General features: G+C 38.7%; 3 protein-coding genes and 1 long non-coding RNA gene across 5 annotated transcripts; 1 reads left to right on the forward strand and 3 right to left on the reverse strand.

The window, feature by feature from the left end:
- Window positions 1-26,871: 26,871 nt before the first annotated feature.
- Window positions 26,872-92,136, reverse strand: slc9a8 (solute carrier family 9 member 8). Its single transcript, XM_036591263.1, has 16 exons — window positions 91,673-92,136; window positions 86,916-87,094; window positions 81,776-81,856; window positions 74,063-74,121; window positions 55,130-55,213; window positions 54,433-54,534; window positions 49,752-49,786; window positions 48,764-48,907; window positions 38,879-39,017; window positions 37,751-37,856; window positions 35,362-35,478; window positions 34,084-34,166; window positions 33,214-33,325; window positions 32,613-32,833; window positions 30,719-30,865; window positions 26,872-27,795 (listed from the first exon to the last, which is right to left on the reverse strand). The coding sequence occupies exons 1-16, from the start codon at window positions 91,864-91,866 to the stop codon at window positions 27,682-27,684; spliced, it is 1,917 nt and encodes a 638-aa protein (XP_036447156.1). The 5' UTR covers window positions 91,867-92,136; the 3' UTR covers window positions 26,872-27,681.
- A 4,851-nt stretch (window positions 92,137-96,987) lies between these two features.
- On the forward strand, window positions 96,988-156,419 carry b4galt5 (UDP-Gal:betaGlcNAc beta 1,4- galactosyltransferase, polypeptide 5). 2 transcript variants are annotated; one of them, XM_036590892.1, is made up of 9 exons: window positions 96,988-97,508; window positions 142,170-142,289; window positions 142,580-142,693; window positions 145,115-145,242; window positions 147,851-147,967; window positions 149,203-149,390; window positions 150,660-150,782; window positions 151,236-151,337; window positions 152,265-156,419. In XM_036590892.1, exons 1-9 carry the CDS (start codon window positions 97,400-97,402, stop codon window positions 152,410-152,412), a joined length of 1,149 nt encoding a protein of 382 aa, XP_036446785.1. In that variant the 5' UTR covers window positions 96,988-97,399; the 3' UTR covers window positions 152,413-156,419. The 2 variants fall into 2 exon arrangements, with proteins under 2 accessions (XP_036446785.1, XP_036446786.1); XM_036590893.1 differs by lacking the exon at window positions 96,988-97,508 and adding an exon at window positions 125,062-125,168.
- Window positions 156,420-172,533: 16,114 nt separating this feature from the next.
- LOC118822848 (EMILIN-3) lies at window positions 172,534-205,708 on the reverse strand. The gene is made up of 6 exons (XM_036592157.1): window positions 205,663-205,708; window positions 204,589-205,021; window positions 180,264-180,386; window positions 177,694-178,019; window positions 176,238-176,773; window positions 172,534-175,279 (listed from the first exon to the last, which is right to left on the reverse strand). The coding sequence occupies exons 2-6, from the start codon at window positions 204,753-204,755 to the stop codon at window positions 173,975-173,977; spliced, it is 2,457 nt and encodes an 818-aa protein (XP_036448050.1). The 5' UTR covers window positions 204,756-205,021; window positions 205,663-205,708; the 3' UTR covers window positions 172,534-173,974.
- Window positions 205,709-245,447: 39,739 nt separating this feature from the next.
- On the reverse strand, window positions 245,448-249,253 carry LOC118822755. The gene is made up of 2 exons (XR_005008469.1): window positions 249,147-249,253; window positions 245,448-245,768 (listed from the first exon to the last, which is right to left on the reverse strand). It is a non-coding gene; the product is annotated as an uncharacterized LOC118822755 (long non-coding RNA).
- Between the last annotated feature and the right edge of the window lie 39,105 nt (window positions 249,254-288,358).

Consider the following 288,358-nt stretch of genomic DNA (forward strand, 5'->3'; position numbering starts at 1 on the left):
AGGAGGCTCCTCTTGATGCTACTTGAGAGAATGCCAAGAGTGCAAAGCTATTCCAAGGCTGCCCTCTACCCTATTCATCCTTGGTCAGTTTCTAACCTCAGGACTGCTGTTGTACAGTTATGATTTCACAGAAACTGACCAGCAATGAAAGGCTGGAGGATGACTGACAAAACTGTGCATCAACAGACTTGCTTTCAGCTCTCAATGCAAAAATGAAGTCAGTCTGATGGTAAATGTCTCATTTTGCAAGCTACATTGCTGCAATTTAATAATTTGTTAGAAATCGTGATTAGAATCAGTGAAAATTCCCAGAATACTCCTATGCTGATTTTCCTTAATATGTCAAAACCCTACCTTAGTGATAATACTAGTTTCTTCTAGCATGATGTTTCTAATAGGATGCTACTACTAAGCTAATGCTGGTGCACAACAAAATTTTTGGCTCTTCTAGATTAAACACAGACCTGTAACAGACATTGACATATATAGTGCCGTGAAAAAGTATCTCCCACTTCCCAGTTTCTTCTATTTTTGTATATCTTTTACACTTTAATGTTTTCAATCATCAAAATACTTTTAATATTCAACAAAGAAAACCCAAGTGAACAGAAAAATGCAGTTTTTAAATGGTGATTTCATTTATTGAAGGAAAAATGCTGTTTAGCCCTAACTGGCCCATATGAAAAAAATAATTGGGTTCAATTTCACTGGCCACACCCAGACATGATTACTGCCAGACCTGTTGAATCTAAACATCACTTAAATAGAACCTGTCTGGCAGTGTGAAGCAGGCTAGAGGTCTCAAGAAGCAACACATGATGCTACGTTCTAAAGAGATTCAGAGGCAAAACAAAGTCATTAAAATCTACCAGTCTGGAAAGGGTTGCAAAGCCATTGCTAAGGCTCTGGAACTCCAGCAAACCACAGTGAGAGCCTTTACCCACAAATGGAGAAAAATTGGAACAGTGGTGAACCTTACCAGGAGTGGCCAGCCTACTACAATTTCACCAAGAGCACTTTGACAGCTCATCCAGGAGGTCACAAAACAACCTAGATGAACTTCTAAAGAACTGCAGGCCTCACTTGCCTCAGTTAAGGTCATTATACATGATTCCACAATAAGAAAGACACTGGGCAAAAATGGCATCCATGGGAGAGGTGCGAGGCACAAACCACTGCTGACCAAAAAGAACACAAAGGCTCGCCTCCCATTTACTAAAATAGGTGAACCCTAAGACTTTTGAGATAATATTCTGTGGACTGATGAGTCAAAGATGGAACTTTTTGCAAGACATATGTCCTGTTACATCTGGCCTAAAGCTAACACTGCATTCCACCATAAGCACATCATTCCAATAGTCAAACATGGTGGTGGTCGTCTGATGGTCTAGGGCTGATTTGCTTCTGCAGGACCTGGACAACTTGTCATAATTGATGGAACCATGAATTCTGCTCTCTGTCAAAAAATCCTAAAGGAGAATGTCCGCCTGTCAGTTCATGACCTAAAGCTGTAGCACATTTGGGTTATGCAGCAGGACACAAGCAAGTCCACCTCTGAATGGTTTAAAAGATACAACATGAAGGTATTGGAGTGGACAATTCAAAGTCCTGACTTTAATCTCATTGAGATGCTGTGGAAAGACCTTAATGGGGCAGTTTATACTTCAAAACCCTCCAATGTAACCAGATTAAAACAATTCTGCAAAGAAGAGTGGGCCAGAATTCCTCCATAGTGATGTAAAAGACTCGCAAACTTTTAATGGCAGTTGTTACTGTCCAGTTATTAGGTTTAGAGGAACAATTACTTTTCACATGGGTGAGCTCCTGAATCCCTATCCAATAAGAGACCTCACATGGTTGTATCTATCTATATACCAGTGAGGAAAAAATGATTGGACAAGATTCCTATCATACTTGCAGAGGTTGAATACAATAAGCTTGATGATAGTAGTTTAGTTAATATAAAAAAATAAAAATTACAGACAGTTCCCAGAAGGCTGTGAGGGTTCCCTGCTGCTATTAAAGGATTGTGAAAGTAGTCAGTAATCAGTAAAGTTGACTAATCTACAACTTAGAGCTTAATTTGTACATATACTGTACAATGTTTTTAATTATAAGAAAGTTTTTAATTATATGAAAATTCAAACTTATGCGCACATATAGTGCTACAATAAGACTGCAGATACATCCTTAAAATGAATAGCTCCACAGGAGTTATTACTTTTGCACAGAATGCTACAGCATGTACAGGAAAATGAATTCTCTTTTTCACATAAAGAAGGTATTTCAGCATAATTGGTTTAAACTATATGAATGTAATTGGCTCCTGATATTTGTGGTAGAAAAATATAGCAATATAAGGCTATGCTGAGGCATGATTTGATCAGTGTTTACTGGCTTAATGGATGAGTTCAGTACAGAAGAGGAGTGTGAAGGCCAAAACATGCAATGCATTGTTTAGTATTTTAGAGGAACAGAATGAGACTGGAATAATAAGAAAAAGGTCAAAATGCTCAATGATTTTCTGACCTGTTTAAATCAAAACATACTCACACACGCATCCAAGGACAGAAGCGTACAATTAAACAGATAAACAGGAAAAGACATTTGCTGTTTCTGTATGTCTGGTGACCTGACAGGTCAACAGTGGAGTGTCCAGGACCAATAAGGTCAACTGACCTACAACTAAACTTTAACCGAATACACGCGTACGAATTCAGTGCTCATGAATGCATGAAACAGCAACACACACACAAATGTAAACACACGTCTTTCTTTTTCATCTGCCTACAACCTGTCATATTTGTTTAAAACACCCAATTTATATTTCTGTCAAAATACCCATGAAAACATTTCCCACAGGGTCATCAGGTTCTTAAAAACAGAGACACATCAAGATACAGTAGGTGTCAGTTACCATCAAGAGTGCTTTTATGTATCACTACTGCAAAAGTATTTTTGAAGTGGCATCAAAGACTTAAAAAGTCTTAAAAAATATTCAATTTTGTACAACTTTAAGAATGTGATATAATTAACTGGACGGAAGAGTCAGTTTGTAGCAGCTTAAAAAGAATAGTATGTTGGTATGCAAGAGAAATTTTTTATGTTTTAATTTCAATTTTTACAATACAGTTTGCTAAATGAGTTTCACTTGTACATGGTCAGTAAATCCTTGGATTTATATCAGTGGTAATTGCATATGAGAGAGAGAGAGACAGAGAGAGAGAGAGAGAGAGAGAGAGAGAGAGAGAGAGAGAGAGAGAGAGAGTAATTACTGTGGTGGAACAGACTGTACAGTACCATACAGCCTTTCTAAACCAAAACAGGGGAGAGTTAATGAGCTGGAAGATGAGTTGATTTCAGGAAGACACTGAATTCAGCCTCAACTGTGTGTAACGATCATCCGTATTACTGTAATGCAGCTTATAAAACATATGTGTATAAATAAATGTATACATATATATGATATATTTCTATTAATATTGCATTTTATATTACTGTTTTGACAATTTTGGAAATTAAAGAAATGAATGGTGGTGTCCGAATTTTACACAGTACTGTTTAATACATGTGGGACATGTGTAATCCCATCTCCAAACATGTTTTGTGTGAGTCATCATGCTGTACTTTCTCTGCTTGTGTAACTGAAGCTGCCTCTCGTGTCAGTGTTGTGCGTCAACATCCTGTCAGCATTCTTCAGAAAAACATCAGAGAAAACACACGCGCACACACACACACACACACGCAATCTTGTTTCTGTGAATTGTGGGGGCTTTACATAGACCTCCATTCATTTCCTGGAGACAAGCAGGTTGATAACAGTTTATGTTGTTCACTTTTAAAAGTCACTGTTATTGCCAGAGAAAATATAAACATGGTTAAATTTTATATCAACATGCAGATGAAAATTAGCCATCTAGATAAAAATTTACATTATGAAAGAATGATGGTGATGAATGTGTATTGTTTCTGTTAAATAAACAAATAGTATGATAACAACAACAACAACAACAACATTTATTTGTATAGCGCTTTTTACAACTAATGTTGTCTCAAAGCAGCTTTACAGAAAAGCAGTTTATGGAAGGATCAAAAGAATAAAAAAGAAAATAGAGAAAATAAAAGAAAATAAAAAGTCCATCTATAGACGTAAGGAACTGAATCTGGGTCCAAGCCCCCACGAGGAAGCCAGAGGCAACAGTGGCAAAGAAAAACTCCTTTTGTTTTTAGTTTAAAAATGCACCGAATGTTATCAGACAGATCTGGACTGCAGGCAGGCCAGTTTAGCACTTAGTCTCTTTTTACTCAACACCCAGGCTCTTTTCCTTACTTGCTGTTGTATTACCTGCAGAATGTGGTTTGGCATTGTCTTGCTGAAAAAGACGTCACCTGGATGCCAGCATGTGCTGCTCCAAAATCTGTATATATCGTTCAGCATTAATAGCACCTTCACAGTGCAAAACACCCATACCATGTGCTCTAATGCATCCCCATACCATCACGGATGCTGGCTTTTGAACTGTGCACTGATAACAAGCCAGGTGGTTTTTAGCCTGGAGGATGCAGCATCCATGATTTCCAAAAAGAATCTCAATTTTTGATTCGTCGGATGCCAGGACTGTTTTCCACTTCGCATCGGTCGATCTTAGATGAGCTTGGGGCCAGAAAAGTAATAAAATATATTATATAATCTATATAATCTAATATAAAACTCCACCGACAGGCTAAAACTCTTCATGTTTCAGCAGTGGCATGAAAACTTGGGAAAGCAATTTTTGAATAGAGAATTTAAAACATAACAATAATAATAATACATAAATTAATAAAAGAATAAATAATACATTTAAACACTTCCAATGTTAAAATAAATAATTAAAGATCTTTTTAAAACATTTTAACAATGTAAAAATCATTTTCACAAGTGTAAAATTTGGGGTAAATTTGGGACAGACACTAATAGAAAGTACCCTATAAATTATGATTTTGTAAATATGTACCTTATTACTATCTCTATCAATGCCTTGGGTTTAAATAGTGTCTGAATAAACAGCCCTGCTGAAGGTGACTTGCAGGCCACTATCAGTTGACAGATAAAGAGAGGAAAGAGAAGATAAATAGAGGAGTGTATAAGGCATGTCTTGGGTGTTTTGCTGGAACTGCAGCGTCTCCTGTGAGCTCATTTAGAGAGGAGACGGAGCGACTTCAAAGAGGACTCAGATTTAAACTGATTAACAAATACACACACATCACACACGCCAAGCACACATACATTTCCCCCTCTCTCTCTCTCTCTCTCTCTTTCTATTTCTCTGTCCCTCTCGCTCACATTCTCTCTCTCTCCTTCTCTTTTTATTTCTATCTCCCTCTCTCTCCCTCTCTCTCTCCCTCTCTCTCTCTCTCTCTCTACAGAAACAGTCTACATGGCCAGTTGAGAATGTAGCCCTGCACTACTTTAAATGTTACCTTAATGGTTAGACTTTATTTGGAGTAGTCCTTTGTAGATGATTAGTAAACTCTCAACAGAGAATTAGTAACATATCAACAGCATATCAGTGAAGTAGCAGTAGTGAAGTATCTGAATACATTAAAGTAAATATTTTGTAATGGTCTGTTGATACATTAATTACATTAAGTAGATGAATTGTTAATGTTACTTCCATTACGCAAAACCTAACCTTACCCAACCTTACCAAAACTTAACCTTACCCAACCTTACCAAAACTTAACCTTACCCAACCTTACCAAAACCTAACCTTACCCAACCTTACCAAAACTTAACCTTACCCAACCTTACCAAAACCTAACTTTACCCAACCTTACTCAAAACCTAACTTTACCCAACCTTACTCAAAACCTAACCTTACCCAACCTTACCAAAACCTAACCTTACTTAACCTTATGAAAACCAAACCTTACCCAACCTTACCAAAACCTAACCTTATCCAACCTTACCTAAAACCTAACCTTACCTAAAACCAAACCTTACCCAACCTTACCAAAACCTAACCTTATCCAACCTTACCTAAAACCTAACCTTACCTAAAACCTAACCTTACTCAACCTTACACTAAACCTAACCTTACTCAACCTTACTCTAAACCTAACCTTACTCAACCTTACTCTAAACCTAACCTTACTCAACCTTACTATAAACCTAACCTTACCCAACCTTACCCAATTGAAAAGCGACAGTGAATATCAAACATTACCATTCCATAAACAAGACTCCAAATTTTTGATGAGAACAAGCTCTGAATATTTGTCTAATATTTGAATTTTTTGCATTTTGAAAGAAGATAATATTTTTCTTTTTGGACAAACCCAAACACACAGCAGTTATATTAGCCAGAAGTCTGTATTGATCTGATGTCTTAGTTCATGTCGACTGTGTAACCACTGATACTTTATTCTCCTTTGTGTGTGCGTCTGTCACTGTCTGAGGGCTGAAAGAACAGCCCTTTAAATGACTGCTTTTTCTCTCTTTACTTATTTGCTACAGTCTCTCACTGTGAGCCCTGAAAGTGTTCTGATCGTCCAGCTGTGGACGGCTGTGAAGTGTCTCATTATATTTAACTGTGTTATTTTCCAGACAGTCTGCACTGCCGTTTTAAAAACAACAAAATTGTTTTTTTTTTCTCACTCTTTTAATTACTGCTGACTAATGAACGAATCTTAGCCGAGCAGCAGAAGTTCTCAGACATCAGAAGAGCTCACATAATCACCCGGTGTACTCAGAATGGGTCCCGAATCACTGATCCCCACATTGGAAAATTGGTAGCACTGCATTGAACACTCTGCAACAGTAGTCACTTTCCACTGCATACAACATTTTGCATTATGGCTATTCTGTGTCAGTAAGGGTGAATAGTTTGTACACTCCATAATTGGATGCATTTTGGGAGTGTAAGAGTGCACTGGGTATTCTCCACCATGACAAGAGGAGTACTGCCCCAGTGACAGTTTAGTACCTTTGTTTTGTTTTTTTTTTGAGGATATAAGCCTATGTTTCCAGAATGTTGACCAGAACTAAAAATAGCAGACTCCAAAAATAGTGCACTATGTAATGAATAGGGCACAGATGAATTCTGTCTGATAAAAGATTTTTTTAATATATTAACACTTTCTGACTATTTTTTGGTCTGTGTTCCTTAGTGATATTAGTTTTGCTGTAGTCATTTCCATCTCCTTTCTAACCGGACTCAGCTCAGACGATCAGACATCTATTTCTCCACTCATGTCAACCGCTGATTTATACTCTATTCTCTCTCCTGTGTGTGTCTGTCACTGTCTGAGGGCTGAGAGGACAGCCCTTTAAATTACTGCTGTTTATTTACTTCTGTCTCTCACTGTGAGTCCTGAAAGTGTTCTGAGCATCCAGGTGGGGACAGCTGTTAGTGTCTTCTTGTTATAGTTCCATTCCTTACTCTTTATCAGTCTGTAACAGGAGCAGAGACATTTCTCTCTCTCTCTCTCTCTATCTCACTTGTGATTAATTGGTCTGTTAGACTGCTCTTTCAGCTTGTCTGCACTGAGAATCAGACTAGTGACAAAGGTGCTGTGGGAGACAGAGAGAGAGAGAGTTAGAGAGAAAATAGAGTAAGAGAAAAGAAAAACCTGTGAGAGAGAGGGAGAAAAAAGAAAGAGGGGAGAGAGAAAGAGTGAGAGAGAAAAGAAGAAGAGAGAAAATAGAAAGAATGAGTGAGAATAAAAGAGAAAAGAGAAATAAAAGAGCAAGAGAGAGACAAAGAGAAAGAGGGAGAGAGAAAAGCAAGAGAGAAAGAGGGAGAGAGAAAGGGGAGAAAGAAAGGAGCAAGAGAAAGAACAAGAGAAGAGAACAAACAGGAGAGAGAACGAGTAAGAGAGAGAAATGAAGAAGAGACAGAATGAGAGGGAGTAGGAGAAAAAGAGAAAGATAGAGCAAGAGAGACAAAAAGAGAAAGAGAAACGGAGAGAGAAGAGCTAGAAAGAAAGAGGGAGAGAAAGAAAATAGCAACAGAGAGACAAAGAGAGAAAGAGGGGAGAGAGAGAAAAGAAAGAGAATAAGAGAGGAGAACAAGTGGAGAGAAAAAGAGTATGAGAGATAAAGGAAGAAGAAAGAAAAGAGAAAGAATGAGAGAGTAAGAGGAAAAGGAGAAAAAAGAGCAAGAGAGAGAAACAGAAAAGAAAGACAGAGAAAAGAGCAAGAGAAAGAGAATAAGAGAAGAGAACAAAGGGGAGAGAGAAAGAAAAGAAGGAGAGAGAAAAGTGAAAGAATGAAAGAGAGTAAGAGAAAAGAGAAAGAAGAGAAAAAGAGAAAGAAAAGAGCAAGAGGAAGACAGAGAGAAAGAGGGAGAGACAAAAGAGGAGCAAAAAAGAGAAAGAGAAAAGAACAAGAGGAAAATTGTGGGAGGAGAGAGAGAGAGAGAGAGAGAGAGAGAGAGAGAGAGAGAGAGAAACAGAGAGAAAGAGAGAGAGAGAGAGAGAGAGAGAAACAGAGAGAAAGAGAGAGAGAAACAGAGAAAGAGAGAGAGAGAGAAACAGAGAGAGACACAGAGACAGAGAGAGAGAGAAACAGAAAGAAAGAGAGAGAAACAGAGAGAGGGAGACAGAGAAAGAAACAAAAACAAAAGAAAGAAAGAAAGAAAGAAAGAAAGAAAGAAAGAAAGAAAGAAAGAAAGAAAGAACAAATTGAATGGCACTTTACTGAAGAGCAGAATTTGTATGGCTACAAAACACTCACAGAAGCCACAGCAACTAACGTAAACAGACATTAACAGAAGAGATAAGCTATTTAATTAAGCTCAGTGGACACTTGGCAGACTCCTGATAACACAACAAATGGACCAAATTGACCAGAGAAAAGAGACTGACAGTGAAGGAGCGAGAGAGAGAAAGAGAGAAAGAGAGAGGGAGAAATCTGGATCTTAATGCATTCCTCAGTTTGCAGTTTAACACACCTTAATAACAAACAGCAAACTTAATACCAAGCATTAGTTTGTGTTGCACTGGTGTGAGTGGATCAGACACACCTGTGGTGCTGGAGTTTTAAACACCTCAGCGTCACTGCTGGACTGAGAGCCAAAAACATCCAGCCAACATTGTCCTGTGGGCAGCGTTCTGTGACCACTGATGAAGGACTAGAGGATGGGCAACACAAACTGCAGCAGCAGATAAGCTATCATCTCTGACCAACATGGTAGGAGTGTCTAATAGAGGGACAGTAAGTGGACACAGTGTTTAAAACTCCAGCAGCACTGCTGTGTCTGATCCACTCACACCAGCACAACACACACTAGCACATCACCACCATGTCAGTGTCACTGCAGTGCTGAGAATGATCCACCACCCAAATAATACCTTCTCTCAGGGTCCTTTGGGGGTCCTGATCATTGAAGAACAGGGTAACAAAGTATGCAGAGAAACAGATGGACTACAGTCTTTTACTGTAGAGCTACAAAGTGCACCTATATGGTGAGTGGAGCTTAGAAAATGGACAATAAGTGTAGAACCAAGGAGGTGGACTTAATGAAGTGACCAGTTGGGGTACATAGCAAGTGCAGACACCTGTATGAGCAAACTGGACTTTGTTTGCTTTACTAACCCAGCTGAATTAGTTTGGTTGTAAATGAGAATATTATAAATTGAATGATAAAGAATTCTACTTTGTTGTGTTGGGCTGTGTTGGGTGTCTGTGTTTGGTTGTTTTTTTGTGGTGTGTTATTGAGTTTTGCTAAACTATTAAGAGATTAGATGGTGTTCATTGTTTTGAGAGTCATTTGAGAAAAACAGTCAGACGAAGACATGATTTAACCATAATGTAAAACCTGAACTTTTTTTTTTTTTAAAGCATCGAGTCACTTCACTTGAAAATATGAACATGCATCATTTAGAAGATGAAGAATGTTTAAATCTTTCATTGTGTCAAACATGTATTTGGTTTCAGCGTTGCTCCAAAAGTGTTTTGCTGCCTTGTTTGGCACATGCACAGACTGAGAAATCTGACAGAAATCAGAGTAAGAGTTTACATGCACTGAGAAATGCACTGAGAAATCTGATTACTGAGCTAAAATCAGCTCTCTATATCAGATTTCTGAATCAGATTTCTAGACCTTACTCTGATCTAAGAAACCATACATGGCCATTGAAATAATCAGATGACTGCAGAAATCCGATTATGATCAGATTATTGAGTGCATGTAAACACACTCACTGTCCCAGTATGCCAGTCCACAGGTCAGCTCTGGCTTAATGGAGCAGGATGGAAAAGGATGGAAAAAGTGGTAAAAATGAGCACATGGCCTTTACTGCTCTGCCCCCTACCTGAGCACTCTGTGGCATCCAGTGGAGAGGCAGTGATTTATATTGGCTGATAAAGTGTCTCACTCTCTCCTACCTCATCCCTCCGTCCTTACTTCTTCTTTCTTTACCAAAGGTCAAGAAATGTCTAGTGCCTGAAGTTTACTTCTTTAGTTCCGCACTGGAGATACTAGGCTAATTTTAAAAAGCTCATAACTTGAAAGTTTCAAACTGCAACTCCACTCTCTCCTGCGATGGGAGTTCTTCAGTAAAGATGGAAGGATTCTTTAGATTAATGGTTTATGTAATTCTATATAGCACCAAAAAGGGTTCTTCTGTTGTTACAAGCTTGACATCATAACAATAGCAGAACCCTTTTTAGTGCTATATAGAGCCACTTTCAAAAAGCTTCTACACAGAACTACATCTACAGCACGTTTAGTAGTAGAAGATAAGAAGTAGTTCATTTTTTGCACAATTTAAAATGCCCACAAATAAACAAAGATAATATAAAGTACAGAGAGAGACAAAAACCTACTAGGCTTATATAAATCCTCCAACTAAATCATATTAATTCAGAATACTATACAAAGCAATAATGACATACATATCAAATAACCTAAAACACCTTCTCCCAAATTATTATAACCCCTTAAAATCTCAGACTTATTACATACTAACATTAGAGTATTGTGGTAAACTGGGAGTGTTGGCGCTGTCGTCCTGCTGCTCTCACGTGTTCACTTAACTTTGCTGATGGTGGAGCGGAGGGGCGCTGACATCTCAGGGAGCCTTCATGTCTCTGTTACCTTTCTGTAGTATCTCTTTCTGCCGGAGTCTGTGCTGCACTCTGTTAACACTGTAAACTGTAATCAGTCACTCTAAACAGAATTAACTGTCTGTGTGTTTCTTTGCTGAGTTGAACAGATGCCCATCCTGTGTGATCTGATGCTGTTGCTTCTTCAGCCTTGATCGGGTGCCCATTGCTCGCCAACCTTCTGGACCGGTTTGACCACCATAGAGCTTCTCGCTGTACAACGCTGGGCAAACCGCACCTGCATGAACTGACCTTTCTGATGCTACTACTGCACAGACTCAAACTATCTAATTATAATCATTGCTTCACCCGTTTTTCCATTTTTCTGTATTTTAATATTTTGTACTAATGTTGTTTGCTATCCAGTGTCAACCAAAGGAGGGTGGGTTCCCCTTCTGAGTCTTGGTTCCTCTCAAGGTTTCTCCATCTTGTTCTTAGGGAGTTTTTCCTTGCCATTGTTGCCATTGGTGAAGCTCATGAGGGCTCAGATTGGATTTTTCTGTAAAGCTGCTTTGTGACAACACCTGTTGTAAAAAGCACTATACTTTGACTGACTTGACTTGATACTAAGGCTTATTATTCATTAACTGCAGGAACTTCAATGCAAACTGTTAAAACTATTGCTAGATTATAGAATCATGCATAAAACTGCTGGTGGGCCTTGGCCATGTAGGGGGTTAAACATTCATGTGTTTGCATGAGTTTTTTCAGCATTTACTCACAAGCTGCCATCATGGACATCTTGTCATACTGACACCTACGACCACACCCACTTGAACTACGCACATACATTAGATCATATCATGTTTAAGCAGTTTTTTATCCATTTTTGTTTAAGATAAATACACACTTTCTAAACCATGCCTTACATTACATTTAGAAATACACTGGAAATATTGAGGCTGAGGGGGCATGTTAGTCATTCAAAAAAAAACAAAACATTAATGTAGCCATCTAGAGGCATGAATTCTGTCCATACTTTTGTCCATTTTCAAGCTTTTCCTTCAGTGGCCTGAGCACTTTATAGGTGCTGGTCCATCTTGAGTTTTCTTTTTGTGACTGAGTGTTCAGACGTCTCAGTGTGAAACAGGACAAAGCGGCAATCAGAGCTCTCAGCCTCCTCTCATTCTTAACCTCTCTGCGTGGAGTCAGCCCTGTTACGCCACTTCTAAACTAGCCCCGCGACCACATCCCCATCACTCCTTTCTTCTCTCCGGTACACGGCCACAACCTTGCCCACACCAACAAGGCCGCCTGACTTTAAAGAGCTCTGAATTTCATCCCTCGCTTCTTCTCCTCCTTGAAAGACTTTCTGTTCACAACACAAAGATCCAGCCTTGTCTGCAAGGTGAGTTTCACCAATAAGGGAGAAAGCAATTACAGAGAGGAGAGAACCTTGAAGTGTTCTCCACCTTCATCACTTCATCATCATCATCATCATCATCATCTCTTCTTCTCTCTTGTTCTATTTTTCCTTTCTTTCTTTCTTTCTTTCTTTCTTTCTTTCTTTCTTTCTGTCTTCTCTCCTTCAGCCCTGCTTGCAGTTTTTGTTCTTTCTGTCTCTTTTCCTTTCTTTCTTTCTTTCTTTCTTTCTGAACATTTAAGTGTAAAAAAAGAAAATAAAAGGTTTCAGTTTTGTGTAACAGAGTGTTGCATAGAGAAAGTGTGTAAATTATATTAATATTTCTAATAATTCTCCTTTAGTCCTAAAGAACTGTGGACGGTATCTAAGGAGCTGATTTTGTAATTGTGCAGAAAGTAATTTAGGAGAGAGAAATGTAAACATTCTTGTCTCCACTGCAGATGAATTACAGGCTTCAGATTCTTCTGTTAATGCATTTCAGGATGATGATGATGATGATGATGATGATGATAAGAATGAGGAGGTAAAACTGAAGGTCTGTTAACTGATGAACAGTTCTGCCTATCACTGTCTATGTGTGTGTGTGTGTGTGTGTGTGTGTGTGTGTGTGTGTGTGTGTGTGTGCGTGGGTGTGTGTGTGCGTGTGTGGGTGTGTTTCTGAAGATAAACAGTTTTAATGTTAGCTCATCAGGAGCAGCAATTACAGACTCATACAGAGATAAACAACTTTATCATCATCATCATCACACAAAACACAGATTTTCTAATGATACATCTTACACTGTCTTTCTCTCCAATCTTTGTCTCTTTCTCCCTCTCTTTCTCTCCCTCTCTCTCTCCCTCTCTTTCTCTCCCTCTCTCTCTCTCCCTCTCTTTCTCTCCCTCTCTCTCTTTCTTTCTCTCTTTCTCCCTCTCTCATTCTCTCTCTCCCTCTCTCTCTTTCTCTCCCTCTCTTCTCTGTCTTCTCTTTTTCTTTTATTGTCTCTCATTCTTTCTCTGTCACAATCTCTCTCTCACATTCTCTCTCACTCTCACTATTGTCTTACTCTCTTCCTTGCTCTCTTTATTCTCTCACTCTCTCACTCACTTTCTCTTTATTCTCTCTCTGCCTCTCTTTCTCTCTCCCTTATTCTTTCTCTCACACTCTCATTCTCACTTGTTCTCTCTCTCGTTCCTTCCATCCCTCTCTTGTCTTTCTTTCTTTCCTAACTCTACATACAGCTATTGTTAACCCTGCCTCTTTCTTACTCTGTCCCTTTATTAGTTTACTTCTCTTTTCTCTCTCCCATCTCTTTTTCTTTCTTTCTTTCTTTCTTTCTTTCTTTCTTTCTTTCTTTCTCTCAGCCCTACTTGTCTTTTTCTTTCCTCTAACTATGTCTTTCTCTCCTCCTGCATCTGCATTCCTCTTGCCTGTGCTCTCGTTCCAGCAGTGATCTGTCCATCTGCCCAGTTTGTGGTCATCCCTGACCATAAGGCCCCACTCAACACAGGTCATTAAATTAATGAAACTGACTTGCAAAAAATGAAATTGCAGACAACCTGCAGTGAAAAAGCTTTTAGCGTCTCCTCAGCACACCCAACCAGCCAGCCAGACACAGCTGCTTCTGCAGTCAAGAAGACCAAATCATGGAAAAATGAGTTTGATGTAAACATTGTTACAGTTTCAGATGTATAGACTGGGAGTGAGCCCATAAACCAACACATTCTGAACATCTGAACTTGTTTTTGTCACTGTAGAGGTCAGCCCTGCCCATTCATGCTGAAGCCAGTTGTATGCAAAAGTTTACTCTTTGCTGAATTTAACATATTGGGGAAAAAAGACAATCAAATGTAAAATGTAGCCTGCGCAGAACATATAGCACATTTCATATTTTATGTTTCTAATATGTTGAAAAAATGTCATACAGGTGTGCTCTCTTTAGAGTATTTGTAACTTATTTTCACTTAGAAAATCAACAAAACATGTCATTTGGCCAGGAGTGTTCAAGCTTTTGCATACAAGCAAGTAAATGTGTTTTCATGTTTTTTAGGTTTTGATGACATCATAAAAATAATGAATATTTTAAAAATATATCTTAAAAATATTTTTCAGTGGAACGGGCCCTTTAATTTTCTTTTTTTTAAAAAAATACAATGTGTGCTGTGGGGAGGTTGCAAATGGCCAAAAACAGCACTGTCTATGGTAATCCACCATTACGCTGCTCTCGAAACAAAATGTTAATTTTACAGGAGAAGGGAAAACATTCCCTTTCATTCAAAACTTGTAATGGAAGTCAATGTAAAATATGTTTTTTCCATGCAATCTTGGACCATTTATGTTGGACAGTTCAACATGAAATTTTAACACAATGCAAAGTTTTCAAATTATGCAACAAGGTAAAGACCAGCAGTGAGTGCATTTACATGCATTGAAATTATCTGATTATTCAAATGGTCATGTAAACAGCTCACTCTGATTTCTTAGATTGGAGTAAAGTCTAGAAATCTGATTAAGAAATCTGATAAACAGAGCAGGATTTTAGCTCAGTAATCACATTTCTCAGTGCATGTAAACTCTTACTCTGATTTCTTTCAGATTTCTCAGTCTGTGTTTGTACGAAAACAGACCATGGTACCAGAAATAAGCAAGCAGCATTGCCTCAAGATGGCAGCAAAACACTTTTGGAGCAACACTGCTATGAACTGCATGCTTGATGAAATGAAGGTTTTAAATCTTCTAGATGATGTATGTTTCAGGTAAAGTGGCTCAATGTTTAAATAAAATTTGCAGCATTAAGTTTGAATTTTAAATTAGATTTACAGCATTTGGCAGACGCTCTTATCCAGAGCGACGCACGATTCAATCATTTTACACAGGCAGGAGAAGGTGTGTTAGGAGTCTTGCCCAAGGACTCTTACTGGTATAGTGTAGGGTGCTTACCCAGACAGGGATTGAACCCCAGCCTACAGCATAGAAGGCAAAGGTGTTACCCACTACACTACACCAACATTATACGTTATATTTATGTCACGTCTTCTTCTGTGAGTTTATTGGCTGGTTGCAAAGCAAAAATCCAATTGCTGCCTGACTCATGTAGACACAGTTTCACATTATTTGATTATTCAAGTACATGTAACCGCGTTGATCAGATTACTGATAAAATCTGATTTTCTGCAGTTGTCTGATTATCAAGTGTATGTAAACACATGCATTGACAGTGACCATATGTTAGATACAACTGAGATTAGAATGAAAAAAAACACTAAAAAAACGTTACAATGAAAGGTTCATTAGGGCATCAAAGGTGGTTCTTTATGCCGTCTCTACAGAAGAACCTTTTGCTACCTTTACTTTCCAGAGTGTAAGTGAGTCAAGTGCTTAATGCTTACTCCTCCCTCTAAACCCAACCACTGTGCTACTCCCTCATTTCCAGCAGATGGATGTTTTTGACCGGGGGTTTGTTAGCACTTGACCGGGCTCATTGATTGGGCCATAGGTATGGAAGGGGCAGAGAAACAATTGACTAATAGCCATCCGCCCCTCTTCGATTTGCAGGCAGGTAGAGAGGGGAGTTTATCGGATTCTGCATTAGGCCAAGAGGCTACACTGTTCCTCTACACTTACATCCTGGATCTCTGAAAATGACCAAGAGAGTGAACGAGAAAAAAAGGATAAATGTGCAGAGAATGACAATCATGATGGAGAGCAAGCCTGAGCAAAGCAGCAGATTAAATTCCATGCTCATGAATGGACGCACATGCATATTGCTTCCCCACCTGCTCCAAGTCCCACCTCATGCCCTACTTTCTCTCTCTCATCGCTTTTTATAATAGCATGATGTCCAGGGTGAATACATTGGCATTCTTTCCTTAAGTGTCCACAGGGAGGGGGGCTACAAGGACCAAACATACTGATCACTCTGCCAGGCTAAATTCCACTGCTAGCTAAATGTATCAAAAGCAATGCTGGACTTGTAAAGAGTGTTTTAGTAGGGAAATCAGGCCCAGCATGATTCCCCCTGGAATGCTAGAATATGGTGCCCCCTTTGCTTTGTGTTCCTATTTTTTCCTGCAAATGTAGCACTTGGTTACTGTTACTAGATATCTGGTCAAATAAAAGTTGGTTTTACCGGTGAAGTGTGAATGACTCCACCCTCTTTCAGTGTTCTCTGGAAAAATTTCCATGGTGTTGTGACCAGAGTTGGACAAAATACCAAAATAGTGGTGATGGCTGAACACTAAATAATAATAATAATAATAATAATAATAATAATAATAACAACAGTAATAATATTTTTAATGTGTATAGCACTTTTCATAAGAAAATGGCACAGATCAAATTAAAAGATAAATACCACGAGACATAGTTTTAATTAAATGCTAAGTTAAAGAGATTCATTTTTAGATGCTTCTTAAAAGTGAGCACTGAGCTTGACCATCTAATCAAAGGTGAAAGTGAGTTTAGAAGCATAATAACTGAAAGAGTCTCTCCATGTTTTCTGTATTTTACAGAAGGTGTTTGCAGAAGGCCAGTATCTGCAGATCTAAGATCACATGCTGGAACATAAACAGACAGACACTCTGTGAAGTAAGCAGGTGCTTTAAGGTCATTTAGAGACTTAAAAACTAGTATAACTTATATATTTATATCCAAAGTCTATGAGAATTGTACAGTTGTATATTCAGTACATCTACAGGCAAACAGTAAAAAGAAAAGAAAAACTGATCAATTTTCAGTGGCCATTAACAATAATTATGAAATATGAATTTTGAATTTGATAAGTTGTCCCAGGTCTAATCGCATTTCCACAACTGATGAAGTGTCACTGTAATAGTAAAACAGAATCCCACCTAAATGTTTGTAACAAGTAAAGTGTAACTAGTTTTTCCTAGAACCATACATCCAAGCCAAGAACCATGTAGGAACATTTACTTTTAAGAATGTGGGTGAAGTATATAGAGTGCAGTATACAGTATACTTGCATTCTATGACTGGAAATACCAAACTTTTTGTACGTGTTGGTATGCTGCTGCTGTTTGGTTAATATTTTAACTTATTAGTCAGATAGTAGGCTGTGATATGGTTACCATAAGAAAGATAGCCTCCATATAAGCTCTAATGATCAGTCCAAAAAAACAGATAAGCCTATATTGCATTCATTGTGTGAAGGTAGTTGTGTCCTCTTGCTAATTCCTTTCATTGCACTGCTGAATTAATCCTGCCGCTGGGTCTAAGGAGATTCAAACAACAAGTGAAAGGTGCACTATGTATGCAGAACACAAACCCAAAACCCCAAAGTGGAACTTTTGTCTTTGGCAGTCAAGGACGGTTAAGAGACAGCACCGCCCCACTCAGCAGCAGCTCCAAACAACATCATGCCAAAAACAGCAAGGATGCGTTTAGAAAAATTAGAAAAAAATAATCCAGACTGAACGTACTTATTTCAGCCCAGCAGCAGCCAAAACACTAAACCCCCTTTTCATGTTGTACATTATTGATTTTAGTAATCAATAAAACAGTCAGTGTAGAATACCTGAGTCATATCATATCATACATAACACACACAGAGAAGAGGAGAGGAAAGACAAAAGAAGAGAAGAAAAACAAATAGCTTCTCTATTTGTTTTTCTTCTCTTCTTTTGACAAAGACAAGAATCACAAAAAGAGAAGAGAAGAGAAGAGAAGAGAAAAATTAAAAAGAGAAGAGAAAAGAAGAGGGGAGAAACAAATACACAAGGAAATAATAATTGAGAAAAGAAAAGAAAAGAAAAGAAAAGAAAAGAAAAGAAAAGAGGCAAAAAATCATAAAGAGAATAATCAAAATCTGAAGACATGAGAACAGAAAAGAAGAGAAGAGAAACAAGGAGAGAAGAAAAAATAATTAAGAAGAAAAGAGAAGAAAGGAGAAGAATCACAAAGAGAAGAGGAATGAAGAAGAGAAAAAAAAATAAGAGAAGAGAAGAAGAAGAAAAGAATCACAAAGAAGAGAAGAGAAGTAAAGGGAAGAGTAGAGTAAGAACAAAAGAACAGAAAAGAAACAAATAGAGAAGAAAAGAATAATTAAAGAAAAGAGAAAAAGACAGACAAAGAATCACAAACAGAAGAAGAATCAAGAAGAGAAAAGACATTAAGAGAGGAGAAGAAGAAAGGAGAAGAGTCTAAAGCAAAGAATAAATGAGAACAATCACAAAATGAGAAGAGAAGAGAAGAGAAGAGAAGAGAAGAGAAGAGAAGAGAAGAGAAGAGAAGAGAAGAAATAAACTTGAATTGTAGTTCAGAGTGCTTTACAAAAGATAGTCAGATTTTACCTGACCTTCTACATAACACTGGCATTACCAGGCCATAAACATGTCATGGCAGATGTCATATGCTATCATGAGTCATCAATATTATGTCCAACATTGTCAGGTCACAACAGTGTCATGTTTATGTCAATTACCATGACATTTGTCATGTCTGATGTCACATAAACAAAAATTAGATTTGTTACCACTATTTCCTTGTTTCTCACACCAAGAAGGGCGGCAATAATTAGGTAACAAAGTTGTCATTGCTTTATAATGTTAATTTAATACACACAGCCACTCTGACAGAGTGTAATACATAACAGGAGCTGTAGGGGGCGACATAGCCTTGACAGAATTTTGAAATTTCGTGGGAGTACAGGACCTGAAGAAGGAGTAACAGTTAGCTGACTAATCAGATGAAAGTTAATAGGTTAATCAACAGCAGAAATAATCACTGGTTGCAACCCTAACAAGCAAACGCAGTTGAAGTGAAGCGCCCTGTTAGAAGCAGGTGCCGTGATGCCGAGGTGCATGTCTGTGTAAGCTTTTCTCGACTGGGGCAGTTGGAGGGGAGAGGGAGCTTTTACTCGGATTGCTGGTTAATTAAAATGTGCATGTTCTGTCCTCAGGGTCTTTCAGACTGCTACGGTGAAGTCTTCCGCTGTGTCTTTGATAAGAAATCCCAGCGCTCTCTTCTTTCCACAGCTCCATTTCCTCCTCACCACCACTGCCAGCTTTCTCTCCCTGTATGATGAGAGAGAGAAGCATGAACGGCTTACACAGCCACAGAACATTGGATTCAATCAGTATTACTGGATTAAACCTACATTTTGGAAGAAGATACAATGTCAGTCAATCAAGATATGTTTGGTGTCTGAACTTCTTTTGCACTGGAGCTATGAGGCTAATGTCGCTAACAAGTAGTGGAAGCTTACGGCCCACGCAATAGCATCATGCTAACTGTACACCTAAATCATTACATAATGGCTTCAAAACGTGCTAAATTGTTTAGTAATCTCAAATAAAATTGCTTTGGTTGTGTCTGACCTTGTATGACATACTCTTAACTCTTACAAATGATGTCACATATCTAAAAATAGCAGGTGATTTTTGATCATTTTTGTTAGCTAACAGCATACAGCAATAGAAAGTGCCAGAAACCATGCAGTTTGCACAATGCCGAACTTACGGGATCTAAGTTTATGTTACTTGTAAGCTACATTAGGCATGTAGCTCTACACTCTCAGAAAAAAAGGTACGAAGCTGGCTGTTACTTGGGCAGTACCCCTCTTGTCAGTGGGGTGGTACCCTCAAGGGTACATCTCAGTACCTTTAGTCCGGGAACATAATTGTACCATAATCCACTGAAATTATGTTTTCTAAGTTGTATTGACTCCACACACCTGGTCTCGTCTCCAGGCTTTTATTTTAGTGTTCTGTTTTAAAACATTCGGTTATGAAAAGGTACAAATATGTATTTTTCAAAAACATATTTTATGTGCACAACTGGGCCTTAAAACCACTGTTCTACATCTGATGGGAACATTTACATTGTTTGTACCTTGAGGAACGAAAAATGTACCTGCACAGAACTTTTATTTCTAACAGTGTAGTGCAAAACTAATTGCATACATCCACTTTTAGTTTTCCTTGTCACATTTCACTGCACCAGATCTCTCTGCTTGCCAGTAGGGGGCGTTTCTATGTCATTATGGAAATAAAGGAACCATACAAAATATATCTGAGGTGGTAAATGTTGTTTGCTATTTATAGACTCATGCTTTATATGCTTTTATAATTTTTAGAATGCATCTGTTGTCCATGCTAGCTAGAAAGTTAGCTCACTCAATCTCATTAACAAGTAGCTACCTTCACAAGTAACCTTTGAGCTCTGGATGGTTTAAATTTTGCCTTCCCACTCGAACCAAGCAAACAACTTCCCTCCAACTCTTCACTGTTAACAATTATATAAAACCAGACATTTTCATTACTGTGCTAAACTGTCATGGTTTCAAAGAAGAGAAAGAGACCCAGTGCCCCTCTCTCTACCCCAGGGGTCAGTAACATGCTGCGCTAGAGCTGCATGTGGCTCTTTTACTGCCCTGTTGCAGCTCCACAGCAGAATTAGATTTTTCAGGTAAAATAAAATAATCCTCCTCTGCAGTAAAATAAAGCTCTGCTGATCATTACAACACAGTTTTAACAATAAATGGTTTTAAATACTGGAGTTAATGTATAACTGCTAATTCACCCTTTAACCCTGAAGGTTGGCACGCAGACTGCTGGTCACCATAGCAACATAGACAACAGTCTCGCCTAGCTGGTAGCTAAAGAAAGAAAAACATTTAGGACAAACATCGATAATTTGGACTTGGACTTATTTGCATTTATAATCACTCAGCTGGTTTCCTGATACATTTAATCTGCAGCAAGAAACTGTCAAACACTAAAAAGTCTTAAAACTGAAGTTGGCTTCTCGTCTGATGCACCATTTAAGGTGGAACGTGAAAATTCGAGCAGGAAGCTGGGGAATGAGAAGCTGACTTCAGCCTCGTAAAAAGTTGAACGTTGAGAGACATTTTACAAGAAACTATCCCATTTTTTTGGAAAAGTTTCCTGCTGGAGATGCAAGAAAAGCAGCTATAGCTAAGCTAAAGCTTAAAGCAGAGCAAAGTAAGTCTGTGTTTTCCTTTACATTAAATGTGTTAGCTTGTACTGGGACATTAGACACATTTACAGCAAATACAAAATTACAAAACATTTTTGATTTTTTTTGAAAGAAGGCTCTTCTTAACATCTGGGCTGCCGACCCCTGCTCTACCCTCAGAGGCAGTTTTATGTTTTCTTTGGTGACAAAGACCGGTCTACTCTTACCTGATTGGCTAAATGCAATGCGGCAGCCTCGTTCATTTGCATAAGATTCAGATCTGCTGAATTTTCTTTGCCACACAGTGAAGCAGATTTCACCAAACCATCATGCAATGTGCAAAAAGCTCCCTAATGAAACAAATGTGGTGAGATAAAGTTGTAAGTGGACATGTACCATAAAGAGGACCTTTCTCCCTTATCACAAATGTAATCAGCCACAACATGTTTGTGTCTGATTACATTTGTGATAAGGGAGAAAGGCCAGGCTATTGCTTAATGTCAAATAGTGCTGGGTGATAAATTGACATATCATGAAATTGCCTTTCAGTCTTATTGACATTTTTGCTCATACACTGTAAAACATTGGTCGTCAGTTCAACCTGATTGATTTCATGTAATATGAAAAAAAAGACGAAGAAATCATTGCAAAAGCCCCCATTATGTGCTGAAGAAAAAAAATTTCTTTCAGACATAGATTAGCTTTAATCCTGGACTAACGCAATAGAAGAATAAAGATTAAGAACTGGGATTTTTTAATCCCAAACTGAAGGAGTATGGAGATTATCTATTGTGATATCCACACTGTATTCAGCGATAATCCTCCTACTTTCAGTCCAGAATTCAGTCAGTTCCTTTAAAGATTAAAGGAATATTCTGTAGCTCACCACAGCCACAAAGGAGGCTAAGAAAGCTGCCATCGAACCAACATAGAACCAATTAAGATGCAATTTCATGTCAGGTGGGTGTAAAATACACTGCCTGTCAGGAGTTTCCCTGTGACTGGTTAACATTAATTTGGAAAAGGAAAGTGTCAAATAATTATTTAGGCTATAATGATACACTGAAGATTCATACTGAGTTAAAATAATAACTCAGTTATTACTGTCAGACTGTAAAAATTACACACACTGCAGATTCATAATGGATTAAAATCACTCCACAATCATTACTGTCAGAGTATAAAATTACACACACTGCAGATTCATACTGGATCAAAATTACTCCACAATTATTACTGTCGGACTGTAAAAACTACACACACTGCAGATTCATACTGGATTAAAATGGCTCCACAATTATTACTGTGAGACTGCAAAACTACACACACTGCAGATTCATACTGGATTAAAATCACTCCACAATTGTTATATTATATATTGTTATATTTTTCAGTTATATATTATAACTGAAACCAAGGTCTCATTTATACTGGGGCCCTGTAAGACATACACTAAAATACAGTTATGTAGTGAACAACAACAAAAGAACATTGTTTAAAAATATAACATTAACAACAGGTTTAAACATAAAAAAACAATTTAAAATATCTAGATTAAATTAATAAAAAATTACAAAAAATGAATAAAACAATAAAGAAATATCTCTATGGGCAAAATTATTCTGGTTCCTGTAACACTAAAGACACAGTCATGCTACACAATACACTACCACGTCCTGATCATGTATCACGTACACACAAACTACTGAGCAATAAAGTATTTGCCATTTTAAAACAGCCAAACCATCACCCCCCCACACCACTCACCCCCCCACACTCCTCCTTTCAACACTTCCCGCCTGCCCCTGGTGATAAAGTGTACACTAGCTGAGCAGACTGGATCGATGGTACGCTGACAGTGTGTCTGCCCTGCATGACCACACATACACTGTAGATACGCTGCCCTCCTCCTGAGTCCATCACAGACTCACAGCAGCACAAACACACACAACTATATTCTCTCACACATACCGACACATACAGAGAAACAGCACACACCTAAAACAGGTCAACACAAACATGTTTGTTGCTTTTTGTGGTCTTTTTTTTATTCTTTGTTACCAGATATAGATACACACACACACATACATACATACATACATACATACATACACACATACATCTTAAGGACACTTGCATCTCTCTTTAGCTGCTATTGTACAATATTACAGTTTTTTTTTTTCATTTGCACTCATACGGCAAACTGTGTGTTTGTTATGCCTGTTAGAATTTGTAACAGCTACGAATGCAGACAGTATAGTATAATATATAAACTTAATAGCTGTATAATGTTTGTATAATAACTTGATTGCATAGTAACTTTTTTGTATATTAATTAGTCCAGAAGTATGAATTGCACTGTGCAGTGTAACTGTCTGTTTCTCTGTGCACATGACAATAAACTGTTGAATCTTGAATCCGGAAATGCAGTATTTGTTTAAATACAAGATGCTATTTTCTATGTTGATACACCAAAATTACCAAAAAAAACATTTTTTTGGCCATTTTTGGATGAAAATTTTACATTTTTGGATGAAATCTTTGGTGCTTCCACAAAAGTGACAAACATAAGAAAAACAACAAAGAAATTTGACTGAAAAAAACCAAAAACATCAAACAGGCCTACAGTGAAGTGTGAATCTAAGACCTTAAAGTTAATTATAATGGAATTATAATGAAATAATGAAAATGAGGACCAGTGATCAAAAATAATAGTGATTACTGTGTCCGTCGCTTTCCTGCGCCGGTCAGCACAGACACGGTCAAACAGTTTGAGTGGCAGCAGGTCAACAGTGAAAAAAAGTCACCTGTGTGAAACTATTTCATGGTTTTTATGAGGGATATTAATAATAGATATAGAATAAATATGGGAGATATAATAATTATATATATTGCTGTTGTCGGAACAAAACCTTGTGTCTCCAAAATGGTAACTTTACAGGAGAAGGAAAAAAGATATTTTACTTATATGTGAAATTCACACATAATGTAAAGAGCAACAGGCATTTTCAAATTATGACAAAAACTGAAAAATGGCAAAAATGGTTTTCTTCCAACAGCAGCGTGATAGCCATCCTATGGTCCTTCATCAGTGATCACAGGACGCTGTTGGCTGGATATTTTTGGTTCTCAGTTCAGCAGTGACACTGCTGTCTCTGATCCACTCAGACCAGCACAACAAACACTAACACACCGCCACCACATCAGAGTCACTGCAGTGCTGAGAATGATCCACCACCCAAATAATACCTGCTCTGTGGGGGTCCTGTGGGGGTCCTGACCACTGAAGGACAGTATGACAAAGTATCCAGAGAAACAGATGGTCCACAGTCTGTAACTGCAGAGCAGAGATCTGACTCTGAACAGCAGTGCGCTTGTGTGTGTCTGTACACATGAAAGAGCTATACACTGCTGCCCCCTGCAGGACACTCTATCACACGCATATCACACCATTCTCTTCATGTGTCACACTCCTTTATGTCTCCCTTTATCTGTTTTATCTGTCCAGCTCTCCCTCTGTCCTGCAGGTGTCATTTGGGGGGCGTATCAGTGGACTTTCAGTCCGAGCATCAAAGCTATCCACTCCCTTTACAACTAAAGCCTTAACACACACAGGTCACCTTCAAACACATTTCAAATCCCTGAAAGGGGAATTCCACCACTTTTTCTAAATTTGTGCATAATGAAGACGCAAGTGGTGTCATCTAGAATGATACTAGAGAAACTAGACATAAGGGGAGAATGGTGACTTTAGTTTGAGGGCATCAAAATCTTTCATAGAACTGAAATACGTTGGTCTTTGGCCTTAAACGCTTTATTACCTATAAATGGTGCTTCACAGCCATGTTAGAAATGGAACAAATGTGTGTATATTCAGCTCAGTCACACTTTCTCCACATATGGACTTCATAACACGTGAATAAGCATTAAATAACACTTGAAAAAACAATATTTGAGTGTTTATGAACAGCTTATGCCAGTGTTCACCAAATTATATTTTATGAAGTAAATAACACTGTACTGATGTAAGGATCCTTAAAGTCACTGACATTTGTTCCATTTATAACACTGTTATGAATAACATATTGGGCAGAGGCCTTATTAAGGAAACCATGTGCTATATCAGTTTTAATCCCTCAAACTGTAATACAGGAAACTATCATGTAAGTTTAATGGCATCAAAATCTATCATGGAGCTGATATATTTTATTACACCTAGAACTCTAATTGGCAATGATACTTTATAACAGCATTATAAATGTAACAAATGTCCATCACTTTAGTTAAGGGCCCTTATGTCAATGCAATCTCATTTACAAAATATAACATTTTATGTTGAAATTTCTGACATAATAGGCTTTTTATGAGTACTCAAGTACCCATTATTCAGTGCTTATGTGCGTGTTATGAAGTCCTTATGTAGGTAGCCTTTAAATGAAGTGTGTAAGTTTACTTTAAATAAAGTGTTTGACTAAAGCTTTAGTTTAAGGGCTTTGTGTCAATATGGATTCTGACACAAGATGTTCACACACACTCAAGCATTATTTATTAAATGAAATTATATATATGTATCAGTTCAGTCTTAGAAGTCGGTTTTGCATTTTCTACTTCCCACAGTCCAAGTATTTACAAACACAGTGATGTTGAGGTCTGGACTCTGGGGTGGTCAGTCCATTGTTCAGCTTCTTTGTTTGATGTGTTTCTCCTTTTCTCAGTGAGGCTTCTTGACAGCTACACATCCTTTCAGACCCATAGCGCTGGGTTGTCTTCTCACAGTGGAAGGATGGACAGAAACACCTGTGGATGTTTTCAGATCTGAAGCAGCTTGATTTTCTCCTCTCTCTCAAAGATGAAAGCTTTAAGTGCTGTTTATCTGATAGGGACAGTTTTGGTGTCTACCAGGTCTTCCAGGTGGTTGTTAGGAGCCTTATTTACTCTGTAGCTCCAGTTTTTGGAAACGTTTTCACTTGTTTTCTTTCTTTATGCAGGCAGATTATCTTACATCTAATCTACTCAGAAACATCTGAAAACTGAACTTGTACTTAATGGCTGTTTTGACTTGGAATGAATAATATAACTTATATAATCTTATAGAATTCACAGATATTCCCTTTGCCTTTTAACTCTTTGTGAAGCACTTTCAGCTGCATCGCATGTATGAAAGGTGCTGTACAAATAAAGCTTATTATTATTATTATTCTTCAAACGACGTGTCAACAAAAACACAATGCTATAAATACAGGGCAGGAGGCTGTCGCTAATAAAGAGAGCAGCTGGTGTGAGTATATTTGAGTGCATGTCAGCAAAAATAAAGCTTTATCACTAAGCTTTTAATAATTGAATGTGAGGTCCCCCCCCGGTGGTCATATTTTGACTACCCACTACTACACAGACCCACAGTGGAATATGTAAGACAGCTGCAAATGCTGTAATAGTTAAATCATACGAGGTGAACCAACATTTAACAGACATTCAAGAATTCAAGAATTTAAAACAGTCTTATAATTTTTTTTATATATATATTGGAATTTATTGAAAAACCCAAAAGAACAGGCTGTGTTACACTATGGCTCTGAACAGAAAGATAAAATATACAAATTATAACCAACTTTAATCCCTTTATTCTGATTTCACAGTCAAAGTACTGGGGGTGTTTTATAAAGCAGACTTTAAGGAGAACTTAAGCCAGAAAGTGATGTGTGTCTAATAAAAGTAGTCCAGATTTGACTGCATTGACTTCATTTACATAGTCAGCTTAGAACATCCTGCTTTGAAAAACACCACTTCTCCTTCTTCAACTCTATAATTCACTTACATACAACTTTCAGACAAAAATCTTGACATACATTCTTAGCAGCTACATCAGTTTAAATTAATCTGTCTGGCACGATAACAGTGGCAATACATATTAACACATTTTAACATATAAAAGCTCTAATCTTCCCACACAGTCATATAGAAAACTAATAAATACAGAAAAACAAATCACCCAAAACATTCATCGTTGCCATGTCTCTGTTAGTGATTCAGTAGAAAGACAAAAGTGTAGGACCACATTATAAACCGCCAACAACGCAGAAAAAAGACTTTTACTATTGCTTTTTCTTTCACAATGTTCTCTTTAAAGGCCTCCCTTCTTTTAGCCGTTTCCTTTTTTCTCCATAATTGAGTTCCAACTCTGTGCAAAACATTCCCCCTGCTGAGGTCTGGCCCGTGTGTTTTTGGTACGCCCCAGTGTGGGGGTGCTGTTTACGCATGTGCAGTGGTACAGCCTGAGTACCAGGTTCACTACTAGAAATAGAACAGCAGGTTTCAGAGCAGTTCAGCTTCATCCTCCTCATCTTCAGAACCGGACGGACCCTGACGGACCTCTTCGTACCATTTATTGGTCAGAGTCTTCATCTGGATGCGCCCATGCAATAGATCCTGGGGAAGAGAGAGAGAGAGAGAGAGAGAGAGAGAGAGAGAGAGAGGGAGAGAGAGAGAGAGAGAGAGAGAGAGAGAGAGAGAGAGAGAGAGATTATCAATAATAAATCAGTTAATCTAACCATAATGTAATCATTGCTTCTCTTCTTGCTCCTTAAAAATGCACCTTGTCATAGTCAAGACCATCAGAGGCAAGTCCGAGTCAAGACCAAGACCAGAAGTGGAAAGGCAGAGAAAAGATCAAGACCAAATTAAGATTTTTTTTTCAAAATATTAAAATAAAAAGAAGAATATTTGTTTGTTGATGTTCAACAATGATAGAAAATGAGTTCAGTTTCCAGTTATCTCAGACGGAGGCATCGCACTAGGCTGGTCTCCACCTTACCCCAAAACCGAGACAAGACTGAGACCGTTAATTTACGCTCTCGAGACTGGACTCGAGTCCTATTTCCTGACTGCACACAAGGAAAATAAGCTTCTCTCATTAATTTACATCAATGTTACAGCGAAAAATCACATTTACACAGTTTTCCTCTTTACACCAAATGCAATCAGCCAAGACAGGTTTGGCGTTTAAAGTTTGTTGCTTTAGTTTTGCACTTGAGGCTAATGCAACTAACACCCCCCACCAGTTAGTACCAGGCAGTCTACATGCCTAACATCATACTTGCCTCAAACAGTGCTGAGTTGTAAAGTAATCAAACAGACTTGCTAATGTGGTTTCTGACCAGAGAATGTGAGCCAAGTGAAGCGGCAGCTCCTCGCTCAAAGCGTTTCTGTAATCACTCCGCTCCAGCTCCGCTCTGGGCTCACACATCAGAGAACCCTGTGTATGCTGTGTCTGCTCCATATGATAAGTCATGAACGAATAACTAAGGGTGGCGTAGTGGGTAGCGCTGTCGCCACGCAGCCAGAGTGGATGGGGTTCGCTTCCCCGGCCGGGCAACCAGGGTCCTTTCTGTGAGGAGTTTGCTTGTTCTCCCCGTGTCTGTGTGGGTTTCCTCCCACAGTCCAAAGACATGTAGTCAGGCCAACTGGAGATACTATAATTGCCCCTAGGTCTGAGCATGAATGTGTGTGTCTGGCCTGGCGACCTGTCCAGGGTGTTTTCTGCCTTCCGTCTCATGTGCACTAGGATAGGCTCCCGCAACCCAGGAGGATAAAGTGACTACACACTTCATTCCATTAATTATATAATGTATGACTGTAATTAAACAAAAAAAAACAGTTAAACATTCTGTGCTATACAGGCTTTTATCAGAAAGGTTTAGGCCTGGAGCGACGGGTAAACAAAGACACATGCTTTTAACACCATCTTATTCATCATTCCCTCAGCAAAATGGACGATACGAGATTAACTCGTAATGTCTGTAGAACCTTGCTGAGATCAGTGAGAACTTCTAGCATGTAGGTCTGCTAAATAGCTCTGCAGCGCAGACACTGTATATGAATGGCAGTCATGTGTGAGCTGTAGGAGTCACGCTGCCGCATCACTTATGTCACGCAGAGGAAAAAGAACTGACTGGTTCACAGGATGGAGCAACACTGGAGCAGCTTCAGAGCGAGAGAACTCTCTTTCTAAAAACTCTTCTGAACTCTCTGACTTTCTGAAAAGCCGTTATGTGCTCCGAGCAAAATCCCACGCTCTGTTTCTGACAGTGTATGACATACTGTTAACTATAAGACCAGAAACATGCAGAAACATGTTCAAACACACTCTTCAAACGAACTCTTCTAACTATGCAAACAAGGCTGTTGCATTCTAAAACGTGCCATGACACATTTCATAATGCAACACAAGTGTAAGCTGCATTCTGAGTGTTGTGGCAAGGGGCACTACAGCGACAGCCAAGCCTGGATTTCTACCTTTCAACACTTATGGCACACCAGCAGTTCAGAGCCTCTCAGTGATCTAATTCACCCATGATAAGATATATATATATCATCGCCCATTTCCTCCGATAGAGCAAGAAAAATAGCACACACTAATGTTTCCTGTGCCACTGTCTGCTACACAGTTCCAAAGCATATTAGATCCACCCCATCCTTAACAGTTAGCACATAGTTCTTTTCATCAAATGCTGCTCCTTTTTTCTCCCAACACATGTTTAGTTAATGTGGCCAAAAAATTCAATTTTTACTTCCTTCTGATGATGCTTCCATACAGATCATGCAATACTTTCGAACAGAAACAAATTTTTAATCTAGATATACTTCCCATAATGTGCTGTTCTCACACTGATTTAAAACAACAGGGTAGCCTTTACTTATTTAATGCTAAGGATCTCTTTTTCCTTCCATGGCGATTTGCTGTTTGTTTTCTGCTCATCCATTTAAGAAAAGGACTAGACCAGGGTATCAAACTCAACCACTAAATGGGCAATATTAAAAGATCTCAGCAAATCTGTGGGCCACCTGTGTTTATATTTCATTTTTACTCAACATTTTGCCATGACAGACCACTGTTTATTCAAAATATGCCAAACTGCAACAGCAAAACAGATATTAAATACTTATTCAAAAATATTTTGAAATAAAAATAAATTGTTTTACACATTTTTTATTTGCTTGAACTAGACACCAGGCATCTTTTCTTTTTGTCTGACCTATAGATTGTGGTTGGGGGAAGGGGGTCAGAACGCACACTATGTTGCAGGGCATGCTGAAGACTGTAGTGCATCTTCGGGTGAACCAGGCTAATAAGAGTAGAAAATTCAAATTATTTCACAGGCTAAACAGGACTGTATCACGGGTCTGACTTGGCCCACAGGCCTTGTGTTTAAAACATGGGGACTGGACAAAGACTGTAGGTTTGTTCACTTATTCCACTTATTTTTAGGATTGTTCCATTACCCCTACACAGATGAGTACAGAAGGATGAAAGATATGAGTGGGGCTGAAACGTATGGAATGATCCCCTCACCTCCTGGGTCAGTCTGCGTGTGAAGAAGGGGTTCAGGTACTTGGCATCGAGCCAAAGAAAGCCCTTCAGGTCCTGCCTCTGGAAAATCTGAGCCTCGTACTCCTCCTCCGTCAGTTCGGATAAGTGCTCTGACTCTATGGTGTTACCCTGAGGGAGACAGAGAGATAGAGAGCTAGACAGAAAGATCCCCTTTTGACTTTTGACTCATTTTTTTCGTTTGGGCAAACTTACAGGGCAGCAAATGCTAAAACATGCAGAATTGAAGTTTAGTGTGCCGGAAGGAAAAATAAACCAACAAGCCATAATTATGGTGCATTAAAAATATAAATTTCTCTCAATGACAGGAAAAATGTCTCTTCACATGACTGAGTATATCCAGCAAGACTAAACAGGGCCTAAGTAAACTGATGAGTGTGTTACATCATGCCTTTAGCGTTTGAGTAAATGAGTCAGCGCACTTCACTCAACCCGCTTCGGGCCTCGGGGACTCAGAGGGGTGGGACAGACGGATTGAAAAGAGGGTGACACATATAGTCTTTAAGGAGAAAGAAAGAGGGATGTGGGCGAGAGAGAGACCCCATGCCCCTCCGCTGCTACACATGGGACCTGATGCAAGCCGCAGAAACCACTCTGAAAAGTCTTGATCAGAGAAATGACAAAAAGAAGAGACTGACAGGCAACAGGGGCGAAGGAGAAAATGAGGCAAGCAAAGTTATTCTCAAAGTTATTATAAAGCTTAAGTTGAAGTGCAGGAAGAACAAAAATGGTAGCTATGTACAGGCAAGCCACAGAGGCTCTGCCCACATTGGTAGAGGGACTGTGTCATTCGTGTCATCCTGCGTTTAAAGCTACACTGTGTAAGTTTTGGGGATTTGGAGGCCTCTCTGGTGGAAATGCGCAATTGCGCACAATGTGTGGAAGAATATTTTGTAACATGGGTTGTGCTTCGGCTCCTTTCCTTAAGCAGATGAATTTGATGATTGTGAGCGCGTTGAAAGAGAATTCAAAGAGAACTTAGTCAAAACTCTGTGAAGGACGTACCTTCTAAGGACTTAAGTGAATTATCCACTATTGTCATCATATCTTCCTCGGTATAACGTTGATTTTGCATTTAACACGAAACCATTGAGCCAGACCTTCTTTTCAGCCTGTGTGTGTATGTGACATTAATATGTAACGTGGTCCCAAAAACTCAACTGCAGCGCACTAGATTTCAGCGTTTTAGCTATTTCTTTCCATTGTAAGAAAAAATCTTACATACTGTAGCTTTAAAAGTTAATCAAAAGTTTTGTTTGAAACAGGTATGGAAGCCCAATCTTACAAGCTAGAGAAGCGTCTCTATTTCCTGTGTTTCTCAAAATATTAACTTTGTATCTCAAAATAATGACTTCTTTTCCCACAATTTTGACTTCATATCTCAAAATAATGACACATTTGAAAATGAATAATTTTTTGACATAGTATGTCAATATTTTGTCATATTGCTGCCAGAATAGTGAGCTATTTTTCCTTTGCTACCCGGCTCTCCGTCTCTAATTCCACACACAGTAACTCTTGTCTGTTATTAAAATGAATGTATAAGGTTTAAGAGAAGCCAATGTCAATGTTTTATCTAATCTTCTGGTAATTTCACTGTCAATTACTGTCCTTAAAATAGTACAGTGTAAAGTCCAGCTATAAATTTGTTATATCCAAAAATACTAAAATTAATAACGAGAGAAAGCTAATGAGGGCCAGCTAGTGAACCCCCTAAGCTTTCTCTCACTGTTAGCCATGCAAATATTTCTGGGTGAACTGTAAATGCCACTTCAGTATCCCAGTAAAGGTTCTAAAACCAAGGAGCCTGAAAATAAAATCACTCAAACTTTCCAGATCTGAAAAAACTCTTATTTACCATCTTCTCAGTCTTGCTCAAGTTGATGTCCTTCTTGTTCTTGCGTCGTGATTGGCTGTCCTCAATGTCCATGATGCGGATGAGGGGCATGGTCCCACCACCCAGCAGGAGGATGGTGAAGAGGACGATGACGATAGTGGTGGTGCCTATCAGCTGCCGCTTCTCAATGGGCTCCAGGCCCAAGTGAAGGCTCAGGGCGTAGGGGATAGCACCCCGCAGTCCTGGAAAACAGAAAGAAGCAGAAAAGAGGAAAAAAGAAACCTTTTTGTTTATTTACTGCACTTCTGACATATCAAAGCACAGGCAGTGAGAGCAATGTCCCTGATTCATGTCTGAGGTGGCCTTCAGCCAAGTATCCAGGACACTGTACTCAATAGGGTTAAATGCCAATGAGTGTGTCATTATGACTAAATTAGAATTAACGAATGCCACTGCGCGCAATTAGGCCATCAATAAAACAGATCCACTGGGAAAACACTGGAGGTCAAAATCAATTTCTGAATGAACACAGTCTAGACTAAATCGAATCAAATAAATCGAAGATGTAATGCCATCCACTTTGAGAAACATGACAATATGTTCGAGAAGAGGATTTTCTTACCACTGAACCACATGATGAACATCATTTTTGGGGTGATCTTGTGGTCTCGGAAAAAGTTGAGTAAAAAAGACAGGGGGAAGATGTTGACAGCACGACCAAGAAGCACCAGAACCTGCAGAGAAAACCAAGAGACAAAAACAAAAGAATTAAGAAATTAATGGTTGTGAAGTGGCACTAAAGGGCTACCTCAAGTTTCTATCCTAGGACCCATGTTATTTCCTCTATGTATAAATGAGAAAGTGATAAAGTGAAATGCCACCCCTTAATGAGCATCACTAAGGACATTGTCAGAATATACTCCCTAAGAATGGATTCTAGAATGTCAAGCCTGTGGCTAGATCCATTTAAAAGGCTCAGTGTTCATAAAAAGTAACTACCTTCAGACAGCTTTAGGAATGTGAGCAGTGCTTTAGGCTGTAAATGTCTGGGATTCCACTGAGACTTAACCAGCGTGACCTACTAACAAGTTCCAACTGCACTTCAGAAGCTATTGCTGTATTACTGTGTACCTACTAAAAACCCAAAGAAACACAGTTCTAAGTGTTAATGGACATTGCTTTGTTTAAACAGATCTGAGTCCAGTCTAGTCATTCCCTTCATAATGGTAAAAACAATGGTTATCGATGAAAATGGGCAAAGATACAGACAAAATTCAGACTTAATGACTGTGCTTACAACTCTTTTTAGCTAGATACTTTCTACCATTTTTGTAAAATAACTGAATACTTTTGAAGTAAGAAAGTTTATTATATATTTATTTTTATTTTTTATTATTGCTGTATCATTTTTTAAGGTCAGAAATGGGGGAAAAGTTATGGTCCAGGCTCAGTGGAAAAAGGGCAAAGAGTTGATCAGGAAGTTGTCACTTACAATGCACCAGATCACAAAAGAGAACTCAAACTTGTGAGGAAAACTGAAGATGGAGAGACCCAGGAAGGCAAACACACACGTTTCTGTGGAAAAGATAACAGACAAAAAGGATAAAGAAAAAATTCTTTGTAACTTTGCACAAAACGTGAAATATTTTGAAAAGCATTTCCTTAAGCTCTCCAATGTTCATATGGCAATAAATTAGACAAAGGCTTCAATATCAAATATCTGTCAAAAGAAATAATGGACATCTGATCCTTTCTGGGTGCTGTTTGTTTTCCTATGAGCTGGTCTTCTCATTTCATCCATTGTATGCTGCAATCTAAAAAAAAACCCTCCTTTTGAAGGAAAACTACATACCATCCAGAAAAACAGAGATAAGAAACACATAACTGATCAGTAATGGCACCCCATTATTAATATTTGGTGAAGCTTCTGCTGGTGAGAATTAAAGCACTGAGCCACTTTCTGTAATGCTAAATAAGGTTAGAGAACACTTGTTGAGTAATCTTGGACCACTCTTCCATGTAGTTCCTTGATATTCTTGGGTGCTCGCATGTGGACTGCCCTCTTCAATTGTGCAGAACTCAGATTTTGTGTCCCTGCAACCATTTCTAGATTTTGGTGTGTGTTTGGGGTCATTATCTTGCTGAAAGGTCCTTTCATGGCCATGTTTCAAGCTTCTGGGAGAGGCAGACAGGTTTTGAGTTTGGTTTTACCAATGTTGATGGACCCAGGAACTCTGTAGTTGACTGTGAGAACAGTGGGGTCCACTAACGAAAATGCTTCTATTTTGCAGTCTTTTCAAATTTTAAAACCAAATTGTTCACTACAAATTATATTATCAGCATAACAGTTTCAGTAAAAAAAAGTAGAATCTTTAAAATTTCATCATTCATTTCAGAATTTTATAGTTCTGGAAAAGTATGTCCTCATTTAACTTTAATAACAGAGTGCACTCCAGCTGGATTCCATAAGTTTGTGCAAAAGCCTCTGAAAAGTAGATAAAATCCAAATGAGTCATTTGAACATGAGCTTCTCAAAACCAATATGACCTTTTTGTACAACAGTCATGACACAGCCTTAACATTTGCTTAAATTTGAATAGTCAACAAAAAAAGGAAGAATTTTAAGGAAGGAAAAGATCATGTAAAAATGAGTTATGATTGTTTTGGCACAAAACCTACACAAAGATATGCAGACCCTGAAGGCAATAATAGCATACAGAAAATACATAGAATATAGGCCCTTAAAGGCTATCTAAAGAGAGGCACTCACCACACATGAAGGCTACTGTCCGAAGGGTCTGCTGCATGAGGATCTGGGTGACTGGAGACAGGTTATGATGAGTGTAGTGGGACATCACTATACCAGAGAACAGGATGGCCATGATGCCTAGAGAGAAAGAGGAGAAGGGTTTGTAGAATGGTGTTTGTATGTAAGAGGAATCCGGTATAGTAATATACTGCAGGTCAAATTCACTTTCAGTTGAATCTCTTTCACTTTTAATTAAGCGCTAAAAATAAATGAAAAATATAAAACGTAAACATTTTAATCCTTAATTCAGCAAACAATGCTTCCCAGGGAAGATTAAACAACGTTAAGACAAATACTTAAAAAAAAACATTTTAGTCGTTCTGGTACTGTCCGACGTTTAGGACAAAGGATGATGAATCAGCCATTATTTAAAATTAGATCCAGGTGGAAACTTTCATGTCCATGTAATATATTAGAAGTGCAAGTGACTTTCTTGAACCCCTTGTCCAGTGTCCAAACATATGATCAAGAGACTCACAACATTTTTGTATTTTTATGTATCAAAAATGGTCAGAATTCATTTTACATGACCATTTTCCAACCTGCCTTTATCTCCTAGAGTTAAACAGGCTGTTTTTGTGCTGTAAAGCGTGATATAAATGAGCTCTATACTGATTGGCTACCTAGTCTGGGCTGAAACACTCTTTACAACTTCATTGTGAATGAGCGGGGCTAAACGGCTGTGGACAGAGAAATATAAATTAGTTCTTGTGACATCGCCAAAGCAATGAATGCAAAACGGGCTGTTTTTGCAGCTTCATGTTCATACATGGACTGTATAGACTGAGGAGTGAATGGTATGTTTTAAAACTTGTTAACATGCTACTTTCAAAGGGAAATTGATTTTTCTATGATATGGGCCATTTAAGTTGCTAGCAAGCTAGTTTATATCCGTCTATGAAAACAGTATCCTAATGGTCAAATGTAGTCTAAAGATCAATGTGTAATATTGTCGCTGTCCAAAGAAAAACAAGCATCTCCAAAATGGTAAGTTTACAGGGGAGGGCAAAAATGGGCTTTACTTTCAATGTAAGTTAATGTTAATATATTACATTCCAAGCAGTTCTGGAGAATTTCTGGTGGTCCATTCATCATAAAATTTTCACACACTGTAAAGGACTATGCTCAAATGATGTAGAAAAGTCAAAATTCAGAAAAAAGAAATACATGTTTTTCTTTGGACAGCAACAATATACTGCATGACCCTTTGGCTAAACAGTGGAATACATTTTTAGCACTTTGTAACATATTAGTCACAATTTTCCAAAGTTCTCGATGTTTCTGATGTTTTCTTCACATTTGTTAAACTTTTCTATTATTTTTTCATTAAACAATCAATTTGGATGTATTTATTCTTTCACAATGACAAGCACAGACGTGACTCCCCTGTTAGTACCCTATAATGAAGAAACTTTGTTTTTCACTTATTTTAGTTTTGAAAAATGAGCTAAATTGCTTGCGGTGATGTATTTATTCATGACAATATACATCAAGAACTTTTCATTTTACATTTTGGTCCAAAGATCCTTGAAATCTGCTTTGTGTAGGTCTGTCTTCTAGCTCAGATGGCCTGCATGGCCTGTAGGGGGCAGTACGATGCACACATAACCACAGAACTGCACTAAGGGACTATCTCTAAAGGAACAAACTGTTCTTAAAACTCCTCTTCAAAGTGGTGCATGTTTACTGTTTAAATAAATCATTCATCACTCAGGCCAGTAACTTACTGTAAGTATAAGTACTAACAAATTATAAATTATTATTGTTTATCATTTAATATCTTGTCATTATTCCCAACTTCAAATAAATCTACACTTTCTGATATTTAAATCCACACTGTAAATCTAAATTTACAAGTTATGACTGTTTAGGAAATAAGCAGTCCAAATGTGATTTCAAATGGCTTACCACTTTACTAACCTAAAAAATTTAAACTAACCTGAATTCTGCTAAGTATCCGGTCATATGATCATTTTCCAACTTTCACATACGACACAACCCTTGAATGCCAAACGTAAGTCACGGATCATCACATTTGTGTACTTCACTTTACCACTCTACTGGCCAAAGAGGCCACCTGTAAGTATTTCGTTTGTGCTTGGGTGGAAGTGAAGAGACCGACGCAGAAAAAAAAGAGAAGCAACACTTCAGCTCAAACAGATTTGCTTACATTCCCATCAGCCTGGCCACAGATTAGGAAGATCACTTTACAAGTAGAACGTGTTGACTCAGATGGTGTGGTTCCAGTGTAACCACACCCATGTTTCTCTTCTCCACTGCACCGCCTGTGAAACACAGGTGTATTGTGTGGCAAAGAATGCGGCTGTGAGGCTGGGAACCAAAGACTTACCGGAGAGTTTGATCCCTTCAGAGAGGCCATATGGCAGATAGGCGAAGATGATCATCATGCCGAATTCCAAAGACGGGGTCTTTCTTAGGTCGAAATGCTTCAGGCACTGCACAGAGACTGTTAAGGACTAATGACAGAGCAGATACGCACAGAGCTTGGTATATTTGTCCAAACCTGACCGTTCATGTCAGGTTCAGCTGGGTTCGGGCGTCCTTTCTCAAATGTGTTGGGTTCAAATTTCATGTTACACTCATTGTTCATTTTATCAGCTCCACTTAATGTGTAGGTGCACTTTGCAGTTCTACAGACACCTCAGTGTTACTGCTGGACTAAGAATAGTCCAACAATCAAAAATACCAGCCAACAGCGTCCTGTGACCACTGATGAAGGACTAGAGGATGACCGACACAAACTGTGCAGCAGCAGATGAGCTATCATCTCTGACTTTACATGTACAAGATGGACCAACAAGGTACGGGTGTCTAATAGCGTGGCCAGTGAGTGGACACAGTGTTTAAAAACTTCAGCAGCACTGCTGTGTCTGATTCACTAACACACCACCACCATGTCACTGCAGTGCTGAGAATGACCCACCACCCAAATAATACCTGCTCTGTGGAGGTCCTGACCATTGAGGAACAGGGTGAATGGGGGATAATAAAATATGCAGAGAAACAGATGGACTACAGTCTGTAACTGTAAAACTACAAAGTGCACCTTTTTGCAACATCTGAGCTTTAACAGTATAGATGAACGTGGGTTCACTATTTGGCAAACACTACTGCCCTTTTCTTTTCTGTGCTTAATAATGACTTTTAAGGTGTTTATGAACTACTTAATAAACATGAATAAAATACTGTTTATAAACCTTTAACAAAACTTCAAAATTAGCTATTTTAAATCGAAGCTCTTCACGATATGCCATCTCTAAAAGTAATTAATATTAGTTTGGGGAGTACATATTGCATATGATTCCAACATATTTAAAATAAGATGTTTATTTTAAATGATTCTTTAACTATCTTAGATTGAAAAATGGCATGTGTACACAAAAAACATTCAGCTCAAATATATAACTACCCACATATATGCACATGTGAATTTCTCAAAGCTTTTGCAGAAGGATACGATGGCGGATATGAGGCCGGTCAGTGTGCCCAGAGCAGCTGAACCAAAGAACATCTTCAGGAAATAGCCCAATGCCTGCAGGAAGGTTTCCCAACCGGTTACCGTGGAGACGTCTGAGCCAGCAAAGCCCTCTGCCGTACTGAGGGTGGAAAGATAAGCGTTTGGTAAAAATGAATAAAAGCATTTGAAAGAAAATGACTATAACACAGGTTCTGACCTATTTACACTAACACATCTTCTAATAGAGATAATAACTTCAACAATATAGACACTTAGAGGAATAAAGAGACCACAGTGCATCCAACCAGAGCATTCCAACAAAGCCATAGGAACTTTGGGGGGCACTAGTGTCGTGTTTCAGAGTCTAGCAGAGAGGAAGAACGCACCCTACCAGTTTTACCCCTGTTCCAGCCAAAGCATATGTCGGCTTGGCAAAGTCCGCCACTCTCACCATGTGTGAGCAGAAATATGTCTCAATTATTTAGCTTTATTTTCCCTCAAGTGCATGTAGGGCTCCTGAAACTGATTGAACCCATAAGCAAGCCAGGATCACCACAACTGAAATAAACACATTAAAAAGCATACAGATCTCTGCAAACGTCTTTGCAGACTGCGCAAATTGTTTAAAGTCATTTATCTTTGTTTAAAATCATTTTTAACTAAGTTTTTTTTCTGTAAAAACACTATATGCCATTAGAATTAATGCAAATAGACATAGAACAGTAAAAAGTAACAAGCCTTTATTGTTTTTAGAAAAGTAGCCGCCTCCAGTCATTGCATAGATCGAATAAATATAATCGTACACGAAGGATTGAACACTCCCAGCCAAATTCCATGTTGTGATAATTATTAAAGCGACAATAAGGTAACACGTCCTCCATAGGGAGCAAACCTAAATATGGTAGTCGGTATATACACAATTTATTTATTTGCCGAGTTTAACACAGTGGAAAAAAATAAAACATAAAATATTTAGCGTGCCATAACTTTTGCACATGCTACATTATATGGTTTTTTTTTCTATATGTTAAATTCAACAAATAAACAGTAACTGTGCATTAAAGTGTGCAGCAGTGTGATCTCTGTAGAGGATGTGTTCATTTATTTTCACTCAACAGAACCTATCATTTGATCGGGGCGCTCAAACTTTTGCACACTATCAGCAAAGTCACTCATCACGCTCAACTTGTTTATCTAGCTGTGACATCATCCACCTGCTACTCGACACACACTGTAACTCTACACAGGGATTGTTTTCAGCTTCATATTCAGATTCACCTGCATCTGTCTGGACGTATGACAGGCTTTCTGCACATTACAGCTGAAACTAGATATAGTACATATAATTCAGATGGTGTTAGGATATTACATTTGATCATTACACTATTACTGCTGTTTCTCTGGGATTTAGTCCCACCTGAATTTGCCATGTCCAGGGGTCGGCAACATGCGACTCTTTTACCGCCCTGTTGCGGCTCCACAGAAGAATTAGATTTGTGGTAGGGCTGGGCGATAAAACGATAACGATAACTATCGCGATATAACTTTTCCTCGATAGAGCGATACGACATGTTCGATATAATACACCATTCTCACACTTCCACGTTCAGCGAAAGCCTTGGTGGCGTTTTCTACTGCAAGGAAAGCGACACTACTGTGCTGTCGCCAGGAGAGGGCGCACTTCCGAGTTTTTCTACATGATTAGTGAGGGAGGGGGCCACGAGGAAGATGAGTCTTTAGCAACGGCTGAAACGCGGAGTTACACATTCCCTGTTTGAGCGGAGCGACAGGCGATGTGTTCTCCTGTGACCGAGTGTGAATGACGAGGTCAGTGGTGTAACTGTACTGTCCTACAGCGAACTCACCTCTTTCTGGTACTAACCAGCTTTAGCAGCGTTAAATCACAATCCTCACAACTACAGCGCTGTTACAGCGCTCGGACAGTCATATTTAAGTATGAGTGCATTCCCAAGCAACGAAAGTGAAAGAAAGAAGTGGGTTCATGCAGTTACGGCCCTGATGTAAACAAAAGTAACTGAGGAAGCTGTGAGGCATTGGAAAGCGGGAGAGCGCTATCTGTCCAGGCTAGCTGTTTTTAGCAGCTGGCTAGCTTAAAGCAGCGCTGCGTCACTGCACGACACGGCGAATTAATGATACTGTAGATCAAACATGACACAAAAGCACCGCTTTCAGTTTAAACATACCTAAAAGGAGGACTCTGTTTGTCTGGCGTTGATATTTTGCGGTTCACCGCTTAAACTACTACAACTGAATATCCAGTCGTCGCTAGCTGGTGTCTGAATACTGTGATGTCATTTGTAGCGGGGTAGCCGAGCGCTCGACACCAGCTAAAAATAATCTGTTTTCTTTCTTAAATTATGACTGTTACAAAATAGCCATGCTTTTCCAGCTGGTAAAAACAGCTCAGCAGACACTCTCTCCCACTCTCCCATGACAGATCTGTGAAATGTTCCACTGTTTGGCGAGTGTTTGTCGTGTTCCCACCATGAAGGATAGTTTAAAACCACAGTTAACCACCCAGGAGCAAAAATCAGCCTTCAGACTTGAAAGTAATAATGATTTGACATTTATCGCGATATGTATCGATATCGAACAATATAAATTTTGTTTATCGTGATAACATTTTGGCCATATCGCTCAGCTCTAATTTGTGGGTAAAAATAAAATAATCCTCCTCTGCAGTAAAATAAAGCTCTGCTGATCATTATAACACAGTTTTAACACTAAATGGTCTTAAACGCTGGAGTCAATGTGTAACTGCTAATTCACCCCAGCAACGCAGACAACAATCTCGTCTAGCTAGTAGCTAACAAAACAGCAAAGAGACAGATTTAAGACAAACATCAACAATTTGGAGATGAAAGGACTTATTTACATTAATAATCACTCCAGTTGGTTTCCTGATACATTTAATCTGCAACAAGAAACTGTCAAACACTAAAAAGTCACAAAGCTGAAGTCAGCTCCTAACCAGATTCTTGTTCAAATTTTTCCGTTCCAGCTTAAATGGTGCAGCAGTTACATTCTGGCAACTCGGGGACCATTTAAGGTGGAACGAGAAAAAGAACAAGAAGCTGGCGAAAGAGACGCTGACTTTAGCCTCGTAAAAAATCAAATATGAAGACATTTTACAAGAATTCTACTAAAAGTTTCCTGCTGGAGATGCGAGAAAAGCAGCTATAGCTGAGCTAAAGCTTAAACAGTAAGTCTGTTTTCGTTTTTACTATTTTTTTGCCTATACTAGAACATTAGCACACACACGAGACATATTTCTAGCCAAGAGGGTAAAACGTTACTTCAATAAAACGGACAAAAAATATTGTGGCTCCCAAGGTGGTTTTTGTTGAAAGGACAAAATGGGTCTTCTCAACAAAATGGATATCCAAAGTTTTGTTCGGACAGTGTTACAAATCAAGCTAATATGTTCATTAACTGAAGTGAATGACTCCAAACATTAAAACATGTAAAATGACAAAAAATGTTTAATTTTATGCAGCAATGTTGACTGTTGGCTATAAATTCTTAAGCTAATGATGCACTGAATCCACATAAGACAGCTAGGAAGATGGTTACAGTAAAGAAATACACAATTAAAATAGGGATCATTAAAGTATAAGAAGTCTAACAGTAAACATGGATTTTCCATTTGCAAATGAGCTTGTGTCTAACATCATACATTATAAAAGAGATGTCTGAACTTTACACTCCACCAGAGGGCAGTGTAGAGTCTACGACTTATGCTTTGGAGATCCTTATCTGTTTACTCAAGGAAGAAAGTTTAGAAGGACTACTGCATCTGTCTAAAGGATACTGCATGCCAGCTGAAAAGCTCTGTGTGCGAAAGCAGAGGGTCTCTGGTGCTGGACAGTAGACAGTTCCAAGCACAGCTATAGTATTTAGTAAGCATTGCAAAAAAGGCAAGATAAACATTAAACTCAAGCTCATTTTATACTCTACTCACATAGATTGAATGGAATGAAAAACATCATAATTTAGCTAAAAAGTTGGCGGTAATAAATGTGGATAGGCTACTAACGTCAGACACTTCAGCAGCAAATGTCAGCAACCTACTTTGGACTTGCGGTCCAGGTCTGCCTTTAATATTGTACAAGAACAGTAAGATGCTGAGTGTCACCATCACCGGCTGAAATTACACATACTACGTATTATTCAGATTGGATGAGTCATTATCAATGGCAGTGGTTCTCAACTCTGGTCCTGGAGGACCCCCTGCCCTGCACATTTTAGTGTTTGCACTGCTCCCAACACACCTTATCCAACTAATCCACTAGTTAACAAGCCATTCTTGAGTTGAGGTGGGTGTGTTTTGGCAGGAAAACCCCGAAAATTGTGCAGGGATAGGAATCCAGGGCTGGGAACCACTGATCTATGTTCACTATCTCCTGACGCAGTGTGTAGTAGCCTGCAGTCTTAAAGAGGAACACCTAATTTTCTCAATGATTTAAAGGTTGAGATGTAAATGAAGTAATTCAGCGTGATCTGCTATTAAATAGTTCATTGTAGAGAAACAGTGGTGGTGATAGGAACCAGGGGTCACAATGACTATAGTGCAAATATAGCCACTGTATTTACTTTACTACATCACCTGTAAACCTATACGTGCCTTCTGAGTTTTTATGTTCAGTGTTGATGATGGTAAAATAGTGGTAAATCTGGGGGGGGTGTCATGTGGTCTGGCGGGAAAGAGGGCGACTCATTACACCTTTAAGCAGTCAACAGAGGCTTGATCCCCCATTCGTACCAGCAGGAAATTCTGCCCAGTTTACCAAACTTGATTGTTCACCAAACTTGACAGTGATTATTTTTCCCCCTTTAAGATTTGTGATTGTTTCGAGCTTGTTCAGGCAGCTGCCCAGTCTTTCTGCACAGGCTGTTGCTGCTGCTCCAGGAGATGGGGGTGGGGCGAAGCAGTCGACAGAAGACTTAAGCCGTCAGGAACTGTACCCCTTTTGGCTGCACAGACTTGAACAGAATTCACCAGCTTGGTTTACCTTGGGTTACCTTGGTTATACATATAGTCTTTGTTTCCACCAAGATTTCTCATGCTGTCTGAATTGGTCATTAACATTACAGATGACCTATAGTTATATAACCTCACCTCCCCACATCAGAATAGTACTTTGCACTACTTTTAGTACAAATAACACTATATTTATCACTGGAACACAGCAACTACGCAAACACAGGTTTACATATGGATAAGTTGTATATTGTGCATATATTTTATTCTTATTCCCCTTTTTTTGTTCTCAGCATAAGCATAAAACCCACAGCGTAATTCTTTTCTATTCTGGATTAGTTCAATTATATCACACATTTACTTTATTTACTACTTTACTACTTTGCAAAGAAAAATACAGCCTTTGAATTTAAGTTTAAAACAAGCACTTTTTCCAACCAAACCATTATCGGAATTTCTGCTACTTTACATAAATCAGCTACCGAGTACATTGAAATTAGGAAGCAAAGCAGGCAAGACTCATTGTAACTCACAAATAGCTCTGGTTCCTCTGTTTAAATACACACTAAAGCCTCTGACTGCCAGCTGAAGGAAAAAGAGATCAGATTATATACATATATATAGTTCTCATCTGGCCAGAGTAGCTAAGCAAGCTTGGGATTGGTCAGGCCACCTTGCTCCAAATCCATATCCCTAATACCACCTCCCCCAGCCCTGCTGACCTGCCTGCGTCTGGAACGGAGAGGACAGTGAGCTTGGGAAATGTATTCGGAAGCTAAAATGTTTACACAGAACTAAATTAAACTGCGTTATCTGCAGGTGACAGGATGCAAACTACATAAGCAGCATGTGTAGTCTAGTGGCTCCAGAATACGAGTGTCTTTTGCAGTCTTTTGCAGTGGCCAGCAAAAACTTAACCTCCTCCTGTCTGGTGGTCAGAGAGTTTTTTTTTATTAATTTATATTGTCTTGGATAGCTTACAACCAGGATTATCAAATAGGCTCACAAGCCAAGTCTTTTCTGGCACCAGCCTGTCCTCCACAGTTTTTTTTTTCAACTAAAATTTTTTAGAAAAATGACACTAGATTAAACGCTATTCTATCACTACTGAAATGTATATACAGCAGGTGTGGGGCAGAGCGCATTAAAGAGGCTACACAGACCATGTTTAATTGTTTTAGAAGAGGAACTGTTTCACCGAAGTTCAGACAGTTTGGACAAATGCTAGGTTAGTGCCCAGCTAAGTGTGATTTATGTTCACTGTTCCACTAGGCTTAAGACCACTGTGGTAACTCCAGGGCAGACACAGGCACATCTCCACTTTTCTTATGTAGTGCACTGTGAATCATCACTAAATACTTGGCAGTAAATGCCATTTTCCTCCCTTTCAATGATGCATACAAAAACCACTCATACTTAAACACTCCCCCTTGTGGAGAATATTCAGACTGCTAAACATGAGTGGGTTAGAATGAATGACTGGAGGTTCACTGGGGTCTGCCCAACGTTCTATTAGAATTAGCCCCAGGTCAAATCTATTTGGTGACCTATGGCCTGTAATCTAATATTGCATTTTGAATGTTTGTAGTCAGTAGAATCTATGTTGGATGTCACATCTTTTTAACGAACATACGTTGCTAAGGCTTGCATGGTTAATTATTAACTGTTTAAGCCTATTACAACTACATGTTAACTTAGCAAATGCTTTCTAGCTAATGCTAAAGTGTCAGCATCGTGGCTCTCAAGGACACTGCATGCTAGGATTTATATAGTTTAACTTTAATGAAACAATAATTACTACAACTGCCATGAGTTTCACCTTATAATACCTCTAAAATAGGTTTTTAAAATGCATTTTATTGTGATGATATCTTTACGTACTGCATTTCAGGCTACATTTTAACACTGTCATTTTAATATGCTATTTTAATGTAATTTCTGGGGATATAATTAAAAATATATATTATATCAAAAGGTTTCAGTTTATTGTATTGTTGTATCAAGACTAGCATCTTAGCTTGTGGCTAACATATTAACCACTGGCTAGGGCACTAGAGGGGAACACTATAAAGCTTTTGTTTGACATACTTTTATAATGCTGTATGCCCTGATTAACTGAAAATGAAAACTTTAACATGCTAACATAAGACACACTTTCAGCCACTGTTGTTTTTTTGTTGTCTTAAAAAATGTACTGAATCGAGACACCACTGTATAGTATTAAATTCTGAATTTTGTTGCTTCACCCTTAGTAATTATGTGATTTTACAATATAATTGCAGTCAATAGGAGGTCTGATGCAGTGATTTAAACTAATTAAAGTCAGGGGGAGGTCACAGAATGAATGATATAGTGATTTAGACCAATCACACTCGGGAGAGGTCTCAGAATAAATGACGCAGAGATTTAGACCAATCACAGTCAGGGGGAGGTCTCAGAATAAATGACGCAGAGATTTAGACCAATCACAGTCAGGGGGAGGTCTCAGAATAAATGATGCAGTGATTTAGCCAAATCACACTCGGGGGAGGTCTCAGAATAATGATATAGTGATTTAGACCAATCACAGTCAGGGGGAGGTCTCAGAATAAATGATGCAGCGATTAAGACCAATCACAGTGAGGGGGAGGTCTCAGAATAAATGTAATAGTGATTTCGACCTAATACTTTCTGATCTAACATGGTGATTACAAGTTCTGTTCAACAAGCAGCGCACACGTATTGTAGGAACTCAAGCTCTGCTTCACTGTGGACATAGAAGTGTTGCCTTAGGGGTCATCTCTGACACCAAGACTTCCTGTCTGTCAAAGGTCAAATAAAGTCTGACTGCACCATTCCATGGCAAAGGTAAAAGTCTGATAGCAAAAGGGGAAGTCACACAATCTCCCTTTCCCTATTTTCCATCTTTAATAGTCTGTATGGCTGCACCACATTTACAGCAGATTTATCACTTGCTGTATCTGTCCACTCTTTCAGCTCCTTCCTCTTTAAAAGCTCCTACATCCACAACTAGGCCATACGCTCATACATCCAAGAACCAGACACAGAGGGGGAGAGAGAGAGAGAGAGAAAAAGAGAGAGAGAGAGAATAATTGAGAGAGAGCCCAGCAAAAACTTGGCCACAGGCCACACCAGAACATGAGTAAATCTGGCACTCGCACAAAGACACAGCACTGGAACACAATGCAGCAGGTTCTGTATTCACTATACAGAGGACAGAGGAAAAGAACTAGTTTACCAGGACATAAACGATATGAAAATACATATTATAGAGAACTAACAATGCTAATAACAGGTAATATCAGTCTGCATTTCATATAGTTAAACATTAAACTCTAACAGTTTTATTTGACACTGCTTTATTTTTTATTCATTTATTTTATTATCGTTATCGATTCTAAGGGGTGGGCAATATGTTAAAAATATCACATCACAGAAATTGAAGACATTTTCACAATATGCAATACATTTCACAATCTTTTGACACACAGATACAAGGCAAATTGCTATCAAGAACAAGACCAATTCTGCTCTTTTCATAATGACAATTTGTCAAATTGCCCTTTACTTTAAACTGTCAAAAATGATTATCAGTTGTCAACTGTAAAATCTCTTAAACTCAAATAAACTGCAGAAACTGCAGAAGAAACACAGCTTCTCATCGTTCCAGCAATTTGGTTTGGTTTCTGTTAATTAGTTTTGTTTATCATCAGGACCCTTCACATAAAGTTTTGCATGCCCTTCTATCCTCATGCTAAAGGTTAGGTCTTTCCACGTTTCTGTTATTTTAACCATCATTGTGTTCTGTGTTCACCAGTTTACCAGCTCAGACTGTATGGCTGTAATAAAAGGGATAGAGTGGGTACTTAGCGCTCTCCATAAGGACTTGCATTAAAGCACTGAAATCATCAGAAATTAGCAATTTGCATTACATTAGAGGCAGAGATGGAAACTTATTTTGTTTTCTATTTTATTTTGAATAACTTTTATACTTTAAAAAGGCCAAAGTACGCCTTATTTATGTTTTTGTGACCCCATTCAATTTAAATATAGGGCTTTAAACAATGCTATAACATGCTTGTATGATTTTCACAAAAAAATGTGATGTACTGTTTTTCCTTGCCAGCTATTTCTAGTTTGGTAATGCGCTCTTCCACATATAAACTAAGATCTTACACATCTCCTCTTGAGTCTTCAGTTTGAGAAGTAAATGACAGTTTCTTGGGAAGTATGCTGAAAAGTGCTACACCATAGTGTACGTGTTTTTCAGAGGTATCCCAGGCATAGTTACAGTTGCTAGGCTATGAAGGACCAATTGGGTGAACCATTTTGTTACCGCGCCATCCTGAGGCAGACCAGCATTGCATCTATAGTTAGTTAAGAATACCAAAGATAGAAGCTCGACGATTATGGGTGAAGCAGCTAAACGATGACCTTTTCCCGAGTTTGTGTGGAGTGTTTGTTTTTCCCTAAAGAGACAGCATAGTGTCATAGTTAGTTTACTTTCAGGCATTTCAGGAATTTTGATTTTGCGACATTTAGAAGGTCCAAGAGGTTAATTAGGAGGTCCTGGACCCCCTAGGATCCCCTGGATGTCTCACCTTGCTGTAGGTTTAGGTGGTTTATGTTCCTGTTTCTAACCCAGTTGTTTTATAAGAGCACTGTTTTGCTACTTTGCAATATTTTGTTTTATAATAAAATTGGAATTTTTCAAGAGAAACCAATCTGTGAAGTGTAGAACTCTGCAGAATCAAGACATTGTTAATACATAAAATATCAACAATCAAATCAACCCTGAAAATATGTGTATCAGTACACATCTGCCAAACGATACACCTGTCCTGTCCTAGCGCCTACATGTGACAGGGAAGAGGAAAACGTACTTGGTCAGCACGATGGACACGGCATCGTTGAGAATGCTCTCGCCAAAAACCAACATGTTCAGCACAGGGTCCACATTCAGAGCGTTAAAGATAGCGATGGTGGCCACAGGATCCACAGCTGAGATTAGCGAGCCAAATGCAAAACTGCAGAGAGAAAAACAAAGTGAGAGAGAAAGAGAGAGAGATGAACAGACAAGAATCACATAACAGGAACATAATTATACAGAAGGTTTAACATACCATGCTATTAGTACTGAAGCACCTACATTATGCAGTGACCTTTAGTTGAAAAAATAAATTGCAATACAGGCTGATTGTTTCAAATTCAGATTACATACTTTGTTGATTTCCTAAGTGAAAATAAGTTAACACATCTTCTACAGAGACACACTAACAAATGACATTTTTCTGCACATTTTAGTGCATAAGTTTAACATTTTAAATCCAGCAAATAAACAGTAATTGTGCATTAAAATGTGCAGAAGTGTGTTCTCTGCAGAGGATGTGTTCACTTTTTTTTCCACTTAAAAAACCAGCAAAACGTTACTTAACCGGGATGCCCAAACTTAAGTGTATGACAATATACACCGATCAGGCATAACATTATGACCACCTCCTTGTTTCTACGCTTAACTCCAGCAGCATTGCTGTGTCTGATACACTTGTACCAGCACAACACACACTAACACACCACCACCACATCAGTGTTACTGCAGTGCTGAGAATGATCCACCACCCAAATAGTACCTGCTCTGTGAGGGGTCCATGGGGGTCCTGACCACTGAAGAACAGGGTAAAAGGGGGCTAACGAAGTATGCAGAGAAACAGATGGACTACAGTCTGTAACTGTAGAACTACAAAGTGCACCTATATAGTAAGTGGAGCTGATAAAATGGACAATGAGTGTAGAAACAAAGTAGGTGGTCATAATGTTATGCCTGATCCGTGTAAATACGTAAGAGTAAAAAAAAATAAATTAGGCATTCACCTGTCGGTCATGCTCATCTTGTAAATAACGTCCGCCTGCGGGGAAAAACATGGACAATTAAAAATATGTACGTTATGAAGCTGAAATTATTTTCAAACTACTATTTACAGAACACCCTCAAATCTCCATACCTCTAAAGATAGAAAAAGAGAGAGAGAGAGAGAGAGAGAAGGAGAGAGAAAAGGAGAGAGACTCTTCCTTTCATTTTTTTGTCTTTCTTGTCCTCTCCTACAGTTTCCCCTCTTTTAATACTGGGTCATAGTTAGAAAAAATAAAACATTGTAATTTCATATGAATATTTCTGCCCATTAAAACAAGTGGAGAAACAGTGTTGAACTTGTGTTTGTAAGCAGAAGAGGAGATATTTTATTATGATTTGAATTTGATGAAAAGATATTGGTGTGTGTTGTGTTTCTTGACATTTCTGCCATTTCTTTGGGTCGTGATGATTAATATTAATCAACAGAAAAAAGCTACAAACTCTGGTGAAGGTTATTATAATCGATTGTAACATTCCAAAATCAATGCCATTGATCCACCACCTTTAGACTTTAGATATTCTAAATGTACACAGAATGTTTTCTGAATATGTTTAACTATTGTAACAGAATACATTACTAAAGTTTGGAAAGTTTAAAGAAGGTAAAACTGTCCGATTAACATAATTGGCTCCATGTTATGTTTTATTTTTCTCGAACATGTTAAAGTCAGCCAATAAACAGTAGCCGCATTGAAACGTACAGAAGTGTGTTCTCTGTTGGGGATGTGTTACAAAACATGTAATTTGACTTGAGCCTCCCAAACTTTTGCACACCACAGTATGTTAAGTTCTTAAATTATAAATTCTATACTATTATTATCTGTTTATTGTGTGTTTATAACCATTGTTGTCAAGTTATCTGCCTCGAGATTCTGTCATCACATTTGAAATACACATATGATGAATTCTCAATGTTAATTTTCTTATTTAACTTAATTTTTCATGCTCTACAGGTTTTTTGGTCATTTTTTTCATATACACACACATATAAATTATAAATACAAACATATACACACACACCCCGCATTATTTGTAACATGTGAAGTTGTGCAGGTCTAACATATTAGCATTATTTTATGTATGTACAGGAATATGAATAGAGCAATCCACAAAAAAGGTCACACAGTGTTTTCCTAACATCATTTGAGAGGAAATGAGTGAGGGTTATTAACTCTGGGAATGGATGTGTGGGAGTATGGAGTAAACGGGGAAAAACCTTCATGTTTAAACTCAACAATGAGGCAAACGAGTCCATCTGTTCTAGTTTAAGGGATGTTAGTTTCACATTTTCTTTTGGTTACACACCACCCTCACCCTTTCTTCCTCTGCATTTCTATTACGGGACGTATTCAGTTGCTTAATCACAAAGTTGCTAAATCACACGTCCACTAATTCACAGCTAACTGGTTTCTAAAGTGCCTGGGGAGTTCTGGATTAATTTCCTAAAATTAGCTTCACAGGAAGAAACATCACACTAAATTATGGATAATTAACATCGAATGTTCCTTTAGAGCACTTTAGACAGCCGCAGAACCATTAAGCATTTATTTATTTGATTTATTTATCAGGGGGAGTCCCACTGAGACAGAAAGTCTGGAATGGGAAACCCTGTTTAACACATAGTACATTAGGTATGAATGTGCTCGGGTCCAATTGCCCCTTATAATTTAAATTATTTCCAGCTTTAAATGATCAGATGTCTCTGACCATAAACAGAGGAGACATTCAGCAATAACCTGTAAGGAGGAAACAGCTAACAGATCTTTCAGTCTACTTCTCACACCTTACAAAGTCCATTACAATTTACTGCCGCGCGTTATCATGTTATCAGTGCACCATCTTAACCTCTTCTAACCTATGAAGGAAATAATGGCCATCCCATGTAACCCTAGGACATCAACCTCTGGCCTTACAGGAGATACAATAGCAGAATACTGTAGTGACATAACACTGACTGTATATCATGACTGAAACGATCATTTTTTTCCATGAGACATATGCAGGCACACCTACATTTACTTTCTCAAATTAAATGTCATGGGTCAAAGTCTCCAATGCACAATGCAGAGGACACAGTTACAACCACTGAGCACTGGGTCAGCCCACTCCCAGGACAGTGCATTGTTGTGAAGTACAATTAGCTGTGGAAAATATGATGATTTGTTATCGTTTTTGTGATAGATTATGTCACAATATGCCTTACTGACTATGATGAGTATGGTCAGTACTTCTGAACAATGAACAACCACATGGATCATGAAATAAAGCAATAACCCACTAAAGACTGTGTGCTAGTGTGATTTTATCATGAGTAAGGAGCGTTCTTAAAATGATATGAATTGGAGTAAAACCCCAAAGACCAGCTTTGCTGGTAGCTAGTTTCAAATAATCTAAGAAGGTCATTGACGGTCCAGGTGGTGGACAAGCTAGACCAGGGGCCGCAACCCAAATGTTAAGAAGAGCCATTTTGTCCTTTCAATAAAAATCAAACCACCTTGCCACAACATTTTATGTCACTTTTACCATCTTGGCTGTAAAAATGTGTCATGAGACACAGTATGTGCTAATGTCCTAGTATAGGCTAAAAAATATAACAGAAATGAAAAGCAGACTTTTCTTTGCTCTGCTTTAAGCTTTAGCTCTGCTATAGCCACTTTTCTCGCATCTCCGGCAGGAAACTTTTCCAAAAAAGTAAAATATTTTCTTGTGAAATGTCTCTTCATATTTGATTTTTTTTACGAGGCTGAAGTCAGCCTCTCATTCACCATCTTGTTTGAATTTTCCTGTTCCACCTTAAATGATGCCTGAGGCGCCAGAATGTAACTGTTGACAATGATGATGACACATTCCAAGCCCCAGCGAACCTAAATTCATGTTTTCTTTCTAAGAAGGTTAATCTTGTGTTGTGAGCACACAATACACATGTACACAGCATGTCATGTGAATAACTTTCCAATGTCCACTGGATGACCAAAGTTTGCCAAAATTCTTCTTGTTCAAACTAAACTGGCGGTCCAAATCTTGGGTAGCACTTACATAAGCATTACCCTCACCAATCACACTGCTGATCATTCTAACACAGCTTAACAAACATTGGAATTAATGTATAACTGCTAATTCACCAACATTTAACACTGAAGATTGGCGCGCAGACTGCTGGTCATACAGCAACGCAGATAACAGACTCAATGAGCTAGTAGCTAATGAAATGGCAAAGAGAAAGATTTCAGACGGACATTGATCATTTGGAGACGAATTGACTTATTTGCATTTATAAGCACTCAGCTGGTTTCCTGATACGTTTAATCTGCAACAAGATACTGTCAAACACTAAAAAGTACCAAAGCTGCAGTCAGCTTCTTGTTCGCCAGCTTTTTCAAATTTTCCCGTTCCGCCTTAAAAGGTGGAACAGGAAACTGAAACTGGCAAATGAGAAGATGACTTTAGCCTTGTAAAAAGTCAAATGCTGAGAGACATTTTAGAAGAAACTGTTCTACATTTGACGAAAAGTTTCCTGCCGGAGATGCGAGAAAAGCAGCTATAACGTTAGTTGTGCTAAAGCTTAAAGCAGAGCACAGTCTACATTTTTGTTTTTATATTTATTGTATTTTTTCGCCTATACTAGCATGTTAGCACATACTGAGACATGTTTACAGCCAAGATGGTAAAATGTTACTTCAATAAAATAGACATAAAATGTTGTGGCTGGGCTCCCGAGTGGCGCAACCGTTTAAGCATTGGCCCTATCATCAGCAGATCGCGAGTTCAAACCCTGGTGATGCTGGAGCCGTCCGTAGCTGGGAGTCCGAGAGAGCGCAATTCGCCTCGCTCTCTCTGGGTGGGTAGGATGGCCCCTCCTTCTCCCCCCATCACTCATGCTAGTCAGCGCAGGTGTCTGTTAGCTGACGTAACAGATCTAGCATTTGGCGCTTTCCTCCGAGCACGTTCAGCTGTCCATTGACGTTGCGTGAGCGCCAGTTCGAAAAGAAGCGGTGGCTGGCTTCACAGGTCTTGGAGGAAGCCTGTGTTTGCTTTCACCCTCCTAGCATTAATAGTATCGTGTGATTGGGGGAGTCCTAACTAGTGGGTGGAATTGGAGACAACTAAATTGGGGAAAAAATCCAAAAAAAAACCAACAAAAAAAAATGTGGCTCCCAAAGTGGTTTGATTTTTGTCAAAAGGACAAAATGGCTCTACTTAACATTTGGGTTACCAACCCCTGAGCTACGTAGATGTTTAGGAAAAACAATGATTAAATTAAGATTCAAATTCTACTGAGCAGCTGAACATATTGCACATGGAACATGTCTGGTGCAAGTAGCTGCTCCCATTTCCATGATTTATATTGAGGTTTTTTATGTCGTCCGAATTGGCAATAAGCATTACAGACGTGGTGAAACTACATTACCCCACATCCCTATATAAAACTTTTCCAAATAGTACTTCAGGCCTTCCTATGTCAAAGTGCATCCTTTCTTTAAAAATTAATCAAAAATTAAAAATAAAAGATACATAGTCAGAATCAGCACACTGAAGTGGGACTGAAATGTGATTACTGAGGTTTTAAAATGCTTAACAGAGACTTACGGAAAACTGCTGCTCATAAACGCCAGAATAAAGCTTCAAATAAAAAAGGATTACCTGACCAAGGAAGTAGATTCCACCCCCGACAATAAAGGCAGAAATAGCAGTTCCAATGACAGCAAATAAGGTAATGGAGCCGATGTTTTGGAAGAAATTGCCCTGGGGAGAAAGAATGACGCACCAGAGTCAGTCCCTGACTCCTGAGCTTTCATTCTAATCAGCTGATATTAGAAATGACGTGAATCTGTCCATGAGTCCACATCCATTTAAAGCAACTTGCTTTCTCTAAGAGACTCCAGTTTTTCCGCCATAAATCCCACAGTGATCAAATGTTTTTGAGGTTTCTGACATGCTGTTATCTATAAAAACGGACAAATGTGCTTTGCAGAGCTAAAAACAGGAGCGACAGCCATGCAGAAACCTGAATTTTGGCTGTACCTTTGTCCATATTTATAGATAACAGTGTCAGACACCATAGAGGCAAATCTATTTGAGATTACTTAACACATCTTTGAGGCAGTTGTTCAGTAATTCAGACATGCACTATGTTAACTTGCACAATGCTAACTGGTGTGGAATTCGTTTCCATTACTTGTTAGCTACATCGGTCTCAAAGCTCCAAACTAAAGCAGGAAACTTTAGCCACCAAACATGCCTTGGCTGAAAGACTACATTTGGGGTAAGAAGGAAAACAGTAAATTTTAATTTTTGGCCAAAATTCCTTTAATAAAAACAGCACAGGCTAAAGGCTCACCTTGTGCAGAGAGTATCCTGACTCAAAGATGATTGGTGGCAGCAGGAGAAGGAAGAACATGTTGGGTCTGAACATTTCTTCTTCCTGAGAGAGAAAGAGAGACACAGAGAATATCACAATCACTTCAGTGTGAGGATGCATAGCCAAGATTAGAATCAGCAGATTTTTGCTCCAGACATGCAATAGTCAACTTATTGTAATGATCTGTTGCAGTTTTATGACGTAAATAACATGACCACCAAATATTGTAGCATCACTGTACGCAACTCATTGGGCTAAACAGCCAGTCGCCTCTCACTTTTGATGCAGTGCTTTATTTGATTGTATGTTACTTAAGCAGGAAGCTCTTAAAATTTTAAAAGCCAGTTTGGCCCATTAAAAAAACATGATCGGTATATTATTAACAAAAAGCTAGTAAATATTAGCCATCAGCTAATTTGGTTTCACCTTTGTTTTCGCCTTAGCTTACATTACGAGCCTAGTCACATCACATTTCACCTCTTTGCAAGAGTAAGTTAGCTGATACCAAACATGACAAAAGTAATACTGTATTAAATCTATATGAGCGTGACCCTGAGCTTACTGTTCATTAGCGCTTTTCTGCTATGCTACATACACCGATCAGGCATAACATTACAACCACCTCCTTGTTTCTACGCTCATTGTCCATTTGATCAGTTCCACTTACTATATAGGTACACTTTGTAGTTCTACAGTTACAGACTGTAGTCCATCTGTTTCTCTGCATACTTTGTTAGCCCCCTTTTACCCTGTTCTTCAGTGGTCAGGACCCCCATGGACCCTCACAGAGCAGGTACTATTTGGGTGGTGGATCATTCTCAGCACTGCAGTAACACTGATGTGGCGGTGGTGTGTTAGTGTTTGTTGTGCTGCTGAAGTTTTTAAACACTGTCCACTCACTCCTGACACTCCCACCTTGTCGGTCCACCTTGTAGATGTAAAGTCAGAGACGATAGCTCATCTGCTGCTGCACAGTTTGTGTTGGGTCATCCTCTAGTCCTTCATCAGTGGTCACAGGACGCAGCCCAAAGGACGCTGCTGGCTGGATATCTTTGGTTGGTGGACTATTCTCAGTTACTGCAGTGCTGAGAATGATCCACCACCCACATAGTACCTGCTCTGTGAGGGTCCATGGGGGTCCTGACCACTGAAGAACTGGGTAAAAGGGGGCTAACAAAGTATGCAGAGAAACAGATGGACTACAGTTTGTAATTGTAGAACTACAAAGTGCACCTATATAGTAAGTGGAGCTGATAAAATGGACAATGAGCGTAGAAACAAAGAAGTGGTCATAATGTTATGCCTGATGGGTGTATGCTCTATGGCTGCATTTTGTACTACCCAGAACACAGCGAGAGAATATACCCAGTACCAGAGATGCTCTGGCAGCGCAGCTAGCAGAAAAACCTGACATAGCAGCTCAGCCAACACAAAGAGCTAAACATATTAAAAGCACATATTCTCTGCAAGCACCACAGAACACGTTTGACTTCAGCTTTCACTCCCATATCAATCACTCAACTTTGCGCTATTCTCTAAATGAGTGTACTATCCTTTAAAAGAGTGTCATATCAGTGCCAGTTAGCTATAAACAAGCCTGAGCTGTTTTGCGGTACATTTAGCCTGCTGACTAATTTTCAGAACCAAGCCTGTACTGTGATGGGTGGCTGTGGGTCTGTAGCCTGTTTGCTAAGCTAATGTTAAGGTAGCCTATCAGCTAACAACACAGAACAGGTTTAACTGCGCCTTTCTGTCCCTTCAGCGGTTATGCGACTTGACTCTCAGATTTGAATCATTATTTTTAATTATCTAAAAACTTCTCAGTTCTTTAGTTACACTGTGAAAAAAGGTCCTAATTTTACAGGAAACAACCCTTAATTTTTTATAGTAATTTTCTGTTTTTTTTTTAATTGTATACAAAACTCTTACAGACAACATCTGTAAATTAACAGCCCAACTGTTATTTTAAGGATTCTGCCAATAATGACAAATTACATTTTTTATTTATTTTTTTTACAGGAAAATTACTGTATTATTTATAATTACGTGCAAATTTCTGGCAAAAGACAACAATTATCTGTAATTAAATAAGTAACACTTTATATAAAGGTTTAGATCCTTACAAATACCTTACTTTTAAGGTATGTCATATTAGTTTTCAATTTTTGTATAATTTTACATTTTTTGCCAATTAATCTGATTAAAGTAAAACGAGTAAAGTCAGAAGAACAAGGCACTGCAATAGTCCAGGCAGGAAGTAGTAGAAGCAGAAATGATAAGCTCTAAGTCCTTTAGAGCAGCAACATGCTAGAAAGTTTCAACCTCGAGACAGCTGTGAACTTTTTGCCATATGTGACTTATTATCAGTTCCTGCTTGTTGATGGTAAAACTCGATTACCAGTGAGCACATTGCTGAAAGAGTGTGTTAAAATGTATAAAAGAGTGGGTTAATTGTTATAAATTCTAATATATCTTAAAAATAATGTCTATTCATTGTATTACATTAAACTGGATTAGGCCTCTTTCTGCTGTTCGAAAAAATTGAAACTGACAATGCTATGATTTCAACATTCCAAAAATTGTGAGTAAAAAATATTATTAATACTTTATTTTTACACACACACACACACACACACACACACGAATTTGAGTTGTGGGATGTCAACAGAGACCCAAAAACTGGAATATGGACAGAGAAGAAGGTCAAACAGGGATCTGTGGCAGTATCAGGTAAGAAACCATGCTCCTTGTTATTCTCCGTAGCAGCCGAATGTAGCGTTAGCTGTGTTTTGTGTTCATGTCCGTGATTTATGCAGCCCAGTCTAAAAGTGAAGTTAACCGCTAACATTACGTGAATCACGAACGAGTGATGTTCATCGCCCTCAGTGAGCTTAGCTTGCAGGCTGTTCGCGATTTCTGATATAAACAGTGTCTCTTTGGTTTCTTTGTAGTTCTCATCTGTTCAGCGTGTTTTTGTTGAGCGCAGTGTGAAAGCGATATACTGTTAATATTTGTCCTGAACCAAAAAGCGCCAGGTCACTTAGCTCGCAGCTAATTGAAGTAGCTAGGTGTCTAGTGCTGGAATCCTCAGAAGCAGATTCTCAACAAGCCGAACCAGCACAGCACGGCAGATCGTTAAACTAGTGAACATCCATCCCAAAACCACCGCAGCTCAGTGGGAGCACAGCAGTCTGAAACACGCTAACGTTACTCGTTTGAACCACAGCGGTTTTACTGCTGTTTTTAATGTCATTTATGGTGAATAAACCTAAAACACAGATAAACAGTAAAGTAACTTTTGCAGATAAAGTGGAACTTACTGAATCAGGAACGACCGCTTTTATGAAATCAATGAAAAGTAAAATTGACTAAAACACATGCCAGTCTAGGCCACATCAGTTTTCTTCCAAGTTTCTTCCAGTTTTCTTCTAGAGCCATAAATATGTAGCTTAATGACGTTCTGCGGGTTTTAAGAGGGACTCAGACAAGGTTAACATGCCAGGACTTGATGAAAGTGTGCTTTAAAATTTTAAATTGTCTCATGGAGTGGCTGCATGTTCACCTTATCTAGGTTCCATTGGAATTTGAGATGCTACTTCAACATCAGCAGTTTGCATTCTACCTGCAGTTGATTCAGAATCTAAATCTATCTAAAGATGGATGATTTTAGGATCATTTTTGACAATTACATCAGTGAATTAGCACTCTAATATTCCTAATATTATTGGTACAAAATCAGCAGCAGCTAACATTTGATTTTGATTGAATTTGGGCTGATGATGGTGAATAGCTAATACAGTTATGTTTTTCACAAGCCTTGAAAATGCAGACTTCTGCTTGTCCACTTCTCTGACCGGTCAGTGATTATGTGTTTGTATTTATGTTCGGGTCTGTCACTGGTGATGCGGAGAAGGACATGTGAGTGAACAATGGGAATTTACACAATCTGAAGAGACGGTAATGAGGACGATACTGAGCTATTGGACATTACTATTGTAATAGAGGTTAACAATCTTGGAAATGCATTCATCATGGTATTTGGGCTCCTTTATGCCCTTGTTTTCAGCTTTCTGACAACTTGAGTTTGTCCAGAAGATCTTGATGAATTTGGATGGACACAAGCTAAACAGAAAAATGTTCATAAGTGGTGAAAAGTAAGTTTCTTTGGATGTTCCGGCGTTACAGCTCAGGTTAAATGTTTACCAAATAAACTGCATTGAGTCTTTATGCTCATGTTGGTTTTTGAAATGTTAGTTATCTTCATGCTGACATTTGAAATGGCATTTTAAAGGAGTTGGTTTTGCTCTGTAAAATCTTTACTACACTTAGGGTGGGATGTCAGTGTTATGACGTTAAACTCCTCAACATGACTGAGGTAGGAAAGCACCACCATGTATATATTGCCTAATTTTCCTGTGTCATGTAGGGCTGAGAGCACTTTGTTTTGGATTTGAGCTAACGGTGGTAAATAACTAAGCTCCTACGGGGAAAACAGTACTAGGCCATATTTCCTGTTCCCCAGCTGTATAACACCAAAATAGCAAGGAAAAAAAAAAAAAACGTTTTATACAGATAAAACAAATGGGTTGAAACCTATGCTGATCTCATTTCCATGACCACACTCACTCATTCATTTGAACTATGCTCTACTTCACACAAAGACAGACTCAGCAATCTTACTCATCACCACAGAACATTCCAAACTCATTTACTCTTCCTGCATGCTGCGAGCTCATGTCCTGCTCTCTTAGCCCTCCAGACCTGCTGACTGACATCCTGTTTCTGCTCAGAGCTTCTGCCCAGACCTTTAACCTCCACCTTCAACCACAGGCAATCTGCCATGCGCACACATTACAGACTGTCCACTCCGACTCCAGTAATGAGCGACAACAACACTGGGCTCCCTAACATTCTGTCACTCGATCGACTAACTGCATTTCTCTTTTTACGTATTTACTTTTACAAGTGAATAAATAACAATAATAATAATCTACAGAAATGCATCGCCTTCAAAATGGAGCAGCTGCACATGAGCCTGAGGTCACCATGCCCAATGAAAAACGTGGGCTAGAGGGGTATAAAGCCCTCCAGCACTGGGCTGTGGAGCAGTGGAACTGTGTTCTCTGGAGTGATGGAGAGAGTAAAGACAGGCAGAGTGAGACAGGAAAAGAAGACAAAATCAGACAGAGAGCGAGAGAGATAGCAAGAAAGAGATAAAGAGACAGACAGTAGAGACAGCAAGAGACAGAAAGAAAGAGATACCAAGAAAGAGACAGAGAGATAGCAAAAGAGGGAGCACAAGAGACAATAAGAGAAAGACAATGAGGGCAAGAAAAAGAGATAGCAAGAAAAAGAGAGAGACAGCAGGAAAGAGACAGAAAAAGAAAGAGAGCAAAGAAACAGTGAGAAAGAGAAAGAGAGCAAGAAAAAGATAGCAAGAAAGAAAGAGACTGAAAAAGAGCAAGAAAAACAGAATTAAAGAGACAGATAGCAAGAAAGAGAGAGAGAGATAGAAAGAGACAGAAAGAGCAAGAAAAAGAGAGAAAGAGAGATAGCAAAAAAAGACAGAAAGAGACAGATAGCGAGAAAGGGAGATCACAAGAAAGAGAGAGAGATAGCAAAAGAGAGTGAGAGACAGCAAGAAAGAAACAGAAAGAGAGCAAGAAAGAGACAGCAAGAGTGAAAGAGAGACAGCAGGAAAGAGAGAAAGAGACATAAAAAGAAAGAGCAAGAAAAGAGAAAGAAAGAATAAGAACAAGAAAAAGAGAAATCAAAGAAAGAGAAAGAGACAGTGAAACAGATAGAACAGATAGCAAGAAAAACAGAGACATAGCAAGAAAGACAGAAAGAGACCGGTAGCAAGAAAGAGAGAGAAGAGAGTATCAGACAGAGAAAGGGATAGCAAGAAAGAGAAAGACAGAGAGAAAGAGATAGAGAGAGACAGTGAAAGAGAGAGAGAGAAAGAGAGAGAGCTGTGTATTAAGATGTTTGATGCTGAGATATTGGAGCTGTGTGTTTGAGGGGGCTCTGTAAGAGCAGCGTGTATCATACATTCTCACTGCTGAGACATACGCTGTACAGTGTGGCACTGCTCTCTGCCCGTCAGCTCTGCTTTTTCATGCTAGAGCCGTTCCACCTCTGTGGCCCTCATGCGGAAGCTTCACCAGATTCCCTACATTTCATGAGTGATTTCTTGCTTTGAGAGTACAGATCACCTCTTCTGCTCTCTGCCCGCAAAAACAAACACTGAAGCTTCTGCATTGTCATTTTTTATTCAAAAATATGCAAATTCATACAGCAAAACAGTAAAAATGCCCATCTCTACATCACTACATATACAGGGATGGATTACAGTTCAAGTGAGTGGCGTCAGGGGTCCTTAAACCACAAGGCCCAAAGCGGCTCACACACTTGGGGCACACACTTTTAGCCTGCACTAGTACATTAGAACAGCTCTCAAAGTGCTTTGATTTTTATTGAAAGAACAAAATGGCTCTTCTTAACATTTGGGTTGCAGACCCCTGTGCAGCTTAGCCACTGATCTACGGGCTAATAAACAGAGCCAGGATTAGTGTGACTCTTATTTAGGCTGTATTATATTAACATGAAATGTGATGTCTTGAGCAACCCATTCTCTTCATTCTAATGATGATTTGAAGACTACAGATATATATAACTGCAATATGGTATTCGCCTTCCTAGCTGTAGTAAATGAAATCAGAACAGCCTGCATCAAAAAATACACCCCAAAGCACTTCAAGAACCTGCCACCTTCAGAATTCACCATCAGAAGTGGTTCATTTCTATTTTTAAATCTTTAAACCGTAAAATCTCACTCTACAAACTGCAGCATCGCTTTAGGAGGCAAGTATAAACCTGGACTTCTTTATATCTGTTTTATATGACTGCTGATGAACTGTGCTACTTTGCTCTGCTATAAGCAAACAGCTCGGAGAGGGAACAGTGATTAGGAACCATGTCCAACACTGCAGTGGCCGGTCCTGAGGTAGGAGGAGAAGAATGTGGGGGAAGGGGGTTCTGACGTCATAACCTCATGCCCTTCATGCCTATGCACAGGGAAAGGAAGGTGCACGTTTAGGTGCACACACACATACACACATACACACACAAACACACACACTTGCATATACAGCTCCTGACATACATCCTCTCCATTAGATACGCACGCATGCATTTGTTCGCCCTGTGTAAACGCACAAGGCAGGCTGTTATTAGAGAAGTGTACCTCAAAACCATTGACCCATATGACCACACGCTCTTCTAATATTATTTCCGCCTTGTTTTCCGCTCATCTGTGTGGCATTCTAGCCACTTCACTTTCTGCTGGCCCCTTTGTGGCCATTCCGCTGTCAGAATGGATTATGTTTAATAAACAGAAACAAAATATTTTTCACCAGATGAAGTAGGACACTAGAGTATAACTGTGTTAAATGTTGAGCTGCTAGTGAGCAATGAGGGGTGAAAGAAGAGGAGTGAGAATAAAAATGAGATAAAACTGGCAGCACAAGTGCAGCTTTCTTCATATCACCTACACCTGCCACAATAAGAAACAGCATTTAAACAGATAAAAACATTTTTAAACATCTAACATGGTGAAACATCATCACACAATTCCATCAAAATATGTTCCATCAACATTACTAAAAAATTTTGCACAGCTCAACTGAGCAACCAACTGCAACAAACAAGTGGAAGCTGCACTTTACAGCTACTGTGAAAAGAGGATAAATACAATTATGTCATTATAAGGGCTGTCTAACAATAATCGTGATGAATCAAATTATTTTGCACAATTAAAATGCAGTTTACAACTAAAACACAGTGCATTTTATTAGAGCTACATAAGTAGACAAAATAAGCTTAATTTAACACTTAAATGCAGTATTGGGGTTGATGTGGGGATACTGATGTTTATGACCGATACCACAATTTCTGACGCGTGTATCCGTGCCAGTAGACAGAACTTAACAACACATCAGCGGTGTGGGACGACAAGCAGCAGTGAAAATGTCCATGGCAGAATCTGTAACGGCAGCATTAACAGAGCCGCTGGCCTGACCGGCTGAGCTGCTTCTTTCAGTAATCACTCGTCTGCCGCTGTGTGGTTACTTACAGTCTGAGTGAATTTTACTGAGAGAGCCGAATAAACTGCTGAGCTCTTGGCATGATGATAGCATTTAGCCTCGATTTAGCCTATAGCATTGCAGCCCACTAGCTGGGCCTGTGCGTTAACCAGCACTGTCTGCAGTGCACCTCCATCGGTCAGCTGTATCACTCAGCAGCGGGGTCACAAAGAAGACAATAATGAACAAACAATGGCCCACATTCAAAAAAGCTTCTCGGAGTAGGAGTGCTGATCTAGGATCTGTTCCTGTCACTAAAGTCATAGTAAATAAGAGAGAAATCTGATCCTAGATCAGCACTCCTACTCTGAGAAGCTTTGTGAATACCGGCCAATATTTTTTTTCCTCCTACCTGTCAGAAACAAGCTTCCACAAAGAAAGACATAAGAAAACAGGGGTTTATACGGGGCTGGTCATATGTTATTCATGCAGTTGTACCTGTGTTCATTAGCAAGACAGTTCTTAACAGGCAACCCGTTAAACTGGTCGCCCCCACCAGCGCAAATGTTCTATAGACCTTCAGTAAACAGAACCTCCTTTAACAAATCTGGCTGTAGGTGTCCATAAAGAAAACATCGGTGTGCTCAATCATGGCCACCGCACGCTCGTCGTGTCTCATCTCGCATTGTATGCCAGGTCACAGTAAGTGAAGTGAGTGAGCATAGTGAAAGTTGGAGGCTCGCCCACTGTGGGGGAAATTTCATCAGAAGAAGAAGACAAGAGCTGTTGAGAAATGAGGAAACAGAGAAATAGAACAAGCGCTAGACAGGCTTCAATAAAATCTCCACACATCTCCGGTCTTTAAACCGGTAAATTTACTTTTAGTTATGATTTTGACTTCTAACGATTATAAAAACAAAATAATCGAGGTTTTATGATTATTTTGCTTCGCAATGATGCTCTCGTTTTGTCTCGTATTACACATCCAGCACACCTCATTCTTTAACAAGTGGTGCACTTTCACTCCTCCCTACAAGCCCACACTCATCTAATTTATTTTTATTTATTATTTTTATATATGTTTAGTAGGTTTTAGCAGGAACTGCACTACTACACAGCTGATCTTATTTGTTTTGGTCGTATTTATTTCTTCTTATTTTTTTAAAATTATTTATTTAATAAAATAGAAGTTTGTGCATGAAGCGGTTGGTATGCGGATCAGCACTTCCAAGTCTGAGTCCATGATCCTAGCCCGGAAAAGGATGGCATGCCCCTTCCAGGTAAGCGGAAATGATCTGCCCCAGGTGGAGGAGTTCAAGGCCAATCCCATTTCACCCCTTGCCCCTACCACTTAGCCCTTAGCCCTCTGTTTTGCGCAATCACGTCTAGGGTTAGGGTGTCCTTTTTTTTGTTGGGATGGAGGGGTAGGATGAAGTGTTAGGGCTACATGGTCCTCCAAACGGAGGTTTTTCAGAGGCACACTCCAAACGGAGTGTTATGAGAAAAAAAGAAAAACCGGCAAGATGGCTGCGCGAGCGACCAAAGAAACCCACAAATGTGAGTATTTTCTCTGTTAAAAATTACAATAACTATCGTATTACCTTAGTTTAGTGTCGTTTCAATGTATTATGGTTGTTTTCTTCATAACAAGCATAAAAAATCACTGATAGCATGCTACTGTCTCAGTAGCTAGCTAGCTAACTTTCCCGTTCCACCTTAAATAGTCCAGCAGTTCTGACGCCTGAAGCGCCAGAATGTAACTGCTGCACCATTTAAGGTGGAACGGGAAAATTCGAACAAGAAGCTGGCGAATAGCTGACTTCAGCTTCGTATCACCAAAGAATTAGCGGTGGGCGATAATACATAATTGTCTTATACCCCCTCTTTGAAGGCATATGATGCCCTACATGTAACTAAAGCCCAGCAGTAAGGTTGCTGCACTTTTCCCTTCTCTGCTATCACTGAAGACGGGCCGGGTCGCCTACAGAGCACTGCTAATAGCCAGTTTTTTGTTTTTTTTTTATTTGAGGGTTGTCCCATTTCATAGGGCAAGATTTCAACTACTACCCCTTGTAACTCAGTTCCAAGGGGTTAGGGTGACACTTGAAAACAAGGGGTAGGGGCAAAAAGAAGAAATGGGATTGGGCCTAAGTGTCTTGGGGTCTTGTTCACGAGTGACAAGAAGAGGGATCATATGTTTGGCTGCAGGCTGGGACAGGTGGCAGCAGTAATGTGGTCACTGTACCGGACTGTAGTGGTGAAGAGGGAGCTGAGCCATATGGCTGGTCTACATCCCAACCCTCACCTGTGGTCATGAGCTCTGGGTAATGACCGAAACAATGAGATTGTGAATACAGGCAGTGGAAATGAGTTTTCATAACAGGATGGCTATCTACACTCTACTTGATGGGGAGCTCGGTCAGAATTCTGTGTACTTCTGTAAGATGGATATTTCCCTCATGGAAATGAGCAAGTATTAGCGACTAAGGTTCAGGACCAGCTCCACACTGGAGCTGTACACACGTAAGGAACTCTACTTGTACAAACCTGACTTCAAGATGACAGAAACCTAAGACCTTCTAAATGAGCGCTGCCTGTAAAGGGTGTGCACTGAGCAGAAAGGGAGTGAATAAAGTCTCAGTCTAATGGATCCAAGTACAGTATATTGACTGGAGGAAAAATTACACAACTGGGATGACTTGAAATTTATGTACATAGTCAGAACTGGGCATGACCAAAATCTAACATTCAACAATCCTGTGTTATCCCTCAGCTATCCCACGCTTTCATTCAATCAGTTAATGACAGTTATGGGATGTCCCCAGTAAAAAAGAACCTGCCCTCAATGAGTCAGCCATTCAAGGAAAACGAGTGAGAAAAGAAAAAGAGAGAGGGAGAAAGAGCAAGAGAGAGAGATGTACACATACAAAAAAACGTTGCATATTATGACATATTATAATATACGCTGACTAGTCACTTCATTAAGCACATTTCCCTGTTTCCACACTCATTTAAGCAATAAGCCATGAGAAGCTTTGTGTTTCTGTAACTTTATCACATTACCACCTTCTTATGGCTTATTACTCATGTCATGCCTAAAACCCTCTTTCCTGTGATAAATTTACAGTAATGCTCAGCCTTGAGTGGCAGACCACATAAAATATGATGGTCTGCATGGTAAATAAATCAAGTTATTATTAATATTATTATTAATAACAATCGACATAAGTATTCGGCAAAGAAATGTAGTTAAACACAACACTGTTTAATGCAAAAACTTTCGCTTTATAAGTGCCTTTTGGTCACCAAATTACCACTGTAAGTCTTGTATAGCACTAAGCTAACGCTGCCCCTCTTCCCACACTGGGGCTGAATCTCAAATAACTCCCTGCTCCCTACATAGTGCACTACGCAGGAATTGTAATACTGGTTCCTGCACCCCAAACAAATAGCCATTTGGTATTAAGCCACATCCACACTTGATAAATAGTGCACTATTTCATAACATACACAGGACACTACTAAGGGAGCACGGAGCCATTCGAGAGTCAGTCTGGGTTTGATGCTACTTAAGGCAGATCTGACTGAAACACGAATATTTGAAGTATATAAGCCATTAAAGTGACACTGTTTAGACTTTTATACTGCTGTTTTACAGTTAATCATACTGTAAGTACTTTAATTCAAGCCTGTGATGTTAATGATGGAGCTCTTTAGCATGTTTGCTATAATTTAGCCTGTTAGCTACCTGACCAGCCTGGTCCTACACTCTTAAAAAAGATGGTTTTTCAAGTGTTCTTTAGTAAACAAAATGGTTCTATACCGAACCATGAAAGAACTTGTTGCATAAATAAACAGTTCTTTGCATTGTGAAAGGGTTCTTCAGACTGATGGAGAACATGCTGCATGCTGATTCTATATCAAAACTTTCTGAAAAGGGTTCTACATGGCACCAAAAAGTGTTCTGTTTTTGTTACACTCTATAAAAAAAAAAAGGTTTCTTTAGTAAACAAAATGGTTCTAAACAGAACCATGCACACTCAAAGAACCCATGATTAAAGTCTTCTTTGCATCACAAAAGCGTTCTTCAGAACGTATTATAGATGGTTCTATGGAGACTCTTTTTGAAAATGGATCTATATAGCACCCAAAATGGTTCTTTTATCGTTATGATGTCAAGCTTGTAACAATAGAAGAATCATTTTGGGTGCTATATAGAACCCTTTGCAAAAAGATTCTATATAGAACCATATACAGCACATTCTCCGTCAGTCTGAAGAACCCTTTCATGATGCAAAGAACCCTTTAATCATGCAGGGTGTTCTTTGACTGTTCATGGTTCTTTTTACAATCTTTTTCTTTACTAAAGAACCCTTGAAGAACCATCTGTTTTAACAGTGTACAATGCGAGCTTGTAATAACCGAAGAAATCTTTTTGGTGCTGTACAGAACCCTTTCCAGAAAGGTTCTACATAGAACCAAACACATTCCCCATCAGTCTGATGAACCATTTCACCAAGCCAGGAACACCTTAAGCATGCAAATGGTTCTTTGAGTGTTCATGGTTGTATACTGAACCACTGTCCGTACAAAAGAACCCTTGAAGAACCATCTTTTTTAGAAGTGTATTCATTTAATTAGTTGACAGTTGACAGTTACAGTTATGGGATGTCCCCATTAAAAATAACCAGCCATTCAAGGAAAAAGTGGAAAAACAAGAAACAAGAAAGACAGAGCGAGTGAGAGAGCGCACGTGAGCGAGAAAAGATGAATGAGAGTGAAAAAGAAATAAAGAGAGTGAGCAAGATGGTGAAAGAGATACAGATAAAAATAAAGAGAGTAGGAAATTGAGAAGGTGCAGAAAAAGAGAAAAAGCAAGAGAAAGAGTGAGTGAGGATAAGAAAAAGAAAAACAAAGAAAGAGTGTAAAGAAAGAGGAAGTAAGCAAAAGAGAGCGATAGAAAAAACATGACAGATAGCAGGAGACAGAAAAAGGAGAGAAAGAAATAACAGAGAGAAAGAAAGTTAAGACAGAGAGAACAAGAAAGGGAGAGAGAAAGAGAGAGAGAGGGAGAGAGAGAGAGAGAGACAAAGACAGATACGGAGAGAGATGGAGAGGGAGAGAGGGAGAGAGAGAGAGAGAGAGAGAGAGAGAGCGCGAGAGAAGGGAGCTCATAAGTAGATAATTATATGGAGGTCTTGTTACTGAGTCCAAGTCGATGTTGAGTGGTCTCTGAAAACAAAAGGACGCTCTGTACTGGACAATCACTTACACACAGGACAGACCTCTGAGACAAAAATGTTAATTAAAAGTGCAAGCAAAGAGAGAGAGAGAGAGACAGAGAGAGAGAGAGACAGAGACAGAGAGAGAGAGAGAGAGAGAGAGAGAGAGAGAGAGAGAAACTAAGGGATAGAAACAAACACATGCATTGTGAAGTAAGAGGAAAAGGCATTTAATGAAAAAAGGGCTGAGATTTCGGGGGGGGGTCTGTAGAAAAGGTGAATGCTGATTGTGATGAGAGAGGGAGGAAGTCATTTAGAGAGAGAGAGAGAGATAATGTGGAGAAACAATAACTAAACATGGCCTAGATTGACCCAAAACCACCCATTAAGATGAAACACAAACAGCCCTAGTCAACCACTGCCTTAGGCTCATGTGTGGCTGCTCCATTCTATTGGTCAGTGCTCTTCTATGGAGATTATATAAGCTGTGTAACTGCACAACTGAATGCCTGAGTGCCTCTGAAAGTAGCTGAACTCACTCATTAGAATGGCTATGTGGATACTTTGAACAAATTAGCTACAATCTGTAACTGTATTAAACTATTAAGATCTATTAAGAGTTATTATAATCTAGTAAGAGTACCTATATGGCAGGTAAAATGACCATTGAGTGCAGATAGAAGGTGAGTGTAAATATGGGCAGATAAGTATACGCGAAAATGGCAAAAATAGAGACACAAGGCTTTTGTGAGACAGCAACAACAGAGACAGAGAGAGATATTTCATGCCCTTGTATGTACAGAACAGGTGTGTCCAGACAGGATGTTGGATTAGAAGGCAGGTAATGCACACAAGACAAGCTAAATGATCGTTCTAACCCAGCATTTTCCAACCCAACCCTTACTGACCCTTGCAGTCCACATTCCTGCACCATCCCAACGCCCACCATGGCTAAACCAAAAGATCGATACCTGGCTCAGGTGTACTGGGAGCTGGAATAGAGCCAAACTGTGAAACTCTCTGAGGACTAGATAAGAAATACTGACCCAAGCAATCCTGCTAATCTAACCTCTATAGTCCACATTAGATAAGGAGTTTAATTCCACACTTGTTTCAGCCTTTTAATCTATTCTTCTCCTTTAATAATAGGCTTTTTAAATTCTGTATGCATCTATTTTTTAAAGAACATGATCTAAAAAAGCCAAAAGGTCATAGTCTTTTACTGTGTTTGTGTCAAACATGAATAGAAATATACTTCACACTTCAGTGGTCTTTACTGTTACTCTACCTTTTTCATTGTTTTGTCATTCTACCCTTTTTTGTACAGTTGTCACAGATCGCATGAACGGTTTTCATACAGCGTTTATTTAAACTGTTTTTTTCCATAGAAATGAATGGAATAATGTTGAGAAAAGTCAATCTATGTTAATCTAATGGCCACAAATGATGTCACAAAGGACATCTCTCACACTGTCCCTCACAGACAGTACATATAGACTCATATACAAACCCAGCAATCACATGGGATGCCACACGCAATGGCCTAGAAATGCCTTAGCAACCACCTGGGATAACATTAGGGCCTAGCAACATCTTAACAACCCCCTGGTTACCACAGAACCAGGCAAGCTACACCTTAACAACCACATGGTATACCACAGCAATAGCCTCGCAACACCTTAGCAACTACCCGGGATAACATAATGGCCTAGCAACATCTTAACAACACCCTGGATATCACCGAACCAGCCTAGCAGCATCTAAGCAACCATCTGGGATAACATAATGGCCTAGCAACATCTTAACAACCCCCTGGTTACCACAGAACCAGCCTGGCAGCAACACCTTAGCAACCACGTGGGATAACATGACGGCCTAGAAACATCTTAACAACCCCCTGGATACCACAGAACCAGCCTGGCAGCATCTAAGCAACCACCTGGGATAACATAACGGCCTAGCAACATCTTAACAATCCCCTGGATACCACAGAACCAGCCAAGCAACACCTTAGCAACCACGTGGGATAACATGACAGCCTAGAAACATCTTAACAACCCCCTGGATACCACAGAACCAGCCTGGCAACACCTTAGCAGCCACCAGGGATAACATAATGGTCTAGCAACATCTTTACAACCCCCTGGATACCACAGAACCAGCCTAGCAACACCTTAGCAACCAACTGGGATACTATAGTCATGACCTTGGCCCGTGATTGCAGTACTTTTGAACAGTTATGGTTCAGTGTTTTTTGTAGTATGCAGAGCAGCAGGCAGTAAACACGTCCTCTTCTTTAAAGGAATAGTTCAGCAGAAAATCAAATTTACATCAGTGACTAGTCAATCAGTCAAGACACTTTGCTGTCCAAATATTGCTTCTTTGGTTTAAAACCTGGAGCCACAAGACTAACACTGTTAACAAACAACAGAAGTCAATAGTCACCCAAGTTTTTTCTGTAAAAAAAACATTTACAAAACTTCTCTCAACCCACTCAAACCGCATCCAGCTCTTCATTAGGGTCATGCAGACTTGTGGTGCTGAACGCTGCAGTCTGTGTTTTGCTCAAGGGATGCATTTACAGGAAAGCCTTGGGTGACTACTGACTTCTAGTGTTTTGTTTGCTATGTCAGCCTTGTAGTTCCAGCGCTAAATTAAGGAAACACAAAATTAGGACACCAAAAATATTTCTTGGCTGATCGACTACATCTGAGGAAAACTGCAAATTAATTTTTTTTTTCACCTAACTATTGCTGTCTTTCACAAGAGCGTCATTTTCAGTGGCTCATCGGCGACCATTACCAATAGCTAACATTCCTCTGCCTGCTGTCTAGTAACACAAGACTCGCATTGTATGCAGTTGATGAGGTGACCTACAGTTTACACTAGAAATTTTAAGTTGGAGGTGGAGCAGGCGATTTATTTTAGAAATATTTTGTTATATTTCTTGAAATACTCTTGGCAACCCGATAGCAATCAATAAATCAAATGAACTGAAAAACCTGGAAAGCTATGCCAGGGCTGCTAAATTTCTGTTGGACTAATAATTATCTGGTTTGCTTTGTTAGCTAGCGCGGTCTATCTTATACGTAATCTCTGAGCGTATGCAAATGCAGATAGGGATCTATTTTAGTCACAGCCACAGTGTGTTTTATATGCTATTCTTGATTGACCATCTAACGATGCCTCATAGAGAGGTTAATCATTATATCACATCTGATGAAGTCAAACAAGTGTTATCTGTGTGATGCAGCAGGCAGGGACCCATGATGTCCTTGAATAGATACAAAGGTTCAACACCAGGCTATAAATATGTCTGTCTGTTATTATCAATTCATTCATTATTAACAAGCCTGTGAATTATTAATGCATTAATTATTAATGTGTGTGAACTTTTCATATTATTTTTAATTACTAATAGAAATGAATGGTTCCTGCGTAAACAGTCCAGCAAATTCAGCCAAGCTCTCAAACATGACGTATAAATTGTACATTATTGTACAACATAGAGCAGAAAGGCTAAGATGGCACATGGTATTTCAGTGCATATTTCACAATGTAAGATGTTGTGACAAGAGCAGAATAACCCAACTCTGGCAACATTTATAAACAAGATTGCAACCAGCAACGTTTGGAGAAAGAATTACTCTTTGAACTGAATTTCCACATCCTATACAATGAATTTCCAAATAGCTTATGTGTATATTTGGTGTAAAAGCCTTGAAACAACTCTTCTTATACTTTGTTTAATTGCTTCTCACCCGTTGCTCACTGGAACAAGCAGAGGCGTTGTGTGGAAAGTACAGATTCTAAACTTTCAATCCACACCACATTTATGTTTTGATGTAGAAGAGGAGATACGTTATGTGTCCAAAAGTTTGTAGACACCTGCTCATCCAGTGTTTCTTCTGAAATGAAGGGTATTAATAGGGGTTTGTCCCCTCTTTGCTGCAGTAATAGCCTCTACTCTTCTGGGAAGGCATTACACTAGAAGTTGGAACACTGCTGTGAGGATTTGATTGCATTCAGACACAAGAGCATTAGTGAGGTCAGGTACTGGTGTTGGATGATCAATTCTGGATCACTCCAACTCATCCCAAAGGCACTGGATGGAGCTCCATCACTCCAGAGAAGTCAGTTCCACTGCTCCACAGCCCAATGCTCAGGGGCTTTAGCCCGTTCTAGTCAACGGTTGGAACCGAGTATGGTGACCTTAGGCTCAGGTGTGGCTACTTCAAAGCGTTCCATTCTATTGATCCGTGCTTTTCTATGGTGTTGTGACAAATAAGCACCACTAGCCACAAACCTAGACTCAAGGATGTGACCCATCAAAACAAGAAATGGATAGTTCCAGTTCTGACATCTGAGTCACAAAATGTTAAAGATTTAACATACATGCGCACTTCCGAGCGCACAGCCGAATTCCATATAAATGCCCCGAGATATAAGTGATCCTGGTATGGACAGTGGAATGCAGTGATGAAATGATCGGAATATATAATGATGGGCTACTAAAATTCCTATACCTCAGTAGCTGCTTTCAGTTGTGTACATCATTGTATCATTCCCTCAAAAAGTGCTCCTGAACTCTTTAGTTGGCCTATCTAGCAGAACTGCCTATCGCACCCTCATGCATACACTTCAAAAACGATCCTTAAAAGGGAATTTCATGCGATTTCATACATAAATACATGACTAACATATTAACAAAGTCAGTCAGAGTGATTTAATGTGAGTCAAAATTTTTCACAGTGGTGGTGATAGGAACCACATGTCCAAATGCCTCTTAAAGCTACCATACAGGAAGTTATTAAATAAAATGGTTATGAGTAAGTTGCCTGAGGCCTGAGTCATTGTTCTGTGATGTTTTGAGCTTTTGTATAGTTTTCAATTCATTCATGGTGGAGAGGTACATGACAGGTATTATAATGAAAAATTATGCTCAAAGAAGGTTACATTTTCTGATTTACCGCTACTTTACTATCAACAACACTGCATATAAAATCAGAAGAAACATGTATGTTCACTAGCGGTTTTAAAATAGTTTTTAAAATTACTGGTAAATAAAATAGCTACATTTGTGCTGTAAAGCACCACTACTGTAAAGACATCTGAGTCTGTAAGTCCCTACAATGAACCATTTCATACCAAACCACTCTGAATGACATTATTTACATCTCAACCCCTGAATTATGCAAAAACTGTGGAACATTTCTGGAACGTGTTCAGCATTGAACAACTGTTTATTTGTCAGTTAACAGTTAATGAGCTAATCTTTAACTGCTATGGAGATAATACAACTGCGCCTAAGCAGTTAGATACCCGTATCAGCAGTCGGTACATTTTAAAGTAGCTGAATTGATTCATTAAATTGGGTGACTGGATACTTTCTGACACACAGTGTATTTTATTCCAGTGAAAACGTTGTACATATAGTCTTCTTATTTTATTTCTGCAGAAAGTCTTTTGTCAGCTAGATTTCTAAGGGTTAACAGCAGATAACATGTACCTAATGCTCTCTCTATCAGATGTGCTGAGGTCATCATCTGTTCTTATGTAATAACAATGCACAAGAGCATCAAAAGACAGGGTGACGCACACTGTACCTTCCAGTTGGCCAACTCCTGAGTCTCAATGATCTTTATGAAAGCTCCCATCAGGATCCCTGCAAAAGAGCAATGGGTACCTTTGTTAGCGATCAGAGAAATGATAAACTTCTTGTTATAGCATTGTGACAGTAAGAGGAGAAATGGCTCATGATATTTCAAGAAAACTTCACAATATCTCAAGATATTTACATTTTCTTAGATCTGATAAGTTGGAAAAGACAAAAAAAAGGAAGCGGAAGGGCCAATACTATCAAAGTTATTTTATTAGGTGTTTCACACTGTGCTCTAAATCCAATTAAAAAGGACCAATTATGCTCTCTTTGTAAGGAATCATAGACAAATCGCTCCACCAACTAAGAACGGCCATGCACCACCACCCACAGAATCGAGAAAGAGCTATCAATCTGTCAATCCTTTCTGTGTCCGGGCCGGGTGAAGTTTCCCGTGCTGATTCAAATTGAGCCACAGGCTCCACTGGACTGGCGACCTGTCCAGGGTGTATCCTGCCTTCCGCCCATTGACAGCTGGGATAGGCTCCAGCACCCCACCGCAACCCAGAAGGATAAGCGGTTTAGATGATGGATGGATGGATGGATGGATGGATGTAAGGAATCATGTAGTTATTCAGTGTTCTTTAAGTATGATATGCTCAGAAAAATATATTGTGATATAATTTATCTCAATAATGATACCAGCTCTAGTTTTTTTTTTGATGTAACCCATCTAGCTTCCCCATGGTGTATACATCTTCAAACGTCTCTTCTTACAAGTCCTTTCCTCCATTTTACTTTTTATTACTGTTGTATTTTTATGCAGCAAAAATTAGGGCTGAATGATTTGAGGAAAACATCTAATTGAGATTTTTCCAACTTATATTGTGACTGCAATCTATATTGCAATTAGTATTTTTATAAATTGAGATTCAGCCCTGATTTTTTTGGCCAAGAAGACCACAATATCCACCTTTTTTGGCTTGAGGCTTGACTCCTGAACGACCAAACTGCCAGTAAGTCGTGGTTGTGATGTCACAACACATGGCTGTTTGGTTGCCTCTGATTGGTCTAACTCATCTACGGGCACTTCATAAGCTCTGCGTTACTAGGTTCAGTTTCATCTCTTAAAACTTAAGACATTTTTGACAATGTACACACTTAAAAAAAATAGTTCTTCAAGGGTTCTTTAGTAAAGACAGCGACTGTATATAGAACCAAGAACACTCTAAGACCCATTTGCATGCTTAAAGGGTCCTTTGTGTGGTGAAATCGTTCTTCAGATTGATGGAAAATGTGTAGCAGAACCCATTTTGGTGCTATATAGAACCATACACAATACATTCTCCATCAATCTAAAGAACTATTTCACCATGCAAAGAACGCTTTAAGCATGCAAATGGGTCTTAGAGTGTTCTTGGTTCTATATAGAATGCTTGTCTTTACTAAAGAACCAACCTTTTAAGGAACCATCTTGAGGAACCATCTTTTTTAAAGAGTGTAAATTTTGCAGCTCTTGTGATTTGAAAATTGTACTTTCTTAAATTGCGATTTCGATATACACCGATCAGGCATAACATTATGACCTTGTTTCTACGCTCATTGTCCATTTTATCAGCTCCACTTACTCTATAGGAGCACTTTGTAGTTCTACAGTTACAGACTGTAGTCCATCTGTTTCTCTGCATACTTCGTTAGCCCCCTTTTACCCTGTTCTTCAGTGGTCAGGACCCCCATGGACCCTCACAGAGCAGGTACTATTTGGGTGGTGGATCATTCTCAGCACTGCAGTAACACTGAAGTGGTGGTGGTGTGTCAGTGTGTGTTGTCCTGGTACGAGTGTATCAGACACAGCAGTGCTGCTGGTCCATGGGGGTCCTGACCACTGAAGAACTGAAGAACAGGGTAAAAGGGGGCTAACAAAGTATGCAGAGAAACAGATGGACTACAGTCTGTAATTGTAGAACTACAAAGTGCACCTATATAGTAAGCGGAGCTGATAAAATGGACAATGAGTGTAGAAACAAGGATTCAAGACATTTTCTAGACGTTTGCCAAAATGTTCCAGTTGAACAGCCGATTCTCATCTTGATGTTGCCATGCCAACAGCAGAGGCGACCGTGGCAGGCTGGTGAGTTCATGGCAAAAGTGTGCAAGTAATAAACTAATAAGGGCGAATAAAATAACATTGCATTGTCGCGGTCTGAAAAATCACATTTGGTGTGCAAGATATCATCAGTTATACACGAGCTCGAATTATTTTACTGCATGAATAAATCGCGCTCTGTGTAAAGGCCTGAGGGGTAAGTTCTCTACTATTCCATTCCAATTACTATAGTATGACATATAAGATAAAAACAGTATGCAGGAGGCAGTGCAGTGTCCTACGACACAAAGCTGGAAAAAGCCACTAAAAAGGCCACATCAGCCTGAGGGGACTCAGCCTTACAGAGGGCTATTGTTTCACTGCTTTAAAACGAGGAATGAAGGGTTGCAGAGAGACAGAAAGAGAGAGAGTTTCTGTTACAAACACCAGAGTTAATTACAGAGAGCAGACAGACAGGAGGGAGAGCGAGCGAGCGAGTGTGAGCGAGAGAGAGAGAGAGAGGGAGAAAGAGAAACAGCGAGGCACAGACAGTGCTGCACTTTTTCTCTAAATGTGTGCAAACAATTTACATGACACAGTGCTTCTAAAACACTTTTCGTTCCTTTTTTCTTTTTTATAACAAACTTCTTGTAATTGAAACCATGTGCAAGTTTCAAAAAACTGAAACTAGCTAACAAACAGTGACTCAATGTAATTGCTCTTTTTGAGACGTTTGTGTTGATATATCAGTTTCGAGTGGCTGAAAATGGAGAAATGATGTATAAGGTTGCATACGCGGCTTTTTACAGTTCAGTTGTTTAATAAAGTCCCTATTTCGCACAAGGACGAGCTAATTTACAATCTTCTGCTTTATAAAAGTTGTATTTTTTCTTAGCTAAAAGCAGCCCTAATCAATCTAGATCATGTAAGAAGAGCCTGTTTTGATTTCACTCTTTTTGTGATGTGCACCTACATATTCGGGCTAAAGCAGTTTAGCCCCCATCCACAGGTAGTGTCTCAGCCTGAACTGCCTTTTGAATCAAACACAACATGGGGCAGCCAATCAGCCAACAAACAGAGCTCATTTACATATCAGCCATAAAATCAGAGCTTTTATAAACTGCTAATGTTCATTTTGATTTTAATTTTAAGTAATAAACAGATCATTCAAAAATTAAGTATGACTTTAGCTGTTTAACATTTTAACTAACATTTAAACAGTCATAATGCATCCAAGAAGAACGTAGGATATGTGCAGCGTTAAGCCTCATTTATGCTCAGCCTTAAATATGGACATGGACATGGACGGAGCCTCCTTTCATCTCTTTGGCAATATAAGTGAAAAGAATTTTCTGTCCACATCACAAAGTATTTAATGACCTCAAAGACACCACAGTCTACACTGCTGCCTCTTTCATACAAAAGTCCGGAGAGGCCATTAGCTATTGCTAGAATTTTCTAGATTATTATCTTGAGATAACGAGTTAATTATCTTGTGCTTTCAAGATAATTAACACATTATCTCAAGATAAAAAATTTGTTATCTTGAGATCACAATATAATTTACTTGATACTTCAAGATAACAACTTATTATCTTGAGATAACAGGACAAGTAACTAGTTAATTTAAAATAATTTTGTTATCTTGAGGTAACAAGATAATTAACTCATTATCTCAAGATAACAACTTTGTTATCTCAAGAGCACAAGCTAATTAACCCTCAAGATAACAACACAAGCTAATTAACTAACTGTGTTAACGTTTATCTTAACATCATATTATTAACTTATTATCTCAAGATAACTTTTTTGATATCACAAGATAATTTACTTGTTATTTCAAGATAACTACTTGTTATCACGAGATAAGATAAGTAACATGTTATTTCAAGATAACAACACAAGCTAATTAACTAATTGTTTTAAGATCACTTTATTTTGAGACCATAAGAATATTAACTCATTGTCTCAAGATAACTTTTTCGAGATCACAAGATAATTTAATTGTTATTTCAAGATATCAACTGTTATCTCGAGATAACAAGATATTTAACTCGTTATCTCAAGATAACTTCGTTATCCTGATATCGCAAGATAATGAATTCATTATCTCAAGAGAACAACTTATGTTATCTCGAGATAAGTAACTCGTTATTTCAAGATAACAATTTTGTTATCTTGAGATAACAAGATATTTAACTTATTATCTCACAAGAACAATCCAGCAAATTTTAACTATACCTCATGGCTTCTCTGGACCTCCGTACTTCTGTCAATGTCACTGTCGGTACGTTATTGCAACATCCTTCATCATCGCCATGTTTGTTGCTGTCAGAAGTTTCTTACTCTGGAGCGCCCTCTAGTGGATATACTGCTTAACACCCATGCAAACATAAAGGTCACATGGAAGTAAGTGGGCAGTGACGATGACATCGTTCAAAACTGACACTTTTTTTTGTACGCAAAGGGAGCATAAATGAGCCTTTACACCACTTTCAGTGATGCTTTTGCAACACTAACCAAATATAGTCATGTCAACAAAACTGACTGAACGAACCAACTGAATGGGAGCTGGCGAGACTAATATAAAGGCAGTGGTCAGCTGCTCAGTGGAGGATGTAAAGGGACAGCAGCAGTAGTGATTAGAATAGGAAGAGGAAGTTTGAGTCAGCAGGCTTTAGAATAACAAAGGCATGTGTGTAGGTACAGACACGTGTATCCTGTGTCTGAGGAAGCACCAGACTTGACACAGCAGAAAAAAGGACAGCACAGAGGGCACCAGTGTGTGTGTGTTTGTGTGTGTGTGTGTGTGCACTCTGTCCTTCAAAGGTTTATTTATATATATATATATATATATATATATGTATATATATATACACACATATATATATGTATGTGTATATAAATAAAAATATGCTGCAATTAATGCTCACATTATCAACAACATTGAGTGCGTATACATGATCCAATCCAATAACTGCAGAAAATCAGATTTTTTCAGTAATCCGATCAACGCATTTACATGTCCTCGAGCATTCAGATAATGGGGAAACTCCAGGTCTACATGATTCTGGCAATAATCAGATTTCTACTTTGCAACCAGCCAATAAACTCACAGAAGAAAATGTGACATAAATGTAATGTTAAACTCAAACTTTATGCCATGGCTTTTTAAACATCGCGCCACTTTACCTGAAAATATGAACATACATCATCTAGAAGATGAAGAATATTTAAATCCGCTATTTTGTGTTTGGTTTCAGCGCCTCTCCAAAAGTGTTTTGCTGCATCCACCGTCTGTTCTTGCACATGTGCAGACAGAGAACTCCGAAAGAAATCAGAGTAAGAGAGCACGGAGAAATCTGATTACTGAGCTAAAATCCAGCTCTCTTTATCAGATTTCTTCATCAGATTTCTAGATCGGAGTATGGCAGTCAGGGGATAGAAATGGCAAAAGCTATTAAACAGCTTTTGGAAATATAAAATAAAACAATCCAACCTCAAACAACAATCCCAACCTAAATATGCCACAGTTTAAATAAGCAAGAGTTACGACACACTGAGTATGAATTTTCATGGCCAAATCCGACCAGCAGGCAGCTGATTTTTCATTTAATAATTTAAAATGTTTGGGTCATTAGAGAGTAAATACAGTCATATGCAAAAGTTTTAGCACGCCTGGTCAAATGACACACATCCTACACAAAGAACACACTTCTGCACATTCTAATGCATAGTTACTGTTTATTTGAGAAAGAACATGAAATGTAGCCTGTCGGAAAGAGTGATATTCTGCAGAAAACTGTCATAATGTAAGTGTGTTCTCTGTAGAAGATGTGTTAACTTACTTTCACTAAGGCTGGGTGTTCACTACATGACTTTTAAAATCTTAACAGGTTTCTAAAACGGAGAGCATCACAAACTTAACGTCAGTTTGTCACAGTTTCTTGTCTTTTTGTTGTGAGGGTGCTCACACTAGACGACAGGGCAAAGAGAGAGTATAACACACATAATGAGTTTGGGCTACGAATAAGAACTCAAACTCCCAGATCTCCTCAGATCACAAGACACAAACAGAGCTGAACTTACTGGACCTGTTTGTGCATTTATGTGCAGTGAAAATGCAAACTGAGGATTAATATGTGGTGAGTGCTGATCCTGTGAGAGCTATTGAAATGTTTCACTACAAACTGGCAGCTGAGCTGAAATTGTAAAGACCGTAACCTGACGTCTGGATCCAACATCATAAACATGATATCGGCTCTTATTTGCCTGTGTTTTACATGCGGCTCCTTTGTCTCAGCTCAGCTGTTCAGGCGTTGTTCATGCGCATCTCTTCGCCTGTTTCTCTGCTCTTCTAGCTCTCTGATTGACTGTTTGAATCACTCGTTGAGTAAATCTCTGACCTTCTCACACTACAGGACGCAGGAACGTTTTGAGTCGGAAATATCAAACATGTTTGACAATATTGGAGGACCTCTGATCACTTCAGAGTTTGATCAGAGGGCTAAAGATTCACTCGTTGCTCCTTTCACGCTACCAGATCATCCGCGCCGCCAGTCGCATCTGATTGAGCTCCCGACCTGGAAAATTGCTTCGGATTGTGATAATCAGGGTTAAAATCAGGCAAAAAAATCATGTACTGTAGGCCAAGCCTAAGAAAATCAACAGAACATACGATTTTACCAGGGGTTTTTAAACTGTTGCACAGGACTGTAATCAGAGCTCTGTGAACACAGAATATTGAAATAATTAATTGAATTTTGAGAATTGAAATCCTGAAAGTGTGTGCATCATTATGCCTACACTATGCGTGCAGGTAACATGTAAGCACAATGCAAATATTAACATTAACTTATGAACACAAGCACAAATTGAGGAACTTTATTTTGCTGTATCAGAAAATGTATCGCAACAGAACACCACCATGTACAATTGTTTTATCTTGTGCAACTCCAGCAATGCATGTGTGTGAGGACAAACAGGACTAACTAGTCTTAGCAGGTAACTGCGCAAGTGTGCGTGTCTGCGTTCACAAATTAAGCCACTCATTACAGCACAGACGCAACTTTCACAACGACTGCCATGTATCACCCAACACTGAAGAACAGAAGCTATTTCAGAGTTTAAACCACAAGAAACTACACTTTCCTCACTTTAAGTTGGAACATGGTCAAAGTTTCAAAATGTACTGTTCATACAGTCTGTACATAGAAAGCACTTCATTCAGAATGAAGTTTTAAGGAGTGTTTCAGTTTGCATAGCTTTTTGAATAAGGCACAACATAGGACAGCCAATCAGAAAGCAGTTCATTTACTTATGCCAGTCTTAAAGGCAGTAACAAAAACAGCCTGTTTAATTTGACGAGATAAATAGAGATTTAATAAGGGTCATGTGAAAATGAACCATGTTTATGTATCAAAACCGTTTGTTTTTGTTACATAAACGTACACAAATGTATTAATGGATGTCAGGAGAAAGAAATCAAACACAAGTAAAATCTGACTACCTGTCAGGAAACTTATACAGACCGCACAAAGTGATAAAGCTAGAAAAATTATTATTTATAAGCAAGGTTTTCTTACTTTGTGGTTTTCCATTCAAAATTTAGTATAAACTTTACTAAAAACTCACCCAGAGACACCACGGCCACACTCTCAGGCAGGAAGTGCAGCTTGAACTTGATCAGCAGATGCACCAATATGATGCAGATACCTGTGAATGAAAAAAAAGATATAAAGTTATACATTAAAAACACTTTTATGGCTATTGTAGCTGGCCTAGACAAGCTGTACAGACTGCTGGCGGAAATCCCATTTAACATAATGACGAACTTCAGCACACAACTCAGTTTTTGCCTAAACAAGTAAATTTAAAGTAACTATCAATTATTTTTATGTGTGAAAAGTGTAGACTTTGTGGAATCAAGGGTTTCAACGATTAACATCTGATAGGCTGAGCAGTCACAGTTGTTACCAACACTACAGCAGAACAGAAAGCATGGTAATATGTTGCCTAGAGCTACAAAAATAAAGTGTTAACTTTACTGTATGCTAAACAGGGCTGCCAAAATAACACAATAATAATGCATTAGTGCACAAAATTATTTTTATTTTACACATTTTCCTACTTTGACTCTTCAGACCACGTCTTGCAGACTGAAGCCCAGCTGCAGCACACTGAATGTTCCCTTGATAGAATCTATGATTGTAGGCCTCACATATAGCTTTTACATGGCTTTTAAAGCAAAACCTTAGCAGACTACGCTGGACAGTGCTTGTGGGACAACTATGGATAAATCAACAAACAGCAAGCTAACGAATGCAACCGTAAAGTAGCCACTGTAACAGGAATCCAAGAGCTGCAAGAATGACAGCAACAGGCTACAACTACAGAGGGGTTGAACCACTGACTGTGTGTTTAGTTTATTTCAGTATTTCAAAAGCCAGTATTCATGATGGTATAGGGGTGCATTAGTGCACATGGCATGGGTGACTTGCACATCTGTGAAACTCTTCCCCCGTTAGATAGTCTACTGCATACAATCCATAGTCTGTTTCCCTATATTACCTTATTAGGAGGGGTCTCTAGTCAGCCAATGTTTAGTTTATTAATTACTAATCAGGAATATTTTATTCAATCTTTCCCATCACTACAAAGGAGACCCTGAACTGTTGAGCAGCTGAAGTCCTATATCAAGCATGAACAGGAAAACATTTCACTCTTAAAACTACAGCAGTGTCTCCTCAGTTCCCAAACACTTACAGAGTTTGTTAAAAGAAGAGCTGATTAAACACAGTGGTAAACATGCCCCCGTCCCAACTTTTTGGAATGTGTTGTTGGCATCAAATTCAAAATATTCAAAAATATATTTTTCAAAAAACAATAAAATTTCTCAGTTTCAACATTTGATATGTTGTCTTCGTAGAATTTTCCTTTAAAAATACGTTTTACATTACATTTGCATATCATTGCATTCTATTTTTATTTACATTCTACACAGTGTCATTCTACACGTGTGTGTGTGTGTGTGTGTATATATATATATATATATATATATATATATATATATATATATATATACACACACACACACACACACACACACACACATATATACATTATTACACTAAATTATTATACATTTTGTCCAATCATAGCTGTAACAAAAGGCTATGCTTTTAAAATTTAAACAAATCGTTCTTCAGGGCCACGCTGAATAGTCAGAGGAGCTAAATCTCATCTGAATGACGTTTTCCGGTGGATCAACCGCACAATTCTGGACCCAGATTTGAAAAAAAAAAAGGAAACTGACTGGGAAAGGCTTCAGTGCTGCAGAACAGGAATGTCAAGCTCAGGTCTTTCCACAGCACTGCAGACTCAAACACACCCAGTTAAGCTCACAGAAGGGCCCAGTGAGCAGCTGCTGAGCTGAATCAACTGCGTTAAAGCAGAAAATGCACTGAACTCTGCAGTGGCCCTCTGGGACAGCAGTCTGATACAAATGAAGACGTTCTGAAGGAGCAAAAAGCGCACGATAGGGCGTGACTGTTGAGTGTGAATACCGAGACCATCACCCATGATGCAACAGTGTGAATATCTGCAAGATAATCAGCTATCTGACATCTGTGACTCTATGTAGCCTTACTCAAACAAAAGGCACGCCGAAAGCTATGACTATGAGCCACAGTTCAGCGTTGCTTTTTCACACATTTTTTTAACTAACTGGTGAAATAAGATTAAAGGACTATCATCATGGAAAACTGAATTTTATAACTTCTTTATATAATAAATATGGATTAGAAATAAATAAATTATATGGATAAATAAAGGAATTAGAAGTATTACATATGCACTGTTCAAGTTTCAAAACGTTTCAACACAAAAGTTTCATATAAAGTTCATATATAGGAACTAACAGCCTGTTTTGACTCTATGTTTGTGATGTCATGACTCATTTGCATATACCCACCTATTTCAGCCTACATCAGTTTAGCCCCGCCTATTCATAATAAAGTGCTCAAGAGTGTTTCAGCTCTGAGTGCTGTTTGAATGAGGAAATAAAGTCATGCAGAGTGGCCTGAAGTGTAAAACATGTAGATCTCCATACTGCAGCTCTTACTTTGTCAGGGGTGAAATAGTAAGAATAATCTTCTAGATTATGTCTGAGAGCTTGTAAAGAGGAGAATTACCACTCTGTAATGTCTTCCAGGTTTCTCAAACACTATAGGGCGCTCCAGGGCAAATCCAAAATGAATGGGTTAATTAGGAGCATCTGAGTAAAGTCATAGTTTTTAAATGCTTAAACATTTTTAATGAAAAGAATACACTCATTTCCTAAACACTGAATAGCATAAAACATTTTAACACCACTGTTATATTTTTAAGCGCCAAAATATAGTGCAAAACAGCCAATGAGCTGCTCCACTTGCCAACCAATCAGCACACACTAGCAGTGAAGTGGCCAAGCTTACTATAAACAAGCTCTGATCATGTTTACCAGGAGGAAAACAGCTCAGAGATTGATCGAGTAATGGGTATTACAATATATATGTAGTGACTGGCAAATTCACTGTTATACTCCAGCTTAATGAAATGTTGTGAATCCAACAGACCTCAGCAGGAGATATACGCTATAAAATATCAGATTTGGAATGCATTAGTCCTCGACAAATCTACAGAGTCACAATTGTTTACAGTGGTGGTGAAAGGAACGAGATGTTTAAAGAATAAAAGCTCCTCATTGAAAAATACTACACATGCTACAGATATGCTGTCTGATGTTTGAGACATTGTTTTAGAACAGTTTTAGGAAGGTCTTGGCCTAAATCTGCTCATGGTGGAGGGGTACATGCAGGGTGCTGTAAGGCAAAATAGTTCTCAAAAACACTGGTGGTTTTTAGTAAATCAAATGACTATATCTGTGCTGTAGACATTGTGACCCCTGGTTCCCATCATCACCACTGTAAAGAATCCAGTTCCTCTACAATGAACCATTTCACCTCATACCATTATAAATGACTTTGTTTATGTCTCAATGATTTAAATATATATGCAAAATAATATATGCAAAATTCCAGTGGACTTTCCCTTTAAAGGTGAATGTGGGAAAAAGTCCCCCTCGCTGTGGAGACACGCACAGGTGTGCTAGCCAGATCAACCAAATGGTTTATATATATATATTTTTTGTCAGATTTTGCCACAGATTTAAGTATGTTTCTGAAACATTAGCTTGGCTATCAGCTTTGGGTTTTTAGGTGGCTCCCTGTTCAAGCACATAGGACCTTGTCTTGTATGATCGGAAATAACTTAATAATTCCTGGGGACGTTGCCGAGATTGCCACCAAGCGGACAGATGTATCCATAAGGACTTTGGCAAAAGTTAAAGGATTTTTAAATAATTATTTTATCCAGGGCTCACATGCCAAAGCATCTCCACACTAAGACAAGGTCAGACTCCACACGGAAAGTGTCCTTCAGATGCATCAACCTCCAAATCTATGGAAACAAGCTGCCCATGTCATCTCAAATATGTTGTCTGATATCAGCATAGCTAGTCCTATAATACAGCCACCAGAAGCTTCTAGGTTGTCAGAGAAGGCCTAATGGTTTCTGGGAACTAAAAAATACATGCCTATAATAGGCCTGGGCGATTGTGCAATGTAATCAGATAACATCGATGGTGGAAAAGTAACCCGATGGTGACGTGTAAAAGGTGATAATCACCATTTTGGTGAGAGAGAAATAGAGAGACAGACATATACAGATATATATATATCTAGAGAGAGAGAGAGACAGAGAGATAGAGAGACAAAGAGATATAGAGTGACAAAGAGAGAGATAGAGAAAGAGAGAGAGAGAGGGAGAGAGAAAAAGAGAGAGAGATATAGAGAAAGAGAGATTTTTAAGAAACTGCCTTTGTTATTTCTCTCCACACACTATAATGCTAGCTTTACCACATCGATTGCCTTTCCTTTACTGCACGTGAACATAACTGAAAAAAATGGTGCTTGGGAAAAAAAAACGGTGCTTGGAAACTTCAGCTTGTCTCAAAGTGACAAAGTGACAGTGGATAAGGGGCAAATATTGAGCACGTTTACGTTCAATCAATAATCCGATCATAATCAGATTTCTGCAGTTATCTGATTATTCAAATGGTCATGTAAACAGCATACTCTGATTTCTTAGATCGGAGTAAGGACTAGAAATCCGATTAAGAAATCTGATAAAGAGAGCTGGATTTTACCTCAGTAATCAGGTTTCTCAGTGCATGTAAACTCTTACTCTGATTTCTTTCAGATTTCTCAGTCTGCATATGTGTGAAAACAGATGGCGGTACCAGAAATAAGCAAGCAGCGTTGCCGTGAGATGCAGCAAAACACGTTTAGAGTGATGCTGAAACCAACTACACACCTGACAAAATGAAGGATTTAAATATTCTTCATCTTCTAGATAAAGTATGTTCATATTTCAGGTGAACTGCCGCAATGTTGTAAAAAAAAATCCACAGCGTGAACTTTGAGTTTTACGTTACATTTATGTCTTCTTCTGTGAGGTTACTGGCTGGTTGCAAAGCAGAAATCTGATTACTGCCTGACTCATGTAAACCCAGAGTTTTCCCATCTGATTACTCAAGTGCATGTAAACACGCTGATCGAATGTCTCACAAAATCTGATTTTCTGCAGTTAGATTATTATAAGTGTATGTAAACACACTCATTGTGTAAATGTGATTTTTGGTCAAACTATCACTTTAAGTATCAGCGCAGCCTACCAATGACCAGCAAGCTGAAGAAAATGCTCATCCCACTGGACTGCTCCTCCTCTTGTGCCTTGACCCCCGTCTGCACAGGCAGGATGGGCTTGGGTGTGGGCGGAGACAGGGTCGTGGCCTTGGCAAGAGGCGTGGTGGCATGTAGCGTCTCATTGGTGGAATTTGATGTGCCATTTATCCTACAGCCAAAGAGACAGAGATCAGAGAGAGAGTCACTTAATGCAGTTAGAATGTAAAATGTGCAGTTCACCAATATGAACATTTAAAAGGGAATTCCTTTGGTTTGATGTGAAATGGTTACTTGTAGAGAAACTTACTGCTTTAGACTGCTTCACAGAGGTGGTGACAGAAACCAGGGCTCATAAAGTTATTTACAAGCCAAAAAAGACAGTGATACTACAGGCATCATCTGAGTTTTTAAATGTAATCTTGATAATGGTTAAAAAAAAAAAATCTTTGGCGACTATTTTACCTTACATCAATATCATAAAACAATGTCTCAGATATCAGGCAGTATTTATACCCATTTCGTGTAATGGCTTTCCATGAGGCAGCTCTTAAACTCTTTAAAGCATTAAACTCTTTAGACGTCTGGTTCCCATCACCCATGGCCACGTTTACATGCAGCCTGATAATCCATTATAAATGTGAATTATAGCTCAATCAGAATAGAATGCGTCCATTTATACACCTCAATCGGAATAGACTAGTCTGATTGAGGCCATTCGGAACACAATTTCTATCTGACTGAACGAGGTGGGTAATCCTGTAAATAATCCATTAAGTAGAAGCATAATAGCCATGTAAACACCTGTATCTGATTACATTCCCATTCATAAAGTATGTTCTGCGCATGTTCATTCACATCATAGTGAAAGTTAATGATGTTCAACATGGCACAAGCAGAAACTGGTCTGCAGAGAAGACGAAGTTTCTGCTCTGAACATTAAAAGACGGCGGTGGGACGGCCGTCCAGTTTATGTGTCTCAGAACAGACGTTTTCCTTTCGCCCTTCTTTAATAAGTACATGTGCAGTACGTTTCCCTGAGTCTGACATCATTTTAAAGCAATTAAAAACACAAGCACTGCTTATTGCTGCTTGTCTCACTCTGACTGGACTCATGCAATGCTCGTTGTCATGGTAACGTCTACACTAAGTGGTTCTCTATGCATGCACATAATTTTGGATCCGATTATTTGTAGTGTGCATGTAAACAGAGATTTTCCATCAGATTGTTAAGTAGAGTGAGCATATAAACACCCCAGTCTTCATCTATAATCGGAATGCATTCAATTAGACTGCCAAAAATATTTGCACGTAAACACAGCCACTGTGAACAGCTCTAACCCAGTGGAGTAGTTTCTCTAGAATGGAGCAAAATTGGTGGAATTCCCCTTTTATCTCATGAGGGGTTTTGGGAACGAGCTAATGAGTGGATTAGGAAAGGAAAACCACCAATTCGGGAGAAATAGAGAAACCCAGACTTTGACCACAGCGGCCCACGTTGGATACAGGAACAGCGGATGATAAAATAAAGAAGTATGTTTAGCTGTGGTCCAGCTGTCACCACATCTACACCGCTGCAGAAATGTAGGCAAATGAAGATTATTTTTATTTTCTATGAGAGCAAATATTAAAAGCAGATGCAGCAGGGCAGCGGTTCCCAAGCCTGCAGATTTTTATACAAGTAAATGAAAGTGTTGGAGCAGGGAAACACTGACGTATCAAAGTGTAAGAGAAGGAAACATTGAATTTGAATTGGCTGCATCACAATTACTCAAGACTGATGCACCTGTTTGGAAGGGCTGGCTAAAATGATCTCATAACCACACATTAAATTGTTAGTTCATGCATAAAAATGAGCAGTCAAATGTCTGATCTCTAAAAAAGCAACTGTGACATTATCCTTCTCTCCAAACAAGGACAGTTCTACAATATTTAGGAGCAACAATAATCCATCCTAAATTAACACTGGAGCCCTATTCGAGCTGGACTGGTATTACACGAGGGCATGCTATAATATGAGTTATTACTGATAAGATCTGTGATTTTAACCCAGTATGAATCTGCGGCTTTTACAAGTTCGCTATGTAACAAGTTCGGCGTGAATTACCTCCTATAATTTATCAAACTCAGAGCTCCTCAGTAATAGCAGTCCTGCTTGAATCAACATCTCAGTAATGTAGTAACAAAACTGGGTAACAGAAAACAGACAAGGATAAAGTTGGCTTCCTTTTTGATAGCGAACAAGAGGCCGACTTCAGCTTTGTAGAAAACGCCACCTCCTTTAATTTGCTTTTTGGTGACCTGAAGACAACACTACCAACTAAAGTGGAGATCGATTTGGCCCAATTCCTTCATCCTCAAAGCAACTGAAATTCACAACACTTGGTGATGGCTGAATTACAAGAAGAAAGCAAATAAACTCGGAAAAGTTGAATGAATCCACTTTATTAGCTCAATGGTAGTCTTTATATCTTTTAGCCACTCAGCATATTAACATTGTTCGGAGCTGTTGGGTGCCACGTGATGCTCATGTAAACATCTGCAAGATGATGTTCCAATTTGTACTATTTGGGGTAATTTGGGGAAATTACTAATTATTTACTTATATGAGTCAGCCATTACAGCTGTTATATCATACACAAATTACATTACCGGAGCTCCTCTGCTAAAACTAACCCAGCTCAAATAGGCTTTAGTTCACATTTATTCCTTTCAGATTTTTTCCGCAGGTCATGGGGTGTGGATGTTGGGAGTGAGCTGAATCCAGTCTAAATAAAGGTTCCACAAGAAAGTCACGTTTCATGATTTATCATAATAAAAAAATAAAAACATACATAAAATAAAAAGGTATTCTCTGCATAGGTCTTAAAAAAAGGGTCCAAGAAGTGACCAATAAGAAAATGCATCAGGGTGCATCACACATCACTGGAAACAGGACAAATTACATGAATACTGCCTGATGCATGACTTATACGTATTTTTAACTGGCCAAAATATTTCCATTTACATTGGGAAGGGCTTGACATGACCAGTTTAAGGCCAAGGAAGTGACCAAAAAGATAATGCATCAGTGCGAGTCACACATTTCTGGAGGTGGGACACATTACTGAATGTCCAAAATCGCCTAATGCCTGACATACCTATTTCTAACTGGCCAAAATATCTCCATTTACATTGAGAAAGGCTTGACATGACTGGAGTGGCTCGATACCACTTCTTCATGTCCGATGCAGACACCCCAACCTTGAGCATCTGCCAATACTGATACCAATCCATAACCGTCTTTTCCCTTCTCTTAAACAACTACGTTGTTAATAATACATTTGCCTGGAGGCACTTTACTTAACCTAGCCATCTAAATAACACCTCAAACTGTGAACAAATATTCTACTGCCCCAAAGGAAGAAATCCACAGCCCACAATATGACTTTAGACAGCAATGATCCTTACTTTTAATTAAGCGTTTTTGCACACACAACTTTTAGCAGCATGGGTCAGCACCACTTAAACACTGAAAATAGTGTTGAAAGCGCAACTTTGTGCTTTCAACACTTAATGTGGCCTTCACCTCAATGACAGAGCAAAAAACAAGTTTCAATGTAGACAGTTACTTATAACTTCACATAAAACATACAGCGGAACACAGTACGGCAGACATGGCACATTAAAGCACTCACAACTGAAACTCTAGGCTATTAAACCTGATATCAAATTAGCTGCATTACTAAGTCCACGCAGCTGACATGATGAGTGCGCTGCTGACAGGTCTCACTCACACTCGAGCTACTGTTCACATGACACATGCTGCTCATCTGTCTCAGGGATTAGGGCTGTCAAAATTGGCTAAACGAGATGGACACATAGGTTCAAACCATTCAAACAACTATTTTTGTGTATTCTGTCCAGAAAAGGGCAAACCAATACAACAAGACTGTTGCATCAGATTCAGTTGCCCCTCAAATTCATGTTCCCCTTCATTAACCACGTCCTCGGGAGCCGCACTCACTAACTGCAACTAGACATGACAAGTCTTAGACATGACAGGTTTAAAGGGAAATTCCATTTTTCAAAGATTATGCATAATCCCATGGTCACAATATAAACAAAGTCATCCAGTGTGGCTTGATGTAAAATGGTTTGTCACAGAAACTTACAGACTCAGATTTCTTTACAGTGGTGGTGATGAGAAAAAGGGGTCGTCAAGTCTACAACACAAATATGGCTATTTTATTTACTATCTATACCCACCAGTTATCCTACACATGTCCTCTGGGTGTTTGTGTGTAATGTTAATGATTGTATCAAAAAAAAGAGAAATATCTGAAAAAATACATTTTCACTGAGGACTACTTTGCTTCACAACACCATGAATGTGCCCGTCCACCATGAATTGACTGGAATAAATGGATCAGAAGACCTTTTAGGCCAACATTTTATCACAAAGCTATCGTCTCAGACATCAGGCAGTGTATTCATAAGTCTTCTGCATAATAACTTTCTCTGAGGCAGCTTTTAGAGGTGGATGTCTGACTCTGTAAGTTTCCCTAGAACAAAGTATTTCACACCAAACCACTCTGAATGACTTTGTATACATTTTAACCAACTATGATATGCAGAAATTTGGAATAATTGGTGGAATACCCCTTCAAGGGATAAATAAAGTGACCAATGAGATGTGCACACATATGACTAGGTACAGTGTGGCAGTAAAGAGCACATACAGGCAAATAACGATGCAAAGCTCAACTACCTGATAAGCTCAGTGTTCTCGTCTCCTGCAAGCGAGTCTGGAGGCTGATTTGGGTCGTTTATCTGAGATTCTTGGTTTGGGGTTTGCTCCGGCTGTCCAGTCTGCACTGACTGACCCTTACTGTACTCGGCTGTCCACACGCAGGTTAATATCAGTACAGAACAGACAAAAACGCTCCTGACTAAGACTTTCATTCTCAAACAAAGCGGCAGAAATGACAATATAAAGAATTTAACCGATTGAAACTCATTCCTTTGCTATCCATGTTCATGCTAATCTACGCTGCTGTAGCACCACATCATTCCTTCTTCCCTGTTTTGGGAGTTGTAGTTTTAAAGATGTAACGAAAGCTGTTGTTTTGTTTAAAGTAAGAAGAAACAAAAGACACAGTAGGACTGTGCTTTAGCAAATGCAATGTTCAGACTGCTGATTATTTTGTAGAACGACGCTTCAATCTAAGAAAGCGAAGGTATTACAAATCACTTGGGGTCTGAACTACATTTCCCAGCGTTCCAGCGCGCCGTGACGCAATGTGTAAACACGGCGTGGATTGGCCGTTATAAGTGAGCAGGGTCTGACTTGATAAACGTAAAGAAGCTTCTAGATTCATGCAGCACTGACTGAAATGACCCGAATAAAAATGTTTTTCTGTATTTTTTACTTTGAAAGTAAATTTATAAACGCATGAAATGGAAATCTAACAAATATATTAAGTATTTTTTTTCCTTTCAGCTTTTCCATTCTTGAAATGATGAACAGATTTTACACAAAGCACAATCTCCTGTTTGAAAAAAAAACAACATATAAAGGCTTGACATGACTTCATGTTTACATATTTGAATGTGAAATTTAGCTAAGATTATGATTCGATTAATAAAATAACACTTATTTTATCATTGATAAGTTTCTAATCAGTGATATAGCAACCAAACAACACATTATCAAGATGCAGAGAGAGAGGCTGCATAAAGAATTGCAATCAATACAGTCTATATAGTGAATTACAGAACTTGTCAAGCATTTCCGTGACATTTTCTCATAATTACGAAGTTGAAATTGGTGAAATTTCTTAGTAATTGGTGAAATTTCTTGGTGTACATCCAAAAAGAATAAGTTCACACATGTGGCAGTTGTGCTTAAAAACAAGCCAGCACATTGTTGTTAGTACACTGTGATAGGCTTTACATGTTGTCAGTCATTTCTAAACAAGTTACCTTTACCCACACATTAAGCAATTAACTTAATCCTAATGAACTTAATTCCTTCCTTTCTCTTTTACAGTCTGATTGTAGATAAAAGCCTACTGGGATTACTGTAGTTGTAGCAATGGCTTGGCATTCAGATATTTAGCTCTAATGTTCATGTTAAGAGAATTCTGTTTTTGGCTTTAGTATTAATGCATTTATGTCCAACAACTATGATAAAAAAATGCTACCAAACCTGTTCCAACAGCTCTAAAATGATGATTTTGTGTGATAGTATTTTTTTTTCATTGTCAGTTTTGGATTTTCTATTGTTTTGGTCAAAATCTGTGTCCAAAACACTGCATGCAATATGATTTTAGCCATATGATTTGTTCAAATTTAAGACGTTCTTCAGATTAGTACTCAGGGAAGCTTAGAGATCATATAGACTAAAGCAAAATGATGATAAAAAATCAGGTATGGAAATTAATGGGCATTCAGTATTTTAGAACCCTAAGATTTAGCACTGTCAAACCATGTTTAAGACCCCGTCCTGCTCCTTGTTCATGGTTATTTTCCAATGTGGGCTGTGCAGCAATAAAATTTAACAGTGCATGAAGGCAAGGGTGTGTGAGAGAGAGAGATAGCAAGTGATATTAATTACACTATTACACCTGATTTGTTACAAATGGCTATAAAGTACAGCAGGGGGGTTCAGGTCATGTTTATAACAGTGAGCTCCTTGAAGCAGCTCATCAGACAAAGAACCACTTTCACATTCACAACTATTGATCTGTATCTGTAACCTGTTTGTACAGGTTGAATATTTTGCAGGACATTTTCAGCTTGAAGGTGGAATGTTTTCGAGAGCTGGGCTTTACGTTGCACACCCTTTGACCTAAATAACAGTCACTCCATTGTTCTTAGAACTCCAGCAGCTTCTTGTGTGTGTGTCCTTTTCTCAGTGAGGGCTTCTTGACAGCTACACATCCTTTCAGACCCATAGCGCTGAGTTGTCTTCTCATAGTGAAAGAATGGCTGTGGATTTTGATCTGAAGCAGCTTGATGTTCTCCTCTCTCTCTCAATGACGAAAGCCTGAAGTGCTGTTTATTTGATAGGGGACATATTTGGTGGTTTACCAGGTCTTCCAGGTGGCTGTTAGGAGTCCTTTTCTCTGTAGCTTTCAGTACTTTTTATGTAATTTAGTAATACATTTAATTGTACATGAGTCCCCATCTGGGAAACTGACCCAGATGTGTCTATAGTTAATGATGTATTGTGTTGTGAACACATCTGTTTTAGACACAGAAATTGAGAAGAAATGAGAGAGAGAAATATTCATACACTTTTTATGGGTTCTCACTTCCTTTTTTGAAGAAGGGGGGTGTACGGATCTGTGTACAAGCACACTTTTTACCTGCAGTGGTTCAGAGTAGAATCAAACTGAGGTGATAGCAAAATATACTTGATTAAGTTCACTCTCACCAAAAGACATGCAGCCCATCTGGCATATCTAGTCGACAGATCAATCATTCAGTTCTCTCTTATTCCCCTAGACATGACCGCAGTCAAAAGGAAACAAGATCCAAAGTACTACAGACATGATTAAATCGTTAGTCCAGAGGCCAGACCAACCAAATGATTCTATCATCTGAGAGTTTAAACTGAATGAGGTTTGGACGAAAAGCAAAATGATCAACACTTTGTGTAGGCCTGAACAAAACCACTCAATATGGAAAATGGCTAAATATAACTTACGTTATTCATCCTCTGAGAAGCATGTAGGTCATGACTGAAGGTAAACCAGCACATGAATCACTTCAGTATTTCATCATAGGTGTGACTGTGATTCATGATCTTGTTTAACTAATAGAGATTAGCACAGTTTTGTTTTCTTACTGAACATCAACATTATGCAGTCTTACATAATCGTTTCTACTGTAATTCTGTCTCATCTTAAGGAAGCAATAAATTAAAGCAAAGTGCTGCTAAATTTTTCCTGTAAGAACACAAGTAACCCGAAAGTCTCAAATCTTGACACTTGAGTCCCGAGTCAAGTCTTAAATCTGGTTTTGAGTCAGTACAGCCAAGTCTTGAGCCAAATCCCAAGTCCCAGTCTTCAAATCCTAAACAAGTCAGTATGTATTCTTCACCTAATTTAGGCCATTTCAACACTGAACTCCAAAAATGATGGTAACTATAACATACACTCTTTAAAAAGGTTGTTCTTTAAGGGTTCTGTATAAAACCATGAACACTTGAAGATCCCATAGCATGATTAAGTTGTTCTTTGCATAGTGAAATGGTTCTTCAGATTGATGGAGAATGTGTTGCTTATGATTCTGTTTAGCAGGTTTCTGCTATTGCAACATGCCATGCTTGTAACAGTAGAAGAACACTTTTTGGTGCTACACAGAACCATTTTCAAAAAAGTTCAATATAGAACCATATATAATACATTCTCTGAAGAACTATTTCGCCATGCAAAGAACCATTTAATCAAGCAAATAGTTCTTTGAGTGTTCATGGCTTGAGTCTTTATTAAAGAATCCTTGAAGAACCATTTTTGTACCCTTTCCATTATAACCTGTTAGTACGCACTAAAAAATGGTTCTTTAGTAAAGAAAATGGTACTATGTAGAACCATGAACACTTAAAGATCCCTTTGCATGATTAAAGGGTTCTTTCCATCATGAAAGAGTTCTTTAGAATGATGGCGAATGTGCTGTAGATGGTTCTATATAGAACCTTTTTGAAAAGGGTTCTAAATAGCACCCAAAAGGGTTCTTTATTGTTACGTGTCAAGCTTGTAACAATAGAAGAACCCTTTTGGGTGCTATATAGAACCTTTTTAAAAAGATTCTATATAGCACACAAAAGGGTAATTCTATTGTTACAAGCTTGACACATAACAATAGAAGAAGAACCATCTATAGCACATTCATGTACATTTTCCATCAATGCAAAGAACCCTTTAATCATGCAAATGGTTCGTTAAGTGTTCATGGTTGTATTTAGAACCATTTCCTTTGCCACAGAATGCTCGAAGCACCATCTTTTTTAACAGTGTAACAATAGAAGAACGCTTTTTGGTGCTATGTAGAGACGTTTTCAAAAAGGTTCCGTATAGAAACATTTACAACACATTCTCCATCAATCTGAAGAACGATTTCACCATTTTCTTTACTAAACAACGCTTGAAGCACCATCCTTCCCTGCTGAGACAAAAGGCCTGTGAGTTCTGACCACGCTTTCAACATGGTGGAGGTAGTATGAGAGAAAACTGATTTAGGGAAGGGGGAGAACTATGAGAACTTGGGCTGGGGTTTTGGGCAGCTTCTGCTTGTAGCATGGTGGTGATGATTGCGAACGCTTCATCGTGGGAACAGAAGGTGAGGATAAGAATTTACAGGGTGTTAGATTGGAAGAAGGATGGGTTTCAGGCATGTTTCTTCACCCAAACTTCAGTTATGACATAACTACACTTAGAACTAGTAGCATCGTAACCTGATGATTTTTCTTTTCAATGGGTTTCCTAATGGCATCCAAAGGTGTCCTACACAAAACTAGTGGTCTCTGATGGGAACCATTCAGCCAATTCCCATTAGAGACCGCTAATTTCCTGTAGCACACCTTTAGATCCCATTAGGAAACCATCAAATGTGTTTGGAATCAGTCCCAGAGCACTTGTTAAACCATTAGAGTCATTCACATCATGACATCAACCCATCAGGACAAATACAAAATACAATTAGTGACAATACCACCAGGAACCAGCATGCTTTGTATGATAAAAAAAATTTCAAGATGTACATCAAGTCAATTACAAATCTAGAAACTGGTGGTAATTTGTACACACTCCCTTAAAAGAACTGCGGTTTATAAAGGTCTGTTTTTTTCCGCTCCTGTTTTCGGGAGAGCCCCGCCCACCGCGCCCGTATTCGGTTTGGGCCAAAGCATGTCATGATAGCCAATCATAGCGCGTGATTAAGATTGACAAGATTCGATCAGCCAATCCCATCCCAGTAGGCGGGGTTCTGTCCGAATGCGGGTGGAGAAAAAATTAAACCACGCTGTTCATATACTAGCGTAGGCTAACCTGCACTTCCATTCATCACGGCCGAAGGAAAAGGAGGGCGTGCTGTATGTAAGTGACGAAGATGAGTTAAGAACGGACATCGACGGTTAGAGCCGTTGAGAATTCCGTTGTTGTTTTTTTATTCAAATACAAAACTCAAATTTGGTTTGTATTAAAAACAAATTAAGCGAGTGACAACTAAAAAAAGAGCTCGCGCTTCCCGCCTGTTCGGCCACATTCTTTGCCCTCGCGCGCGGCCCTTCTTCTTCTGTTCCAGGATTCGAATTTAACGTTTGTACCGACTTTTTACGTTTGTCTTCAGTCTTCAACGTTTTTTACCCGTCAAAGGTAACCGAAAAAAGGAGATTTTTTCTCGCCGCCTGCGTCTCGACTGCCAGCAGAAGGAGACTCTGCCTCGTCTCGTTCCTTCGGTGGGGGTTTCTCCTGTCGTTCAGTCCCGTAGGATGATGCCGCCGCATATGAGATTTCGGAGAAGGTCATTTCTCGGGCTGCTGTTCCTCTTCTCCCTGTCTACCTCGGCGCTTTACTTCATCTACTCAGCTCCTGGAATAGGTGAGTCCTTCACCCCTTCACCTCTTTCACCAGCTTGGTCAGCTCTTGTTTTTCTATCCCTTTGGTGGCTGACGGTGTGAGCCAAGCTCCTGACAGCTGAGGAGGACGAGGCTGAAGTCGACTTCCCATTCCCCAGCTTTATCGAATTTTTCCGTTTCACCTTAAATGGTGCGGCAGTGACATGCTGGCACCGGAGGTAACGTTTACTGCTGTACCATTTAAGGAGGAACGGGAAAATTCGATAAAGCTGGGGAATGGGAAGCTGAGGCCCTTTTTAGATACATACCTAAAAAAGATGGTGTTCTGGTAGTTACTTAAAAAAGATGGTAGAGGCAGTGGTTCTGTTTGTAACCACGAGTTCTATATAGAGTCATTTCAATGTTTGATGATTCTTAGGACTGGAGAGCACCAAAAAGGTTCTTCAAGCTTGACATTGAAACAATAGCAGAACCTTTTTGGTGCTATATAGAACCATTGTAAAAAGGTTCTATGTAGAACCTTAGGTTCTTCTGTTGTTGCAAACTTGACATCATAATAATAGCAGAACCCTTTTAGGTGCTATATAGAAACATTTTCAGAAAGGTTCTATATAGAACCATATATAACACATTCTCCATCACTCCTAAGAAACATTTGGCTCTTGCAAAGAACCATTAAGCATGGAAAGTGTTCTATATAGAACTCATGGTTCTAAATTTCCTTTAGCAGAGAACCCTTGAAGAACCATCTTTTTAAGTGTGTAGGCTAGATGACAGAAGAGCCCACAGTGACGTATGAAGCTTGTAAAGGACAGTTATGGAGACGAACATGTTGGCGGTGCTGCTTTTTTGCTGTGGGGCTTCATTCATTTCTATTCAATTCAGCCCCATCTGCCTCATCTTGCTGAAGTCTAGGTGGTCTTACCAGCAGCCGAAGATGTTAGGGGGCTCTTTTAGGCCAATTACTGTCATTCCTACACCGTGTGTCCAAACATATCCAGACACACATTGGTGTTCAGTAGCTTGTATCTCTATGTAGAAGCACTGGCCATAGAATAGGACACTCTGAAGAAGCCCCATAAGAGCCTAAGGTCACTATGCCCATTGCCAAGCATGGGCTAGAGGGGTATAAAGCCCCCCCCAGCTTTGGACTGGAGTGATGGAGCTCCATCCAATACCTTTGGGATGAGTTGGAGTGTCCAGAACTGGTTATCCAACATCAGTACCTGACCTCACTAATGCACTTGTGGCTGAATGCAACCAGATCTTCACAGCAATGTTCCGACATCTAGTCTAAAGCCTTCTCAGAAGAGCAGAGGCTGTGACTGCAGCAGACTTCCTATTTAATACCCTTAGGAACCACTGGATGAGCAGGTGTCTCCAAACATTTGGACATTTGCATCATCATTCATATCATAATAAACACAAGCAGCATCCCTGCTGTTCTACTGTTGGGCTCGGCACATCTTAAATGAGGTTTAGCATGGTAAATGGGTTTAACAGCTGTTACAAATGCAGAGGAAATCGATGCCTGTGTATTTTCGCTGTTCATTGATTAGGGTTTCTGATTTTGATGGTACTCTTATCGCTTCAGTGGTGGGCATCGATTATCATGTATATCCACATGGTGTTGTTCTTTTTTAATTCAAGGGCCAAGGTCAAATGTTACAGCAATACATTACAGATACAATACAAAAGAAACACAGGGAATGGCAGTCTTTCTGGATTTTCTACAGTGTTTCAGAGTATTCAAATAGATGTTATATATTCCTTAAACTAGGGTTGGGGCAATAATGCGAAAATATAACATCACGGTACTCAAAGACATTTTCACGATACACAATATGTATCACAATATTTTGTTTTTCTGAGGTTTCCAAAGTTGGAACCAAGAAAAAAAACCCTGCTATTGAATTGAATTAACCCCTCTACATTCCAGGCTTATCACATGCATGTTATTCACTAACTACAGGGACTTCATTGCAAACTTGTTGAGCTATTCATAAGTTATAGAAGTGTGCAATAAAACTTTGGGCATGCTCGTGGCCCATTGCATGTTACTGGGTTTAAAAAAAAGAAAAGACCTTTATTCAGTGTTTACAACACTCTCAGAAATAAAGGTATGAAACTGTCACTGGGGCAGTGCCCCTTTTGTCACTGGGGTGGTGCCCTCAAGGCTACATCTCAGTACCTTTACTCAGGGAACATAATTGTTCCATAATCCACTGAAATGATGTTTTCCAAGTTGTACTGACTCCACACACCTCGTCTCGTCTCCAGGCTTTTCGTTTTATTGTTCTATTTTAAAACATTCGGTTATGAAAAGGTACAAATATGTATTTTTCACCTGGAAAAACTTATTTAAGGTGCACAATTGGACCTTAAAACCACTGTTGTACCTCTGAGGTACATTTAAATTGTTTGTACCTTGATGATCGAAAAATGTACCTGCAAAGTGCCTTCATTACTTTCTCGCTTTGAAATAAAACATGAGGTTGGTCATAGGATATCCACACTATGCTCAGAGAAGCGTACTGTGACGTCTCATTATAGCGATAAAATATCGCCACATTGCCCACTCCCTTGCTCTTTTATTGGAAAATATGCTGGAAGCAAGTTTACAGTGCCCTTTCTTCACATGTAGTGTCTTTCTATGATGGAAAAACAGGGCTGTTTTGGACAGGGCCGAGTGCCGACCCATGCTCGGCATCATAAGAGAAAGTATGCGGCCTACCAAGAAGCTAGTACATATTTTTATATTCTGACCTGTTATGAGTCAGTCATGTTTTCACAATGTCTCACACTGTACACTGTCAGAAATAAAGGTATGAGACTGTCACTGGGGGAGTACCTCTCTTGTCACTGGGGTGATACATCTCAGTACCTTTAGTCAGGGAACATAATTGTACCATAATCCACTGAAATTATATTTTCCAAGCTGTATTGACTCCACACACCCCGTCTTGTCTCCAGGCTTTTTATTTTTTTGTTCTGTTTTAAAACATTAGGTTATGAAAAAATACAAATATGTACTTTTGTACTTATTTAAGGTGCACAATTGGACCTTAAATCCACTGTTGTACCTTTCAGGGTACATGTACATTGAACAAAAATGTATCTGCACAGAACCTTTATTTCTAACCGTCTTTTTGTGTGTGTGAAACGTGACTAAAGTTTTCAAAGTGGTCGCTTTAGCAACCTTCAATCGCTATTCAAAGGTCATTGTTTTTATTGCCACAATTGTGCTTGTCGTATTTTCTTCTGTGAGGACATTTTATTATCTACTGTTAATAGCTTGATGGTGGATGGCACATGCTATTGACAGAGGCTTCTGAATGAGGCTGTGATGTTCATTTAAACAAGAAAAAAAAATGTCCTCAGTTTGTATGACCAGCTTCCTCAGTTTCTTCCGTTGGTGCAACCGCTTCCTCAACATAGACACAGGGTTCTTAGACACTTTAAAAGACCAAGCTTAAATGGGCATGACAGTTCCTGTAAGAAATTAGGGAACCTTTGGTATGAGGCGGGACCAGTGCAGCGGGACAATGTTTGACAGATTGTTTACCCTAGAGCTCAGCTTTAAAATCCTCACATGGTGCTCCAAAGAAGGTTAAGTAGATTCTAGTGTGTCTGCCCTCAGCTTTGTCATTGAAGTCCTCACAGTGAACTTTCTGGCTCACAGAGGTTCTCAAACAGGCCATTCTACCAAAACTGCATGTCCAAAAGTTTGTCTTCTGACATTAAGGATATTAATAGGGCATCTGTCCCCAATTTGCTGCAGTAACAGCCTCTACTCTTCTGGGAAGACTTTATGCTAGATGCTGGGACATTGCTGTGAGGTTTTGATTGCAGCTACAAGAGCATCAGTGAGGTCGGGTATAGATGTTGAGTGGTCAGTTCTGGATTACTCTAACTCATCCCAAAGGTATTGGATGGAGCTTTGTCACTCCATACGGACATATGGTGTACACTATTAAAAAAGATGGTTCTTTAAGGGTTCTTTAGTAAAGAAAATGATTCTATAAAGAACCAAGAACACTCAAACAACCCTTTGTATTAATAAAGGGTTCTTACCATCATGAAAGAGTTCTTCAGAATGTATTGTAGATGGTTCTATATAGATTTTTTTAAAGCATTCTATATAGCACCAAAAAGGGTTTCTCTATTGTTATGATGCCAAGCTTGTAACAATGGAAGAATGGAGCCATCTACAGCACATTCTCCATCAGAAGAACCCTTTCATAATGCAGAGAACCCTTTAATCATGCAAAGGGTTCTTTATAGAACATTTTTCTTTGTTGAGGTTTACCCACCCCCTTCGTTCATCATTCCGGTCGCTGCCAAGAGTCTCTCAGGCAAGAGACTTAAGGTCCCACTAGCTAGAAAGAATGGGTACAAAAAATCATTTGAGCCCACTGCTGTGAGCATTCTGAATAAAGACATAATAAATAATCCCCTACATAGTACTGCTGTTGTAAGTGTTTTTAAGTGTTTTATGTGTCTATGTATATATGTGCCAGATTGCCAAAGACAAATTTCCATTTCATGTAAATTTAATGGACAATAAAGTTTTTCTTATCTTATCTTATCTTGAGGAACCCTTGAAGATTCATCCTTTTTAAGAGTGTATCTCTTCCTGTCTTTGAGTCTCTTAATGTATCAGAAATGAGTTCACACACATGCTCTGATGGTTTGTTCTCTAAAAAAATCTTGATCTTTGATGCATGAGGATAAAATCAAAATGTTAGTAACTCAGGTGCTAGTTAATGGCAAAACATATGTGTGGTTTGCCCTACTTTGTTTCTGCAAATGCAGCAAGAAGTATTGAACTGCAGTAACCAGTCAAAGGATTCAGTCTGTAGCTTTGAAGTGAAAGCCCATAGCATCAGAAACCACAGCTGCAAGACAGTAATAGCAGGGCACTTCCAGGTTCTTATTTTACGTATTTTTCTGAGGGCTGAATAATAGTTTGAGAAAGTCATGTTAGGCTTATGATATTTATTATGACATTTGGACAGAAAAGGGGTCAGAAATGTACATAAATGATTCCGAAATGGAGCTAATACCTTGCAGTGCATTAAAACCTCTGATTATTACCCCTGCATTATTTTGGCCAAAAATTTGGGCAATGTTTTATTCATACATATAACAATACATTTTGCAGCCCTAGTCTGTAGTAATTATTTGTTAGTATGTCCACACATTTCTTAGACTGGAGCACATACAAAGTTCTGCACTGTTGTAACAGAAAGCTAATCAGGTGTTTAGTCAGAGAGAACAAACTGAAGAATGCAGAACTGACTCAGACTCTTAATTCGAGAAAGTGACTTTGCTCTGGGGTGGGTAATATAAATATAATGATATGATACTGTTATTGTAGTAGATCACGCCATGATGAGCTTTTTTCAGAGCATTCAGAATTAGAGCATTTAAAAAAAACCAAATCGTTCTTTGCTGTTTGCCCTAGTGCTTCATTGTGGCTTTTCCAACTTAACAGACCCCCCAAAACAGTCTACAGTCTAGAGTGTGAGTCTGTTTGCTTACAAGCTTGAGGCTTACCAAGAGTGGATGGCAGCCGAAAGCAGCACTGCGCTGCTGAGTTAAGAGTGTTATTGTTCGCTGATGAATAAATTCACAGAGTCAGGCTTTTAGCTACATCTGGCTGGCAGAGAGCGTGACTAGGAGGTGAAGTACATGTGCGCACACAGACCACCTTTTTAAATAGTTCTGTGCAGTTCTTAGACTTATAAAGTGAAAGTTGTAGAGGGTAAAAGAAGCAACAGAGGAGATGCTATAAATGGTTTAGTGTTATAAACTGAAGATGAAAAAGGCTTCTCGCAGATTCTTCTGTCTAGTTTCCTTGACGGGGTGGCAATCAATGCATTGCAGCTGAGAAATGCAGTACACTGAAAAAGAGATGCATTGAATTGATTTGATTCAAATGTGTACACCATTCCCACATGACACCAACATGTATTGATGTAGTATGTTTTATTCATTCGGAAATGATGTACACATATGAATCAAGAAAACATCTGTAATGTGGATTTTGAACATGTTGACTATTGCTCTTCGTAGAAGACTGTCAGCTGGGGGTCAGAAAGCAAGACACAAAACGAGCAGTGCTTGGACAGTCCTTTTAGAGATTAGGCATGTCACAATATCATGTACTGAATTTTTTCATATTGTCCTGTGTCATAGTATCATGGCTAGGCTAGTGTGTTAGTTCAGGACTAACATGTTAGCTCCTGGCTAGCACATTAGCTTGGGGCATTTTAAAGCACAGCTTTTATTTAGTGTTTCTACGCTGCTAAGAAATCAGTCTAAATGGATCACTATGTCATTCTAAAGTCTTGGACATTGCACTTGCATAGTGTTGAATTGCACTTGCATAGTGTTGTATCATGTCATAGTGTCTTGGTTAGTGTGTTAGCTCGTGGCTAGCACATTACCTTGGGGCATTTTAAAGCATAGCTTTCGGTTAGTGTTTCTGCGCTGCTAAGAATGCTAAATGCATCATGCAAAGCTCCACTATGTCATTTCAAAGTCTAAGACATTGCACTTGTATAATCTTGAATGCTGTAATAAACTGAAAATGGAATATATATTAACGTAAGAAACCTTTTCAGGCACTCCTTATTACTTTGTATCTGTATCGAACTATATATACATTGAATTGAGATACCATCGTATTGTATAAAACCGAATAGCAGTATAACAGTTGTAACTAGCATAAGTAACTGGTAACTAGCATATTTGAAAACCAGTAAAAAAGACACTGGTCATTTGAATTTCCACTCAAGCTCATCATCTGTGTTTTTGCACATGTTCTTCCCACTTAGTCCATCTATTTGCTCACTTATTAATGACCTGAGGTCTTCTTGGAACCCATTCTCTCCCTCCTGACCTCCCAGCCCCGCCCATTGTTGGCAACCGTTATGCTTTGATGCACCAGAAAGGCATCTCTACAACTCCAGTCAAGGACCAGTAGAACCAGTGTATTAATTATAAATGGTCGCCCCGAGCAGCAGAAGGACGGAAGGTGCGTTTGAGTGGGCTTGAATGGGTTTACATTACAGTTCCAGTGGGAATGAGGAAGTAGGCTGGCACTTCCCATGGAGTAATTTGGACCAATCGGTAAGGAAGTACAACCATAGGAACTGAGGGATTATGTCATTTGTGGAGTAGAATGTGCCCTTTAGGCAATAATAGCAGAAGAAATCACATGACACATGCTCATACCCCACAGACACGCACACACATATCCCAGCTACCATCCCCCATGACCCAAGAGATATTAACAGTGTCAGGAGATGAGGAAAACCATTAGCATATACTCACATGTGCACAGCTGGGGGTTTGGGGGCTTGGAGGGGGAGTCCTGATGGGGCTTACTAAAGCAAATGTCCTTTATACATAGGGTCAGACCCGAGGAGAACCCAGGTGCTTTCCTGTATCCCCTGAGCATTTTGTTTGCCATTTGAGAGAGCAAGGGTGAGAGAGAGAGAGAGAAAGCGAGAGAGCTCAGATCTGCTGCGTCTCCCTGCTGATGATAAACATTTGAACACAGAACACATGGACTGTCACTCTTGTGTTTCTTCACTCCGCTGATTGCTGTCTGGCTTCCCGGCCGCTATAAGTAAGTCAGCGTGAACTTGATTACCTTCGTGCTTACGAAGGCATGCTGTACATCTTCCACCCTCGCTATCTCTTTCGCTCCTTTCTGGGAAGCTTGTGAGGCTTAGCAGGAAAAAACACAGTCCTACATGACAAGCTGTGCCTAATTAATTATTAATTAGTAATAAATTGTCCCTTTTCTTTGAGTCAGCGTTCAAGGCAGTCACTTTAGTCTGAAGGTTAAGCAGTTCCAAAGGGCAGCTGTTTCTACTAATGGTTGTAAATAGCTGACCTCTCAACAGCTTGATTCAACTATGATTCTAAACAAAATGATTTAGTGCCTTGTGCAGTCATGAAATCTTAAATGTTAATCTTAAAAACTATCTACACATTTACATCAATGGATATACTGTAAATATTTTAAGGATGTAACAGTACAATGTACTGTCGTGTTTTGAATTGTATTGCAGTGTATTATCTTGTATTGTAACTAGCATATTAGCTTGTTGCTAGATGTAAGATCAAAAAACATAGAACACAGCTTTTGTTTCAAATATTGCATTTTTATGTTGGATGCACTAAAAAAAGAAAATGGAAACATTAGTAGAAGGTAACTTTATTTTTTTGTATCATGTAATTACACGGCAAATATATACAGTAATATCAGAGTCAGAAACCATCCTTTATTTTACCTAATTTACAGTCAAAACTGCCATAAAGTGCAATATATTATTTTTTCAGCATTAGGAAAAAAGCAGAAAAAATATATTTAACAGAAAATGAATCAGAGGCCTCAACAACTATGATTACAAATTTAGTATTTAGTGTGTCCACACTTTATTACAGCTTCTATTCTTTTAGGAGACTCACACTCAGTTTCTCAAAGAAATCTGAAGGCACACCTCCAAAGTTCAGTCTTTGAAGCTGGTTTTGCATTTTCTGCTCCAAGGAATCTCAAACACATTGAGTGATGTTGAGGTCTGGACTCTGTTCTGAGAACACCAGCAGCTTCTTTGTTTGATTTACAAATTCATTTTCTCTAGTTTTGTAAACTCCTGTTCTTTCACTTTTCCTTTAACTTTCCTCTTCCTCATGTAAGTGGATTATCTTGTATAGAGTCTCCTCAGAAATGTCTTCTGAAAAATGAACTACTTATAATCAATGAGCTGTTTTGATTCGAAATTAAATAAATGAAGGTGGTCTATATGTATAGTCGTGAATATGTATTTATTTGAAAACTCTTATAATAAATAATCTCATAGTTGATTCAGACATTGCAAAATCTTAAGATTGATGCATTTTCACACCCCTACTTTCTACAACGGGCAATGTAGACACTGTAATCTGTTCTAACAGAACTTTCCTCTCAGAAATTTCCTAACCAAGGCCCCGGCCTTCACAGTAATGATGAAAAGACACAGGCACTAACTGCTGGTACTACACACTTCTTTAGTAAAGAAAATGGTGCTATATAGAACTGCCCTTGAAGATCCGAGTGTACGATGTCAGGCTTGTTACAGTAGAAGAACCCTTTTTGGTGGTGTGTAGAACCCTTTGCAAAACGTTCTGTATAGAATCATCTACAGCACATTGTCCACCAGTCTGAAGAGCCGTTGCATGATTTTTTGAGTGTTTTCTTTACTAGAGAACCCTTTAAGAGCCGTCTTTTTTAAGAGTGTACAATGTCAGGCTTGTTACGATAGAAGAACCCTTTTTGGTGCTATATAAAACCCTTTGTAAAAACATTATGTATAGAACCGTCTACAGCACATTCTCCATCGGTCTGAAGAACGCTTTAATAATGCAAAGGGTTCTTTGAATGTTCATGATGCTATATAGAACCATTTTCTTTAGTAAAGAACCCTTAAAGAACCATCTTTGTAAGTGTGTATGTAAGGTTTCTGTCATATGCTTTGTTAATTCAGTATGTACTGTTTAATATGTATAAGCCACAACACTTGAAAGGAACACTCCAGCATTTTCAACCTACTCTATCAGCTGCATCTGTAGCATTCAGTCGATTAGCACAGTCAATGAATTCACTTAGTAAAAGAAAAGAAAACATGGTGACACAAAACACAGTTATAATAGAACCCAGTGGGCGGTTAATTCAGCATGCTACAGGTGCGGCAGATAGAGATTAGGTTGCGAAACGCTCAGGTGTTCCTCTTAGTAATAATAGCAGGATTTTTATACTTACTGTGTAAATATGTGGCTGTTGTCATGAGAAACCCTTCTTTAATTCTTCCCTTGTGATAAAAGCTGATTTTTTTACCTCTCTCATGAGAACACTGCTTCTTGGAGTTACCTGAAGCGTGCATATAAACCCCAATGCATATAGCACACATAATCACACCCCTACACACTCATTAGGCCACGCTGACAGACATACACGTGGTTGTAGGTGTCAACATGCGTCACATTTTCCCACGGACAGCAATCAACCTACTGCTTGATGCTCTTCTTTGTGCTGGTGGTTTCCTTCTACTGTAAGTAAGTAGACCACAGAGTCTGTGTGGTGAAAAAAACAGAATGATTTGAGCAACCTTTGGCACAGATGTCTTACGATTAAAGATTGGACCATTGCATTTAAGTTTTGCCACTAAATGACATGGTTTTGCTGTATGTTAGGGCCACTTCACTGGAGCGCACAGTAGCTTAATCAGGCATTTTAGATGCACAGCCACAAATGCAGCAGGATAGAAACCGGAGCTTTACAGCCACCTTACGTAACTTATCACAAGCCCTGCCTATAAGTGGCTGTAAATGTATGTATATTCTTGTGGAATTCCCAAGTGCATTACTAATGCCAGATGAGTGCATTTTAGAGACTATGGCCCAGTGAATATTTATGATTGATACCAGTACTGATTAGATAGTAGATAAGTATATAATATGAGCTGAGTAGATAATATGAGCTGATATAATTGAATCTGTTCAAAAGTCAAACAGGCTTCGGTAGTTTTATGTAAACAGTGCTTTACACGAATGCATTATTTTATCCATGATGGTGTTTTGTGTGCTATATATATTTTTACTGTTGCCGCCAGGGGGCTTGGCCTGTCACCGCTGCTGAAAAAATCAGAGAAGAAAAACTGACTGATATTTGATAATGCGGGATAATATTTTTCATGTACATATCTGCTGATGCCAAAATTGCTAGGACTGAATGAATTGAGGAAAATATCTGTCATTTTTCTGACCAGGAAGACTAGAACATCAATTTTTCCAGACTTGAGGCTTGAATGTTGAATGTAGCTTGCCAGATAGACCAAAGCTCTGCATTATTAAGTTAAATGTCCCCAACTAGAACTAGTTTAGACAACATTATGTAAGATATTATTAAAATAGCAGCTCCAGCAATTTAAAAATTGCACTCAAATTGTTATTTCGATATAAAAGCAATTAATGGTTCAGCCTTGGCCGATACTTATGCTGATCCATGAACGTTTATAAAATGTAGAAAGTGAGACTGCATCCACTGGAGTAGCATTTTGGAGAAATATAAAATGTATACAGACACTTATCCAGTACTGATACATCTGCAGAACTCAGTATCATCTGATACTATCAGTCAGATGTTATTTTAGTCAGCCTTGATGGAGATCTGTTTCAAGGTCTTTACAGAGCTCACCCTGCTGGGCATTTATCTGTCCTGTCCACCTGGCTCTGCTTCCCTCCTCCATCCCTTCATTTAGGCCACAGTATTTTACCTTTCCAGTGTTTCACTTCTCTTCCTATGTAAAGAACTTTGCGATTTTTTAACTACAATGAAAGCTGCTGTAAAAATAAAGATTAATAATTATTATTAATATAACACAGTCCCTATCCTTTTATCCCTTCCTCAGAAGCCCTTTCTGATGTAAGCGTCTCTCTGGCCGGCCTGTTTTCTTGGCTGTTCATGTAAGGAGACGAAGAGTCAGCTTCGCTAGACTCTTGCTCCCTCATTTACATGCTCATTTGCAAGTAAGAGACCTATGGTCTGTGTGTCATTTGCATCATCATTTGTTTACTGAAGATGAAGAGATGGACAGCAGGTGTAAATAACAATCAGCTGTCCACTGTGACTGAGGAAAGCTTACTGTAATGTCACCCTATCACTTCATTTGCTGTCTAGAGGAACTGCTGTTATTGGCTTCCTAAAACAAGTTTTTCTCAGCGGAACCAACATCAGAGCATGTTGTTCTATGGACAAATCAACCCGCCGTGTAAATCAAAGTGATCGACCTTGAATTTCTTTTCTCCTCGGCGCACGCTGTCTCGGCCGTGTCGAATGCGACAAGCTCCTGTTACAAAGTGCGAGAGGCTTTCAAATGGAATCATGTTAATGATGGATTGTTGCTCTGTCCCAGCAGGCTCAGACATCCTACTGATCAATAGAAGTGAGAGCTGTACAGTGACAGCTTTTCTGGCCGTTATCTTGGAGTGGATGCTTTTAGCCTGCGAACCTCACCCTCCTGTTTAAGGTCCAAGGACAGCCATGTGACGCACAGTACCGTATTAACAATGGAATTCAGCTGAGAATCAATCGGGGCAGTCACCCACTCCCTTTGGCAGCAGAAATCCTCTTAGCCTTTTTTTTAATGTGCCACATGATTTAAAAGTTTCCTAATCCATTTCGGGGCGCTGGACTTGATAACCAGAACCACATTTGTTATAGTCAAGTTGATAAAGGAAACAGTGCATTATCTTTTATACTGAGAGCACAGGTAGGGAAAATATGCTTTCTGTGATCTTGGTGAAAAGTCTGAAACAGGTCCCGTGTTTGTGTTGTTATTGCTAGCCACTCATATTCGATATGCATGGTCAGTGACGGATGGGGTGAAGAGCAGAATGGGCTGTCACTGGTTTTTAGTGCAGGGCCCACTTACCACCTTTTGTGTTCTTCTTTCTGCTTGTAGAAGGCATAATTCCACTTTTTCTTTTCCAGTACAATATTGATATTGAAGCTTTGAGGTGGGGCTGAAAGATTAATCATTTTTATATTGAAGAGAGTGCAGTTTTCAGATTGCAGGAGCTACAATTTTTTATAGCCTACATTATCAAAAATGCTGTCTTATTTTTTAAGTGGGGAAATTTAACTTACGAACACAGAGCTTGTGGACTTCCTGCGGATTAGAGGCAACCAAACCTCCATGTGTTGTGACATCACAACCACAACTTAGTGGCTGTCTGGCACACTACATTCAGGGGTCCAACATCAGGCTAGAAAAAAAATAATATTCTCGTCTTCTTGGCCTAAAAAAACAGGCCTGAACCTTAATTTATAGAATAATCACAATTTAAATTACAGTCGCAATGTTAGTTAAAAAAAAATCACAATTAGGTATTTTCCCCAAATCGTTCAGCCCTACTTTTGAGGCTCAGCCTACATTGATCTGCAATTGTAATAGTTCATTTTACATTTTAATTGAAGCACTTCACCTCTTCTACCCCACAGCCTCACAGTGTCAGTGTGTGCTGAAGCAGGTATTGTGGTGTCCTCTATATAAGCTGAATTTGCTAACATAAACATATTTTTTACTCACTTACCCCCCTGTAGGGAATAGATAACCCAAACAGAGGTTCCTTTCTGACCACTCCTCTTTGCCCTCTTGTCTGAACAGTGCATGCAGGTCCTGTCATCATTGTGCAAACCCAGTAAAAACCCTATCTTTTAAGTGAATTGGACGGAAGGAAGAGTAACAAGAGAACCGTATGCAGATGTGGTGATTGACGCTGTAGCCACAACTGCCAGGACATACACGGACATCTCTCCTGAATCTACAAAAGTGCACCTGTTCAGGGGCACCACAGGAGATTGGGTGTATGCACTGTGAGGCTTTTGGAAGACTTGCTGCTCTGAGTAAAGAGGCGGCCAGATTTTAGCTCAGTGGTTTCCAGAATGTCATGAACCCGATGCTCTGCACATTTTTGGGCTTTCCCTGAGCAGGACGTCCCTACGTATTGCTATTGCTGTATGCTTTATGACTAAAACGTGGCGAAACGTGATCAAAACATTCACATTTGTTGTGGATAACAATAATTCCTTCACAGAACACTTATTGCTTTGGATGCTCACAGCACACAGTAACGACTTTTGTGACTAGTTAGAGGTTCATTTGCATATTGCAGCCATCTGTGGTATCAGTACTTAATGGGTGACGTAGTGGAGCCCTAGCGTGACCCTAGTTTGCGGACGAGTGGAATCAGGTTTGTTGGATTAGGGAAAACCAAAATTTAGGGAAGGGCAGTTCTGTAGCTGCTTTCTTCATTACATGTTGCATTTCTTTCCGGCCATAAAACATTTCACTGTCAGATAAGAGAGAAAGGATTGAGAGAATATAATTTTATTGTGGCCAAGTAGTAACGCCTTATGGAAAGGTTCTCCAGTTCTTTGGGAATACTGCTCTTGTGAATTTCGCCATCTTACAATGTGACCTAAATTTCCTTCTCATAAATGTAAAGGATCCTTATTTATAACTCCTGTTCCTGGGAGTAAAATTAGGACCACATTTGCATCACAAGGAGACTACAAATTTCCCTCTGCAGGTAGAGGTTGATACACCTACCTCATCCTGGTGTGCCTGTCATATCCGCCAGTTCAGACACAGTCTGCCGAGCGAGGAGCAGGTTTTGTCTTTGAAATTGTAAAGAATGGGAGTCTGAATGGGAACTTTTAAATTGAGTCTTGCTCTGAAACACTCCTGATCTCTCATCTAAAGGACATATTTTCTGCAAACAGATAGCCGCAACTGTAGTCCTGCAAACTGTAAATTGGAACTAAAACATTTTTGAACAATGGAAACCCTGGCTCATGCATCTCTGTACATTCCTGTTCAGATTCCAGTACACAAAATGTACAGCTCACAGATTATTTGAAAATTCAGTTTATTGTTTTTTTTAAGACCTTTTTGAGAGTTCCTCCGAAAACATTACGTTAAATGGATTCCTGCCGCCAAATTTTTGTTTATTATGACAGTCAGTGAACATGATGATCTCTTTTACTCACTTTCTGTCAGACTGTACAGCCAAACCCTTTGAACAGAAAGACTCTAGCCTTCGTTAGATTCTAACAGACTAAGCATAATGGGATTTGTATCTTAAACTTGATGAATGATCTTTTTAAGGCAGTATCTTGGCAAAAAACCTTTTCAAATCACCTTAACCTTTGTGTGGTGTTGGGGTCTGTAGGACCCATTTTTTACCAAAAATAAAAATGATGCCATATATTATTATTTCAACCCCAGATTCCTTGGCCGTTGCTCATTTTCTGTGAAGAACATATAAAATAACACATTTTCAGTGACTTCACACTGTACAGCCCCTACACATTTATATTACACGTGATGTTGGGGTGAATCCGCGGGGAATGAAAGTGTGTAGGTGCTGTGTCCCTTCACTATTTTCTCCTCCTACATGGCCTGCTGTTAGTGTGTGTGTATGTGTTTGTATATCTGTGTGTGTGTGTGAGGGTGGACAACACGGACAGGCTGCTGACTGTCTACAGCTGCTAAAGGAGAACCCTACGCTGGCCACTTGTGATATTTTGAACAACTGGTATTTTTACATAAACTGTTATGGCTATACTTCCACCCAATGATTGCTGGGATAGGCTCCAGCGCCCCCCACGACCCAGAAGGATAAGCGGTTTAGAAGGTGTGTGTGTGTGTGTGTGTGTGTGTGTGTGTGTGTGTGTGTGTGTGTGTTATGGCTGTATTTATATATAAAAAACAATAATACGGTGGGTCCACCAGACCATTGAGTAACAAAAACACAAACACCACACAAGGGTTAAGGGTAGTCAGCCCTAGACATTTTAGGTGTCTTTATGATGGAGCTAGTTTTACAAGTGTTGGAAGCTTTTAACCATTAATTAACATGCTGTAAACCAAAATAACCAGTCTGTTGTCCAGTCTGTCTCAAACAGACTTAGGTATGTGGTTTCGGACACTGTATGACACACTGTTATCTATAAAAGTGTATGTATTTTGGCCATTTTGTTTATAAATACTATTAAAATAATTATAATAATTAATGTACTGTCAGAAAAGACATAAGCAAGACTCCAGTCGATTACATTTGGGGCAGTTTGGTATATTGTGGCTTTAAGGAGGAAAGTCTCCTTATTAATGCTCAGCATGGACCCCTGCACTTATCTTTATTGAACACACAGAATCACTCTAGAGATACAGCACACGCTGAGCTGGGAGCCGTCATCTCAGGGTCTTTTCAAGGACAGTACACGATCCGTTGCCAGGCAATGTTCTCTATAGCCGTCACTTTCTGGGTGACATCATTTACCTGTGATCTCCCCACAGTGGCCTCTCCTGCTGTCCCTTCTCCATCGGTGGGTAATCACAGCACAGATGGGAAGAATGGAGGGGAGCTCTGCTGATTACAGCGGTCACCTGACCAGTCAGGCGAGACGCTTTGTCTTTGTTGTTACGGAGACGGGTCGCTCTGTTGATAGCGTTGTCATGGCACCGCACGTCATTTGTTTGACTTGTCTTTAATGAAGGGAATGGGATCAAGAATTAATTGCTTTTTACAGCATGCCTTGACATAAAGCAGGGTGTCTGTAAACAGTGAAGGTTTAGATTTCTAACCATGATTCAGTCAGCAAATGATTTACCATCATGAAATCTCAAATTTTGATGACACTTCATATGGCTAGCCTGCTGTAAATGTACATCAGTAGGTGCTTATTTTGCATTTAACTCATATTTTATCAATTGTCTATTACATATACCTTAATTTAACCCTAAACCTCGACATAAATCCTGATTCTAACAATTATCTCAAGCCAAAACCAAGTGACTTTTAACAGATAGTTAATGAATTGAGCATCTATAGATAATCAAAATAAAGTGAAGCCCACATTTCTCCTCAGATCAATTTTGGTACAGTTCAGAATTATTTTAAAATAGACACTGTATTACTAGAGGCAACAATATATAATGGAAAGATGAAATATAGATAATAAAAACACACTTTTTTGTGGGTTTTTCAATTGAAAATAGCCAGAAAATTTTATTTGTGCATGTACCAGTGTGTGTTTGGTTACCTGCAAAGATTCGACAGGCCAAGAAGAAAAGAAAGCTGCTCTTTTAAATTTGCCCCAGCGGAGTTACGCCACTTGCATGTGCCTGTAGGCAACAGTGGAATCACTTTATCAAGTTCAGCATGTAGAACAGGAGCTTTATGTTTGCTAACATGTTTTTTATCACTGTGTAAAAGATGCACCTTGTTTTTTTTTTTGTTTGTGGGAGGGAGGGGGTTGGGGGGGTTGGGGAATTCAGGGCGAGGAGAATTTGCATTGGTTAGCATTTATTATAGATCTGTTCAATCAGAGTGAGGAAAAAGTACGACTAATGTGCGTCTATGGCTGAAAGATGAATCGTTTTATATCAGAATGTGCATGCTGTTTTTATTGTAGTCTTCATTATCAATAATGATCCAATAACACAGAGATGGTGTACTGCCTTTAGATGAGTTAGACCAATCAGAAGCAGCCAAATACCCATGTGCTGTGACATCACAACCACAACTAACTGGCAGTCTGGCACACTACATTCAACTTTCAAGCCTCAAGGCAGAAAAGGATATTCCGGTCTTTATGGCCTTAATCTCAATTCTTAGAAAAAAATCGCAATTGCAATATTGCGATAATTTCCCCAAATCATTCAGCCCCATGTGCGACTTTCATTCCTTTTCATGGGCTTTTTCATTCTGAAAGGTAATTTGTTGTACTTTAAATATAAAACGAATGCAACAGCAGCGTTTAGAAATCATATTATAGTCAGAGAAGAGCAGATTATATAGCAGAAATAAATATTAAATAGCTTTATAAAGAAATACATACATACATACATACATACATACATACATACATACATACATACATACATACATACATCAACTAAACCGCTTATCCTTCTGGGTCGCGGTGGGGTGCTGGAGCCTATCCCAGCTGTCTTGGGCGGAAGGCAGGATACACCCTGGACAGGTCGCCAGTCCATCGCAGGGCAGACAGACAGACATACATACATATACAATCACACACACACCTAGGGGCAATTCAGCATTTCCAATTGGCCTGACTGCATGTCTTTGGACTGTGGGAGGAAACCGGAGTACCCGGAGGAAACCCACACAGACACGGGGAGAACATGCAAACTCCACACAGAAATGACCCTGGTCGCCCGGCCGGGAATCGAACCCAGGCCCTTCTTGCTGTGAGGCGACAGTGCTACCCACTGCGCCACCGTGCCGCCCCTTTATAAAGAAATATTAAATAGAATTAAACAGCTACTTTTATGTGCCGGCCTTAAAGGGTTAAATATTATTATTATTGACTATAAAAATCCCAAATCAATACAGCTGATTCACTGCTTTCTGTTCTTACCTGATGCAATGCTACGTGTTTAGACCCTAATAAGGAGTAATAAAGCGCAAACGGCTGAAATGGGAGCAGAAAGCCATGCATGTGTCGGTCAGGTGGTGTGCACAGTGTCATTGTGACACTCTCTCAAACTGACCGCGAGTAACCCTGCTGAACACACCCACGCTGCAGTCTCCTCTGCAAAAGAGGGAGGGGGAGGAGGAGAGACGAAGAGCAGCTCCAGAGCAGAGCGGAGGAGGGGAAAGGAGAGAGGGAATGATGGATGAGAGGATGAGGAGAGGAGGAATGTTCAGGAAAGGAGGAAGAGAGAGAGAAGATAGGGAAGTTATTAGAAGAGAGTGTTTTGTCCATTATATCTCTTTCTCTCTCTCTGTTTCCTTTTCTTTCTCTCTCTTCCTTTTTTCACTGTGCATATGATTGTCTTTTGCTCTTCTTTTTCTTTTATTCCTCTGTGTCTCTCTCTGTCCTTCGGCCTTTCTCTTCTCTCCTTTCTGCTGTATCCCTCTCTCCATCTGTATTTGTCTCTGCTGGTCATACTTTCTCCCTTTTACTCTCTTCCTGTACAGCCTGATCGTTTGAACAGAAAGACTGTAACCTTTGTTAGATTCTAACAGACTGAGCACATTGTGGGTTTGTATCTTAAACTTATAACCTTTTTAAAGAGTAGCTTGGCAAAAAAATTGCACAGTTACCCTCTACCTTAAGTATAGTCAGCCAAGTCTTTTTTGGTGTCTTCAGTTTTGCCCCAGAGCAGCTTTACAAGTAATGAAAGCTTTTAACCTCTAATTAGCTGTAAACCTGAGTAATCACATGTCGTTTTGGCCACTTAATGACACACTGTCATGTGTAGAAGTGTCTCTATTTTGGACATTTTGTCTGTATGTCTCTCCCTCTATCTCTGTCTCTATCTATCTATCTATCTATCTATCTATCTATCTATCTATCTATCTCTTCCTCTCTGTCTGTCTCTCTCTGTCTTTCTGCGTTTTTCTTTCCTCTTTTCTTTTGTATGTCTCTTCTTCTGTCTCTCTCTCTGTCTCTCACCTTCTATCTTTCTTTGCTCTCTTTTTCCTCTGTCTGTCTGTCTGTCTGTCTGTCTGCCTCTCTCTTTCTCTCTCTCTCTCTCTCTCTGTTTCTTCCTGTCTGTCTCTCACCTTCTGTATTTCTCTTTGCTCTGCCTTTCTCCTCTCTCTCTTTCTCTCTCTCTCTGTTTCTTCCTGTCCCTCTCACCTTTTATCTTTCTCTTTGCTCTCTTTCTCTTCTCTCTCTCTCTCTCTCTCTCTCTCTGTTTCTTCCTGTCTGTCTCTCTCCTTCTATATTTCTCTTTGCTCTGCCTCTCTCTCTCTCTCCCTCTTTCTCTCTCTCTCTTTCTCTCTCTCTCTCTCTCTCTCCCTCTCTCTCCCCCTCTCTGTTCCTGTCTGTCTCTTACCTTCTATATTTCTCTTAGCTCTGCCTTTCTCCTCTCTCTCTTTCCTTCTCTCTCTCTGTTCCTGTTTGTCTCTCACCTTCTATATTTCTCTTTGCTCTGCCTTTCTCCTCTCTCTCTCTTTCTCTCTCTCTATCTGTTCCTTCCTGTACCTCTCACCTTCTTTCTCTTTGCTCTCTTTCTCTTCTCTCTCTCTTTCTTTCTCTCTGTCTCTCTCTCACTTTGTATCTGTCTTTTTGCTCTCTTTCTCCTCTCTCTCTTTGGCCGTGTGCCCAGATAATGACCAATCGCGTAAAGAATAGGAACTTCCAGTGAAGCTGAAGCAGAGTAACAGTATTTACTGTAAAGCTTCACCATCCGCCTCCGCTGCTGTTTGACATCAAAGCCTGCCTTCTGGGAAGTGGTCTGGCAGAGGCCGAGCTTCATTCGCTTCAGCTCTGTATGTGCATGTTTGAGTGGGTTACTGAAGGGCCGCAGGTTAACAGGCTTTACTGGGATTACACTGTACAGACTGTAATTGAGAGAAGAGCTAAAGGCATTTTGGGAAAACCCGGTAACAACAGAGTGGGATCAGACTTACGGCCTGTCTCAGTACACATAAACCCAAACATGGAGCAGCATGCTAGCTGCACAAGCAAGTTTTGGTCCCATTGCTATGTTGGTCAGCCATATCTGGGGTTAAGGCAGTATTTATCCACTCAGTACATCAAACACAAACACTTTACTTAACAGATAACATGATAACTGGGTCCTTACTGGATAATTTCTGGGAAGCTCATGACTGGGTCCTAAATTATTCCAGTACATAGGCAAAAACAATTTATTTTGTCAACAGATGTTTGTAAACATGTTTTTCATTCATCATCAGCAACTTTCGATTACCTTATAAGAAACTGTAAGAATACTCCAGCTCTTGCCTGCTGACTTTTTTTTTTTAGTCATCGGGTCTTCTGTGCATTTTTAAGTATGAAACTATCATCTGTGGTAATAGACTGTATATGCTACTCATGCAGCAGATAGAAATTACATTGAAAAACACTGGTTTATTCTTTTAACACTGTTAGAAATAAAGGTTCTTTGCAGGTACATTTTTCCTTCATATAGGTGCAAACAGTGTAAATGTTCCCTCAAAGGTAAAACAGTGGTTTTAAGGTCCAGTTGCGCACCTTAAATAAGTTTTAGGCTCTAACACTGAAGCAATAAAGCTGAGCTTCCATACAGCTGGGCTAAATTAAAGCAACAGAAATGGATATTCATTGTTTCTGTAGCCTATTAAGGAGGATAGAGCGGCCTTTTCCTATATTCACTGATAAATGGGAACTTCCTCCGCCTTTAATTTCATGCTTGGAGGTAATGCTTAGTACTTCAGACTGAATTATGAAATGTATTAGCCATTAGAAGGAAAGCAAGATGGACTTTGGTTGGATGTACATTTTGTTGACATTTAATGTCCTGAATAGGGAAGTCTATTAGATTTCACTTCGTATTTGATGTGGGCATTGTGAGCTAGTGTGGTAACTCAGAAACACTACATAATAAATGATACTGTATAACACTGGTGACTGATGATGTTTTTATATAGGGATACACTGATGTGGGTGTTTGGGCTACATCACATCACTGCATTGATATCGAATAATTTTTAGGTACATATCTGCTTGAACTAATACTTAAACATTTATATAATGTTTAAAAATTAGAATCACACTTGGATTAGCATTCCAGAGAAATATAGCTTTCAATTTTGCAAGCTAACAAATGCAGTACACTCTTAAAAAAGTAAAGAAAGTGAAGAAAATGGTTCTATATAGAACCATGAACGCTCAAAGAACCCTTTGCATTATTAACGGGTTCTTAGCATCATGAAAGCGTTCTTCAAATTGATGGAGAAACTGTTGTATATGGTTCTACATAGAGCTTTTTTGAAAAGGGTTCTATATAGCACCAAAAAAGGTTCTTCTATTGTTACGATGTCAAGCTTGTAACAATAGAAGAACCCTTTTTGGTGCTATATAGAAGCCTTTTTCAAAAAGGTTTTATATAGAAGCATGTAAAGCACATCCTCCATTAATCTGAAGGACCCTTCCATGATACACAAAACCCGTTAATCATGCAAAGGGCTCTTTGAGTGTTCATGGTTCTACATAGAACCATTTTCTTTATGAAACATCCCTTGAATAACCATCTAATAAAGTGTGTACAATAAATAAATGCAGAGATTTTAGCAGCACATTTAGTAGCCCCGCATTGCCTGTTGTGGAGTGCTATAACTATGTTACCAGATGTTGATTTACTGTTCAAATCTAAACAGCCATACTACTTGAAAGTTATCAGTTGACTTAGGGGTGTAAAGACAGGTAGTGGGGGTGTAAAAACAAAATTTAGGATTTGTCTTTAAATACAGTATGATGTGTTTTGCAGTACAGTAAAAAAAAATTACAGAGTGCCTGAAAATGTGCTTTATGCCTACTTTGTTTATTACTTAGTGTATTTAGTACATTATTTAGCATTACAGAAGTACAATATCTGAGACTAAAGCTTTATAATGTGACAAAATCAAATTTGTACTGTGAAAGAGGAAAAAACCACAAGCATAGCATTAAATTTAACAGTTTTCTTCTACACTGACTGACAGAGAAGAGTAATACATTATGCTGCATTTAACTTAACTAGTTAGTGGGAAGTCAAAGCTCAGAAATCATTTTAAATGTTGTTGATATTGATGGTAATTTTTAGATCATAATGTATTTACTTTCTCAAAATGGCAGACTTTATCCTCAGTGTTACAGATTTAACTAGATATGTTGAATCATCTAATACAAAACTCTTTAAAAGTAGAACAGTGGTTGTTAATTTATGTTGATCTTGTGAGCAGCCATGTTCATATCACGTCATGTGCTGAACTCGGAGTTGAGAACACCATCCCACCTTTCTGAGTAGGAATTCCCAGTTCAAGAAGGATTTTCTTTGTTTTGCCTTGTGGGAGGTCAGAAATTGCAAGCAGTTACGAGCTGTAGTCAATTGCAGAATTAGGAAAAGTTTCCTGCTGGAGATGCAAGAAAAGTGGCTATAGCTGAGCTAAAGCTTAAAGCAGAGCAAAGTCTGCATTTTTGTTTATATTTTTAGCCTATACTAGTACATTAGCACATACTGAGACATATTTACAGCCAAGATGGTACAATGGACATAAAATGTTGTGGCTCCCAAGTTGGTTTGATTTTTGCTGAAAGGACAAAATGGCTCTTCTAAACATGGCCTAGAGTTAATGCAGTAGGCACATGGTAACATGCGAGCCAAAAGTGATGCAGTATGACATGTTGTGATACAATATGGTTGTTACAATAGATACATGTAAACGTTTATAAGGGTAATTGAAGGAAGCAGCATATTAGCTTATTAGCTATATTAAAGCACTGAGGACAATAAAACCTGCAGTGCTTTACTCTACACATTGTACATTATTCAGTTCCTTCTCTCCCTCTCTCTCTCCCTCTCTCTTTCTCTGGGTTGGAATGATTGATGGTGTGTTTAATGGCTTCCTGTGGTTGTTCGGAGAGGAACTGTGTGGAATGACTGCACTAAATTCATTACTCTCTGCTTATTATCATCGGTCTCTTTGTGCCTCTGCTCAGGGAAATTATTTATTTTAGTGGATGTGTTATAGTGGAACCTTTCAGTGGAGCTGTTTGTAGTACTAAAGATGGCAGTACAGACAGCACTGTGGCTGCTGTGACAAAAAATTACCAAATACCCAAGGTCTGATTCACCTGAATTTTACACCAGACATGACGTGATGTGTCAGAACCACATACGCACACGTGCAGGAAACTCTGCACCATTTTGGCACTGCTTCCACAGCTTTAGGCACAAATTACATGTTCCTTTCTTTGTATCAGATGTTTAAAATAGATGTGTTTATTGTAAAAATCACAATCAGAGGTTTTTACTCATTCTGATGTCGGGTAAAAAGGCCCATCATCGCAACAGTCGCCTGCAGACCAAAATATTGTAGTATGTTACAATGATATGGAGCAGTATCCTTGCAACACAAACAGTATTCATTTGTCCTTTATCCATGGAAATATCCATGTTTTCACACCATGGAGAACTGACTGTTCCTCATTTTTTTTTAATATGAGCTTGAGCTTGCAGTATGTAAACATAGTTAAAGTTTCAATTACTACGCAGTCCATACAGTCCAGTTTTTACGATGCCACGCAAACCATTTACATATATCTGCCTATTCAGCCTACAGCAGTTTAGCTGTGCCATTCACACTGAAATTGTTTAATTGTTTCAGCCTGCTCTGCTTTTTGAATGTGGCACAGTACAGGACAGTCAGTAAGAACAGAGCATATTTGCATATACCAGCCTTAAAGATGCAGTAGCCTGTTTAATTTGAAGGGATAAAAGAGCCTGAAAGATGGGCATGTAAAAATGAATCATGACTGGTTGGGAAATGGTCATGTAACTATAGTATAGTATAGTAAGTTGTTTTTGGCACATAAAATCATGCAAAGTATACCTCAGGGAAAGATAGGGAATAGTAAAGATAATATAGGGCATGGGACCTTTAGGGTTCCGAAATGGATTTTGGTAAAGACTTTAAGAAAAAACTTTTAAGTAGTACAAAAATTACTTCATGTAGTAAAGCAATTGAACTACTTTAATTCAGCTCAAAAAATTACATTGATTACATTGACCTGTACATAGGGCAGTTTTTCTTTAAACTTTAAAAAAGTTCTTCACACTCACACATTTGGATATATGTTTCTTTAAAGACTCATCCACTAAAAGGCCCCTTGGTTTTCCTCATTGGCTCTGTTTGGCACCATTATTATTAAGAGGGTTTGCACGTTAATCATAACCCTCAGCCATATCCTGGTTTACTACTGTATTTATCCACTCACTACATCAAACACTAACACTCCAGGTAACAGATTACATGAAACTGGCCAGATAACTGGGTCACTCCTGGATAACATCCATTACTGGGCCTTTAATTATTATCTGTATGTAACAATCACTTATTTTGTCAAAAGATGTGTGTAAAGGTGTTTGGCAGTTATTATTACTCACTATGTACGTAGAAGACGAGTGGCGAGTTATTCCAAAGTCCTCTAGTCTGTGACAAATGTCCCTGGACATTTATTTAAAGTCATACAAGACTTGGTTCCTATCTCTCTGAATGGGGAGAGACCTATAAACCATAAATTGAGAACCACACCTACTAAGCTGGTGTAACTAAATAATGCACATAAAATTGTTTTTCAGGTTGTTCTGGCCACTATGCATCTCTCCACAACAGCATCTAAAGACTTTACTAACAAGACAGCTGGCTCTTTTTACTGAAAGGGTGGGACTTTATAATGTAATACAGCCTCCTTGTTGAGAGTTACGAGCCGTCCCATTCAGAGCATGTGTGTGGCCATTAAACTGGGATGGGGAACTGAGGGCCAGAATCCAGCACAGTTAGCTCAGTTCTCTTCTGACAGGACAGCAAAAACTGGTAATTAACTGCTGAGTTAAATCAGGTGTTTTGTAGCAAGGCAGTCACCACACTGTCCAGGAATGTGGCTCTCCAGAGCTGCAGTTCTACACCATTGCGTTAAAGGAATCGTCCAGATTTTTCAAACGTATTACTATTTTAGGGTAGTGCAATATGAAAATAATTGTTAATATCATGGAAAACTAAGCTCCCCAGACTACAAAATTAGTCACCTTGCGTGGTAGTAACTTCAGGCTCCTGCAGATGGCGTTGCACGAGGATGATCGGGCTATAAATATCTGTGGGGTTTGCAACGGAATTCATAGATTGAGAAAAGGTGGTACAGTGCAATGTCTCGTTCTGTGTGCGGAAAATGGGTCTTAAAGCAGATGGAAATGACTGGCAAAAAGGAGTGATTGCATTTGGGCATGCCAAAGGCCATAGTCTGAAGAAAGTGGCTGAATTTGCAGGTGTATCGAAGAGTACAGTTGTACGGGTCTACCAGCAGTGGCAAAAATCCCAATCTGCAGGAAATTCTCGTCAGAATTGTGGCGGACAGGCACTGCTGGCATGTTTCACGGCTTGTGAATAAAAATCGCTTCACTTCCAGGCAAGAATTGCTTCTAGAAGTCAATGCAGGTCCTTCACAACCAATTTCTGAAAGAACACTCCACGGGAAACTGCATACCATGAACATATGAAGCAGAGTGGTATGAGGCCTTTGCTCACTTCTTCTCACAAAGAGGTTGCCTGGTTACAGTGGATGAAGAGACACGTTATCTGGTCAGATGATTCGCATTTCTGCCTGTATGTAAAAGATGCCAGGCATCATGCAGACCACAGGAGGGTGAGGGTGTTTTAATTATGCAGAAAAGTCTTGAAGTTTCATAAGACTACATTTTTGCCATATTGCCCACCTTAACTCTGTCTGCACTTTCTCTGCATCTTGGGTTTGTACAGATGTATCAGCAGATGATATATTATTTGTTGACAAATAGGAAAGTTGAATTATGATTATCAGGTAACTGCTAAAAATTTGAGTTTTGTCCTGTCTTATGTTCAGTATACTTGAAATGGAGTACAAAAGTGGAGTATACTGAAAATGTCTTTAGTTTACTAAGTATTTTTATTGGTAGCATTATGGACCACAATAATCAGTCCAGAAATTCTGTATTGATGCATCCCAGCTGCGTGTGACTACAGGCTTATAAAAAGCAAGAAAATGCCCAGAGCTGGACGCTGTGAGCCGTTCCAGCAGACAGTCATGGCCATGGGTTACAGTAATGATAATCCTGTCATGTGTGTTGTTGATCATAATGAAGGGGTTTGAGTGCACATGCGCACAACAAAAGTAATAATTTGCATTGCGTGTGTGTGTCTGGTGACGTATGTTGTGTGAGTGCATGTCTAATGAGAGCTTTCGTCCAGTAATAAATGAGGTCTGAGTGCAGTGGACGTGTGTTTGTGTGAGTGTGTGTTTAATTAGAAGTTTTGACCAGTAATATGGTGTCTTAGTTAATCTGATTTGTATGATTATGTGTCCACTTTCAGAACACAATTGCCTTGACTCTGTAGTTTCTTTTATAAAACTTCACTTTTCATTTTAAAGCTGAAGAGCAAGTCCATTTATTTTTGATTCCTGAGGTTAAGGTTAGGGTTTGGCTTAGAATATTATTGTAACATACATACGTGTGTGTGTGTGTGTATATATATATATATATATATATATATATATATATATAAGTCAGAGACTACCCTTCATTTATTAAATTTCCAAGTTACAAGTTATTCATTTTTAAGAAATGAGCAAAAACAGAAAAGCCTCAGCAACTAAATATAATATCACATTTTCAGTATTTATTGTCCACCTTTTGCCTTCATTACAGCTTCCGTTCTTTTCAGGAAACTTGCTTTCAGTTTTTCAAAGAAATCTGCAGACACACCTCCAAAGTTCAGTCTTAGAAGTTGGTTGCATTTTTTGCTTCATTCAATCCAAACGCATTCAGTGATGTTGAGATCTGGACTCTGGGGTGGTCAGCCCATTGTTCAGCTTCTTTGTTTAATGTCTCTGTCTCCTTTTCTCAGTGAGGCTTCTTGATAGCTACACATCCTTTCAGACCCATAGCGCTGGGTTGTCTTCTCACAGTAGAAGGATGGACAGAAACATCTGTGGATGTTTTCAGATCTAAAGCAGTGTGATTTTCTCCTCTCTCTCAAAGATGAAAGCTTTAAGTGCTGTTTATCTGATAGGGACAGTTTTGGTGTCTACCAGGTTTTCCAGGTGGTTGTTAGTAGTTCCATTTTCTCTGTAGCTTTTAATCATTTTTTGAACTCCAGTTTTGGAAACTGCTGTTTTTTTCACTTATTTTCCTTTGACTTTCTCCTTCCTTATGCGGGTGGATTATGTTATATCTAATCTCCTCAGAAATATCTTCTTAAAATTAATAGCTTGTAACCACTGGCTCTTTTGACTGGAAATTAAATAAATGAAGGGCAGTCTCTGACTTTTGTACAGTACTGTAGGTGTGTTTATGTGATGAGAGCTTGTATTCAGTAATCTGTGATGTCTGAATACAGTGGCCTGGTGTGTATGATAATAAGGAGCATGGGGTGAGTGCAGTGGATGCCACATGATCAACACATGACCAGGCTTTATGTGGCCTGTATACTCAAAGGTAAACTTGATTGAGTGTGATTAAGAAATGTCATGGACTGGATGAAAATGTACCTTCTGTATGAAATGGCAAGATTTGCTCACACTGATACGGTAGGGAACAGAAAAACTTAATTTAAATGCATTTTTGCCATGTATTGTTTGTGTTTGTCCAAGATATCTGGATGTGCCTTTTTATAGTAGAGTATTTTGAAATCTTTTGAAATTGGAAATTCAAAGCATATGCATGGTTTGTTATTTTACTGTCACGTCCATTATTGTTTTTTGGCCTTTTTAACAATTCAGACTAATCATTTAAACACAAATTTCCAGTCAAAAATTATTTGTTTTTAAGTGTCAGGAAAAAAGCTAGAAAAATGTTTGTTATTTGACAGAAAATTACACATCTCAACAGAATCAGAACTTATTTTAGTTTATTACTTAAATTATTGATAGTAGTGGTCTGAGTGTATGCATGTGTGTTTTTTTTTTTCATGTGCTCTGGCATAGCCTAAAGTATGCAGTGCATGCAGAACACGTGCACATTGCTTGATAGTATGTTTCTTGTTGTCAAGAAGGTTTGTGCACATTTTTGTAGATGTGTGTTCTCTAGTCCTTCATCAGCCCCGCTCTGGATCATATGACCTGGTCATGACCAGAAAGAGCTGCTCAGGGCTTGATACGGTCACAAGACCTTTGCTTTGGCTTTGGGTCACAAATCTGCTTTTCAACCGTCAAGAGTCGTAGAGCAGTGTGTGCTGTGTTAGTGAATGCTTGTGCATGTATGTTGTGTGCTATTATGTCTCGTCTTTTAAAAAACATCCAGTGTCTTTTGCCATCCAGTGTCATCTATCTATCTATCTACTATCTATCTATCTATCTATCTGTTTGTCTATTAGGAGTGTAACAGTACAATGCATAGTATTGTGTCATTCAGTGTGAGCCTCTCAATTCAATATGTACAGGTATCAAACAGTATATTCAACAGAATGGAGCAAATAAAGTACTCACTCTAATAGTGTTTATATTGCATGAAGTGCAGTACTGTGCAAAAGTCTTATCATTTAAATCCATTTGTATTTCCATGAAGTGTATTTTTGCTTTAATATATCATTAAATAAGCAATAAATAAGCAATAAATAAATGCAAGTATTTTTTTTTAAACTGTAGTTCATGTGAGATAGTTTGAAGAACAAAGTTTGGTTCCATTTTAATATTATTTATGTTTGCTGTAATATTAGTATCTCCCCAGATGAATAGCTTGTTTGAATCTAATTTTTAAATCGAATCTCAGGTGCCTAAAACGTATACACAGTACTTTTAAACAACCAAGCCTGCTATGAGAGCAGAACACTCCTCTTTTCAAAATCGAGAGCAATAAAGAAACGCACACTCCTCATAAGTGCATAATAGCTCGTGGCTAGAGCTTTAGTATAAAATATTCTACTTTTATAATGCTAAATGCAGTAATAAGGTGAAAATGGGAACATTAACATATTAACATGAGACAGATTGTCAGGCACTTCTTATTTCTGCGTGTGTTCCAGACATCCCCACATGTGTGGTACAATAGCAAAAGAGAGGAAACTTTAGTTGAGTGTGTGCGTGTTCGCTTCGCACTAAAAATAAATCTTTACATATAACCACATCCTCTTTTAACCATAACACTCATCAGGCAGGTTTAAAGACACATTTTGTCTCCAGTTTAAATGTCAATACAGTTCACTGACAAACCAAGCACTGAAAGTAAATAAGTTCTCATGTTTTTTGAAGGTCAGCTAGTGGCCGAACGTATTTAAAAATTTTCTAATAATAATAATGACAAACAATATATTACTACTACTACTACTACTATTATTACTACTACTACTACTAATAATAATAATAATAATAATTTTATTATAGTGATTACCATTATTATATAATTATTACCTGGATGGATAGTGAAAAATATCAGGTCATAATCAAAAAACATTTTTTTTTATTCAAATATATTAGTTACCAAAAATAATAATAAAAAAAAAACAGGGAGCAGAGAAGGCTGACAAATAATTTGCTGCTGCGAGTGCAGTCACTGTCAATAACAAGCTACCTTTTATCCCCTGTGGCCACATTACCAGTCCAAAGAAAAACAAGACCAGGGCTAAACTTTCTTCTGTTTTTAGACATGCCATCTGTTGTTGCTTTTCAGAGTTATTGCTGAATCATTATGGATGAACAGCAGTCATACATTGAAATGTATAACCTGCAGCCAGAAGAATTGACATAATGTAAACCTGAAAACTGTGTGCTCACATAAAGCATATTATCCTGTACAGTAGTAGCTGGAGGAAGTGAGGCAGGACTTGTTTTTGTGAGCAGGAACTGGGCATGCTGTCTGAACTGCAACAGAGGGTTAAATCTGACAGTCCACCTGAAGATTCCCAAAATCCTACTTTTCCAAGCATCATATACCATAACATATAGCAGAAAATGCAAGGGCAAACGAATCTCAAGCTTGACTCAAAATGATCGTTTGCTTGCAGTAACCACCATTTAAAAACATTAGCTGCATATTTAGACATATTAATGTCTTCAATGGGCTGAACTCATCAATTACTCACAGAAGGCCTCTGTCAACACTTCAACTAGCCAACGTGTGTCTGTTCATTTCAGGTCGTTCATCATTCGCCTATGAGTCAGTCTGGCATATCAGCCTATTTTATCTCTCTGAAAATTAATAACTGTCACACAGTAACTGATGTTAACACCATGGACAAGAACACAAATCAAATTGTTTACTTATTAAGGGATAAAGTTAGTGAAGACACAAATAAATCATTGCTAATAGTGAGGCCTGTTTGTATTTGTGTACACACTGGATAATGTTTATTTAAACCAAGGGATTACTTACTGACTGAGGTGTCAGCAAACTGAAACCGAAAACTGTCACAAACAGCAAATAGTTTTAATCAGCCACATGAAACAGTGTTGCAGATTCTTCGAAGGACATCAGACACAAGATTTATCATCTCTTTAATGCCAGTCACAATTATTACACACACTTTAGGCTTGTATTTCAATAGTTGCAAACTATGAACAAAAAAATACAATTAAATTGTTAATTGCAATGATTTATATGACAGTCATCAACTAAAATTTTGTGATCGTGACAGCTGTAGTCTCTGTTCATGCTTAGTATCAGGAAGGGTATGACGTTTATGAACTTAAGCATTGCAGGTTTGATACCACTTGAAAACACATCATTATGCTTGATACGTGGTTTCATCTGTCTATCTGTCTGTGTGTCTGTTTGTCTGTCTTTTAAGAGTGTAACAGTATAATGCACTACTGTGCAGAAGTCTCATGCACCCTAGCACATCATTTATAGCCATTTATATTTCCATTGTGTATTTTTGTTTGTAAGCTCACCATAAATCATTAAAATAAATAAGTGCAAATAAATAAATACAAATAATTTCTTTGTTTTTCAAAACTGTAGTTCATGTCAAAAAGTTTCTGCAAGCATGCCAATGCCATCTGTACACACTTCACCAATGACAGTCATTGCTTTGAATGACCAGTTGTTCTCTGTTTTTGAGGAGAGTTGGGTTTCAGGGTGCGTTCTGCGGCCTACGTACTGTAATGATTTTAGTACATTTATTTTAAGTGAACTACTTTTATTTATTGTCTACATTTTTCAGTTTCTGGATTTGGTTTCAAGAATTTTCATTTCAGGGCATGACTAGTTAGGATACACATATTGATATTTATTTTTTATGCAATAAAATACATTTTTAAATACATTTGTAATGTATTTACATTACAAATGTGGTTTATGTTAATTATGCTTTCGGGTGCTGCAGTTTTATTATGCAGCGCGAAGCTGCATGGATCATATTTTGGGTACACAAAACCACAATACATCTCATATCACAATGTGTGTATGGTTATACCCAAAGGTACTGAGTATAACACTAAGAAAAAGATGAAGATACCACAACTAATTACAGCTAATTACAGCAACTGCTGTTGTTGTGACATACACAGATATAGTTTATAGCAGTTGCTCATGGATGGTTGTTCAGTGGCAGCTATAAATGCCATATTAATAAGGAAGTCAGCAAGAAAATGATGGACTCTTTGTTTTACGTCTTGCAGCTCAGTCTTGATAGACTGGGAACAATTTGCTTGTTACATGCATGGGTTGCTCTCCGTTCTAGATGGATTTGTAACTAATGGAAATTGCTGTGCATCTGTGAGGTAGCAGGAAATAAGTGGCAATTCTATCAAAGCACCTTGAAGTGTGAAAAAAACAAGAAATAAAGAACGAAAGGAGGTCGTGGTTTTCTTAAGAATGGTGCAGTGTGGGTGGTTGTGTGTGTGTGTGTGTGTGTGTAAAAGAGAGAGTTCATTTTTATACATTTTCAAGACAGCATGTCATATAGGAGCAAAACCTTTTTTGTGTTACTGAGATTAAGGTTAGGCTTAGAAAAGTCTAATTTTGTTATGAATTAAGAACGATTCAGTGATTCAATACACTAAAGAGCGATTTGATTTGGCTATTTAATTCTGCAATTCAGACGCTTTTAGGGTGTATTATAATGAATTATAAAAGAATGCAGTTTATGGCGCAGCAGTATTCAGTGTAGTTGTTCTTACAGATGCACCGATATCGCCTTTTCCCGATATCAATAAAAATATCTGATCCGTTAGAATTGGCCGATACCAAGTACTGACACCAAAGCTAACTCTGTCTAACCTCACTCACCTATAAGTCCTGATATTTATATAATTACATTCTTTAAGTATTTTACTTTGTTAAAATCTATGTTCTGCATCACAAATAAAACACACTCAGCTTGGCTAGATGGCATTTTCTTGTTGGATTATATTTATTAGATGCTTTAAAAGCTTTTTTTTTCATTTTCTGTATATATTTAGAATTCACTATTATAGAATTAGTAAAAAGAACCATGTTTAACAACTTAAGTAAAAGTAAAATATCATAAAAACGGCTGCACGCAGCAGCTTCTCTGGCTCAAAAATGGAACTTAATGTTGTTTCACATCCAAATTTCTCAAGTTGTTTGTCTCATATGTGCGTTCACTCGTGCTGCATCACTGAGTGTCATTTCAGTTAATATCACCGTCGTTCATGCTGTCAGTATCAGCGACTTTCAGTGTTTCGTCTGTCTTGGTTGAAGCAACTGGCCGCAAGACCTCGCTGCTGAGTGGTACAGCTGACTGATGGAGGCGCGACACAGGTGGGGTGAGAGGACGCTATGCTAAAGGCTAAATTAAGACTAAAGGCTTACGCCATTATGCCAAGAGGCTGAAAGCTTCCACTCTCAATAACATTAACTCAGACTGTAGGTGACCACATAAATGATTACTTAAGGTAATCTTCACACCAAAAACTGCCGTTACAGATTCTGCTATAAGCATTTTTACCGCTGCTTGTCACCCCACACCAACAACGTGTTGTTAAGTTCTGTCTGCTGACGTGCTTGCGTCAGTTATAGGTATCGGTATTTTCATCACCGATACAGATACTGCGCTTAAGTGCCAATATTGGCGCCGATAGCGATGCAGTATCAGTAATGGTGCAACACAAGTTCAGTACAGTCTGCATGTAGTTTAATTTCCCAAGTAAAGACCTTCATTTGGTTATTTACAGCATTGTCTGCTTCATTGTACGCTGTCATTGCTACAATATCACGCTTTATAAGCGTAAAGAGAATTACTGGTGGGTGAGTTAAGGCACAAAAGAATTAAAGCATCAGGCTGTGTGATTATTCGCAAACTACACTACAGAACGTTGGCTTGTTAAAGTCAGATATAATTCAATTAAAACTAAAAAAGCTGTTGGTTCGTTTCTGATCAACAGTGTGTAATCAGTTTGTGAACGGTGCTTGGGCCATGTGTTTAAGTATCACTTTTTTTAAATAAGTTTGTTTTGTTTATGAATGGCGGTTTGTTCAGTTCGTAGCATTTAAAATTCATGCATATGATTCAGTAATCAGTATGTCTCTTACACGATCGGTGCAGCTGCATCTGGAGGAATTTTAAATGATGCATTGAGAAAACAAATGAACCATTACACCACTAATTATTACACATGAGTACTTACATACAAAGCTGCTCGGGATAAACAAGGCTGGCCAATACTGGTTTAACCCCTTAAATGGCCCAAAGTTTTATTACACACTTCAATAGCTCAAATAGTTTGCATTGAAGCCCGTTTAGTTACTGAATAATAAGCCTAAGTATGTAATAATCCTGGGATTTTAAAGGGTTAAACAGTTCATGGAACCATTTGCTGTTGCTCATGCGTCTGCCATTAATCGCCTGCTTATAGCACTGGGCGCTTTTAAGATATTTTAAGGCATAGGAAATCATTATGTCTTTAAAAATAAGCATCATTCTGGAGGACGGCGATAGAGAGAGGGCTGATTGATTTTGTGGTTATCTTGCTCAGGGTCACTGACTTCCAGTGCACGCACACGTGCCCCGCCTCCCTTCACCCTAATAACTTCCCTTTAGCGATTCGGAAAATAAGAGGAGACAAATCAAAACATCTGGCCAGCCAAGCATAGAAAACTGCCAGCAACAACAAACAGGCTCTTCACAGCTTCCAGGAATTAAGCGAGTTTGTTTGGGGCCTTCCTCAACACTTTTCACGCTCTTTTTATTTGGTTTGTTTTTGTTTTGCCTCTAGTTGTGGGAATATGTTTGTGTATTCGTCTGCACTTTCTGATTCAGCTCTCTCTCTCTCTCCCTCTCTCTGTCTCGCTCTCTCTGGTACTGAATCATTGTTAATTTGTAGCGAGAGACGGCGAGAGAAGGAGGTAAAAATAGAAAACAAGATGGAGGACGAGACAGAAAGAAAGAAATAAAGGTAAAAAAGAGAAAGGAAAAGAGAAAGAACAGACAGAACTGTAAAGGTAATAAAGAAGAGAGAGAATGGGAGAGAGACGGAAAGGAAGGCCGAAGGCCGAAGAGATAGTAGTAAAGATAGAGAAGAAAGGAAAAAGGTGAAGACAAAAGAGGAGGGGGAGAGACCTAAGAGTGAAAAAGAAGAGATAGGAAGGGTAAAGTCAGAAAGAGACAAAAAAAGGAGAGGTAGAGAGAGGGTGAAGAGAGAGAAACAGGTGAAAAAAGAGAGGAGAATGACAGAGGGGTATGATTAAAAAAAGATAAGGGATAGAGGAAGGAAAAGACGTAAACAAGTGATGACGAGAGAGGAAATGAGACAGAGGGGTCATAGAAATACATAGAAATGAAGAGGTGGAGAGAATTGAAGGGGAGAAGAGGAAGAAAAGGCAGAAAGAGATGGAACAGAGAGAAACGTAAAGATAAGAAGAGTAAGATAATGGGAGAGAGGGATGTAAAGATAGATAGAGAGAAAGGAAAAGAGGGGTAAAGAGACACAGGAGAGGGGAAGAAAGGTGGAATGAAGAAAGAAAATGAGAGAACGGTAAAGGTCAAAAAAGAGAAGGAGAAAAAGGTATGGATAGAAATGAAGAGGAAGAGAAAGGAAGGGGGAGAAGAGGAAGGAATGCAAGACAGAAAGATAGAACAGTGAGAAACAAAGATAATAAAGAAAAGTAAGAGAATGGGAGAGAGGGATGTAAAGGTAGAAAAGACGAGGGAGAGAGGGGGTAAAGATAGAAAGGAAAAGAGAGGTAAAGATGCCAGAAAAGAGGGGGAGTGAGAGGTGGAATGAAAAAAGAAAATGAGAGAGAAGGGTAAAGGTCAAAAAGAAGACAGTGAAGGAGAAAAAGAGGTATGGATAGAAATGAAGGGGGAGATAAAGGTAAAGAGAAAAGAGGGACAGATGGTGGGAAAGAGAAGGATGAAGGGTGCGAAAAAGAGGGAATGAGAGTGGCAGAGAGAGGTATTAATAGAAGTGAAGAGAGAGAGGAAGGTAAAGAGAAAAGAGGGAGAGATGGTGGGAAAGAGGGATAAAGGATGAGAAAAGGAGGGATGAGAGTGGCAGAGAGAGGTGTTAATAGAAATGAAGAGAAAAAGAAAGGTAAAGAGAAAAGAGGGAGAGATGATGGGAAAGAGAGGGATAAAGGATGAGAAAAGGAGGGAATGAGAGTGACAGAAAGAGGTATAGATAGAAATTAAGAGGGAGAAAGAGAGAGCAAGAGGGGATAAAGAGTGAAAAGGGTAGAAAAGGAGGGATAGAGAGAAAGGGCAAGAGAGAGAGAAGGGTGAAAATAAAAAGAATAGAGAGAAAGAAAAAGTGTGGGTGTTTATAGCCGGTTACCTGAGTTGGTGTGTAATGGTTGTATATTGATCGCCTCTTGCTCTCTGCATGGCTTTTGCTGGTGCACCGAGGCCACGAGAAATAATGAGGGTCTGTTCCCCAACAACAACACCGATCAATACCCACCAAACAGCCTGGGCTTCTGCAAGCTAAACTCAAGTGGAGGCGTTTAAAGATATTCTTCATCATTTCCAAACTTTCCCCTCATCATCAATCATACACGTAATAAACGCTTTAAAAAACGATTAACTTTAGCTGGCACTCCACGCATACACTACAGGCATCAAGGGGCCCAGAAGTGCTGAATCCGTCAGCCTTCCAGGGAAATGCAGCCAAGTGAAATGGAATTTAACAAACTGCACTTCAAGCAGAAAAGAGATTGGATCTGGCTGGGTTAATGTCGCACGGTGTGTGTGTGTGTTTTTTTCCCTTGTACCGAAGAAAAAAGTGAAAGCTTTGCGCTCTTGGTGGAGACGACCAATTTATCTGGTTTAAAGCAAAAGCCCATTTTCCCCACAACGGGCTCAGGCAGTGGTGATTCACTCGGAGCACATTGTTCAAGCAGACGGCCGTGAAAATGGCCAACATCCTTTATCTGAGCACTACAAAAGCTGCCTTCCCCCCTGAATCAATGCCGGCTGTAATTGGCTGTGCATGTGCGTACAGATGGGTGATATTATGTGGAAAACTTATATCACAGTATTGTACATTACAAAATACTACTAATATATATATATATATATATATATATATATATTTATCAGCATACATATATATATATATATATATATATATACACACATATATATATATATTCCTGCTGATACATAAGCATAAAGATCTAAAGCAAATGTGGGACAGAATCCACCTGCATTAGCATATTGAAGAAATATTTATTTTTGTAATGTTACAAATACAGTAAATTTCATAAAATGCAGATATTTCAGTACAGTAGCCCCACATTGCAATAAATACATCATCAAATACTGGATTGAAAAATGCTGTCAAATCTAAATTTTAAGGTCCTATATTATGGTTTTTCATTTTTTGGAAGTATGAGTTTGATATAGTATGTAAGCGTTATTAAAGTGTCCATATTATGACACATCATATATATTATTCTGGTATATCTCCCAGTCTTACATGTGCTCTATTATAAGGCTTTTTAATAGAGAAAGACTGTGTGAGGGAGCGAGTGATTTTATGGTATGTGACAATATCAGTATTGGTGTGGCTCTGTGGCAAGCAGCACAGTGCCCAAACACACAAACTCTTCTGAGAAGAGAATAAATGATGTGTGAAGATGTCTGCATTGCCTGCGTGTTCCAGGCAAGTTCTTCACTCAGGAATGCCATAGTGAGGGATTAAAGCATCGCTTGGGCCAAAAATCAAATAAACCAATTTTCCCCCAACCCCAATCAAATGTATTCAGCCAGCCAAGACGTGTTTGTTGTCTGTTTGTTTGCTTCTTTCATTTTGTACTGGATCTATGAGGCTAATGAAGCTAACAAGTAATGAAATCTTATACCCACCAGTTAGCACTGAATGATTTGAATGATCATCACACATTTGTCTCAGACTCATGTCAAGTCTCAAATAAACTTATGTGGTTTTTGACACTGTATGGCACAATGTTATCTATATAGAGGGACACATTTATGTAGCACAGCTAAATGAGTGGTAACAGCCATCCTGAAGCCTAAATTTTGTCTTACATTTGTTCAGTTTAACATTTAATGGACTAATTTTGTTTGTTTTGCTAAATTGGTGGCTATTACTTGTAAGCTGCATAGGCCTCACAGCTACAGTGCAGAACTAAAGAGGTTACTTCTCACTGAAGACAGATAAGGGTCACTTAGGGCTTGCCTTTTTAGAGTGGGCCAAGTCACACTTTTTCATCAATTTGGTCCATTTTGTCAGGGTCCACTCAGTGATGTAGACTTAAATATTTAGAAAATGGATACCAGTGGTATTTGTAGATGTCTCATTCACCGTTTTAAATGCTTTAAGAACAGCAAGAGTGTATTAAATGATAAATAAATGCTTCAAGATTGGATCACCACACCTGAAGTAGGCATTCTGGATATTAATCTTAGTATAACTTCATTCTGGATATTAAATTTACTATATCCACATGATGTTATACTGCTTTCTCACTCCTTTTAGAATCAGCTGCAGCTGTTCTTCTTCATAGACCCTTCTTACAGTTTCTTTTTTTTTTCTGCTTCTTGTGAATTATTTAAAACTGTGAAGTTGTAGAATATTAGCAACACAATTTGTATTATATTACTGAAAACAAATGTACAGTAAACACAAGTGTGTGTGTGTGTGTATGTCTGTGTGTGTGTGTGTGTGTGTGTGGCCTGTGTTGAACCTACATTCCCTGAATAATGGTACAAGTCAGTCCTCTTCCAGGTGAACCCTGGTTCAGTTCACTGCTGATGGCAACACATTTCCACGATGAATTTTGAGAATTCATCAAAACACGCTTTCCTCTTCTCAGCTCAGAGTGAAAAATCAGAATTAAGCCTGTAAAGTGAGCATGGCCTAAGATTATGTAATCTGAATCACTGGCACCTGTACATGTTCTCACTTCAGTGGTCTTCACCCAGTGGGCCTGTGTGGCCTCTAAACTGTGTTTTTCACGGTGAAGTGGCCCAGAAAAGAGAGCAAACAAACTGTGGCTCAGTCTCATGAGAATCAGCCTGAACAACACACCAGAGCAGGCTGAAAAAATGAACAGCGCCTCTGTGAGAGTGTTGACGAGGCTATCTCTCACACCTCTATCTTTTTGTGTTCTTCTCTCTCTCTCTCTTTCTCTTCTCTCTCCGTCTTTTTTCTCTCTCTTTTGCTGTCTTGCTCATGTAAATGTCGGTCTGATTCAAATCAGCGGGCTACAGGAGACGTGACAGAGAGTGTAAATTTAGGCCTGCATGTGTCAGCCCTTTTTACAGTAGTATAAATATTCCGAGCCTGTAGTGGTTATGAGGTGGGCCAAAGAGACATATTTAGCCATTTGAGCATTAATTTGTTTACTGTCCAAAGAAAGGACAGTCCACTTTTGCATGTAGCGTATAAAAACTTCAGCTCACTGCTGGACAAGCGCTGTCCAGTGTGCATTTCACATACTGTGCTTATAATAAAACATACAGTACTGACAACGTCCACAATATACTCAGAAACATGTATTGTGACATGATTACGACAATTGATTACATTAATTATGTAATATTACCCACCCCTAGCTGCTACTATGGCTGCATCTCAAAACATATACTATTACATTATACACACTGTACTACTGTACTGCTAATGATGTTGGTTGCTTGTTTCCGCATCATGTTGTCATCTCTGTTTAACCTGACCCACAAACACTTGCGAAACATTTGCAAATTGTGTAGTTTTTGCCCAGGGATGGTGCACAGCAGGTCTGCAAAAGCTTTTTTTATCTCAGTGTGAAGATATCACCAGTGACTAAGTAAAAGAAAATTTACACACACGCACCATTCTCTAGCATTCAAAGCCAAACAGAACTGAGGGTTATCCTGAGGCCAGAGCCCACACTATAAAGGGTCATTGTCCTCTGTTTTATCAGCGCAGCCTTGTGACCGAGTGCCAAAGAAGGACACACACCCACTGCAATGCTCTCACACACAAGCTCCTGAAAAAATGATTGGAAAGGACAGCAGTGTGTCCCATTCTGAAAGTCGAACCTTTAAATTTAACAAGGTTACACTGTAAAGTCTGTTTGCTGCGTGAATGTGAGGCTATTAAAATATTCAACTGAGGGATGTTTTTACTCCGTAAACTCCATAAAGGTTCTGTATGTAGGCCCACATTTTTGATTCCTCACTCATATGTCTGCATCAAGCTGGGCGCAAGCTAAAAATACTGTAGCCTAGTTTAAACCCTGATGAGCACTTTTCAATAATTTTTTCCAATCCACAGTGAACTTCCTGGTCAAGAGCTCATTCACAAGCTGATGATTTGGTAGTGTGATAAGGTAGCCTTCCACTCGAGCTCTCAAGTGATTAGTGGCCTTACAAAATTTTTATAAACATGATGTTTTACATCCGCCCAATGACAGCTGAGATAGGCTCCAGCACCCCACCGCGACCCAGAAGGATAAGCGGTTTAGATGATGGATGGATGGATGGATGGATGGATGATGTTTTACAACTTAAAATGTTCCCAGTTCCTCTAGTGTGAGATGCGACATAATTGAAAAAGTGATTCAGGCATCAGCCAATGAGAGAGCTAGCAGAGAGGAAAAAAGGTGAAGGGATGTGTATGTGAGGTGATGGAGTAGCTTCTTGTTGAACACTGGCAAATGCATGAGTGCCTCTCTAACTTCAGTGGCTCTATAATAACCAGCTCTTGAAGGCACACAACTTGCCACTCCAAATCCTTCCCCAGATCACAGTGATATCCACGTTCCCCATCTGGATTTGTTTCGTGTATGGGCACAAACAAGTCCAGTCTGATTGTGTCACGTGATATTGGTGAGATTTAGGATTTTGGGGGCTTAGTTGGGCTGTTGTTGTGAAGTTGGGCTGTTAAGCTTCTAAGATGGCATGTTTTAGAATGTTTTTAGTACTACTTTACTACTTCATTCATACCTGTTTTAGTAGGAATTCTACACTGTTAAATGTGCACAAAGACACTGTGTCGGAATCCAGGCAGAGCGAGGCTACGTTAACAGATATCATCTTTCAAACTACAATAGTATGAATGGACACTCAGACTGGGCAGCTCAAAATATGCTAAAATATGCAGTCCCAGTGGATTAATGGCCCAACTCTACAATTTCGTGTGACGTGTGATATTCGCTTCTATTATTTTAAACATGTGATCAAATGATGAGTAACTGAGTAATGGTTTGTGTGAGTATGTGTCAGTAAGGGGTTGTTACACTGAAAAAATGGTTTCAAAAACTCAAGTGAGTAATCTGATTACTAAAAAAATTTTGAGTTCATTGAACAGAATGTAAAACACAGGTTATTGTTTTGTTAATATTAGAAATTCTATGAACTGAAAATTTTAAGGCAACCAGATTACTTTTTAAGTTAAAACACTGAATCCTTTTTTACAATGCAAGGATCTCATTGTTGACTTTAATGTTAAGGATGTCAGCTCTTGTGATATATACAGCGTCTATGCATATATGTCATTGAAATTGTGCTGGAATAGTCTTGGATGATGATTCACTAAATAGTGATAACTCTGCATTGTAGTTAATATAATAGTGTAACAGTTTTTCTTACTGATGAATACTGCTAAAGCTAAAAATTAGTATACTTGTTTAACAGTATCCTAGTAAAGACAGTATGACATCATGTATATTTCTTAGTACTGATCAGTATACCGGTATAGACAACATATTTCCCAGTACTGATCTGTATGCCAGTATAGACAATATATTTCCCAGTACTGATCAGTATGCCAGTATAAACAATATATTTCCCAGTACTGATCAGTGTACCAGTATAAACAACATATTTCCCAGGACTGATCAGTGTACCAGTACAAACAATATATTTCCGAGTACTGATCAGTATACTAGTATAGACAATATATTTCCCAGTATTGATCGGTATGCCAGTATAGACAATATATTTCCCAGTACTGATCAGTATGCCAGTATAGACAATATATTTCCCAGTACTGATCAGTGTACCAGTACAAACAACATATTTCCCAGTACTGATCAGTGTACCAGTACAAACAATATATTTCCGAGTACTGATCAGTATACTAGTATAGACAATATATTTCCCAGTACTGATCAGTATGCCAGTATAGACAATATATTTCCCAGTACTGATCTGTATGCCAGTATAGACAATATATTTCCCAGTACTGATCAGTGTACCAGTACAAACAATATATTTCCGAGTACTGATCAGTATACTAGTATAGACAATATATTTCCCAGTACTGATTAGTATGCCAGTATAGACAATATATTTCTCAGTACTGATCTGTATGCCAGTATAGACAATATATTTCCCAGTACTGATCAGTATGCCAGTATAGACAATATATTTCTCAGTACTGATCTGTATGCCAGTATAGACAATATATTTCCCAGTACTGATCAGTATGCCAGTATAGGCAATATATTTCCCAGTACTGATCAGTATGCCAGTATAGACAATATATTTCCCAGTACTGATCAGTATACCAGTATAAACAATATATTCCCCAGTACTGATCAGTATACCAGTATAGACAATATATTTCCCAGTGCTGATCAGTATACCAGTATAGACAATATATTTCCCTAATGATATATATATATTTTTTTATTCCATAACACCTTATAAACCACATTTTATTTATTATTATTTATTTTTGTGGTTGTTGGAAACGGACTTTACACAACAAGAACTCTAAGTGCAATATTGTGATTAATACCACCTTTATTAGAGAAATTAATGTGTTTTACATTATACATTAGCTGTCATTCTCTTTTCAAATGGATTTACAGCATTTTGGAATAAAACTCTTCAAATTTACTGAGCAGAGTGTCTATAGTGACCAGAATATTTTGTGTTTTCTTTCATAACATAGTGATACTATGACTGCTGTCAGAAAGAAAAAATAACGATACAAAGAAAAAAAGTATTCTTTACTCTAATGGTGACACATTGAGGTCATTCGGTTGGGTGTGAAACTGGGGCGAGTGAGCATATTTGACTTCCTCATGTCACGTCAGTCAAAACCTCTCACACACATACACACACACACACACACACACACACACACACACATGTTCTTACTTGTTCATTCTCCTTCTTTATCAAGATTAGTGTTAGAATTCCACAAAAACAATAGACCCACCTTTCGGAGCTCCTTTACAGCAGCTTGCTCACAACACAAACTTAATCCAAATACAATGCTGTGCAAAAGTCTTAGGCACCTAAGCACATAATAAAAGAAACATTTATATGTGAAACCGTGTGTTTCTACATGTAACAATAGCATATATATTATTAGAACAGATGCAAAAAAACAGATACAGTAAAAAGTAACAAGAATTCTTGTTTTCAGAATAAAGGTGCCCCCAGCAATCAAATGGATTTGTTAAATTCACACCAGCACACTACTGAATAATGCTTTGATTAAGCCAAACCAGGTATCAGTTATTAATTACTGGATTTCCATAAGGAGAGCTTTGAAAATAGTTTAAACAAACACCTGAACATATAGAAAATCTATTTATTGTATTAATGTTGCTTGTAGTCGTTGTAATTTTTATTATTTTTTTATCTGGGCGCATAAACACTTACTGCCCAGATTAATATCGTTTTAAATGTAATATTCACTCATGTGCTGAAAACTTTTGCACAGTATGTACATACATAAATATAAGTAGAAATACCTTATATAAGCAACAAAGAGGTGTGTTAAAGTTAGTGCATTGTGCTCTTCAGAGAATATTGTAGACATCAAGGTGACAATCTAAGGCATGTCAAACTGGGGACCTTCCGGGTCAAAGTGCTACGGAGATTATTGTTTACTCTCATCTACCGCTCTGAATTCAGTTTATGAAGGCCTTGCTAATTAGCTGATGAGCTGAATCAGGTGTGTTTAATGAGGCAGTGTGCTGAAGTCTGCAGTGTTTTTGACTGCAAGGACTGGAACCTGACGCATGTGGTCTAAGCTAATAGCTTTTAGATTTTAAAGCATTTATACTGCTGTTCAAAAGGTTGGAATTACTTAACCATAGAAATAACTGCAGTTTTTTTTTGCTTCAGCTATAACATATACAGTGTAGATTGAAATAGAACACTTTACTCAGTATTTCAAGTTTTGGGAACACCAAGAAATGGTAAATAATATACTTATAATTGTCTTATTTACGGTAATTTCTTGAAAAGTTATTTCCCTTGAGATTTGACCACTTTTCAAATGCAGCATGTGCTGAATGTTCATTTCAGAATAACTTTATTTCTCAGTGTTCTATAGCTTTCTCACTTACTGAGGACTCATCTTAAATTTCTTCTTTCTTTACAGCTTCCTACTAATTATTTAAAATCTTTTACAGTTACATACTAGAAAAGTATGTAATTGTAATTACATACTAGTAAAACCATTTCTTTTGTGTTTCTTCAGCAATCTGGTTTGATATAATTGAACACAGTGATTACTTTTAAATGAGGGAGTGTTTGCTTGCTTCAGTTCATGCTTTCTCATTTTTCAAAAATTTGTAATGGTCTTGGTTACTTGTGTTTCTCCTTGAAAGCACAGAATTTTTTAGGACACTTTGGGTGAAATGTCCACACACTGATTGAGTGTAATGCCACAGGAGAGTTGTATTTTTTAAGACTGTCACAATAACTTGATTAAACAAAAAATAATATATTGTGATAAGTTCACGTTCTGTATGAATCAACAGTGGGCTTAATGACATTACACATTTAACATAAACTGAAATTGTCCTACTGCCCTATAATACAGTGAGAAACAGCCTGATTTACAGTCTTATGCAAAAAAATTAATTTACGTTTTGCGAATTTTCTTAGTTCACACAAGACAACACACTTAAATATGGTATTTTCTGAACATTTTAGTGTACCATTTCTAGGATTGTTATTGTTCATTTGAGTCCACTTTTATTATTTGGTCTTTTTTACAAACTTACGGTACTCAATGAATCACCATTACTAATACAGTTAATAGTGACAGCCTTTGTATTCTTAAAAAAAGGAAAATGACAAAGATGAAAATTATTGTTGATGGTGGAAATGAATGACGAGTTTGATGAGATGAGTGGAAAATGGATATATACATGACACTGATGGAAAATTAAAGGACATGCATTTGAAAATCATCTCTCTCTTTCTCTGTCTACAGTGAATGAGTACCTGTTCATGGTGCAGGCCCGAGGGATGAGGATCCGGGAGAACGTGAGGAACATCGGAGCTCAGGTTCTGGAGCAGGTGGTGAGAAGTGCCTACAGCATCAATGGAACAGGTACAGAACGACACCTGAGTGCTCAACCAGGCGGAGTCCTGTCAGCCGCCATTAATAACTCATCTGCCTCGCTCGTAATTGAACATACAATAAACAGCAAAGCCATTTCCCTTCTGTACCGATAATAAAATGCCTACCATTACTGATGTGACAGGTCATTTGTTGTAAGTTGATGAATTTATGTATGAATCTGTGCTCTATCTCACGCTCTATCTTTTTCACTATGCATCTTTCTCTCTCTCTCTCTCTCTCCTCCCTCTCTCTCTCTCTCTCTCTCTCTTTCTCTCTAGACTATCCATATGATTTCAACCTGAGTGAAACAGCTGCTCCCCCCACTCCGTATCTGCCTGCAGGATTCACCTACCTGCCCACTGACATCTGTCCAGAGAGACTGCCCACCATGAGTATGTTGTGTCCAGATTCTTTTTTATTTCTGTTCTTTCCTAATTTCTTCTTTTTGAGTTTATTTGCTGAACTAAACATGTTAGGGACAAAAACACATAAAATTTGTCCTGTGCAAAACTTATGGGACATTTTATATTTTGTTTTGTTTATTTACAATATGATTAATTCAGACTTCAAAATTCATATTTAAGTTTTGAGGATTCGAGAGTTGGAGTTGACTCCAGAAAACCCAGAGTTGTCTATCACTCAGTAGAGCTCTTTTGCTTTTGCACATTCATGCATATAATTCAGAAACAGTCAAGCTGAGTGAAAACTGCCTATTTGAATATAATTTATCAGAAATTAAGTTAAATGTTTAAACAAAAGCATTGGTTAAACATCATTGTATTTAGGGGTGGGAATCTCTAGGCACGATTCGATTCGATTACGATTCAGTGGGCTACGATGCGATTATAAAACGATTATCGATGCATCTTTTTTCTATATAGCATTTATATTTTCTCACTGTGCTCAAGTTCGAATTCAAGTTTCAAGTTTATTTGTCACTTGCGCAACATGTCAGGACATTTATGCATTGAAATGCTTGTGGTGAGGCTCAGCTAATCACTCTACAGAAAGTAAATAAGTACAAATAAAAATACAAGAAAAACCAACTGAAATATTAAATATACACAAAATATGCACAGAATATAGAGACAATATTCATTTTAAAGTGACTAAGTGACTCTTTGTTATTGTTATTTAAAGTGACTTGGTACTTTTAAAGCAAAGTATTTGTAATGATCCATAATGAATTTACTTCCAATTTCTTTTTTAATAAAACAAATGGAAGTGATGTGGCAAGTGAACTAGAAGGCTCTCATTCAGTGCTCTTGTTGGGAGCACAAGAAGCTGTTGCTACTCATCTGCGATAAAATGCACAGTTACGGTGAAATAAGATCCAGTGGCAGTGGATGTCCACGCAGCACGTTACAGCTATTCTACCTGTTTTCTTTAGTTATTTTATAACTTAGGTTTTGGTCTCGTTGTAGAGACGGGGGGGGTCGCTGTGTCAGTAAAATATCTTTGAGACGGGACGTGTGAAACATAGCGCGAAAGCCCTGTTTTGCAACGACTGAGAACCGGCGTGCAGACTGCAGGTCACATAGCAGCGATGTGTTATTCACATTTATAAGCACTGCAGTTGGTTTCCTGGTACGTTAAATCTGCAATGAGAGACTGTCACACACTAAAAAGTGGTGAAGCTGAAGTCAGCTTCTCTTTCAAATTCTCCCATTCCACCTTAAATGGTGCCGCATTTACATTCGGCGTTAGAATTTAAGGTCGAACAGTTAAACTCGAACAAGAAGCTGGAGAATAAGAAGCGACTTCAGCCTCGTGAAACAGTCGAACGTTGAGAGACATTTAACTGATCTACTTCTGAGGAAAAGTTTTCTGGTGGAGATGGGAGGAAAGCGGCTATAGCTAAAGCTTAAAGCAGAGCGAAGTAAATCTGCGTTTTCGTTTATAATGTTTAGCCTATACTAGGACATTATCACATACTGAGACATACTGGACATTAAATGTTGCGGCTCCCAAGGTGGTTTGATTTTTGTTGAAAGGACAAAATGTTAACATTTGTGCTGTGACTCATGACCTAACCTGGTTTTCAATGCAGAGGGAGCCGGTCGGATTTCTCGCTCATCCAGTTGTGTTTTTGTTATGTGCCGCCACAGACTGTCCGGCCGCTGCACTTCCGCACTTCCAAGTTCCGCCTTTTGCGTTCCGTCAACATTACGTTATAAATTACGTATTTAGAAAATCGATTTTTGACATTTGTGAATTGATTCAGAATCGTTCACGTCTGCATCGTGATGCGTCTAAGAATCGATTTTTTTCCCGCACCCCTAATTGTATTCATCATTTAATGGTTAATCGGTTAATTATTAATAACCTAGAGTGTGCCTATTACTGTTGGTCAACTGATGTGACTGAAATTTCTGCTCAGTGGCAATCAAATCTGTAGCTGTATGGTCTACAGCATGTGTCAGGATCCAGTCCTTATGTGCCAAAACACTGCAGATTTCAGCACACTGCCTCATTAAACACACCTGAATCAGCTCATCAGCTAATTATCAAGGCCTTTATGAACTGAATTCAGAACGTTAGATGAGGGTAAACACTAATCGCTGTAGCACTCTGGCCCGGAAGGTCACCAGTTTGACATGCCTGGTCTACGGTGAAGTCTATAACTTGTATAGCTGGCTAGTGTGATATATTGTGATATGTCGTGCAAGCCAAGATTGATGACATTAAGAGGAGATTTTATTGAGAGAACTTCATTATTCTGGGATGTGTTGTTTTGAGTATTGTATGCTACACACTGCTTTCGTCATCCTCACAGAGTTTTCCTGTTAAAATCATGTCTCATGTCCCCTCAGAGGGCCGTTTGGTGGTGAATATGAGCGAGATAGCTCTGGAGGAGGTGGAGAGGAGCCTGCGGCACGCGGACCCCAGCCTGGGCCTCGGCGGCCACTGGAAGCCTCAGGACTGCATCCCCCGCTGGAAGGTGAGTTTGAATCTCATGCCTTTATCCTTCCCTCTCCCTACTATGTCACATCACATATCCATCTATTAATCCTTTTCCTTGTTCCCTACCATTTCATGCCCCTTTCAATTAGGAATGGGCATGGGTTTTTGAATATGTGGATATTGGAATTGGAATTATAGTTTTCTTTTTAGTGGGGTGTTTAAATAAGAATAAACTCAATATAAAGGAAAAAAAAACATGTATCTTGTCATTTTTAAATAATTTGTTAACTGAGCATTTGACAAAGAACAGAGAACAGCAGGACACCAGCAGTTGATATTTTGTCTCATGTTAAGTGAAATGGCCACATTTAAGTGGCTCTGTATGCGGAAGTATTGTGGATATTTAAATAGTAAAAAATGTCCATCCCTACCATCCACAGTGAGCCCAAAAAAGTATTTGGACACTTTACCCATTTAGACACTGGTAAATTTTTAGTACAGTGTCAAATTGATGGTGTGTGGAGAAAGCCTACAGAAGCAGACCAGACAGCACTAAGGGTACTGTAAAGCACAGAGATGAAAACATCTAAGTCTGGGGCTGTTTTTCTTTCAGTTGTGTCTGAGCTTGTGTTCACTGATGGGTCATTAACTCTGAATATACAAAGACATTTTGGATGCAAATGTGCAGAGGTGTATCAAGTAACTAAATATCAAGCTTGTAATAGTGTATTTAAAATACATGCCACTTGGTGTGACAATTTGTTTCCTAACACAGTGAACTTAATACATTTTATGTATGGCACAAATATCCAAATACTTTTTGGGGCATCTGTTTTTGGGGTGCACTGGTATCAGGATTGTGGGCAGATGCTGAAATCAGATATTTTTCCTTTACATAACTGCCAATGTAGACACGTAAACATATCCATATACAAGATGGCAGCACATTTAGAACACAGTGGCTACTTCAGGTCCAAAATATATCCTTTTGTATCTTGTAATCAGTTTTCCAAAGCATTTGTTTAACTGTTTATCATCATATATTTATATTTGATGCCAGTATATACTGTTCCACACTACTGTGTATCTGCATTCTGTGTAGTCTTGTTTGCACCATAAGACCTGAAGACAACATTTCGTCCCATAATATACAAGTTATATTGACGAATGGCAATAAAGATCACTTGACTTGACACTTGACTAAAGTGTAGAAATTGGGTGTTGGAATAGAACAAAATAGAATAGAATATCATTGTCTATTTTCATAAACAAAAAATGAATCCCTACACTGTGTGTCTGTTTATCCCAGGGTTCGGCAACCTAAATGTTAAGAAGAGCCATCTTGCCCTTTTACCAAAAAAATATATATAATATAAACGAAAACGCAGACTTACTTTGCTCTACTTTAAGCTTTATCTCAGTTGTAGCCGGTTTTCTCACATCTCCGACAGGAAACTTTTCCTCAAGAGTAGAATAGTTTCTTGTAAAATGTCTCTCAATGTTCAATTTTTACGAGGCTGAAGTCAGCTTCTCATTTGCCAGCTTCTTGTTAGAATTTTCCCGTTTTGCCTTTAATGGTTCAGCTTCTTGACTTTTTTGGTTGCAGATTAAACATATCAGGAAACCAGCTGAAGTGCTTATAAGTGCAAATAAGTCCATTCATCCCCAAATTATCTATGTTTGACTTAAATCTTTATCTTTTCCATTTCGTTTCGTACTAGCTAGGTAAGAGTGTCTGTGTTGCTATGGTGACCAACAGTCTGTGTCCCGATCTTCAGGGTTAAAGGGTGAATTAGCAATTATACATTCTCCAACTCCAGCGTTTAAGACCATTTATTGTTAAAACTGTGTTAAAACGATCAGCAGAGCTTTATTTTACTGCAAAGGAGAATTATTTTATTTTTACCTAATAATCTAATACTGCTGTGGAGCTGCAACAGGGCAGTAAAAGAGCCTCATGTTGCTGACCCCTGGTTTATCAATTTATCCAACTATCCATATATCTTTGATTTCTCAAAACTCTGTGTTAAAGGGGGTGAAAAAGAGCAGAGAACAGAAAGCTCTTCTCCCCATAGCACCACTTTGAAATACCACTCAGAACTAACTTTCCTAACTTTGTTGTGAATTGCTCAGGTCTTCTACTGACACCCATTCACACAGAAAGTTTTGTAACTTTATCATAGATGAGGTGAAAACTGCATTTACAATAGTTTCACTTGAAAATGTAAAAACAGAAATTATGGATTTCTTCTTTTTCTCTCTTTCTTTCTGACACCAGTTAAGTAGCTTCGGCTGTGCTTGTGTGTGATCACAGTTTAACAAAGACAGGACTTTGATGTCTGACGAGAATACTATAAAGCATAGACTCTTCTAGCCTGCAACTTCCCTTTATAGCACTGTGCAAAAAAAAGGATCTGTAAAGCTGTTTATCTGGGTAGTAAGATGTATTTGTTCAAAAAACAAACATTAGAATAAATGCAAAAAAAGAAAATAACAGTCCATTGTGGTTTGGTGTGTAAATATTTGCTTAATCATTTACAGAACTCCAGTATCATCCAACACTATTTTATTAAATTATTTAATTAATTCATCAAAATTTGGGAAAACTCACCTTATCTTCCATGCCTTCTTTCTTCCTGGATTAGGTGGCCATCTTGGTGCCTTTCCGAAATCGTCATGAGCATCTGCCTATCCTCTTCAGGCACCTCATCCCAGCGCTGCAGAGACAGAGGCTCCAGTTCGGCTTCTACGTTGTTGAACAGGTAAGGAAAGAAAGCAAATCAATTACAATATGATTCTTTAGGAAGTGATTCAGTGCCTTAAGAAATTTTAGGATTAGACACGATTTGACTTGATTATAATGGTAAGATTCAGAGTTACTTTTAAAAAATACCTACATACATATTTACAGTCATATGCAAAAGTTTGGGCGCCCTGGTCATAATTATTTAATTAAAGTTTTGTTGATTTTTTTAAGTGAAAAGAAGTTAACACCTCCTCTGCAATGAACATACTTTGCATTTGTGGGGGCGCATTATGCCATTTTATTTTATGCTTTTTCTCCAAAACAATAAACTTGGCAAAAATGAAATACAATTTGTGCAGAAAAATGCTATATATATGTTTGTTTTCTTTAGAGAATGTGTTATTTTCCATTAGAAAATCAGCAAACAGGATGTTCAAAGGTTTGCATACAACTGTATACAGTAGTGGAAGATGAGCAATAAAATAACACAATGGGATTTTTTTTAAATTCTCAACACTTAACTGCATGGAATGTACGCATGTATTTTTATTGTTCAGTAAATCTATTTGTCTATCCAACCAAGCTTATTTGTGTTTGTACATTTAAAAGAATTTAGAATTTTGGCCAAAAATAGAATGCATACCTGATTAAATATTAAATAAATTATAACTGCTGAAAACATCCCAAAATCAATGAAGCTGAATCTATACCTTCAACTCAATGCATCAGTGCGTGTATATGCATTTGTGTATATATAAATATATATATATATATATATATATATATATATATATATATATATATATATATATATATATATATATACACACACACACACACACATACATGCACACACACACACACCCGCACCCCCTAGAGGAGAGAGTTGTGTCACTGAAGCATGTTGAGACACAGCTGCCATACCTCTATTGGGAAACCATTAAGACCCGGCACCTGTCTTTATCTTACAGTGATGTAATGCACACCCACGCTGTAGCACATCCACTGGGGTGTCGTGGACCAACATTCCTATCGATGTTATCTCCCCTTCATAATGGTGGATGAGGGTTCAAAAGCGTTTATCTCCTCTCTGAGAGTGACAGAAGGCCAGAGTAATTCAGAGTATGATACGTAACATCCAGAAAATCTTTTGTCAGCACTCAGCAGCCAGTCATTTATCACTGACCATGAGATAACTGAAGTTACAGCAAGGTTCAAGTTTGTGTGTGTGTGTGTGCGTGTTCTTCACAGGCCAGTGATGAGCCCTTCAATCGTGCCATGCTGTTCAATGTGGGCTTTAAAGAGGCCATGAAGGACCTGCAATGGGACTGCGTAATATTTCATGACGTCGACCACATTCTGGAGAACGACCGGAACTATTACGGCTGCAGCGAAATGCCACGACACTTTGCTGTCAAGCTCAACAAGTACTCATACATGTAAGTACCTGGGGCGTAACCATACGATTTCACAATACCATGTGTTTTGTTGTTCTCAATATGTTTTCAGTAAAGAGAAAATTGTATTTGCCATTGTATGTGCACACCTATGACCGCCTCACAACAACTGCATTCTGTAATAATGCACCAACTCACTAAAAACCAATTTGCTGTAAATGGACTTTAATGCTGCTCGCATGGACCACAGAGTGTAGTAATAGATAAAGTAAGAACCTGGTTATACTGAGGGAAGACAACTTACTCTCTAGACAAATATTCATTGTTATTAATATGTAGTATTCATTTTGAATTAAAGTATTCCCTGAGTGATTCACTATAAAACTGCAAAATAAGAATGTTACTTGCAAGTCTTGCATGCTTTGTGCGTTTTTGGTAAGATCTGCCTTAAAACACTGGCATCGTTAGCTTGATGCCAACACAACATATAATTAAAAATTAGCATTATTGTTACAGTGGTAATTTAGTTAGTACTATAGTTATATAGGATGAGGCAAAGGTTTCTGCAATAAACATTGCTATATTATATTTTTCATTGTTATATGACAACAGTCCATCTTCAACAGTGGTGGAAGAATTGTTTTTTGAATTTAATTATTATTAATAAAGGTTAAATTCTTTAGTGAAGTTGTGTGTATTTTATATTTTATTTTGTTAGATTTTTATAAAAGCAGTAAACTACCTGAGGCCATGTGTTACAGTGATTTACCACTGTAGATGAGTTTTTACTTCGCACCCCTTACCCGTGATAAAATCCCAGTTACGCACAGAATCTTGTTGCTTATTGCATCATTACCAAAAACACAATTAACACAGCAGTTTTACCGAAAAATGTTCTTAGCCAACTTCCTTAGCAATGCACTGGAGTTTTGTTTTTGTATTTTTCTTTTAGGAATATCAAATGAGTATTTATAGTAGTATAGTATTTTAAGTGGAAACCATTCCAGTTTGTCATTATGTTTGATGTCACAAATATATTATGTATGAAAGTATGTAATGAATTATGTGATTCACACCTCATGTTGTCTCTCAACTCTTCATTGAAAATCTTAGTGTTTGTATGCATGAGCACACTCTCCTTTAGGCTTAGCCAGCCGAAGCTTTCCCACACAGGCACTTCTGTTTTTATCCTGTCACATCCTATGAAGTTAAACAAGAAAATGTTGACTCTTGGGAGACTTCTTTTATTGACCTCTATTCTGTTTTTCCATACTACTCATTGTTTTTTTCTCATTTTGTTTGTTTGCGTAGGCTTCCCTATGATGAGTTTTTTGGTGGTGTCAGCGGCCTTACTTCCAAGCAGTTTCAGAAGATAAATGGATTTCCCAATGCTTTCTGGGGTTGGGGAGGGGAGGATGATGACCTTTGGAACAGGTAAGTGCTAGCTAACTCACCTAAGCCAAACAGGAACTCCACTCTAAATTGTTTAACTCTAGCCTCACTAGCTTCCAAGCATGTCTAGCATAGTGTAGTTTGTCAAGGAATTTTTGACTAACCTTGGCAGTTTGACAGTGGACACATTCAACACACCTCTAGCAGCTGGAACTGGAAAATAAACTGGAAGTGAATTAGCAACAACACATTTAGTGATGTGGAATGACAATGACTGTAAATGCAGTTTATAGATGATGTATATGATGTTTTCCAATCAGATTTTTGGCTATGATAAGCAAATAAGTAAAAATGTGCAGATAATAATAAAACTGGAAGTTTTTTAGAAGTTTTGTAGTGTATTGGCACACCAGATATGTTTACAATCCACTCCTTAGACAAAGTCTTTGATACGGAGCTGGGTGTGACCTTCCTTTTTTTGTTCATGTATTACAGGGTTCAATATGCTGGCTACACCGTGAGCCGACCTCCGGGAGACATTGGACGCTATATGTCCATTCCTCACCACCACCGAGGAGAGGTCCAGTTTCTGGGGAGGTCAGTACCATTCCTCCATTCTGGTTACCAGCTGTGATACTAAAAAATGCAATGACCATAAACCTGCAGTGAAACTTTTACTGGATTCAGTACAGTTTGTATCCCACTTAGATTTTCAGTAGATGTTAGAAAACAGGATAGGTGTAAACAATAAGCAGCCCATCTGGAGCTATGACCCCATACTGAGTGTACAGGATCAGGTAGCAATTTTACAGTGTAATTTGGAATAACTTTACTGCAGTTATTAAATCTGACCATCGTTGTATTCCAGAGATGTTAGTTTTCTCAATCACCTTAATCATGAGTCTTATGAACGTTAAGTTTTTTTTTTTTGTTTGTTTGTTTTAGCTTGAGCAGTGTTGGCCACAAGAAGGAAGCAAGAAGGCTAATCAGCCAATTTAGCCGCTTTAGGCTTGTATTTTAAAAGTTGCATACAGTTAACAAAAAGACAATTTATTTTGTTAATAATAATTATTTATATGGCAACTGATTGCCAGCTAAAATTTATTTCCTAATTGTGACAAGCCTATATTCAAAGCATTTTGTTTCATATTTGAAGGATTTTGTTGCAAAACTCATTATAGACCACTTTGACACATATAAGAAGTATCAGTGCTATATTATGATTGATACTACTTTTTTTAGAGAAATAAAAATGTGTTTTCCATTAACATCAGCTTTTATTCTTTTGAAAAACTCTTTCTGTCCAAAATTGTTACAAAATTGATACAGACATATATGTGTTTGCTTGCACTGTCCTGGGTTAATACAACTTGGTAAATAAGATAATACAAATTCAGAATCGTACCTAATAGTTGAATTAAATCATGAAATCTGAAATTTGTGAACAACTCGAAAGAATCCTCCTAGTTATAATGAAGGAGAAATCTTTGCTGAATGAATGACCGTCTGTCTGTTATTTTTCAGGTACACGTTACTCCGACACTCCAAGGAGCGGCAGAGGCTGGACGGCCTGAACAACCTGCGCTACTCCCCCCAAGTGTCCCGACGGAGTCTGTACACCAACGTATCTGTTGCTCTGAGCCGAGACTTGGCCCTCGTTGCAGACTATTAACAACCATCACTCTGTCACATTCACACTTGAGCAGAGGACAGGACACGAATCAGTCCTGCCCAACTCAACCCTATCACCTAGCAAGGCCAGAACACCTTTCAGGACTCATCTTCTCACTGCTCCACAAACCTCTGCGGAACATTTCACTTTTGTTTTCAATTTTCATTTCATACCATTTTTGCTCTAGAGAAGGAAAGACGACGCAGTCCTGCATCATACTGCTACAGGCTAAATTTGAGGAGGAACTGTTTTTTGTGAGCTTTCTTTTATATCACATCACACTTTTCAGGTATCGGGTCTCCGTCCGCCTTTTTGCAACACCATTTCGGCCTTTCGCTTCTGCTATTGCTTCGTTTGTTTAGCCACTCTTTCCCCTCATTCGTTTGCTAAATGGAACGGCTGAAGCTCACCTGCCCGGACTCTGGCCACGCCTAACCTCTCTGCTGACCAAACCAGACACCACCAGAGCAACGAGTGCCGTGTGTCTTCTAAACAGTCCACAGCGAGAGTGGAGTCATGTGTTTACAATGGGAATGAGTAAGCTATCCAGTGCGACAACAAGCATGGCGCTCAATGCGGATACATTAGTTGCTGCCACAGGAGAACGTCTCATTCCTTCATCTAGAATAAAGCGCAGCGGGTTCTGTGCAATACAATATAAACGAACATGCACTGATATAAATGGGATAGACACCATCAGACATGGTAGGCATCTTGTGTCACAACGAGTTTGAGTGTTTCTCGTGTGCATAGACTCTATTCGCATGCCCTTATCCAGTATGGTAACAGCGCACTAACTCACAGCCAAAACAAATGCATGGGGACCTGTTGGACGAGTTAATTTGAGGTTTGAGCGTATGATGGAGCAATACACAAGTGTAGGCCGTCCTGTTTACACCACTAGAAGATGACATAAGACATTCTTATAGACAGATTTTTTGCATTTCATTCTTTCAGTCATGAGAGAGTGGGTGGGGTTTCGCACTGACTGCTAATGCCATGCTAGAATGCACTAAGAAAAGGCAATAGACTATGCAAACCCCTCTGACGCATCTACTAAAAAATATATATAATAACAGAGGAGGGCATTGAAAAAGTCTATTGTGACTCCATGCAATTGTTGTGCTCTTTATGTATACGTATTGGCTTTGTGTATGCGTGTAAGATTGAAGAGGGCTATGCAAAAAGGTGACATAATTGTTGTGGAATTGAAGGCTGCCTGTGTTCTCTGAAAGTGTTTGTCCTCTATCCTTTGTGCAGGTCTGGATTAAAGGAATACGTCACTTAAAACCAGCAAAGTTGTTGACTAAAGGCTAGTGATGCAGCTATGATAAACCACTAGCCACCACTAGCTGTTGTTCATCATTAGCCAGGTTAGTCTTATTAGGTGATCTTATTAGGTTCACCAAAAACTACAAAAAAATGTTAAATATTAAGCGATGGCTAGTGCTGGCCAAATGCAACCAAGATAACCACTAGCTTTAAATTAGCATTAGGCAATTTTGTCATTTAGCTGAACTTTTCACCTAAAACTACAAAAAAAGTTGCTCCATATTGAGTTAAGCCTAGAAATGGCCAAATGCAACCAAGATAACCACTAGCCACCACTAGCTTTCATTATTTTACTCTATTCTGTTCTTAGGTGATGTATTCTTTTAAGAGAAGACCACTTGGTGTTTCAAAATTGAAGTTGCGATGATGCCCGTTTTTCAGGGTTATGCAACCAGCTGTACATTTCTGTATAGTGATGTTTACACAGTGATGTTTATGGTGTTTAAAACACACTGGGTTCACTGTTTAGCGGACATCATGTCTGGTTTACACAGGGCTTCTATCATTCTTAACCCAATGTTCTCTCCAACCTCTGCAACATTTTCCAAGCTCTGCAACATCATAATTTAGTCAGAGTAGGAGGCACATAAGCTAGACACTATGCCGATGCCTCTGATTAAGTCATTACAGCAAGAAATTAATCATCAGCCATTTCTGGGCACACAACCAGAAGGCATTGGCAGTAACTTCTGTCTGAAAGGGAGAGTTGGACAGACATGGGCAGTATAGGAACAGAAGCTGCTAGAGTAGTGGTAGGAAGATGTCATAGCAGTATATTTTTGTGCTTTAATAGAGGAACATTTTTTTAATTTACACATTTGGATCACTGGAGAAAGGCTGCAGAATATGCTTTGCCATAAATTTACACTAGTGTTCAGAAGGTTGGAATCACATATTAAAAATGGCTGTTATTTTATTCAACAATAGCTCATACAGTGTGGATTGAAAACCAACAGTTATTAAAATATACATAATATACTGTTAATTATCTGAACATACGGTATATATATAGCTTTTTCATTCATTTTGGAATCTTTCTAATACTGGACATTTTTATCTCCTTTTTCTTTTAACAGTCGATTGGTCGAATTTGTGAAGTTGTGGAGGAGTAGCATCAAATTACACACAGATTGTTAGAAAGGTATTTTGCGTAATGCCATAAAACCATTTTGGATACTTAAAAAACATTTCAGTGAAGAAAGTCAGATGTGTGGGTATGAAGAACCTCTTGAAAGTTTAAAGAACCTCCACATATTATATAGTTTCTAGGAAGAATACTTCATTTTATAGAGAACCCTGACCTTGTGCTGATTCTTGTGATGAGATGGTCCACATCTTTGCTTTATCCCGATGTGTTGCAAATTAGATGGGAGCAAAAATTGGACCATCTGGGGGTCCCTGAGGACCAAATTTGAGAACCCCTGCCCTAAAGAACCTTTCAGTGAAGAATCATTTTTGTAAATAAAATGTACAAGTGAGAAGAACCCTTTTTGAAGTTTGAAGAACTTCCACAGACGTAAAGTCTGTACTAAGAACCCTTAAATTGGTTAAAGAACCTTTACATTATGTGAATGTTCTTTATAGCTTTGAAATGTTCTTCACACTCACACATTTCATTTGCAAACATGGTTCTTCAAGGCACTAAAATGATTCTTCTGTGTGTAGATTCATTTTATTTTATTGAAAGCTTTTGAATGTGATTCCAAACTTATGAACGGTAGTGTAGATGATAAATTAGTTGTGTAAATGTTGTGCAAACATCCCACAATATCAGTTAACACACCTGTTTTAATCATACGACAAAGAATAATATTACCATGACATGAATTAGGATGTACTGCCTGCTCCTACGTTGAGTGCGTGTATGTGTTTGCATAGGTTACATTATACCTCTGCAGTACACTGGGAAGTCAATATCCCAGAGCACACAGCCTCTTCTCACTATTCAGCATGTGTTTATACATAACAGACCCTCATTTCCCCTGTTCAGTCGGTGCCTCTAGCTACCTCTATGCCAGTTAAACTAACTGTGGCCATAGGTGAAGCCATTTGTAATGATCCATTAGAGGCTATGTGGGATGTTTAATTTGAGGGCCAGGCTCGGACAAAGGGCCTGCAGATCAAACTAGATTGCGAAACTACACATGATCTTACACACCCACACGCACGCACACACATGCACTCTTATGCCCCCCCCCCACCCCCCCTTCATTTGACTGGAGCTCTATCACTACACGCAGGTTTCGTGGCTTGTTGTACATTGACCTGACGTATAGCGAGTTTAGTAGTGTCAGTTAGCGTGCGTGAAGTTGTGTATGTGTGTGTGTGTGCATTCATCCTAGAGGCTGGCCTCTTGTATTTATTCTTTTGTGGACCTGTGGTTGATTTTATTATTATTTTTTTATTATTATGTTTTGTTTCATTTGATTGTAATTGTGTAGAACGTGAAAAAAAAGATCTACTACTGTAAAATGAGCGGAGCTGTGATAAAAAAAAAAAAACAAACAAACAAAGCAAGCGCACTGAAACTGACACGAGCGTGTACGGTCGTGTTTTTTAGGTGAAGAAAGGCCGTACTGTATCTGCCGTTTAGCCGAATGGAGAGCCATTTTTATATGAGGACGCCTGAACGAGGGAGAGAGAGAAAGACTGTTTGTTAGTGGCAGCTTGTTCTCGCTTTTCCGAGCCCCTGTCCACCCCAGAATCCCATCGATAATCTATGGTGCTGACCTCAAAGACATGAGTATTGTGTGACTTGCTGCTTTTCCTTCTGTGACTGATCATTATGCTATATTTAGCTTTGGCTTCGTTTTTGATGCTTCTGTCCCTGGCACAGAGGCACATAATCTAATCACAGGGCCAAATACACTGAAGGTGGTGCAGTGGGAGGCTTATGCCAAGCAAATTACAGTCTTCTCTCCTCGCCCAGCGTCTGACGGAAATGGTTTGATAAAGCCAAGCCTGGGGGTCTGTACTTAGAACTGTGGTTAATGTATTTCGCCTGTAGTTGTGTCGTGTCACAGTAGTGACCTAGTGCTTAAATCCAGAACCAGCTTCTCTGATTGACACGTAATGACCAACATCACAGTACTGTGTCCGTAGGTGCTTTCCAGGCCTTCGTAAATAAGGATTTGATCTTGCCTGGTTCAGTTAAATGGTAAATAAATGAAAAATACTGGTCTTGAGGCACTAAAGGGGAACTATTCTCTGGAGGTTGCGAGTTTGATCCTTGGCGATGCCACAGCAATCCATGGCTGAGAGACCAAGAGAGCAAGACTAGTCTTGTTCTCGCCCAGTGGGCTTAAATATCCTTCCCTCTCCCCCCACCATTCAGAACAATACTAATCCAGCGCGATGCTGTGATATTGTAATGTAATAACATTTGGGGACAACAATGAGAAATTTTAGGTTAAATGTAAGTGCGAACAAACTGAATGTAAAATTCCTAAACTAGTCCAACGCTTTGTAAAGCCGGAGCTCAAAGTAGTGGGTGATGGTGCGCTCGTCAGCATTGTTCAACAGACAGGTCCCCCAAAAAACTAAAACTAAGCATGTCGACATGCACAGAGAACATAGCACGTCTCAGATGAAACCAGGCCTTTACACTCTTAGCTTGGTAGCTATGTGTGATAGGAGACTAAACCAGCTGCTGGAATTGGACACAACTATATTGGGAAGAAAGTTGAGTAATCTGGTCACAGATCAGTTGTAAGTGTCTTCAGAGACTGGTCTTCTTTATTTCTTTATTAGCCTCGTTTTATCTAAATCTCTCTGTGTATAGACCCCCTCATTGGCAGTCTCCATTCTACCAGAGCCATGTTAAATTTATTCATTCTGATCCATTCAGTATGACAGGGAGGAATCTTTCCCCCCTCGAACGAATGGCAGCCTTAAAAAAAGTTTTAATTTATTCAATATTATTACACTTTTTTTTATTTTTTTATAGTCAGATCTATTTAAAATTCTAATGCATATATACATGCAAGTCCACTTGTACATAGCGTTTAGTGTATTTTAGGAGTTAAAGATATAAAAAAGAAAGGTCTTACAAATCACAACAAAAGCTATAATAATATTGAACAAACATTCGGAGCTGTTTACCAGAGGTTGATTTGGTGCCATGTATGTTCTGCCATTGATCCTTATAATGTCACTAAAAAAATCCCACGTTTTCTAAAGGTAATGATTCAGCAGAGAGAAGTTTCTTAATTGGGAGTGACTCTGCCAGCCAAAAATCTAATCCATTCTCATTTCCCTGGCCTACCAAACCAACACTTTAATAATCATCTCCGAATTCTACATTCTTTTAAGTGTCTTTATATGAGTCCAACAGATATGTACGTTTAGATAAAAAAATAAATAAAATGATAATAATAAATGCTATCCTCTGTGATTGTAAGGAGATGGTGTCTCCTTGATCTAAAGCCATCTGCCACTATATCATTTGTCTCAGCCTTACGTGTTCGTGTTATATGCTTGGAGTATAGATGATGATTTGTATGACGTGAGAATTTTTTTTTTTTTATTGTTGAAATTGCAGAAGTACAAAAATAAAAGAGACAGCGTATCTGTGTTACTGTGTTGATTTTGCATGTATCAATAGATCAAATTTACAGTTTTCTTTTGCTCTAATTATTGAATTATCTTGAACATGTTGTTTGCACTAAGCTGACAGGTGCCATTGTAAGCAGAGGTCGGTAGTAATTACTAACACAGTGCACAAAGCGACCTCCTTTAAGTCATGGTTTGACGAGTTTGGTGTGGAGGAACTCCAGTGATCTGCGTAGAACCTGTGACAAAGGCTTTGGGATGAATTGAAACGTCGATTGTGAGCCAGGCCTTCTCATTCAACATCAGCGTCTGACCTCACAAATGCTCTTTTGACTGATTGGGCACAAATTCCCACAGACAAACTCCAAAATCTTGTGGAAAGCATCCTAGAATAGTTGAGGCTGTTATAGCCACAAAAGGGGGGCAACTCCACATTAATGCGTATGTTTTTGGAATGGGATGTCCTATAAGCTTAGATATGAAAACAGGAAAACTGTGATTTGATTTGATTCAATCACAAGCAGCTACTGTGGTCTAAATTCAAGCCTAAATAATTTGCACAGTGCAAAGAAGGTGGTTTACACACAATTTGAGAAACAGCCTGGCTGCTAGTTTGGTTTCCAGGGCATTCCCTCTCTCTAAAAAAGCAAGACACACATACATTTTCTGTCATAGATACACGGCTATACACTTAAAACCACTCATGGGGCATTTTAGCAGAGTGGCTGCTAACATTGCCATATAGTCTTTGCCATTCAAATAACAGGATTAGCCCAACACAATGTCATTGGAATTAGCTAGCTAGGCATTGTTTTATGGCAATTTTGAGACTGGATTTTGCCCTAAAACATATTGTTGCTGTCCAAAGAAAAACAAGTATCTCTAAAACAGTAACTTTACAGGAGAAGGCAAAAACATGTTCAATGTACGTTAATGTGAAGAGATTTTATTTCAGGCAATTTTGGGGCATTTCTGTTGGTCATGAAATCAAGCTTCATGAAATTTTCACGCGATGTAAACGACACCTGCTGTGCTCAAATGATGCACAAAAGTGTTTTTCTTTTGATTGCGACAATATAAAAAAAAGAAAATCCATGCCAGAGGTACATGCCAGCAGTTGTGTGGAAAAACCTTATTTTCAATTTTTTCCCAATTTATTTTCCCATTTTCCTCACAGGTTGACCACTTTTTTGCCAATCAACAAAATCACGCATAAAACTGAGATGACTGGTGGTTTTGGATAGTAAATAAAAAGGCTATATCTGTGTTGTAGACATTGTGACCACTGTAAAGGTAGCTGAGTCTAAGATTTGTCCTACAATGAACCATTTCAAACCAAACCACTGCATCTGACTGAATTATGCCAAAATGCTTTTAAATCAGTGGAATTCCTCTTTATTGATTTTCCTGTGTGCTTCCTGATTTGCTGTAAAGCACATTCCCGACTTCCAAAGAATCCATGTAGGTCAAGTAGCGGCCAACTTCACTTGCCAGCTATCCTTTTTACATTATACTTACTGTTACTCTGGGTGTGAATCTACTGTAAATGGCTTTATGAGGTTAATAAGCGACCGAGCGCATCCAGAATAAAACTATGAAGCTGCCGAGCAGGAAGCAGTGGCATTTACCCACAGGAAAAAAATAAAAGGTCACGCAGCATCCGCATCCTTCAGCTAACCCTCTGTGGAGCTAAAAGAGGATCTTTGCCGTTTCCTCTCTCACACAAGAGAGCGCCATCTTTGTCTCTTTCACTCTCCCCAGCTGCTGGCAGAGAAGCGCTGAATGGTAGGCTGTGTGGAGAGCATCCTCCTGCTCGGCACTCTGGGTATTTTTAGGGCTTGGCTTATTCAAAGGCCCTAAAAGATACTCTCTCACCGTCAGCGGCCCAAACGTGACAGCTATGGGGCCTGGTCGCCCTGACGACGGGAAGAAGAGCCGTGATGCTATTCATTTCCCCACTCCCTCGAAACATGATATTTCAAAGAGTGACTAAGGAGTTTCACCAGGCCAGGGAGATTATGCTGCTCACCGGTCACTGTTTTTCCTAGACAGACATGCACAGTGAAATGACCGGGCTGGTTCGACAAAGGACACACAAACATGTAGAACTTAATATTTTGTTTTTTGCTGAATAATATCAAAAGTATTTCAGCAATAGTACACTTTTAAAAAAGATGCTTCAGGGGTTCTTTAGTAAAGCAAATGGTTCTACATAGATCCACAAACATCCTTCATCGACGCAAAGAAACCTTTAATCATACAAAGGGTTCTCTGAGTGTTCGTGGTTCTGTGTAGAACCATTTGCTTTACTAATGAACCCCTGAAGAACCATCATTTTTAAGAGTGTACTATTGCTGAAATACTTTTGATACTTTTGCACTGGCACGAGTGGATCAGACACAGAAGTGCTGCTGGAGTTTTTTCAAACACTGTGTCCACTCACTGTCCACTCTATTAGACACTCCTACCTTGTCAGTCTACCTTGTAGATGTAAAGTCAGAAGATAGCTCGTCTGCTGCTGCACAGTTTGTGTTGGTCATCCTCTAGTCCTTCATCAGTGGTCACAGGACGCTGCCCTCAGGACGTTGTTGGCTGGATATTTTTGGTTGGTGGACTATTCTCAGTCCAGCGGTGACACTGAGGTGTCTAAAAACTCCAGCAGCACTGCTGTGTCTGATCCACTCAGACCAGCGCAACACACATTAACACACCACCACCACGACAGTGTTACTGCAGTGCTGAGAATGATCCACCACCCAAATAGGACCTGCTCTGTGAGGGTCTGTGGGGGTCCTGACCACTGAAGAACAGGGTAAAAGGGGGCTAATAAAGTATGCATAGTAACAGATGGACTACAGTCTGTAATTGTAGCACTACAAAGTGCACCTATATAGTAAGTGGAGCTGATAAAATGGACAATGAGCGTAGAAACAAGGAGGTGGTCATAATGTTATGCCTGACCGGTGTATATATAAGCTATATGGAACCATTTTCAAAAACGTTCTATATAGAGCCATATAAAATACATCCTTCATCAATCAGAAGAACGCTGTCATGATGCAAAAAAACTTTTAATCATGAAAAGGGTTCTTTGAGTGTTCGTGGTTCTATACAGAAACATTTGCATTGCTAAAGAACTCTTGAACCATCATTTTTAAGAGTGTACTATTGCTGGAATACTTTCGATATATAGAACCTTTTTAGAAATGGTACTATATAGCACTAAAAAGCGTTCCTCTATTGTTACGATGGCACGCCTGTAACAATAAAAGAACCCTATTTGATGCTATATAGAACCATTTTCAAAAAGGTTCCATATAGAACCATATAAAACAAACCCTTCATCAATCTGAAGAACTCTTTCATGATGCAAAGAACACTTTAATCATGAAAAGGGTTCTTGGAGTGTTCATGATTCTATGTAGAACCATAGTAATACTAAAGAACTCTTGAAGAACCATAATTTTTAAAGTATAGTTTAAGCAACAAGCACTTCTCTGCTGCCAGATGAGCTTTCGAATTCAAACACAGAAAAATGAATTGATCAATGTAACGATGATTTGTGAGAGGAGACTGTCAAAGGTCACAACTATATTAATATACAGAACATCTGTAGCCTGCTTTTAATTAATCTGAGCATCAAACTTCCAAAATAACGACTGTTTTGAATTTATAAAAAGAAGGATACGCTCTCACTGTTCACTGTAGGAGGCTTCTCATATAGAAAAAAATATAGCAGCATATATTTGCATATGTTTGAAATACATTGTATTTTTTTTAATTAATTCATTCTGTGCTTCACTTTTACTGGTTGGCAGTTTAATTAAGACGATTTTTCAAAAACGTTGCATAATTAATTTGTTGAAATGTAAACAAAGTCATTCAGAGTGGTTTGATGTGAAATGGTTCATTGTAGAAAAACCTACACATTCCGAGTTCTTTACAGCGGTGGTGATGGGAACCAGGGGTCACAATGTCTACAACACAAATATAGCCATTTTATTTACTATCCAGAACCACCAGTGAACCTACACGTCTTCTGAGCTTTTATATGGAATGTTCACGATAGTAAAATAGTGAAAAATCTGAGCTTTATTGGGGACTATTGTGCCTCATTTTGCCTCACTCTGCATGTATCCCTCCACCATGAATGGATTCAAATAGATGGATTAACAAGACATTTAAGTCCAAAACTTTTATCACAAAACTATCATAAAACATGTCTCAGGCATCAGATGATGTTACAACCCCACGTTTTGTCTAGGGTACGTGGGATCAGTAATGTGTGGCATTAAAATACTGAACTGGTGAGAACTGATTAGAAGTGTGAGGAATAGACCAAAATAGAGCTTTTGAAGCCATTTTTATTAAAACAAACCTCAATAAAACTAGAGTGCTGTGATACCTAGTACCATACGGAAAGAATCAAACTAGACGGCACCAAAGAAAAGAACATTTCAAAACCGAACCACGCTTGCCTACTCTGAAACAAAAAGTATTTAGCTAATCTAATAAAAAGGAAACCAAAGCTAACTACCCTAAACTTCCCTTGCCAGTAACCAAAAGTACATGTGGCGGTGCCCGCCATCTGAGCTAGACAGAGTAGACATCTACGTGGTGCAAATGTATAGGCGTGCCCCTCTTACCTGTTTGAAAGCCCAGGTGGTAAAAATAATCTCTTGTAAAACAAAGTTAAAAGCATGCAGGTAAAATACCACAGCTAAAGTACTTCCTCTAACATAAAAGACCATTTTACAAACTAAGTTAAAAGAAGCACTGGTAAAATACCTAAAACAAAGCACACTCCCAACACAAGAGATTAAAACACACACTAAAACAGCACACGTAATCAGTCCTCTCTCTCTTCGGCCATCTTGAAGGCCTCTTTTAAAACATAGCCTCCTCCAACAACTGCACCAGCCAGGCCTCTGATTGGTTCCAGAGCAGGTACCTCTGTAAAAAGAAGAGACCAAGAGAGAGAGGAAGAGACACACAAACACAGAAAATACATGCTTACATGTAACAGATGATGTATTCATAATCATTTCATGTTGTAATTTTCTGTGAGGGAGCTTTCAGAGGCATTAAACTCTTCAGACGTCTGGTTCCCATCACCACCACTGTGACCATTCTGACTCTTTCTCTAGAGCAGAGCATATCACACCAAACTACTCTGAATGACTTTGTTTAGATCTTAACCATTTAATTATGTTGAAATTAGGAAAAATCAACAGAGTTTCCCTTTAACCGTCTAACAGCCTGGAATTTTAAGGGGTTTAAAAGATATTGGTGATTTCTTTACAGTGGTGGTGATAGGAACCAGGGGTCACGATGTCTACAACACAAATATAGCCATTTTATTTACTATCCAAAACCACCAGACAAACATGTGTCTTCCAACAGCAGTGATGTGTTTTGGATGCTGGTATGCTGGTCAACCTAAACTAGCATCAGATCAGCATAAACAAGCATTTTACCTCAGAGTTAAAAGTATTATAAATAATAAGTAATATAAGTTAAAAGAGTCTTTTAACTGTATTTACATCAATAAACATTTTTTACACTTAGAAGCTCAGTGTAATAGCCTAATAATCTTCTCTCACTTCAGTAAAATACATTATTTAGGTAGGAAAATGTCTGGTTGTCATCAGCAGGCAGGTTTAGTGTTTCCCATAATGAGTTAAACTTAAAAAAAGTGTGTTATTGCATGATGCGATAGGCTACATTGAATGAAAACACTTTGCAAACAAAAACAAGTAAAAACTATCTAAAGGCTCTCAGCAGTTTTAGATGCAAACTTAACCTTCTCTTTTTAAACCAGAATGATGCAGCTTGGAGCACTAGATTGTACGGTTACTTTACAAATTCGGCCTGCGCGTGTTTACAGTTTATCCAGGGCATGAGTTGAACACAATGAAAACATAGGAAAGAAAAAGACTGTCCGGAAGGTCTCCACAACAATGATTATGAGTCAGGCACAGGTTTATGAAACCACAATTATAGTCGTTAACATGCATGGTCAAAACCACACAGACCTGCAGACAATCAGAACAGTCCGTCCAAAAAAAACAACCCAGTAATCAGACACCAGAAACAAAAGCAAAGGGTCATAACCAGGAAAGTAACACGGGAATAATAACACTCAGAAACACAGGCCATAGCCAATACAAGACTTCACCAAGAACTGACCAGTACTGAGGTCTTATATGCACAAATATGGCTGCTAATAAGAAACAGATGAGTAAACTGGTCTGGCACTCTGGTCAGAGTGACCTCTGTAGGCAAAGAGGAGAACCAGCAGCAGATGTGGTAATGATGGTGTGGGTGAATTCTTTTTGTCTGCCCCCAAAATCAATTTGGTGTCTCTTATGGGGGTGTCCCATTACTCTTATGGGAAGTCTAGAAGCCCCTGAGCTCCCCTACAATTTGAAACCTCTTAAAAATGATACTAAAAACTGCTAGCATGTCTCATCAGGGGTTCCCTTAAATTTTAACCCCTTAAAATCCCAGGCTGTTAGGCTGGGGAACTTTCAAAATTTCAACATAATTAAGCGGTTAAGATGTAAACAAAGTCATTCACAGTGTTTTGGTGTGAAATGCTGTTCTAGAGAAACGTACAGAGTCGGGATTTTTCACAGTGGTGGTGATAGGAACCAAACGTCCACCTCTAAAAGCTCCCTCATAGAAAGTTATTACATGAAATGATTATAAAATACACCGCCTGATGTCTGAGACATTGTTTTATCATAGTTTTGTGATAAAGTTTTGTACTAAAACATCCTGTTAATCCATCTATTTGAATCCATTCATGGTGGAGGGGTACATGCAGGGCACTGTAAGGCAAAATAGTCCCCAATAAAATGTATTTTTTCAGATTTCCCACTATTTTACCATCATCAACAATGCATATAAAAGCTCAGAAGATGTGTAGGTTCACTGGTTGTTTTGGATAGTAAATAAAATGGCTATATTTATGTTGTACACGTGGCAACCCCTGGTTCCTATCACCACCACTGTAAAGAAATCATAAACAAGTTGTAAAATTTTCTTTGCAATGAACCATTTCACATCAAACCACTTTAAATGACTTTGTTTATATCACAACGATGGAATTATGGAAAAATTTTGAAAAATCTGTGGAATTCCCCTTTAAGGTTAGTTATAACTATAACTGCAGGGATTTTAATGCAAACTAGTTGATCTGTTCTTAGGTTACAGAAGTGTGTAATTAAACTATGGGGCTGCTAGTGGGCCCAGACCTTTCAAGGGGTTAATATCTTGCAAGCTATTGCAATTGCAGTAAGTAGCGATGTATTATTTTGTGCGACCCAACTTTTATAACTGAATGGAATTAAATCCCAGCAGCCATGTTCTAACATCTAGTAGAAAGCCTGCTTAATAGAAGAGAGGCACAAGGGACAGTGGGGACAGCTTTCCTGTTCACCCTGTTTCAGGAGACTTGTTGAAATAGCAGGTGTCTAAATGACAGAACACACGCACTTCACACTTGTCTGAGGCAGCTGCTCCATCTAGGCTTGCTAGCTCTTATCGGTGATGTCCTCTGTAGAGCATCCTTATCTGGAAACGATTCGAGCTGCCGTTCGACTTGAAGCAGTGCTGGACACATTCCCACTGTTCTTCTGGACACACACTCAGGCTTACAGACACACTTTTAAACACAGACACAAAGAAATAGTTCTAAACAATCCATTAGTCCAGTAATGTTTACGTCTGCATGTCTGTGTATTCTCTCCTTTTTTTCTGTTTATTTTACTTTGTCTCACGTCCAGACTAAACACCAGAAGCACCGTGTTAACAATGACTTATTTTAAACTCTTCAAATGGTCGGCCAGATTCAAACAGATGTATAACATTTATTTAGAACCACATGGAGCATCTGTACACTCAAAAATAAATTCTTTACTTGAACTTCATTGAATTATGGACAGAATCTTTCAAAATAAGGCAACGTTCGTTGATTCAACATGAAGTACTACAATTGGCTGAACAATCTACTATCATGTTGCCAACTCAACTCAGTAAAGTCCCAAAGTTCCAAGTTGTACCAACTTTTCTTACTAGAGATGGTTTAGAAGTGGACACTGTATACAGTAGAGGAAGAAGGAAGGACAACGCAGAGATGGCAAATGAAAAGGAAAGATAACCTTGATATGCAAATATACGGAGCCCAGAGCCAATAAATTCTTGTCTCCTGTAGATGGTGCAAAAGGCAACAGACTGAACTTTAATACATGCATTTAAGTCAGAGGTCCCATTTGAACACATGAAATCCTCAGAAAAAGTTCCACAAATTCAAATTATTGATATATCCTATTACAAGTACTAGTACAACAGTATTTGGGTATGTGTCTCATGATTGCAGGTGGAAATCCCATGAAACTTGCACAGTTCATTCTCTTTTCTTTGACTTGATTGGCAAATTTAACACTTGGGATAATTAGTAAATAAATAAAGTAAGAAATAAATAAATTGGGCTGTGAACATGGCATGTAATATGTTTTAATGTTAGCAATTCCTTCCGCCAAATTATAGTTCCTTAACAAGCATCTTGTTGCTACGTCAGAGTAACGAACTCCGCTCACTCGCTGCACAGCCGGCAGTTCGTTCTCCAGCTCCTTTTACAGACTAGCTGACCGTTCGAGAATTTAGTGTACTCTGATCTTCAGAGTCTGACCAAATTGGCTGTCGGTCAAATGTGATCTTAAAAGTATCCGTTTTCTGTTTGTGAGCAAAGTAATAAGTAAAAACGTTCAAATGGCTTGAACGTCTCCCACAGCTGTCAAAGTTGTTGCTTAGCAATGCCGTCTCAGCAAAGCGATACAGTGTTTGTGAAAAACCCGTGATGTTATAGGCGAAATAACATCACGGTTGGAACGCTTCTCAACCAATCAGCTTGCGTGGCCGGAACTAATCGATGTATAATTATGTTACATCAACACAGACTTAAAGACGATTCATTTTGACTTGACTTGTTTTGTTAATGATGATGTGATGATATTATAAGATTATTCACCTTATGTCTAAATGTTTTTACTTGTTTTAAATCATTTTATGTAATGAAATCGTCTTCCTCTTTTGGCTGATAGCCATAATGCAGACATAATGCAGATAACTGAACAAGATATAATCATTCAAAAAAAGTCTAGAAATAAGTTCAATAGTCTTATAATATTTTTACAACAATCTCAAAATGAGAAATGTTAGCTATATTGACTGGTTTTAAGATGTTTTCATTTGCTGAGGTGTCATATTTTGCAGTGCACTGCCTGCCAGAGGACATATCTGAGGCAGTATAATTATGCTAATGTCAGTTTGGCTCTCAGGCCTCTCTGCCACCTCTAACGGTCGCTGGCCTCCTGTTTCACGTCAGGAAAGCATTACGTAATGCCAGTCTGTGGCAGGTTTCCAAATCATGAGCAGGAGAGGAGTCACTGCAACAGGAATCTTCTGAGCATGACACAGCAGCAAAGGTACTCATATATCAAAGTCATGGATGAAAGAGAAAAAAAAGGTGCTGGTTTCAAAAACCTTTGGTACTCGACTTCCCCATCCTTCCGCATCTCGCCTCATATGACACTCCATTAGCACGTCTTTGTATCTAGGGACAATCTAGAGGCTAGTTACACAGACACATACACTATTTTACATTCCTGTTAAGTATTTAGCTGCAAAGGTAGTTATTCCACTTGCCTGTTCACTTTTCCATCACTTTAGCCCTGTGATGGACTGGCAACCTGTCCAGGGTGTTTCCTGCCTTTCACCCAATGAGCACTGGGACAGGCTCCAAAACGCTCAGCAACCCAGCAGGATAATCAGCTAAGATGGAATGATGGATGGACTTTTCCGTGTAAATGAAAAGTGACCACTATGACTCGATTAGTTTTAAAGCAAGTTTTTAAAAATGAATTTCATAACATAATGTTACATTTCATTACTAAATGTCTTCAAAGCTATAGAGTTTAATATATGATTTATAGTATTAAAAATATGTTTCTTCTCTTATTGGATCTGGGATGGGGATAATAATCTTATTTAACATCCTCATGATCCAAATTTTACCCATGGGTCCTACTCTGGGCAGCTTTGCTCGAGGCAATTTGTAAAATCTGCTTTAATGAAACCAGCATGATACTGTGGACGGCCTCTTTAATGTCACCGCATGCCCGCTAGGTGCTAGCCTTCACGGACATACCAAGTTGAAAACACTGCACCTTAGTAGTATGGAAGCCTGTTTTTTAGTTCATGAAAATAGTCATTTAGTAAGCTATAATAATAAAAATGTTTCTAATAATTTTACTTGCTGTCTCATTATTATGACTGCTGTATTGTAAATACAATTATGAAATAGCACGTCATAATTATGAGATCGTAAGTCATAATTTATAACATACTAAGTCATAATAATGAGAAAGTTTCCAATAATTTTGACTTGCTATGTCATAATTATGGCATAATATATTATAAATATGACATCATCTCATAATTATGACATGCTACTCATAATTATGACTTACTATTTCATTATTTGGACTTGCCATCTTAATTATGACTTTAAATCTCATGTTTATGACTTAGTATCTAATAATGACAAGATATTAAGATAAAATGAAATAATAACAACTGCATTTCATTATAATGAGAATGTTTCTAGTAATCGTGACTCACTATCTTTATCTATAATTGATTAAGCATTTCATAATAATGATTATTATCATTATTATAGGACAGAAAGTCCAAATTATGAAATGGTAAGTTACAATTATAGGATGTTAAGGCATAATTATGATATAGTAAGCTATTAATATGGGACATTAAGTCAGAATTATGTGATAATTAAGTAAGTCAGAATTATCACACACACACGCACACACACACACATCTATGCACACCATGTGCTCCTGTGTTTACACAGAAACATACATGTGCTTTTCATAAAACATTAACAAAGAATAATTTGAAAGGGCATGCAAATGCACATATGTCCAAACGCACACACACACACACACACACACACACACACACACCCACACACACACACACACACACAGCTCCTGCTCACTCCATCACACAGTGAGTGGCCTTGTTGTGACTGCTGCGGCATTGCCAGCAGCAGGAGTGTGACCTAAGTGCTCTGCACCCAGCCGTGATACTGCACTGCATACACACACACAAACACACACACACACACACACGATTCAGAGAAAAGGAGGGCACATAGTAAAGACAATGTAGTCACGACAGGGTAAAGCTTTACTGTATGTCATGTACAGGCTACATAACACGTACATAAGACTTGATGACAACTGATAAAAGCCATACATTTATACATAATTTATTAAAAAGGTCATAAAGGCTGCTTTGGCCAAGTCAAGTTGACAGATCACCCATGACAGGTGACGTTAAATGTATTTGTAATGATGGAGCACATTATGGACCAAAATAAGGACTGAATTAGTTACACTGTGGTCCTGCAGTAAACCAAAAACACATTTAGAGCTTAGATATTTGTTATTATTGATTATGCTATTATGGACACAGATCAGGCATTACATTATGACCACCTCCTTGTTTCTACGCTCATTGTCCATTTTATCAGCTCCACTTACTAAATAGGTGCACTTTGTAGTTCTACAATTACAGACTGTAGTCCATCTGTTTCTCTGCATACTTTGTTAGCCCCCTTTTACCCTGTTCTTCAGTGGTCAGGACCCTCACAGAGCAGGTACTATTTGGGTGGTGGATCATTCTCAGCACTGCAGTAACACTGACATGGTGGTGGTGTGTTCGTGTTTGTGTTGTGCTGGTCTGAGTGGATCAGACACAGCAGTGCTTCTGGAGTTTACTAGACAAAAGTTGACCAAAGTAACTTTTATGGCAAATGACGCTTATTGGAGTAAGTTTTTTATAAATGCTCATGTAGGTTTATGTCAGTTGTCACAAAGCCTTACCTAGATGCTTTATGAGCATTATCTACAGTAAAGTGTTACCAGTAAAACGCCAAGATTGCTAGTGCGGTCTCATAACAAAAACAGAATGGTGTCTTTATAGGAGATGAAAAAAGAATGATCCTCTCTCACCAGTTGTTCTTAAAACCCACTTATGGAGTTTTCACAAAGATTCTGACATTCACCAATGGTCTCTTATTTAGGATTTGTTCTTAGGTAAGAACAGAATCTACGAACACTCAAGAGCACAAAGGCGCAAACAATTCTGAGGTTTAAGAACACGTCATGAATCTGACGTGCTCTTTTTCTTAGTTCCTCAAGAACAAATTTAAAACATATTTTTTTTCTTAAACTCTTCAGGGTATTCACTGTTACTCAGGCCCAGTTGGTCAGAGGTGACCTACACATTGTCCCATCTTATATCTTCACTTATATTAAAACTTCTGTTTTTTAATTTCCATTTTTTTCTCAACATCTGACCTTTACGCATCATGATTTCATGGATGAACCAATAGAAATGGTCCAAAATTACTTAAAAAATAATAAAACCTCTTTACACTGATGCAGATCAAAGTCAGGATGGTTGGTCCTCATTCTCCAATACCTTCCTCGGTTTTTTCATAAATTTGCTCTTGAGAAAGGTCCTAAGAAAAAGTCTATGTCAGATTCATGACGTGTTCTTAAACCACAGAATTGTTTGCACCTTTGTGCTCCTGAATGTGTGTAGATTCTGTTCCTACCTAAAAACAGAATTCGGACATTCACCAGTGTTTTCTTATGTGGGATTTGTTCTTAGGTAAGTACAGAATCTACATGAAATGGTCACCTGATGTGTAAAGGTCAGCTGTTGAGAAAAAGTTGATGGAAATGAAAAAAATTGACTTCCGAAGTTTTAATATAAGTGAAGATATAAGAAGGGGCACTGTGTAGGTCACTTCTGACCAGCTGGGTTATTCACTGAGTAACAGTGAATACCCCGAAGAGTTGAGACTGTTTATGTACGTGCTGTGTTTGAGTTCTCTATTATTTTAGCACTGATTTGCGGATGCGGGTGTTGTTCCTCTAAATCGGGGGAACTGACAACAGAAGCTGATTTTCCTGTTCAAATACAACAACTTAGCCTGGCAATTAACTGATCAGTTGAATCAGGTTTGTCTGAGCAGGAAACTGTGCAGGAAACCCGCCAAACTGTGTGGAAAACAGGCCCCACCCTAAATGGGCGAGCACTGTGGAATGGAATGCAAGTCGATATACATCCAGTATTTCTCATGATGAGATTGTGGTTAGAATACAGTTTGGTTGGTTACCTGTTTTAAGTCATTTGTCTAAAGAACATGTCTTATTAGATAATTTTGATGGGAATATTGGAGATCATCTTGCTTATTTTTAAGAAATAATGAAAGAAGTAAAGTGAGCTGCCAACAGAATAAGACAACATGCTTAGATAAAATAAGGTCTTGATGTGCTTACACTGCAAAAAATAATGTCTTGGCATGTGTGAAAACATCTTAAATCCAGGCAACATGTCTAATATTTCTTTTTATTAGATTGTTGTAAGAACTTTGAGATTATTTAGCTTATTTCTACGTTTTTTACTTGTTTTAAGCATCTATATCTGGTCAAAGTGTCTTATTCTATTGGCATTATGCTTGTTTCAAGACATAATGAAGATAATTTGTCTTTTTTCAATACATGATGCTCAAAACAAGAAAATTATCTGCCACCAGAATAAGAAACTTTGAATTTGATAAAATGGCTTAAAAAGTAAAATGTCTAACAATAAATTAAATGTTTAAATGGCCCAGGCCACCAGCTGGCCCAAAGTTTTACTACACATTTCTATAACCTAAGAATAACTCAGGTTGTTCGCGTTGTCCCTGTAGTTACTATATAATAAGCCTTAGTATGTAATAACTTAAGGGGTTAAATAATTGCATAACATTCTTACAACAGTCTCAAACCAGAAATATTAGATATTTGGACTAGATTTAAGATGATTTTATTTGCCAACATATAATTTTTTGCATTCTGTGAAATTGGCCTTTTTCTGGGGTCATTCCCTTCCCTAAATCTCTAAAATTCTAAAATTCTAAAATATGGACATGTGCAAAGTTCTTGGCTCTTGTCTAAAAAAGGTAAACTTTTGAATCCTAATAGTGATCTATTTATTGGAGTTGTTGCTGACCTCTGCTGGTTAATGTCAGTACCTTCCACAAACGATCCATCTTTGGAGTGATCAGCCAAGCTATTGTATAACCACACTTAGTTCAGGTTCTTCTCAAAAACCCATCTTTAATCATGAAATATTATAATCTCTTAGAAAAAAATACAATCACAATGTAATGAGGAGACATATATTTCTCTTACAAACACATTCGCGCACCACAAAAACGTTTACAAAATATGTTTAGCACCATTTATGTTGACACACAGTAATTTAAAATAGAGATGAATAAGAGAAAGATGAGATGGTTCAGGAGTGGAGAGCTTTTGCCATTAAAGGCCCGTAGCAGCTTATAGATCAGACATCGTTTGCTTTGTTTGCTGTGTTATCTGTGATTTCATAAATCACTTGATCCAGTGTTTCTCAGTCTCGCCCCTGGAGCACCCTGGCACTGACGCCTCACGTTTTCCCAGCTTTAACATGCTTGATTCAGGTCATGAAGGTCTTTGCTGGTCATGAATCAGGTGTGTTACTGCCGGAAATCAGGAGGGTTTGAATTTGAATGCATTAAGCCACATAATGATTGTGTGGGCAGCGGGAGGCAATCACACCGGATACTAACATACCTCAGTAGATACCTCAGCTTAAACCAACAATAAACAAACAGGACCGATGTATGTTTATCTACAACCCGTTATTCATAACCGCTTTCAAACGGATCCCTCAACATGATATATTCATTATTTACAACTTTAAAATCTTAAATGAACAAATAAAGTACTAAAATGTGTATATTATCAAAAAATGTACAGGTTCTCGGGAATCTATGTAACTTTCTCATTTGGCCAGCGGTGTGTCAGACAGCTAAATATGACATCTAATTACTGTGATCTAAATAGGCAGTCTAACGTAAACATTTAGGTTAATGTCAGTGGGTGGAGTGGCAAGACTTGGGGTCAGAAACTTGATTGTTTATAAAAATAGTAAACAAGCTAATTACAATGTCATTGAAGTGATTCATTTGCCTGTGGGGCATCCCATTAATCATATAACACCCTAGTTTTGCCACTGATCACGATTATTTAGGAATCAATTCTCTGCATCATGAAATCTCATGAAATGTCACTGGAGGAAATATTTACATGGCAGTGGTATATAGACAATAATGACGTTAGATTAAGCGTTTTTTTGAAATATCATGTTTAAAAATAGACATAGTTTTACTTTGCCAGAAAATGAGAGGTTACTCTCATGAATCAATCTGAATTGATTCTAATGTTCCAAAATCAATGCATTTTTGCAAGTGCTCAAGGACAGAGACTGGGAAATACTGGTCTAAACCATACAGTATATATCAATACAGTCAAGCTTTTTTTTCATATAAGTTAACAATATCAGTTAGAATCAATATAAAATGTAAAAAAAAATGAACAAAAATAAAGATGAAGAAGACAATGCCCTGTTGAAGAAGAAAGGACAACCAAACCAGGAAAGAATTATTTCCAATTTGTACAACCTTGGGCCTTGAAGCGTCTCTGTAACCAGACGGCTACTGGTCACCCCGATGGGTATCGGGTTCTGTCTTGTTTGCACACTCTTGGAGTCCGTCCTTGAGCTGGGCCAGCTGTTGGCCGTGGCTGGCTAGGGTGTTGCTGACCTGTGCAAGGTAGGTGTCTGAATGGCTCTCCAGCTCACCTCGGATTCTCTCCAGTTCATCGGCCAGCTCACCCAGGGTTCCGCACTGGCCCTCTACTTGGCTGACGCGGCTCTGAACGCCCATAACCTCTCGGTGGACGCCCAGTGCTGTGCTACGGCATCCCTGCATCTCTCCGGCCAGTCGCCTTCTCAGACTTTGGAGCTCACCCTTCAGCTGAATCAACCGGCGCTCTCCGGCCCCCAGCAGGTCCGCCTGCTGGCCCACTAGGTCTCTTATTCCTTGCACCTGTGTGCTCAGCCGCTGCTCACTCTCCTGCCAGGTGGAGTTGGCCTGACCCACCTCCCGAGCAAAAAACTGGACAGAATCCCGAAGTCCCTTCAACGTGCGATTCACAGAGTTTACATTGATCTTGAGAAGTGTGATCTCACCTTGTAGGGAACCTTCCTGGTCTTCCTGGGCGAGCTGAGTCAGAAGACCTTGTAGTGTCCCATTGAGGCGGTTTAACATGTCTGAGTGAGCGTCCAACCGGTTGGACACCTTCTTCTCTACTTCTTTGCACTCGTCCACTTCTGTCTGAATGAGGGCAACTTCAGGGCTGGGCGCAGGAGAGCAAGCAGATGTGCAGAGAAGCTCAAGGTCTGTCAGCTGCTTTTGCAAGCCATCCAGGTCAGCCTCCACCCGCCTCCGGACGTTTTCAATTTCCGTCTCCAATGCTGGAACCACCTGCCCTTCCAGTAGAGCTGGAGCTGTGGCATTGCTCAGCTCTTCCACCGCCACAAACAGTCGCTCCTCTAGGCTCTTGAGCTTGTCATCCAGAAGGGTCTTAAACCCATCAAGGGATCCTACCTCTGTCCCAAATACACCAAGCTCTCCCTGGCCCCGCTCACTGGCATTGAGCCGACCTTCCATGTCCATCAGGCGGACATCCAGCAGGGTCTCCAAGTGATGGCTCTGATCTCTCACTGCTACCTGTAACTGCCTCTGAGACTCTGTCAGGTCTTTGACCGACTCCTCCAGCAGCTGCACGCGGTGGGACAGGCTGTTGACCTGGCCACAGCAGCTCTCGGTCAGGGTAAGGCCCTGGATCTGAGTCTGCAGCTCACTCAGCTCCTTCCTTAGGCCTGTTTCACGGCCGTCCAACGACTGCTGCAGCTGCTCCTGCCCATTCAGGTGCTCTTTATGGCACTGCTGTTGTACCTGAGAGCAGGGGAAAGCATAGGGTTACCTATCTGCATAAAATGGTACATAGTTTCTTGTTTGTTATAAAATAAAAAGATATTTTACACCAGAGGTCTTTTGGACCTTGGAATCCAGCTTGTGGTCCTAGATTTTGTGATCACTAGTAGTTAACTCCTAATGTAACTGATTGGCCACCTAGTGCCATACCTACCAGCGATTACAAATTCCAAGGAAAATGCAGGGTCCAGATTTGATGAAAATACTATTTTAGACTATTTCTAGATCTGACTGGCTAGGATTTTAGGCTGATCACTAGAGCAACAATTAACAAGTATGTTACCATTATTCAATTAATTGTCTCATCTAACCATTATGAATTCATTTGCTCCTCTCGCTTCACCACCACTATTATTCAAAGATCTGTCTGTGAAACAAGCAATTTCTTCTTTTATCATCAAACAAAAGAACAGAAATTTTTCATAATCATTGTCATCAGCTAATAAACAACACTGTTGACTACATGTTGCAACTCTAGGCAAGACAATCGAGCAGATATGGGAAGATGTAGCTAAAGGGAAATTAAATGGCATGTTTCTCTTTAAGACCATTTTAAGGAGGTTCAGTTATTCACTTCCATATAACTGAACAACTTTAAAATGCTTTTGTTAGGTTAGGCTAGGCAAACTGTTTCTAAGCTTTCCCCTAAAGTGCACACAGATAAAATATAAGAAGATAAATCAATTGAATTAGCTAAGTGGTCAATCATATGCTGTGACCTTCTTAGTCACTAGAACCGAACAGAGTTGAACACCTATGGGAGATTTTGGGCTGATGTGTTATATAGCGCTCTCAACACCAATGAGGAGAATATCATTTCAACAGTGTTCCATCCCTTCAATACAGGTTCTGAGACCTGTTAAATCTATGCAATGATTTTTTGACCTCTAGATGAGAAGAATTCTACCCATCACATTACCTGTCCAATCTGCTCATCGCAGTGGTTCTCCAGACTGGACAGCCTTCTCTCAAAGCCATCCAAGATCTCAGCCCTCACACCAGCCAGTCTGGCATCCAGAAGCTCCTCCAGCAGCGTCTGGCTCCCCCCGGTAGTCACAGGCCTCCCCACGGCTGCCTCCATCAGCTTCTTCAGCTGTCCATCGTGGCCCAACACCATGCCATGGATTTCTTCCAGAATGTTGCTCTTGGCACGCAGCTCATCCTTGACCTCTGTGACTCTGCCCACCAGCTCGCCAAGCACAGGAAAACCCTCGCTGTTGCCCAGGACATCGGGCGTGCCTTCAGGTATGACACCAAAGCCCACAGAAGAGTCAGGTCGGCGGGGGGCGCCCAACAAGGTTGTCAGCATCTTGGTAGTGTCCTCACGGAGAGAGACACGAAGACGGTCCTCTAAGCCGGCTACCAAACCGTTCAGAGTGTCCAGGCCCTGAGAGAGCCTCCTTAGGTCCTCTTCCATACGATCCAGACGCTCGCCAGAGATGCCGGCCTTTTGGCCTGGATCAAACAGATAAGTGAGGGAAGATGAATAAACGTTATAAAGAGTGTTATAGAGTGTTATAGAGTGAAACAATAGTCATGTCACCCTCTAATCTTCCCATAGTGTGTTGCAATCTATCAGAATAAAAGAAACTAGGGCTACAATGATGTGTATTATTCCTTGATGATGATAATTATGGAAAAAAAAATGACGCATCTTGTGCTAAATAAAGCGCTCTATAACACAGTCATTCCGACAAATTGCAGTACACTACAGGAAGGGTTGGGATGCAATGTGGTCATTGTTCCATTGTAGTACAATAGAGAAAATTACTACGCAAACAAATCTTTGAAATGATAGTAATGCAAGTATGAATGTGAAGTGAGATAAAGAGAACTTTCCACAGAAAGTCTAATGATTTAGCTGATTATTTGAACAAATGTAGGTAGATTCATTGATTACATAAATAATAATTGATCACACAAGTATTGGGCAGATGAATCATTCTAACTGCTTACTAATGCTAACAGAAGTGGTAGCATGACTCCTGCTTTCTGGTCCTAACATGAAGAAAATCAGTGTTTTTGGCTGGAAGATTTCATCAAGACAGGAGATGGTGAATAAGACTGATGAGATGAAAGAATGAAGGAATGAGCTGGTATCTTCAAGAGCAGCATATGAATGCACTCATGAATGAGTGCTGTCAAAGTTCCAGCATGCTTTAATTTTTTTTTTTTAATCTTTCTTTCGGGTCAAATCTAAGCAAAGAATGTAAATGCAATTTCAGGCTAGATTTGTTACAGCATTGGATCGCATTGGATTCATTTTTATTTCCCAATCAATATCTAATCCAGCATTTTCTAATGAAATCAGCCCAATACCTGGTATCAGATCAATACCACCTCTAATATAAATAATGATAATATATATTTTTTACCATAACTTGTTTTCGGGCCTCCAGAGGGCAGATTTCCAGTTGGGATGGGCCTGTTGTTGGGGAAAGGGAACGGTTTGCCCGGCTCCAGCCCTGACCCAGGGATGAGTGTGTGGTCTGGAGGGATTCTGGGCTGACCATGGGGAAAGCCCTTGAATGGAGGCCTGGGTCCTTGAACGGAGCCCTTAAATGGGGGAATCATGCCATCTGAGCCAGACGCAGACCCATCAAGGCAGTTCTCTCCAGAGTGGCCTGGGCAGCAGCGCCATTCCAGCTCTGTCACCGTCTTGTAGTCAACCTTGTACTTAGGCTTGAAGAATGTCCGATACCTGTAAGGACAAGACGTTAAGAATCAATGTTTTCAATAACATATTACCAAAATTACACCAAATATGGTTGACTTCACAGGTTTCAAACCATTTGCAGACTCTAGATTTTAGTGTCCAGAATGATGAATGGAGCTGTAGAGGATTCCATAAAAGCTCATCAAAAATGAGGTTATAAGTAAATTAATAGCCAGAATTGTATTTGTATTTGAAAAGCAGTGATCAAATTTAGAGGTATAACTTACAGTATATTATTTTTCTTTTAATTCTTGCTGTTCATAAAAACTTGAATGAACATTAAAAAGCCTTCTAGTTCATATTGTAATTTCAACTATTTCTACTATTTCTATCTAGACTAAGTTATAAAATGACAATTATTAATGTGACAAGTTATTCCAAACTTTGAATGGTTCTTCAAAGGTTCTTTAGTGAATGCAATTGTTTTATATAGAACAATGAACACTCATAGAAATATCTGAATGCATAAATGGTTGTTTGTATGGTTAAATGGTTCTTCTCTTTTTCTCTAAGCTTGTTATATATGGTTCCTTAAAGAACTTTTTATTAAATGGTTCTATATGTCACTAAAAAGAGTTCCACTAATGCTCCAAGTTATAGAACATTATATAGAACCATTTTTGCAAGGGCTGTACTCTTAATTTCATTTGAATCAGAAGAATGATGAATCTCACCATGAGCTCCACAAGCTCTGCTTAAAAGTATCTATTTAATCACATAGGAGTCAATGATGGGATTAAGACAGTGAGGGGGATTAGGAGATTATGTGTATGGTGCAGGATTGCTGTTTAGGGTTAGGAGATTACAGAAGGGTGATGGGTGATGCTCTTGGAATGATGCAAATCAGGCAACTTTGTAATGACCAGCATCTGCACTTCTACCATTTATTTTCTATGTTCAAAAGTCCTTGCTGGTTTCAAGTGGAAACTAGACTTTCTTTATTTCTTTATTTCTTTATTTATTTTATTTTGTCACTTCTCTTGATGAGAAAAGCATGGATAAGTGCTGATGGAAGATGATAAAATCTTATTAAAAGAGAGAGAGAGTGGGGTTAAGAGTGAAACATCACACTCTTGGAAAATGACAGAATGGATTATAATGTCAGTTGATTCTAATGGAACGTTCTGTAATTTAAAGTAAAATGGGTCACATAGTGATCTCATTAAAATGACCTACACTGGGGAGAAGCACACAGATCATGCAGAAACAGGAGTACTTAAGAAGAATTACTGTGCCTTGAACAGAAATGGACTGAACATAAGCAATAAACAGCAGGCCTTTGGTTGCTCTCTGTATTAGACCACTAGAGGGCAGCTGTAGCACACAATCTGAACAGCATAACCGTAAAAGCCAATCTGCCACATTGAGTTGTTAAAATGTAATGATAGATAGATAGATAGATAGATAGATAGATAGATAGATAGATAGATAGATAAAAATTGTTCCACAGTATCTAAAATAAAATATATTACATCACCAAATATATGATTGTTTCAGTTTACTTCCTTTTGTCAAAAATTGTGCTGAAGTAATATACATATTGTATTCATTAGAAAATGATGTATTCAAGTAAATGAAATGCATCATACATAGATATAGTTGTATGCATATGTTCGAACAGCCCCTGGTCAAATTACATGCTTTGTTTATAATAACAGGAAGCTAACACCTCCTGCTACAGGCTACAGAAAACAAAATTAAATATGATATATTTCTGCAAATTTTAGTGAGCAATTTCTGTTTATTTGCTGAGTTTAACATATTGGAAAAAAGTAATCATACAATGTAAAATGTGCAATAACTTTCGCACAGGTCACATTTTATGTTTTTTTCCCTAATAGGTTAAATTTAGCAGTATAGCAATATATTACATATATAACAGCAACTGTCACTTGACCAGGGTGCCCAAAGTTTTGCACACAACTGTAGACCAATAGACAGATAAATGAATGGATGGGTGAGTGGAGGGATGGATGGATGGATGGATGGATGGATGGGTGAGTGGATGGGTGGATGGATGGATGGATGGACGGATGGATGGATAGATTGGTGGGTGTACTTTATTGATCCCTGAGGAAAAAAATGGGTACTACAGAAGCAGGACATTCACCACCTGATACATGCAATAAAATGAACATGGATATAACATTATTACATTAATATTATTAATGTCTTCAGCGACAGCACATTCTGTGAACTGCACTGAACTGAACTGTGAACTGAACTTACATTAACACAGGACACTTCTGTCCCCAGATGCACTTGGTGGTGTAATCTGCTTTGACATAAGTGGCCACTCCGTCTTGCACAGTGCAGGTGATGTTCTTCTGGACAATGTAGGCACAGTAGTTTCTGTGAGAGAGAGACAGAGAGAGAGAGAGAGAGAGACACTCTTTAGTGCAACCCCAGCATTTTCTACTTTAATCTTTCTTTTGCAACAACACTTTCTATCATTCATGTCTTTTCATGGAATCATGTGACTTTGTTATAATGGTTAAAGGTCACATACAGGTAGATCCACACAGCGAAATGGTCCAAAATGTAGTGGCCAAAAGGTATAAATCCTATCTGGTACCAAAAAGCATGTTTCTCCATAGACATCCAATCAAAAATGACCTTATTTACAACTTTTCAGTCTCAACTTTTTTTTTGTTAAACTAATTCTTCCTCCAGGAAATTGTTTGATTTTGTGGGGCACTTAAAGCTTCAAAAAAGAAGTTAACTTTTCTTTTTTTTTTCATTTTCTACTGATTTTAGCATCACTGCTCATGCACAGAGCATCATGGCTGTAATGTTGTCATGACAACCAGCTTGAAGACAGTCCCAAAGCCCAATCAGTATCATCAATATGTCAATATTTTTATATCAGTATGTTTCTATATATATTTATTAGGGCTGTCAAATGACTACAGCAATCCATCACAGTTAATCGCATCACTTTGTGTAGTCACTCGCAATTAATTGCATTTGTCTTATTTGCTAAAATCTAACCCTAAAGGAAGTTTTTTTTTTCATTTAACAAGTGTTGCATTTGTCATAGCTATATTAGTGCATCATCAGAATGAATTCACTACTTTTAATAATTCAAGAACATTATTTTCATTGTGTCAACACAAAACCTGAGCATGAAAATCACATGATTTCCACAGAGTGTACATAGTTTCCCAATTTTGAAGCCACATGCATCTCATTTGCTGCCCTGCTGTGGCTCCAAAACAGCATTAGATTTTTAGGTGAAAATAAAATAATCCTCCTTTACAGTAAAATAAAGCTCTGCTGATCGTTTTAACACAGTTTTGATAATAAATGGTCTTAAATGCTGGAGTTAATGTAGACCTGCTAATTCACCCTTTAACCCTGAAGGTTGGTGTGCAGACTGCTGGTCACCATAGCAAAACAGACAACATTATTGTCTAGCTAGTAGCTTATGAAATGGCAAAGAGAGAGATTTAAGACGAACATTGATAATTTGGAGACAAATTGACTTATTTGCATTTCTAATCACTCCAGCTGGTTTCCTGAAATGTTTTATCTGCATCGAGAAACTGTCAAACATGAAGAAGTCACAAAGCTGAAATCATCTTCTTGTTCGCCAGCTACTTGTACGAATTTTCCTGTTCCACCTTAAATTATTTTCTGGTGCCTCAGGCATCATTTAAGGTGGAACGGGAAAATTACAACAAGAAGCTGGAGAATGAGAAGCTGATTTCAGTCTTGTAGAAAGTTGAACATTGAGAGACATTTTACAAAAAACTGTTCTACTTTTGAGAAAAAGTTTCCTGCCAGAGATGCGAGAAAAGCGGCTATAGCTGAGATAAAGCTTTAAGCAGAGCAAAGTAAGTCTGTGTTTTTTAGTCTATATTAGGACATTAGCTAGCACATATTAAGACAAATTTCCAGACGATGGTAAAACGTTACTTCAATAAAAACAGACATAAAATGTTGTGGCTCCCAAGGTGGCTTGATTTTTGTTGAAAGAACAAAATGGCTCTTCTTAACATTTGGATTGCTGACCCCTGGTATAGATCATATGTATCATATCTACAGTCAGCGGTTCAACTTCTCTATAATTGTACAATTTTGCTCTCAGTCTAATTTATATTTGTTTGCTGCTAGTTGATTTATCCATAGCTCTCCAACAAGCACTAAATAACTAAATAATTTTTTGCTAATGCTAATGCTTCTCTCCAGGTCCTACACTGGTTATACTGCCATATTCATATTATGGCAACCAGAAATCAGTATAGCAAATGACAAGGTAGTGTGGAATGAAAGAACAAAAGAGAAAAAGACAACAGAGGAATAAATACAAAAAGAACAGTCATTGTCAATAACAGGATGTTCCCCTCCAGTCCAGCCAACGAGCAGGCCTAGAGGGACCAGACCTCACGGTCAGTGCTAAATGAGACGCATCAGGCTGCACAGCTGTCGCACGCACACAAGCGTTTGAAACTTGATCAGTTATCACAGCGTGTCCAGCACTGCCTCATGCTCTCCACCTCCTACCACTCTAATAACAGATTAATCAGGTTAAAGATGTGAAGCGCAGCTATAGCAACTGTTAAATGTTATCTGGCCTCGAAGCACAGATGGACACAAAAACAGGTCGTACTGAAACACTCCTGAGATCCACACACTGGAGATCCACAGCTGTCCCACACAAGGCGAATGTCCAGCCAGACCAAAACTGGAAATGTACATAAGTTTTCTTGTGATCAGATTAAAAGGTCCTAAATCTCACAGAGCCTTGACGTGTTAGTACTAAATACAGTAGAATTGCCAGTTACAACAATGATTTGACCAAAAAGCAGATTTACACAGTCAATCAGCCAAGACATGTATGTTGTCCATAGTTTGCTTCTTTTAAACATTGCATTGGAGATGCGTATGTGACGATATTGTAGCTAAGAAATAACTGAGGCATATAGCTGCCATGCTAGCATTGTGCTAGTCTTGCAAGCAAGACCTCTGGTAGAACACTGTAAAAATGTTGCGACTGTGTTGAGCTGCTAGTGAGCAATAAGGGGTGAAGGAGGAGGAGTCAAGACGCCGTGCTGTGAGAATAATTTACACCGCTTCACAAAGACGGCTGTACCTAGATAAAATGGACAGCACTGCAGCGTTATTGATATCAAATAATCGTAACTGTACAACATTCAAAATAGCATTTAAACACAAAAATGCTTTCATAAATGTTGAATCACATGCTCACCAGTGAAGATGAAAATCCACTTCGCTTCTCTTTTGGTAAATCATACACATTTCCATATAAATATATTCCATTAATGATATTGGAAAAAAATTCGGTGTGCAAAAACTGTGGGGCCTCTAAAAGGGGCGGAAATTGCATTTTATGGCAACTGTGAAAAAGAGGTGACCGGACGTCCCCATTTTCCTGGGACAGTCCCCGTTTTCCTGGGACAGCCTCGTTTTGGTGGCCTGTCCCCAGCTGGAGCTGTCCCCAGAAATGTCCACATTTTCAACTGTGAATTAAAAACATTTTGGAAGGTCCTAAAATAGACCTGCAGCAGAGCAGATGGACAACAGACATCTCATGTTGTGCTTGTTTTGGCCAACAGAGGGGGCTGCTGCTGATATCTACTAACCACTTATACCACCTGCTCACTTTTTCAGCCATCTATATATGACATGTAGCATTTGTTGATAGCAGCCGTCTCTGTCTCTTTTTACAAAATAAATTTTAATATAAATATAAATTATGGGTTCATACAACCACTGAATCCTTTGTGGTCAACATATCCCCCTTATAAAATGTATAACCCTTTTTATCCAGTGACTTTATTTCTAAAAAGCATCAAGCAACAAATCTTGTGATGAGAATAGCAAGAAATATAAATCTTTTATAGCCTTACTGTAATTTATTCCCATGCATGCCGCTCAGAGTAATGTTAATGTCAATCTCAGTCAGCAGCTCCTCTGCTCAAAATACATGAAACTGGAACTGTTCCCTCTTTTTTATTTCATAGATCAAAACACTGGATATTTTAACGATAAATTGACTGCCGAACTGGAAATGTTGCCAGTTTTCATTTAAGGAATCCGGTCACTTTAGATTATGTGACCAAGAACCAACTTATTTGACAGGAAAGGGCAATTTGATGGACAAAATACCCAACTACAGACTGTTGTTTTTGTATGCTGTATAGGGCCATTATACAGGCCATTTTCAAAATATGGCTACAAGGAAAAAACCGACCTGCAGGGAATCATATTAGTATGTGCATCAGTAAATATGTGAGAATATCTCATTTACTAGTTTCTTCATACTTCACAATGCTTGTAAATGCTTGAACTTTAAAAAGGGCCTGGAGGGCCTGGCTCAGAATCTCTGTTCTAGTTCATCCCAAAGGTGTTTGATGTTGTTGAGGTCAGGGCTCTGTGTGAATCAGTCAAGTTCTTCCACACCAAACTCACCCAGCCATACCTTTATGGACCTTGCTTTGTGCACTGGTCAGTCATGCTGGAACAGAAAAGGGTCTTCCCCAAACTCCTCCCCCGTGGTTGGAAGGATACAACTGTCCAAAATGTCTGGTCTGCTGAAGCATTAAGATTTCCCTTCACTAGAACTAAGGGGCCCAGACCAACCCCTGAAAAACAACCCCGTATCATTATCCCTCCTCCACCAAACTTTCTGGTTGGTACAACGATGTCAGGCAGGTAACTGCCAGTAAAAAGCAGGCAGGACTGAAACACTCCTTGTAACTTCAGTGTGAATGGGTGGAGCTAAAGTGCTGTAGGCTGGATAGGTGGATATATGTAAATGCGACTTCTAAGACATCTTGAAAACTATGTATTCAAAATGGTCTGTTTTTGAAGAATAACTCTCAGATTTGCACTGTACGAATAGTAGGTTTTAAAATGTTTACAGTGCTTACATATGACAGTACATTCTTTAAAAAAGTAAGAAACATTTCACTTTCCATGATGTCAATCTTTTTAGCAATCTGTGAGCAAGAAGTAATGCCAAACAGACTGCAAAACAGAGGAGCTGAAAGCAGCCATTTTGCTCTTTTGGCAGTGTCATTGCCATTCGCTGATAAAGTCTTGGGAGAGGCTTGAAGGCAGCTGTTTGTTGAGCAGTTGCCTATCATGCTGTAACAGTACATCTTTTATTCAGAAGCCAGGAGAGAGCGGAGGGCAGTACATCATCTTAGCTTCGAACCACAATGATGGGCTTTAAAGAGATCAGTGAAAAATTGGGCTTGTTCCTTTTTTCTCCAAGAGTAGTCGATCAGCCATGACAGCGTTTGGTGTCTGAAGTTTGCTTCTTTAGTTCTGCACTGGTGCTATGAGGCTAATGTAGCTAACAAGCAATTGAAGCTTATTGCCACAGATTAGCAAACTACATTATCACACATTTGTCTCAAACTACTAAGTAATCTCAAATAGACTGGAATATTACTTAGCAGCTTAATCTGGCTGTGATGATTTAGACATGCACAATGCTAATAAACGGCCATAAGCAACCAACACTTGTTAGCTACATTACACTTTATCACACTTTCAGCACAAAATTGAAGAAGGAAACTTCAGGCACCAAACGTGGCTCAGCTAATCAGGTACATCCAGAGTAAAGTTGCAGTCATGCTAGACATTTGCAGTTTGCTATGGCTTGCAAAACGGCCGTAGCCATGGCTCATCTTAAAGCTAACTTGCTAACCATAAAAGCAATGAAACAAGATGAATATATGCTATGAAAAAAATAAACTAAGACAGATATTACAAACAACTGAGAGAAAAAAGGTCTAATGTAAAATGATTTCATAGACAATGTTGTTGCTGACACTGTGCTAGATTATAAGTACATATTTAAGTATAGTTAAAGATAGGTAGGAAGGAAAAGTAAGTAAATTTGACTGTGAGTGGAAAATGAATGATGAATAGTGGAATTTTGTCTAATACTCTGCTTAACTGCTGGTGGGCTGCCCAGAAAACGCTGAGCAAAATGCCAGTGGACCACCAGCTTTGCCATCAGGGGATAGCTAAACTCGTCTACCAATTAATAGCCATTGTGGACAAACTGTTAAAAGGTCACGACTAAAATGAGTGTTTCCTCTATTTCGGATTCCGCTATACAAATTCGTATATAGGTTCTGCTGTATGAATGGAGGCCCCTTCAGAGCAGTAGCACTACTGGCAAAGGATGCAAAGTCATGCATTAGAGTTTATCAAAAATGAATCTGACATTGCTCTGCTGCTTATTACAGAACTTCAGAGTGATCTAGCAAAGAAGCATCATCTCACTGAAAAGCACATTTTTATTTTTTAGGTTTTGGAATCAAAAACAATCCCAAGTGGTTTGTTCTTTCTGTCAGTGCTGTGAATCTGAGAACTTCTTATAATCTAAACACCATTTACAGCTTGTTGTATGTAAGCACTGAGTGAAGCCTGCTGAGGCAGTGAAAGAGAGCGACAGCTGAATGGGTTTACAGTCTGAAGAGAAGCAAAGAGTCAGTACGGGGCTGGAGAGCGCACATCTGGAGAGAGCTTATAACCTTCAGACGGAGAGAGTGACAGATCCAGATGTGGAGACTGTCGCTACACCCCAAACACACACACAAACTGAGTCCCCATTTAGTTGCGTCTGCCAATGTCGTTTGAGCTGCCAGTGACATTCAATCCAGGCAGGTGTCTGTAGAGCAGTGATGAGAAGCGCAGAAGGGAAATGGCTGAGAGAGCAAGAGAGAGAGAGAGAGAGAGAGAGGGTTGAGTCTCATAGTGATATTTAGATATAGTCTGTGTGGCTGCTTTAAAGGAATAGTTTGGCGAAAAAAATTAGATTTCCGAAGTCTGCTTTTTCAGTTTTGCACTGAAGCTACAAGGCTAATGTAGCTAACAAGTAATGAAAGCTTATACTCTATCAGTTAGCCTTAGCATGCATTTGCCTCGGACCGAGTCAAATTGTTGAAGGGATGCTCTGGACAAAATAAGAGACAGTAACCACCCCTACGTCTCTTGTAAAGAAGACCACTCACATATTACAGCGGTGGCGCAGTAGGCTCGAGAGTGAGATTTTCTGGTTTAAAGATGGAAAAACACCCCTCTGCTGATGAAGGTGGCAGGAACTTTTGAAAAACTGCAATTGCTTTGGGGCGGATTTTTAAGAGCAGGCTGTTTCTGTGTTTTTTGGCGTTATCTGATGAATGCTGAAAGACGGCAGATAGCTAATGTTATGGCCAGGAAGCCAAATATCTTACTGTAGCAGTAAAACTGTAGTAACTGTCATCAAATCATCATTACAGTGGAGAGAGTGACACACAGTTACTGACACACTCGATGAGGAGAACAACAAGCAAAAAACTAAATAGCAAGCTAGTTATCTGGCTGTCTAGATATCTTACCTCAGTTCAGCTTTTTTGTCTCTGGTGTCCTTTTATTGCTGAATAAAAACAGAATTGCTGTTTTCTTTAAGAATTGGTTCAAATACTGAGGTAAGAGTTACACCAATGCTGGCTTGGTTGCAATAGCCTAGTTTAGTACATTAGCCTAGTCTACTATATCTTAATTGCATTAGCCTAGTCTACTATGGCTTAGTGGTTAGGCTAGCAATGACAATTGCTCGACACCGCAGGGATTTCAAGTAGTCGTATGAGGTATATATGTTATGCATGCTGGGTATTGTTGTGAGAAAACATATAAAATATAAAATTGTGATTTATGTCAAACCAATAAGGCTGAGGGATATAGTGCAGCGCTACAAACTTTGGATGTAATGGAATACAATTATTGAGAATACTCAAAAATGTTTAGGTTTCTGACACTGTATACCATACTGTTATCATTAAAATGGATTAAAGTAGATAGCATAGCTATATCATTCAGTGTCAAAAAAACAAGCAAATCTATTTGAGATTATTTAAGAAGCTAAGTTTGAGCAAAGTAAGGCAGTTTGCTAACTGGTATGACCTGAGCGTCCATTACTACATTAGCCTCTTGGCTCCAATACAAAACTAAAACTTTAGACATCAAAAATGTGGAGCTTTTCCTTTAAGAGCTGCTCAGTGTCTTCACACCTGGTCTTCAGTCATAAACCATCAGAAGCGAGCAGATCGAATCAGGGTCATTTCAGATGTCACTCTTAGCCACTGGCACCCACTCCCAGTCACTTTGGCTCCTGCTGTGTCCTCTGAGTAGCCAGCTTTACGAAACGCCAACGAGACTGAGCGACAGGTTCACACGTTGCCAGGATTTTATGGGGAACAAGAGGCACATATAACTTGCTGGGGATGTGTTTGGAGGACCAGAAGACACAAGGAGAACATGTGACGTTCAGACCCACTGCTAAGACCGCACAGCAAGAAAAAGAACGAGCAGCCCGTTGCTACGTTCTCAGAAAGTTGAGAGAATGTATACGCTGGGTGGTAATGGTGATGTTTTTCAGCTGTTCTTGACTAATTCTTAGCAGCTTACTTCTGGAAGTGTGAGGTGGTTTCGAGTTGTGAGGGAAAAGTGTAACGCATGAAGAATGAAGAGGAGGTGGTGGAAGATGAGATGCTAAACCTCATCAAAAATGGGTGAAGAAAGCTGCGCCTCACACCTCACACTCTCCTCAAGAACATCAAACCTGCCCTGGCTTCGCTCTCGGCCTGGAGAAGTCTGCTTCCACTGTAAATATTTGAAGGATCAGGTTTCGGTCACCAAATCCCCTCCGGCTATCCCAGGAGAGAAGGAGAATTCCTTTCGGTTTTTGTCAGGATGCCTTTCCCTCTTTTCTTCTTCTCTCCACCACCTCCACCAAAACAATCTTTCCTTCTGCCTGCTGTAGCCCCTTTGTCACCTCGCTGCTACAGCTGCATAACGTATTGTGGATTGATATCGCAATATTTCACCTTTGCAGTGCTGGTATTGCAATATGTACAAAAACACCCTAATTATGTGTAAATTGCTGCTGTTGGAACAAAATCTTGTATCTCCATAAACGCAACCTTACAGAACAAGGAAAAACATTCTTAACTTTTAATGGAAGTAAATGAAGAAATTATTTTTTCCAAGTAGTTTTGGACCATTTCTTTTGGTCCGTTCATCATAAAATGTTGACACAACATGAAAGGCAACTACCTTTTTCAAATTATGTCAAAAAATGGAAAATGACAAAAATGGGGATACAAGGTTTTGTTCTAACAACAGCGTTATATTCTGCTTAATTTTATGGAAATTCCTCCATCCATACATTTATCTATAGGGGTGGGAATCTCTAGGCACCTCACGATAAGCTTCTGTTTAAATTTAGTTACAGTAATGAAAGAAATGTATTATTATGTATATTATATGTCTGTACATTACAGTAAATGGCTATTGTTAACTGTAAAGTTTACAGTATAGCTCAGCCATCTTGCATTGCAATATAATCACAAAATATTTTGTCCGTATCATGCAGCCCTACCCAATTCTTCATCTCGCACTGCTGAATAGTGATAGTTACACGCTGATCCTTTCACCTGTCGCAGCTGTGATGTGATCATAGTCAGATTTATAATAGCAAACTGTAACAGTGGCTTATCTTAGCCAAGATTTGTCTCCAGGCTTTAAAGGAACGTGCTTCTAAATGGTCGGCGATTACTACATGCCTGCCTGGTCAGCACGGGATAAGAGGTAAAAGAGGCCTCTAATGGGGCTTACCGAGAGATGCGATTGATACTCTCTCACTTTTGACTGTCTCACTTTCCTTTTCTCTCTCTATCAAACACCAGCGTGACCGCTCTTTCATCAGCCACAGAGTTCAGGTCTTGGTCAAAGCCATCAGGCAAGCTTTACAGAGGACAGTCAGTCGCAGTATAAATATAGAGGCTGAGGAGTGGGTGCCAAGAGTGAGCAGCTTTTTCAGGTCCATTAGACGGAGGGAAAAGAGAGAAAAGGCTGCATATGGCAGTCAAACTACTGGATCTACTTAATGCATAAATCTAACACTGCCTCGGCAGGTATGCACGATAATAAAGGATATTTACAGAGGAAGTCTGCTTGGTAGAATAGCTTCTTACTAATACTTTAAAGGCCCATATCATGAAAACTTGATTATTTTGAAATCAAAGCACTTGTTAACATATTTAAAGTTGCAAAATGTACCATTTACTGCCCATACAGTCAATATATGGAATCTAAGCTGCAAAAACAGCCTGATTTTAATAATGTTTTCTGTGATGTCACAAAAACCCACGCATTTACATATATCCGTCTGTTCAGCCTACTGCAACTGTCGAAGTTATAAGAAATGTTTCAGTCCTTAATACTTTTTGAATGAGAGACAATACAGAGCAGACAATCAGAACAGAGATTGTTTACATATAAGTCTTTAAGGAACATGACCAAAAACAGCCTGTTTAATTCTAAGGGATAAAAAAAGGTTGAAAATTATGAGTGAAAATTAAAAGTAAAAAAAAAAAAAATTAAACACGTCCCACTATCATGATTATACATAAGAATAAATCTGAAGAAAACCTTTCTTCAGACTACAACAGAAGACAACAGCAACAGGTAACCCTTAGAAAGTACAAGCCAAGGTTTCCATCCAGCTGCTGAATTCAATTCAAGTGAGTTACTGAAATATCAAGAAAAAATGTGAATCATTTCTTAAATATTTTCAAATTTCTGCTAATTTTTGAAAAAAAATTGAAAAAAAATGGGGTCCAATGATTTCATTACGACTGACACACAAAGAGACTGTTGGTGGAGGCTTATTTTAGCCTTGCACCTCCATTTTAGAGCAGGAAGTGAGGCTGCATCCTTGGCCCTCATGGCCACATGGTAAACAGTTAGACCCCAATGTTCTAAATAAATGTGTCCCAGAGTCTGAAAATCAGTGTGAAACATTATGAGTAGTCACTACAGGAACACATACTTTCTGCAATTAAACTCTTTTGTGTTTTAATGAAAAAAAGTGATGATTTTATGTGTGTATAACTGTTCAAAGCTGTGTTTGTTAGTCATGTACTGGCTAGTGTTTTTGAGTTCTGCTCAACATTAGCTAAAACTATCACTACCCATACAATCACTACTGAAACATTTGGTAAAGTTTTGGTAGTGTTATGACACTAATTAGAATTTGATGAAAAGTCATTGTTGTGTGGACAGTCTTGTTTTCATTTTTATCATGATTTTATCAGGGCACTTCAAGTCAGAGGTCTAAGCTGGAACATGTCAATACAGAATGCAAATCACATGTAAATGTAATTAACTGCATAGTTAAATATGAAATTAAGTAATTACATTCAAATAGTATAGCAAAATGAAAGTCTTCTAAGGGTTAACCACAACAAACTAAAACTGAATTAACATTGCACAGTTGTAAATTGTAAACTTGTATGAGCTTCTTGCTCAAACCAGCTGAAGGAACATATTATTCATGTATTAATAACTGAACAGAACATTTCTGAATATTTTATGCTAACAGTTATTGGCAGATTTCTGGAATATTCCAGTGTAGGTAGCCTTTTAGCAAACACTGCTTGCCTAGCTAGCAAACTACTGACAAAACTGCTGTACTATACTATATTAAATCCCACAAAAAGCCATATTAGATCACACTTTGACAATTCTAATGCCTAATACTACTATACTGACAAAATGAACAAATTTACTAATAACTGAGCACAATATTACTGTACTGCACTATACTAAACCTTACAAAAATCCATATTAGAACACATATAGCTTTGAAGCTTACACTGATGTGGCTAGTCTTAGGCTACATTCACATTAGAAGTCTCATTGCTCAGTTCTGTTGTTTGCTTAGACTAGATTTTTCTAGCTCGACGGTTCACATTTGTGTAGGTAAGTGCCTCAAATCTGTTAGTAATGTGAACAAATCTCTGTCCTAAAATCAATAATCAAATCAAATCATCCTAATCAATAATGTCACATCAATGAACCATGAGCAACAAACAAACTAACCAGCAGAACAAGGCTTTGCAAAGATAATCTGCTCTGAGCAGCTCTCAGCTGTTCATTATTAGAGCAAGATGAAGGCGATTAAGGGTCAGATGCTTTTGCACCATTTACTGGCACTAACTTCAGTTTCATAACACTGAATTATGGTGCATGTGCAGTGAAGAAAGACACATGAATTCCAATCTGAGTATTTTTATTAATGTTGCATTGCCACGAATTGGATATATATCCGATCCAGGGCCACAAATGAAAGTAGCTCAGGTCTAAATTGAACACATCAGATTTATCTAAATTCTAAAGTTCTAAAGAACTGCACATTGTAAATGTGTACTGTTAAAGGAGCTTCATGCTCAGAGCAGCTGATAGAACATTATTAAAATTTCTGAATATTTTATGCTAGCATAACCAAACACAGGTCTAAAAACTAGCATTTTTACTACTCTTTCACACTGTGAACAGGACTCTAGTTCACCATTAGTGCTCAGTCACACGTGTTTGGGTTATCAAACACATTAGCCTGAGTATTGAGCCTGCATTCATGCAAGCCTAGCCACATGCTAAACAGCAGGCCCTGCTCAATAGGGCAAAGGAAGTGGCTAAACCCCTGTTTACTTAAAGTTTTAACTTGCTCAAGAAGGCCTGGCACAGCCATTCAGCGCCTCCATCTTAACGCTCCGTGCCTCCTAATCGACTTTAGTGAGGAAAATCCCTTCATTTTTTTTCCACCAGCACCATTCAGGAGCCATAAATCACTAGCAAAACTCTCAAGACTAGCATGCATGGGAACAGAAATGATAGATGCTGTTAGAAAGCATAGAGTAGGTCTGCAGAGACAGCCTGCGTAATGTTAAATCATAACTCAATTAGGGACCTTATTAGCTGTTTTTTTTTTTCCTGTGTCGCTCAATATAGGCCAGAAGTGCTTAACTCTGGGCTAGGCTAATTCATATTAGTGCTGATTCACATGACATTCCACAGCTACAATGTTGCTTCGGCTTGTTGTTCTCACAGCTGTCAGGGTCACCAGAGGATGCTAGCGCTAGTGCCATGTTTTGTGGAATAGTTAATCTTCTTCTGGGAGTTGGCTGATGGATGGTGGCTTTGGAGTGATGGGTCTCCAGTGAAGGAGTCTGTCTATAGTCTCTTTTGTCATGACCTTCCGTAGCCATTGACCCTTTGGCCAATTCTTTAACAGCATTATATATATCCCACACGCTTACATGAGTCTTCCTGTGAATGTGCCCTTAAGAATGAAGGCCAGGTGTATGTATACAGGATTGCAGCTTTGATAGGGCCACAATATTTACTTGCAAATTAATGTTACATTAAATAAGGTTGGAGCTATTTAAACCAAATGCCATTCTTTACGTAAGACGCCAAAAATAGACACTAATTTTTGCCAATCCACACATAAACCAGATGCTGCTAGTTGACTAAACTGAACTGAATATATGCACTTGCAATAGCTCCACCCATTTTTATGTAATTGGGCCAAATTTTGCATGATCTTCCCTCAAATACATGCATTTTGAGGAAGGATCATGTACAGTTTGGGCGAATCACATAAAAATGGGTGGAGCTATTACAAGTCTTGCATGATTCTCCTTCAAATGCATACATATGAGGGGTATTTTACTGTGTAAATGGCACATAACCTGCTCATTTAGACTTGTTTGCCAGTTTACTACATAACACAAAGGCAGAAGGCATCCTATTTGTGCCTAAAAGTGATGCAAAAAAGTTTTAGTACATCTAGCCCTGAATGTTTTATGGATCGTGCTACAGTATAAATACATTAGACTATTTGTTATAATCATGCATCATGCTGTTGATGATGTGATTACCCTTAGTGTAACACACCGCAGGCCTGTTTTCCAGAATCAGATTAGGCCAATTTAGTCCTAGACTAGACTTGCTGCACATGTTCTGTCAATTTGTGCTAACTAATGGGATATCTAATTAAGTAGAACTGCCATTCAAGCCAGACTAGAGTAAAAAAAGAGTAATGTGACTGAATATATATACAGTATGCATTTGAATAGATCTGATCAAAGGAAAAAAAATAATGCTAATCATAATGTTGAGCATTGTCCAGCATTTACTAATGATAGCTGGAGGTAAAGGCAACAGACTGGGGTCATCACCGCTGTAAGTAAGATCTTAAATGGTCGGGACCCCTTAGCAAGTCCAAATTTTTATTACACACTCATATAACTTATGGATAACTCAGGCAATTTGCACTGTACTCCATGCAGTCAGTGAATAATAAGTCTCGAATGGTTTGGTGAAAAATCAAGTTTCACATAATTTCACTGACCCCAAATGTAGCAAATCAGCCAAGATATGTTTGCTGTCCAAGCTTTGCTTTTTTTAATTTAGCGATGGAGGCTAATAGTGTGAGCAAACACTTGAAGTCAATAGTCACCCAAATCTTTTCCATAAATACAACCCCAAAACTTTTCTCAACCCACTCAAACCATATTCAGGTTCATTAAGGTTGCACAGATGAGTCAGTTTGGTTTAGGACACAGTTTGACTGACTGTAAAATAAACACAACTTCACTGTGTAGCCAAACAGGTGTTGTGTGGAGTCCTCCGCCGAATCCGACTCTGTGCACATGCCACACAGACATATAAACACTAGATTACATTAGTGATTTCTGTTATTTCTATTTATAAATATGTATTTTCAGTGTATCTTCATATGTATCTGAATACCTGTTCAGCTACACAGTGACGTTTTGTTCATTTTTTTAGTTCACAGTAAACCATACTGGACCTTGGACCTATACTGAGAGGGGCCAGTGGTCTTTAGTGGGCATGTGATGGCATTTTGTCATAAAAATTAGTTATAAAATAATCAACTTAACAATAAAAAAGAGGTATAAAATGTTTTCATACAGTTAACTACATTAATACAAGCCTCACAATAACAGTGAACAAAAACAGCTTTGTCAGTTTTTTAGCCCTTTGCCTCTAGAAACACCTGACCTTTCAATTGTCCACTTGCACTAATATGCTGCTAATATTTCATATTCACTGATACACATCACAAATTGCAAGAGTAAGTAAGTAATATCTCTTTCTAAACAACATCAACGGGTCTTCTAGTGTTTGTTGGCAGTGTTGGCAGTTTAGCCTTCAGTGCTAAACTACAGAAGCAAAAATTATACTCTAAACTTGAATTTTCACAAAACTATTCCTATAAGCTTCTATATCAATGTATTGAACAAGGCGGCCGTCAAATCAAGGGAAATTTCAACAGTGGGAACAAATATTTTACAGCACTCACCAAACTCATTGATATAGCTGGAAGAGACTCTTTGTCTCCCCATCTGAGCTGTCAAACATTAGCATAAACATTATATGACTACAGCTGCATGACAACTCCATTTGCACAGCTGCAGCACACTGATCTGTGAGTTTCTGTCATTAGTGAAGGCTGCCCGGCCAAAACAACATGCTCATCCTTGTCATCAGAAAGCTGATCTCCCTGATTTGCTTTGACATCCGAGACGTGTTGGATGAGGAGTTACAGTAAGGAGAGCTGGCAGGCAGCCTGCTTCCTCACAGTGATAAACCTCTAACCCAGCTGAACGTGATGTGTGGCGAGGCTTTGGCAAGAGCAGTGGGATGCTAATGCAGATAAAGACTGTCTACGCTAACAGATCATGAGTAAAATCTTGAGTGTTACTGGTGTAAAACATAGTGATGCATCAATCGAGTATGCTGAATCAGTATCAGCACTGATACCAGCCTTATTAAACGGACTGGGTATCGGCCACACTTGACCAATCCGCTATGCTGTTTCTTAAACGCAGTGGTCAGATTCATAGAGCTGGGAGGTAACAGCACAATGCCATGCAAAATGTGTGGCATGGTTGATAAGAGCTACTCATAAAGTCACTAAGGGGGAACCTGCAGTATTTTCACCAGTGTCCTATGCAAGAGACAATCAAAATTCACATGTAAATGGAGTCATACATGTTAAACACCCGCCAAGTGATGCTTGAGTCTGCCAAAATGGACATGATGACATAAGCGTAAACAAAGATACAAAGAAAAACAAAATTCTCAGAAACAGAGCTACAAAGTTGAAGGGAAGAAGTGCTGACAAATAATAGTAAATTGTTTGGTAAAGAATTAAACAACGGTTGAGTCAAACTCAAGGCCCATGGGCCAAGTCAGGTCCGTGGCACAACACTATTTCGCCTGGGAAATTATTTTAATTTTCTATTATTATCAGCCTGTTTCACCCTGAGCTGCACTACAGTCCCCAGCATGCCCTGCAACATCATGTGCATTTCTCCAACGACAACCTAATGTCCAGCAGTTACACAAAAGGACGCCTGGTGTCTAGTTCAAGCAAATTGGCAAACCACCTGAGGACATTTAAAAAGGTTTACCAATTATCTGTCGCCAATGTAGTTTATTGTTTTATATAAAACAATTTATTTTTATTTAAAATTATTTTTTGAATAGTTCAAGTATTCAGTGCCTATTTTGCTGTTGCAGTTTTGGCATATTTTGACTAACAATGGCCAGTTGGGGTCATGGCAAAATTTTAAGTAAAAATTAGAGAAAACACAGCTGGCCAACGGATTTGTTGAGATTTTTTAATATGGCCCTTTTAGTGGTTGAGTTTGACACCCCTGTTTTAGGATGTCAGATTTCACTTCTTGTTGGTAACAATTCAAGCCATTTTCCAAATCGTTATAATTTTAATAGCAGTTTTTTACTAACGTGAATTAAAGTTAATGTGGTTATTTTTTGTGGTTATTTAAAATTTAATTGAGATGCTGAAACTCTAATTAGCTCTTATTTATGATTTTCTTCAGAATTCAGTTTACACGTAAAAATCAAATTTCCACTACTATTACATTTTTAGCGTTTTTGAGTTCTGTTCAAAATGAGCCAAAATTGGTAGTGTTATGATTGTTTTGGTAGTGACAACATTTAATGTTTCATCATTTTTTTATAAAAAAAAAAAAAACACATTAAGCTTCACTCAAAGCAAAAGGATTTTAGTTTAAAGTAAAAGTCAGTTAAAAATGCGTTTTAATCTCTGACTTTAGACCAGTTCGGTAGAATGATCCATATAATGATGAGTATGTCAGAGTGGCTCTATGTTATTTGGCTAATCAAAGCTTAGCAGGTTGGCCTAATGTTGCTACCATGCTGACATTAGTTCACCTGCATAACAAAATGAAAACACATGCATACCAAAGAAATGCTATTTGAAATGAAAAATGCACTTTAAATGATCATATTAGGTTGAATAGAGTTTGTTTCAACATTCTGTAAAGCTTGTCCAACTGCTGCGCAAGAGTGTGTTGGTGGGCGGAGTCTGGACAGGTCAATTGGTGTAAGTAGTACTTGCTTTTCTGGATATTTCTGACACAAATTATTGAGGATACTTGCGAGGCTGGCTACATATTTGAGGACTACATGTTTATGGATATTTTTGTATTATGGGAAGTGTCAATGTGAATTGATAAATGGGTTGATCCAGAGCTCAGAACTGGCCCCCACATCCAACTTTAAATCTAAACCAAATAATTGTGCCTTTTACAAACAGTAAAGTGTGCTGCTGACTGGAGTGTTCCAGCTGGGGAAACAGCCACATAAACTTATTCCACTGCTGACTGGCAGTCCAGCAGTTAAAGAATGGTATGCTTACAGATGTTTACACCTAGACTCACTATTAGTGGAAACTGTTCTCTGTGGAAGACAGGTGCAGAACAGTCCCTCCACTACTACAGTGGTTTACATCAGAAAATAACTCAAACACCTAGTGTTTATTATACAGCCTGACTGATAGGCAAACTGTGACTGATACCAATTTTGTGGGAATAAAAATTCTTGTTACTGATAATATGGGCCATTTACAAACTGTAGTCCATCTGTTTCTCTGCATACTTCGTTAGCCCCCTTTTACCCTTCAGTGGTCAGGACCCCCATGGACCCTCACAGAGCAGGTACTATTTGGGTGGTGGATCATTCTCAGCACTGCAGTGACACTGATGTGGTGGTGGTGTGTTAGTGTGTGTTGCACTGGTCTGAGTGGATCAGACACAGCAGTGCTTTGGGGGTTTTTAAACACCTCAGTGTTACTGCTAGACTGAGAATAGTCCACCAACCAAAAATATCCTGTGGGCAGCGTCCTGTGACTGCTGATGAAGGACTAGAGAATGACCAACACAAACTGTGCAGCAGCAGATGAGCTATTATCTCATAGGGGTCCTGACCACTGAAGAACAGGGTAAAAGGGGGCTAACAAAGTATGCAGAGAAACAGATGGACTACAGTCTGTAATTGTAGAACTACAAAGTGCACCTATATAGTAAGTGGAGCTGATAAAATGGACAATGAGCGTAGAAACAAGGAGGTGGTCATAATGTTATGCCTGATCGATGTATAGTTCATAATACAAATTTGAAATTGAATTTTATACTCAATTTTATACAGTCATTTTAGCTAATTGGTGCTTTACTGATTGGAATAATTATCAGATATCAATTGTCATTTGTTAAAGGGGAATTCCACCAAAAAAATTTAAAAAAAAAATTCTACAAAGTTCAACAATAGAAATGTTAACAAAGTCGTTCAGAGTGATCTGATGTGAAATGGATCATTGAATATGTACATACATTTTATTTACTATTCAAAAATATCCAAAGAACCTTAACGTTCCAGTTTTTATGATTAATGTTGACGATAGTAAGATAGTGGTAGAGATTTTCTTTGAGTATTAATTTTCCCAAACTATTATAAAACAATGTCTCAAGCATCTGAAAATTCTTAACCATCTGTTCAGAACCATTTCCTGTAATAACTTTCTGTGAGGGAGCTTTTAGAGGCATTAAACTCTTCAGACGTCTGGTTCCTATCACCACCACTGTGAACAATTCTGACTCTGTAAGTTTCTCTACATCCACCTTCAAACCACTCTGAAAAACAATGTAATTGACAAACGTTTTAGGCACCTAAGGACATTATTAAAACCTTTATTTTGGCAATTAGTGTGTTCTTGCTTCCAAACCATTTTTAGATATGTTGAAAAATTTCCTTTTCCTTTTAAGCTCAAATAGTTGAAATAAATATCATAGCCTAGAACATCTTTTACCATATACCACAATCCAATATGTATGTCATAAGTTTTCTTACTAGTAAATTATATTTTTGTAAATATAAAGTGGAGCTTAATAAGGTCAGCAAGTTCATGCTGGTTTCCCCACCAAACTCATCGTTCATCACTGCGACGCTCTCTTATCCTGCACAGACCTGGTGGATCTGGTTGTACTGCTGACACCAGAACAGTATGAAGAAGACCAAAAAGAGAGAAACAGAGAGGTTGTAAAGCCGTGGACAGATGAGGAATGTGTGTCCACAGGGCAGCCGGCCTGTTGCAAGGTTGAGGGCCGAGGGCTGTGGGTTAACACCCAAACAGCAGGTGAGCTGGAGAACTGTCTGAAAAAATACAGCTCTGAGAGCAAGCCATGCAAAAAAGAGAGGGAGAGTGAAAATAAGTGAGAAGAGAAGAGAGTGACTGCAAGAGCACACTGAGGAAAGAGATGCTGAGTTGCATATTTATTCATATGCATACATCACTACCATATGAAGCAACCTCATATCTCTTAATGGTAAATTTAAGGAGAAGGAAACATATTCTTAAAGCTGCACTATGAATGATTTTGTTACAATTGAAGGAGTCAGGAGGAAAAATCATGCTAAAATATGGTGAGCGGGCACTGCTGTGAAGTCTGAAATAATTTAAAAGGTGGAGATTGTAATTTGTGAATTTGGCATCTTTACATATTAATGTCACATGCACAGCCTCAAAAAGAAGATCTAGATCTATGTTTAGATCTCAAATCCAATATTAACAATATACCAATAAAGATATAATGACAATAGTACATAATTCACACACATCCTCAGAAGACACGTCCTTCGCCAAGTTTTCTCTTTGAATTCTCTTGCAATGCGCTTGCAATCACCACATTCATCCCCTTGGGGAAGGGGTCCAAAGCACAACCCATGTTACAAAATGTTCTTCCACATGTTGTATGCAATTACACATTTCCACCAAAGAGGTCTCAAAATCTCCAAAACTTACAATGTAGCTTTAATGTTTAATGTAACTAATAATAAAGACTAATAATTTCTAGAATTACTTGTTGAGTTACTGTTTAGCTCTTATTTTTTCTCTCCATAGAAAATGCTTTTTGTGTGTTGAAAGTCTTGCTAAGATTTAGCTGTTATCCTCATGTTAAGTTAAATCCGGATGCATCAAAAGCCAGACTTTTGATTATCCGCAAAAAATCTGGTAGCTTTCGTCACTTAGCATGGCTGAGAACAGCCTAATTTGACAAAAATATGTCAAAGTGACCAAACACAAATCGTTCTTTCAATGAAAATTTTTCAGTCTCACCTCTGTATGTTGCTCTGAAAGGCTAATTAAGGTCACTCTTGAGCCTTGAGCTTACATACAATAAATATCAGTGCTCTGTGTACTTGTGGGTGAAGCATCTGAAGATATTTTAAGACTGAGACAATTTTAAAGGGCCCATATTCTATATTTTTGGACTTTATTTTTCCCTGAAGTCCACTTATAATATTTGTGTAGGTGTACATACCAAAAACAGCAATAATTTCTTTATCCCTTTGAATTAAGCAGCTGTTTTTGCTACTGAGCCTTTAAGACTGATATGTGTAAATAAGGTCTGTTCTGATTGGCTGGCCTGCACTGCACCTCATCAAAGTCCTTACAGGAAGGTCTATCCACCTGGCAGCCATCTTGGCAACGTTGCCGTGCAGTTATTTTTTAATCATACAAATGACTGGGGAGACCTGAAAACCTGAAACTAAAGGCCAAATTACCATTTCAAAAACATAAAGGAAATCACTAATGAAATCTGAAAAAAAGTCTCCTAATGCACAAAATCATGTTTTTTCGAGTTGTTTTGGCAGCTGTACTTGCACAGATCTCCACAACTGAGGGGGTTTTCCCACTCTTGGCTTTACCAGACTTTCTCTGTAAACAGATGCTATGTTACAAGCTTTTCCTTTCATTTTCCAATTAATGACCTGTCTCTTCCTTCATAATGTCTCTGGCCCCATTTGAAAAGCAGTTTGAGCTGAAACACTGCCTATAACATTAATGTGAATGGGCGGGGCCACACTGTTGTAGGCCGAATAGGTGGATATATGTATTGCCCTTAGCCCTTAGCCCTCCGTTTAGTGTGTTCACGTCTAGGGTAGGGTGTCTCGATTTTTGTTGATATAGAGGGGTAGGACGAAGTGTTAGGGGCTGCATTGCCCTCCAAATGGAGGTTTTTCAGAGGCAGACTCCAAACGAGTGTTATGAGAAAAAAAGAAAAACCAGCAAGATGAAAAAAAACCCACAAATGTGAGAATTTTCTCTGTATAAAATTACAATAACCATTGTATTATCTTAGTTTAATGTCATTTCAATGATTTGTTGTTTCTTTTCTTCATAACAAGCATAAAAAATTGCTAATACTATGCTAATGTCTTGGTAGCTAGCTAGCTAAACTTCCCGTTTCACCTTAAATAGTCCAGCAGTTCTGACGCCTGAAGTGCCAGAATGTAAATGCTGCTCCATTTAAGGCGTAACAGGAAAATTACAATGAGAAGCTGATGAATAGCTGATTCAGCTTCATATCACTGAAGAATTAGGGGTGGGCAATAATAAATAATTGTTATCCCCCCTCTTTGAAGGCATATGATGTCCTAAATGTAACTAAAGCCCAGCAGTGAGGTTGCTGAACTTTACCCTCCTCTGCTGTCACTGCAGACTGGCAGGGTCGCCTACAGAGCACCGCTAGTAGCCTGTTAATGAAGCAATGTTCTTTTGTGTTTGAGGGTCCCATTTTGTAGGAGAAGATTTCAACCACTACCCCTTGTGATTCAGTTCCAAGGGACAAGGTGACACTCGATAACAAGGGGTAGGGGTAAAAATAAGAGATGAGATTGGGACTGTGTCAACAGTAGATGACCGCAATATTACATCAACCTGAATGTCTTTGCTTATTGCTATTTTACTTACTTTCGGCAGCAGCTGTGTTTATATTACTATGCGTATTGTGTGTATGTTCTTGCTTGTAAAAGCACTATACATCATAAGAATAGATGCAAATAAACATAAATACAGTAAAAAGTAACAAGGATTTCTTAGTTTGAAAAAAGTAGAAGTACAAAGTTTGGTTCCAGATGCCTCCACCGCCAGCACACTTAATTTAACATAATAAATTATTGATTACCCAAACCACATATTGGATTATAACTAGAAAATACTTGGCTCCCTCAAGGAGGGGATTAAACAAACACACCAACATACATAAAAGTATCTATTGTCTCAAAATTACGTGTATTTATCACAATATTATCTCATAAAAACACTATTTTATGAGCTAATAACACTGACTGCCCAGATAAACAGCTTGTTAAATCTAATTCCTCAGTTGTCTTTTGCACTGTACTGTAGGTGGACTTGATGAACACACTTGGATCAAAACTAAATTCATTGCAGCTCTTTCTTCAGTGACAGTCTGTGACACAATAAACTCGCTGAACCCGTCTCATACTTGCGGAGGCCCAGAGAAAGAACTGCACATGAACAAAGCCCACCATGGGTTAACACATTATCAGCTAACTGCCCAGACTACTCCTGCATGATGGGAACCGTTCTGAGGACCAGAGGGAGAAAGGGGGACAGAATGAGACAGCATACAAAACAAACAGAGCTAGCTGGCTCAAAGACCAACACAGAAGAGTTTGCAAAGTTACCAGTTCATACAGGGCTCAGAAGAAGTCACCCGGACTCTGGATACAACTTATACCTTCTTTATTGATTACCTTCTAAGAAAAATGTATCATCTATTCATTCATATCCTTCAGAAAAGGTTTACTATATGAAACTCGAAATGACTTCAGTAAGGCCTGAAAAATTAGCAGGACAAACATTAGTACTGCTTTTCTTTATGTAGATCAATATTAAGCATTTAGTTTAGGGCAGCTTGAACTCTTCTAGGCCTGGAGTGCACGATGCTCAGCCAGGATTGTTGGCGCTTCTCTTTTGGATGGTCAGAGCATAGCAGGTTTTGAACACATTCTGTCTCTTTCCACCACTTCAGTACATTTTTCACTCTTGATTTTGGAATTTTGGAATCTTTCTCACAGACATTTTATCACCAAGAGACGATATTTTTGGTCAAATTAATTTAACTCTGTAAGTTTTCTTAGTTTTCTATTATTCATAACCTTAATAACATTTTGAGTCAGGTGTGTTGGATGGTTGGATTGGGGATCTTCAGATTTAGAATTTCTAGCTTGCTTATTGCTCGGTTAGACTCCAAGTGTTGATTTATAAGTTATAATTTAACTAAAATTATGTACTTTTGAACAAGACAAAGCACTGTTTCCACAATACATTAACAAACTAAGTAACTATAAAAAAGCAAATGTCGATAGAAGTGACCCAAAACTGCTTTTGAGCACTGTAAATACTGAACTCCCCATGTTAGCCAGTCATAAGGAGTGCTAGTTGTGTCTCGCAGGCAATATGCCCTCTGTCACTTATGCTCATGCATGACTGCAGCCATTTAAGGATTATCTTAAATATCTAGTGTGGTCTGCAGTGTAAACACATGCATGTGTTCGGGTTAGACTGTCTAAACCAAACCAGAGTGCTTTCTCGAGTGTCTGAAGAACCTTTAGATGCAAAACCAAATTTATGCAAAATGTTAAACATAAATGATATAGATTCCCACTAACATGAGAGAGTTATGCACACATCTAGGCATGTTTCTGTTTTCTGGGGTGTTCATTTGTCCATTTGTATGGCTGTAATGCTCTACCTAACCTTAAAGGGGAATTCCACCCATTTATTCAAAATTTCTGCACAGTAAAATTGTTAAGATGTAAACAAAGTATATCTGGGTGGTGTGACATTAAATGCTCCTTTCTTGAGAAACTTAAAGGGTCATAATTGTTCACAGTGGTGGTGATAGGAACCAGATGACCAGAGAGTTTAATACCTCCAAAAGCTCCCTCACAGAAAGTTATTATTTGAAATGGTTATGAAAGCCAAAATACTTGCCAAAGAAAGCTTGTTTTGTTTGGATTTACCACTATTTTACCATCATCGACATTACATATAAACACTCAGAAGACATGTGGAGCTTCACTGGTGGTTTTGGATAGGAAATAATATGTGCATATTTGTGTATATTGACCCCTGCTTTCTATCACCACCACTGTAAAGACATCAGTAAGTTTCTCTACAATGAAACATTTCACATTAAACCACTCTGAATGACTTTGTTTACATCTCAACAAATGAATTATGTAGATGTTCTGCAGAATGGGAAGAATTAACTTCCTTCAGAAGATCAGCTTTGGCCTCTTATACCAAATAAAACTGCTGTTTTTGGGGGGAAAAATGCATTTTCCTTGTGGGAGCGCCCAGATGTATGTCAAAATCTTAATGTTTTTATCATCCCAGGAACACGCAGACCCCACAAAGAGGTAAATACAGGACCACACACATACACATGCACACACACACACACACACACACACACACACACACATACACATACAAACAGAAAGCCTGGTTACTCACTTGTGGCGACTCATGGGCCTTCCAGGGTTGTAGTGTGGGTTTGCTCCAGCCTTGTACAGATTATATCTGTAGGGGTTTCCGTAAAAAGTTCCTTTGGCGTCCACGAAAGTCAGAATGAGTCCCAACAGAAGAGGCAACAGAGCCACCAAACAGCGTGCGTGCTTCATCTTTCAGCTGGCCGGGCCAAAGCAGGCCAAAAGCATAGACCCGGAGAAGAGAGGGATGAGAGAAAGTGTGGAGTTTTATTGTTGTTGTTGTTGTTGTTTTTCTTGTTAATTCCTGTGGATTCCCTCAGTTTCTGGAGGAGAAGAGCTCCATTCGAAACGTCTGCTGCACCGGCACCATCCTGTCAACATCTGACAACTTCTGATAGCAGTTTAAGAGAGGAGAGTGAGGGAATGTGTGAGGGGGGGTAGAGAGAAAGAGAGGTGCACTGAGAGAGAGAGAGAAAGAAAGAGAGAGAGAGAGAAGAGAGAGAAAGACAGAGAGAGAGAGAGAGAGAGAAGGAGAGAGAGAGAAAGAGAGAGACAGAGAGAGAGAAAGAGAGGAGGGGAGGAAAACAAAAAGAAAGAAATATAGAAAACAGAAGGAGAGAAGTGGAAGGAAAAGAGAGAGAGAGAAGGAGATAGAGAATGAGGGGGAGAGAAACAAAAAGAGTGAGAAAGAAATATAGAGAACAGAAGGAGAGAAATGGAAGGAAATGTGTGTGTGTGTGTGTGTGTGTGTGTATGTGAGAGAGAGAGAGAGAGAGGGAGGGAGAAAGAGAGAGAGAGGACAGAGACAGAGAAAGGGAGAAAGAGAAACAGAAAAAATAAAGAAAGGGGGAGAAAGAGTAAGTAAATTAGTAAGTATATAGCACACATAAAACAACCTGCACTGAGCCAAAGTGCTGTTTACACATTCAAGCCTCTCTGTTTGCTAATGACTACAATGAAACAGTTAAATTGCTAAAGTAGTCTTGGGTACAAATTTGAGTTTAACCTGAAAATGCAGAGGAGAAGATGCACAGAATGCACTGATAGAGTGAGTGATCGATAGAGGAGAGGAGTAGAGAAGGAAGGAGCAGGTACATACAGTGGAGCAGCAGCGTGATGTCTTTCTCTCTTGCACGCTCAGGCAGCGTGTGTGTATGAGTGTGTGAGTGAGTGGATGTGTGCTAGAGCCCCCTGATGGGGGCCGGCTGACAGAGCGGGCAAATCTGCATAGACCCTCCCTTTACAGCACAGGCCAAAACACACAGGCCCACACCAGACCAGCCGGGACAGGGCAACTCTCTCTATCTTTCTGTCTCTCTCTCTCTCTCTCTCTCTTTGGCTCTCTCTCTTTCAAAGTCTTTCTTTTCTATCTCTCTTTCTCCCATTTCTATCTTTTCTCTTTTACTCTCTTTCTTGTCTTTCTCTCTCCTCCTTCTTCCTTTTCTTTCTCATTGTCTTTTTTTCTTTTCACTCTCCTATCTCTCTCTTCTTTCTTATTCTCCTTTTTCTGTCTTCTTTCTTCTCTCTCTCTCTCTTTCTCTCTTTCTCTCCCTCCCTCTCCTCCTTCTTCTTGCTTTCCTTTCTTTTTTCTTTCTTTTCTCTTTTCTTTTTCTCTTACTGTTTTCACTGTCTCCCTCCCTCCCTTCGCCCCTCTCTCTAAAAGTGAAACCATTATAATTTAATTCTACCCAAAAAGTACTGTTACAAAGCAAAATGTACACAGTTACTGTACTGTGCTATGATAAAAGTAGTAATTTGTTATTTTCCCCTTCGACACTAGGCACATCCATAAATCTCCCTTGTCCATTACTGAGGTGGTAACACATTTCACTGTGGGGTTCCACTCCTTCATCCAAAGCCACATGAGACCCTTTATAAACCTTTTCCACAAAGGCAGTTTTTCAGAGAATGACCTTAAGCAGGTTGTGGTGAATGGGATTCCTTGCATAGACAGAGCGTAGCATCATGTGAGGTTTCCAAGTTAGACTATTTAGCACTTCATGGCAGTTAACAATAACTTGCCTGCTTAGATGCTACATTATATGGCTGAAAGTATGTGGACACCTGACCATCAAACCTATATACCATTATCCCTCCCCCACCGAAGTTACTAAAAGAATATTACTCACAGGGCAGACCTAGCAGGCCAGAATTTTCAAGAACTGACTTATGGCAAAGGTGACATCCTATGAAAATGCCATGTTTAAAGTTACTGAGCTCTTCATTATGACCCATTCTACTGCCAGTGTTTGACCATGGAGGTTTCAAGGCTATGTGCTTGACTTTAGACACCTGTTAGCAATGGATGTGGCTAAAACATCTGAATTCAATAATTAGGAGGGGTTGACCACATACTTTTGGCTTTACAGTATATGTTCTTGCCTATGTGTGCCTGGCCCACACTACTGGATAATCAAGTCAGTTTTATGGCCGATTCACAACAGGTGTCCAGAGAGAGACCTGTAATCTACACTTTGTCTTCAACACTAAGGTGTTATCAGCAGTGAAGACCAAGGGAGGTGGACTGTTGACTCTGACTGACTGAGGAGAACCCTGCATTCAAGTGGCAGACTGTAGATGGAAGCACCTAGGGAGAGAGACAGGTGCTGCTAATGACCCTTGTGTGTTTGCTTGACCAACAAAGGCAAGCAATTCTTACTTCTGTGAGAGGAACTCATAGTTTACACTGTAACATTTGCTTTGCATTCACAAGTTACTGTCATGAGCAAAGAGTCTCAATTTGAGGTATGGTTCTTTGAGGAGTCACAGCAAGAACTACCAGACAAAACAGAACATATCCATGAGGGCATCTCGTCACCAAAACTTTTTCAGGTGTTTCTTCACAAACTTTTCACTGGTTCTGGAGATCTACCACTGTGGAGGGTTCATATCCAACACACTTGGCTCTAATAAGTATGTTAGATTAGGCTTGGAGCTAAACTCTGCAGAATGGTAGATGTCCAGGATCAGGATGGGCATCCCTGTTGCATCTACTTATTTGACTTCTAAAAGCCAACACCTCTGCCTTCTATGCTGTAGACTGGGGTTCAATGCCCCACCTGGGCAAGCACCCTACACTATACATATATAATATGGTATAATAAAACTTTGGGCCTGCTGGCCGTTAAAGGGCTTAAGGCTAAACAATGAAAGTATAGGTAAGTCATGGTGTTAGTAAGCTGGTGTTCAATAAAGGTGGCTGGAGATGGAGTGATGGAGGTTAGAGCTAAAAATATAGCTTGGACTTAAGTGATACGGTTTAGGGGGGAAATAAAGGAGATTGTAGCTGTTGGTGGCAGTGCTATTATGTTGGCTGCAACTAATTGAAGGAAGTTGGAGCTTACTAATGAGGTTGAAGCTAATGAAAAGAGGTCAGAGCTTAACAGAAGTTAAAGATAAGTGGTGGAGGTTGAAGCTAAATAACAGTGCAAAGCCAAAGTGAAGAAGTTAGAGACAGGTGCTGAAGGTTGGAGTGAAGTGGTGAGGTTGGAGCTAAGTAATGGAGGATAGAACAGGGGCATATTTAGTGATTTCAGTGCTCTAGGCAAAATACAGGAATGTGGGGTCCCCAGATGCACATTTATAGGTTAGATAAGGCTGTGTGTTGATATATCTATATTAATACTTTAAGAATGTTGTAAGAACATTCTAACATTATTTAACATATTTGGGGAGCTGTGTTGACATAATGGAAAAGAATCCCTACAAGCAGAAATAACAGCAATTTCCTAAATGTATATTTCAGAATATCACGGTTGTTGGAATAAAACCTTGTTTCTCCAAAATGGTACCTTTACAGGAAAAGGAAAAAAAAAAACTACCTACTTTACTTTTAATGTAAGTCAATGGAACCAGACATCTTCCGAGTCATTTTGGACCATTTCTTTTGGTCCATTCTTGATTACATTTACACACAATGTAATGGGCAACAGGAATTTTCAAATTAGGTCAAAAACTGAAAAATGGCAAAAATGAGATACAAGGTTTTCTTCTGACAGCAGCGATAAGTTATTTAACATCAACACATATTTCTAATTTGCATTCTCATGGGACTTTTGGCTCAGGGGCCCTAGGCAGCTACACATGTTAGCCTAGTGCAAAGGCCATCCCTGGTTAGAGTTAAATTATAGAAGTTAGAGATAAATGGTGGAGGTTGGAACTAGAAGTTAGAGGAAAGTGATGTAGTTAAAAGCTAAATAGTGGAAGTTAGAGATAAATGGTGGAGGTTAAAGCTAAACTGCACAAGTTAGACTTAAGTGGTGGAGTTTTGGCACTAAGTGGTGGAGGCTGGAGCTAAATCATAGAAGTTAAAAAGAAGTGGTGGAGCTTGGAGCTAAATCAGATGTTAAAGTGGTGGAGCTTGGAGCTGAAAAATAAAAGGTAAAGATGAGTGGTGGAGGTTAGAGCAAAATAATAAAAGGTAAAGATGAGTGGTGGAAGTCAGGACCAGGTAAAGGAAGTTTGGAGCTAAGTAATGGAGGTTAAGGCTAAGTGCTGGGGTTTGGAGCCAAACGATGAATGTTGGAGCTGTGAAGCACAGCCTGTGTTTTCCTCCTTCACCTCTTCTCCACTAATCACACTTAAAGAGGGTTCAGGTGACAGCAGACGACCGTCAGAGACGTGGCAAACAAGAAGAGGAAATCACGTTTCTTAAAAACGTGTCTTTTCTGGCCTGGGCAGTTCCTGGGGGAGCCATATTTTTTGGCCAGGCCAGAGATGATCACTGGCAGCTGCCTGAGCTCTGAACTCCCTTTACCCCAGTTACACCAGCTCCAGATGCAGAAAAAAGAAGCATGGTTCAGTTTTTTCTCCAGTGTATTTTTGATTGTTGGCAATTTGGAGTTAACTCAGCTTAAATGACCTTTACCTTAATCTAATCCACCTGCACTGGGATGAACAAACAATGAGCTATGGAACCAAAATCAAATTAAAAGCCTACTGCATTTCTCAATATCATTGTTTAATGGTGTTCTGTGCTTTTTTCCTGAATTTGGATTTGTGGATCACTTTAATATGCAGGCCTGAATTCCTCTCTCTCACATGAAGCGTAGAACATCTGCAAATGGTTTAAGATAAGCACTCTTATCTATCTCACCAAATAGCTTCCATACATTGAAGGTAATTTTATATTTAAAAAAAGAGACGTGATTTCATTAACATATTTTCCTGGTTTTGCACACCTTATGAAAAACGTTAATTCTTTACAGGCATCAGAGTGTTGCGGGTGCAGCAGGAGCTCACGTTTGCTGTTTTCTATCAGGGGTCTCTGGGGGAGATGCTTAAAGTGAGGAATTTGATTTGCAGCAGCGGCCTTCAACTGCCGCCCAATTACTGTGCTGATTTGTCCACCGTTTCAACTGCCCAGTCAGCGGCTTCCTGTTAGCGAATCTAGAGCAAATCCACAAGTCTCAAGTACAACTGCCTTTATTTAATCATCTGCTGTCTCACTGTGCCTGGCTGCAGGCCATCAGCGGTCATTAGAAAGAAGTAGATGGAGCGTTTATAGTTTCAAGTTTAGTTTAATTCAATTTTAGGTTCTATCTTTGATTTTTTATTTGCTTTCATTCTTACTGTCCAGGCATTCCTCCACCCTTCCTTTCTTTCATTTTAACGTATTGATACTTTAACAAGGAACTCCGGGACAAGTGAAAGAAACTGTACTTATCAGTCTTATTTAATGTACATTACCACTTTATTCCTTCTGAAACCAATAGATGCCTATAGATCACAATATTCAGAATATACAGTCAACTCGAGAATTATTGGCATCCTTTATGAAAATGAGGTTTACACTTTCATAATATATTCTCCACAGGTTGAATATATATATATATATATATATACATATATATATATATATATATATATATATTATGGCAAGCCAAACAGGAAATATTTAATGAACATTGATATATATGGAATGAACTTTGATATATATGGAATGAAATTTGATATATATACAATGAACTTTGATATATATACAATGAACTTTGATATATATGGAATGAACTTTGATATATATGGAATGAACATTGATATATATACAATGAACATTGATATATATACAATTAACTTTGATATATATACAATGAACATTGATATATATGGAATGAACATTGATATATATTGAATGAACATTGATATATATTGAATGAAAGTCGCTGTTGAAGGGTTGAGGATGGCCAAGAAAAACTGTACATCAATAAATGGGCATTAACAAACTCCAGGTGGAGCTTAAAGGAAGGGAATTCTGATAAAGTGACCAGTATCTATACACATTGATCCTGTGGACAGAGTGACCTGAGAGTGGCGGATATATGATGTGAAGACACAGATGGGTGGAGTTTCAATATATACATAATTTGACATGGTGCAGAAGAACAGTCAGATGAGGCCATAACTTCTGTTTGAAAAATGCTGTTTTATTGAGAGCAAGGGAAAACAGTGCCACTTGAAAAGCAACTGAAAATTGAGGTAGGTCACTCCTAGCCCTGCTCTTTCTTCTGAAGGTCACCAAACACAAACACACTCTCCATAACTCTGAGCTGGACACAAAATAACAGAGTAAACAAACACATACACACACTGTAACTGAAGAACAACAACATAGCAACATTAAATAACAATGTAAACAGTCTGTTTGGGGGTGTGGGGGGGTGCAAGGCTACAACACACACAACCCCAAAAGTCCCTCTCTGTCCAAACAAAACATTTTATGAATTATATTATTCATTTTTTCATCTCAATGTTCGATCCATGTACATCAATGTTCAATATATTTACATTTTCATTCAATATATATCAAAGTTCATTGTATATATTTCAATGTTCATTCCATATATATCAATGTTCATTCCATATATATCAAAGTTCATTGTATATATATCAAAGTTCATTCCATATATATCAATGTTCATTCAATATATATCAATGTTCATTCCATATATATCAAAGTTCATTCCATATATATCAATGTTCATTCCATATATATCAAAGTTCATTGTATATATATCAAAGTTCATTCCATATATATCAATGTTCATTCCATATATATCAAAGTTCATTGTATATATATCAATGTTCATTCCATATATATCAATGTTCATTCCATATATATCAAAGTTCATTGTATATATATCAAAGTTCATTCCATATATATCAAAGTTCATTCCATATATATCAAAGTTCATTCAATATATATCAATGTTCATTGTATATATATCAAAGTTCATTATATATATATTAAAGTTCATTGTATATATATCAATGTTCATTGTATATATATCAATGTTCATTCCATATATATCAATGTTCATTAAATATTTCCTGTTTGGCTTGCCATAATATATATATATATATATATATATATATATATATATATATATATATATATATATATATATATATATATATGTATAGCACGCAGCAGCTTCTCTGGCTTGGCAAAAACAGTGCTAAGTGTAGTTTCACCATAAGTTATTTGTCTCATATGTGTGTCCCGTACACTCACACTTACATGTCTGAGTGTCTGACTCTGCTGGAATTCAGTAAATATTGCAGTCTTTCACGTTGTCAGTAGCAGCTGTTGAACTGCAGATTCTCAGCTTGATGCGAGGCCAGGCCAAAGAGCATGCCACTGTCTGATGCAACTGACTAACGGAAGTGCAGGGCACACTAGCCCTGCTAGCAGACTGCTATGCTAATGCTAAACGTAGGCTAAAGGCTATCATTACCCCAAAAGACCGTCAGTTTCGTCCATGTCTATCTGATGTTTGTTCCCTCAGTAACATCCTGAACTAACATTAACTCAGACTGTAACTGACTACACAGTGGAAGATTGCTGAAAAATGGCCAACTCAGCCAGCTTTGAGGGGAAGTGTATTTTAGCTTGTCAACCTTTAAGGGGCAGTGTACTTTAACTAGTCAACTTTTGGGGACAGTGTACTTTAGCTAATCAACTTTAGAGCGGCAGTGTACTTTAGCTCATCAACTTCTACTTTGGCAAGTCAACTTTTAAGGGACAGTACTTTAGCAAGTCAACTTTTGAGGGGTAGTATACTTTAGTCAACTTTTGAGAGGCAGTGTACTTTAAGTAGTCAACTTTTACTTTTGCTAGTCAAATTTTGAGGGGCAGTGTACTCTAACTAGTCAACTTCTACTTTAGCTAGTCAACGTTTTAGGGACATTGTACTTTAGCTACTCAACTTTTGAGGGGCAGTATACTCTAGCCAGTTAACTTTTACTCTAGCCATTCAGCTTTTTAGGAACATTGTACTTTAGCTAGTCAACTTTTGAGGGGCAGTGTACTTTAAGTAGTCAAATTTACTTTTGCTAGTCAACTTTTGAGGGACATTGTACTTTAGATACTCAACTTTTGAGGGGCAGTATACTCTAGCCAGTCAAATTTTACTTTAGCTAGTCAACTTTTTAGGGATAGTGTACTTTAGCTAGTCAACTTTTGAGGGGCAGTGTACTCAACTTTTACTCTACCAAGTCAACTTTTGAGGGGCAGTGTACTTGATCTAGTCAACTTTTACTTTAGCGAGTCAAATTTTGAGGGGCAGTGTACTTGAGGGGCATTAATTTTAGCTAGTGAGCTTTGATCTCTGCACACCAACAACAGCACCTCAATATCCCCAGCTCAGGAAAACCTCCCCCTCTGTCTCACACCAGGCCTTACACACAGCTGATCTCTCTCGTGAAAGTGATGAGTGATGGCTTTTAATGAAAACCTTGTTAGCCTAGTGGCCCTCCACTCCCACACTGTAGCTGCTTCCGCTAGCCCTGACCTCTGCTCTTTCTTTCTATTACTTTCAATGCTGTCTACTTTTTGTCATTTATTGAGTGCAGTCGATGAAAACTGGACCATGATGGAAGTACATAAGCTGTTTAGCAGAAGACGTGTTGGGCACTTTCTGAAAATGCTGACCTGGGAAAATGACCTCCTTTCAGTAAAAGTGAAGAGAAATGAGAGAATAACAGTGTTAAATATGGATTTCATAGGCACATGGATGCCTTACCAGCTAAGGTATGGAGAGACAGGTTAAACAGAGGCCAGGCGCACACGTGCTTTCAATCAGGTCCAATCAATGGGCCCGGAGGCATGGACAGCTCTTCTGGACCTGGCTGTGGACCACTTGATGCCAAAATACACTAACCGCAGTGATTCCAGAGAAGTGATGAGTTTAGAGAAAAGGTTTCATGTCTTTGCCAACTGTGTGCTCTCCCAGGAGGCCAATGGTCAGTGGCCTGACCTTAACATTTACACAATAAACCTCAGCCATTAACATCTGACACTGGCTGTAAAATTAGATCTCTGTCTTTAACAAGTCAGAATGGGCAGCAATAAATTTACCCTGATCTTTACTAACTTCTGTTATTAGTAACCTTCCAGACAGAGAGAAAGAGGGAGATGGAAGACTGGTGGGTACTTCAATAGGTGGCATTAATAATACACTTTTAATGAAAAGGTTTTAAAACTTTTTGTCCATGGTTTTAAGAGATCTACCTCACCTCATAAAGGTCATATCAGCTGCCCTCAGCAGCCAGTTACATGTCATAAACTAAAGGAGTCAATTTTTGTTCTTTGCCAAAAACCTGCAAGTTACTGCTCTCCATGAGCCACCTGGACTAATGTTAGCAGCCTAGGAGAACATCTTTTAAAGTGATAGTCCTGCCTAAAATCTGTAATTGTTCCAAATGAAGTCAATCAGCCAAAATATTTTAGTGTATGACATTTGTTTTTGAGTTTTGCAATGAGGCTAATAGGTTAATGTGGCTAACAAGTAATGGAAGACCGACCTATCATGTAAACCGCACACCTACGTCACAATTTGCATTAAGTTAGGTAGTAATAAGACTTGCTTATTTGGTTTCTGACACCACATGACACGCTATTATCTATAAAAACTACCTAAAGTCCATAGCATGGCTAACATCTTAAGAAACAGCTATGAAGTCTGAATGTTGTCTCCGCTTTTGTTTGATAGATTCTGAGATGAACATGTCATACAGTGTCAAATGTGGTAACTGCAGGCTATAAGCTTCCATTACTCGTTAGCCACATTAGCTTTGTAGCGCCATAGCAAAACTTTTGAAACTAAACATGTCTTTGCTGGTTGATGACATTTGGTCTGAGGGAAAAAATGTATAAATTAAAGGACAGTTCAACTGATTTATCAAAATGTATGCATGATTCCTTCATTGTAAATCGGTATAAATAACATTATTCTGACATTATTTCGATGTGAAAGTATTCATTGTAGAGAAACTTACAGACTCTTTCTTTACAATGGTGGTGATAAGAACCAGGGCTCATTATGTCTGCAAATGTAGACACTGTATCTACTGTGCAAACTGACAAGTAAATCTTCTGAGTTTTAATATTTAAGGTTGATAATGATAAAATAGACATAAATCTGAAAATATTTTGCCTCACAAAACCCTGCATATACCTTTCCACCATGAATGGGTTTAAGAATAGGTCTGAAACCTTCTCAAAACTATCATGTCTCATGTACCAGACAACATATTCATAACCCTTTCATGTACTTTCTGTGAGGGAGCTTTATACTCTTCAGACATCTGGTTCCTATCACCACCATTGTAAACAATTCTGACTCTAAGTTTTTCTATGCTCTTAAAAAAGATGGCTCTTCAGGCGTTCTTTAGTAAAGAAAACAGTTCTATACAGAACCAAGAATGCTTTGCATGATTAACAGGTTCTTCAGATTGATAGAAAATGTGCTGTAAATGGTTCTATATAGAACATTTTTGAAAACAGCAAATAGGGCTCTTGACATTGTAACAACAGAAGAATCCTTTTTGGTACTATATAGAACCATTTTCAAAAAGGTTCAGTGTAGAACCATCTACAGCACATTTTCCATCAATTTGAAGAACACTGTCACGATGCGAAGAACCCTTTAATCATGCAGAGGGTTCTTTGAGTGCTCATGGTTCTATATAGAATCATTTTCTTTACTAAAGAACCCCTGAAGAACCATCTTTTTTAGTGTGTAGAATGGAGAATTTCACACATTCAGGTTCTTTACCATTTAAACATTTAGGCACAGATTTTGAAAAATTGGTGCAAATTGCAATCTGTTTTGTTGGTCTTTAAGGACTCTTTGATAGTTGCTTTGTTATTTACTGCTGGTCATGTTAGCATTTACATTCATACAAAACCTGTACACAGAGCCACTCCACCCTGAGCACATACTAACTAAGCACTAAATACATTTCCAATGGCATGGAAACAACAAAGCAGCTGAGAGAGCGACAGAGAGAGAGAGAGAGAGAGAGAGAGGGAGGGGGGGTTATAGTAGTTTTTGTTTACTCCTCTCTTTACTTCTCCACTCAAGTAAGGAATGTTTAGACGCTGTGAGAAATACACTGCCTCTCAGACAGCACAGATCTGTACAGCTGACACAATAGCATCAGTCACTCATTCACTAACGGCCGCTATCTTCTGATGACTAATTGCTACAAGGTTTGGCCTCCAGCATGTGCTGAGTGTCATCACGGTCCACAGAGAAGACATAGAGTGTGTGCTTTAGCTTCTTAATTTGGCCTTCCCTGTGAACTGCAGTATGGGAGGTCCCTTAAAGGGGATTTCCCCATTAGTTAATTAATTTGTTATGATATAAACATACCCATTTAGAGTGGTCTGATGTGAAACTTACTGAGACAGAATAGTTCACAGTGGTGGTGATTGGAACCAAACATCTAAAGCGTTTAATGCCTCTAAAGTCTCCCTCATAGAAGCTGCATGTTAGCGACCCCTGCACTATGATATGCCTCAGCTACACAGCTACAGTATGCTAGCCAAAGTTTGTCTAATGTAAAAGGCCACCAGAGCCACTTAGCGTTGCAGTGAGTACGTTATTTCTGCCTTAGGAGGTGTTATTAATTCAAGATATTGCATTGTTGTGCAGAAGAGGAGTCAGAAGAGGCCATAACTTCTCAAAAGTGCCCTTTTATTTTTAACATGGCAGAAAAGCCAAAAAAAACAAATAGCCGAGAACGTCAGTCATAACATTCCACTCTACAGTAGACGCTTAACTAGGCTAACTAAACCCACCACTTGGCACATAAACACACAGTAAATTCATTTTCATGTCTCAAACTAACAAACAACAACAACAGTCCCTTTTTACTGAGGGCTCATGCTTCCTATCTGCCCCTTCTTATGACCTTTTTGCATGCACACTTGCAAGCTCCAGTGACAGCGTAGCCAGTGGTGAAGCAACACAATATCCATCTTAACCATCTTTCCTTAACTATCCCAGTATAGCAGTTTTATCATCATATCCAGAATGCAGTTACTCATGACAATATAAACAAATGTGGCTGCACCCAAGGTTCTCATGTTTAAATATTTAAAAATGATTCTGTGTCATTTAATGTTACCACAGCATTAAAACATCCAAAAAAGAGCTACTTATACCTACTAAATCTTGTTCGCATGTAACCTGCTGATTCTGCACAGATTTCTACAGATGCAGCCTGGGATGGACCATTGGAGAGAGCCAGAACTGCTGTGCTAAAAGGTTCATTAAAAATTCAATTTCCATCCATTCCGCAGGCAGAGTGACCACTGGGGGGCCTGCAGAAAGAGGCTACGAGAGAGAGAGAGAGAGAGAGAGAGAGAGAGAGAGAGGGAGGGAGGGAGGGAGGTGTTTATGCTTACTGCAGTGATTATGACAGCAGTAACTCACTCAAAAGCCATCTTTAAGCCAGGTTCAACACACACAGACTTGTGTGTGTACACAACCCTCCGTAAATCAAACATCTGGTCACTGTTTTATTTAATTTGGCTTTAGAGGGGATTTTCTGGACATGTCCTGTGTTTAATATTGTGTATACTTTGATGATGTGTGGGCCATTCAGAGGGGTCAATCAGAGTAGCCCTTTGTATTTGTGTTCCTGCATGCAGTCTTCAAACTTTATGCATTATTGTCGATATCTAACCATCAAATCATAAGCTAAACATATAATACCAATTTTTTTCTGTGTTTCAAGTATTAGTTTCAAGGATTAGTAATTTACACAATTTGCTCCCTTACTTAAAACGTAGGATATGATTGGTGTCAGAAGTTTGTTTCTGTAGTTTTGCACTAGAGCTGCAAGGATAATGTAGCTAACAAATAATGGAAGCTTACAGCCACTAGGTTAGCATAGTGCTACCATCCATCCATCATCTAAACCACTTATCCTTCTGGGTCGCGGTGGGGTGCTGGAGCCTATTCCAGCTGTCATTGGGCAGAAGGCAGGATACACCCTGGACAGGTCACCAGTCCATTGCAGGGCAGACATACACATTCTCACACACACACACACACACACACACACACACACACACACACACACACCTAGGGGCAATTTAGCACATCCAATTGGCCTGACTGCATGTCTTTGGACTGTGGGAGTACCCAGAGGAAACCCACACAGACACAGGGAGAACATGCAAACTCCACACAGAAACGACCCTGGTCACCCGGCCGGGAATCAAACCCAGGCCCTTCTTGCTGTGAGGCGACAGCACTACCCACTGCGCCACCGTGCCGCCGCATAGTGCTGCCTGCATGTTTAAATCATCACATACATGCCTCAAACTATGTTAAGTTTTCAACACTGTATGATGTACTGTTGTGTACAAACATTGACAAAATTCAGGCTTCAAAATTGCCGCTATGCAACAGAGCCTGTTTACACCCTGCATTAACATGCATATTCAGTGGTTGGATAATATTTAGGTTTCACTTGACTGCATGAAAAGCCAGAAGTAAACCACCCTGGGATGTATTATTAGCAGAAAAAAAAAAACAGCACAGCTGGTCTAGCGCTGAGTGAGCTGGTTACCCAGCATGATCATGCTTGTTGACCAGCATACCAACACCCAAAACACAATATATGCTGGTTTTGCTGGTGACCAGGCATGCTGATCTATGCTGATTTTTCTAGCAGGGTATTCAAACCACAGTCAGATGTGGTCAGAGATGCATTTTGACCATATTTAACAGAAATGCAAATGGAATGCATTTTCATTATTTGTGTACAATTATGTGAGTGGAAATGCGTTGACTAGCAGGTGAGAAGATGAACAATGAAACAAAATATGGAGGATACACAACACTGAAGTTTGAAGTTTCTTCTTGCACTTTCAGCCATTGATACAGGCTCGCTGACTTGAGAAAAAGAAAATAAATTTTCACATGGGAAAAAGACAATCAGATCTCATCTGGTCATACTGGGGATGCATTTTAGAGGAAAGTGTAAAAGGAATCTGGCCACAGTTTATCCAGATAAGATCTAGACACAAAACACATGTTAATGTAAGGCCCAAGTGTCAAGCACAAAGCCCGCGGGCCAAGTCAGGCCCATGGCACAATCCTACCAAATTATTTTGATATTCTGTCAATATTACCCCATTTCACCATCAGCTGCACTACAGTTCCCTGTACTCCCTGTTCCCTGTACTACAGCTGCACTGCAACATAATGTGTGCCCCCACCCCCTCCCTACTTAACAATCTATGGGACAGCACCACAAAAAAAAGATGCCAGGTGCCCAGTTCAAGTGAATGGGCAGTTTTAAAAAACCTGCTGTACACTGGGGACATTTACAGAGGTTTAACAGTTATCTGCAGCTAATGTAGTCTATTGTTTTATATGAAACAAATTCATTTTGAATCGTTCAAGTATTCTGTGCATATTTTTTGCCATTGTGATTTTGGCATATTTTGAATACACAATGGCCATTTAGGGTCATGGCAAAATGTTAAGTAAAAAAATGGTTGAGTTTCACACCCCTGATGTGAGGTGTAAACAGGCTCACAGTGTCCGAAACCACATAAACAAACCAAATGAAGATTATTCAAAGAAATGCCTTGGCAAAAAAAAGCAAATGTACCCAATTTTCCACTTACCCATGTGGTCAATCAGCTAAGACATGTTTGGTATCCACATTTTGCTTCTTTAATTTAGTGCTGGAGTTCTGTGTCTAACATTCTAACAAGTCAATAAGCACCCAAATGTTATCGATCTTGTTGCACAAACTTGTTAATGTTTTTAGGACACAGTATGACATGTGCTGTGCCGAATTCTGACTCACCTGCACCTTTCACAAGCACGCACAGATGTATATGGCAGATTTCTGTTGTTTTTATTTGTAAACACATCTTTGGGTGGAATATTCAAGATAATGGTTATTTATAACACTTCTGTCGGAACAAAACCAAAACCTAGTATCTCCGTTTTTTGTTGTTTTTTATATTTTTTTACATAATTTGAAAATGCCTGTTGCTCTTTACATTGTGTGCAAATTTTATAATGAATGGTCCAAAAGAAACAGCACAAAGTTACTTGTAAAAAAGTCTGGTTCCACTGACTTACATTAAAAGTAATGTCTATTTTTTCCTTCTCCTGTAAAGTTACCATTTTGGAGATACAAGGTTTTGTTCCAACAGCAGTGATAAATAAAAACAACATTGCAAAGTCTATGGAATTTACATGCTTTTGAGGAGTCCAAATTCAGCACTAGACCTGTCAAAAATGGCTGCCCGCTGCAGTCAACTACACACTGAAGCTTTTCAGCTTTATAGTTCACAAAAAGTCATGCTGCACGCTAAACTACTTGGACAAGCCTGAGCAACCTTAACAAAGTGCTGGATGCAGTTTGAACTGGTTGAGAGAGATTTCATGGAAGTATCTATGGAAAAGATTTGGGTTACTATTTACTTCAGTAGCTTCATGGCTTTTGGATGCTGGTACGCTGGTCAACCAGCATGATCACACTGGGTGACCAGTAATCAGCACCAGTCCAGAATGGACTAGCTCAGACCAGCATACATGCTGAATACATGCCGGTCTGTGCTGGTGTGTCAGCAAGGACATTACTTTCACAGCTCCAGCGCAAAACTAAAGATACAAACTTCAGACACCAAACATGTCTTGGCTAATCAGTAAATTAGATTTTTGGCTGAACTACTGCTCAGTGTGAAGGTTGTGGCTCTTAAAACTAAACTACGCTCAGTCCTGAAGTGTACAATAACCAGATGGCTTATAGAGTCCGGCTCACTGCGGAGGAAATAAAATCTGACTCTCTCGTCCAATCGCATGAATAGCAGGCATGCATGCATCACTGCAGCCTGTGTGTGTATCCTGGCCAGGCTCTTACAAACAGTACAGTTATTCTATGCGATCCATATGAAGGATGAGATCATCGTGTATCCAGCGGTACATTTGTCTTATGCCACTACAGTTCAAGCTAGATGAGGTTATACTGGATTTTTAGTCAAAGCTGTCTCTTCAGTTCCACGCAAACGCATGAACCTACATGCACACATAACACACATACACATAACACACATACACACCATACACACTCATATGTATACATTGATCCTTGTGGGTATACAGTGCTGAGCTGCAAACCATCTGGCCTTAATTACTATCCCAAACTTTACGCACACTCAACTCAAGCTTCATCATAGACCTCCACACAAGTTCCAAGACAATGGCTCTCTTCATTTAACCCCCCAATCCTCACCCACCACTCCCTCTGCTCTCTCTCCAAACCCCTGGATGAGCGAGAAATAAAAAGAAGCCCTAAACCATCAACTACTTTCTGTCCCTTTCTCATCCAAGCCCCCTCACTTTGTGCTTTCCCTCCTGCAGCTAAAACCCTTTCACTTCAGCAGTCTCTGCTACAGCTGCACTCTTAAAAATAAAGGTGCCAAAAAGCATTCTTTGGAGCGATGCCATAGAAGCAAGTCAGTTTCTAGCTATAAGTGGTGTAAGTAATCACTTAGGAGCCACCAAGGGGCCCCACAAGCCGGTATTATTTATACATTCAATTAGTCTATTTGTTTTATTGTCGTTGCCTTTTACCCCACGTCTTGCCTGATCAAAATTAACCACATGAATCATCCACAGCCTGGTGCAAGGCCCAAAAAAGAAAAGAAAGACTAATTCAAATCTGCCACCAGAGGAGTTTTACCATGTACACACATCCCTGTTAACAGTACATTTACTTGATGAAGCTCAGTGTGCAGAATCAGAGCTTTCTGTGAGCTGCCATGTTTCCTATCACTGTGTAAAAGATGCACAAGACTTCATTTATCGTCAAATATCATGATCACGTGAGACCAGCCAGAGTGAGATGGGCAGCAGTAAGCAGTGTTTGTGTTTTTAATTTCTTTAAAATTATAGCACTTTTAAAATGTACTTCATGTGTACTTATTAAAGAAGGACAGGCGTCATGTTCTGAGACACATAAGTTGGACACCCATTCCACCGCCATCTTTTAAAGTTCAAAGCATAAACTCTGTCTCCTCTGCAGTTCATTTTCTGTATTCTGAATGGCTTCAGTCGGACTAGCTTGTTCTGATTGAGGTGTATACATGTACATATTCTGTTCCTATTTAGCTATTAGTTGGATTATTAACAGATTTTTAGGCTGAATGTAACCGTAGCTATTGATGTTTCTTTTCACTATATTATTAATAAAGCATGACTGATGTACAATTTACATTCCTATTTATCTGTTTTCTTGTTTAAAATGTTAGTTTGTGACACAAAATGGACAAAAATCTTAGAATTTTTGGCTTTGTTAGAGCACATTATTTTACCAAATAAACACAACAACAGCATTTAGAAATCATGCAAAAAGTCGATAATATGGCAGAAATAGCCACACAAGCATTCTTGGTAACACTTTCTATGAATGTCACCTTTGTAAGCATCTATAAACACCTTCATAACATGTTATAATGCATTCATAAGACATTATAAACATAGCTATAAATATTTATAAAAATGCATTATATGTTATAGCCATGTTTATTATGCATTATGAATTGTTAACATTATACATTATAAGTACTGTTCATAACAAATTATAAGAGTTCATAAGTTGTATTTGTCCACTCTAAGTAAAGTGAGGCATACTGTACTAAAGCCTCCTCCAGTGTTAAGAGTGAGGCTTCAAGTTGAAGTATTTACTGAAGAATTTACTGAAACACTAAAACATACATAATAAAGCTCATTACAGACATTTCAAATGTCAGAGTTTAAACTAGTGCTGCCATCAGTGTTTTACCCAATGTGGGAAAGTCAATGTACACCACCGTTAGCTTGGAATTTGTCTTTACTTTATGCTCTCCAAGCTGGGACTGACTTCATTGACACTGACATTATAACATGTTATTAACACTATTTATAATGCATTATATTAACAATTCATAATGTATAATAAACATGGCTATAAAATGTAATTCAGTATAATTTTTTTTATAAATATTTATAACCATGTTTATAATGCCTTATGAATACATTATAACGTGTTATAAATGTGTTTATAGATGCTTACGAAGGTAACATTCATAGAAAGTGTTACCGCATTCTTTTTCATTCTTTTTGCATGCAAAGCATTATGACTGATGTTGCGTATGGCCACCAAACGTTTCTGCAAAGAAGAACCATCACTGACATAACAAATTTATAAGCTTCTAATTTGGTTAACTTATGGTGTAATGGAATGTGTTGCATGCAACTTTGGTTTTTAATTTCTTTGTATAACGATCAAATTACATGGAAATTATGTCGCAGGCAACTCATAACATGTAAAGCAAGTTGGAACTCGTAATTCTTTGGAAGTACAAGCCTGAGAATTATTTAATCAAGGTATTTTGCTACCTTTACTTCTACTTGAGTCATTACCCCATACTTTCAATGGTAACAGTGTTTTAATTTCAGTGTGTATAGGCTAGCTTCAAAGTTGCACACATGCTTGTCATTTCAGTTGTTTGGCCTGTTGCAGTGCTTAATGTGGACCCTGGCTCTGTTGGCTGGGAGACTGAGCGACATGCTGGAAATACGAGGTGTGTTAAGATGCACATGGAGCTACAATGAGAGCCTTTGTTTTGTGAGCCGAGGTATGTTTATGAGTCCTGCTCTCAAACACAATTAAAAAGGGTTTTTACAGGTGAGACCCTATAGGTCCTGCTCACTGACGCAAGCGTACAGGCCTGCAGATTATAGCCGTCTGACTCAAAGGCCTTTGCACAATCCTGTTGTAATTTACATACCAAAAATTCATGTGACGGAAATTCAAATTGAGAGCATGCTGCTTCTATGACAACTTGGCTGCAGAAGTTCCCATTTGGCACACACGCAGACCTCATTTGCACGTGCCTGTGAGGCAGCAGAGTGTCCCAATTTTGCCATTCAGAAGGGTACTAACGAGCCCCCTTCAATCACCCTTAGGGCAGTCTTTGGGGATTTCAGTGTGGACTCAGCAGTGGCCTGTTACCCTAAATTCCTTGAGATGCAGGCGAGATGAAGTCGAGCTTTAGCGTTGCCTGAAGAAAGAAGAATTTGTTTGTTTTTTTATTTTGTCATTGAGCTGCATCATGCTTATCATCTATATTAAGCCACCATAGATGAGCAAAGCTGCTAATTCAAGAAAAACGAGTATGATTTGTACTGAGTACATATTTAGCCAGTGTGGTGCACCAGTCTGTCCCAAATTCATGCTTTTAAGCACAGCACTGCAGAGATCTATTGCTCTCTGCATCCACACATTGTTGAAATCATCCAAGTATGGACTTAGAAGGCTGCAGTGCTCAGGGCAGTTCTTGCCCTCCTGCAACGCTGCATAACCATGTGACCAAATGCATCTGCTAAAACAAACCAAACAACAACCAAAAAAACTACTGCTCATAGTCATCATTTAGAATTAAAATGGGTGCTGACTGGTTTAGAATGCTTGTCTACAAAGACCTGTACAATAAAAAAATGCAATGACTACAAAAGCACAGTAAAGAACATCTTTTGGCAGAGAATTACCCAGAAACTTGGCAATCCAAACAGTGGGTCTTTAATCTGTCATTGCTGCCTGCTAAATAGCCTATAGCTTATATGCATATGGGTCCAATAATGCTGTTATTTCTTCCACTGTCTTTGTAGAATGACTGCAAAAATGCAAGATATTACTGGCACTCTCTGTTTTCCGAGAATCTGGAATAAAGATGTTTTTTTTGTGGATGACAGACACCAATGCTCACCAAATCAGACGTGTTTTTCATTATCTGTTAAGTAAAAATGAAAGATCATGTCTGATTTGGGGTGCAAAGGTCTGAACGGGTTTCTACACTAAAATAAATTTCACACTTTTAAAAACGTATGAATGTAGAGAGATAACACATCATAAATATAGTATTTAGTTCTTAGGCCCATTGGTCCATTTATTAGTCCTTTATTGCATTTGCATGTACAAAGGGGTAGGCAAAATTGCAATATGTTGTTGCTAAGGCGATGGATTATGTCATTCTTCATATCATAAGCAGTACTTTTAGAGCATTGAATTTGCACACCAATTTTTAGATAGGTCCCAACACCGAGGTAAACGCAGAAGTAAACACAACGATAACAGATAGGATGTAAACAAAGTCATTCGGACTGGTTTGGTGTGAAATTCTCTGTTCTACAGAAACTTACAGAGTCAGAATTCTTCACAGTGGTGGTGAAAGGAACCAGACATCTGAAGAGTTAATGCCCCTAAAAGCTTACAAATGTGAGGCAAAATAATTCCCAAAGTATGCTCATATTTTTCCAGATTCACCATTATTTTACCATCATCAACATTACATATAAAAACTCAGAAAACACATGTACACTGTAAAAGATAATAATTGCACTAATGTTTTTTTGTTTACCTTATTTATTGTTAAAATGACTAATATAAATCTAGAAGCACATGCTATTTCTTGTATAATCCTTAGTTAATGAGGTAAATCAGTTAATTTGGAGAAGTCATTGGCTACGTTCACATTACAAGCCTCACTGCTCAAATCCAATTTTTTGCTCAGATCCGATCTCTCTGACATGATGGTTCACACTCATTTAGGTCAGTGATTCAAATCTGTCATTAATGTGAATGAACCGGCATCCTGAAATGACCTGCATGTGCACATCTTAATCACTCAGTGAACGAATCACATGCATCCTAAACAACAAACAAACTAATGAGCAGAACAAGCCTCATCTGAGAAGATAACTAACTCTGAACAGCTCTCAGCTCTTCATTATTAGAGCGAGACGAAGGCGAAAAGGTGAGATGTGTTGCTTTTCCACAATTTACAGACTTTAACTTCTGTTCGGCCCTGCTGCCATGGTAATGCTGGTGCTGTGAAAAAAAGCACAGGAATTCCGATCTGAGCGTTCACATTAAGGTCGCATGGACACGAATCAGATACATATCCAATCTAGGACCACATATGAAAGTGGCTCAGGACAGATTTAAAAAGATCAGATTTGTGTGTCCACACAGCTCTAAAAACATCAGATCTGATTCATATTAGGGCAAAACATCAAATTTGTGCCATTTCAACCTGGTAATGTGAACGTAGTCATACAGACCGAAGAGTCCTGTGCCCAAAAAGCTTTTGTTGGTGTCTCCTAATTAACTCTTATTTTTCTAATTTATGAATATAATTGTTTTTGCAAAATGATACTTGTGTATTATAGCAGAATGCTAAATGTGAAGTCTAGATGAATTTTACATGTGTTTATTATTCTCACTATGGTGGTGCTTTGTGTTCAGGTTTATTAGTTCAGCCAAGAGCCGTGAATGCTAACAGAAGGGCAAACATGCATTTAGCTATTAGAGTCCTCAGAAATGGGTGATTCTAGTCTTATATAAGCCATTTATTCATTATTGTATGAAACAGTCTTAATATTTCTGCCAAGATTTCTGCAGTCATCTGATGGCCATGTAACCAGCAAACTCCAATTTCTTTGAACAGAGTAAGGTCTAGAAATCAGATTAAGAAATACAATAAAGAGAGCTGGATTTTAGCTCAGTAATCAGATTTCTCAGTGCATATAAACTCTTACTCTGATTTCTTTCAGATTTCTCAGTCTGGGCATGTGCAACAACAGACAGCGGTACCGGAAATAAGCGAGCAGTGCTGTCGCGAGATGGCAACAGAGCACTTTTGAAGCGACACTGATATCAACTACATGCTTGATGAAATGAAGGATTTAAATATTCTTCGTCTTCCAGATGAAGTATGTTTATGTTTTCAGGTAAAGTGGCACAACGTTTTAAAAAAAGACGCAGCATGAAGTTTAAGTTTTACATTAAGTTTACTTATTAACTTCTTTGCAGTTTATAGGCCGGTTGCAGAGCTGAAATCCAATTACTGCCTAAATTTGTAAACCTGGAGTTTTCTCATTATCTGATTCCTCATGTGCATGAAAATGCATTGATTGGATTTCTGACAAAATCAGATTTTCTGCTATTATCAGATTTTTAAGTGCATGTAAACACACTTAGTGCTTTGTCTGAGACCTGAAGCTGTTTTGTCTGATGTCTGAAATCTGATGCTGTGGTCTGAGAATGTCCTAAAACATATATCACAAATTAATGCATCATTTTTTTTCTTTTAAACTGGGGTTTTAAAAAATGTTCAAGTTTTTATCATCATTGGGGGCTGTTATCACAGTAACTCAGTTCACCATCACCAGGCACAGGCCTAGTTATGATGTTATATTTTTTGCCATATCACCCACCCTAACATGTCCATGTCAGTTGTTCAAATGATCCACACTGTGATACATCTTCATAATGTGGATTATATGAACAACACATTCTGCCTCATGTTGTTCTCCTTTCCCAAGAGAGTGTTATAAGACTACTATGGTAGACCTTCCAGAATGAAACTGCAAGGAGGGTCAATCTAGAACTCCAGTGCTTAAAAGTCAATGTTATTCTCCATCATACCTCTAACAAATGTTTCATGCAATGAATATTCTGAGGCAAAATATTATTTCAATCACCGGGCCAATATCTCACCAACCTTGCTGATATGAATAAAACTGACTTCGGAATCAAAAGATAACAGTAGATTTGACAGCGAGTGCTGAGTAGTGCAGAGACATATGGGATGAACTCTAAGCTGTGCTGAGTATACAGTAGTAGTCATAGAAGTATCAAAGTAAGGTAAAAGCAACACAGAGTGAAAAAAGGTAAAAAAGTGACAGCAATAAACCACACAGTATCTATTTTCAGCATCATTTCAGAAGAAAAGTGAGTTGACAATGAATCAAAGCCCCCACTGCCAAAAAAAATCAACATCAAAGTCCTGCAATAACATCAGAAATGTTATTGATGAGTGCAAGCGTAGCTCTTAATGTGACTCCACGGCCCCTTAAAATCCTTCAAAGTGGTTCAAACCACTGTTACCAAGAGGTAGTAGCTATAATTATAGTACACAGAGGACAATCTTCTAATGAGTCCAAGCCATGACTCAAAATCTGCACCTCCCCAACTGCAGTCTTGGAAACCACACTGCAAACCAAAAGACAGCTGCTGTGTTTTGATTAATGTAATCATGTTACGATTACGCTATCAGCTAGCATTAGAAAAACAAAATTATACAAAAAGACCAGCATTTGGTCTGATAGTGGCTTGGCTATCTTATCAGCAACTCACAATGGGTTTGTTGCGTGGGTTTGCTTGTTTTGTGGTTTTTAGGGACGAGGTCTTTCTTGGAGTGGTACAATCAAGCTAAAGTTCTGCCACCAGATACCACCGTGGGTGGACTGGGGTCAGACCAGATCGTGGAAACATCTGAACATTATGCTAACTGGAAGAGAACTTTTTCCAGCTTTGGTCCTGGCAATACTGTCAGAGCTCCCAAGAGCATCTTCTAACCGCACTGAATTAGTTCCCCTTATTGGCCTGGATAGGCTTTCTTCTCACTGCCAGTTAGTATCGTTTCTTTCCCCACCACTCTAGAGATCAATGCCAAGTCTTTTTGCCATCTGACCTCCAAGTCCTCATCTCTGATTCCAAGCTGGGTGGATTTTACCCCCCAGTCGCCTTTCTTCTATTGTAGTCTTTGACCAACCAGCCAAGCTACTTAAACATTTTCAATGGAGGGCTGCCACCCAAGGTGCCCCAACCGTTAACCCGGGTTAAGCAGTCGGAGGCTCACAGAAGTAACCCCTTTGGCAGGGATCATGGTTGGAGTCTCCTCAAAGAGAAATCTGCTCAATGGCATGTTCTGTCATAGCTTCCAGAACTTTGTTTTCCTACGCTAGCTGATAAACAGAGGGTTTGACTCCAAAACATGTCGTAGAAGCTAGCGCAGAACTGTCAATTTGCCAAGAAAGAGCTTGTGTACAAAATATACAATGGATGTCAGGGAACACACCTCATTGACTATATTTACATGCAAAGATTTTTGCCAATCTGATTGAAGACATTCTGAGATTGAGGTGTTTATATGCTCACTCTGCTCAACAATCTGATGGAAAATCTCCATTTACACGCACACTACAAGTAATCCGATCCAATATTATGCACATATGTAGAGAACCACTTAGTGTAGATGTTACCATGACAACGAGCATCACATCAGTCCAGTCAGAGTGAGATGAGCAGCAGTAAGCAGTGCTTCTGTTTTTAATCACTTTAAAATTATGTCAGACTCTGGAAAACGTACTTCACGTGTACTTATTAAAGAAGGCCGTGAGGAAGACGTCATATTCTGAGACACATAAGCTGGACGCCCGTCTCACTGCCATCTTTTAAAGGTCAAAGCGTAAACTTCGTCTCCTCTACAGACCAGTTTCTACTCCTGTCATGTTGAACGTTATAAAGTTTCACTATGACGTGACGCACATGCACAGAATGTACCCAAAATTTCCAATTGAGAATGTAATCAGATACAGGCGTTTACATGGTTATTATTCTTCTATTTAACTGATTATTTACAGGATTACCCACCTCGATCAATCGGACAGAAATAGTATTTTAAACGGCCTCAGTCAGACTAGACTATTCTGATTGAGGTGTTTACATGAATGTACTCTATTCTGATTCAGCTATTAGTCGGATTATTTATGGATTATCAGGCTGCATGTAAACGTGGCTATTGTCCTGTTAACCTTAAGGTATTGTTAACCTCTGCTGCAAAGATGTTCTGGTCCAGGGGAAATTTTCAGGTTTGTCAGTCAGGGCTAGGGATGTATTTAAGGTTGAAACCTTATTGCACACTTCTATAACCTAGGAATAACTCAACCAGTTTGCAATGAAGTCCCCGTAGTTACCAAATAATAAGTCTTAGTATGTAATAAGCCCCATACGCCTCTAAATAGGGCACTACTAAGGACACAAATGTATGACTTATACATGCAAATAAAGCACATCTAAAGAACGCTGTGTATCCACAACCAACTTTACATACATTCCGAATCTTGCAAGTTTTGCATTATTGGGTCTGTAGAATTAATAATTTCCCACAAAAGCACTACATAGAGAGTTTGAAGCAATTTTACATTTACCCAGTAGAAAGTTAGCTCGCATAGTCCTTCTGTAAACTTTAGCAGCAACAAGCAAGTGACAGAAAGCTACAGCCTGCTAAATATGTCTGTGTATGAAAGCACCTGCACCAGCTAAAAATGCTGCTGTGACAGTTTTCATTTCTGAGAACATAATGTTGCAGACATGTTTTCTCTTGCAGACAATGTCACACTGCCTCTGGTTATGACAACATAAGTTGTGAAATTTGAAACTTAGAGAGATTTAAAATGTGGAATCAGAATGCGTACCATAATTTGGTTCTAGTAGAACAGAAACACTTTCACACAATTCCTTAAAAAAAGAACTGATGGAAGTTATTCACCCATCCCAGCAATGTTTGCATCTACTAGTGTTACATTTCATGTAAGAACTTTAAAGATATGAAATATTAAAACCTTTGTTTTACAGAACAGACTAGCATATCATCGCTATCCAAAGGAAAACATGTATCCATGTTTTTGTCGATTTTTTAGTTTTCTGCATCATTTGAACATTCTGTTCTGCGAAAAGTCCATGAATGGGTCAATAGATATGCGCTACAATTACTTAAAATGTCTTCATATTGACTTAGAATGAAAGTCAACATCGTTCTTGTCCTCACCTTTAAAGTTACTGATTTGGAGATACTTGATTTTGTTTGGACAGCGACAATATGCAATACTGGAAAACTGTAGTGTAGCTCAGAACACTGTGGAGATTAAAAGGGAAGATAAATTTGGTTTATGTGGTTGTCATCCATTCTGCAGTTCAGCAAGTGGGCAGTTTAGTGTTTATTCACCTTTTTTTCACCAACAAATTCCGGCTGTCTGCATTACACATTAATAACATTTTACATATCTTTATGTCAACATCTTTAGGTCAACATTGACAACAGCATACATATTTTACATGATATTAATATGGACTACTATGTCATTCTACTGAAAGACATTTTTCAGAATAAAACTTCTCATTTTTTACTTTGAAAAACTATATTATTTTCAGTGAAACATAAAAATGTCTTCACTTTACCCCTTTGGTCATTAACTGCTTTGACACTTAGGCAAGTTTTGCCTATAGTTTTGATTATTTGTCTCTTCTGAAGCACTTGTATTTAGCACTTTATCATTCTTTCTCATTTTTACTCTATGTCTTCTTTAAAATTGTATTGTGCCAAAGAGTTAATTCAGCACTCTATGCATTGTTCTTCCTAGCTTATGATATTGGAGAAGGCCCAAGTAAAATTATGCACTGGGTATCCCATTTAATTGATTCTCTTTGAGGCTAAACAGTTGCACTGTTATCCCAAACATTAATAAATTCTGCTTTGTCTTTACTTCAAAAGTGATGGAAGGTAACCAGACTAAAATGCATGTTATGTGGATCTTTAAATTGCAATGCAAAGTAGTCTACTTACATTCATGTGGCTATCCAGCATCTACAGGGACTGGGTAAGTTTTATGGCTCTGTAAAATTCCTTCATGCAGTGAGTCCCATCACAACACTAAGATTCAGTTGAATGATTGTTCGTAGCATATTTATGAGTAATTTACTGTCCATATAGTAAAGTGACACGCAAAGAAACAAATGCTTAAGAAAAAATTAAGAATTAAAAAGAAGTCGAAAGAATAGGTGGAACGTGCCTAAAATGACATAGCAGTCCATATTAATGCCATGTAAAACATGCATACTTTATAAACGTTGATTTAGACATTCATGAACATTTTGTGAAGTGTTTAGGTAAGATTTAATGAATGTGTTATGTAGACACCCTTCAAATGAAGTGTTATCCCAAATTCCTTGGTCAGGGGCGTTCAGCTCCGGTAATTCTATCAGGTATGTTTGCCTGGACACCCTTTGAAAACAGAGATGAACTGAGAGGAATTGAAAGAACGCCTTGCACTTCATGGACAAGCAAAAAGTCACAAAGTCATGATGTCTACCATAATCCAAGCTGAATATCTTTCTGCCTCTCTAAACAATTATCATTTAGTATCAAATCACTTTCAAGATGTGTCTTGCTGGCATATTAACCTAATCTGTATTAGCATTGCACTACTGTGTGAATGCAGTTTGCTTACAATGCCTTTCACTAATGCTCCACAGCTCTTGGAACAACCTTGCAGGACGCAAGCTGTAAGAAATGGTGACATTCTCTCAGACTGAGGGCCTCCCAGGAAGTCAATATAGACCTTGAACAGGTGGTGTGCTCAAACTGTTGGAAAGGAAAACGCTTCCAAGTTACAGAGAGGAAGAACCTCATGAAAGTCATCAAAACAGCCCGAGTGCAGGGAGAGTTAGCGAAGGGGTTTTCTCAATTTCCTGTGGAGTGAAGCCTTATAAAGCAAGCTCATATGGGCCACAATCCGGGCTGAGACTTCCTGGAATGCCAGGTCGGCACACCTGAGGGAGTAAAGGCAGGAAGTCAAGGCAAAGCTTCAAACGACCAACAGGAGCCAAAGAGGGTATAAACTCACTTACGGAAGCAGCAGAAGCAGCAATAAGACGAAAAGGTGGTCTGGGTCAGACTTGGTCGTAGGAGAAAATGGAATAGCCTGGGTCAGGCCAAGTAGAAGTAGCTGTCTCCAAGACCCAGGTCAGGATGGGCAACAATATGCTCCTTAATTTTGGTTAGGTTTTAGGTAAGGTTGGGTAATGCTAGGTTTTGGTAAGGTTGGGTAAGATTAGGTTTTGAATAAGGTTGGGTAAGGTTAGGTTTGGGTAAGGTTGGGTAAGGTTAGGTTTTGAGTAAGGTTGGATAAGGTTAGGTTTGGGTAAGGTTGGGTAAGATTAGGTTTTGGTAAGGTTGGGTAAGATTAGGTTTTAGGTAAGGTTTGAAAAGGTTAGGTTTTAGGTAAGATTGGGTAAGGTTAGGTTTTGGTAAGGTTGGGTAAGGTTAGGTTTTGGTAAGGTTGAGTAAGGTTGGGTTTTGGGTAAGGTTGGGTAAGGTTAGGTTTTGGTAAGGTTGGGTAAAGTTAGGTTTTGGGTAAGGTTAGGTAAGATTAGGTTTTGGTAAGGTTGGGTAAGATTAGGTTTTGGTAAGATTGGGTAAGGTTAGTTTTTTAATGGAAGTAACATACTAAGTCTACGTCATGCAACATATCAACAATACATCTTAATGTAAATACTGTATCAACAGTACATCTTCAAGATATTTACTTCAGTGTATTCAGATGCTTCATTACTGCTACTTCAGTGATATGTTACTAATACTCTGTTAAGTATTTATTAATCCTTTCCAAAGGACCACTCAAAATAAAGTGTTACCAGAATATGAGTGTGTTGTGACTCACAAAACAGCATTTCTCAGTTTAGCTTTATAACTTAAACCACAGTTCATTGTTATCAAGTAAACATGTCCTTCTCCTCTGCTATTATTGGTTATACTTCAATTTTAGCTTAAGTTATCTGACAAACAGAGAACCCCTGTGTTGTGAAATTCCCCCAAGTGTGTTACATCAGTGAAAACAGCAAAATATTTAAAGGCTACTCCAGGACCATGGCTGGAAACCACTTGCTTTATGCAAACAACGTGATTCTCCAGAGGACCATGTCCAACATTTTTTATGAAAAGATTATTTCTCTGTGCTTCATTTCATTGTAACAAGCATTGTGCAATTTCAGCATCAAGCCATTATGAGTTATTATGATCTAATTCACTCACACAGATGTGCACTTACTGTTGGTCACATTCGCTTTCCACTGGCCCCTTGCAGGTGTTTCCGATGTGTTTTTAAATGGCTGCTGAATGGCTCAGACCTGACACAGGCCTGCCTCCCTGTGCATGAAGTGAACCAAATGGCAAATCCAACTTTCCTAAATGAGGTGAGAGAGGGGATGTAGTAAAATGTCTAGCCCTGCATTACCCAGTAAAGCAGAGTCTCAGTGGTCAGTCCCACCGAGACCAGACATATTTCTATATAACCAGCCAATCTTGGCACTTGTCATTAATTTTCCATCACTTTTTCCAGACGTCTGGACCTCTGACCTATACCCAACTGCCCACACTGTGTCTTTTTTTCTTAGACTGTGTGCGACACGGACACATGTACACAGCCTCATACAGCAAATATTCAAATCTAGTATTATCTAGTACTAATCTTGTACAGTTATATGCAAAAGTTTGGATGCCCCTGATCAAATTACATGATTTGTTGGTTTCCTAAGTGAAAATAAGTGAACACATCCTCTACAGAGTACACACCTCTCCAGATTTTAATGCACAATTACTGTTTCTTTGCTGATTTTACCTTACTTGGGGAAAAATAAAATATAAAATGTGGCCTGTGGTACATTTATGGCACATCTACAAACATTAAATTTGTCACGACTGGATCCCCACAGCCACAGGTGTAGTTTTCACTTGAGACAGGGGGGTGACATGTCATCCCTACATTTTAAAACCCCACACTTTGAAAGTTAACTAGGCTGATAAAAGTAGGTCTGTTCTTATTGTCTAGTTTCTGTAATCTAGATGATAGAGATATAATTTTAACATGGGCTAATTGATGACAATCCATCTGAAGCAAGTCAATCATAAATGGGTTAGTTGGCTACATCCATTTCAGTGGTTATGCTGAGAGGTTACGTATCCTTACTGGCTAAATGCTATCAGCATACAGCCATAGAGAAAAGATGAAGAATGCTGGTAAATATTAACAGGGACATTTATAGTGGTAAAATAAAAAATAGTTTAATTTGTTACGTTCCCAAAGTTGCTGTACAGAACCATCATAAATACAGTTCAAAAGAACATTATCAACAATAACAATTGAACACCTGGAGAGAGTGGGAGAGAGACAATATTAATTAAAGTGAGGAAGAGAATGAAAGCCCCAGTTTAGTCAGAGTCAGTTCACTGTGAGACAGTGCTACCAAGCTGGAAGGGTAAAGGCTCATACATGCTTCCTCTGAGACACATGAACCGCCATCACATCTTTTTTAAACTGTGGTTAACACAACATCATTGGACAGCTCAACATGCTTGGAGGAGAGCACTCGTGAACAGACACACACATTGGCTAGCATTGTGCTGAGTGTTCCAGAGCAAGGGTAATCTTGGACTCTCGACCACGAATGGCTGCACCATGTGGACCTCAAAAGTAATGCAAATTTATTCGAATTTCAAAAAATGAAGAAGCAGCTGTCATAACTACACTAGCATAAAAAAGCTTGGCAAGGACCCATATAATGGAAAACTATGTTGTTTAACGCTAAAGAGCTCGATGTAGTATGTAAACATTGCTAAAGTTTTGCATCGTACCACTCACTCCCCAGTCTATACAATCTACACATGTCTACATATGAGTTCATTTGCAAAAACAGATATCTCCATTTGAATGAATTTCATAATTAATGTTTTTGTTGTGTATTCCAGGTAATATCTATTAAACTGCAGTTGGTTTGTTTTGATTAAGGAAAAATAACTCAACAAAATACAGGTAACTTACAAAATTAAACTTTTTTATTTTTATTGATTTTTTTTTTATTTAAATTTTGTTTTTTTGGCATAATCAGATAACTCCAATGGTCATTTCGTGTTTTAGAGTTAAACAAAGCCATGTAACGGATACAAGTTTCTTTTAAGTGCAACATTTAACATTCTTTAACATGAAACAAAGCAGGTAACAAGCTGAAAACTGCAACAAAAACAGCCCATTAATGGGCAATATTATACATCTATAAGATCAGACTTAGCCTGAATCTCAAATGGCTCATTGCTCCCTATAAGTGCACTATGTGAGTTGTGAAATTTTGGCTTTTACACCTAAATATTGCACTTTGTGTCCGGTATGAATTGTGCTCACGTGGCTGAATCCAAAGTGGTTCTCTGTTAGACACACTGAGCTCTGTTTAGATGCAGTAGCCTTTATTTTAAGACCTACTTGCTGCACTTTATAGAGAGAAGGGAGCCATTGAAGATTCTGCCTAAAACAGTTTGGGGCAGTGCTGCATCACCTGACCTCAATACTGCGCACTGACTTGCTGAACGGATTTAGCGGGTTTTGCTCAAAAACAGCGCTGACGTTTGACTGTTTCTGCTGTAAATCGTGAGCTTGCAGTGCCTTGACGAGTACAGCCTTTGTGACAAAATATATTTAGGGCTCAGAATGCGCTGTGTGTTAAGAATAACTCACCACAGTCAGCTCGGTTTTTAGAGGATGGCATTTATTGTTTTTTTGCAAGTGAGCTCTTCATATGTGCCCCTATATGTGCCCCTATTCAGCTGCATTGATTCACACTGGAACTATATAGAGTGTTTCAGCCCAGACTGCTTTTTGAACACACAGTTCAGCACAGCCAATCAGAACAGTGCTCATTTACATATTTCAGTCTTAAAGGTACAGTAATAAAAACAGCCTGTTTATTTCCAAAGGATACAGAGTGGTTGGAAAAATGGTCATGTAAAAAGGAAATGTGGTCAGTAAATAACTTGTGGACCTCAGGTAAAGAAATATTGGCTCTTTGCTGTTTATGCACCTATATACCCCTTTGAAAATGAAATATCTTGATACATGTTTTCGTGTTATATTACAAAATACAAAACAAATATATAACTTTTTTATCTGAGGACCCCCAAAAAACCAAAACTTCACCCTTGTCCACAGCCAGAGGACGTGCCATGGCTCTAATCTAGTGCATTTTTCTCCTTGCGCTGATGAGCATAACTGCATTGATCCACCGTTTCATCTGAGCAACTGCAATAGCTTGTATGCTGTCTTGTAGGTATTAACAAAAGAACAGCTCTGGTATGATTTACACATATGGGAGTCAACCAAACCACACGGTCCACTCTCCTTTCACCCCTGGGGTCCAGGCTAGTAAACCCTGGACTATTAATAGGGCCACACAGTCCCTCTGGGCCCCGTAAAGCACATGTGGCTGCTTTTTCTCTTTCCTCACTGCATGTGGCGTCATTTGTCATCTCTGTGGCTGGCAATTAAATTTCAGAACGATAAAGAAAGAGAGATCGTGGCACAGCGGCCTACATTGAGTGTGTCGTGCCAGCAGTCAATCTGATGTTAAACCTTACCGCAAAGTACAAAATCTGGCAACCATAACAACAGCCTGAGGTTTAGTGATATTAAGGGGGGATTAGAATGGCAGTCTTTACATGGCTGTTGCACAGAATTCACAGAGTGCATGTCTTTATCACATTTGTCAACAAAGGGGCCAATACAGTGTTATTAAAGCCAGCACTGCAGACAGACCATACTACATTTTAAAACATAATCTTGGTGGTCTATTTTTGGTCAGAAATACGCAATTTAACACGCATTAGCCATAATCCAGTCTAACTTTTTATTGAAAAGGAAAGGCAGAATTATGTGTTCTAATTTAAACCGTGACGGAGTGCTATATAAGGTTTTTCCTATACTGTACTCTTTCATTTGAGCTTTCAAAGCACATGTGTTACAATCTAATCCATCTAGTCCAAAGGTTAGCACAAAGCTCCACTCATTGGCTCTGTTTCAGGGCAGTTCACAGCTGCAAATGTTTCACTCTTACTGTCATTCACTTAGCAGTTCTACAATGTCACAGCTAGGCTAAGGCAGAGGGCTGTGGTGGAAGCCAGCAAAGCCAGCAAAGCCATGTTGACATTGTGCTGGCCTGTTGATGAAGGCAAAACACCAAAAAGAATGAAATTGGTCACGATGAACTCAACCTGACAGCTGTCTCTAATGTCACAGATGTGCGGTTTTCTTTACTACCAGTTCTGGAGGGCAGCAGAACTGTACAATTTAGGGAAACTCCAGGAATATCTAAATTTGATCTCAAAGATCATTAATGAAGCCAATCTATGTATATTTAAATAGATCTGTACTGACAATATTACCCCATTGTGCTGCATTTGCCAAATATTGCATTGTTTTCAGTGGAGAATTCTGCCCCGACCAGCAGTACCCAATGGAACTGTCACAGTTTCCCCATTGTCCCTCTGAGTGTGTTTCTTTCCCTGTGTTGTAGACATGTAGAAATTTTTTCTTGTGCCATGTGCTTTTGTTGTTGTTTTGCTCTGTGTCTCTTCCCCGGTCCCGCCCCCTTTTTATCCGCTTCACCTATCTGTAGCTCCGCCCTCTCATTAGTCCCAGGTGTTTCTTGTTTCCCCTCAGTGTATTTATACCCCTGTGTTTGTTCAGTCTCTTTGTCTTGCATTGTGGATGTTACCCCGCTGCCTGTTTTCTTTGATCTTGTTGATGGGTTTTATTTCAGTATGGACTTGTCTGTTGTACAAACCTCTGCTACTCAGTTTCTGGACTCTGTTAAATCTGATTTTAATAAAATCAATTTGCACTTGCATCCCGCCTCCTCATCTCCAATATTACAGAATGCAAGACCAAACAGGGAAGCAGTGAGTTTGCAAGAGCTTATTAAGGAGAATGAGGTCAGACTTCAGGAGGGTTACCCTCTTGCTTCGTCAGCTTCAGTTTTTGGTACCTGGTAAGGAGAAAAAAGGCCACCTTACTCTCAGCTTAGCCAGCACCCAAGGATGTTGCCTCTGAGTTCCATGACTTGACCATAGCCTCCATATCTCCAGACCTGCCCATAGCCTCCATGTCTCCTGATCTACTCACCCCTGTCTGTCAGGTTCCTGCTCCCCGTTGTGTTCCAAAGCCAGCTTCCAGAGCTGCTGCTACCCCTGAGTTGGTTCCCGGTGCAGCTCCTGTGCCAGTACCACGTCAGGTTCTGGTACCAACTCCCTGTTGTGTTTTAGTGCCAGCTTCCAGAGTTCCTGCGACTGTTAAATCTGACTTTAATAAAAGCAACTTGCACTTGCATCCTGTTTCCTCACCTTCAACGTTACTTGAATGTTCCAACAACTATTTTCTTTTTAAATACTTGGTTGCAAATCATTTGGGTCTCACCTTAAGTTCTGGGTACACTACTTTTTTTACTCTTTTTATTTGTTGCAGATTTTTTGGGTGAACAAAATTTTAGGGATCACACACTGAATGATTAGGGATCACACAGTACTCCACTTTTAAGCTGTTGCTGAACCGAATGGAACTCACTGAACTCGCATGAACTCACGTGAACTCTCGTTACTAGGAGACGCAAATAAACAAACGTGGAGCTGCTCACTGCTGCTGCTGTTTTCTCTGCCGTTTGCACTGACACAATAAAGAAGCAGCAGATAAAAATGTTTAAGGCTCATGGATTTAAAAATGTGCTCAATGTGTTGTTTTTTAGAGTTTTAAATGTACATAAACTCGATTGTGCTTGAGCCCTGAAAGCTTCGATCCACACGTGAGTGTCCTTTCGCCATTCTTCTTTGTTTACTTGCTATATTTTCTTCTTTTGTGCTCTCAGTTTTCATTGGCTGGTGGAGGAAACTGTTCAGATTGAGTCGTTGAACAGTTTACATGACTAGATTACACTCAGAGTCGGGTTGTAAAAAATTAAACATTTGATAAACTACGACTGGTCTGAAACGCGATCAGGAAGTCTAAGGAAAGTTAAAGTGAATTTAAAAGACATTTGAGTGAATATCAGTTAACTGTAAGACAAGCGTCTATGAAGCATCTACAGTGGGCTATCCAAATAAAGTGTTACCAACTTTCGCAATGAATAACTGCCTGTCTTGTCTTGACTTTCTTGTTTTGGGTTGCTTTTGCAGTATGCTTTGATGAATTGATTAAATGATTGGTTGATTGACTGATTTTTTTGATTAACTGATTGATTCCTTATGGCCACACAACATACTGGTAATAAGTCATGGTAATTGTTTCCAGTCCATCAAAATGTCATTCACCTCTGTAGTATCTCACTGTTCACTGAAGCATAATAAAGGCTTTACACGCTTCAGAATTCTAACTGCTGCTTTCGTCTGCAGCCACATCATCAATAAATTCCAAGTAACCAGTTCCATTGGCAGTCATACATGCCATAACACTACCTCCACCATGCTTACAGATTAGGTGCAATGCTTTGGATCATGAGTTGTGCCTTCCCTTCTCTATACTCTTCTATATACTCAAAATAGCAGTTTTCAAATGCAAATGTCACACTTGAAATCTATTTTGACCCCTTAAATCTGCTTACTTGCAAGTGAAATGTGGGGGAATAACAAATATTTGGTCATAGAACAGCTGGGCAGCCAATTGTCTAATCACCTTTTAGCTCCTAAAAATGGAAAGCTATTTATGAAAATGGCTGTAATTCTTATACTGTTCTCCTAATTTGGATGTAAATATTACAGATTAAAGCTGAAAGTGCTCTCTGTGAGCTCGTGTTCATTACTTAATTTCATCTCCTATATACTGTAGTAGATAGCTAAAACAATGACAACCTTGTGAATGTCCAAATATCCAAATACATGTGGATCTGCCTGTAACTATAAAACTCAAACATTATTTGGAAGACCTAATTTTCTGAAAAGAAAAGTCAATTTGGACATCTACAGAGAAACTTTTTTATGTCTATACTGTTTGGCTTCTAAAGCTGGATAAACTGAACCAGCCAAACCCTCCCAACCTGGTAATTACTGTAGCTGATCAGGCGTATTAAAGCACTGAACTGTAATAAGGAGGCCCTCCAGCACTGAGAGTGAAGAACACTAACATACAGATGTAGGAATTGTGCACCATTAAAAATGCCTTCAGTGGTGACTTTGCCTTGAGCTCACTGGAAGCAGTAACACAGTCTTGAATGAAATGTCCAGTTATGACTTCACTTTTAATGGCACTGCTTTGTACATGAAAAAGCCAGGCTAACCAGCTTGGGTCAATTATCCTCTCTCAGCAGGTAGCAGGAAAAAAGCATGGAGTTATTCCCTCAGAGAATGTGTTTTTACACCTGAAGCACCTGTGTCTACCCACCCCAGAGTCAGTTCTGCACATACACGAGCGTGCACAGACATTCGCAAATGCACGTAGAGTCTCTGCCCAGGCAGGAACAAAATTCTGTTTGAATTGTAGGGAAAAAAAAGTAGACACTGAATAAAGAATGTATAATATTGGCCTTGGACGAATCTGAAAAATGTAACACAATATTTACTCCCAAAACACCACGACTTTGCAGAGGGTGTGCGCATCTGTTTGTTTGTTTAAGCCAAAATCTTTGACCTCCATGAAAAGTGAGTCTTCATAACTTCAAAAAGCATCATAAAAAGGTATCAGGTTTGGATGATTTTACCCCTGAAAGAGACTTGAGCTCACTCTTCATCTTTATCCAAGAAACACTAGCTTGCTTGTCTGGCTTCAAAGGTGCTCTTTAGGACAAGCACACAGACGTTTAGTATCTGCCTTGATGCTCAAATCACAAATAGACATTCCAATGACCTAAATCCATGAGGCAAAATAAATAAAAGGGAATCAGAAAAATCAAACTTATAACACTAGTAAATACATTATATAGACAAACGGTATTGGGACATACCTCCTAAATATCGAGTTTAGGTGTTTCAGCCACACCCATTGCTAATGGGTGGATAGAAATTAAGCACATAGCCTTGCAGTTCCCATAGACAAACCCTGGCAGTAGAATAGGTTGTACTGATGAGCTCAGTGACTTCATCACAGTTCTCTATCTGGCAGTCTGATGGATGACTCTGGGTTTGGCAAATGCCAACTGTAAAGTTTGGTGGAAGAGGGATAAAGCTACGGGGTTGCTTTTCAGAGGTTGGTCTCGGCATCTTAGTTCCAGTGAAGGGAAATCTTAATGCTTCAGCAGACCAAGACATTTTGGACAATTCTACGCCTCCAACTTTGTGGGAACAGTTTGGGGAGGACCCTTTCCTGTTCCAGCACGACTGTGACCCAGTGCACAAAGCAAGGAATATAAAGGCATGGCTGGGTAAGTCTGGTGTGGAAGAACTTGACTGGCCAACACAGAGCCCTGACCTCAACCCCATAGAACATAGAATGGAAATGATCCGTTCTAGAAAAACTTACTGAGTCAGAATCATTCACAGTGGTGGTGATAGGAACTGGAGTTTAACCCCTTAAATGGGCAGGGCCCACCAACAGGCCCAAAGTTTTATTACACACTTACAAAAATTAAGAATAGCTTAACCAGATTGCATTGAAGTCCCTGTAGTTACTGAATAATAAGCACTAGTATGTAATAAGTCTCTTATTTTAAGGGGTTAATGCTTATAAAAGCTCCTTCACAGCAAGTTAAAACATGAAATGGTTATGAGTACAGTACCTGATGTGTAGATATTGTTTCTCAAGTTTTGAGAAGGTTTTAGCCTAAAAAGCCATTCATGGTAGAGAGGTAATGAGGCAAAATAGTCATTAAAGAAAACTTATTTTTCAGATTTACCACTATTTTACCATCATAAACATTACATACAAAACTCAGAAGCGCGTTTGGTTCGCTGGTCATTTTGGAAAGTAAACATAATGCCTATATTTGTGGCTGTATTACACAGGGTGATGTCTGGTTCCTATCACCACCACTGTAATGAAATCTGAGTCAAAGTATGTTTCTCTATAATGGATAATATCACATCAGACTACTCTGAATTACTCTCAGTCTCAATTTTTGAACTATGCATAAATGTATAAAGCTGAATTCCCCATTACTTATAATTTTAATGTAATGAGACTTTTTTGAAGTAATTTGGACCATTCCTATTGGTCTATATAACGGCAATGACATTCCCATGAGAAACAGTAGAAAAGTTAAGTGAGTGTCCAGTCTGTGCCAACTCTTTGACCCCCATATTCAACACAGTGTGACACAATGGGCCTTTGACCCAACGAGAGGGAAAAAGCTTAAACATCACTATCAGCATGCAAATGAGAGGGGCTCTAATGTCTTTAGAGGCAGTCATGCTCATCATGACACTAGAGTCCAGCAATGTGTCCACTCCCCTTTCGACCATTCGCAGCCCTCTCTATCCTCCTCCTCAACGTCTTTCGCTGAAAAAGGGACTGACGGATGGTTTTCTTCTAATTCACTGACATGAGACCAATTTAGGGCATTGTTTCAGATGCAGTTTCCCACAGCAGTTTATAAAATGCCATTACAACATAGGCTGAGACACTTCACCCAAAAATGCTAATGCTAACAGTGATTAAAAGCTAGGTGAGGTCAGTTAGTGTTATTTAAAGTATAGAATTAGAAGGAGTACTGCTTCAGATATCTTCAGATATCTTCAGATGTTTTCCAGAGATGTTTTTCAGATATTGTCAGCTAGCATTATATCTACATGAAGCAAATTCGGAGTTTCAGAGTTTCAGCCGGCAACCAGGGTCTGCTCTGTGTGGAGCATGTTCTCCCTGTGTCTGTGTGGGGGTTCTCTGGTTTCCTCCCACAGTCCAAAGACATGCAGTCAGACCAATTTGAGATGCCAAATTGCCCCTAGGTGTAAGCGTGTGTGTGTGTGTGAATGTGTATGTCCTATGATGGATTGGCGGCCTGTCCAGGGTGTTTCCTGCCTTCCGCCCAATGAGCGCTGGGATAGGCTCCAGTACCCCCCGCAACCCATAGTGGTTTTCACCAGGCCACATGGTTTGACCAAAAACTTCACCCACAAGCGCTAATGTTGCTAACATTTTTGTTTTAGAAGTAGGGGCTCAATTAGTACTATATCTATATGTAATACACACACACACACATCATCTAAACCGCTTATCCTTCTGGGTCATGGTGGGGTTCTGGAGCCTATCCCAGCTGTCATTGGGCGGAAGGCAGGATACACCTTGGACAGGTCACCAGTCTATCGCAGCTATATGTAATAAATGTGGGTACTTGTTGTTTCAGAAGACGTTTTCATAGTGTTTTTTTACGAGGCCACATGGTCTGACCAAAAACCTCACCCAAAAATGCTAATGTTCCAAACAGTCACTGGAAGCTAGTCTGGGTCATTTAGCATCATCTTAAATAGACACATTATTTCAGAGGTTTTTTTTTTGTTAAGCAGTTGATAAAAACTATGATCTAACTTCACACAAAAATGTTAATGTTGCAAATCATGGCTGAAAGCATGTAGGGGTCAGTTAGCATGATTTAAATGAGATCAGGCTAACCGGCCCATGCTAGCTGTCATTTATTTCTAACCACATGTTAGAGAGAGGGAGAGAAAATGAGAGAAAGCAAGCACAACAAACACATTTTTGTGTAACGCATTCCAGTAACTACTTTAGATCATAGCGCACAGTGAAAGCAGCTCAAACATAAAACATTAAGCATGATGTTTTGTCAGAAAGTTGGCTCAAGTTTTCATTATATTTCATTTTCGGGAGTGCAGTGCTATTTACCACAGCCTGTCAGGCTGAGCCGCAGAGCTGACCTTCGACCTTAAGCTATATGAATAGGATTTTGAGAGCGGAGTGAGAAAAAGTTCAAAGGCTACAACAACAGTGTGCGGCTGTCGTCAGAGGCCTTCAGCACGAGCCGTCAAACGCCGAACACGCCTCGGCACTGTGAGCCAAGAAAGCCCAACGTAGCGCGCAAATTAAACTCAACACAATACGGCTCCTGTTGTCCGGGAACAGCCCCCTCCCCACCTTTTCACATCTGCCAAATCATTAGCAGATGTTGTAGTGAGTTTTCCAAACTTCCAAACTCCCCTACACCAAAGCTCATAGACACACAGACACGCGAACAGGTTTGTTTTTATGACTTTTGAGGACGTGGACTACTGTGAAAAAGAAAATTAGATTTTATTATATAGCTATTTATCTTGGTAGTAGCGCATTTATGTGCTCAGAAAAATGCTTATGTTATAATACAAATAGTATTAATACAATAAGTAGTAATTTTATGTATTTCAATGTGTTCACAACCATTTCCAAACCTCTCCTCAAGGAAGCCCGGTATTATTTGTAGTTATCATCCAATGCCTCGTTTGAGTAATCAATACTTCTTTATTAATCAAGTGTGCTGGTGACTTAGGAAAGACAAGTCTCTGTCATGGCTGGGGCCTTGTTACCTTTTACTGTATTTATGTTTATTTGCTTTTTTTCTAATGATTTATGGTGATTTTACAAGCAAAAATTTCTTGTCAAGATAATGTGCTTAGGTGCCACATGACTGTACATGTGAGTACCTACATCCAGTAATATGCCCTACAATATAAATTGTTATATATATATATATATATATATATATCACTGCTGTCAGAAGCAAACCTTGTTTTTTTTTTAGTTTTTGTAATAATCTGAAAATGCATTCTGTGTAAATTTCATGAAGAATGGATCAAGAGAAACAGCCCAAAATGACTTGGTGACTTGGTTAAAAAAAGTCTGGTTCCATTGATTTACATTAAAAGTAAAGAAGGGTTTTTCTTTCTCCTGTAAAGTTACTATTTTGGAGATACAAGGTTTTCTTTTGACAACAGTGATATATAGATTTAAAAAACAGCGATAGATTTGACTCCAAGTAAAACATGGAGTCAAAAACACTTTAGGTTAGGACCTGGTTCAAGATTAGCTCTGCATGCTTTCCTTTAAAGTCAGGACATTTGTGTCCTGAAAATATTCAAAAACAAACTCACAAGCACACATATACACACACACTGAAGTGCAACCGTGCTAATCATGTTCACTGAGTAACGGAAAACATACACCAACGCATGACTGTGTTAACAGAAGAAAAAAAATCACCAAATGTTTTATTGGTTATTAAGAAAATCACATAAATCACTTTGTTAACTGCAGCTGAATGCCAAGAAGTCAAGAAATAAACACACACCGACTGCGCCCTCAAACAGCAGGGCTGATGTCAGCAAGTAGATCTGGGAGAAAGTAAACCGAATTTCAGAAATGGAAATGATGCGGTGAGGAAGTTTGCCTCTCGTCCCTCGATGGAGGAATAAAAACACGCCCGGGGTCCAGCAGATTCCCGATCACATCGCTCCACAGCCATTTGGGTTGTAAATGAGTGGACAGGATTTCACGTCTGCACACAAAATCAACATTAAAAGAGCATCCAGCTGTGGGGCCGGAGGAAGCCTGGCCAAGCATGTGAAAGAAGAGACTGGCATACTACACTGCAAGTAGAAGCACCATGACAAACCTGGCTTTAGGGTTCAACAGCCAAATGCCTTACAGTCAACTTAAGATCAAAACAGACTTTTACCTTGTTAGTTCATCTCTCTGCTAAGACAAAATTCTTTCCTGTAGTGTTCCTTTAAAATGGAATGACTTGTGCTCCACTGCCAGTGCCACAGTGGGTAATTGGGAGTAATTGAGAGTTGGGAGAAGTCCCGGAGGGTCAGTCATATAATGTAACTCATGCATATGAGCACAAGAACGCTCAGGCAAATTCTAAATGTTTCTAAGTGTACATCTGTAATTTAGGGGTTACACCAGGTGCCCCTACCTTAAGCAGCCCTGGTCTGCTGAGTCTCATAGTGGATAGAGATTAAATGAAGCTGAATTTACCTTCTTATTCTCATTCTGTGTCCTACCTTAAAATGTTGTAACAGCTACATTCATGCATGTATGGGCACTAATGTATAACTGCTTCACTATTTAAAGTGGAACAGCAATTAAAATAAAAAGCTAATGTAAGCCTTGAGAGCTTAGCAGATCAAATTCAGAGTGATGATTTGACTCTGACACAACAGACACTGCCCTACAGAGCTCATTACTTTTTTTTTTTACATAAATTACATTTTTTTCATAAATTTTCATAAATCAATCATGTAAAGATGGACAGCAGTGGCCGAGAGCTGCTGAGATGACAAGAATGAAAAAGCTACTCAAGGAGGATGAGGACATATCCAAGCAGGTGGGTAGTGAGAAATGTTGACAGGATCTTAACTTTCTTAGCTAGCATTAGTGTATAGCATATTGTCTGTCATGATTATGGCACATTTAAGATAAAAGCTTTTGCTAATATTCATTTTATTACTAGCATAGATGACTATGTGTAATAGTTCCCCATACATTTTAAAATAAATGTATTATAAAATATATTTAGTTAATATGGCAATATATTCTGAAGTACATTTTAGTGTTTGGAATGTATTTCAACATGGACTGCAATGTATTTCAGATGTACAACCCCATTTCCAAAAAAGTTGGGACGCTGCGCAAAATATAAATAAAAAGAGAATGCAATTATATGCAAATCATTTAAACCCTATATTTCATTGAGAATAGTACAAAGACAACAGATCAAATGTTGAAACTAACATTCCAAAAAAGTTGGGACAGGGGCAACAAAAGGCTGGTAAAGTTGTGTAATGCTAAAAAACACCTGGTGGTTAATTGGCAACAGGTCAGTAACATGATTGAGTACAAAAAGAGCATCCCAGACAGGCTGAGTCTTTCAGAAGTAAAGATGAGGAGGGGCTCACCACTCTGTGAAAGACTGCACAATCAAATAGTGCAACAATTCAAGAATAACATTTCTTAAAGTAAAATAGCAAAGAACTTTTGCTTCTCACCATCTACAGTACATAATAACATTAAAAAAAATCAGAGAATCTGGAGAAATCTCTGTATGCAAGGGACAAGGCCAAAAATCAGTATCTGCTGGCAATGATTTTTGGGCCCTTAGGCGGCACTGCATTAAAAACAGTCATGATGTAGTGGAAATCACTGCATGGGCTCAGAAACACTTCTGAAAAACACTGTCTGTGAACACTGTTTGTTGCTGCATCCACAAATGCAAGTTAAAACTCTAAAATGCAAAGGATCCAGGCATGCTGCCACCTTCTCTGGGCCCAAGCTCATTTAAAATGGACTAAGGGGAAGTGGAAAAGTGTCTTGTGGTCTGACAAATCAACATTTGAAATTCTTTTTTGAAATCATGGACACTGCGTCCTCCGGGCTAAATACCACCCAGCTTGTTATCAGTGTACAGTTCAAAAGCCAGTATTCATGATGGTATGGGCACATTAGTGCACGTGGCATTGGTGACATGCACATCTGTGAAGGCACCATTAATGCTGAACAATATATACATTTTTTGGCAATATATGCAGCCATTCAGATGACGTCTTTTTCAAGGAAGGCCTTGCTTATTTCAGCAAGACAATGCTAAACCACGTTCTGCATGTATTACAACAGAACTGCTCTGTATTAAAAGAGTCTGGGTGCTAAACTGGCCTACCTGCAGTCCAGACCTGTTACCACTGAAAATATTTTGCGCATGATGAAATGAAAAATGCGACAAATGAGACCTGAACTGTTGAGCAGCTGAAATCCTGTATCAAAGAAGAATGTTTGAAAAAATTTCACTTTCAAAACTACAGCAGCTGGACTCCTCAGTTCTCAAATGTTTACAGAGTTTGTTAAAAGAAGAGCTGATTAAACACAGTGGTAAACATGCCCCCGTCCCAACCTTTTTGGAATGTGTTGTTCAATCAAATTCCAAAAGGGGCATATATTTTTCGTAAAACAGTAAAATTTCTCAGTTTCAACATTTGATATGTTGTCTTTGTAGTATTTGCCTTTAAAAATATGGTTTACATGATTTGCATATCGTTGCATTCTATTTTTATTTATATTCTGCCCCAACTTTTTTGGAAATGGGATTGTATTTCAAATACATAAAAATACATGTCCCTATATATATTTTTTTCCATATGGTTATGATTATACAATTGTCATGACAAAATGCAATTCTAAGACAAAAAAAAATGCAGAGAACATATTTTTGGTAAATGTTTACATTACAGTTTGTTCTAAAAACTATAGTAATAAGAAATTAATAAATGAATAAATAAGTAAATAATGTCACTGTTTGTATTAGTACTCACCTAAGATTTTTAAGAGCTTTCTTCACCATTGAAACTTTTTATTCAAATGATAATAAATAAAGAGCCAAACTATTAGAGCATATTTGCCTCATTTGCTGTAAAATATTGCACTTTCAGACTTAAATGCAGCGTCTGTTTCACACCTGCATTAAAGCACTGTGTAAGAGTACACTTATAAACATAGAAACAACCATCACTGAAACATAGTGCATCACCACAAGCTCGTCCATGACATAATTCTGTATAAAAACCGCAAAAAGTTGTTTGTCAGTTCAACCCAAAAAATAGTTTTAAAAAAAGGTTTCCCAGTTTAGCCTAAAAAATACTTCATGTGGTAACTTTAAAAAAATGCAAAGCAAAATGTCATTTTAGCTGAACAAAGGAAACATTCTACATGAATTCAAACCTCAAAAATACTCAAAGTAAACTTCTTCCCTGTTTCAAAGTAATAAAAAAGAGACAAACTGACTAAAGCAGTAAAAGATTAATACAAAGAGTCAGCAAAGAAAGAGCCCATTCAGATTGACTGCTCACTCTCACAATATCGATATATATCAAAGAATTACCTCTTTAAATGTCCAAGAAGTGCCTATAAGACCTTAGAACACCAACTTTCTCTTTCTCATCCAGGCCTACACAGTTATGCTTTAGCTCCTCTATAATTCATCACAAAGTTCTGTGGCTCCAGTGGACTTTATGTGGAGGATTAAGGGTCAAACTGCGTGCTGCTGAGTGAAGTCCATTACAGGAGACTTAAAATGCTGATGGGGGCCGAGGTGCAGTGACCTGTAACACTGAACAGAGCTGCTGTGCTGTATTATAAGGAAGGCAGTGAGCCGTGGGCAGTGGGCGCTGCCCGTCAGTTAGATTACAGGGCAGTGAGGCCGCTGGAGGTAAACTCTGTAAACACTGTACAAAAGAATCCAGAATAGGCCAGGGGTCAAGAGCAGCACGAAAGAGGTTTCTGAACCTTCTACTGTTTATGTTGGAAATTTATTATGAAAATCTAAAGATGAAAATCTTCAATCTGCGCCTTAAATGCAGTGACTACTAAAAGACGTTCGGACTATAAAGATGTTTTGTCCTTTGGTATTTGGGGGGTTCCATGTTGACTGGCCACTCCAGCGTTAGCTGGCTGCTAACTCACTCACCATAGCGGCACTAGTGCTAGACTAGTGAGAACTAAATGTTTGGCTTAACAGTTCTTCTTTTGAAAATGTTCTTTTCTAGTTTGATAAAGTACTGTTTCACACATTAATTGAGATCTTACACATCTTCTGGTTTGTCTTTAGTTTGAGAAGCAAATAACTTTGCACTCTTCCCAGCAATCTTATGGGAAAGTGGGCATAGGGTTTAGTGATGTCTACTAGGAAACATCACGATTAGTGATGACATCGGCCCTTGGAGGGGGGTGTCATTCACATTCGAGCCCATTCACAGCCCACCCTCCCCTACTCACCCAACCACTTTTCCTCCGTCTTTCCTCCATATCTCCTCCGTATCCACATTGTTTTTCACATGACCACTGTGTTTCACAATTATGGCAAGCTGAAGTGTTGTTCATTACCATTTTTTTACCTTTTGCCAAAAAGTTTTAAGTCAAAGAAAGTGTGCTTACTTAGTTATTGTTTTATCTAGTATGTGTCTGAGATGTTCTGTGACAATGTGCCATTTGAAAATGAAGTTACTGCAAGTGCAGCAATACTACGAATAAACAGCACAGAGCTTCAGCAGACATGAGATTGTGGCTTCGTAATGACTCAGTGAAAAAGCCCAGCTGTTAGCATTGAAATCTGTCTATCAAATGTAACCAGATGATAAACTGTTTGCTCTTAACAGACTCGCTTTAGCTTTTTTACATGTTATATTCTCTTAATAACTGGCTGTATTCTGCCCTCACAAGCAGGCTGGACAGGTAGTACAAAGCTAGCTGGCTAACAGGCTAATGCTACAATAATAATAGACACACTTCAAGTTTAAGCCTTTAAAAAAGCATTAGTTAAAATGGAGAGATAAAAAGTAAAGAATGCCACTTGTGTGCCTGTTATGAGCTAAAAATGTCAGTATTTAAATTAGAGCCGACTTAAACATTCCTTATAAACAAAGAGCTAACCCCTCTAGCTTGATACTAATATAGCTAGCTACCACGGTGAAAATACAAGAAGCATTATGGTAGCACTGGTTTAAAGAATATTTCTGCATTATTCATTGTTGTGAAAAGGGAATTACCTTGACTTAACCTTGTCTTTTCTTAATGGACAGCATAACATCATAGAAATATTTAGAGTTGATCACTGTAATGCTCTTCTTACTGGACTTCCTAAGAAAGCAGTGCATCCTTTATGATGCGAACAAAATGCACCAACACACATCCTAACAACAACAAAAAGAGGGATCATATCACTCCCGTTTTAACAGAACTGCACTGGTTACCTGTATCATTCAGAATAGATTTTAAAGCTCTGCTAGTTTTTAAGGCTCTAAATGACCTTAAACCCCCAGGACCCCCTGTATTTTGTGCCGTAGTCTCATATAGAATGTATCTGTTTAAATGAAACTGAATCTGAGAAACATTTGGCATTTCAGTGTAATTGATTTGAGCTGTCTTGGAACTTAATATGTCATATAGTTATCTAGTACTTTGGAGTAATGTGTGAATAATGAATGAATGAATGAATAATGAGTACAGTAGAAGAGCAGAGACCCATTTACTGGATGATTAAGTGTATGACCAGACTGTCTTTTATTGAGTGTCCTCTAGCTGCATCCTTGTGCTGTTTACTGTTAACGTTGACAGTCTACATTCAGAGCCTGACCGTCATGCTCATCTTCCGGAACTTTCCTCAACAAAAGCAGGAGTATGTTTGTTGAGGCCTCCAACACAACTTTACTGCAAACTGGACCCCGACATCTTTTCCAACAGCCATGGAGCTGTTTGGCCAAGGACAACAAGGCAGCGCCAGGATAGAGTGAACTGTGATGGGAAGGGTGCGAGCCATGAAGCCGTGAGGTTAATGGGCTGAGCTCAGCCCATAAACAGACACAGTCCAAGCAGTGGAAGGCCACCGTCCAGGAATTTATTTTCCCCAGGACATTCTCCACTGATCTGAATGGCTCTGTCAGGACTAGACTAATGAAATTACACTCTTTTAGGATTAATTAATAGCTGAACTATTTGGGTTATTTTACCATTGTGGCGCCAAACAGGGTAGAAAACGCCCCTTTGGACTTATACTGTTCTATCTGTTTTCACAGCGGTTTTGAGATATTCAGCTTCCAAGATTTTGCATTGCAAATAGCAAAACTGATACATGGAACACGTCTCTTTCATATGAAATGACAGACACCCTAATTTATTTTAAATGTACAATATCAAGACCTTATCACATTTATAAATGAGTTTTTTGGAACAGGTCAAATGCAGATAGAACCTTCTAATCCTAAGAACTCACTTTCTGTTTGGAATTATAAGATTCTATCTGGCAAAACATGAAAAGAAGCAAAGATTTTCAAGGAACACATACAGTTTATACTAAAAATAGCACTGTAATTAGTGTCTACATTATCAGAAAGTTAAATTTAATGCTTTCTGTTATTTTTATGACATTTATTATTTGTTTATTTTTTATGACATTTATTTCTTATTTTAGGACAAATCTTTTTTTTTTTCTTATTCATAAAAGCATTGCATATTAAATATAAAGATCAGTCCTAAATATTTTGTCCAGTGCAGAGATCAGTTTGAGGTAGAAACCTTTAGTTTAAGTTTCCTTTAGGTTAGACAGCAACCAGCTACTGTAATAAACTGTCCCAGCCAGTGAGTGTAGCAGATCGGTATAGAGGCAATATGAGGTTTTGTTTTATATCAGAAATGTGACTCTAATCCAAAATGTCTTATTTTGGGAGAAAGACTAAAAAGAGAAGATGGATGAATGAATGAAATTAATGTTCATGTACATTGTAATTAAGACCCCAATAAATTAAATTATATGCTATTTAATTATGTTTAAGGCATAACTTTCATAACATGTAAGACAACACGTTTTCATGCTCCATAAAGTTTTATCATCGTTTCCTGCAGCAGTGTGGCAACATGACAAAGAAGCAGAACCTGATTGGTCCTTTTGTGTGTATTTGAAGTGCTGATTGGCTTGCGGAACCAAATAGAACTAAGTTAGAGTTTGAGTTTGGAGACAGGACTATTTTGTTTTCTAGATAAAGAGTCCAACTTAAAAAACACCTCACATAATGTTAAGAAGTTGTCACAGAACAAGAACATGTGAATGACTCAATTTTGACAAATATGTCAGATAGAACATTAAAATTTCATGGGGAGGAAATACTGATATTCTATTCAAGTGATCAGTCTGTCATATAGAGCAACAACAGTATAGTTGTAACACCATTGACAGTAACACCACTGACAAAATGACTCAAATTTTGACTTTTCTAAAATATAGTTCACTGGCACTGTAGTTTCAAAGTCATATTGTATGTAGAAAAATGACCAATTTTGCACTGATGACTTCAATTTTAACATGACCTAATGTTTCATGAGTAACACCACTGACAACGCTAACTTTACAGAAGGAAAAAACATACTTTACTTTTAATGTAAGTCAATGGAACCAGACCTTTTCTACATAATTTTGAATCATTTCTTTTGGTCCGTTTATCATGCAATTTACGCACAATGCGAAGGACAACAGGCATTTTGAAATTATGTAAAAATTTGAAAAATGACAAAAATGGAGATGTTGCATAGTCCCATAGACTCCCATTAATTTTTGCCCCCACACAATCCCTATTATTTCTTTTGCCTGAAAGCCACCAAAGTACATGTACTCACTAAAGGAAGGTCCTCAAGCTCTAATCCACAGTCAAACTGACCTGCACTTGTCTGTGTCATTTTTCATTCCTCGTGCCTCTCATAGACTCCCATTCATTTTAACAACATCTAGCAACCATTTGGCAACCCACCTAACAACCACTCAGTACACACCCCTCATGCCATAGCAACTGCCTAGAAAGACCTTAGCAACTGCCTTGCATCAGGCTTAGGCTGTGCAATCACTCTAACATTTTATGTTTCTATAACATAAAATATTTATTTAGTTTTTGTTGGTTAATTTAGGAATGGAACAAAGAATGCACAGACATCAACGTTATTGGTTTATTCTTATTTTGAGCTTGTTGTCATGGCTTTAAAGATGTGGGATTTGGTACAGTGACCCATTTAAAAAGAAATTCAGGAACACGATCTAGATGGTTGCACTGGGGCAGGACAGCTCTTGTCATTGGGGTGGTAACCTCAAGGGTACATCTCACTACCTTTAGTCAGGAAACATAATTGTACCATAATCCACTGAAATTATATATTAAGTAGTATTGACTCCACACACCCCGTCTCGTCTCCAGGCTTTTTATTTTATTGTTCTGTTTTAAGACATTAGGTTATGAAAAGATACACATATGTACTTTTCACCTAGAAAAACTTATTTAAGGTAGATACTTGAACTTAAAACCACAGTGGTTTTAAGTGTAGACTATGAATGTGTGGAATAAGAATGTCTGTATGTATGCAGGTCAAGTAAACACACTGTAAAATATGATATAAAAACTATTATATGCAGAATATTACAGAGTGATATGAACGTTTTAAAAAATTACTTGTACAGTAGTGAAAATACGCATTATGCTACAGGAGGTTTGTTGGTTCAATTTAAGTTCAAATTGTGACATGTCCTCTGTGGTTGATGAGCTCTGGGGACAAAGCTGTTAGCATGTCTAGTTTTGCTGGATTTGATGGCCCTGAATCTTCTATCGGAGGGGAGTGTCTTGAAGAGTTGGTGTCCAGGATGAGAGGGGTCAGCTGTAAATTTGTCACTCAGTTGTTGTAGATGTCCTGAAGTGTTGGAAGATACATCCAATGATCCTCTCCACTGTCCTGATTATGTGCTGGAGTTTGGCTCGTTCTTGTAAGGTGGAGGAACCGAACCAGATGGTCATGGATGATGTGAGGAGGGACTCTAGATGATTGAAGTCAATGTGAATAGAAATTCATAACTAACTTTCTCCCATATCATGACATATTTGCTGGTGAAGCATGGTATCAGGGAAGGCCTCTAAGCTAGATGACTGTTTTCTGTCCATGATAGGTAGGGGTGGTGGAAAGTGATGAAACGTGATATTATTGGTTAATACTGGTAATAGCAGTGGTGCATGATTTCAAGCAAAAATCTGGACATGTTGAACTGAGGCTAAGGTCATTACATTTTAATAGAAAATTATGAGAAAATTAATTGTCATTTAAATGATACAATGAATCGTGTTTAATAGGCCCAGAGACATGAACTGTTAAAGGTTTTTCATCAAACTATGCATTCAAGCCAAGAACCACTTAGCAATTCCTATTTTTAAGAGTGTACTAGTTATTGACTATTGTTGCTGTCTTTACAAAACCATCTTTGAAATGGAAACTTTACAGTCTAATTTTCAATGTATGGTAATCAAATTTGGATAATTTTTTTTGGCTCATTCAGCAAGGAATGTTCCCACAATGTAAATGGCAACCAGTGTTTTCAAATGGTGCAAAAAATGAAAACTGAAAAAAATGGAGTTCCATGGTTTTGACAGGATTGCCATGATGTACTATGGTTAGATGGTTAGATCGGTCCCTAAAGCTTGACTAAACGATTAAGTCACTAAGCCACAATCTCCAACGAGACAATGCAACAGAGAGAAAATGAGAAATACAGAGCGAGAGGAGTTGAATGAACATGTGCCAAGACTGCAGTTAAAACATGCTCATGTTATCCGCTAACATAAAAGCAGATCCGCCCAGGCCCGTTCTGGGATAACTGTAATACTGTGGGAGCGAGAATCAAAGGAAGCTGGTGAGTGAGAGTGCTAATCTACCTCGGATTTGCCAGGCTGGGAAAAAATGTTGTTTAGGGAGCTCCTGTTTCACTGGGATTGGCAGAGGAGCTAACATGGTGGCACTGAAAGCTGGTGCAAAGCGAGCAGCTGGGTTTTGTATTAAGAAAAGTTTTAATTAGAAGGAAAACTTTATCTAAAAACGCTAAAGCTGATAACCATGAATGAAAACTTGAGAGGACTAGTTAGCATGTATGACGTTAGTAATTTTTATGAGGCTGACTGTACAAAATATGGACGTGAAGTTTTTTTTATATTTGAGGTACATTTCTAACACATTGCAATCCATTCCACTAAAACACTAAAATGAATTTCAGAATATAAGGCCATACTAACCAAATATATTTTAAAATACATTCATTTTAAAATGTATGGCAAACTTTTACACATAGAAATTTCATCATAGAAAAATAAATGTATTCATAAAATACATTTGACAAAGTATGAAAATAGCCAAAATACTGCCTAATGCACTTTACTGTTTGGATACCTTTTGAAACGAGTTTGTTTTCCACTATCTTCGTTTCAAATATCAGAAAATGAACCTTTAACATGACAAAAGCAAGTGTTCTAGGTATTGATATTGTGTGAAAATGCAGTTATGATTTGATATCTTATTTATTTGAAATACATTTTGTGTGAGTGTCTTATTACAGATGTACATGGTTAATGTAAAGTACAATGCAGATCACAGAAGTCAGTACCGTTCATTCTGTTTATGTGTATTTAGTTATATCTGTAACCTTAAAACTGCATACAACTGAAAAAATATAATAACAAATACAAATAAATGCCCTTTAAAAATATATCTAACAAATAAAATTTTTGGCCATTTTCATACATCGCAAAAATACACTTGACAAATAAATTTGGAATATATTTTTTTTCACTATGGGAGTCTTTATTAGCAATGTTAGCATATTGGAGTGAGGTATTACTTTAGCTCTATTGAACCAGTGATTCATTCTGAGAATTTGGCCACCTAAATTCACTTAAACCTGAAACCAGAAGCGTTACAGCACATGCATGTCCATGCTGTAATTAGTTTAACCTATTGGCTTGTAGAATTTGAGCTTTCCATATTTTTTACTACTGTATAAAAGATGCACATAATTTTTTTTCTCCCCAAATTTAGTCGTCTCCAATTCCACCCGCCAGTTAGGACTCCCCCAATCACACGACACCATCAACGCTAGGAGGGTAAAGGCAACACAGGCTTCCTCCAAGAACTGTGAAGTGACGCCTGCGCTGACTAGCATCGTGTTAAGTGATGGGGGGAGAAGGATCCTACCCACCCAGAGAGAGCGAGGCCAATTGTGCTCTCTTGGACTCCCGGCTACGGATGGCTGTAGCATCACAAGGAATCGAACTCGCGATCTCCTGATGACAGGGCCAACGCTTAGACGGTTGCGCCACTCGGGAGCCATACATCAATCTTTGTGTGATATTTTCTAAGTGAGCATTCAAACTCATTCAGAGTGCAGTTCGCTTTAATGAGAGTAACAATTAAACATGACTGGTGTTGGACTGAAATTCCTATTCATGCTTTTTTTGTTCAAGGCACTTTGTGACACATGCTAAATCCAAACCTACAATTTTTGGCCTTAGATCACATTCTTTACATGTCACAAACATTCAACAACAGCAATGAGAAATCATGTGATTGACAGAGAAGAGCATTTTAAATGGCAGAAATAGCTGAGTTTTTCACCCATAAAGGGTTAATGTGCTGATGTATACATAAGATTTCCTCTTTTCTACTGCACAGTCAAACAGTTACAACAGCCTCTTCAGCACAGACATGAGTGAATGGTTATGGTTTTGTTTTGTTGTGCTGCTGAACGATCTGTTGTGCTGCTAAATCAGCACAAGAAGTACCTTAAAAACTTCAGTGATGACAGGAAGCAATGCAGTGGGTCTACAACGGCATCCCATGTGTGTAATAAATATGCAGCAGTTGTCATCGCTTCCTGTTCTGTTGACTGACGATATGGAGGATATGGAATTGTATGATTTCTTATATGGTTTCTATGCAGACCAGAGAGCACCACAAAAGCGAAATAAAAGTTGAATGAATAAGTAAAGCCATCCCAAAAAGTTCTGCTGCACTAGATTTAGATTTAGTTTTTTGCTGTGCAGAAAGCCAGGTGTGGAGCACGGTTTGCTGGGAACAGTTATATGGGTATGGTTGACGGGGCACGGTTTGGTGGGCATGGTTTCCTTGGCACATTTTGTTGGGCACAGTTTAATGGGCCTAATAAGGTGTGTCCAGGTGGAAATGACATAGAAACGGTAACTCTTCATTTTCAGGACTGTTCAGCCCTACTGTAGTTGCATGGCCCAATTTGCAGGGCACAGTTTGCAGAGTATGGCTTGCTGGGCACAGTTTGTTGAGCACAATTTGCTGGGCCTGGTGTGCTGGGCATGGTTTGCAGGGCACATTTTGCTGAGCACAGTTTGCTGGGTATGGTTTGCTGGGATGGTTTGCTAGGTATGGTATGCTGGGCACAGTTTAAAAGGTAAGGTTGGTAGAGTATGTTTTGCAGGGCACGGGTTGCTAGACACAGTTTTAATTGTATGGTTTGCTGGGCACAGTTTGCTTGGCACAGTTTGCTAGGTATGGTTTGCCGGAATGGTTTGCTAGGTGTGCTGGGCACAGTTTGCTAGACACAGTTTGAAAGGTAAGGTTGGCTGGACATGGTTTCCTGGGCACAGTTTGCTGGGCATGGTTTTCTGTATATGGTTGGTTGGGCACTGTTTACTGGGCACCATTTACTGGGCACAGTTTGCTGAACACAGTTTGCTGGGTATGGTTTGTTGGGACAGTTTGCGAGGTATGGTATGCTGGGCACAGTTTGAAGGGTAAGGTTGGTAGGCTATGTTTTACAGGGCACAGTTTGCTAGACAGTTTTACACGTATGGTTTGCTGGGTATGGTTTGTTGAGCAAAGTTTGCCGGCTACAATTTGCTGGGCACAATTTGCTGGTCACACTTTGCCCGGGCACAGTTTGCTGGGCATGGTTTCCTGGGTATGATTTCGGTATATGGTTTGCTAAGCACAGTTTGAGGGTATGCTTTGCTGGGCATGGTTTGCAGGGCACAGTTACCTAGGTATGGTTTGCTGGGCACAGTTTGCTTGGCACAGTTTGCTAGGTGTGGTTTGCTGGAATGGTTTGCTAGGTGTGCTGGGCACAGTTTGAAGGGTAAAGTTGGTATGTTTTGCAGGGCACAGTTTGCTAGACACAGTTTTCAGTATATGGTTGACTGGGCATGGTTTCCTGGGCACAGTTGACTGGGCATGGTTTCCTGGGCACAGTTTGCTGGGCATGGTTTTCTGGGCATGCTCGGAACTGTTTAGCCATAGAGTAGAAAAGAGGAGGTAGATAAGTGAGTTGCTCTGTGGGTCATTTTTTCTGATGCTGTAGGAAACATCATGAGCAACTTTAAGTGAATTAGCACTAGTGCCTGAATGTCATTTTCTATGGCAGCTGAGCATAATGTGTTCCGTGATTTACTTTACTATGTGCCTGTGGTGAGACAACATTCTGTAAATGTTTCAAGAACCATAAAAGGTGCAGAAGTAAAGTCCCTGTTGTGTACTAGAGGAGTTACACCTCATATAATGCTGTATGAGAAACCAGATGAACTCAAAACAGATCCAACATATGCAAGAGTGAGTGCGTGTGTGCACGAGAGAGTCATCCTGCAGTTGATAACGAGGCAAACCGAGTGATAATTAACTACAGGAATCACTAGAGCTCAGAGAATAACTGGCGGAGCGCCTCTGAGACAGCTTCAAGAAGATCCAAGCCACTCTACATTTTTACATTGAGTCAAGCCGCACTGCGGATCTGCTGACCGCAACAAATTGCTCTAATCACCAGCAGAAACTGCATCTCTGGCGCCACAAATCCCTGAAATGACCATCAGGGAAGGTTGAGAGAGGGCCATGTGGCCTAGCTTTATTAGCAACAGTAGTGTGGAGAGCCTCGCTGGTCTATGCTCTTCATGACCCAGTATGTTCTAATGGCAGAAAAGAGCAGTGGGAGACCAACTGTTGTCTGGTTTCACAACTTTCACAGAACTTTGGCAAAAAAGAGAAAACTTTGGTGCACTTTTTAGTCACAACATAAAGTTTCTAGTTTCTAGCTCAAAATGCTGTGCTACCAGGCTGGACTATGTTGTAGCTAATCAAAACTGTGCAGGTTGAAGACATAACTGATGAATTTGCAACCATGCTAATGCTAGCTCGATTCTGAACCAATATATGCTAACATCAGGGTTGGGAGGGTTACTCTAAAAATGTATTCCGGTACAGATTACTAATTACCTGTTAAAAAAATAGAATATGTAACCTAATTCAAAGGATTACTGTATTAAAGTAATGTAATCTGATTTCTTTTCATGACTTTTGTTTGAGCTAATTTCAGGAGAATTCCACAATCAGGAATTGAACCTGCTAATCTTGCTTTTAATGCAGCTCACAACAGCAGGAAAAGGCATGTCCATGAACTCACCCTCACATGTCAAAGACAATGTTCTATATATATTTCTCGATCTTTGTGATAAAACAGCACAGAAATACAGAAAAACATTTCCTGAATCTGTAGAGTCGCCCTTTCCATTCCATCTTATCACAAGGTCATACGTGACTCATATTCAGAGTTATGAGGCTATGAAGAGGGGCTGAGATACACATCATCTTCCTTTCATCATGTGGAACTGGTGGATTCGTGTGTCTGTCTACATTTTGCGTGGAACTGATCAATGGACACTCAGGACATCACTAAGGACCGACCCATTATGCCGGAAACCCTTCATTCTTCATTCAGTCCACATCAGAGACATGTGAAATGGTATACAGAGAGTTTACAGCTGCTGAAGTTGCTGCAGCAGTCTTGGAAAGTAGCACCGAAGATAAGAGCATTCTGATATGAAACATATGAGTATCATGTTCTATGCAATAGCCTTTAAAGGAGAATTTAAGAAGATATGCAAAAATTGAGAAAATGCCCTCAGACCCCAGAGGGTTAACCAGAGTCCTACCTTGGCACTAGCTGTAGATGTCAAAGACAAATGGTAGACAAATGTGATTATCTTGTCAGGTTTTAAACCATTTTATTTACCATGGTCAACTTTCCTGCTTACCTAGCTCACTGTAGCTCTGTAAGCATAGCACAGCTAGCACAGCTTAGCTAAGTTCCTGCAGTCTGGAGAAGCAATGGAGAAAGATAATTCTGTTTGCATGTAACCATTGAAAAAAGTGTGATTTCATGCCTCATGGATGGCTGTGTGCAGCCATGCAAACAAATGAACACTGCCACTGCTTTGGCAGTCACTTTTATTCGTTTAAGGAGAAAAAAGGTCACAAAGATGCAAAACTTCACCACGTTGTTTGTGCTGTAAAAAGAAACAGTAATGCTTTATTTGGAGTGGTCCTTTGTAGATGATTAATAACCTCTTAACAGATTATCAGTAACACATCCTATCAATGAAGTAGCAGTAGTGATGCATCTGAAGTAAATATCTTGTAGATGTTCTGTTGATACATTACTTACATTAAGTAGATGTATTAGTAATATGTTAGTTCCATTATGCAAAATCTAACCTTACCCAACCTTACCAAACCCTAAGCCTGGCCCTAATCCTAACCCGAACCTTAACCTCAACCCAAAACCTAATCCTAACCCTCAGATGTTTTAGACATGTTACTGAGGGTCCATTTGGTGACTCAAAATAAAGTGTCACCAAAGAAACAAATGGCAAAATGTTTTTAAATGACAAAGACGTCCTTTGCTCCTCACAAAAAAGCAAAGGGTGTGGTTGAAAAAGCTTTCCATTTTGGAAAAGCGAAAGCATTATGGAGAGTTCACACAGCTCAGATGTCTGTAGCCCAGTTAGAGGTGATTTTGGAGATGCAGGAATTAATGTACATGATGTAACAGAGTATGAACTAATCCATTTGATATTTGTTAAAAGTTGAGTTTGCTCGGGCCCAGCTCTCTAGTCAGCTTGGATGTTGCTATGGCAACCACAAAGACAATAAACAGACAAAAAAATAGAGTGTTGCAAAGTTCGCAAAAATTGAACAGAGGACAAATAAAACTGTAACTTTTTCAGCACCTGGAAAGTCGTGTTTGGTGTGCAAATGATGATGTAATCTGCTAGTGATCAAAAGTTTTATAATGTACCTGTAATCTGATCACTGCCATTTTTATGTAACTATAACAGAATACAGTTACCTTTTTTGTATCCTGATTGCATAACACTGTTACATGCATTCCATTATTATTCAGCCCCACCTAAGAGGTACTGATATGCATACACAATGAATATAAAGTAAAATTAAAACACTAGATTATGGATTTTGGATTATAGATTGTAGTAAAATGAAGTGGAACGCCAACATTTTGTAAAGCTTTAACACTGAAAACGTTTTCAAGACAAAAACAAATCAAAATATAACAAATCAAAATATAACACAAATCAAAATATAACACAGCACTGCAACTGCAGACACTAAATACTAATGCTGTAGTATATACTAAACTGTAGTGTCCAACAATTAAATGTTCTCACTCTTCTTCAATTATTATTACTGTTACTCACTGTTTTATTTTCCTTTCCAGCCTAAATGCATGACCTTTAATTACAGATAGAACTTAAAGTAAAACAAAACAAACAAACGCAAGTCGATTCTTCAGCTAAAAAACAGCTCAAGCAGCCACCTCATTTCACAAATGATATGTCACTAATTCATACATGAAACACAGGGCCTTGAACTGCCAAGTGGAGAAGCCTGTGCCATCACTGGGCTCAGCGCGAGAAGCCCAGAGACGCCAGCTTCGTTCCCAGAGCTCCTGGATCAGCTCGTGCCTTTGTCATTGAAGACATCTGGTGGGAATGAGACACATTTTCCAGATTAGAAGACCCTCGTCTCTTCCCTCCCTCCCCCTTGAAAGAAAGTGAGGCAATTAGTTTGAACTCCAGGCCAAGAGTTACACGCAATACAGCGACAAGATGGCAAAAAGACATGAGCAATAAGCAGAGGTGGAAAGGAATGACTAATTTCATTATAATGCTTAAGTACACCTTCCCATTGCAACACTTATGATCATAATTAAATCGTAAATTTACATTTATTTGAAGTTATATCTAATGATATATTCAGCTTATTGTAATTGCTAATAACCGTTCCAAAGCAGAACTCCTGACTTGAGATAGCTGAGCAGTAGTAGTAGTAGTAAGCATGTCAGATCTAAACTGAAAGCTGTTGCTCGGTTATTCTATTGTGAATATCTGTTAGCTGGCTAAAGTAAGACAATATTCAAAGTAAGCTAACAGATTAGCATAAGTAACCAATAGACCTCTGAAGTTGTACATTATTCTGTAGTCAGCATCACATCTATTTTAGGAGGTCTGTATCTAAACTGTCTATCTCTTTGGGAAAAATAAATGCCTGTAGTAAATAGCAATGTTCCCAAGTGTTTAAGTTTTGTTCTGTACACTTTTCCCCCATATGTCAATGGATACTATAAATTACGAGGTTATGGATTAGCATACAAATATTGCTAAATTTATTAAACTAGCAAACCCCTGCTCCTGTCCACTGAAGTCACAGGAAAGACTAACACTGTACTTCAACTTTATTATATAACAACACCAGCTACAGCAGTGTTAGCCAGCATGTAGTAATATTATTATATCACATCTTTAATAGCATCATAATTCACAAGAGAATAATAATATTTTATACAAGCAACATACATATATATATATATATATATATATATATATATATATATATATATCTCCCTGAACTTTGTTTCTAGCACCAACCATTCACATACAATTCAACTAAAAATAATGGGTGGGTTTTATGTAACAGACAGAGGGTCAGTTTAACACTTGCTAGGCAAGTTGGATGAAATAGTGCAAGGAAAGTTAATTCAATATAATTCTGTGTCATAAGAAACAAAGTTATTTTACAACCAAACTGCATTATATATTATCATCTATAAGACAGACGGACAGCTCAATAGATAAATAAGCACAAACACACACACACACACACGCACACACACATATACGCACCCACACACGTACACACAATTTTTTGTTTGTTCAGTGCAGGACAGCAAATAAAAAGCATCACACGTCAGTAAAATATGGAACATTGTTTCTGAATAATTTTAGCTTTACCAGCTGTTAATGTAAATTTCATTAATATACTTACTTAAAGCTGTAATATCACACTGACATAATTCTGCAAAAAGAAAAATATTATCCAAAAATTAATTTTGAAATTAAAATATAAACTTCCTGCGGATATTTCAGAGAAATGCCCAGAATCATAGGGGTGGGGTAAAAATATAAGAAACAGCCAAAACTCTAACAGATGGTCCAGAGTTTAGTGAGGAAACAGCACCTTAAATAGGTCTCTCATGAGCAAGAAAATCTGCTGAGGTAATACAAACCGAACTTGTTGTTTTGTTGTTGTTGTTGACAGACTAAATTTATGACTGCTTTTAGACCCTTGGAGTGTGGTTGAGGAAATGTCCAGCACTGACCTCTGAACAGGGGGGTCATAATGTGGCCCTCAACAGGGAACAGCAAAGCCATATCCTGCTCTGGGAACCTCCCTGAAGGCCAGAGTGGCTTGCATGGCCCTTTGACAACATCAGGGCAGGAAAAACAGTCGCAGCTGTCCAAGAGATCCCGACAGAGTTCCTGACTGGTCTAAGTAGCAAACAAAATGCACAGAGCAATCACATCCAGTCACATACCAACAAAAGACAGGGGCGTGAAACAATTACACCAATGTGGCAGGCGGTCCCTGAATTAGCAACGGTGGAAGGAACAGCGTGTATGTTTACAAACACGGGCTAGCGATTTCACATGGCTACCCAAGTGAGTCAGTCTGAAACATGCTTGCAAAAGATGGAAAAGAACCTGTAATTAGTGACTGAAAAGGCCCCTGCCAGATTTAGAGAGAACAGAATGCTGCACTTTTAGCCTTTTAAAGGAATAGGTAGGTCATTCTAACATTGGTTTGGCAAATGGGACATAGATGTTGACATGTAATTCAATATATTAAACACAGAGCGTGTTTACATGCACTCAATAATCTGCAGTTATCTGGTTATTCAAATGGTCTTAAACAGCAAACTCTGTCTTAGATAGAAGTCTGATTAAGAAATCTGATAGAGAGCTGGATTTTAGCTCAGTAATCAGATTTCTCAGTGTATGTAAACTCTTACTGATTTCTTTCGGATTTCTCAGTTTTCGTACTGCGTACTGGAAATAAGCAAGCAGCGTTGCCACGAGATGCAGCAAAGCACTTTTGGAGCGACACTGAAACCGACCACATGCTTGATGAAATTAAGGATTTAAAGTTTCTTCATCTTCTAGATGATGTATGTGCATATTTTCAGTGTTCATATTTTATGTTCATATGTTCATATTTTAAGTGGCACGACATTCATAAAAAAAGCAGCAGCATGAAGTTTGAGTTTTGTGTTGTGTTTATGTCACGTCTTCTTCTGTGAGTTTATCGGCCGGTTGCAAAGTCAAAATCCAATTACTGCCTGCCTAGTGCATGTAAAAGTGTTGATCAGATTACTGACAAAATCTGATTTTCTGCAGTTATCAAATTATTAAGTGCATGTAAACGCACTCATAGTCTTTAAAATTTAGTTCACAGATGTCAAAACTCGTGGGTCAAAAACACCCCTGTGAGAATACTAATTTCTGCTAGCGCCCCAATTCTAGCAAAAAGTTGGTGCTAAGCTAACACTGATTCACCTTTACCTTACTGGCATTTCTAGATTAAATGCAGAAATTTGAAGCTTGTAAAACACATTAACATAAATATTACTTTGTATGTATCAGTTTTACAGTGACTCTTTCAGTAAAGATCTCTGACTGACATGTGTTTGTCAGCCAAGCCCCCATATTCACAGTCAGTGACGTATCTAGAACATCCAAATTACCTGGAATTGCATTTTTTTCTCACAAAATTGGTCCCAACCATTGTAAATCAAAACATGACTGGTTGATTCCTTTGTCAATTCCAAATTTTGTTGATAGTTAATCTGATGTGTGATGCCTTCTGTTCAGCTCCTGAAGTCCTAACCAATGGGAGAGGTCACTTAGCTGACTCTACCTAGATACTTAAAATAATAAACAATCCAGATCATTCATTTTCTTTTGAATTGAACCATTTGTTTCAATTCAAAAGAAAATGAAATGTAAGCATGATGCTAGCCAATGCAGGTGTCTGTTAGCTGATGTAACAGAATTATCAGCCAGCTTTCTCCTCCAACATACTGGGAGGTGCTTGTATCGCTTACAGAAATGGCCCTAGTCACATATGCAAGTCTGTTTGAGATTACTCAGCCACTCTTTGCCATCTGAGGCAAGTGTGTGGCGATTTAAGCGTGCTAATTGGTGGAGTAAAAGCTTGAATTACTTAGCTACATTAGCCTACATTAGCAAAAATAACAAAAAAACAAACTTCAGACACCAAAAATTCCTTGGCTGATCAACTATATTTGGTGTAAAAAGGAAAACTGAATCTGTTTTTAATGAATTATCACTTTAAAACTCAAGGATACCCTGTTTTGTATGGACAGGCTGCAGTATAGGGTGAACAGAGTCGCCAGGAAGTCGGATACATTCCACATTACTGCGTGAGACCTCACTTTAATCAGACTTCAACATCGCAGCGTCCCACCGCTCCTGCATCCTTCCAGATAGCGGCTAGCCTCTGATGCTATTGGAACAGATTCATTTTCCATTTGTCCAGGATGGCCGAGTGATGATATCTCTAAAGTGCATAGCTGTGTTGGACGCTTTTCACTGGCCTCATGTGCCTATCACAGTTGGCCGTATGCCACGAACGGATCATATTGTTTGGTTTTCTGGACAGTGAATAAAATATGTCAGAAGGCAATTGATTGCCAAGTTTAGGGCTTGTAGCTTATATATAATAGTATTAAAGCTGGCAGTTTATTAGAAACATACATCTTTTACCTACATTCACTGGACACTTTTTTAGAATCCCCTCTTTTCTGGATCCACCATGCTGGTGGTCTACAGTCAGAGACAAATAAAGGCACACTTTGTGTGAGCTCTCCTTTAGCCCAGGGCTTCCCAAAGTGTGCCCAAATTTGGCCTGTACAAAACTACTAAATTATTTTTTTCCTTTTTAAAATGATTTTTAAAATCTATTATTAGCAAATCTAATGTGTAATGTTAGAAATTACATTTTTATGAACTGTAAGCCTTCTTACCGTCTTCATTTGCATACTGTTTTGTCCTTTTAAACCCTCAGTCCACGACAAGAGGACAGAAAATCAATCAAAAATATGTCTGCCTTATTCTAATTATTTATTTTTTGCTTAATAACGACCAAAAGAATAAATCACCATCAAAATTCTTTCACTTTCAGCTCACAGACACTCCAGACAAATAATTTCTAAAAAGGTATCTGAGGTACCACTTGTTTTCGAGATCTCTATAAGCAAATCTTTTTCAAATTTTACAGGCACCAAGTAAATTTTGATTAAAATTTAGCCAAATTCATTAAGATAGCAAAATTCTGTTAGCATTTACATGTCAAATAATGGCACTTTGTCCCCCAAGTCAAAAAGTTTGGCCATCTGCACTCTAGCCCTTCATCAATGGTTATTATTTTCTAAAATGACACGTAATTCTGTGGTTGAGATGTAAACAAGGTATTTCAGAGTGGTTTGGCGTGAAACGGTTTATTGTAGAGAAGCTTATTGACTCAGATTTCTTTACAGTGGTGATGATAGGAACCAGAGGTCACCATGTCTATACCACAAATTACTAAGCAAAACCACCAGTGAACTACATGTGTCTTCTGAGTTTTTATATGTAATGTTGATGAAAAAAATTATTTAAAAATAAGTTTTCTTTAGGAACTATTCTGCCTCCCAACACACTGCAGTTTTTTAAATGTTTATTACATTTTAGGCCAAAACTTTATCTCAGAACTAACCTAAAAAAGGCGTCAGACATCAGACAAAACATTCATAATCATTTCTTATAATAATGTTCTTTGAGGGAGCTTTCAGAGGCATTCAATTCTTCAGACGTCTGGTCCCTATCACCACCACTGTCAATGATTCTGACATGTAGTTTTTCTACACCAAACCGCTCTAAATGACTTTGTGACCATCTTAACTGGTTACTTATGTAGAATTTCATTACGTCAGTGGAATTACCTTTTAACATCTGCGTTAACTATCCAATCCAGGTTCATGACGTGTTCATGCATCTTTGCAAACTGTCTTGACAGTCATAATAAGGTGAAACCAGCGATGCCGGCCTTTCTGTTTAATGACATTTCTGGAAAAGTTAGATGCAGTTATTGGAAAAGCATCAACGCATGGGGATAATAGGAAGTGAATGTTTCCAAATCATAAAAAAATTGTTGACTCAAATCTTGTGATTTGTGAGTGCCTTTAATGTAGGTTAATACCATTTCAGGCTAATAGGCTGGACTGTAGATCCAACTGGCTCTGAATGGCTTTCCTTCACCACCGTCCCCATTGACCACTCTTTCCATATTTCTCTGTGTATCTAATCAACGTCTGAGCTTTGCCAGCTTTGCGGACACTGCCAAACGCGTGTTTTCCCTCGTCCTGTTCTCTATCTACTTTCTACACATACAGGACCCTGAAGCCTGCCGTCATCACCTCATGCTCGTCAGCAGGAGGTTAGAGAGGCCGACGCATGTTTGTTTTTGTGCGGATGGCCATTTTAGACTAGTGGGCTTTCAAAGCAGCCTCTAATCCATTTGATTAGCTGAACCCAAGACCTGCAGGCAAAAACAAAGACCCCTTTCAGACCAAACCTGTAGCTCCAAACACCACAGGATTCCAGGAATCTCAGGATCTTTACTCATTTTTTTTCTTTCTTTTTTTTGTATTTCTTCTCTTCTTAGAAAAATGTTACATCTGTTGCTTCAAGCCATTTGGTTTAATCAGACTCACTACAGGTGAATAGGATCATTTTTTTAAATAATAGATATCACATTGAACAGTTAACGGTTGATTACTGATAAACTCTAGTCATTTGTCGTATTTGAAATTTTCCAAAAAACATAGGTCTAGATATGCAAATGAGACATCTAATTAAAAATGCATTCATTCTTTATATGAGTTTAAAATTCAGATGTTTATTTCATTGTGAAGACACCATATAGAAAGAAAACACCATTCATTGTTGTTAGAAAACATTTTTTAACATAAATAATATGAGCAATCCTCCTTAACCTTAAACATAACCTTCATTAAAGTTTTGGAAAATACAGACAAGAGTGTTTGCAAACTGAAAAACATGCTTAAATAAACATATTTTTGTTGTGTTTTGACATTTTTATGATTAGTGTATAATCTAAAATAATCTGAAAAATGACTGACAGGACGGCAGTTTCCCGTAAAGCTTTTGTGATCATGTCTAAAAGTGATGCGCTTGGAAATATTTGTAATTTGCCCAAGAACAAAAACATTCCTAAACGTATTTGCTTGTAGTCTCGGATATGGATGGATATGGAAAATAGCACACAATAGGCTGTAATCAGATGGGAATGTTTGGAGGAGAATCTAAGGAAAGGAGGCATAACTCACAAAATGACTGCCTTATAAAAAATTGCTGTAATCTCAGTTCTTGCTGTAATCTCTGTCCAATAAAAGACATGTATGTCCATTTTTATCAATTTTTATCATATTTGTCTACTAGGCCAGAACTGAGGACCAGCACTGGAGTGGCAGTAAGTGTTTGCTTGCATGACAAAATTGTGAGCAGAGAGTTTGTTCATGAGTTTGGAAAGGATCTGTGATCACCTGCATTTTTGATTAGGGATAGTTTCAAAATTCTTTCCTCAAGACCAAGTTCCAAAAAACGAAACTGAAGAATTTAAAACAGCCTAGAGAAACTTTCCATGTTCCTTTTATTTTCACTTGGAAAACTGTTAAACATTAGCTCATAAACAAGCAAAGGCCAGAAAAGGTTCCCTTCTGTCTAACACCAGTCTAAAGACCCTTTAGAGCACAGAAAATACTATAAATATATAGTTCTAGTGCATCGATGTACAGAAAGTTCAGTTTCACTTTAGTTTCTGCTTGCCACTATGAAAGTATGTATGGTGGGTTTAGTGGAGCATGATGATTGGTTGGTGGGGCAATAAAAGACCCCCTGAAGCATGGCTATTTTGCAAAACTGATTCAACAATACTTCCCTTCTTCTCTTTATTGCCAACTGCTAACAGCATGTATGAACACTTGGTTTATGTAAAAGAGATAAATGGAGTTTGAAGCCTGGCATATCACACAAAGACTGGGACAGTTCGGCCCAGTGGTCATAAAAGATCATGTGTACAAAAGCTACTGCCCCCAAAGATCTAATATCACACAGGTTCAAAAACACGGAATGGCTGAATGGGAAAAAGAGAATGGGAAGGGTGAATGAGGCAACAGTGAAATACATTTACATAATAAAATGATGTGACTTTGCTCAGAAATTGCTCAGATCGGCTCCTCTCGGCCCACCACTGCCAGAGGCATTGCCTAATGATTGGGAGCAGCCAGCACTTTCTAAGGTCTACTGGAAAGTTGAGGAGACTGTAGGAGAGATTTAAACATGGACAAGTTTTGAACGTAGCAAACTTTCCTGAGACAATAAGGCCATTGATGATAGCAAATGACTTAGGGATGTTTGAGAATCCTCTTGGACAGACTTTTGGGCCCTTATTGAACCATGCTAATTGGGCTATTGGAACATCATTGGAACAAACTGCTTGCAGCAAGGCTTTTGTATGCTGTGGGACATTGGGGAAACACTTATGTGGACACAACCTTGAAAAGAAAGCTGCCAAAAACGGTTCTTTGGAGCAATACTGTTGATAAAAAACTTTCAGTGGATGGTTCTTAAGAACGTGTGAGTGTGAAGAAATTCTAGATAATGTAAATGTTCTACTACAAGTAAAGCTTTTTTTTACAGAACTGTACGTCCAAGCCAAGAACCATTTATCATTTCAAGGGTTCTTCCAAGAATCTCTACATTATGTGGAATGTGAAAACTTGCATCTATGCATTATTTTCTACTGTATAAAATCTGAATTGAGCCCCACCCACACATTCTTTATATGAAGTTCATGTCCGTGTTTGACAGCGTTCCTTTTAGAGACAGCTGATGGGCATAAATGCACGTTCTGCAGCACATGCTCCAGTTTTACAGGACACACAGGAGATGCTGGACAGAGAGTGGGAGAATTCTGGATCAAACCACCAGTGGAAAGAGGTGGGAGGCTTAGCGACAAGCTAACAACACCCTTCCAAAGAAAGCACGCACTGGGCGTCCTGTCAGTGCTCAGCTGCTTGTTGGTTCGAGTCTGGAACAGATAGCCGTGAATCTGGGAAAACAGGGAGCGGCCCCATTGAAGTCGCAGATGGAAAACTCTTGCACTCAAGCTTTCAGAATGAAGTTTCAATGTTGGAGAATTTTCTTTTCAGAAACTTGTAGAAGGGTCCAGCAGTGGTCCTGTTTACACCACATTACAGTAGAAAAGGATCAACACACCAGTAGAAATGATCCAAAGTGACAAGGGATAAAATCATGTGACATCAACATACATTAAAGTTTAAAGGAATTCTACCAATTTTTCAAAATTTCTGGTTAATTCAAAAGTTTAAACAAAGTCGGAATGGTTTGATGTGAGGAAAATTACCCACTCAGATTTCTTTACAGTGGTGGTGATAGGAACCAGGGGTCGCCATGTCAGCAACACAAATATAGCCATTTTATTTACGATCCAAAACCACCAGTGAACCTACACATGAATTTTTATATATCATGTTTTATGTTAATGTTGATAGTGGTAAAATAATGGTACATCTGAGAAAATAACACTCCACCAGGGATTTAAAACAAAAAAATAGGCCAAAACTTTTCAAAATGATCATAAAGCAATGTTTCAAGTGTCAGGCAGCATATATGTGGCCATTTTGGCTAAAACTTTCTGAGAAGCAGCTTTTAGAGGCATTAAACTCTTCAGACGTCTGGTTCCTATCATCTGTGACCAATTCTGACTCTGTAAGTTTCACTAAAACGGAGCATTTCACATCATTGACAGTAATTCAGTGATGACTGACTATGGCTTATATGATGACTGACTATGTATATATGAGTCTAAAACACATATTATTAGCATTAAACATCACTAGCATCTCCAAGCCAAACCCTTGATAGACACTAATATGCATGTAGCATCGCTAGTTTAAGTAGATTAGCGTGAACCACTGCACCTGTCACAGCTGACAGCGGTGACAACTTCCCTTGAAACGCTTCATCATCTAATAAGTGGTGTACATCTCTCTGAACTCCACAGTACTAACTGCCTTCACTGACAATCCACACAGCTGTGGTTCCACAACCGTTCACCCCAACACATCTGCGAGCCATCCGGGTCCTGAAGGCCAAACAGATGGAACACATCGAGAACATCAGTGGAACGGGTTGGATCAGTGTGCCAGATGGCATTAGCTGTGGCCTCTAAGAGTCCGGCAGAGGTGCAGAAGGGCTTGCTGGGTAGCTTTGGGTCAAGCATGAAAGCAATCCAAACATTCCAATGCCGTCATAGGGAGGTTTCATGCCAGGTTAGCGTGTATATTTATGCATTTATTTTTGTAGATTTTTGGCACAAAAGTGTCCTGACTTTGTTGGGAAACCAGAGAACAGCAGGACTAAACTACAGGACAAACAAAATGATCTGGTCCTTGTTATGTAAGCATAATACATTTGAGCCATATTAGTATTACATATAGATCCTTACATACAGTACTGTGCAAAAGGCAGAGACCTTTCATTTGTTTAATTTCCAGTCAAAATGGTCATTTAGTATAAGTTATTCATTTTTCAGCATCAGCAGAAAACATATTTAACACAAATTAAACAAAAACCTCAAACCTCAAACGTATCCCAATTTATCAGTATTTAATTTGTCCACTCTACACACCTAAAAAGATGGTTCTTCAAGGGTTCTTTAGTAAAGAAATTTGTTCTATATAGAGCCATGATTCAAAATTTCTTTGCATCGTTAGAGGGTTCTTCAGACTGATGGAGACTGTGCTGTCTATGCAGGCACCAGTGTTACCAGGATAGTAAGTGGCATACATATGAGGCCTTCTGTACAGCACTGATATATTTATGTATACTTACATACAGTACAGTGCAAAAGTCAGAGACCACCTTCATTATTTCCAGTCAAAACAGCCATTAAGTATGCTATTCATTTTTCAGTATGACGAATGAAAAGGGAAGAAAAGACATATTTAGCAGAAATTTACAGAGAAGCCTCAACAGCTTAATGTCACATCAGATTTTTCAGTTCACTCTTTAGCTTTATTACAGCTTCCATTCTTTTCAGGAGACTCACTTTTAGTTTTTCAAAGAAATCTGCAGACACACCTCCAAAGTTCAGTCTTAGAAGTTGGCTGATCATTTTCTGAAGTAATCCAAACCCGTTCAATGATGTTGAGCTCTGGGCTCTGGGGTGGTCAGTCCATTGTTTTGAGAACACCAGCAGCTTCTTTGATTGATACACTGTAAGGACAAAAGTATTGGGACACACCTCTTAAAGATTGAATTCAGGTGTTTGATTCAGTTCCATTGCCACAGGTGTATAAAATCAAGCACCTAGCCATGCAGTCTGCCTTTACAAACATTTGGAAAAGAATAGGCCATTGAGCGTGGTACTGTAATAGGATGCCACCACTGCAACAAGTCAGTTTGCAATATTTTTTCCCTTCTAGATATTCTACGATCATCTGTGAGTGGTATATTGAAAAGTGGAAGTATTTAGGAGTCGCGGCAACTCAGCCATGAAGGTGAGGAGCATAATGCATAAAAGTCACCAATGCTCTGTTAGTATTAGTACAAAAACTGTGAGCCGGGAGCTTCGTGACATGGGTTTCTATGGCTGAGGAGCTGCATGCAAGCCTTACATCACCAAGCACAATGCCAAGCGTCTGATGGAGTGGTGTAAAGCACGCCGCCACTGGACTCTGGAGCAATGGAAACGTATTCTGTGGAGTGAGGAATCACATTACTCATGGCAATTACCTGCCTGGCTGCACTGTGCCAACTGTAAAGTTTGGTGGAGGAGGGATAATGCTATGGGGTTGTTTTTCAGGGGTTGGTCTAGGCCCCTTAGTTCCAGTGAAGGGAAATCTTAATGCTTTAGTCTACCAAGACACTTTGGACAATTGTCTGCCTCTAACTATGATGGAACAGTTTGGGGAAGGACTGTGCCCCAGTGCACAAAGCAAGGTCTATAAAGGCATTGTTGGTTAAGTTTGGTGTGGAAGAACTTGACTGATCCTTACAGAGCCCCAACCTCAACCCCATATAGTGTCCATATAGTGTATGTCCATATAGTGTATGTCTGTTTCCTTTCCTCAATAACTCAAAAAACTTCTTGATAGCTACACATTGTTTCAGATCCATAGCGTTGAGTTGTTTTGCTCAGTTGTTAGGAATCTCATCTTCTCTATTTTCCTTTGTATTTCTCCTTAAGTGGATAATGAATACATGAATACTCATAGATACTTACATACATAAACTACCTATGGGACTAAAGAATGACCTTAAATCTTACATTGTATAAAAACAAGTGTATGTGTGCACACATTACTTTGAGGTTACTATAAACCTGACAAAGCCTTTCCCCTTTGCCAGGAGGGGGTAGAACTAATTAGCAGATTCGCATGGCATCTGGAGCAGCACTATTTTCTATGTTCAGTCTATACAGTATTGGTATTTTGCACAAACCTGTAACCCAGTGGACTCAATTTATTAGATTGTTTAAAGTAGATGTCAGTTTAAAGAACTCCACCAACAGTGCAGATATCTCAGGTGTGTTTAGCTCTAGGCCCAGAAGCCTGGGGCTTGATTTGAATGTGGAGGGACAGCTCCTCAAGCAGGGGGCAGACAGAGGGAAACATGCCCAGCTAATGAGGTACGACACCAATAGCCTGTAGCAGTGATGGGGCTATTTGGACATGCCGGTGTTGCTCTTAATCCCCCTCACGCTTGGCTTTTCCTAAGAAGGACAGAGGGAAACAATGAAAGTTTCTGGTGCACGCAGAGGTCTGGCATTCACTTCAGCCCCAAGCTGCCCTCCTACTGCTGCTAAAAAGCACCTGGAATTCCACACTCACGCATAAGCAAGTGCAGCTTTAGAGATTTTAAGCTTTCAATTCAACTGTCAACACTTCAATTTGTAGCACTATGACCACAAATTATCCTCATCTGTGAGGGAAGGTGCTTTTTATCTTTCATTGAGTGCGTTTACATGAGCTCATTAATTTGATCATAATCAGATTTCTGCAGTCAACTGATTATTAGTGCTGTTGCCTCACAGCAAGAAGGGCCTGGGTTCGATTCCCCGGCTAGGTGACCAGGGTCCTTTCTGTGTGGAGTTTGCACGTTCACCCCATGTCTGTGTGGGTTTTCCTTCCCCAGTCCAGCCAATTGGATATGTTAAATTGCCCCTAGGTGTGAGTGTGTGTGTGTGTAGATGTCTGTCTGTCTGCCCTGCGATGGACTGGTGACCTGTTCCTAGTACGTTAAACGTGGCAAATAAACTGAAAATGTGCACTACAGTTTGTAAAAAAAAGTCATAATTAAGTAGATTCCTTGTTTGGAATGTGTTAAAACATGTAACTTGACCAAGGGATATTCTGCAAATGATTATATATGATGGGATGCCCCTTCAAATGCCAACACAAACCAAAGCAGCAGCACTATTGGTCAATCATGCAGAGTTGCTTGTCAAAGTTGACCAAAGCTCTTGCACACAAAATTATTCCACCCCGAAAGTCTGCAATGCGAATTCACTAATCATGGCGAATCCCACTGAAACGAATGTAATGTTGCTCTCATAAATCTGCTGGACAGCATTAGTGTGTCTGGGCCTTTAGGATGTAATAAACCTGAGAATTTAATGGATTAAAGCACCAATTTTGTAAAGCAGATGTGTGAGTCTGGAGAGCCTTTTTAAAGTTTAAAAAGAGAACCTAATAAAAAGGTTCTGTGACAATTAAAGGTTGTTCTAAGATTTTTTTTTTTTTTTTACAAACACTTACTTTGGAGAGCTTAGTGAATCCCAGGCATGTTTGTGAGAGCAGAATTTGTGTTTGTATCTTTCAGAGGACATGGCACAGCAAGTGCAGATGAGGACACAGTCACACACAGAGCCAAAAAATGAGAAAACAAACAAGGCTTTCAACTCACTGGGGTTTAAATCACACACAGAATCCCCCTGCAAATTAATCTTTCACACAAGCCTGGGGAGAATGACAGAGTCAGGGCCCACTCTCAGAAATAAGTCACAATCAAATCTAATGCAATACATAAACTGTCATCATTTCATTTATTAAATAATCCTGATCAATGACAAGTCAAATAAACACACAAGCAGTCACATGCCTCCTCAAAACAAAGATATATAGTGTTAAATTTCTTCCATAAGCCATCTGACATTTAGGATCAAATAAAACTTGCCTACACACCCGCAAATAAATCACAACTGCGCCTGAAGTACATGATCTAATTCAAATGTGTCGGCTCAAAAACGACATCTGTTGGTAATTACTGCTTGTACTGCTGTTTATCAATAGCCTTTGTGGTAGTTTAGCTGTATTTCATGCTCCACGTTAAGCAGGCTGTTGGCTTGGACTGAAGCCCATTAGTAATGGCTTTGGGGCTATAAACAAAAAAAGAAGAGGAGACCCTCTGTGAAAGTCAACAACAAAACCATAACAGCTTAAAAGGCAATAATCACAGCAATTCCAGTGTATGTCGTTTTTAAGAACCCACCCACTGTCCATCAAAAAGGCTACCTAATGAGAGGTCATGTGCTGAGGGTGTCGTTTATTGGAGAAAAAGTAAAAAGTAAATGTAAAAAACAGATATGAAGTGTTGCGAATGCTGAAAGGAAGGCATAAACAGCCAGTGAGATGAGACTTTCTCCAGATTCTCCACATTTACTGGCATTGTGTTCAACTTAACTCACTATAGAAACATAATGAACCACTGGGCTCTTGGAAAATAATAAAGAAAAAACCTGAAACATCAGATGAATAAAGCTTTGAACAATTATGATGCCATGATGCACAGTGGTCCACCAAAAAATGCACCACTAAACTCACTTCTGTGCATGCAGAAGTATAGACGTCTGCATCGATTAGCATAGTAGGGTTTGTATGCCTCAGTTTGTAATTCCTGCTTAATGTGTTTGCTGGTGATTTATTCAAAATTCAAGGCACACTTAACCAGGGTATGGGGGTATGCACCCAGAAGCTGCAAATGGAGGTTAAACGCAATGGCTGTCCAGCGCCTACCTCAAAGCTCGAACACAAGGGCATCCTGGCTTGTTTGAAGCTCCATATACTGAGGAGCACATTGCACATTGTTTCGTTCAGATTGCTTCGTCCTAACGAGAGTTATTACAGAATATTTGGGGCCTCTTTTGAGTGAATCTCCCTGTAGTTTGTGCTTAGTGGGACAATCATTTGTTTTTCATCAGGACAATGACCCCAAACACACCTCCAGGCTATGTAAGGGCTATCTGACCAAGAAGGAGAGGGATGGAGTGCTGCCTCAGATGACCTGGCCTCCACAATCACCTAAACTAAACCTAATTGAGATGGTTTGGGATAAGTTGGACCACAGTGTGAAGGAAAAGCAGCCAACAAGTGCTCAGCACCTCTGGGAACTCCTTCAAGAATAGTTTTCCTTTCCAGGTGACTACTTAATGAAGCAGATTGAGGGAATGCCAAGAGTGTGGAAAACTGTCATCAAAGCAAAAGGTGGCTACTTTGAAGAATCTGAAGTATAAAACATTCTGGTTAGTTTAACACTTTTATGTTTACTTCATAATGTGTTCATAGATTTGATGTCTTCCGTATTAATCTACAGTGTAGAAAATAATAAAATAATAATAATAATAACCCGATCATGGTTATAATGGATTATTCTATGTTATATGATGACATAAGACATCTGCATAAAGATAGACTGGTATGACCAAGAAACAAAAGCAATATCTACATTACTGAAAGGAAGTCATTGGATGTGGGTTTTTTGATGTTTAGAGGGAAAAGCTAGTAAAGTGTAGAATCGAAGAGCAGCAGAAAATTGCTAAAAGAAGGAGGAAAGCAAAGTTTGTCGCTACACTCCCAAAGCTAATGTTTTTTCAGTTAGAAAAGAGTGTGCACAGGCTCAGCAGACCATACAAAATGCTAGTGATAATCATAGTATCATAGTATAGACACCTAGTATAGATAAAATGACATAAAATTAATTAAAAGACTTTTATAATACCTTTATAAAAGACAATTATATTAATAATAAAAGCAGTTAGGCTAGGCTAGGCAGTTGTGGTACTAGTACTTGTTGTGGCCTCATGGCCTGATACTGGTCCATAGCACAGTGGTTGGGAAAATCCAGGATGTGTGAGTGTGAAGAACCCTGTAAAAGTTAAAAGAACCTCCACATGATGTAAACATTCCATAACGATTCAACATTTTTCCTAGAACTCTACATCCAAGCCAAGAATCATTTAGGATAGCATTCGTTTTGAAGAGCGTAGACCATCCTGCCTTATTGTTGGACCAGTTTTGGAGAAGGAGAGCGCTCACGTGGACAGCAGTATAGAGAAGTAACGGCACAGAGAATGTACAAACAAATCCCACACATACCAGACGGACTTCCTGAACACAGATTAAGGCTCACTCTGAGTTAAATTACATGCTCAACAGCAACTATCCTCAGAAAATCCTTTTTAGTCCTGAATGTAATTTGGTCCAAGACTAGGCTTAAGCTCCCTGGGAAAGTCGTCTTTAATGAAGATAAGGCTTCAAGTACTCCATATGTGTTCTACTGATATTCGTTCTATATTTTTTAGAAATATATGGAAACGCGGGTCTAGATTTTGTGAAGGGTTGCATATGGTCATTCCCACACAAATGTTAAGGTACCCCCAAACTCACTCAATCGATGTGTTATTATTTTTCAGCCATGTAAAAACAGCAACAAAGAGTTATTACAAAACTCAAAAGTTTGGAGTTACTTATTAATACATATCATTAGTGACTTAACAGTAAGACTACCTTTATAAACTGTTAATAAATGGGTTGAAATAAGTTTATTAATGGTTATTTATTCGGTCATAAACAACTTCATAAGCAGTTTAGCACAGTTAAAGCTCAAATCTGACTGGTTACTCGGTCTTCTTCATCTGTCAGTATTAAACCTGTCAGCTTTATCACATTCATATTCATCACTTAGAACAGCTCACCGATGCCATTATTTATGTGTTATAACTGTGTAGTAATGATTTTAAGGTGTTTATGACCTAATTAATACACATGAATAAATTAATTACAAACCATTTATAAACAAGGGTAATCCTATTGTAAAGCGGTACATTTGTGTTATTTTTTATGAAACAGTGTACATTTAAATATTATAAACTAGACACCACAAAGCATATTTAGATGTTTTATTCAGTATTTCAAGCATTTTGGGAGCAACAAGGCATTTTATTACAAATAATATATTGTAATTTCCTCTTTATACAAATTTTTTTGTGAAGTTATCTCGAAATTTTATTGCTACCTTTGAAATATAAGCTTATCTGGATGTTCTTGATGACACTTTAGAATCATCATTCATCATTTCATATATGTATCTGCAGCCAAATTGCTTTTATATTATTGAAAACATTGATTACAAACTTTTGAACAGTAATTCCAAATTTGTGTACATGCCAGAGTTGGATGCTTGACAGAAGTTACATGTATCCTAGTCTTGCAAGCCAGTTTTAAAAGGGAGCTACAGAACAAAACAGACCCACTTAACAAGTTAAACTTTACATTTAGTGCACAATTTCTATTTCTTGGCTGTTTAACATAAAACGGGTACCATTGCTTTTGCACAGACCACTTTTTATGTTTCATTTAAATTTTTAAAATATGCTATAAACATATCTAGCATATAAACAGTATGCATTGAAATGTGCAGGAGTGTGTTCTCTGTAGAAGATGTGTTAACTTATTTTCAATTAGAAAATCAATGAACATATCATTTGACAAAGAGTGCCCAAACCTTTGCAAATGACTGTGAATGATCTAAGTGGAGAAACTGTCCCGATCAGACCAAAAAGGCATAAAGAGAGTATAACCTGTCTCTGGATTGTAGCAGCCATGACAGAATTGGCAGTTAGTGTTCTCCTCCAAGCGTGTTGAGTTGTCCGTTGTGTTAAAGATGTGGTGGGGCTTCACGTGTCTCAGTGGAAGCATAAGCTAGCCTTCACCCTCCCAGCTTGGAAGCATCATGTGATAGGCGGAGACCTAATTAGCTCATGCAATCTGGCCACAACAAAGGTTCAGCCTCAGACTCTCTGCCCACAAGTATACAGACTGTTTGATATCTATGCCATGCTAAGCTGCCCACATGTATTGGGATTTTGTTTGGTGCGTTATGCAATTTGAAAAATGGAAATTTGACTTCATGGTCATTTATTTAAAAAATAAATAACTAAGATGTCATTTGTGTCTGTCAAAAAAGTGAGTACACCCCTGCCTTCAATAACTGATACAGCATAGGCATCTACAACCACTTTTCTGAAGGCCTCTTGATCTAGGAATGATGATACATCAAATTCCAATAACAAAGAGCAAACCAGACCAAATTCCTGAAGTTTAAATAAGACAAGATCCTTCAAAATATTATCTAACAGTATTCTAATCATTAGCACATTTGAAGAAGTGATATATGTAGGGGTGTATTTACTTTTTCCACATAAGAAAATTGCATTATTGTTTATTTCAATTATATAAATTATGACAAAATAAGGCAGGCTGACAAAGACTGACAAAATCCCAGTAGCTGTGGGCAGCTTAGTGTGGAACAGGAATCAGACAGTCTGTGTACATGTGGGTGGAGTGTCCAAGGGTGGACCTACTACCTTGTCTGAACCTGTTAAGTAGTGAACACAGATACTATCCAGTCATGTTCCCACAACCACTGGACAACATGGATAATTACTCTAAATCAGTTGAGCAGTTTTGTTTAGTGTTTTCTGTCTTGCTCACAATCATCTGCTTGTAATGTCCAATTTGCACCTCCCTCTCACTTCCTCCTGACCTGATCCCAGCTCTACCATTCTGTCCCTGCCTCCAGAACCGGCCAGCACAGGAAAACAGAAGAATGTAGCACAGGGACAGCTAACGGAACCTCAGCAGACAATAAAGGTCTGTGTCTGACTCTGGAAAACTTCACAGAGCCTAGAAATTCTTTAGTCAGATATTTGATGCTAGCCAGGTGACGTGTGTCTGAGTTAGGAGAAATAGATACAGCTTTAAAAGCTTTCAAAGCAGAGCAGTTTGCTCATTAGCTACTATTTATCACAACATACAAAGTCATTTAAATCATTTGTGTTGTAAAAAAGCATTTATATGTATGAATGAAAATTGTTTGCTCAATAATAATTACAGGACAAAAGCAAGAAGCATATTTTTGCAAAATATGCACAAAATTTACACAAAAACCACCAGCACGAAGTATAATATCAGATCTGTCAGTCATTAATTTGTCCGTGCTTTAGTTTTTGAACCCTACTGCAAATTTAGCTCAACCATCTTTTGAAATCTTTTGGAACTCCTTTGGAAATTGGGATAATGTGGACTGTGAGAAGGAGAAAATTCAACCAATTTCTAAGACTGGACATTTTTTTATATCCTCAATGGAATTTTACAAGTTGAAAGATAACAATGCAGTAGAAATTAAAGAGTCTTTGGTATAGGCGCCTTCCTCTGCCAGGTCTTGGAGTGTCGAGACCCTTGCAGAGCCTACCCCCAAACAACCAGACAGGGACCCAACTTTTGGTGGTGGGGAGGAAGGAGGGGAAAGTCAAAACATAGGCACCTGAAAGCAGCAAAATAGGTACATAAGTCGACTCATTTTCAAGACAGGTGAAGGCCCATGATTGGTCAGGACCAATGAATGAATGACATAGCATTAGAGTCTTACTGGCAGAACTTTCACTAAAGCTTCCATTTATTTGTTAAAATGAAAGCAATTCTCTTGAAAAGAATGGGAGCTGTAATAAATGTGAACAGTGGAAACACTGAATACTAAAAAAATGATATGTTTAGTTAATGGGGACTTCTGTTAACTCAGCATCTCTTGTTCTAAAGTTGAAAATTCAATAACTTGTAGTTAAAGGTGCTGTGTGTAAGATTTATGGGGATCCATTAGCAGAAATGGAATATAGTATACAAAACCATGTTTTCATTAGTGCATAATCACCTGTAACTATGAATTGTTGTGTTTTTATTAGCTCAGAATGAGCCCTTTATATCTGCATGGGGACCAGGTCCTCTTCCAACAGAGGATGGCCCATTGCGCCACCATGTTTCTACAGTAGCCCAGAATGGACATAACAAACACTGGCTCTAGAGAGTGTCTTTTTAATTTTATGTTGAAGTGGCAGCATAAATTTGGTGGTGCTGTAGCTCTGGTTGGAAGACGTAGAAAAAAGAAACAGTGGTTGTTGCCAGTGCTGGCTGACCATGTTGGCATTGTGAGAAGTTTGAGAACTCAAATCTTTACAAATAGGGGATCATACTTGTTGTTTAGCACAAGAAAAAGCAAGAAAGAGTGGATCTTTATCATCAACGAAGCGAAAACATGATGAACCAAAATGAAATTGGGACTGGCGACAGCAGAAAACTAGGATAAACACTGGTTCATGAGGGACAAATAGTGACGAAGGTAATTTGGTGTTCCAATCTTAATGCAATTTGTTGCTTGATAGCTTTAGCTAGAACGTGGCAGTTGGCATAGTCACCAACACAAGTAACCTTTTCCCTCATGTCAATGTTGAAAAAAAAACTAATTGCTACCAGGCTTGTAATTTTACATTTATGCACAAAATGGCCACCATAAGTTTCACTATATGCTCGGAAAGGGAGGGGTGATTCAGTTGCAATCTCACCAAGAGATGCACTAAATCTTACACACTGCACCCTTAATAGATTGCACTTTTAATAGAATTTGGACTGGAAATGAAATAAGTGAAGCGTGGTTGCAGAACAGTATACACAGTATATAGTAGGGGTGGGAATCTCTAGGCACCTCACGATTCAATTGCGATTCAGAGGGCTGCAATGCGATTATAAAATGATTATCGATGCATTTCGATGCATCTTTTTTTTCTATATAGCATTTATATTTTCTCACTGTGCTCAAGTTCGAATTCAAGTTTCAAGTTTATTTGTCACTTGCACAACATGTCAGGACATTTATGCATTGAAATGCTTGTGGTGAGACTCAGCTAATCACTCTACAGAAAGTAAATAAGCAAAAATAAAAATACAAGAAAAACCAACTGAAATATTAAATATACACAAAATATACACAGAATATAGAGACAATATACATTTTAAAGTTTCTAAGTAACTCTGTGTTTAAAGTGACTTGGTACTTTTAAAGCAAAGTATTTGTAATGATCCATAATGAATTTACTTCCAATATCTTTTTTAATAAAACAAATGGAAGTGATGTGGCAAGTGAACTAGAAGGCTCTCATTCAGTGCTCATGTTGGGAGCACAAGAAGCTGCTGCTACTCATCTGTGATAAAATGCACAGTTATGGTGAAATAAGATCCAGTGGCAGTGGATGTCCACGCAGCACGTTACAGCTATTCTACCCGTTTTCTTTAGTGATTTTATAACTTAGGTTTTGGTCTCGTTGTAGAGACGGGGGGGATCGCAGTGTCAGTAAAGTATCTTTGAGACGGTTCGTGTGAAACATAGCGCGACAGCCGTGTTTCGCAACGACTGAGAACCGGCGTGCAGACTGCAGGTCACATAGCAGCGATGCATCATTCGCATTTATAAGCACTGCAGTTGGTTTCCTGGTACGTTAAATCTGCAACAAGAGACTGTCACACACTAAAAAGTGGTGAAGCTGAAGTCAGCTTCTCTTTCAAATTCTCCCGTTCCACCTTAAATGGTGCCGCATTTACATTCGGCACCTCAGTCAGAATATAAGGTGGAACGGGTAAATTCGAACAAGAAGCTGGAGAATAAGAAGTGACTTCAGCCTCGTAAAACAGCCGAACGTTGAGAGACATTTAACTGATCTACTTCTGAGGAAAAGTTTTATAATGTTTAGCCTATACTAGGACATTATCACATACTCAGACATACTGGACATTAAATGTTGCGGCTCCCAAGGTGGTTTGATTTTTGTTGAAAGGACAAAATGGCTCTTCTTATCATTTGTGCTGTGACTCGTGACCTAACCTGGTTTTTAATGCAGAGGGAGCCGGTCGGATTTCTCGCTCATCCAGTTGTGTTTTTGTTATGTGCCACCACAGACTGTCCGGCTGCTGCACTTCCGCACTTCCAAGTTCCGCCTTTTGCGTTCCGTCAATGTTACGATTCGATTTTTGACATTTGTGAATCGATTCAGAATCGTTCACGTCCGCATCGCGATGCATCTAAGAATTGATTTTTTCCCGCACCCGTGGTATATAGTCTATATAAATAGTACATATCACTGTTGTCGGAAGAAAACCAAAATGATAACTTTACAGGAAAATGAAAAAAACCTACTTTTCTTTAATGTAAGTCAATGGAACCAGACTTTTTTCCAAGTCATTTTGGGCCATTTCCTTTGGTCCATTCTTTATGAAATTTACACACATTGTAAAGGGCAACAGGCATTTTTAAATTATGTCAAAAACTGAAAAACGACAAAAATGGAGATACAAGGTTTTCTTCCGACAGCAGCGATATACACTCTAAACTAGGGGCAGATTTTTGACTTGGGGGCTGAGTGTCAAATGTTTGTGATGGGCTGAGTGCCAAAAAGACAATGCGTTATGCCAATAAAGATGGTCATTAGGCTAGAAATCATGTTTTTAAAATGTTATTTCACAATGTCACACTACATTTTGTAACTAAAATAAAGTACAATTTTAAAGAAATAAAGTAATTTAATAAGTTGTATATAGTATAACAATATGTTTATTGTCTCATTGTGTGAGAGAATGACATTAGAGTAACTTTCTGGCAGGTCAAATCAAACATTCTCATGGGCCATCTCTGGCCTGTGGGCCACACTCAGGGCAGCCCTGATCTAAACCATTGTTTCACCATATGCTGAAGTACCCTTATTGTGCATGTATTGTATTTGTCAATGCCTGTAGGGTAATTACACCACTTGGCTGAATGACTGCACGGGAACTGTATTCAACAAGACTGCACTTTAACTTTATCTATTCATTCTACTATTCTGCTGTTGCTCATTGTAAATTGTGTCATAAAGCTCAGCAATGGAGAGCACAAAGGGACTGTCACTTCTAATCTCATGGGACAATAGCATTCAAGAAGGTCGAAGGTCATGGGCCTATAATTTCAGCTTGCTGTGGAGGGCCACTCTCACCCAGGGGGTCAAACAAGCACAGCTGACATGACGTGGAAAAGACATTTGACATCTGACCCCCATTTTTGACCCCATCTTGCAAGAGGAGGTGTGAATAGAGTTCTGCAGAAGGTCCTTCAACCTTTGAAGAAATGCCAGTGTTAACTCAGCGTTGCTGTCCCAAAGGTAAAGGGGAATTTGACACATTACTCATAAGCAACATGGGAGTGTCATTTCCTCTTTCTAGAGCTTTAAACATTTGTCTGTCAGACACCATTTCTCAAACACTTGTGGGTCTTGGGTCAGGTCCAAATTTCAAATTTGGGTTCCTCATAGACCACACTGTAAAGAAATGACTCTATAAATTCTTCTGTAATTATTATTTACAGCACATATACTGTATTGTTTGTTTATAGTAATGAGATTGTGGTGTATTTTTCAAATGTAGCAAAAAGCAACTTTTATAAGATTATATAACTATTAACAATATCCTCTTTTATAAAAATTATACATATACATACACATGTAAGGAAACAAAAGAGTAAAAACAGCATTAAATTGCATTTTAAATATATTTTTAAGATTCAAAACAAACTACAAATTACAGAAGTATTTACTGATGGATGTACTAAATAACTGCAACATATGGTTAAGCTTGAGCTGTATAGTAATAAACTCAAAGTGGAAAAACTAATATACATCACCATTAGCTGGCTGCTAACATGACACTACAAATTCCATAGAGGCTGAATTATATAGCTAGCTGAAATAAGCATTATCATAGCAGTGGTAATCAGACACTGAAGAAAAAGCATGATTATAAATTTCTTCATTAAAGCCTGCTATATAATCACATGACAAAAAAATTTTAAGTTCATGAACTCACAAACTTGTATTTATCTGATGATACTGTATGTTTTGTTGTATTATTATTACAACTAATATTGGTACAGTAATATTACAGTAGTCATACAATAATGTGTTTGATACAGTATAATCTGCCCATACTGTAAATGTTTTCCAGAATTGCAAACAAGATGCAGTTGAAAACTGTAAAATACATTTAAATTGTCATACTGGCTTCATAGCAGTACAGGGTCCATGGGGGTCCTGACCACTGAAGAACAGGGTAAAAGGGGGCTAACAAAGTATGCAGAGAAACAGATGGACTACAGTTTGTAATTGCAGAACTACAAAGTGCACCTATATAGTAAGTGGAGCTGATAAATTGGACAATGAGAGCAGAAACAAGGAGGTGGTCATAATGTTATGCCTTATCGGTATATAAATGATCTGATGGCAGCTGTCATTGAGTGAGTTTACATACACTCAATAATCTGATCATAATTGTATTTCTGCAGTTATCTGATTATTAAAATGTAAACAGCATGCTCTGATTTCTTAGACTGGAGTAATGTCTAGAAATCCGATTAAGAAAACCAATAAAGATAGCTGTATTTTAGCTCAGTAATCAGATTTCTCTGTGTATGTACACTCTTACTCTGATTTCTTTCGTATTTCTCAGTCTGCACTTGTGTGCAAAAAGACCACGGTACCGGAAATCAGCAAGCAACGCCCCTGCGAGATGGCAGCAAAGCACTTTTGGAGCGACTCTGAAACCAAATACATGCTTGGCAAAATGAAGGATTTAAATTTTCTTCAACTAGATGATGTATGTTCACATTTTCAGGTAAAGTGGTGCGATAATTAAAAAAAAAGCCGTGGCATGAAGTTTGTGTTTTATTTTACGTTTACATCATGTCTGCTTCTGTGAGTTTATTGGCCGGTTGCAAAGCAGAAATCCAATTACTGTCTGACTGATGTAAACCTGGAGTTTTCCCTTTATCTGATTACTCAAGTACATATTATTTTACATATCTTTGACATCAAAACAGATGGAAAGAAGTCAATAGCGGGGACTTGTTGTCAAAGAATGTAAATGTAATTTCTTACATCACTAACTAAACCTCAATGATCAACTGAAGTATGTAATTGTGTAATAACATTTAAATAGCGTAGCAAAATGACAGTAATAACTCCAACAAATCATTCAAACTCCAGTTCCGCTGTATTTTTACTTCCTCCTTTGGAGTCTCTTTCTTTCTTGATGTATCCCATGCACCCCTGTAAGGGTTAGAGGGTTAAAAGGCAGGCATGCTCCTGCGGCGCAGCGCTGAACCCTGAAGTCACGTTTCTTCATGCCTGAATGACTCTCTTCTCGAAAGACTGCTGTAGACTTCATAGCAAATGAACCCAGAAGTGGAGCAACTTCTTTAAGAACCTTCCAGAAGTTTTATATGCTGTAAACACTGACATCAAATTGATGAACTCTGACCATGATTAGACATTGTTGAAGTAATGCTCACATTATTTATTCATAAACGTTCACAGTCAAGAACTTCATGTTAATCAGGGCCACATGCCTGGATCCTCAACTTCTCTGTGGCTTTTCAGAATCAGCACTATCTGCCAAGAAGCTTTGACACTTTCCATTTCCATTTAGAACCCGAATTGCAAAAAAGTTGGGACGCTGTGTAAAATGTAGATAAATGTAAATAAAAACAGAATGCAATGATTTGAAAATCTCATAGACCCATATTTTATTCACAATAGAACATAGAACACATATCAGATGTTTTGAAGTGAGACATTTTACCATTTCATGAAAAACGTTACTTATTTAAAACTTGATGGCAGCAACACATCTCAAAAAAGTTGGGACAGGGCCATGTCTACCCTTGTGTAGCATCCCCTCTTCTTTTAACAACAGTCTGTAAACGTCTGGTAAGTGAGGAGACCAATAGCTGTTTTTTTGGGAGAGGAATGTTGACCCATTCTTATCTGATGTAGGATTCTAGCTGCTTAACAGTCCTGGGTCTTCTTTGCCGAATTTTTCGTTTCATGATGCACCAAATGTTTTCTGTTGGTGAAAGGTCTGGACTGCAGGCAGGCCAGTTCAGCACCTGGACTCTTCTTCTGCAAAGCCATGCTGTTGTGATGGATGCAGTATGTGGTTTAGCATTGTCTTGCTGAAATACGCAAGGCCTTCACTGAAAGAGACGTTGTCTGGATGGGAGCATATGTTGTTCTAAAACCTCTGTATACTGTTCAGCATTGATCGTGCCTTTCCAGATGTGTAAGTTGCCCAAGCCATGGGCACTAATGTAACTCCATACCATCAGAGATGCAGGCTTTTCAAATGTGCACTGATACCAAGCTGGATGGTCCCTCTTCTCTTGAGTCCACAGGAAATGGCATCCGTGGTTTCCAAAAAGAATTTAAAATTTGTATTCATCTGACCACAGAACAGTTTTC

This window comes from Colossoma macropomum, unplaced genomic scaffold (genome assembly GCF_904425465.1).
Source record: "Colossoma macropomum unplaced genomic scaffold, Colossoma_macropomum, whole genome shotgun sequence".
Classification (NCBI taxonomy): domain Eukaryota; kingdom Metazoa; phylum Chordata; class Actinopteri; order Characiformes; family Serrasalmidae; genus Colossoma; species Colossoma macropomum.

What these genes read in the sequence shown, in the direction of transcription:
- slc9a8 (XM_036591263.1), bottom strand. Translation starts at nt 91,866, where the DNA reads ATGAAAGTCTTAGTCAGGAGCGTTTTTGTCTGTTCTGTACTGATATTA. An exon ending in GAGAACACTGAGCTTATCAG is followed by an intron (nt 87,095 to 91,672) that starts GTAGTTGAGCTT and finishes CTTTGGCTGTAG; the next exon opens with GATAAATGGCACATCAAATT. An exon ending in TGAGCAAGACTGAGAAGATG is followed by an intron (nt 30,866 to 32,612) that starts GTAAATAAGAGT and finishes TGTCTCCCTCAG; the next exon opens with GGTAACACCATAGAGTCAGA.
- b4galt5 (XM_036590892.1), top strand. Translation starts at nt 97,400, where the DNA reads ATGATGCCGCCGCATATGAGATTTCGGAGAAGGTCATTTCTCGGGCTG. An exon ending in ACTGCATCCCCCGCTGGAAG is followed by an intron (nt 145,243 to 147,850) that starts GTGAGTTTGAAT and finishes TTCCTGGATTAG; the next exon opens with GTGGCCATCTTGGTGCCTTT. An exon ending in GCTTCTACGTTGTTGAACAG is followed by an intron (nt 147,968 to 149,202) that starts GTAAGGAAAGAA and finishes TGTTCTTCACAG; the next exon opens with GCCAGTGATGAGCCCTTCAA.
- LOC118822848 (XM_036592157.1), bottom strand. Translation starts at nt 204,755, where the DNA reads ATGAAGCACGCACGCTGTTTGGTGGCTCTGTTGCCTCTTCTGTTGGGA. An exon ending in AGGCCCATGAGTCGCCACAA is followed by an intron (nt 180,387 to 204,588) that starts GTGAGTAACCAG and finishes TCTCTCTCACAG; the next exon opens with AAACTACTGTGCCTACATTG. An exon ending in GCGATGAGCAGATTGGACAG is followed by an intron (nt 175,280 to 176,237) that starts GTAATGTGATGG and finishes CCCTGCTCTCAG; the next exon opens with GTACAACAGCAGTGCCATAA.